The following is a 288,358-nucleotide window of genomic DNA, read 5'->3' as shown; positions in this document are numbered from 1 at the left end:
TTCATTCTAACCTTAAGCAGAAGGAATCCACTCACCCTCTCTTGGGGAGTCACGGCTTTAGAAGCCATTCCCTGTGATCTCCTTGTTTGCTGCAAATAGTTGACTTTGTGCAACAACTCAACCTGGTACACTTTCTGACCCACCAAGGAGCAAACACACGTTGGTTCGCTGCAATGCTAACTTGAAAAAGAGACACCCTCAGTGCAAGGAAAATAGAAAACTTCTTCCCATCTCAGCTTTAAGGGTACTGCAAATAAATTAACCTTGATATTGAGTATATTTGGGAGAAGAGATGGATGGTACTATATTACCTCACCATCCAATGGTTAAAGAAAAAAATTATAGTGGAAATTTAAGAATATTTTAAACTGATTAATAATGAGCTATGTTGAGAGAAGACTGAGTGCTAGTAAAACATGAATCTCAAGAATGAGAATAGTGAGGAATGCCTGGGTGGGTCTGTCAGTAAAGCATCTGCCTCGGCTCAGGTTCTGATCCCAGCATCCCAGGATCCAGTCCTGCATCAGCATCCCGCTCCCTGCTCAGTGGGGAGCCTGTTTCTCCCTCTGCCTGCCTGTGTGCTCACTCTGTCTCACTCTACCTCTCTCTGACAAATAAATAAATAAAATCTTTTAAAAAAAAGTGAATTAGTGAGATAAATGAATAAAAGTTAATTAGGAAATTAAAAAAGCTCTTGGAAAAGTGAACTCTCTGATAGAAATGTAGTCAATTTCAGAAACACAGTTTTGTTTTGTGTTAACTCAGTTTTGGAAAACATACAGCAAGAAAGCTGTTTGACAAACTCCTTTTTCTTTAAAGATTGGATAAAAGTAGGCCAATTTTGATAATGCACTTTGGGGCAGGAGGAACTCCAACAGGGACAATTTTTAAATTAGGCCACAGATAAAACTAGATCAGGAGGGTAAACTTAGAAATATAATATGCCTGTTGTACAGATGAATCATCTGGAATTAGACCAGATTAGAAGCTCATTTTTTCCTCTTCTATTACCCACCCATAAACCCTATACATCAAGTAGCATAATTACATGTAAGTAATTGGCTATTATGCCTGAGTGATGTGGAAAACAGGCAAAAGAAAAAATAATTTAATTTCTAACTGCCTACAGCCCACTGGCAAGTCCTTGAAACAAGCAGAGTGACATTCCTCTAGGAACTCAGCTGCCTGAAATTTAATAGTTTGCTAAGGGCAAAAGGCAGTCTTAGCCCAACCTTCAGGATCCTGGGAGTCTACTTTAACATACAGAAATTCCTTTAGAAGCTTCCTTTATCTCTACCCCTTTAGATACAAGTTGGTGATCATCCTCCATGCACATGACCCATCAACGCACACCTGAAGGATCTCAGGACCAAGGTTTTAATAGGCAGTCATAAATGACCTTTTCCTAACCATAGCTAGGCCCTCAAGGTCCTGGAAACCTTGCATCCAAATTCCTTAGAGACTTACGCTATCCTTAACCCCTACCCAACTTGAAAGTATATAATCAGCCACTCATCAGCATCCCAGTGGTGCTCTTTCTACCTACTGGTCCTGTCCCTGTGCTTTAATAAAACCATCTTTTTGCTCTGGAGATATCTCAAGAATTCTTCCTTGACCTGAACCCCAACCATTTCCAACACCTTCAGCACTGGGATCTGGGAGGGGAATGAAGTGACTGATACCAGAGGACAGTGAGAGAGGATAGGAAGAGAGAGGATGAAAGGCACAAAGTCTATTGCATGCTACAGAAATAAAGAATAGTGGGGCCACATAGCATAGACCCAGAGCCTAGAGTAAAGACCATTTCACAACTGAGTTTTTTTTCTCAGTTGAATAAAGGAGAGGGGTCACTCTCAAATTTCCACCTATCGACACTATGTGGTTTGTACTAGGAAAGTTAAACCAGAAAAAAAAATATTTATATACCCTGATTAGAATTGACTTGCTAAAACTAGGAACATTTTGTTTCGTTTTGTTTTGTAATGGACTTTAACATACACTCCTTCCATAATTAAAGGAGAATTTACACATATAAACCAGTTCTTATTTTCTTATTACAATGCAATCACTATTAATTTAGGTAGAACTTTATTTGAATGTCTAAATAATAGGACAGCTCTTTCTATAAGAAGATTGACTGCTGGAGTGGATTAAAAGCTTTCAGAGAAATCCCCTGCTCATTTATATTAGAGTGGGAGAATTTGATTTTCCTTCCAACAGAAATTGCTGTTTTATCTGGTTTGTGTTTCTAAAGGGCATTCTAAAATATCGTTGATTTTATGGCATTCAACTGTTATGAAACATTTATCCAGCTTAATTTTATAGCTTACTTTCTGATCTTCTCAAATAATATTTTCCCTTTCACATTATAACAAAAATCCTATTAGTAAAATTTAATTATCTAATGATTGTCTATAAACTATGGTATTTTATATAGTTAAACTGTGCATCTGTTCTTTTTTTCTTTTTCTTTTTTTTCTTTTAAAAATGTCCTTATTTACAGGGGTGATAGTCTGAGAGTAATCAGTCAGTCTCAGAGTAGTAAATTCAAGCCCCATGTTGGGCAGGAGCTTAAAAAAAAAAAAAAGAAAAAGTAGTTCCTATTTAGAAACTAATTTCATAAAACAAAACATCACTTCATGTTTCTTCCCCTTCAGAATGCATATTTTGTAATTATTTGAAAATAGGAAGTATACAAAAGTGAGATGATCTTAATATAAAATGATATTATTATTCTCACATTTTCTTCTCCAAACTTTCAAACTTAGAAAGACAAGTTTGAACAACGGACCAGACACAGTTTAACATGAAGAAAATCCATAAGTAAACTGAGATAGGAAATGAAGGAGTGCAGGATAAGAGGTCCCAAACTGTGCCACTTTGGCACAAAGACGATTTCAAATGCAAAGTAATTAAAACCCATTAGTTGCAGAAAAAGCTCTCTGCCTCCCTCACAGCTGCCCAAATCTACATCAGAAAGGAAAGCCTACAAGAGGAATAGAACTATTAACAGAGAACTTAACCCACTTTTACCTCAGGAACTCATCTATATAATATAGGGCAACCTTGTTCTTCTAAACATCTCTTTTCAGCTTCCTGCTAATGAGCGATTTCCCTTATGAGTCCTCAGGCCCCTACCCCTCCTTAGCTCATATAAGCTTCATGTTGCCCCATTGTCTTTGGAATTTTGTGTCTGTATGGATTCCTCATGTGTATGCTTATTAAATTGAATTTTTTTCCTGTTACTCTGTCTCATGTCAATTTGATTCTAAGTCCAGCTAGAAGGACCACAGGGCAGAGGAAGTTTTTCCTCTGTGACACTAAATGGACATGAACTAAATGAACTAAAATGGACATGCAGGTAAAGAAAGGCCTTTTTTTTTTTTTTAAGAGAGATAGAGGGTTGAAGAGGGGGCAGAGAGGGAGAAAGAGAGAGAGAGAATATCAAGCAGGCTCCCTGCCCAGTGCAGAGCTTAGCTTACTCAGAGGGGCTCCCTGCACAGCTTGATCTCACAACCCTGAGATCATGACCTGAACACAAATCAAGAGTAGGGCACTTAACCGAGTGAGCCACTAAGGCGCCCCAGGGAAGTTTTATTTTCTGATTGTCTTCTGTTTTCTAAATATTTTTTATAATGCAATATGATATCCTGTAATATAACTAAGATTGTTTTCCTCTCCTTTTTTTTCAAGTTAGGGTGGGAGGAGTGGGGAACTAAAGAGAATGTAGACAGTTGATGTACTGAGGCCATCTATGAGAAAAAGCCCTGTGTTTCATGTTCCAGTTTTCAATTCCAGAGGGAAGAGGTACGTCTACTATAAATGTCATCAGACGTCTTGCTGCGTTTGGGGAGAGTCCCAGAGAAGTGGCCGAAGCAGCCCGGAGGAGTCCAAGCCTGATACCCAGGCTTAATTATGTCCTTTGTTTCTGCATAATTTCCTAGTTTGGGAGAGTTTAGCCAGGTTCCCAGTTCTTGGCACCTAGAAAAATCTTAGTAAATACCTATTAACTGGATATATAAGGTCTTCATTTAGGTATTTGGAAAGAGATTACATCATGATAAATTATTAGTGCAAACAGATGTTATCCTTGATAAAAACTGTTCTTCCAGGTGTTTTATCCTTACTTGAGTATGTTAGGGAACCCTTAGCAGGACCTATGCAACTCTTTAAATAGGCATTGCTTTAGAAATCTGCCATAAGGCACAGAGAAAGCAGCAGGGGCAGCAGTAGAATATAAATACCTACTTCAGATTTATTTTAGTTCTTCAGTTTTGGCTATAAGGTAGTATACAGAAACAATGACTACCTCATCCTCCCACAGGACATCACACTAGTCTACTACCACGATGGGATCAGCCTCATGGGAACCTCAAAGAAGGAACTGATTCACATTTGATAGAGATCTTAGTAAGATGCATTTGTTACAGATGGAAAATAGTCTTTGGCTTGCTATCAGACACTAGTGGAGACCATATGCCTAATCATAAGGTGGCATGACAGTGGGACCCAAGCTTCCCATTAACAATTGTGAATAATCTGATCAACAAAACTATAAATTAAGGCATTCTTAGCACCATTTCTTCATCAAGTAGGTGTAGTTTATATAAGTCTAGGGTAAGCAACTGCCGAAGTACAAGAAAGGTACAGAAACGATTTCTTACATTTCCAAATGCCTGCGTCTGTCCTATTGCTGTCCTCCCTCCAGCCTACTGTTATGTGTCCTGGGTGGGTGTGCTCACTCTGATGGCTTAAGATGCAACATGAGAACTATTTTTTTTCTACTTTGTGATCTCATCCATCCAATGGTATTCAAAGGATCTGTAGAAGGTCATATTTTCCACTGGGCTTGTGGCAAGTCTGGAAAGAAAAGTTATAGAAGACACCACTACAGTTTTAAAGCAAGGACATGGCCTTGTGACAAATAACATGTAGCACGTAGGTTTGACTAATATGAATTTCCCATCCCTGAAGTTGATTTGTCTGCTATTCCTACTACTAAGTGCCCAATATGCAAGAAGCAGCAACCAAAAGTAATATCTACCTTAAAGAAAGAAAGAACATGTTCATTGCATTGAAGCAATAGATAGATGCACAATTAGCAACATGAGTGGATTAAAAAGAGAATTCTTAATGAAAGGAGTGTGAGATATGTAACAAAAAAAACTTTAAAGAAATAGCACAAAAATATGCACACAAAATAATAGTTCCCCTGTTGCAAGAATATATATATATATATATATATATATTTTTAAAGATTTTATTTATTTATTTGACAGACAGAGAGATCACAACTAGGCAGAGAGGCAGGCAGAGAGAGAGAGAGTAGGGAAGCAGGCTCCCTGCCAAGCAGAAAGCCCGATTCGGGGCTCGATCCCAGGACACTGAGATCATGACCTGAGCGAAAGGCAGAGTCTTTAACCCACTGAGCCACCCAGGTGCCCCACAAGAATATATTTTAATAAAAATACATGAGAATGGTTTCTTTTATATGGAGAGAGGACAGTGGAAGTCGGCTACAAAACTGTATGAGTGGAATGAATGAATGATTTAGTTGATTAAAATTCAAATTTGGGCTTTGCAGAGCCTCCAGTTCCTATCCTCATAAAGTGGGATGACACTTTAATAGGGCAAGGAGTCATACAACTTAAAACAAAAAGCACATAAAATAAAATAATAGTAATAAAGACTCCAGTGATTAAATGCTGCTATCGACTTAATAGGAGCATTTTTCTCAATCTGTACATCTGATATCTAAGGGAAAAAAATCAGTGAAATACATATGCAGCAGTGAAATCGTAAATAAGGAGAGAGGTGGGATATGGCTTCTGGGAGGTAGGAAGTATCCCATTCACATAGTCTGTGGTAACAAATTTGAATTTCATTTTCTAATTTGGAATTTAAATGTGATCTGCTGGACGTTTTCAAGCATGGGAGAAATATGACCAGACTAAAAGTATAGTAAAACATCCTGGCTACCAAATTTAAAAAAAAAAAAAAAAAAAAAAAAAGTAGAGAGCAGGGGAAAGAAAGTAAATAAGAAACAAGAGCTAGGAAGTTTCCCATTCATGGTTAGCAACATCATGGTTAGCAACAGGACTGTAGGACAAGTGGGTAAAAATGATCATGTCACATACCAGAGTAAAACATGACAATTACAATCAAAAGTTTTCTGATCAAAGTCCAAAGACCTTGAAATAATATCCACAGAACTTCAGGATTTTGACTCTACCACATTCTTTCTTTCTTCCTTTATTTCTTTTTTAAGCTTTTATTTGCTTATTTGAGTGAGAGAGGGTGAGAAAGCACAAACAGGGGGAGCAGCAGAGGGAGAGGGAGAAACAGACTCCCTGCTGAGCACAAAGCCCAATGCAGGGCTAGAGCCCAATGCAGGGCTTGATCCCAGGACCCTGTGATCATGACCTGAGTGCCTAACTGACTGAGCCCTGTCTACCACATTCTTAATTAACTCTTCTGAAATACTACGCTTCCTAGAAAAGGTGTTTCTCTCATAGTCTTATGCCTTTACACGGTCTCCCTCTTTCGCTTGGGGAAATCCTACCCCCTTTCCTTGACCACTGAGTTTCCAGATTCCACTACAATTAATTTCCTCAGAGATCATATTTTAAATTATCTTCATACCATGAACAGTTTAGTTTCTGCTTTTAGTAGTTTATTGTTAATATGTGATTTCCTTTATAATAACACTTTCCTATTAATGTGAGTTTCATTATGTGTAATTTTTACCTATCTGATTTTCTAATTAGATTGTATGATTAGCAAAATGTTTTTATCTTTATATAACTGTCAATCACAAAGTACCTTAAATAGCAAAGGTGTTTAATATTTGATTATTCTATCAAAAAATAATTACCAAGGACTATTGCCATTCTTCTTCCCTCCCCCCTTTTTTTTTTTTGCTTTAAATCCCTACTTCTGAGCTTATCTATAAACCAAGACAATATACATGTCATGTGTAAATATGTTTCAGTCATGTGATATTTGCTATAAAAATGAAATATACAAACAGTAAACTAGATAAATAATATATTCAGATATTTAGTCATTTCATTTAATCCCTCAGAATTTACTGGTAGCTATATATATGGTACTGCTGAGCACCACAGATGACACAAAGAAAACATCTTACAAGTAAGGTAACCCTTTTCTAGGACAAATAGATGAACAACTTATAACAAAAGCACAGTGAACCTAGAATAAAATTATGACAAAACTCCCACAAAAAAGTGCAAATGAGGGGCGCCTGGGTAGCTCAGTCTGTTAAGTGTCTTCCTATGGCTCAGGTCATGATCTCAGGGTCCTGGCTTTAAGGCCCCCATCGGGCTCTCTGCTCAGTGGGGCTTCTACTTCTCCCTCTTCCTCTGTGTTCTCTCTCTCTCATTCAAATAAATAAAATCTTTTAAAAAAGTACAAATTGATAAGGAATACCATGCTTATCCTTTGCTCATTCTTATTTGTCTATTGCCATGTTCTTCATTTATCATAAAACTCAATAAAAAATAAAGTGTTATACTACTCAGGGTAACACAAGCTGCTATAATAAATACACACTGGAGTTCAATCGTTTAATTCAGAAGATTTTTACTTCTCTGTCACATACATATTAATTGGTACTGAGTGTAACAGAGTGGGGGGGAGGGTGAGTTAACTCTGCCCCATAGAGTCTGGCCCAGACCCCAGATAGAATGTTCTCATATTGTCCAGCTACTAGGTGGGGGATGAGAGCAAGTGAAGAATAAAATGGGTCAGGCCTGGAAGTTGTATACATCTTAGCTAGGATATAAGTTAAGAGATTCAATGAATTGTCCAATTGCTGCCACAAATGTACTTTGTGAAGCACTTAATACAAGTAACTTTAATAAAATATGAATAAGGGTTTAGTCAATGGTAAAATTTAGGGTCAACTTTGCTTTTATCCAATTTATAAGAAAACAGGGCAAACATACTATATTTGTTTATCATATCAATATCAAATCATATCATATCAAACAAATCAAATCAAATCATATCATATCAAACAAATATGATGAACTACAAAGTAAATCTTGTCCAAATACACATGAAAATATGCATAAATAAGGATTTACAATAAATATTTGTTAAAAGAAATAAATCTGAAATGTTTCATTATATCTGTAAAAAAAAAAGAGGGTTTTAAAAACATGATTTGATATGTTTATTGTCTCTGTCCTTTTAAGCTAATCTGTCAAATTTGGTGGTGCTCACGCCAGAACTTAAAAGAAACTGTGAATTGTTAGTATATTTCAAGTGTCAATTTCATTATATGCATAGTTTCACTTCATCAATTATGTAAAACAACAAAAAGAATGAAATTATAAATGTAATAATTATGAGATACTACTTCAATTGAGCTATTCAATACTAAATTACTTGATGTGCAGATCTTAAATGTTCTGTCCTATGGTTTTTCCATCTTTCTTTCTCTATTCGTGTTCCATTTTTGGTTTTTGTTTGTTTGTTCCTTATTTAAGATTTTATTTATTTATTTGACAGAGAGAGCACAAGCAGGAGGCATGGCAAGCAAAGGGAGAAAGAGAAGCAGGCTGCCTGATGAGCAGGCAGCCAGAGCCACTGGTTCCCAGGACCCTGGGATCATGACCTGAGCCAAAGGCTGATGCTTAGCCAACTAAGACACTCTTTGTTCCATTTTGAATAAAGTTAATTAACTAGTCTTTTAGTTTATTGATTATTTACTTCACTGTATCTAGTCTATTGTTTGCTCACTGAATGAATGCTTCATTTCTATTACCATGCATTTCTATTTTTTTTATAACTTAATTTGCTACTAAAATGATTTGTTTCTCAATGCTATCCATATTTTCTATTGTTTCCTCTAACACTTTCTTTTTTAAACTTTCTTTTAAAGATTTATTTGTCTATTTTGGAGAGAGAGAGAAAGAGTGGGGATAGGGACAGAGGGAGAGAAGCTTCAACCAGACCTCAGCTGAGATTATGACTTCAGCTGAAATCAAGCATCAGACCTTCAACTGAGCCACCTGAGTACCCCTCCGTTAACACTTTTTAATAGTTAAAATCCTTGTCACGTAATTTCAAATTCTCAGTTGTCTGTCTACTCGTTTCTATTGACTGTTCCCACTCTTGTCCATGAGTTTATTTGCATTTCTGCATTTCTCATATATTAATTTTATTGTATTCCACACATTGTGAAAGATCAATAGAGGTAGAAATAAAAGACATTTTTGCAGAATATTGCATAGGGTCATTGGAGTTGGGTGAGTCTAGTCCATAGTTTAGAAATGCCTGGACTTTGCTGCAGCTCTAGATAGATTCAATTACCATTTGAAAAATGTTTTGAGGGTGAGATCACTTTTCCTTCAGAAGGTCATGGGATCTGAAAACAGGTTGGACTCAGAGATCTCTTTATGATTTAAAATTCAACGGCCAGCTTTCCAACTCTTCAGTCATTTAATTCTATTTTACAGTTTGGCTTTCATCATTTTTGTGTTCCAGGCCGTCCTTCTGTGTTGTAATCCACCCCCCAGCATTCTCCTCAGGAGATCACTCTTTCCCTGACTGCCCGGACTCCAGCTCTTGGAGGGCTAGGGCACTGCACTTAGGGATGGTCCAGAGTGCCTTTACTGGGTTCTCTCTAAGCAATTCAGTCCTGCTCCAGTCACTGGAGGTTCACTGTAGTACCTGCAGGGCAGTCTTGAGGTACTTTAAAGATTTACTGAACCCTTCAGCAAACCACTGTCTTGATCTTGGGACGATCCTGTGCAAACCAGGAGGATGGAGCTCAACTTTCCTGCACTGCTCCCAGCCCTTGGTTTGCTTCCTTCTGCACTTGATGTCAGCTCGTGGGAAAGTATCAGTGGGTGAAAGTAGACTCACTCTGGGGCTGAGGCTATACAAAATACTTATTTGGCATTTCAGTAGGCATATGCTACCATTAGTCCATGAAACAATCAGCATATTTTCCCTCATTCTTCTCTGTGGTGGGGGTTCCTCCTATCATTCAAACAGGAAAGAAAACAGCCACGGGTCTCTTTGTTCCTAGAAAGGAATTTAACTCTTTGGATCTTCACTACTCTGATGGTTTTTAAATACTATGATTTTGTAGCTTAGCCCCCTTGTTACATATGCTAAATGGAAGTGGTAGCCCATATAAATAAAATTATTAAAGGCTACACTGTTTATTCTATATAAGCAAATTGAAGAATATTTTTCGGACATTTAAAAAAACAAGAGTAAGGGGGTGCCTGGGTGGCTCAATCGTTAAGTGTCTGTCTTCAGCTCCGGTCATGATCCCAGGGTCCTGGGATTGAGCCCTGCATAGGGCTCCCTGCTCAACAGAAAGCCTGCTTCTCCCTCTCTCGCTTCCCTGGCTTGTGTTCCTTCCCTCTCTCTCACTGTGTCTCTCTCTGTCAAATAAATAAATAAAGTCTTTAAAAAAAAAGAAGAAGAAGAAGAGTTCTGCGTAATTAAATGACCTTAAGATATGAAGTTGCCTAAAATAGGCCATTAGAATAAAAATTAACATTTCTGTAAACATAGTTAAATGCATGAATGTATAGATTTTTTATATCTTTACCCATTTACTTAAAAGCTACAAAATCAAACTCAATTTTTACCTATCCCTTCATAGTCTACTCAGAAATTAGATTATCTTGTTTTGTGAAATACCTGCAAATACCATTTATTCATGGATAGAGAAAATATTAATTATATTAGATGACGAGATTTGAAAACTCTCACCATGCAGATTATAACATCATAAATTGAATATTTCAAGTGCAAACTACTAAAGTCTTCAGATCTAAGTAGCCAATTTTCTATTTTGGAATAAGTAAAAACTCTTAAAATTAACATTAAAATATAATTTTGTTCATATTAACTGATGTGCCAAGAATCCCATCTATTGTTTCACCTTTTCCCAATGCCTATCATAGAAATTAGAACATACACTATAAATCAAAGGAAATAATGATTATTATCTAAAGTCCTTAGGGTCCAATAACATTTAACAGCATCCTTTCAAGCTTTCAACGAATTTATAAAATTTATAAAAAAATATATATATAGTGATCTACATTATCTTTCTCCAGAATAGATATAAAGAAGAAAACCCTCACCTTAGGGGCTGGCTTAAATGAAGCTTTATCACACCAGCTAAATTCAGTATTCCCTGAACAGTGTGTATTCATATGCAGAATCAGCTAGATTCAATCCAAGAGTTAGCAGACTCTTTGAAGTGATTTTAAGCTGCCCCCCCCCCAATTTAAGTGGTGAGAATATCAAGGACATGAAACTCCTGTCACATCACAGTCATTTGAGTAGAATAAATGTGCTTACATAGGATTGTTCGCTCACAAGATACAACATAGCCCTCTTCACTTGGACACGCCAACAACTAATGACAGGCAAATTACCTTAAAAACACAGCTGCCAAGTGTTTAAAAATAGAAAAAAAAGGCGGGGGGTTGGGGAGGAGACTGTCCCCCACGTAATTAGCATTCCCAGTACCACTCAGAATTAATGCTTCGGTATAGAATTTACGCATTCAAATATATTTCAGTGAAGAATTCTGAAAAAGCATGGAAATATCTGAACATTGGCTTCAGAAGCTAAGACCTCAAAAAGGAAATAAGCAAAAAAGTTGTCTAGGAAAAGTTTACCTCTCTCATAATTGCTTTAAAAGTTATATAGCATGATTAATAATGTTTATTGAAATTTTACAGTCATTTTAGAAATTTGAAAAATAAGAGAGAAAAGCGCTCAGGATAAAAGTCAAGTTATCAGGGCACCCTGATATCTCTTGGTAAACACTGTAGATGCCACTGTTGATCCAGGGTCATGATTTTTGAGCCCCATTTTGGGCATAGAGATTACTTAATGAATAAACGTTTTTAAAAAATCAGAAGTTTAGTCCTGTGGAGAGACGATTCTGGGGGGACACTGCCCTCAAATCATAGCACTAAAAACAGCTCAAACAGATCAATCTATCTATCTATCTATCTATATATCTATCATCTACTGGTTCTGTTTCTCTGGAGAATGCTAGCTAATAGAGAAAGTATACATGAAAATGTGTTTAATGTGTAAATTCAAGATTAAGTCACCTTTTATACTAATACTATCTGTGGTACATCCTAAATAAATTATATAATACTATTCTACCTCAATAATGATGTTTATTCATTTAGAAATCATTTCCGGATTCAGCTTCCATTAAGGTATGTGCTATGGTGAGTGCTGTGAAATGTGTATGTCTGATGATTCATGGACCTGTACCCCTGGGACAAATAATACATTATATGTTAATAAAAATAATTTTTTAAAAAGATAACATTTATCATTTCCATGTAATGATATAATACCTTTTCAGTCATTGATAAATAAAACACTCTTTCTGATCATTAATGATAAAATAGTAACTAATCAATATTACTATCACATGTATTTATTGTCTAATAAATCATGATGTTTAAATCATAAGAATCCGAATATTCTATAGAATTGATGACATACATATTTTTAACCCACTGAGCCACCCAGGTGCCCCAAAGGCATGCATATTTTTGAAGATGAACCATAACTAAAATTTGGGAAATGTTCTTCTTCTATTTTAGTCACCTAATTATCTAAATATACAATTAAATGCTTTCTTATTTTCAACTGTGATTTCTATAGTTCTTTTTTATTTACCTAAATGACTTGATTAGATGACTAAAGAATTCTAGAAACTTGATCATCCATTGAAAGCTTCCATTCATGAACCAACACTCATTGGTTCATGAATGAAAGCTTATAGATTAGATTAAAACTGTTGGAATGCATGACTAATACTAGTATAAAACTGGAAAATACAAACCCTCCCACAAATATAAAAATCTGACAAGATCCTATACAGAATCTGATATTTAAATCTCATACAGGATAGTCATGGTGTAGAAGTTGGACGCAGCCACAAGGGTACTCCACTCCTGGATTCATAAATTCTAGGGACCCTGGAACAACAGTAACATCTATTTTCAAAGAGGAACATCGTATCCTGCACTGGGTATATAAAGCAGTGACACTCCAGGCTACTGGTAATACCTAAGAAATATGAGGAGCATCAACGCCAAAACTATGGACCATAAGTTCTTCCATGACACATCCAATCCCTCTTTCACTCTTAGAAAAAAACAAAAAACAAAAAACGGCTAAAATGCAGGTTGGAGAAGTACTGACTTCTCTTCTTTACATAGATATATAAATATGTTAACACAGAAGTTCACACAGAGTTCACTCTCAACTAAAAATATCTTAAATGACAGTATTTTTTGAAATTAAAGAAAAAATAAATAGAAGAACATGCATACAAGTAAGAAACAGTACAACCATAAGACAACCTTAAATAAATATAATAATTATTTTCTGAGGATAATGGAACTTTATTATATCAGTGAAACTCTATGATGGAAAAGTCAATTGAAGATCAATATAAACATATAAATATATATTACCATATATATTTATTGTAACATAAATATATATATATTACTATATATATGTACATAGTAGTTATTAGAATGGACAAAGATGCAGAACAAATTGCTAAGTTGTTACTACGCTTAAAAGATAAAGTCAACAATTTCCCAAGATATAGCCTGAAGAGAGTCTTATATGGAGATATTGTAGAAAAGTTTACAATATTGTAGATTAAAAGCATAACTCGAAAGATCTAAATGTTAAGCACCCCAGAAAAAGAAAATAGAGAGTATTCATGGAGGTTATATTTAAAGTGAATTAAAATAAACTAAACTGATGAGGATTTTGTAGAACTGAAGATAAACAGAAATGCAGAGATTAAATACAAAATGAACTAAGCAGCATTTATGTAAGCTAATAAGAATAAAAACATGTTGCAAATTCAGAATAAGTTAGAATTAAATTATTATTATTATTATTTTAAAGATTTTATTTATTTAGTTGTCAGAGAGAGAGAGGGAGAGCGAGCAAGCAAGCACCGGCAGACAGAGTGGCAGGCAGAGGCAGAGGGAGAAGCAGGCTCCCTGCCGAGCAAGGAGCCTATGTGGGACTCAATCCCAGGACGCTGGGATCATGACCTGAGCCGAAGGCAGCCGCTTAACCAACTAAGCCACCCAGGCGTCCCTAGAATTAAATTATTAAATTGCAAATGATTATATTAGAGGGAACAAAAAAAATCCTCAAAGCACAGATGAAGAGGAGAAATAAAAAGATATAAAAAATAAGAATCAAAATAACAGAGGCCTCATCTGAACACTAAATGCAAAACAAATCAACATATTCAATATATTAAAAGTTTACTTAAAATTATAAACAAAAAATAACTTGCAACACTTTTCTGACCAGATTAACATTCAAGTATGGAGGTGAAATGACATATTAAAGAGTTTATTTATTTATTTGACAGAGAAAGACTCAGTGAGAGACCGAATACAAGCAGGGGGAGTGGGTGGAAGAGAAGCCAGCTTCCCGCTGAGCAGAGAGCCCCACATGGGGCTCAATTCCAGGACCCTGGGACCATGACCTGAGCCGAAAGCAGACACTTAATGACTGAGCCACCCAGGCGCCCCAAAATTACATACTAAAACTCAAAAAAGTTCAAGACTTCCATTCATTTCCTAAGATCATATATTACAGCAAGAAAAAGGGAATTCCAAACTGAAATTAATAATGGGGTAGCAATTTCACACTTGGTAAAATTATACCAAAATTAAATTTGTGTTTTGTTAAAAATAAAATAAGTTTGTTGTTGTTTTTTTTTAAATGGTGATAACCTGAACACAGGAGTTAGGTGGAGACACAAGAGGAAGGACTCAGAGCCATGTAAGGTAATTAAGTCATTGGTTGTAAAAATATATGTACATTAATTAGAGCTAATCATTTTTAGGAAACTTAAAACTTTTAGGGTGATTACTAATATGATAGAAATAAAAGCATTATCTTCTAAAATATTAAAGAAAGAACAGAACCAAGAAAATATAACCAGTCCCACAAATGGTAGGAAAGGGAAAACAGGCATCAATAAACTATGACAGAGAAAAAGCACTAAATAAAATAGCATAGATATGTCAAATATTTATTAATAAACACAATAAATATGAAATAGCTCAACCATCTAATAAAATCAGAGATTCTCTGGCTGGATCCAACAGATTCTAGGTCTGTGCCAATTTTAAGAAGAATTCAGAAATAATGTTCTTAAAAAGTATGAAAAAAATATATTAGAAGAAGGCAAAAAAAGATATTCCATACACAACTGAGCACTGAGTATTAACACGTAAGTGGTGACTCACTAAATTCTACTCCTGAAACCAATATTACTAACTAGAATTTAAATAAAAATTTGAGACAATGAAAAAAGAAAATAAATAGGTAAATACCAAAATGAAGACATGTCTAATAAAACATGTGAACAAATGCCCAATCTGACTAGTAATCAAAGAGACCCAAATTAAAGCAATAAAAATGCTAAAAAAAGAAAAGAAATAAGTAAATTATACATTCAGAAACAGAGTAAGAATAGAGCCGTAAAATAAGAACACAAACTGATAAAATTCAAAGGAGATATAATGAGTCCACAATCATAGTGAAAAACAAGTAGATGATTTAACATTAATCATGATTTAACATTAACAGATGAAGCAGAATAAATATGAGAACACAGACTATCAGAATAGTAATAACCTTTGACTGGGATGCTTGACACATAGAGACACTCGGAGAAATAAATTTAGAAATAAATATGGCATAGTCCCTCTTTAAATTTTTAAATATATTATGTATTTTGTTTCCCAAAGTCACTAATCCAATTTCTACTCCCACTAGCAGTTAATGGAAACATTAGTTTTCTCACATTTTGACAACATCCAAATTATAACGCCTTAAAAATGCCTTCTTGTCTTAGGGTTGAGAACATTATTTCATTGTTTTCTCAATCTGTATTTTTCTGATTAGTAATAAAGCTAAGAAATGTTGTATACATACAACAACTAGTTGTATTTCTTTTTTTATAAATCCCTTTCTCATAATTTTCCCCTTTAACATCAATCTAGTAATATCAATAATTTTTAGATTATTTTGATGATTGAATTATTAGTTGATTCAAAATCAAGTAGTGTACCATAATTCTATCTTCTTTTAGATAGCACTCCCCCCCTTTACCCTCATGACTTTACTATCTTTGTTTCTGATTGTGCCTTTTTTTTTTTTCTTTTTTTTTTTTTTCTTTTTTTTTTTTTCTTATTGTGCCTTTCTAATGATAACCAAGATTAAGTACCCAGGAAACAGACACACTTATTCAGGAAAGCATTTTCAGATGAAAACTGATAGACCTGCACAGTAGCAAGTGCCTGGGGTCCCCATTTCTCATTATATTCTGAAGCAATTTAGGTATCAAAAAGAGCCTCATGCTAAACTTCCATAAATAGAACATAGCCTTTGGGTTCCATGTTCATAAACTTCACAGCTAGAGAAGAACTACATCTCTTTGCCTCAAGTGTGCAAAGGGCTGGAGATAAATCCCTGGATTACAGAAATATGAGGTGGTGGAAACATGATACCTCTGTATATCCCACATCATCTCTTGGGAGTGCACTATGTCTTCCCCTTCTAGGAATAGTTTCTGGGATACAAAACTGGGTCGCTGTAGCAGTATGTCATAGAGGTCTAATAGCTCCCAGCCACATGGTCAGCACTCTGTCAGCTGAGTCACCTTACACTGCTGACTATAGCATATTTACAGGAACCTCTGTAGGGAGCCCTGGCCCAGTCTATGGTCAGTCTTGAATAAGGCTTACCGTCCAGTTCATCCATCCTCAATCTTTGACGACTCTCTAAGTGTTTCCTCCCATGATGGACCACCCTATCATTTCAACCCACAAGGGTTGTCAGGATAGTTGCTGAGCTTCCTGAAGGGGAGAGTGAAAGATAAGAGTAACGAATAAATGAAAAAATCCTTGAACACCTGAAGTTCTCCCCTAAAGGAACCCTATCCCAGAAAGAAAAATGTTAAGGTACTGACTGAGGTGTTTTAGAAAATCTTCTGCCAATTACCACACCCAGGAAATGGATTTATCTACTTAGCCATTCTGTTTTAACCTACGTCTAACTTGAGTTGCTCCATGCAAATTCCTACGTGGTGAATCACAGAGAGTTAGAGATGGTTTTGTTGTTGTTAGCTACTCTGGCCAAGGAAAGCAGACTAATCCACTGGGCCTCAAGGTCTTGCTTGGTATCACTGGCTATTTAGCCTTACGTGGCTAACAGAGTATCATTGTGATCAACTCAACCACACCCACCTGAGAGTAGTTCCGTGTTTGCAGTTGTGCACTCCATTATCTCCTATGACCCTTCCCTTTCCCAGGAAGAGAACTCCCTAAAATCTTGACCAGCATGTAGACATGAGGCCCTCGAAAAAAGTCTTAATTAAAAATCTTGGAAGAGCTACATGCTCCACTTGGGGTGCAGGTCATATTTACTAATTACAAATAAAAGGAAGATTCTGGTCCTCATTGAAAGAGTCCAACAGGCAGGTAGTTCAGTTTAGAAACTTGCATATATCATCATGACACATAAATGTCATTTGGAGCTGAACAATGCTAGTATCACTCGCCGCATCCTAGGGATAAAGAAAAGGCTGATGAAGTATAGCTTCATCAGTCTTCCCAGTCATCCATAGCATCTGTGAAGTTCGTGTCTATTTGGAGGAAGGGAGAATCAACCTGCATATTTTTCTCAGACTTGGCTCCTGAGACCCAGTGTATTGTTAACAGTCTTTTATTGGCAGTTACTGGTTGGTAAGGAAAACAGGGGGTTGCCATTAGCCGGCACTGGCATGGCTGATAGCTCCCCTGGCTACCTGGCAGTATACCAGCATCTCAGCAGACCAGCAGGAGCAGTTTCTGTCTTAAAAGTTGCATAAAACAAGTTAAAGATGCTCTATATTACAAGATTCCTGAAGGGAGGGGCACCTGGGTGGCTCAGTGGGTTAAGCCTCTGCCTTCGGCTCAGGTCATGATCCCAGGGTTCTAGGATCGAGCCCTGCATCAGGCTCTCTGCTCAGTAGGGAGCCTGCTTCTCTCTGTCTGCCTCTCTGCCTACTTGTGATCTCTATCAAATAAATAAAATATTTAGGAAAAAAAAAAAAAGATTCCTGAAGGGACCCAGTACATGACTTTTAACATAAATTCCATACTCTGCTTTTGGTGCTTCCTGGTATTTTGTTTGTTTTTGTTGTTGTTCACTAACAGATGACGGGCATCTTATTCCAGAATTATCTTTGTGTACACCCTAGTTGATCATCTCAGGAAAGTGATCTTGTCTTTTTGGTAATATCGTTCTGACAGATGTGAGGTGATATGTCATGGTGGCTTTTTTTTTTTTTTAAACGTATTTTATTTATTTATTTGACAGAGAGAGAGAGAGCATAAGCAGAAGGAATAGCAGGCAGAGGGAGAGGGAGAAGCAGACTCCCTGCTAAGCAGGGAGCCCGATGTGAGGCTCCATCCCAGGACCCTGGGGTCATGACCTGAGCCAAAGGCAGACACTCAACCAACTGAACCACCTAGGTGTCCCTGTCATGGTGGCTTTGATTTGCCTTTCTTTGATAATTATTGATGTCGAGCATCTTTTCATGTACCTGTTGGTCATTTGTGGGTCTTCTTTAAGTAAATGTTTAATTAGGTCCTTAGCCCATTTTTCATTCAGATTGTTCTTGTTGTAGTTGTTGTTTCTATTAGGGGATATGAATTCCAAAAAGTAAAAACAAAATATATTTTTCAAAAGCTTAATGATAAATGTAGAAATTAAAAGGGGAATCAGACATATATGAAGATATTGTATTGTAGTAAGAAAAGTCCCAAAGTGATAAACCAAGAGAAAGAAAAAAATAGAATGAACATAACAGACTGTTAATAACAGGCACACTACTGAATGCTTATTATGTGCGAAGAACTACTCCAAGTGCTCTATATGTATCCCATGTGTAACCTAGTTAATTTTCCTAATAACTCTGTGAGATAAGTTGTATTATTACATCCAATTCTAGACAGGAAAACAGAAGTACAGACTGATTGATAATGTGCCTATAGTCATATATCTAGTAAGTAATGGAGTTAGAAATTGAACACAGGTAGCCTATCAAAATAGCTCTAACCATTACTACATGTTGTTAAAAAAATAGGGTAAGAAGCTGAGATGCACTAAGAATCTAGCTGAGACTGGAAAGGATGAGATAAGAGAAATGAAAAAGATTAATCTTGCAAAGTATACTTTCTGAAGACTGGGAGAAAGGAGACATATATAAAACATGTACTGAATTTTAACCATATATACTAGACAATAAGTTAAGCCCTGAGAATACATTAAAGAACAAAAAGAGAAGGAGCAGCAACAACAAAAAATCCTTTTCCTTTGAATCAGGAGAGAGGGAGAAGAGGATTATTCAGAATATGGAGAAATGTTTTTGTGGATCAGATTAAAGTATTATTGGTTTTACAGCAGCTAGCTAAGCATTCCAGAGAAAAAGATTAGAACCCTATGCTTAAAGAAGGTTGGAGGGAGCTTTGGGAGAGGCTGACTGAACTAGTTTGCATGATGGGTGGCCAGGGTTATCTGGCCAGGCTGCAGCCAAGAAATAACATAGATGTGACTGATTGCTTAAAAATAAGATTTAAATTAATGACGTGGTGAAACAAATGAGTTAAACCACAACAAAAGCTCAATACCACCACAAAATGAGTTTTTATGTTTAAATATATTAAAAGAAACAGGGAGGTTTCAGTGTTTCAATGGAAATTCATCAAATTAGAATAAACATTCGACTATGTCAAATATCACCTCTGAATGTATTACACATGAGCCAGAATTTCCCTTGCTGGCTGACGGTTTAGGATCTTCTCTATCATTAAGAATGCCTCCAAGGTTTAGGTGAATAGGATGATCTTTAAAGGCATCCTTAATAGTTTAAATAATAAACATACTGAAGGATGAAGTCTGCTAGTAGTCACTTGCTTTCCATGTAGTATGTCTATCATACACTGATTATCTGGTCACAAAATGGTGGTCCTAAAAACAACACAAACTCTCATACAACATTCAAACCTGGCTCTTCCTAAAAACTTCCTTAAAGATGCTGGTGCTTGATGCCCCAATTTTAGAGTCATGGACGTGTAGCATTAATTTCTTTTCAGATAATATATCAGCCTCAGCAGTAGACACGGGTTGAATTAGCACTAGGAATATACCTACATATATTGGTTCTGTTTCTTCCAGAGACTGCATATTTATGTCACAGATAATTTCATTTTATTTTAAATTATTTCATATATGTGTGTTTTTCAAATTATTGCATATATATGTGTGTATATATAAAGCATATATACACGCATATATATGCATGCATATATATACATTATATACACACATGCATGCATGTATATTGCTTATATATATGTATCTGTACATGTATATATATACACACATATATATGTATATATATGGCATGTATTTTTTTAAGTTTCTTTTTTTTTTTAATTTGACAGAAAGAGAGAGATCACACATAGGCAGAGAGGCAGACAGTGAGAGAGGGGGAAGCAGCTTCCCTACTGAGCAGAGAGCCCGATGTGGGGCTTGATCCCAGGACCCTAAGATCATGACCTGAGTCTTAACCCACCGAGCCACCCAGGCGCCGTGGCATATATTTTTAAGAAGTCCACAGAATGTAAGGAAAGGCCATTATTTCTTTTACATGCTTGAGTTTCTAGTTTCTTTTGGATTCAAAATTAGCAGCATGTCTTGAAAAGAGAGGGAGGAAATAACCAAGAGAAATATCCTTGTAATTACTAACATCTCAACCTCCCATCATTGGAACAATGGCCTGAGTGCCAAACACAGTGATTTTGCCTCTGCAATTATACTTATTTCTTTTCTTTCTTTCCTTTTTTTAATTGCATAGAACTTGTTTCATAACTTTCACTTTTTGTGTTAAGTCACTCAAATATTTTTGGCTAGTGAAAAAAATATGTTACCTTCTCTAAAACACTGTCTAATTATCTGCTGGCATACTTTGGGCTGCCAGAGCTAGCAGAGGGCTGGGGATACATCAGTGAAACATTCCTTAGGTCACTTCTGTAGACTGACTTCTACATGGCACTCATCATGGTGTTTCACAATTTTTCTTTATGTGTTAGTTTCTGATGTGTTAGTCTCTGGGTCAGAAGTAAGTTCTATGATAGAAAAAGTAAATTATTTATTTTGCTGTCCATATCCTGGGATATAACAGACATGTAACATAGAAGATATCCAGGTAATACTATTGGATTTATTTAATTTATCCACAGAAAATTTTTTACATGGGTAAAAAAAATAAGAACAAATGCACTTCTTGCCATAATACTTTTTATTTTTTAAAATTAGATTATCTATACTATATATCAAAGATTGCTAGGTGGGAAAGGTTTCCTAACTTAGAGTTCCCATTTCAGAGGTAACTAGACTAAAACTCGGAGTTAAATATGGGACAGTTTCCTGTGACTGAAATCACAAATTAACACTAACTTGGTATCTTAAACTTATTCTTTCAGAGTTTTAGAGGCCAGAAGTTTGAAATCAGTATCACTGGGCTAGAATCGAGGTATTGGTAGAGTCACCCTCCTTCTAAATGCTCAAGATGAGTATCCATTTCTTGCCCCTGTCAGCTTTGATGACCATGGCTCTCTTTTGTTTATGGCCACGTCACTCCAATTTATACCTCCTTGATCACATTATCTTCTTTTCTAGTTTCTAATAACATATTCCCAAATTCCTTCTGACCCCTCACCAGAAACATATTTAGTGTGTATATTTCTACCAACAGTCTTTTTAAGGCAATCTAGGGTTTTTCTATCATGGGCCTCCAAATTCTTTTGGAATGTACCCATTACCTAATTCCAAAGCCATACCCACATTTTAAGGTATTTGTCATAATAGCATCCCATTTGTCAGTACCATGATTCTTTGCAAAACATATTTTACAAAGAATGGTAGATCACCATAGTTGATTTGTATGCCACAAATTATAATGCTTCTATAAGAGAAAGGGACACGATTAAAGTGAATTTTTCTTACCCAGTAAGCTTGTATTAATTTTTTTTAAATTATTACTTTCTGGAAATGACATTGGAAAAAAGAAACTTAAAACTGGGGACATAAATTTTTAAAAGTTGCATTTTTATAATTAATATATTAATATTTAAATTTTTAAAAAAGCCTTTCATTTCATCAGGATGTATTTTCCTATGAGTTAAACAGAGAATTATAATTTCTGTCTAAAAGAGACTAACTTTCTTATGCTAAGAATATATGTGAAAAAAGAGAGAAAATTAACACACTAAATTATTGGTAAAAATAAGTTAAAGACAAAAATGTTATTACCTCAATGTGTTTATTTTTCTAACAATTATTAATTTTAATCACATATGGTAAAAAAGTATATTCTGGGTATGAAGAAAATCACGGTCCTATCAAGGACCACTGATGTGGGGATACTGGTTGCTTTAAGAAGAGAATTAAAAAAGGGTTGATAGGAGTGAGCTATTTTCAACAACAATTCATACCACATATTTACCTTAAATATAAATATATTCTTACTTATTTAATATTTATTCCTATTCAAATAATGGCTAAGTCTGATGCTGCAGTAGTTGGAAGATGAAAACAAAGATTTTATATGTGGGAATCTCCAAAAAGAAACTGGTGAAGAGAACACTTCCAGAATGTTGGTATTAGTAGGTCTGTGGACCCTCTGCCCAGAAACAGAACCATAACTTATGCAAATTATCATAAAGATGACTGTTTAAAGTATTTGGAGATTGCTTTCAGGGCATAAAGAAAGTATAGAAACATTTACTCAAAAAGTCCTTTTAAATCTCCATTAAAACTATGAGGGTCAGTAAAACCAAACCACCTCATTTCACCAAGTCCCTCCAGGCAACTTTGTGCCAGGAACTCTATTCCAGGTAAGTATAACCAAGAAGGAAGGAGACCCCCCTCACCCAGCCTTCCAGTTTAGGCTTATTCCAAAAGGACCAGGCTACCAGCCTTTCTCACCTATTCCAACTCCATATGGCAAAAGTACTATTTCAGGCAAGGGGAAATAAGAGGTCTAGGCTTACTTCCTCTCTCCAACACCTACTTGTAGGGTAGAAGCTCGAACCCAGGCACTGAAGGCTCAGAATACTGTGCCCCAATCACCTTTTCCTAGCTTATCTTTAGGCAAAAGTTCCATATTACACGGGAAATGGCAAAAAGCTCAGAGACTACCAAACTGCCCAGGTCTTTGCCCATATAGGAGGAGTGACACTGTGAGTGATCTAGACTGTTGTTCTCACACCCATTTCCCAAATGAAGTCTGACAGGAGAGAAGCATTTCTTAGGAACAGAGACCTCTGTGGCTCTATGGAAAGCAGCTCTAAATGAGTGGAACCTAATGGCTGTGTTTGAAACCAACAGAGATAGGAAGCTTAAGAGAGAAATTAGGGAAAGAGATGATGGTCGAAGAAATCCTGTTAAAAACATTGCTATCCCTGGGGCCGTGGCTTTGGAGTGACTGGCCCACAGCAAGGCTGCAGTCTTTTAAAATCAACATTAGAGACTTCGCTCTACAGGGGAAATTGACTTCACTGGAATGGCCTAGAAAAGTTACTGAGCAAACATGGAACGAAACAAAGATAAGAAGAGATCAGAACACAGTATTAGGAAGAGATAAGAATACAGTATTGCTACAATACATTATGTGGTATGTCCTTTTTTCAACAAAAACAACAACAAAAAGGAGACATGCAAATGAACAGGGAAATAAACAGGAAATGTGATTCATATACAAGAAGAAAAACAGGCAGTAGAAATTGCCTTTAAGGAGGCTCAGTTTGCAGAGTTGGCAGAAAAAGACTTAAAAGCAGCTGTTAAACCCCGAAGGTCAGGAACAAGACAACCATGTCCACTCTCACCACTTTTATTCAATACAGTATTGGAAGTACTAAACATAGCAATCAGAAGATGAAAAGAAACAAAAGGCATCCAAATCGGTAAGGAAGAAATAAAACTTTCACTATTTGCAGATGACATGATACAATTTAGAGAAACCCCAAAAGATGCCACCAAAAAACTACTAGAACTGATAAATGAATTCAGTAAAGTTGCAGGACACAAAATAAATGTGTAGAAATCTGTTGCATTTCTGTGTACTGATAACAAAGCATCAGAAAGACAAATTAAGAAAACAATCCCACTTATAATTGCACCAAAAATGATAAAATACCAAAAACTATACTTAACCGAAGAGGCGAAGAACCTATATTCTGAAAACTATAAAACACTGATGAAAGAAACAGAAGACAACACAAAGAAATGGAAAGACATTCCCTGCTCATGGATTGAAAAAACAAATATTGTTAAAATGTCTATACTAATCAAAGTAATCTAGATTGAATGAAATCCCTATCAAAATACCAACAGCAGGGTGCCTGGGTGGCTCAGTCAGTTAAGTGTCTGCCTTCAACTCAGTTCATGATCCTGGGGTCCTGGAATTGAGCCCCACATTGGGCTCCCAGCTCAGCAGGGAGTCTGCACCTCCCTCTTTTCCCTGCTTACACACACACACACTCTCTCTCCCTCACTATCTTTTCTCTCCCTCTCTCTCAAATAAATAAATAAAATCTATTAAAAAATACCAACAGCATTTTCATAGAACTAGACCAAATAATCCTTAAATTTGTATGGAGCCACAAAAAACCCCAAATAGCCAAAACAGTCATCAAAGAGAAAAAACAAAACTGGAGCTGTCACAAATCTGAATTTCAAGTTATATTACAAAGCTACAGTAATCAAAACAGTGTAGTACTGGCACAAATATAAACACACAGATCAATGGAACAGAATAGAAAGCCCAGAAATAAACCCAAAATTACATGATCAATTAATCTTCAACAAAGGAGGAAAGAACATGCAATGGGAAAAATATAGTCTTTTCAGCAAATGCATTGGGAAAATTAGTCACCTACATTAAAAAGAATGAAACTGCACCACTTTTTTAAATACTATATACAAAAATAAACTCAAAATGGATTAAAGACCTAAATGCAAGACAGGCAACCACTAAAATCCCAGAAAAGACCACAGGAAATAATTTCTTTGACATTGCACATAAGAACATTTTTCTAGTTATGTCTCCTTAGGCAAGGGAAACAAAAGAAAAATAAACTCTTGGGATTAAATTGAAATAAAAAGCTTCTGCACAGTGGAAAAAAAAAAACAATCAACAAAACTAAAAGGCAACCTACTGGGTGGGAGAAGATCTTTGCAAATGACATATCCAATAAAAGGTTAGTATCCAAAATACATTAAAAATACTTATACAACTCAACATCCAAAAAACAAATAATCCAATTAAAAATGGGCAAAAGACATGAATAGACATTTCTCCAAAGGAGACTTCCAGATGGCCAACAGACACATGAAAAGATGTTCAACATAATTAATCATCAGGAAAATACAAATCAAAACTACAATGAGATATCACCTCACTCTTGTCAGAATGGCTAAAATCAAAAACAAATAACAACAGTCAAGGAGACAGAGAAAGGGGAACTCTCTTGCACTGTTGGTGGGAATGCAAACTGGTGCAGTCACTTTGGAGAAGATTATGGAGCTTCCTTACAAGTTAAAAATAAAACTACTCTATGATTCAGTAATTGTACTCCTTGGATATTTATCCAAAAAATATAAAAACACTAATTCAAAGGGATGTCTACACCTCTTGCATTTATTGAAGCATTATTATAATAGCCAGATTATGGATGTCGACCAAGTATTCATGGGCAGGTGAATGGGTAAAGAAGACGTAGTGGAATATTATTCAACCATGAAAAATGAAATCTTGCCATTTGCAGTAGACATGGATGGAGCTAGAGAGTACAATGCTAAGCAAAATAACTCAATCAGAGGAAGACAAATATACAATTTCACTCATTTGTGGAATTTAGTAAACAAAACAAACAAGCAAAGGAAGAGAGAGAAAGAAAGAGACCAAGAAACAGACTCAACTACAGAGAACAAGCTGATGGTCACCAGAGGGTAGGTGGGTAGGAGATGGGTGGGGGAAAAAAAAGCCATTAAAATATATTCAAAGAATATAAAAGAAGGAAAAGCAAGATATGATGTTCATGTCTCACTGAATAGAGAATATTATTTAAATACAAATTACATATACCTCCAAATAGAAATCATAGAGTTGAAGTGTATAATTAATGAAATGCAGTTTACACTGGGGGGGGGCTCAAATATAGACTTGAGCTGGCAGAGGAAAGAATCAGTGAACTTGAAAATCAGTGAACTTGATAGAAATTGCTCAATCTGAGGGACAAGGAACAGAACAGAGAAAGAAGAGACCCTAAGAGAAATGTGGGACACCATAAAATATGTCAGTTTGCATGTACTAGGAAAGCCCGAAAAAGGGAAAGGTTAAAAAAAAAAAAAGAAAAGAAAAATATGCAAATAAATAATGGCTTAAACTTCTCAAATTTGAGATAAAACATTAATTTACACACCCCAGAAACTCAATGAACTCAAAGATAAATAAAAAGAAATGCACACCCTGACACATCCTAGCCAAAATATCAAAAAACAAAAAACAGAAAATCTGGAAAGCACCAAGAGCAAAATGACTCACCATATGCAAAAAAACCCCAAAACCAAAACCCTAAAACCAAACCAAACCAAAACAAAAAAGTTCCAAGAAAATTACCAGCTAAATTTTTATTAAAAAAAAAAAAAAAATAGGGGCTCCTCCTGGTGGTTTGGTTGGTTAAACATCTACCTTTGGCTCAGGATGTGATGGCAGGGTAATGGGATTGAGCCCCCTATTGGGATCCCTGCCAGGTGAAGAGCCTGCTTCTCCCTCTTCTACTCTTCCTGCCTGTGATCTCTCTCTCTCCGTCAAGTCAATAAATAAAATCTTAAAAAAAAAAAAAAAAAGTAGGCCAGAAGGCAGCAAGTTGACATATTCAAAGTCAACATATTCAGACATACTCAAAGAACAAATTCAGCCCAGAGTCTAATAACCAGGAAAACTGTCTTTCAAAAATAAAAGTGAAATATAAACATTCATATACCAATGAAAGCTGAACAATTTGTTGCTGGAAAACCCATAAATACTCAAGGAAGTTCTTCAAGCTGAAATTTAAGTGACACAAAACTAATTCTAAGCTCCACAAGAAAAAAAAAGTACAAATAAATAAATTACATAATCATAAAAGGTAATATAATTACATATTCTGCCCCTTTCTAACATACTTATCAGCTCCTACAAAAACAGTATGTGTATAATTGCAGTTAGTCATAAAAAATACAAATATGCCATGTATCTGACAATAATAGAACAAGGAGGTAGGTGGGAATAAGCAATATTGGAGTAATCAAATAAATAACACCAGATAATAACATGAAGAAATGGGGGATAAAAAAAGCAATGGTAAAGATAACAAATTCTATAAATACATACTAAAAGCATATGTTCCTATCTTCTCTTAACTTGTTTAAATAAAATCTTACAAAATAAATATAAATAATTTGACATGTTATTATATATATGAATAATAATAATGATAGCACATGAAACAAAAGAGGGATTTTGAAATAATATAATATGAAATAAATAGAAATAAGATTTCTAGTTCACTGAAATTAAATAATTGTAAATCTGAGGTAGATTTTGATTAAATTTATTCCATGAACCAGGGTAATCTTTAAAAAATAACTCAAATACACAGTTAGAAATCATTAAGAGAATCAAAATGTTACACTAGAAAATATCCACTTAATGCAAAAGAAAACAATAAAAGAGCAACAGAGGTATTAAAAAATGTGAGACATACTGAAAACAAAAAGTAATGTGGTAGGCATGTATTCAAATATATCGATTATAAATACTAAATGTGATTTAATTAACAAATCAAGTTTGTCTACAGATTTAATGCAATATCTGTTAAAATTCCAGTGGTTTCTTTTTCAGAAATTAGTGAATTGATCCTAAAATTCATGTGGAAATGGAAAGTCACATAGACTAGCCTAAACAATCTCAGTAAAGAATAATGATGAAGGATGTTCATTTATCAATTTCAAAATACACTATGTTTTGATACTATGTATCAATACAATGTGATTATAGCAAGAGAGTTAAAAAAAAAAAATCAATGGAATAGCACTGAGAGTCCAGAACTAAACTCCTAGAATTATGGTCAATTAATTTCTGATAAGCATACCAAAACACTTTGATGGGGGGAAAGAATAGTCTTTTGAACAGCTATTGTTGCAACAGTACATATCCACAGACAAAATGAAAAAATTGGACCTGTTCTGTATACCATAAATTAACATGAACTCAAAAAAAAAAAACCAAACAAAAAACATAGACCTAAACATATAAACTAAAATTATAAAACTCTTAGAATAAAGCATTAAATCTCATAAACCTGATTTAGACAAAAGTGTTCTTAGGATGCCAAAATCACAATCAACTAAAAAAAAATAATACTAAATTGGACTTCATCATATCTAGAAAATTTTATATTTCTAGGATACTTTTATTTTTTTTTTAAGATTTTATTTATTTATTTGACAGAGAGATCACAAGTAGACAGAGAGGCAGGCAGAGAGAGAGAGAGGGAAGCAGGCTCCCTGCTGAGCAGAGAGCCCGATGCGGGACTCGATCCCAGGACCCTGAGATCATGACCTGAGCCGAAGGCAGCGGCTTAACCCAATGAGCCACCCAGGCGCCCTATTTCTAGGATACTTTTAAAGAGACCTCAAGAAAGGGCAAAAATCACCCATAAATTGGGAAAATATATTTGAAAATCATATATCTAATAAGGGAACTATGTTCAGAAAAAAAAAATTAAAAGCTCTTACAACTCAACAGAAGGAGACAACTCAATTAAAAATGAACAAATATAAATGCTTATGCAAAACTACTTTACAACTGGTCAATAAGCACATAAAAACATGCTTGACACTAATTTTCATGGGAATGCAAATCAAACCACAAGAAATAATCCTCCACCACCAACCCACTAATATTTCTATAATCAAAGATATAAAATATCAAGCATTTGTGAGAGCGTGGAGAAATCTGAACTCTCATGCATGGCCTGTGAAAACATAAAACAGTTCAGCTTCTTTGGAAAAGAGTTGGGTAGTTCCTCGGTCAAACATAAAGTTACCATATAACCCAGCAATTTCAATCCTGGATCTATACCCAAGAGAAATGAAGTCATACAAGATAAATGAAAACAAACAGCTACTTAAAAACTTGCATACAAACATCCATAGTGAAATGATTCATGACAGCCAAAAATTAAAAACAGTTTAAATATCCAGCCACTGATGAATGGATAAATAAAAAATGGTATGTCAATAAATTAATATTATTTAGAAATACAAATGAATGAAGGATGAGATGTGGATAAACCTCGAAAATATTATGCTAAGTAAAAAAATAACAGACACAGAGGATCACAGATTGCTGAACTCCATGTATATTAAAAGCATAGATTTGGCAGATCTAGAAAGAAAGGAGATCAGTGCTTGCTGAGAGCTCAAGATGGGGAGGCAGGGGTTGTATCTGCTAATGAGCTTAAGATGTCTTTTGGGGATGATGCCTGTACAAGGCAGTGAATAGCCTAAAAATTATTCTATTATATGCTTCAATTGTTTGCTGTGCAATATACATCTAATAAAGCTCCTAAAAATAGTTAGAAAACCAAATTTGCTAGAAAAAAAAATATCAGACACATCCTCTGAGGAAAAGTTTCTTAGAAAAATATATTTCACCTCACTGTTATAATATAGACAAATAAATTGCAAATATTTACCATCATAATTCTTTCTGTCATTTTCAAATGGCTGTACTTTAAGACACTGAATGTAATGTATGCATTTCCTTACACAAATGGGGCTATGTAGATTCTTTATTTCTTCCAACATAACCAACGATGTGTGAAATCTTCAAAAGTTTATTTATGCACGCACGTAAAAACCCATGACTCTTGTTAAAATGTGTACTTTTTGTTGGTAAAGGAGAAGTTGAGAGAAAATTACCAAATATGTACCAGTAGCTAACACGGCCTCAGAGAAAGAAGAGAATATAAAAGTAAAATGATTTTTCCACCCACTGAATTTTGACTGTATATTAAAGAGACAAATCTTCTGTTTGTTTATGCCAAAATGAATATTCCACTAGGCTTGGACTGAGTAGAAAGGAGTCTGAGCTGAGGCATAAACTGGGCACCACACAAGTGATTAAGCCCTAATTTAACCCTTTAGCTACTGACTTGTATAAAGGATTATTCATATAATTACATCAGAAAGTATATGTGTTTTTCTCTGCCTTCTTTAGAAGAGCGTTTTTTTTGTACTTATTAGTTAATGCATAAACATTCCAAAGTATGCTGCATAATGAAATGTAATTATTTGCAGAAAGAAAACAAAACTGACTTATGAAGTAACTGCTTTTGTTCTTAACTTCCAGAATGCGATCATGGGTGTGCTTCTAACTTTTATCATTTGGGTCACATAGGCTGTTCCCACATGAATAGGCTTCACTATGATGGTGCCAACTCCAGCATCACAATTCCCTTTTATACAGGCTTCCTTGGCTTTTGTAGATTTGCTTAAGGCTTCTTACTTTGAAGTGATGTGTTTTTCAAAAGAGAGGACCCGCCAGAGCCTTCTGCGCATTGCCAATGACAGCATTGGGCTTCTGATTCTAAAGCTTCACATTTTAACTCTGATACAGCAGCAACACCCAACTACTGCACTGAAAAAGGGAACTGATAAGCTACTGGTAAATACAAGTAAAAAATGTGATATATTTGTCAACAAAACAACATGCTGAAGCAGACTAGCCAATGCTGTTTCAATGGCACAGAGTGTCAAAGACAAAAAGGTACATAGCCCAGCCGCAAAAGGAATTAGAGTACTAATACAAATTGTATTTTAATATCGTGTTTCCTGTCCTAATTACTTTAAGAATTTTAGAACATGGAATAATTACTTTCACTTTTAGGAATCGTTACATTTCCTATATGGGTTAAGAGTTTATCATACAGAGTTGAGAATCAATTAATATTTCATAACTGAATTACCAAACTTGTGAAGCTATTCTCAGTGAATACATACACACTTGAAAATCAAAAATGCCTGAAGGCAAAAAAATGAATGTAGAGGTCTGAAGTACCACTCTACATCTATAATAAAACTGAATATATTTAATTTGGTAGTATGTTCTTGCCAAATATAATGTTATTATTGAGTCTTTTTTCCATTAAATAACATTATCTTATTTAAAATGATGTGTTTGATAAAATAAAATTTATGTAAAACAATTATTTAAGAAATAACAACACAGAAATTTGTGAAGAAAATCTGTTTGCATTAATCAAATTAATACTTTTTTTCTGTCTCTCCATGTTTTTCATATGTATATGTATATATGTATGTATGTGTATATAGTATGTATATATGTATATATATCTCTGAATATTCCTACTTATACTGACACTCAACTATTATATATACAATACACCTATAATATTGAATGCAACTCAAAATACTGTATTTATGTAATGTTTATATATTTTATATAACAAATTATATAAAATTATTTTATTAAATATTTTAGTTTGTAAATAATTAATACAGTTATTGAAGTATGTCTTCTCTGTTTGGCTTCCTGTATTAAGATCAATATGGATGGCCTTCATGGGAGACATTAAACACCTGAGCCTCATACACAAATAATTCATTGTATGTGTATGTGCACAATTTTTCTAAGTGAGGTCCTATAAATTTCATTATATTCTTAGAGTTTATACAAAAAAGATTGAGTCATTAGACATAGGTTTATTCCATAGAACTTATTAAAAATATTGGATTTTGTTTAAAATTGTTTAAAATTGTAAGAAATTGGGATGCCTGCATAGCTCACTTTGTTAAGAGTCTACCTTCGGCTCTGGTCATGATCCCAAGGTCCTGGGATTGAGTCCCACATCTCCCACAAGGCAGGAGGGTTGCTGGTGGGGAGGGGTGGTCCTTGCTCAGCGGGGAGTCTGCTTCTTTCTCTCCCTCTGCCTGCTGCTACCCTGCTTGTGCTCTCTCTGTCTCTCTCTGACAAATAAATTAAAAAAAGAAAAAAAAATCACAGGTGTAACAAAGTGGTTGCAAAGGGAATTACAGTTTCCTGGCTGCCAGTCTACACTCCTGGTAAAAATATGTCAGTCAGATATTTTTTTTTTTAATATTTTATTTATTTGACAGAGAGAAATCACAACTAGGCAGAGAGGTAGGCAGAGAGAGAGAGGAGGAAGCAGGCTCCCCGCAGAGCAGAGAGCCTGATGCGGGGCTCGATCCCAGGTCCCTGGGATCATGACCTGAGCTGAAGGCAGAGGCTTTAACCCACTGAGCCACCCAGGCGCCCCATCAGTCAGATATTTTCAATGCTATTTTGCTCTAGCACCATCATTAGATTTGTTGAGCATAACCACACAGGAAAGCAGGTTGTTTCACTGTATATTTATGTACCTCTAGCCAAATTCAGTAATAGCGACTATCTCTTCTATTGCCACCAGCAGCAAGTCATCTCAAGACCCTATGGTTGAAAATTATATTTATATACTTACTATAGAAACTTTAAGTTATGGGGACAGAAGGAGGGACAGAATAAGAGTAAGGAAGAAGTAGAACCAACAGAAAGACAAAATGGCTTCAAGTCTGTATATTAAAATTTTGTTGACAATGATTACAATACTCCGTTTGCTTTAAAAAATTTTTTTAATAATTAAATAATACTATATAATAACACTTATTATCAATCATATGTCATATATACGTATATTTATCTAACAACATCTATATTTATATACCATAAAGAAATGTATCCCCTACAATAACTTAGATACTATTATCATGTTAATTTTACAGATAAAGATGGTGGTGTTTCAAGAGGTTAGGTGATTTGTTCAAGGCCATACAGTATTGCTGGTCTTTAACCCCTTGTCTGTAACAGGTAAAACATCTCCACTTTCAATATTTATGCCATTATTACATCACAATATTAAACTGTCTCTTAAATGAAAATAGTGACCTAGAGTAAACATGGGTACTCAGTTGCAGTGGCCTCTGTAATTATGATACCCAATAGTTATAGCTGTCTGCTTTAAAACTAATAAATAGTTCAGGTCTAAAAGAGTTAGATGCAGAAAATAAAATTAGTCTCAGGTTTTTTCTTCTGTGAACAAACACAAACATAGTTTTGAATTTCACCAATACACAACATTCTTTTTGAGATAGAATTTAAAAAGAGATTAAGCACTCACTGACTTGATCTTCTTTCATTCACTAACACGGGTAAAAATATAGGCTACAGTTTTTAAGGAAGTGAGGGTTTTCACTGGGTTCTTACATTTCAAAAACTGCAGTTAATTTCTGTATGTTAACTTGAACTCAGAGCATGGTTGTGTTCTCAGCCTGCAGAGTAAAACTAAAGTTAATGACCATTAACTGGAGGGGCATTAAAGATGCTGTTTGACTATAACCTTCAGTCATATGAATAGCAATTTTACTTGGTAACGTTAGTAAGTTCACCTTCCTTTTAATTAGATTTCCCGGAGTGTCCTCAAATAGATGACACGGAACTAATCTAGATTTCTGGAGATTATGGCTTAGATTTCAACTGTTTATTCTGATATGGATGTGTAGTTTCCTTAAGCCAAGTCTGTTCTAGTTGTTCAGTTGTTTCTGTTTTGCAAACTGTTAAATATTAGTAGTACAACCCTAGGTTCAATTTCAACGATCCAGTCATTTTGTATACTTTTACTGGCCAATTATTCATATACCAAAATATCATTGACTAGCTGTGAAAAATGTAAATTGTGTTTCTCTTTGAAGAAAATATTTTAATCAATAACTTGCTTGAACTTTTGTATCCCTAGGCAAGAGGAATTCTAAAATGTGTAATAAAATATCAAAGAACATTTTCAATGACAGCTCTGGAACCAGAAAATATGGAAAACTTGAGAGGTATGTCAGAAGTGACACACAGAATAAGAGAAATATATTTATGTCTATCCCAATGGTCCAAATGAAGAATCCTCTATTCCCTTTTAATTCTTGTTTTTTTTGCATCTGTTGTATTCAGGCAAATTTTTAGCAAATTTTACTTATTCGGGATGCCTAGAAACTAGCACAGATTTCCATAATCCCATCACCATCATCTTAATCCTATTGTGTTCGCCCTGAATCTTGATCTCCATGGAAGAATCCAGTTAATAAGTTTCAATGATAACAGTTCTTATCAGCCCCCTACTTAAGCTGGATACAGTCTTTAAATCCATTTAAATCATGGCATTTCCCAGCCTCAGAAAATAGAATATTATAAAATCATATTTAAACTTTTAACCCAGCTGTTTTAGATATTTCAGAAGTATTCTAGCCCTATACCACCAATCTTATTTCCCACACATCTTCAAACATAAGCCATTCATTCCAGTAAATCTGTCAGGTAAGGGTCCTCAATGTGGTCAACATTTGCGTGCTCACTCTGGTCTCCACTATTTATTTTTGCTTTAGTCTTGCCTAACCTTTCCCTATTACTCTGATTATTTAAATCCTTGCATTCTCAACCTTTTTGGTTTAAGAATTCCTAAATGCTTTTGTTTAAGTGGATTTAACATAATGATATTTATCATCTTAGAAGTTAAAACTAGAAAAAAATTATTAATACATTTTAAAGAAACGCTGTTAATCTATTACACGTTTAATAAGTAACAGACCTCTATTAAAAAAAAAAGGTACTTTTCAAAATCTTCCAAAATTAGTGATAGGAATGTCATTGTTTTACCTTTTTTTCAAATCTCCTTTATGTCTGGCTTAATAGCAGAGAGCTAGATTCTCCTATCTGCTTATACATTTGATTCGTTACAGTATGTTTTTTTGGTTGAGTGTGAAAAAAAAATCCAGCCCCACATGGATCCCCTGAAATATCCTTAGTACCCCTTAATGGTCCTCAAATTACACTTGGAATTTGCTACTTGAAATTTCAAGTTGACTCATTCCCTCTATACATTGATACTTTTTTTTCTAAGCTCTTGAAAACATTAATGCATGCACTGATACAATGTCATCAAATACATTTAATGTTATTTCTTTATAATGTACACCCTCATTTTCTAAAGTATAAAGTATATTTCATTTATATTTCCAAGGGAAGCAGTACAGCATAGTGCTTCCATACCAGGTTTCCAAAGCAAGGTGTCCTGGGCTCCATTCCAGTTCAGGATCAGCCATTAACCAGCCATAGGGTAAGTTTCCTCACCTCTAAGTGCTTTATAATTTTCATATATAAGAAAGAAATTCTAATAGTACATTCTTACTGTATGGTTGTTTTGAGATTTAAACGTGTGTGTGTGAGTGTGTGTGTGTGTGTGTACACATAGAGGCATGTACACTTAAAGGTAAAGGCATATAAATGGAAACACACACACACACACACACACACACACAATTGAATTGTTTTTACTATCCTTGTTTTCTTTTCTTTTCCCCAGTGTTGTAAGGAAATTATGGTATGATGTTCAGAAGCAAAACGTCAACTATATTATGTTCTAAATCAGATCTCTAGTAATATTCTTTATTTTTTTATTTTTAAAAAATAATTTTAAAAGATTACTTATTAATTTTTAAGAGAAAGAGAGAGAGAGCACAAGCAGGGAAAGTAGCAGGCAGAAAGAGAAGGAGAGGCAGACTTCCCGCTGAGGAGGGACCCGATGTGAGTGTCTATCCCAGGACCCCAGGATCATGACCTGAGCTGAAGGCAGACACTTAACCAACAGAGGCACATAGGTGCCTTTAGTAGATTTTTTAATTTATGAAAATAAGAAGCTAATATTCACAGCACATGAAATTTGGAAGAGAACCAGAATTTTGAAATGAATCCATCTTGCACAATTGTAAAAAGAAATAGTAATAATAATGGAGCCATTTCTGCACAATTAGACTCAATTAGGCAATTATCTATTTTAACTTAATCATAGTCAAATAGTTTATTTTAATGGGCCTTTCATTAATGGGGTCTATCTTTCCTATTCGCTCTGTCATACTAATCTGTCACATGTGCCAAGTTCATAAGATAACTAAGAAGTTGCCTAGAAAAAAATATTTAGGTTGATTATGTACAAGTTAGAATACATTGATTATACTACACATTCGATAATTAAACTTAGAAAAAGTAAATAATGCACTAAAGTTTCTCAACATTTAAGGTAAGATTAAATGTTCAAAATGTTGATATGCCTCAAAAATATTGTTTTGGGATTCAAAGTTTGGAAAAAAGTTCATAGCTTTATTAATAAAGCGGAAATGGTGTCTTAGATGTCTCCCAGTTCCCCACAACACACACACACACACACACACACATCCTCATACACATTCCTTCTCTCTCACCATTATACCCCAAAGTCTAAGGGATTAGGTCCTATAAATAGATCTACCAGCCTTTTTTATGTTAGTAACTTCTCAGGTCTTCCCAAGACATAGGACAGCCTTCATGATATACTGTAACAGTTAAATAACAGCTTCGTGAGCTACCATTGCCCGGCATGTTTAATGTGCTTACGCAGAATATATCATGGTGTGGTGCCACAGGAGGCCCACTTTCATTTCAGAATATGAACAAAAGTGAACATGACAAGTAAATAAACTGTAAACCAAGCCTCTTTGATCCATGCAAGCACAGGGAATACAACAGGCCAGGAAAATGCTCCTTCGGGGAAAATTTGCTCTAGAACAGCGTTAAGTCCTCCCTTAACTTTATCTAGCCTTTGAAGTCCAATATACCCAACTGAGCACTGCTTGGACTTGGTAACTTTCATACAGTTAAACAGGTCTTGTCTATGCATGTATTTTGAAGGGTGGCTTCTCAATTAGACTTAGTAACTTTCTGAATATTGTTTCTGTTCTCTCAAGCCTGCCTGAAATTGTACTGAATTAATTATTTTTCATGGCTGGCAATTTTAAAAGAAAAGAGCTAATTTTTTGGAAGTTGTGGTAATCAAGGAAAAGGCAGAATAAAAATAATGTATAATGATAATGATCACAGTAAATAAGAACATGTTTAATTTTCCTTCTTACCCACTCAAACGGTATAGGACACTGAAAGACAACCAAAAAAACTTCCTGAAACAATAAAAATAGTTTTTAATTGTTATATTTTAGTTGTCTGTATAAATAATACCCTATAGCATTGTGTTAAGGTGCATTACTACATTTAGTCATTTTTAAATAAAACAAGGCAGTTTGATGATTAAATTTTAGCTGATCCATCCATACATTCAATAAAAGTCCAGAAGTATTTTTACCCTTAATTTTCCATAGCATTTTTCTCAGATTACAAATTTAGGTTATAATAGTATAATTATAAATGATGCATTGTCAAGATGAAAATGGAGGGCATGTGAGTCAGTATCATATAAAACATGCAAATTCTGTCTACAGTGTCCAAAAGAAAAACCCAAAACCCAACCAACCAAACAAAATAAGAACCTTCCATTGACCTCAACTCTATCTCCATGAAAATTTGTTTTCATTGCTTCAAATATTTGGCAATACAGGGGTAAAAGAGGATAAACCAAGTTCCCTTTGAATAGATTTTTAAAAACATTAATTATAGCAAAATATACACAAGATTTCATGTATTGATTTCAAAGACAGTTCCTTTTATGGTGAGTATATTTATGTAAAATGATTTGTTTTAAACTATATATACTACACATTTCAATTATATGACAAAATAATTCTATATTTGCCAACTGTAAACAATTCTTGAGTTATAGTTTTCAAAGTCAAGTGGGATTTAACACTATAAGATATTTATAAGGAGAGAAAAGAATGGTTTTCCATGACTAGGAACAATCATAATTGTATTTTACTCTTAAATGCCTAGTTATGGTTTTTAAGTTGCTTTGTGCTTAGTCTGCTTATGGGTTCCTAAGTTACCTTCTCCCTTCTTTTCTATAATACACTGTAGATATTACCTGTGTGTCAGAAATTTTGAAAGTTGGATTAGGATTGCAAGTTTCCAGTTCTGTTCACCTGTCTCTCAATTCCATCACTTCCCTGTCACCCACCCCAAATTTTCCTTAACACTTTCCCATTTAACCTTATCACTCATACTGGCAGTCTTAGATAAATGATGCAAATTCCGATTTACATTACTGAAGCATGTTCAGCATTTTTTTTCTACATACACTTTAAAAATTAAATTCTTAATCATGATTTTACAAAATCTGAACGCCTTCAACAATGTACTCTATTTTTTTCTTTTCTCTGTCAACAAAAGATATTTCACACCTACTATGAAAATAATCTAAAAAATTTAAATAATAATAATAATAATGAATGCCACATAACCCACTGGCACTTTTATCAGTTGTTACCAAGAAAATATTCTGCTCTTGCAATGTCTATGGAATTGAAATAGCAATTTCTTCCTAGTCTTGGATCACTCAGCTGCAACTTCAAAATTCTAGCAATCATAGTATTTGCTTCAGAGTCACATATTTTGTACTCAAATACATACAACTCTAGATTGTTTCTCACATATAATATTTATATACACAAATGAAACAGTTATGCTGTTAGAGAGGAATTAGTGAACTTCCAAAAGGAACACTCCAATTTTTTTTTTCTTTTCAAAAAGTGCTCCCCCATTTTTGTTTCGAACATTCTGGATTTAATTTCATAGGCTTAAATCAATTCCACAAAAATAAGAAAAAGAAAAATCAAAAGCAGAGGCACGTAGCTCTGGGTCAGGCCAAATTGGAAGAGCTTGACACATCAAATAGAAGAATATATGAGTCACTGGAAGCCTGCAAGGTTAATTAAAGAAAAAGGTTGAGAGACACACAATAATGTGAATTCAAAAGATAATTCTAAACAAATGATCAGGCAAAGAAAACGGAGAGCCTGGGGAAAGATCTAGGCCTTCAAACAAATGGGGCCAGGAGGAGTTGAAGAAATTCAAAGAATTGCTAGTTTTGATCTTCTCAGTTATCAGTGAGGCAAAAACATCCACATGTGTGTAAAATCCCTGAAAGAAGATGAAGGGTTTGTGAGGAAGTAAAAGAAACTAATTGGTACTGTAGAAAATGTGAAAAGAAGCCAATTAGGAATAAATAAAAAGATTGCAGAGTAGGGTTGAATACCTAGCCAGGGTTAGAAATCATAAATTTTGATGAAGCAATTAATACTCTTATGTGATTTCTCTCTTAAGGCCTTGACTGTCCAGGGGCAGGGATATAAGCTGGTAAAGGGACAGTTAGTGGGAATCCAAAGAGAGGAAGTATGAGAGGTTGTTATAAGGTAGGCGGTTTCCAGTGTCTTAAGTCATCTTCAGGTGACTTAGAGGGTCTTAAGACTGGTGCTAATAACGACTTTTTTCAGAATGTCCACTATGTGTGAAGCTTGCATTCCACAATTCACATTATGTAAGGAGTCAGTGGAGGGGTTAACACTTTCTTAGACGTGGCTACGCTGAGTTTGGGAAGGTGAATCTGCATTCCAATGGAAAACAGTGACTTGGGTGGCACCTTCTGATTCAAACACAAACTTTTTAATACCACAGCCCATGATTAGACAATTAAGTTCTCTGGCTCTTCTTGAGACTTTATATGTTGACAATCTCAAGACCTGGCTTTAAAAAACAAGGGCATACAATGAACTGAGAGGATGCCTTTGTACAGGTGTGTTCAGTTTGTGAAAATTCAGCTAGCTAGCTATATAATTTTGATAGGTGGACTTGTCCAAATGTATTTTATACCTTAATGCAAAGCAATAAAAGATGAGAGGGCTGAGGTTGACTGGATTTGCCTAAGAGGTTCTGAAAGAAATTGGAAGTTCCTTTTTAGTGCCTGATGAAGTACATAACGATTTTTGCTTGTATAATTAATGTCTTCTCCACGATTCCACTTCTATTAGATGTATTATTTTGGGTGACATGGTTTACCTCTGTACTCTCATATTATCTCATCTGTACATGAGAAGTTTAGAACTGTTGAGTTTTAATGAGTCTTTGAGCTGTATAATTCTGTGCATCTTTTTTTTTCTACCTCAAGTTTTATTTTGAGTTTGCAAAGTTTGGACAAGAATACTTGAGCTCTCGTGAAATGTACAAGGATGTTCCAAGTTTTATTACATGCATTAATCCTGGGAATATGTAATCATTCTATCATATCTATTAGCAAATAGTTATCTAAGCCTTCTAAAAATAGAATTTACATTTACGAGAAGCTTGAGTTAAGATATCATAATTATACATTTAAGTTCAACTGAAACAATAAGAGAACTGTCAAATAAAAAAACAGAAACAAAATTAATCTGGGCTTAGTAAGGAGTCACTATTCAGAAGGATGACTGCAATGTGGAAAAAGGAACAAGTGGAGGAAGGCTATTAGGGAGAATTCTCTGATCATAAAATCTCAAGGGTCTCAAGGGTCATGAAAAATGAGATTTTTCTTCTATAGAGGAGTAAACAAGGCCAAAAATAACTGCATGTGCAGGAGTGTGATGAAAAAATGGTGTGATCAGAAGGACAGAGAATACTGTACTCTAAAGCCTATTTTCCAGGAAGGCCCGTTGAGTAAAAGTTGTCTGCTGGTTCTGAATAAGGGTGATCCAGGAGATCCTGGGTCTGGGAAGAGGGGAGTATCTTAAACAAAGTTTGTTTAATAAGCATTTCATTCCAGCTGATCAATGGGAACCAGCAGTTCAGCTAATCATTTATGAAGCAGAGAATGGGAATTTGAAGAATTCCCGTTTGGCTCTCTCATAGGTAAACAAAGGGGCAAAATCTTATCTAAGACATATGCGTAAGACTGTTCCTTTGTAATGAGTGGTTTTCCAGAGCAACAGGGCTGGGTGATTTCTTGATCTTTGCTGTTGTTCAGAATCAGGGCATCCAGGTAAAGTCACTAATTTTAGAGCTATATAATAACTGGCACAAAGGCAAAGTCTTTTTGGAGGAATATAATGACAATATGTAGCGACATAATAAAAATATATTTTATTATTGAGTCCTTATGTTGTACTGACTCTGAACAAGAAATGTAGATTCAGCATCTTTTACATAACTACAGTGATAGGAAAGGGAGAAATGTCTTAGTGTGTATAAGTAAAAGCTGGTATATATACTAGGATCTTACAGTAAATCTTAAATAAACTCCACACTCAGCAGAGAAATGTAATACAATCAGAATACATATTTTGTTTATTGTGAAGAATATACTGTATTGAAAAATAAGTTATAAAAATCAGGATTACACAATCAAAAATAAAATTTCTACTTCCAATTTGAAGTAGTAAGGTGAAAGTAATCCATAACTGATTTAAACATACACTTTAAAGAGAGATATTCAGTTCTTAATTATTCAAATAATTATGTTGTAATATGTCTGCCAACATACCATCTATTTGCACCTGTTTCCCAAAAAAGACGAGATTAAATAATTTTATCTAGATATTTTTATATTCCTTGATGTTACTCTCAAACTGAATTAAGACAAAAATATGAATTAGTGATAGAAAGCCTATGCATATTCTTACTCTGTAGAGCTCATACTAAACATCTGTTTTTATTTTTCTTTGCTTTTGTTGCTCTAGAATTAATAAATTAATATGTTTTTTCTGCATTTATAATGTAGTTCTTGATTCTGCTCATTCTTTCAAATGAAGCCAATGGCCTCATTTGAATATTACATTCAGAGCTCTTTGTGAAACATTCTGATTTTCCTGGGCTTATCTTCTAAAAATCTTCAAAACATCATGGGAAATGTATATACTATGTGAATATATTCACATATTATATTGAATATTCACATATTCACATATTATCTCCTTGAGTCTATGAGTTTCCATCATTAACGTTCATGGTAAAGCAAAATGTATCTATTTGATCAAGAGAGTTCAACATCTATAAAGGAGAATATCAAAGGGAGATAATTAATATGTTATCAAATTTGTTGTTCCTATAATGAGTTTTTAACTCATTAATTAATTAAATTTTTAGTATCTTTTACATGCCAAAGTCTTCCATATATAGAAGAAATCCTTATATTTATAGAACAAATGTACTGGAAGAAAGAAAGAAGGAAAGAAAGAGAGAAAGCAAGAGAGAAAGGGAGGGAGGGAGGAAGGGAGGATGGGAGGAAGGAAGGAAAGAAGGAAAGGAAGGAAGGAAGGGAGAAAGAAGAGGAAGGAAGGAAGGAGAAAAAAGGAAAAGAAAAGAAAGGAAAGAAAGAAGGATGGAATGAAGGAGAGAGGTAGGGAGGGAGAAGGAAGGAAGGAAGGAAACCTTGCAATAACTCTATGCAATCGAAATTATGAATCTTATTTAAATATGGGAATACTGAAGGTGTGAGAGGTTATTTGAGTTTAATGACATCATACATTCTGGAAGTCAGAGCAGGAACTCAAATCTAGAGCTCCTGCTTACCTCATCCATGTTCTTTTGCCACCAAAAGTGGCAAAGACTATTTCTTTCTATACTCATACTTCAAATAGAAATTTACACTGTATTGATCAATAAAGTCCATAATAACCATAATTATGTTAAGCATTTTTTTTAAAGATTTTTTTATGTATTTATTTGACGGAGAGAGAGATCACAAGTAGGCAGAGAGGCAGGCAGAGAGAGAGAGAGAGGGAAGCAGGTTCGCTGCTGAGCAGAGAGCCCGACGCGGGACTCGATTCCAGGACCCTGAGATCATGACCCGAGCCGAAGGCAGCGGCCTAAACCACTGAGCCACCCAGGCGCCCCGTTAAGCATTTTTTTATGAGTAGCACTGTCTGAGTGCAATACAACTATTATCTCATTCAGTTCTCATGGTCATTCTAGATTTTTGACAGTACTGGTATTCTCTCCCATTTTGCAGATGAGGGTGAAAAGGCATGGAATTTAAATGTACCCAGTTGGCAAGCGCTGTAAATGAACAAGTAAAATTCAAACTCAAGAAGTTTGATTTCACAGCCCACACTCAATTATGATTTCATAAAATGACACTACATATAGTGATAAACAATAATCAAAGTAATTGTACAAATAACTATGTGTTGCAACCAGTAAATAACATGGGAATAACAAAATGTAGAACAGTGAGTGATAGAGGGAGCCACTTTGTGCTAGGCTGAATCAAAAATGTCTTCTCCTACATCATCCGACCTTTTATAAATCCTTTTTTAAGGGTTTTATTTATTTGAGAGAGACAGAGAGAGACAAAGCATGAGCAGTGGAGAGGAGGCAGAGGGAGAAGGAGGAGCAGACTTCCCACTGAGCACGGAGCCAGGACCCGGAGATCATGACCTGAGTAGAAGGTAGACCCTTAACTGAGCCACCCAGGTGTTCCTAGAAATCTTTTATGAACATTCTGTCAATATTTTTGGTGCACATATATAGACACCTATGCTTAGGAAATATTTAAGAATGGAATTGTTAAGGGTAAGTATTCATATATGTATTTATAGAATGATTTTACAACATTAAAAATCATTTCGCATATTGAAATGGTAAAGTTAATTTTTATTTTGAGACCCACAAAATGAAGGCCACCCCAGTGGCCCAGCACATATCACAAATCTTAATCTAAGTCAGCCTGTAGCTATGAAAACACCTGTTGAAGAAACCTAACATACACCAATCACAGTCTTCCAACTCAGATTTGGGTAACTTATATCACTCTACATGAGAACTTGATAAGCTTTATGAGGAAATCACTGACTTCCTAGCCAATCATGCCTCTTTTCCATGTTGCCTTTTCTAGTATTCTACAAAGCTCACTCTTGCCCAAATTTCTCAGGAAGAGTGCCCCACTGCCTGTGAGCCCCTGTACTTCCCCAGTGATGTCCCTTGAATAAAGGACATCAAACCCATTACTAGATTTTCTTAGTTTTGTCATTTGACAGAAGGCTGCAAGGTTTTTTGGTCCACACATTTGCAATTAGCTATATATTTACCATTTCCTCACAGTGACATGACTGCACTAGAAATTTTTTTTTAATATTTTATTTATTTGAGAGAGAGAGAGAGCAAGTAGGGGGAGGAGCAGAGGGAGAGGGAGAAGCAGGCTCTCCGCTGTGCAGGGAGCCCTGTGCAGGGCTCAATCCCAGGATCCTGGGATCATGACCTGAGCCAAAACCAAACACTTAACCAGCTTAACCACCTGAGCCATCCAAGTACCCTACATTAGAATGTTAATGGACATTAACATCCAATAGCAACTGAAACATTTACCCAAAATGACCATGTTCCTTGTATCCTGTTGACAATAGACCACTCACTAATTATGTAAATAAATACAGCAAACTCACTCTCTGGATTAGAATTATAAGGTAATTGAAATTGTGTAGATTTGAGCACGTGAATTTTCATACAAAGTATCACTGTGTTAACCCATTTTTATGAATACATTCTACATCCCCAACAGTATGTGCTCGCTTCGGCAGCACATATACATCTCCAACAGTATGCTAAGAGGAAAAGCTACAGGAATGAATAAAATAGACCTATGACTCCTGTCCAGGAATTGAAGTTCAGGGAGGTAAACATTTTTATTAAATATACTATTTATATTCATGTAGATAATTACATCAATCATTAAAATAATAAAAAAATTTGATGGAGAAATATGGACACAATAAACTTTCTGGGGGAAGGTGGATGACGTAACTAACTTGGGAGAATTCCCTGGGAAATTTACTGTTTTTCCATAAAATATCTCTTTGATTTGAATGAGGGCTTGAAAGAGATATTTTTAGATATCACCCAGCATAATCTTATATGTACAGAGAAATAAAAGAAACTACAATAAAACCCTGCATATCATACATTTCTTGTATGTGTCCTATTTAAGGGAGCAGAATTAAGAATAGAAGTGAAACTTGAAAGTTCCCCCATTAATTTACTCATTTCAGCTCTATATTATATCAGAGATATCTGTAAGGCCTGTAGAGGTATTTTGGATGGTTCCAGATTTCTGTTTCATCAGATTTCCTGGTTTGCATTCTCAGCTACCCTCTCCTTCTCTTGCTGTAGATTCTCTCTCATACTTATCTGACTCTTGTTTGTAGAACAATAAAACCCATGCCTAATTCTAATCTAAACATTTCAGAGCCTGGAATCCACACTAGACCTTCATTTATCTGTTCCTTCATTTTAAAAACAAGTATTGAGCGCCTTCCTCTACTAGCCACTATGCTAATTGCCATTTAGGAGAAATGAAAATACCTGGTGACTCCTGAAGAAATTGATGGAATCGAAGACACAGTTATTAACACCACTAAAACTCATGAAAATATAGACATTTTAACACCACTAAAACTCATGAAAATATAGACACAGTTATTAACACCACTAAAACTCATGAAAATATAGACACAGTTTTTAACACCACTAAAACTCATGAAAATATAGACGGGGGATTTTTAGCAGATGGATAGACTGGTGTTATTGAAAACATAAACAGTATTTTAAATTAATATGCTGTTAGTTAATCCAATATGTATAGAACACATCACAAATTATAGTTATATAGCTGAATGAATGTCCACACAGCAGACATAGCCATATAACCAAAAGCCAGATGCACAGATATAAAGAAACAGCATTAACAGTCTCAGAAAAAACCCTCAATGCTGTTCTCAATCACTATTCATCCTTATGACAACTTAGATTGGTATTATCTCTTTATGAACTTCATCTGTCAATGGAATTATGTAGTATTTATTCTTTTAATTCTATTGCATGTAACAATAGTTTTGGTTTTTTTTTCATATTGCTATGATCAATTCATGTACATGCTTTTTGGTACACGCATGTATATTTCTGTTGAGGCATGGGTATGTACATCTTCAGCCTTAATATATTTATAGAATGATGTTACAACATCATAAATCATTTGGCAGACTGAAGATGACCATTTTTCTAATCCATTTTCATCTATACATAAAAAAATCATGTCTATGCATGGTAGGGTCACACAAATGTCATATTAGAGACCCCCTACATGCTAAAGGAAATCTACTTGGAACTTTATTTAAGAAACATATGTATGAACCCTTTATAATTTGTTCAACTATATAAAAATATAGTCAATCATTTTGTTGAAGCTATCTTTAACTATATATTTTCTGTTACTTCTTTTCACCATAATTAGTGCCTAGAGACAAAGCATGATAACAAAGGGCAAATACTACATACACGATGCCATTTCCCCCCAAAATATGTAATGATTAAGTCACATAGCATTTCTGGAATCAGAGAAAAGAAGAAGAGCCCATCCCCGTTCTCCTGCTCCTTGCCTCACCCCTCTCTGGAAAGTGAAACAATTTGCTGCCTCACATTAGGCATGGGAGCCCTGGCTGCAGTGTTAGCATAGCAACAGAGCAGGAGAACAGCTGCAGAGGAAGCTGGGAAGAAATTGTAAGAAAGCAAAAATGCAATTACCCAATTTGGAGTCTGACCAGGAGAATGGAAGTAATTCTTTTTTTCATTTAACTTTCAGACACTTTTAATGAACAAATGCTCTTTGTACTTTGTTTTCCTCTTCTTGCAAAAACAAAACACAAACATAACCAATACTTTTCCACATTTAGTTATCTAAAGCAGTCTTCCTTTAACTTAAAATAGAGAGTGTCTGTATGTACAACATACCAAAATAATACTGGCAGGTTTTGACAAGTAGTATACTGAGTGATTGTGTATATTCTAAAAGGACAAAAAAACCCAAGCAATATCTCCTCAAGTTAAAATGATTCACACAGTTTTTCTACATAAAAAACTAAAAGTTGGAAATGGATTTAAGAGTCACAAATATCCTTGTCGGTACCTAATTCCTCTTCTGGTATGTTCTTAGGTTTTACTATTTTCTTTTAACTAATAATAAAGAATTTATGAATTATGGACCCATAAGGAATATGAAACAATCTCAAAAATATTTTTATTGAATAGGCTTTCAACCATAATATGCTGGCTGCTATAATTTTTGGACTCCAATTAGGTTAAAATGGAAGGGGAAATATATTTGTGGTAGTTTCTTTGTTGTTCAGAAAGATTTAATTTGTGAGCAAACTGGTTATAAGGACATTATTTGTTACAATGTCATTCTCTTTAAAATAAAATTAGAAAAATAACTTTGGCTTTCATTAGTGGCACTGTAGGATACGAGGACAATGAAATTCAGGTTTGATGCTGGCTTGGCTACTTACTAGTTGAGTAATCTTGGAGAAGGTAGCTCTACAGGTGCTAAAATATTTTTACAAACTTACACAGGTCACTAAGAAAACAAAGTTGATTTTTCTAGCAAGACTGCTTTGCAGGCAACAGCGCCAATGTTCATAACTTGTGAGATGAGATGATATTCAGGACCTCACTCACTGGCCTTGAGTGTGAGACCCGTAAGACAAATGCTCATGTTCTTCCTTTTGCGTCCTTCTCCTTTCATCACAAAATCTTCCCAAAGTTCTCTCCAAATCTTTTCACCAAATGTTACACCCCAAATTACTAGTTATTCCTTCTGTGATACTCTTCTTCAGCATGAAATCATTATCAGGAGTCTGATGATTCCTTGTAAGGGAATTGTAGTGCCACAGGCTCAGTTTCTCCACTGTGTCAAACCCCAACTCTGCATTTTTATACAGTTGTTTCATGCAAACAATCCCATACCTAGGTCACCACTGTCTTCTTGTGTGACTTGTGTTCCTTACGATCTCACCAACCCACTATTTAACTATTAACTTATTCTTGTTATAGCTACTCACATTGATACCTTTATCTTTGCTCATAACATCCCCTTCTGTATCCCACTTTGAATAATCTCTGCCCACTCTACAGACTGGAGTTGAACAGAAAAATCCCATTTGCTAGAGCTATCTAATTTAAGCAAAATGGGAACAATTATGCAATTATCCAGTACCAAATAGATATCCATTAGCAAATATCCAGGAGCAAATGTCTTCCCAGTTTGTGGTAAGACATTTTTATGGCTTTCATAAAAGGGACTGCGAACTCAATTGTTCATGCCAGCCACGTGGTAGCTGTCCTTTGCCACTTAACTTTCATTCACTTCCCAACTCCTATCAATCAACAAATCCTATTTCAACATCTAAAGACTTCTCAAAACTAATTTACAGTGATCCTTGCTGTCAATTTCCTAATCTAAATTTAAGTTACATCTCACCTGAATTACTGCAATAAACACGTAATGAACCTTCTCACATCTTTGCTCAATGTGGCCCGTACGTCCATTCTCCTTCAGAAGGACTCTAAAAGTGATCCCATGGCAATTTCTGTGGTGTAAATACCCTTGCCATGGCTGATCTCAAGCTAACAATGTTAATGTGGAATTAGAAAGACATGTGCAGATGGGGGCTGTGAGGCCGTTGTAGACCCTCCGAATTCCAGCCACCACCGTGAGTTTCACATCACATAGTGACTGAAAGCTCCTCTGTGGTTTTGCCTCTGTGGTTCTCACTGAACCTGACCCTGTGATCTCTCCCCTTCACCTCTCCTTTCCCTCTACTCTCCAGATACAGCGGATTCACCTCAGTTCTTACATAGTACTGCTCTTCTCCCAAATTTCCAATGTCTGCTCCTCCGTTTGAGTGAAAAATGCATGCTCCCACCTACTACTCTTGTAATGTCTAATAATTTCAGGTCATGAATCAAATGTATTTCTCTGGAAATCTTTTACTTTCCAGATTATGTCATACATCTTTCTCTACTCCAATAGCATCTTGCAGGTCACTATAACATTCACCAAAAAGTGAATCCTTTGCTTGCTGTATCTATTTCTGTATACTTCTTTTGGCTACATGATAGCAGCATTGCCCTCTCCTTTTTTTGCCATCATTTCTTTGCCAGGTATTATAGCTCTCACTTAGTAGATACTCAAGAAATACTTGTTATGAACTTGGAACACTGAACAAATAAAATTAAATTTTTAAAAAAAGGGAAAGAAAGAAACTGCAAGAGTTAAGGAACCTATTCTCCCCTAGAGCCTGAGGAGGAAAAGCAGTTCTGCTGACACCTTAATTTCTACTCAGTGAAACTCATTTTGGACTTTTGACCTCAGTAACTATAAGAGAATAAACGTGTATTCTTTTAAGTCAGAAAAAAAGTTGTTAATTACCAAGTGGATTCATATATGTGTAAATAGATATGATAATATGTATGATTCCCAAAGTAGACTATTAAAAAGAACCTCAAAAATAACTAAAAATGCGATAAATACTAGTCTTACTTAAAGACAATGGTTTGAGGACAGAAGAGAGTCTCACAATTTGGGTCATAGTTAAACACTTCTTTCTTTGTAACCATGGTACCTTAAGGAAGCTGTCTGAAATGTTTCAACCACAATCTTGTGCCAGGTTTATTATCACAATTAGGACAATACATGGCAATACGCTCTGCCGGTGGTGATGCGTTACACATGTTTCTCATCACCATCATTCTTGTCTCAGTGTGAAGAAAGCACAATGAAACTAAAAATTCCACATTGTATATATCATAACAAAAATGCATATTATAGTCCCGCATCGGGCTCTCTGCTCAGCAGGGAGCCTGCTTCCCTTCCTCTCTCTCTGCTTGCCTCTCTGCCTAGGTGTGATCTCTGTCAAATAAATAAATAAATAAAATCTTCTAAAAAAAATGCATATTATAAAACTAACATTTTGTAGCAACATATAGCTACATGATTATTATATAATTTTATAATTTTATAGAAGTTTAGGTACTATAAGGATTTTAACTTGTGAACAATCCTTTTTCTTCATCATTATTATATTTGTAACCAATTCATAGATGTTTACTTTAAAATAGCTATTATTTTCATGCAGATTGTTAAGGTCAGTTCAGTGCCAAAACTAGAAACCCCCACTTACATCCATCAGTCCTTTTTCTCCCAGGAGAGCTATAGTTTCACTTGATCCTTCTTTGACCTAAATCCAATAAAAGAGGGGAGAAAAAGTCCCTATGTTCCCAACATGCTGTTACACCACAATAGCTCAGTAATTTATTTGGCTTTAGACTTTACAAGCTGACCCTCTGCAGTTCCAACCTTCTAGATTTTATGTATTCAGTTTGAAAAAGGCCATTTTCCCCCCAAAAGAAGCTAGCTGTTAACAGAAAGAAGAGAAAAACAAGATTTATCTTATCCAGTTCTATCCAAAACAAGGTGCTATGCTTTCTGTGACTTCAATTTGACAAGTAAAGCCCTGGGCAGGCATGTAGCATCACTGCTTGTCACTAGAAGGCAACAGAGTGGAAAAGATAGTGTAGGAATAAGCAAGTGTAGCAGGTAACTAATTAAGATTAGGCATCAACAGTGAAAGATTTTCTAAATCCAAGACACCCAATCCTGCCATATCTACCATAATATAAAACATACATCACCGCCGTGCAACAAACTCATCTTGGAAAATATGAATGTTTTTCTGGAAATTTTAAAATAAAATGGAAGATGAAATGAAAATCTGCAACTGAGGTGAAAAAGACATGTAATAACTCTACCTTAACTGTACAAGTTTGTCACAATCTGACATATTGATTTATTCCAAGTGAATCAAATATTCCTGTTCCCAATTGCCAATATTTAAAATTATTCTCTCTTCTTCCCTCTTTCTCATTCTCTCATTTCTCTCTCCTCCTCCATCTGACAGCATACATACATATCTTCAAGTTAATATATTTAATATATGACAGGCAAGACATCACATGGAATCCCATGTATTCTAAGCCCTTCGCTATTAATTTTTCCCTTTATTTCTTTCTCAATGGAATTTTCTTTGATATTTTTTCACAGTTGCTCCTATCAGTTTCCTCTCTTTTTTCGTCCCTTTTCTCATACAGGAAAGCATCATACAGGAAAATTATTAACAATTGTATTTTTGAAATCAGCTGCTAAAATTGTGCTAAGAGATACAGACTAGGAAGTATCCAGTAACGTGATTTTCTTCCTATATCTCCATATGTTTTCTCCCAAATCCAGTCATTTCCTGACATCTAGCCCTAATCTTCCATTATGGAAATTGTCAGATGTTGAAAAACTAAGTCTCTTATATTACTTGTTGTATTTCCTATTTTTTCAATGAGATATAATATCATTACCATAAGCTAGCTGACAAATGTTCAGAAATGATGATAATACAAACAACGTAATCCCTGTCCTCCAGGAAATAATGAGTAGGAAAAACTCACAACTGTTTTACTACATTTTTTCTGACTTTCTTATTTATTACTCATTAGTAGTCTATGAACTTCCTGGCCAGGTTGCCGAGAATTGAAAGTCAAGTTATGCTGCTACCGTTTACAATTGAAGTTCAGTGCCAGTATAGACGAAGTTGAAAAGGAATTACCTGAACAGTGGCAGTGATGTAAAAGAATTCTTTACACAGTAGTATATACAAGTGACCTGCTAACAAAGAATAGCAATTCTGAGCAGAATCATCACACTCATTTTTCTCTTTCCTGAAATTATACTTCTAAATGGAGAGTATGATTGATTTATTTCCGACATGGTTATTAATAACATCTGGATTGTATTTCCATATGTAGTTGCCTTGGTTTATGGAATTGTCCATTGTTGCAACTCAAAGGTTATATTCAGCTTTCGAATCAGGATGTTACAGATATTTTAGAGTCCCTTGATGTGACTTTTAAGTCTTAGAGTCCATTATCACATGTCAACTTGTGTTCATTTATCATAGCGATTCCATTGTTTGAATGTATCTTGCTGGTTTGCAACCTGTGAACTAGTGGTGACCATTTGTTACTGTATTTTTGTAATTTCTTTCAGTTCCCTTATTCTTGCCAATTTTGCTCTGCAGATTAAATGATGGAGGCACTAGCACTTTGAATACTGTTGAGGGAAAAAAAATGACAGTGGATAGATCTTGTAAATTCTAAGCACCACACTCACTAGTAACAGAAAGAACACAAACATAAAATATAAGCCCAAATCAAATTCTTCACAGGGCCAGTGATATTACTGCTTCCCTCCTCCATCACTACCTCCAGGTTTCTCTTGCCTTTTCCTGTATTTGGCTTTTCAACTTCCCTTGTCTGTAGAGAAGACTTACCTTCTACCTTCCTAGATTCTGAGCAGTGCATTATGCATATAACTGAAATAGTTTCCACTAACTTTCCTTATGGAAATGGCAGCACAATGACTAAATGATGATTATGTTATGTATCATCCATTTTATATATAACAGATCAGCCTCTACTCATAAATCCTATGAATTCTGAGTATACTATAGCTTTCCTTTCTTTCTATTCTTCTAACAGCATAAGAAGCCTGGAATATCCAGCTGATAGTATTCCTACCAACAATCATAAAACCTCCAGGTCATCAGAGCTCATGGTTCTGAGATCAGGTGACCCATTTAAAAAGTGGGCCATCATATGTGATTGTCACTAACTCCAACCCTTCAAAATAAGGTGAGTATTTGGACTACAGCTGAGCATCATTCAGAACATGTTATCCCTCAAAAGAAGACCTGTAATTAAAATGTAAATAAATAAAAAGAAATTGGGTCATCCGTCATATTAGCAAGCTCTGGGTAACAATAGTGAATGGCAGGACATAGCACTTTAAAATATAATCTGTACCCTAGCATAATTTTTTCTCCTCATCATTTTCCAGCCTATTCTCCAAAGCAATTGCAGTTCAATTCCAGCTAGTGCCATGGTATCAGGTAAAACCACACATAGAGTGAGATCAAGTATTTCTTTGCATATTCATTTTCTGAGAGAATAAGAAATATACTCAAATACATTGAGCATATTAAAATGTGAGAAACCTGATCATGGATCTTATTTGTGCCTGCTGAGACTCTAACATCTTGTTTATGTATGGTATATGTTTAGTGATGTTGGATTTTTGTCAGGAAATAGAAGTGCATTCCCACTTCTAAGAGCATGGTGTTCCACCAAAATTAACAAAGGGAAAATGGGAGTACTCAATGTGATTCTTCTATTAGGATCTGTTGTAATTCCTCACTACCATAGCCAATCTATTAGACAGATTTCAGTAATTGTCATTTCTGATGGAAGAGAGACAGAGACATTGAGAAACCTGGATTTGCTAAAAAAAAAAAAAAAAAAAGTCTCTCTGATTATGAATTCCTTTAAGATGAGCAATTTTTCTAAGCACACGGTAAATAGCTTAGATAAATACTGCCTCCATAATTAAAAGAACACCACAGCACATAGATCTCTTTGTTAGTGATATATGGTGAATTATCAACAAACTACTTCCAGTGAATTCCCAGAATGTCAGGTCTCTCTATTTGTGCTAATTATTTCCAAGTCCCTGCCATGCAAGTGTCCTTTCAGTGGGTCTGAGGAGTACTTCCAAACTATTATTAAAGGATTAGCTTATTATTGTCATTATTATAATATTAATAAGATTATTATAATCTTTATATTTATTATATTATTGTAGTCCATTATATATTATCCATTCTAATGTATTATGAAACATTATTTTGTATATACTACAATGAAAAAGAATTACTAGAAGACTGCCAAATACATCCAGAATATGAGTCCTCGTTTTTATCAGTAGATTCAACAAACACTGTCATTCTACAATTAGAGCTAGAGTTCATAAGTAAAATAGCAATTCCTCATATGAAATGTTTACACACACACTCTGAATAGAAATATCCTTGCTAACATATTTCATCAGTCTTTTTGACTCTAATGCATGGGTGTGTAGTAGTTTTCAATGGTAGCTTTAATTTTTTATAACAGTTTTAATTTTTAATTCCTATTCTATCATTTGTTTAGATGTAGCATATTACTAAGAAGGCTTCATGCTCTAGCTAAGTACTAGACATGTACAGAAGTATGCTAATGAAATAGAGACAGACTTTCTAATATAAAAATAAGCGACGTTTATGTTCTATAGTGCTCTCATGTAAGTTGTTTTCAAAAACAGCCTTAACTGTTCTGTTGGCAAAGGCGGGGAGGTTATAAATATGCATCCATGCATTTTCCCTACATAGAATTTATAGATGAAATCTAAGTAGATTATAGGCCTAGTTCACATAATTATTATAAATGAATTATATTTTAATTTCTACAGATAATCCAATAAAGATGTTCACTCCAGTTTTATAACATTACTAAGTGCCTCCAGACTGTTCTAGTTATTATGAGAAATAGAAGATGATTAACGCATTTTTTGCTGTTCTCTATAAGCCACATATTAATAGAGAATCCATAAACATTTCAATTAAAATGTGTAAGGCACACCATGACAGTGCTATAAAGCAAGAACCAAATTCTGTAGGAGGTTAGGGAGAGATTGCTTTCTATTGGATGAAATGATCTTTCTAGAGTGCTCTGATGACAGAGTTTACTTATTTTCAGATACAGATGGAGGGAGGAAATTGAGAAAAATCAAAGTTCCCTGATCTTATTCTCATAATTTTCTGGGCTAGAATTCCCTGTGTTCATCAAATGGGGAAATACAACTGCATGTCTAGAACATACAATAGGCAGGCAGGCATTTGGAAATAGGATTTGGGACTCTATTGAGAAAGACAAGAACTAAAAAGTGTGTGTGTGTGTGTGTGTGTGTGTGTGTACATTTTTTAAAAATTTTTATCCTGTACACAATGGGAATCATAGGTGTAAGCCTCTATTAGCCTGAACCCATGAAAATTTGTCAAAAGAAAGGAAGACTGTAAAATGATAGCACTATGATTCAATAATTTGTAATCAGTTGGTTAAGAGAACATTTTAAATAATTCATCTGAGAAGAGGTATGAGGACAAGGACCATGAAGGAAAATGTAACTTAGGGAGACACAGTGGGGTAAAGCATTCGACGTGCTGAGTTTATGACAGCGGGGCGGGGTGGGGAGGGGACATCTAGCAGGAAGTGTGGCGTTCAGAAGAGAACTCTTGGCTGGACAAATATGGGAATACGACCATAGAAATGTTAGTTGAAGTTATGAAAAGAAATGATAGTTTTAAGAGAATAAAATACATGCACTCAGGAAAGGGAGAATCTGAGAGCACTGCCTTGGTGCTGTGTTTTCTGTGGCCGGGGCTGAGTAAGGACAGATGAGTCACTCAAGGAAATACAGAACAAATGAAAAGGTTAGGCACCCTAGGAGATTTATTTAATATAGAAGCCAGGATATTCGAGGCAAAGAAGAAAGAAAATAACATCTATTTAACCTCTATTTTTACAGCAAAGGTATTGTTCAGTGATTAATATTAGCAATTTACAGAAGAAACTACAGAGAAGCAAAGATATTAAGTATCTTTCCTGGGCTAAGCAAATAATAAAACTAAGATTTTATTCAAATGGAATAACAGCAACAACAACAAAAGAATAGAGCCAGATAGAACTAAAAAATGGATCACTGGGGTATTCATCAGGATAAATTATATTATGCTGCACTAACATATTAACCTTGCAACTTCACTTGTTTAATACCACAAAGAGTTGCTTGGTTTTCCTTAACTTTGTGTCTAGTGTGTTTCAGGGATGGGGCTTGGGGTGGGGGCCCTGATCTGCAGAGTCACGTCCAAGTCACTGCAGGCTGTATTATATGGGTGGCACCATTGCTGGCAGGGAAGAATTCAACTGCAAACTTTGCAGTCCCCTCTATGCATTGGCCCAAAGGTAACACATGTCATTTTGGTACATGGCCCACTCTGTAGAACTCACCGGCAAGTTCTTATGAACTGAAAGGGGACTAGGAAACACAGAATAAATGTTCTCTGTGAGGAGTTCTGCTGGTTACTTAGATTGCAAAGAAGCAATGAGAGTAAGTGACCAAATCAGGATCAAATAACAGTTGAAATTCACCATGTTTGCAGACTCAGGAAAAGCAAATTAGAGGAAAGATTTCAAAAATACAAAAAAAAGGAGGGATATATTGATGAAAAAAGATCACAAATAAGACTCCCCTGTGTGTGTGTGTGTGTGCGTGCACACTCGTGTGTGTGTGTGTGTGTGTGTAAAACAGAAATTACTGTTTTTAATTGCAATATTCAGTCTATATAAAGTATCTTTAAACTGAAAGTTCAGATGAGTATCCCTAGCCCATAACAGATAACAGTTATTTTTCAAATAAGTTACTTTTTTTTTTTTTCCCAAGGTTTTATTTATTTATTTGACAGAGAGAGCGAGAGAGAGAGAACAAGTGGAGGGAGAGGCAGTGGGAGGAGGAAAAGATGATGCCCTGCAGAGCAGGGGAAGCCCGATATGGGATACGGGACTACGGGATCATGACCTGAGCTGAAGGCAGTGGCTCAACCCACTGAGTCAGCCATGTGCCCCCATATTTTTCAAATAAGTTAATGAATCATCTCGGTAAGTTCAAAAGAGGTTTAATGACCTATTTTCTAGTACTGTTGTACACAAGAAATCAGAACTTCTTCAGAGCTTGCCAAAGCTTACCAAGAAAAGAAAGAATATTATGGGGATTATCATTTATCCCAATATATCTCAATCGTATTTTTTAAAAAACAAGTAAAATATCTAGTGAAATAAGATTCTCTAGGATAACATATACAGTGGCACATGTACTAAAATTATATACTCTCACCAAAACGAAGGGAATATTTGAAATTCTTTAAAACATTAATGAACTTTGTTAGGCTTCCAAATAAAAATATACTGTTCATCTCTCATTTAATTAACTTGAAAATTGTATTCTGAAAAAAACACCACTTATTCCACTCTACTTTCTCTTCCTAAAGGTAATAACTAATAATAATTTTTTGTATCATTCCTGGAAAGTGTATAAAATACTTCAAGATATATAAATTAGAAATACCTAAACAGATAGATTTATGCTATTTTTTTACTTAAGAATAAAATTTACATACCTTTCGTAAATGTCTTTAAAAATAAAGAAATATGAGTTTAAAATGAGAAATAAAAATATGTTTTTCAAATATGGACATACTAGATTGATTTTTAAGTCTTATTGATATTGGTTATTAAAGAACACACTCATTTTTCAAATGTAAGGTCACAATTTACACAATATTGTTTATATACTATTTTTTGTTAAATATTACCAAGTTGCAATATAATGTACTCTTCCTAATTTATCTTATTCTTAGGATTAAAGTACAGGATAAATCCTACATAAGTGCATTCACTTGAAACTATCAAGCTATTGATTTCCACTTCAGAAAACTTACATAACAAAGAATAATATTATTTGGGCAACTTTATAGAATACTTAATTAAAATATTTGTGGTTTGGGGCACCCGGATGCCTCAGACGGTTAAGCATCTGACTCTTGATTTAGGCTCAGGTCATGATCTCATGGTCATCTCAGGCCCTTGGTAGGCCTTAGCTCCACGCTCAGCAGGGAGTCTGCTTAAGCTTCTCTCCTCTCCCTCTGTCGCTGCCCCTCCCCCCTGTTTACACACCATACACTCTCTCTCAAATAAATAAATCTTTAAAAAATAGTGATTTTTTAAAATATAAGATTAAATACATACTCATTACTTTAAACTGTTTGCCATCTTTGGTCATATTTCATAGCCTTTTGCTGAGTCACTATCCAAGGAATCTTTTTATCTTATTATATGACATACATTCAGTCAGCTGTTGCATGGATGTGAAAAAAAAATAGAGGATTATGATATATGAATAAACATATCACTGTAGAGTGTCAGTAACTAAAAAAATTTCACTTAAAATTCTAGTAAGAAAAGACCTTTCACCAGACTATGAGTAACTGAAGAAAGTATACCTCATTCATGCTTGTAGTCATAGTGTCTAAGATCTCTTTGGCACTTAAAAGTTTAATGAAAAATTTATAAGGGAATTAACAATTCAATGAGTAAATTACTATTTAGTGAACAGTCGTCTAAATCAATCCTTCATCTATGACAGTAACTGGCATTTATGAAGCACTATGATTGGGCATATAGGACTATAGATGATAGGCATGTAAGATGACAGATGACTATACATATTTTCTAATATTGTTGATGACTTCTTCTCTTGGACATTTGTGAAAATATACTTGCATATAAATTTGATTTTTGCCATTGGACATGTACGTTTCCCCCTGAATTATAAGTAAAACTGCTTTTCTATACGTCATACATTGTATGCCATGAAAAGATTTAGAAATAATAAAGAATGCAAGAAAACTGTATTATTATTGCCACTGGAAAAAATATATTATTAGTCTACATAGAAAATATCAGCAGACATAATGTAGGATTCATACACAAGAACCATGAGATAAAAACTTTACGACAGAGTTCAGAAGAATGCTTAATTCTAGAATGACTGAGTTTTAAAATAAAATATTTAAAATTGAGAGAATGTATAAAAAAACATGAAGAGATTTAGAAATCTCTATTAGAAATAAATTCTCTATTAACTTTGAGTTGAAAATACTGGTATAAGACAAGGAGAAAATTACCTATGTGAAAGTTAATTTAATTTTTATTTAATGTTTAACATTTTTCACATGTCATTCAAGAGGTCTATGTTAATATTTCTTCTTTCAAACTTTTAAAAATGTACATGAAATTCCCTGGAAATATATTCTAAGTTTTCAATCAGAAATAGTTTTTTATAATAGAAAATGATAAGATTTTAAAATACATTGTTCTGGTTTGGTAGTCTGAGCTGTTGAAACAGAGACCTGTCACGAGTATCCTCACTCACTGATAGGGCAACTGCTTTGTGTACTTCAGAGAAGATGCCTAAGAAAATAAATTAATAAAACTTGCAATTATGTAAAATTAGTAATTTCCAACTAAACAAAATATTACAATATTTGCACAATTCTTTATTAATAAGTTACTATTTATATTCTAATTTTTCTTATCTTGACTTTTTATAAAGAAAGTGAAGATATCATGCTTATTCTTCTCAATCCAGAGAAACAAACTTACTAGCAATAAACTAACAAAAGAAAGCCTATTCTACCATTTGTAGTTTTAGAAATGTCTTTTTGGAAATATACTAGAAAAATCTTCAAATGTGCCAGAAAACTTCTCAGCAACATTCCCTTGAATTTGGGAAAAGCTTCAGAAACCAAATAATATCTGGGAGAGTCTTTCTATGACACTCTTCCCAACTGCCATTGGCCACTTCCTTAAACGCAAGAATCTTCCAAACAACTCCAGTCATATGTTTTCCTCTCCACATTCCTACTCATCACTGTGCCCTGATTTTTGTACACCTGTCTTCATCCCAACTCTTTTCTATGTGGTCATACATTGTCTTAAATATTCAACCACTTCACAGAATCCTCCTTTCTCCTCTAGACCTAACCTGAGTTGCATTACCTTCCTCCAATACACCATTTCCTGAAGGGAAGCCACCTATCCACAACCTTACCTTACAGATCCCCAGGCTGGTGGGTTGAATTGTGCCCCAAAAGATATATCCACTCACAATAATAGATTATGACCTTTTTGGAATTAAGGTCTTTGCAGTTGTGTTTAAGGTTAAGATTACAAAATGAGATGACTGTAGATCAGAGTAAACCCTAAGTCGAATAGCAGGTGTCCTTAGAAGAAAAGAAGAAGAACCAGACACATGATAAAGCCCATGTGAAAATGGAGACAGAAATTAGAGCTATGTTACAAGCCAAGGAACACCAGGAGCCACACAAAGCTGGAAGACACAAAGGATTATGTCTAGGATCATGGGTCTGCTGACTTTAATTTTGGACTTCAGGTGTCCAGAAGTTTGAAAATGCATTTCTCCCATTCTGGAGTTTGCCATACTGTCAATTTGTGCCAGTTGGTTATGGCAGCTATGGGAAGCTATTACAAAAAGGTAGAATTAATGTTATTCTAAAAATTCTGAAAATAAAGTTAAAATATACATTAAGCTCCTGTTATGAATAATTTTTGTGAGTTACATATCTTGAGTAACCGTGATCTTCATTCTTTCAGCTTTATGCTACTCATCTATTTCATTCTCTAATCAAAGATGAATCTCTATCACCACTCTTTTGACATTGTCCTCAATACATCATCTCTTTCTTTGTTTTTAAGCTTCAAACCACCTGCTTTGGATCAACTACCCAAGTCTCCGCTTTTACTCTCAAGCTCTCTGGAGGGATTCACAAAGTGGTGCAGAAGAAAAGCAAAACAAATTCATTTTCCTTAACTTCAGTGGTTTGTTTAGTCCTTAATAATAACTGTACCATAGATCAGATATTCATCTCTCTTTCTGGGCTATCCATTTTTAGGCTATATCTTAGCTTGAAATTCATTCAATCCCCATGCTTGTTTATATCTCTAGATAAACCTTTATGTTTGCTCTTCACTTTGCTTCTGCAGTCTCGAAGGACTAGATGTACATTATGGTTCAAGATTAATTTTTTCACCTAAGTTTTGATCCAATCTCCTGTCATCTTTGACCAGAAATTATACATTTAATTATTTGGCCTTCTCTCTTCCCTGAATTTGTAATATCTATGATTTCTTTTTTTTTTTATTTATTTTTATTTGCTTATTTACAGCATAACAGTGTTCATTGTTTTGGCATCACACCCAGTGCTCCATGCAGTACGTGCCCTCCCTATTACCCACCACCTGGTTCCTCAACCTCCCACCCCACCCCACCCCCTCCCGCCGCCCCTTCATAACCCTCTGGTTGTTTTTCAGAGTCCATAGTCTCTCATGGTTCATCTCCCCTTCCAGTTTCCCTCAACTCCCTCTCCTCTCCATCTCCCCATGTCCTCCATGTTATTTGTTATGCTCCACAAATAAGTGAGACCATATGATACTTGACTCTCTCTGCTTGACTTATTTCGCTCAGCATAATTTCTTCCAGTCCTGTCCATGTTGCTACAAAAGTTGGGTATTCGTCCTTTCTGATGGAGGCATAATACTCCATTGTGTATATGGACCACATCTTCCTTATCCATTCATCTGTTGAAGGGCATCTTGGTTCTTTCCACAGTTTGGCGACCGTAGCCATTGCTGCAATAAACATTGGGGTACAAATGGCCCTTCTTTTTTCAAGTGTATCTATCCTTTTGTTTAGACTTATTTTCTTTAGCTTTTCCACAAGAACACAAAAACAACACAATAAAAACTCTTAATCTGCCTTCCCTTTTAGTTTCCTCTCCCTCTCTCCCTAAAACTACAGTACAGCTGATTTCACCACTCTTATTCTTTCCTACTTAAATTTTACTTGTGCTTTTTATTACATTAGAATTATTCTGAAAAAATATTTGACAATGTCATTTAAGTAACTTAGAAAACTTTTCAAAATTTAAATATATATCTTTGATTAATTAAATCTTTAACTCATATCTGACTATCCCCATTTTTTTCATAACATCTTTGCAAATATCTGAGCATTTACTAAATTTTCCCCCATCTATTCTCAGCTTACAAATGCCTATGTTCTTGACAGTTCCTTCATCTTTTCTCATTCCAGCTAGAGAGAGATTTATCCACTGTCACTAGTACAGTAGCTCCTAAAATATTATCCGTGTTCACTCCTAAGCTTCAGAATGATTCATTACATTTTTACACCCAACATATTAAATCCCCAGGGGTCATTTACACCTGAATTCCACAAGGGTATCACCAACTGAATAACACCCAACTAAATATATTACATTTGACCCTGTTACTGAAATTGAGTATCTGGAGAGCCTGCGTGGCTCAGTCGGTGAAGCGTCTGCCTTCAGCTCAGGTCATGATCCCAGGGTACTGGGATCGAGCCCCCCATTGGGCTTTCTTCTTAGGGGAGAGCCTGCTTCTCCTTCTGCCTGCCACTCCCCCTGCTTGTGCACTCTTTCTCTCTCTCTCTGACAAATAAATAAAATTTAATAAATAAATAGATAAGTAAGTTGGTTATTCTGTGTGTCTCATTTCTAAGAACAGCATGAGCATCGCCTGGAATACCCAGATAGACATCTGGAGGGGGTCCTGCATCCTCATATCTCATCCACACTCTGAATCAAACATTACCCTCATTCTTCAGGTTTCACCTCCTAAATATTTTCCAAATATGTCCTGGTATCTTTATACACATTTGGTTACTTTAATGCCAGACTTCATAACATTTTTTTCATTATGCAAAAGTTTCTATTTTGTTTCTTACCTCAATTCTATCTTTTCCCTTCAAGATCTCACGTGGATATTACTACTAACAGAAGGATCCAATTTTAATGTAATCTTGACTTTAATAATAATCTTCCTAATGACCTTTGAAAAATACTCTGTTTTTATGTAGTATGTTCAAATTCAACAGGAGGACGGGCAAGACTCCTCTGTATGCTGGGATCATAAGTTTCGCTGGTGGTCTTAGCCCTTACCACATGCTTCCTGGCATCCTATAATCTAGTTAGTAATATATATATAACTATAATCTAGTTATATATATATATATATATATATATATACATATATATATATATTTTTTGCACTGCCCATGCATGCCATGCTTCTGCACTAACTAGAACTCTTCCTCTGTAGTTTGTCTTCTTTGTTTCTCATTTTTTACCAGTTGACCTATCACAATTGTGACCTACTTGATAGAAATTTTCAAGATGTTTAAAAATACAATTAAACACTATTTTGTGCCACACCTTATACAAAATTCTCATATTCACTTATTAGTAAGTTCTTAACCTTTGAATGGGATATACCTTCATATCATGTTCAATTTTAATTGATATTTAAAAGACTAGAGAATCTGAGATTGACAGTTTGTTTTTTGTTTTTTTTTGTTTTTTGTTTTTCTATCAGCACTTTGAAAATATTAGTCCATTATCTTCTGGCCATTAAGAGTACAGTTGTGAAAACTACTGTCAGTCAAATGATTGCTTCTCTATGTTGTAATGTGTTTTTTCTCAGTTTTTCTTTTCTAAATGGAAATTTTTGCTTTACCTAAGAGCAGTAAGAATTGCATAATAAACCACATACATGCCTCACCCAGCTTTAAGAATTATAACATCCTTCCAAAATTTTTTTTAAATATGTTCCTCCTCTTTTGTTCTTGTTTGTTTGGTTTTTGTTTTGCCCATACTCCAAAGTATTTCAGAGAGGTTTTCTTTATTTGACAAGTTAGTAATTTAATATAGATCACAAAAGCATGAGTTTTGGGTTTTGTTTTTATACTAATCTCAATGACATTATCAAACCTAACCAAAAATAATGCTTTAACATGTTTTAATGCCTCATCCATATTCAATTTTTTAAAAAGATTCTTTATTTCTTTAAGATACAGAGGGAGAGAGAGAGAGAGAGCACAAGAGGGAGCATGAGCAGGGGGAAAAGGCAGAAGCAGGCTCCCTGCTGAGCAGGGAACCCAGTTGGGAGCTTGATCCTGGGACCTTGGAATCTGGAATCATGACCTGAGCAGAAGCCAAATGATTAAACCAATGAGCCAGTGAGGTGTCTCCCATATTCAAATTTTTCTAACTGACTAAAATGTCTTTCTACAGTTGATTCATCTAAAGAGGGGAACCAAAACAAAACTCACAAAGCATATATTTTTTTGTATGTCTCTTAAAACTTCTTAATCTGTACCAATTGTCTTTTCTTTTCTATATCATATTTATTGAAGACATTGAGTCAGTATCAGGGATACTTCCTGGATATATGTGATTGCTTCATAAGAGAATCCTCAAACTTTTTACTCTCCTTGTTAAAAAAATTAATTTGTAAATATATTTAGAGACTTTCTTAAATAATTTATTTATAAAAGTAATTCATAAGTGATGGTCTGTATTCTCACTGCATCTTATTAATATGCACTAAACATACATGGTACAATTTTGAGGATGCTAAGATGGATGATTTATCGCCAAGTAAGTTGTCGTCAGTGTGAGTCAACCATTATAAAATTTTTCATTAATCTTTCACTTGATCACTATAAGTGGATACATCCACTTATGATGGCTGACCAGCTCTAGTCATCCTTTAAAATGTGTTTTTCTGCATTTATTCTGCAGGAGAATATATTCCCCCCTTACCACTAGTTTGCAAGAAAGAGAAAAGATAGCCTTAATTTCCCCTTATTAATTTTGAGAGTAAGACATTGGTTCTCTTGAACCCCAAATGGATTTTCTATATTTAATATATTTATTATACTAAATGAATATAATAAGTTATATTAAATGAATATAATATAAATGAATAGTGATTCATGATATTCATTTTCATGCTCAGACTGCTCCATTCTGGGATAGTGAGAGTTTCTTCAAGCTTGTTCTTCTGTCCTTTTGAACATAATCCCAAATCTTGTACCAGAAAGCAAGTAGCTTCTTGCTTTCTGATACAAGATTCCTTAATGTGCATAAACTTTTCAGCCTGATATCTGAATGCTTCCATTTTCTTTCTAATTCCATTTCTTTTAGGAAGAAATGGCATTTGGAAGCCACAATCTGAGTGTTTAGGATGTAATTTTTTTTTTTTTAATTAGAACATCATTTCCAGACATGTCAGTGGGGAGTTAAGAAATACATTTATTTCTAAAAGATAAAGTAATTTTAATTTTAAGATTATAGTAATTTACTTACACTTTGAACATTTTCAACTCTGACTTTGTTATACTAAAATCACAGCTCTTAAAAACACCGTATTTTTTTGCTTGTTTTATGCTACAATATACATAGGATAGTTTCAAATGGAAAAATATTAATACTAAAATAAGGCTCACAAGTGATATTCAACATTTCTTTGCATATCTATTTGTACTCTGTGCTAAACTTCACAGCTTATAGGAATAAGGAGATATCTCATCATTGTGGTTTTGATTTGCATTTCCCTGATGACTAGTGATGTTGAACATCTTCTAATATGCCTATTGGCAATCTGTAAGTCTTCTTTGGGAAAAAGAAAAAGGCTCTTCAGATTTTTTATTTTTTAATCAGATTTTTCTTTTGCTATTAAGTATTTTAAGTCTTTATATATTTTGGATATTAATCTTTTATCACATAAATGACTTGTAAATATTTTCTCCCATTCACCAGGTTGTCTTTTAATTTTGTTGACAGCTTTCTTTGATGCACAGAAAATTTTTAGTTTCATGTAATATCACTTGTTTATTTTTGCTTTTATTACTTTTGTTTTTGGTGTCAAATTCAAAAAATCATCACAAAGACCTATGTCAAGGAGCTTATGACCTATTTTCTTCTAGGAGTTGTATGGTTTCAGGTCTTACTGTTTAGTTTTGCCAACACCATTTATTGAAAAGACCATCTTTTTCCCATTGTATAATCTTGACTCTTTTGTCATAAGTTAATTGACACTTAGAAGTGTGGGCTTGTTTCTAAATACTTATGTGTACTAAGTATTTAATCCATATAAGTTAATTTTTGTGAGTAGTATGAGACAGGGTTCTGATTCAGTGTTTCTGCATGTGGTTATTCCAGTTTTGTCAACATCATTTATTAAGATATTATCCTTTCTCTATTGAATATTCCTGGATCCCTTGCCAAATATTAGTGGATCATATATGCCCAGGTTTATTTCCATTTCCTCTATTATGTTTCATTGGGCTATGTGTCTATTGTTATGCCAATATTGTGCTGTTTTAATTACTACTCTGTACTGGAGTTTTATTTTTACTTTAATTTTTTAAGATTTTATTTAGTTATTTGACAGAGAGAGAGAAAAAAGAAGGGGGAGCAGCAGAGAGAAAGAGAGAAGAATGCTCCCTGCTGAACAGGGAGCCTGACATGGGACTTAATCCCAGGACCCTGGGATCATGGCCTGAGCTTAAGGCAGATGCTTAACTGACTGAGCCATCCAGGCAACCTGTATTGGAATTTTAAATTAGGAGTTTTATGTCTCCGGCTTTGTTCTTCCTTCTCAAAAATGCTTTGGCTTTTCAGGTTTTTTTGTTTGTTTGTTTGTTTGTTTATGTGGTTTCATAGAAATTTTAGGGTAATTTGTCCTAGCTCTGTGAACAATACCATTGGAATTTTGATAGGACTTACACTGAATCTACAGATTGCTTTGGGTTGTATGGACATTTTAGCAATATCAATTCTTCCAGTCTATGAGCATGGAATATCTTTCCATTTATTTGTGTCTTTTTCAATTTCTTTCTTTAATGTCTTATAGTTTTTGGTATCTAGGACTTTCATATTCTTGATTAAATTGATTCCTAGATACTTTATTCTTTTTGATGCAATTGTAAATGGGGTTGTTTCCTTAATTTCTCTGATAATTCATTACTAGTGTATATAAATACAGCACATACTTATTTAGTGATTTTATAACTTGCAATATTATATAATTTGTTTATTAGTCTATCAGGTTTTTTTTAAGATTTTATTTATTTATTTGACAGAGAGAGATCACAGGTAGAGAGGCAGGCAGAGAGAGAGAGGGAAGCAGGCTCCCCACTGAGCAGAGAGCCCGATGGGGGACTCGATCCCAGGACCTGAGATCATGACCTGAGCCAAAGGCAGCAGCTCAACCCACTGAGCCACCCAGGCGCCCCTAGTCTATCAGTTTTTTGATGAAATTTTAAGGGTTTTCTACATATAATATTGTGTCAACTGCAAACAGTGATAGTTTTACTTCTTTCTCTCTAATTTAGATGCTTTTATTTTCCATATATGTTGTGGCTATGACTTCACTTATTATGTTGAATAAAAGTGGCGGGAGTGAGATCCTTGTTTTGTTTCTGAGCTTAGAAAAAAGCTTTCAGGGGCGCCTGGGTGGTTCAGTGGATTAGACCGCTGCCTTCGGCTCGGGTCATGATCTCGGGGTCCTGGGATCGAGCCCCGCATCGGGTTCTCTGATCCGCAGGGAGCCTGCTTCCTCCTCTCTCTCTGCCTGCCTCTCTGCCTACTTGTGATCTCTCTCTCTGTCAAATAAGTAAATAAAATCTTTAAAAAAAAAAAAAGAAAAAAGCTTTCAGTGTTTCATAATCAAGTATGATGTTAGCAATGAGGTTGTCATATAAGGTCATTATTATGCTTAGATGCATTCCCTCTATACCTGCTTTGTTGAGAATTTTTATCGTAAATTGATATTGAATTTTGTCAGATTTTTTTCTGCATTCATTGAGGTGATCACATGATTTTTTTTTTTTTTCATTTCATTAATGTGGTGTATCCCAATGACTGACTTGTAGATGTTGAACAAGCCTTGCATCACTGGAAGAAATTCCATTTGATCATGGTATATTTTCCTTCCAATATATTGAGTATATTGTTGAATTCATTTTGCCAATATTCTGTTGAGATTTTTGCATCTATGTTCAGAGAGAATCTTGGCCTGTAATTTCCTGTCTTGGGGTACTCTTGTTTGGTTTTGGTATCAGGGTAATTCTGGCCTTGTAAATTTTAGAAGAAATGCCTCCTCTTCTATTTTTTGGAATATTTTGAGAAAAATTGGTATTAATTCCTTGAATGACTAGTAGAATTCACCAGGGAAGCAATCTTATTTTTGAACTTTTGCTTATTGAGAGGTTTTTGAATACTGATTCGGTCTCCTTACTAGTAATCAATCTGTTCAGATTTTCTATTTCTCCATGATTCAGTCTTGGCAGGTTGTATGTTTTTAGGAATTTATCAGTTTCCTCTAGATTGTCCAATTTGTTGGCATGTAATTGTTCATACTTACTAATCATATGATTCTTTGTATTTCTGTGATATTAGCTGTAGCTTCTCTTTCATTTCTGATTTTACTTATTTAAATTATTTCTCTCTCTCTCTCTTTCTCTCTAAAGGTAAATGTTTGTCAATTTTCTTTTCAAAGAACCAGCTCTTTCATTGACCTTTTCTATTGTCTTTTTACTCTCTATTTGTTTCTCCTCTAATCTTTGTTATTTCCTTCCTTTTATTAACTTTGGACTTTATTTGTTCTTCTCTTACTAGTTCCTTGAGGTGTAACATTAGATGGTTTATTTTAGACATTTTTTTATTTCTCGAGATAGGCATTTATCACTATGAACTTCCTTATTAGAACTGGTTTTGCTGCATCCCACATTTTGGTTTATTTGCATTTTCACTTGCCTCAAGATTTTTTTTTATTTCTTTTAATTATTTTTTTCCTTTGACCCTTTGGTTGTTCAAGTGGCATGTAGTTTGATCTCCACATATTTGTGAATTTTCCAGTTTTTTTCTTGTAATTGATTTCTAGTTTCATATACTTGTAGCCAGAAAAGATGCTTGATTTGATCTCATGCCTGTAAAATTTATTAAGACATTTGCTGCCTAACATACAATCTGTTCTAGAGAATGTCCCATATGCACTTGAGAAAAATGTGTATTCTGTTGCTTTTGAATGAAAAAAATAGATATATATTTCCATATATATACAGATATATATCCATATATCTATATATGTAGATATCCATATATAGAGATCAGATATTGATATATATATATAGATAAGATATAGATATCCATATATCTATATATAGATAGATATATATAGATCAGATATATAGATATATATATATATATATATATATATATTTATATCCCATCTGATCTAACATGTTGTTTACCCTCCTATGTTTTCTTATTGAAATTCTGTCTGGAATTTGGATGGAAATTAATAGCCAAAAATCTATCCATTAATGTAAGTGGTATAGTAAAGTTCTCCACCATTATTTACCCCCCACCTTTTTATTCCTAGAATTTTTCTATAGTACTATTTTCTAATATGTGCTTTTCCTTTTAGAACAATTTATTGTTTTATCCAATTGAGTTTAATATTTCACTTACTGCTTAAGATTTTTATACACATATTTTAATGTCTAATTGATTTGGAGATGGAAGTAATGCCTCTTAATAGAATGTTCTTTCAGTGCAAAGGAGCCCAGACACCTCCCTCAAATCTATTTCTGTGTCTTTGTGTTGGTCTGGAGTATAAAGGCAAAATATCACACACTGAGTCATCTCTTCTGACCCCATATGGTTAGGTTGAAACTGACCTTCTGAAAGAGGTCCTGATTCCTGGAACTTATGAATGCTACTTTATATGGCAAAAATGTTCTTCTCAGATTAGGCTAAATTAAGGATCTTGAGATAGAGACATTATTTTGGATATATGAGTGAGCCATAAATACAATCACATATATTCTCATAAAAAGGAGAGGGGAAAAGATTTTAGACACACAGAGGAGAAGGAGATGTGATGACACAGCAGAGGAAGATTTGAAGGTGCCAGTCTTTAAGACTGGAGTAATGCAGCCATAAGCCAAGCAAGGATTGCTGCCACCAGAAGCTACAGGAGGCAAGGAAGAGATTCTCCCCCAGAACCTCTGGAAGGAGCAAAGTGTTGACACTTTGGTTTTGGCCCAGTTATAATGATTTCAGACTTCTGGACTTTAGAATTATGAAAGAGTAAATGTGTGTTAAGCAACGTTTGTGGTAATTCATCACAACAGCCATTGAAAACTAATGAACGCCATGTCACAGAAATTTCATTCAGTCTCTTTCAGAATTCATGAGGTAAAAGTCAATTACCAACACATTTCTCTGCCCAAAGTCTAGAGTCACATGACAATATCACCACTCCATGATCAGAAATACTACACATTCCATTACGTTCAGAAACACCAGACTTCTGCAACCTGAAGATTATTTATTTGGGAGTGAGGGGACAGACTTCCCTCTGAAAAGCACTGATACTCTAGAGAAGGGATTTCTTGAATCTACATAAATGTCTTGACAATGGTTGGAAGAATGACAAGAACTCTGACAATCCCTCCCAAAGGCTCCTCTGTGAATCTTCCTCACATCAATTCCTTACCTTACTTCACTTTACCCAGACTCAACATTCTGGTGAGCGTCTGTGTATTTCCAGTGCCCTATAGAGTTCCAAAATAAAATGTCCTAACCCACTTAGAAAATTACATGAATTCCTACAACTTCAAGATATACTTCTGTTGCAGATAATGTTTGAGATGAGTAAGCATATTTCAATGAGAAGATCCATTAATTTAGAAAAGCATCACACTATTTTAGACTTGCATTTTGTAACTTTGCTTTTAAAACTATCTTATGCATTTTTAAAAATGAGAATATTTAAAATTCATGCCTGAGCCCCAGAAAAATCTATTCATTTCATTTTAGTGCTATTAGTTTATCAGTTAAAACTCTTGGTTTGATGTTCTATCTTATTCTAGATAAGGATACTCATTATTCTTCATTTGAAAAAAAAGACTATGATTTATAACTCCATATTTACATCTGCTATATTTTTATCTAAACACAAATGTGCATCAGAATGAATATTTACTCAAGTATATTTTTTATTACAGATAGGCATTTACATACTTGGTAAAGCTATATTCATTTTTCAGCTTTTTTCTACTCTTATAAAGTATATCTTTTAAGCTGTCAGAAGGACTTTTAAACTAAAATGTAATCTTTTATGTTATATATCTACCGGGCTCTGCTTATTCGGCTCATTGTCAAGTGCAGTGATGAAGTAACAACAAGATTCAAGAAAAGCTTAGGGAACATATCTTTTTAAGCATTCCATTGATTTCCCTCACTTCATCTCATCAATAGTAGATATATTACTTTCTGAAAAGCAATAATAAAATACTAATAATTCTGGATAATAGCTATAATGTTAAGAATCACTTCTAATCATTAGCATCTGAAAATGGGATGAGGTAAGATTCGTTTTGCTCTTTAATTCATAAGAACAATCTGAAGATCAAATTAAGTTTTTTACTACACAAGACTTACCTTTCATTACCAATACCATAAGTCATTGTCCTTGCAGTTTGAGGGAAACAATGTAGCATCAGTATTATGCTTAATTTCTGCCCTGGGTATAAGTTTAGTATTGAATGTAAGTACATAATTAGGAACTTAATAATTCAGAATCAGAATGTGAACCCTTAAAAAACAAGTTTAATGGAATCAGGTGAATTTACTGCCAAAAAAGAAGTTGATAATTCAAAAATCACAAGTGTGCAATTAACAATAGCAGCCTTCAACATCTCCTGCACATGTACTATCTATGCATCAGATCCTGAGGAAAATACGAGAACAAAGCTAAACTACTTTAGACAAGGAATTATCTGCCTTCACCTTTCTATCCTTCTAAATACCATTGGGAAAAAAGATAATGAACAAATATAAATTCACAGCAGTGGTGCAAAGAAGGAAAGGTACTATAAGAAGTGACTGCCAAAAACATTAATTTCACAGTCAAAAGTGTGATTAGGGATAGACACTAGATTTGGGTGTTAGAGCAGAAAATAAACAAAGGAACAAACAAACAAAAAAACCCATGCTGATCCTGAGCACTGAATATTGATGTCAGTTTTGTCCCCAGCCTGGAGCTAAGAAAATCAGCTCTCTAAAGTAGGGCACTTCTACAATAGGTGGTGAGGCCAGAAAAATTAAATAGGACCTGAGGTGACTTTTGGCCCTACCCAGAAGCTTCCTCTTCCTAGTCTTCCATCTGATGCCCTCATGCAAACACCTGGCCAGGACTCCAACAATTCTATAAATCATTACTTGCTTTGATGATTCATATTCTAGCCACCAAGACTGTGGTGTCCAGATGTTTAACATAGCTAGAAAATTAAAAAGCATCCAACAGTTATAGACCCTTTGAGCTTGAGAGTTTGGAAAGTTATCCCCAATAACAAAATAGTTAACTAAATAAACAAAATTTTAAAATATGAAAAATACATATAGGTACAAAGAATATCATGAAGATATTTATCCACAAAGAAGAAACTTTGATACAAATTTTTAACAAAAATTAAAAAGCTTTTCAGTGTAAAAATAAACACTCAAAAAATTCAGTACTTAAACCTTAATGCAGGAAAGCACAGCTGGTTCGTCTTTGGGCACCAAGTTTTAAGAAAACATATAGTAAAAGAAAGTGTCATAGATTACAAAAGCAGAAGGCCCTGAATTCAACTTACAGTGGTTTAAAATGCAAATACAAAGAAAAAGGTAGACATCATTAAAGTAATAATGACATAAAAATAAGATTTTTTTGTAACAAAGTGAAAATAATAAAATACATCTAAATGCAAAATTGTACAACACAAGATGTTAATAATAAAGAAAATTATTAAAATCTCTCAAGAGAACACCAAACAGGTTAACTGTTACATGAAAACCTGTCATATCATCCACTAATTTTTTTCTGGATAAAACTTAGATAAAGAAACAAAATCTTCGGGCGCCTGGGTGGCTCAGTGGATTAAGCCTCTGCCTTCGGCTCAGGTCATGATCCCAGGGTCCTGGGATCGAGTCCCGCATCGGGCTCTCTGCTCAGCAGGAGCCTGCTTCCTCCTCTCTCTCTCTGCCTGCCTCTCTGCCTACTTATGATCTATCTCTGTCAAATAAATAAATAAAATCTTTAAAAAAAAAGAAAAGAAAAGAAACAAAATCTTCATAGTTCTGAAGGGCAAAAGGATGATTTTGAACATAGATTCTGTCCCTAATAAATATAAGTAAGTACTCAAGTTTAAGGATAAAAGAGATTTTCTGAAATTTAAGAACTTAGAGTATTGGTAAGATAGAAAGTATTGATGTGAGAAAAAACTGAAAAATAAGCCAATATAACTGATAGTAAAAAATAAAAGTAAAATTTGATAGTAAAATAAATATTAATTTTTTCAAAAGAGATAAAATGTTTAAAAATGTTGAGATGATTTAACCATATATGGAAAATTTACAGGGGAAAATGGATGAAGTGAATGTCTCCAATGAGTAGAAAGAGATTATAAGAATTAATTTGTTATGTTAAAAAAAGAAAGGAAGAAACTTTTAGAGGTGATAGTTAGGTTTAGGATATTGCATATAGTGACAGCCTAACCAGTGTATAGTTTAATTCAAACTCGTCAAGATGTGTGCATCAAATATGTACAACTTTTCTGTGTATCAGTCATACCTCAAAAAAAATTAAGAATTAGTTTTGCTTTCATCATCAGTAGAAAAAAAACAGTTAAATATGTCTGTTGAAGCATATGGCTCTTCCTTTCCTTTTTATCCTCTCAGAATTTCAATGAAAATGAAAAAGTTGCTTAAATCAACAAAATTTTACAGAACTGAGAACTCGGTGCCATGATGGAGCTGTTCTATGTCTACACTATTCAATATAGCACCCATTAGCCACATGTGGTTATGAAATGCTTAAAATGTGATTCCTACAAAGGAGGAAAAGAATATTTAATTTTATTAAACTGATTAGTTTAAATTTAAATTCAAATAGGCATATGTGACTGTAGCTACCATAATAGTATAGGTTTATAAAAATGTTTAATGTATATGTTCTCAATAAATATTTGGTTACTTATTGAGTATAAAAAAAAAAGTTTTTGTACAACATACTGACCAATTCGCATTTTTTTTTCTGTAAGTAATTTGGATTTTTGTTGTGATAAGAAAAACCTCTTTACAATTAATCTTCTTGAACAGAAATAAAGGTAGTGGTACAAGAACATTTTGAAACCACTAATTTCACAGTTTTTCATAGTTTGATTATTTAAGAAAAAACAAAATCAACAATGACCCAAATAAGACCAGTTAATTTTTAAAAATACGGTGAAAATGTGCAAAAGTTATCAAAGAAGTTAAAAGGATAGATAGCATGAGTGTATTTTCAATGGCAAAGGCAGAAAATAAGACACTCTAATACCCTTTAAAATTCACTTAGAATTTTGAAAGGTCATTTTCTGGCTCTGGACCCCTTGATAAACACCATATTTCCTCTTCAGACATACTCTATTTAGGCATAAGAATAAGAAACAGATCCGTCCTCACTTGAGCTAAAACAATAGAACCATTTTTGAATGACAAAATTAAATTATAACCATGAGGCTAACTTTTTGCCACAAATAAAAAGCCACGTGAGATTGAGTATTTATCATTCGAACAGATGTGCTCTCTTTCACAGGATGTCAGAAAGTGACCTAACATCTCAAGGGCAAAATTATCTGTCTTAAGAAGGCAAATTCATTGTAAACAGGATGAGTGATATCTGGATAAAAATATGAAAGTGGGGTCTCAGTAAATAATTTTTTTAAATCCATACTAGTTTTTAAAATTTATTAATTTGACAGACAGAGATCAGAAGTAGGCAGAGAGGCAGGCAGAGAAGGTGGGGACACCAGTTCCCTGCTAAGCAGAGAGCCGGATGCAGGGTTCAATCCCAGGACCCTGGGATCATGACCTGAGCTGAAGGCAGAGGCTTAATCCACTGAGCCACCCAGGTGCCCCTCAGTAAATAATTTTGCATTTATAAGTATCAAGGAAATTTGAAAGCAGAAGCAGGTCAAAGTTTTCAATTCATTACTCATGTATTTTCTTTTAAATGTCTTTCTCATCTGCAAATATAATTTTTAAAAAATGTGACATGATAAAAGTAAATGAGCTATACCAAAACTTTGGGATGGGACTCTGTATATAACTTGAGGGCATAATCCCTACAAACACGATTATTAAATATTAAATATTTTTCAAGTATTCTTACATTCTAATATGCATATTTAATAACAGAAAGGGGTTTACCAAAAAGTCATCACTAAATATACATATATGAAGAAAAACTTGAAAAGAATGTCAGTGCCCCACTACTGTGACTGGAATCTAGACTAAATGATTAAGCCACTGTCTATGTTGTTACATAAATCACAGTTGCTCAGGATATTGTTTAATCAATAAAATAAATACAATCCTACCATTGTTTAGCGAAAATTTGCAATGAGGTCTTATATATAAATGTCTGAAGGAGTACTATAAACTTATATGGTTCACTCCTAAAATTTGAGACTTTCCATTGAAGTACACTGGTTTCCAAAAGCTATATATACAACACTGATAGCATTTGTAAAATTTATCATTATCTTATAAGCACCTATCTATAAGGTTATTGAGATTATATAATGAGAGAGTACCATAAAAAAAAGGTAAGTAGAGAGAGACAAAAACAAAATTTAGAAAATATGGGAGACTATTAAAAGTTACTAGTTCTGAAAGGCAAAAATAAAATAAAATAAAATAAAATAATAGTAATACCAGAGGGGCTCCTGAGTGGTTCAGTCAGTTAAGTATCCAATTCTTAATTTTGGCTCACGTCATGATCTCAGGGGCTCATGAGATCAAGCAAGCCCTGAATCAGTTTCCACACTCAGGATGGAATCTTGAAGATTCTCCCTCTCCTGCTCCCTCTGTTCCTCCCCTCCTCAAATAAATAAATAAACAAATCTTTTTTAAAAAAGTAACAGCAGAGACCTAAATGTTAGCAAGGTGATGACCTACAGTTCAGTTTAGATTATTTAAATATGCATTATTATTATTATTATTATTTCACCTTCATGTAGATAATGAATTCCATAATAATAACAGAAAGATATTTTGAGGCAAATAAACATGAGATGCATCAAATGAAAATTATTGCTTAAATTAATATATTAAATTGATAATTTTCAACTTTTAGTCTTCCAAAGTAAGGCCGGGCCTTTGTCATTTCTTGCTACAATTTACCTTTCTGAAATACTAAGCAAGCCAAACATGCCCATCTATGTCTTTCATGATGTTGTTATCTACCTGCATTCCCTTTTCTATCCAAATCCTACCACGTTTCTGGGTCTAATTTATCTCACTTTGCCCATATCCCTATTATTTTACTAAATTCTGTTGCATTTACTTGCACATTGTATTTACCATTATATATATTTTTGCCAATCATTTAATATTTATTTCCTCACCTGTGCACTATATCTCTGAAAAAATATCACAATTACCAGAAGAATCAGATTGCAGCTCTAGGGTGTTTGGGTGGCTCAGTGGGTTAAGCCTTTGCCTTTTGGCTGAGGTCATGGTCTCAGGGTCCTGGGATGGAGAACTTCATAGCACTCTCTGCTTAGCAGGGAGCCTGCTTCCCCTTCTCTCTCCGCGTGCCTCTCTGCCTACTTGTGATCTCTCCGTCAAATAAATAAAATCTTTTTTTAAAATATTTTATTTATTTGACAGAGAGAAATCACAACTAGGCAGAGAGGCAGGCGGAGAGAGAGGAGGTAGCAGGCTCCCCACGGAGCAGAGAGCCCGATGCGGGGCTTGATCCCAGGACTCTGGGATCATGACCTGAGCCGAAGGCAGAGGCTTTAACCCACTGAGCCACCCAGGCACCCCAATAAATAAAATCTTAAAAAAAAAAAGATTGCAACTCTAATTCTGCAACTTATAAATTCTGTATTTTCAGCAAGTGAAAATTTTCATTTTCTCATTTATCATAAGATGAAGGTTTTTGTTTAGATGGTTTACTCAACTGACATAACTGTAAAATTCTGTTTTTTATTTCTCTCATATAATTCAAACTTCTGCAAAATGAAGAAATTCGATGTGGAAGAGACATCATAATTCACCTAATTCAACCCTTTTTCTCTACCAGTGTCAGAACTCAAAGCTGAATTCATATTACTGACTTACTCACTTGTTCATCAAACACTTGTTGGACACTTTCCATACTACATATTGTGCTAACTTCCAGGAAAATCAAGGTGAAAGCATCTTTTAGGAATGTACAGTAATGTGAAAGAAAAGGGAAAGATAAGTATATAATCATTATGAACTATGAACAGGGAATTGTTGAGATATAAAAGGGAGCCTTTAGAAGTCAGGAAAATATTCCTGGAAATGATAATGCCTCATATGAATCAAAAAGGGCTTGCAAGAGGTAAAAACAATAAAGAAATAAAATCCAAATTTCTGAAAACCTCCCAGTTCTACTATGTTTATAGACTCATATGAAAGAAAATGGGGCTTCAACAACTATTTATTCAATTGAAATTAAGTCCTCAAAAGATTAAATAATTATATTCATAAACAACATGTTTACATAGAACTCTGAAAAGATAAGTATCAAGGAAAAATCTCTAAAGGGGATGTAAAATTCCAAAAATAGTTCTAGTAAATTCTTTTAGAAACATGCCATGCTGTTCTTTGGACTGAAACATATTAAGGAAGACCAGTGGAGTAATGAATCTTGTAGAGAAGGACTCTGAAAGAGTAGCATTTTAACCAGTCAATAAATCAAATCTCCAGCAAGTGTAATACAGAGAGAATGCCAGTGTTTTAGATACCGGTAAGCAGGCAATTGAGTCTAGGGTCTTGATCTGATCAAGGTCAATAGCTTGTAAAGATTAAAGCAGGACCTTCAGATTAACAAGCAGTTCAAGTTTACTGAGTTAGACTTAAAGAATTCAATGTAGAAAAATGGGTCAGAAGTAGTGAAGAGCAATGCTAACGACAAGGCTTTAACCTCTGGTCTTAGGGCAGAAGCTACTTCCTCTTAGATTTGATTCTCTTCACTTTGATGGATGTGGATGATTAAAAATCAAAAAGGTTTTCATCTGTGAAGGTCAGAATCCCAGGATGTCAATGGAAATATTATAGCTAGATCTGCTGTATAAATTCTGACAAGGTCATACCAAAAAAAAACCCCAAATTTATTCCACTTAGATTATGAATTCAAGAACTATCACTGCCCTTCTACCTTCAAAAATAAATTTTATACTGGATGTGAATGCTCTTGATACATTTGTTACTACTTCCTTTTCTTCTTCCACCAACAAAACAAGATTAGTGAAAAATAAAACCCAGAGCTCCTTTCCAACCAAGAAAAACTAAACAACAGGCAGTTTGTGATTCTGTCTGTGCCTCCTGCTTTCTATCCAAAACAATCAATTCCACCAATAAAGCCAAAGAAAGATAGGAAGTCCAATAGTAACTCATATTCTGAGAGAGGAAGAGTCATTGTGACATCACTGAGATAATAGTGGAACAAAAATTATTTTGGCCTATGAGTACAATAGAAATGTCCTCTGTGGAACGGGTGTATTTGTTCTACAGAAAGGCAGTCAGGTAAAGTAGGATAAGCACTGGATTACAAATTAGGAGATTAGCCTTCCATTTCTAGCTCTGCCACTAAGGACTGGGACCCAATTTTCCAATCTGTAAAACAGAGTGGTTCAATTAAATGGTCACTAATGTTCCATTCAGTTATAGTGCTTTATGGAACAAAATTTTGGTTTAAAGATGGTGGAATAAAGTTCTTGTCCCTATTTCCCTCTTGTACACCACAAAAACAAATAAACAAAATAAGAGGAAAATACAGAAAGATGGATAATTGCCTTCATCTCAAACTCATAGATATTGCATGCGCTGTCCAAAGCTCTGATGGCTGAACCATGCTGAAAGCCAGCAGGACTACTTCTGACTATTGCCAGGCTAACAAGATATATAGATTATCCAACACTAAGTGTCACCCACATAAAAGAATTTGATTAAAGTACAAAGTTATGAACAAAAACTAATCTTTTCTTTTTTCAAAAGTGAAAAATAACCACAAATAAACCAAGAGCTGAAATGGCATAAGGCATATTAAAAAGAATAGAAAGTGAAGACAAGGACAAAATTCAGAGGCAGATAAATGGAGACTTCACAGAAGTCCTAGTTCAAATGAAGAAAGAAGAGTTAACCAAAATCTGAAAGGGGTTTATAAACAAGTCCTCTTCTAAAAACTCAAATTTATCCATTCGTCTGTTGAAGGGCATCTTGGCTCTTTCCACAGTTTGGCGACTGATGAATGGATAAAGCAGATATGGTCCATATATACATTGAAATATTATGCCTCCATCAGAAAGGATGAATACCCAACTTTTTTATCAACATGGATAGGACTGGAGGAGATTATGCTGAGTGAAGTAAGTCAGGCAGAGAGAGTCAATTATCATATGGTTTCACGTACTTGTGGAGCCTAAGGAATAACACGAAAGACATTGGGAGATGGAGTGGAGAAGCGAGTTGGGGGAGATCGGAGAGGGAGACAAACCATGAGAGACTGTGGAATCTGAGAAACAAACTGAGGGTTTTGGAGGGGGAGTGGGGTGGGGGTTGGGTGAGCCTGGTGATGGGTATTAAGGAGGGCACGTATTGCATGGACCACTGGATGTGGTGTATGAACAATGAATCTTGGAACACTGAAAAAAAATAAAATAAAATTACAAAAACAAATTTAAAAAAATAAAAACTCAAATTTAAACAGTTTAAGGAAAAGTATAAATAACAAAAACACCAGGCTGATGTCCCATGAAATAAATGTAAGAAAAATTAAAATGCTAAACAGTAAAGGCTTTCATGCCTTATGATAATCATCAAAATAATAATTTAAAAAAAGTAATAACCTGAGAAAACTATGATGTTTAACCATGGAAACCACAACAGAAGGAATGGAGATGGATAATTGCATAAGAATGGTCACTGATTAATTATAGAAACCAGACAAATGAAATTTAGCAGAATATAACTGGTATTTGGATAGAATAAAAAAAAAAGTAGAGAAAAAAAATTCAACCATCTACGAGAAGAGATTTTTCTTATAAAGAATTTGTTATAGTGAATGCCTCACAGTGTTTCAGCTAGGGGAAAGAATGATCCAAGCGAAGGCAGTGAACTTAATCATGAAGATGAAATCAAATGGGGGTCTAGGCAAAAATAAAGAGAGTCACCTACACATGGAAAATCAGTTAGGCCTCAGAACTACTGATGACCGTGGAGTAATTTCAACTAAAATCTGAGGAAAAGAATGGACCAAGAATGTTATAATTATGCAAATGATCTTTTAGTTCTGGTGGTAAAAGACATTTGCAACAAATTAGAATCCAGAAGAAAGGGTATATATAAAAAATTATTAAAATCTTATATGAAGATCAATCCATGGGATAGAATATGATTCAATATAAAGCAAAATGAAGAAAACATGGTAAAAAGATTTCTTTTAAGTATTAAATACATTTAGAAAAGAGCAAAAGCTAAAAAATCTGAGAAAACAGAATATAAATGCTATAAGCCTTTATATTTTAAAATTAACACTGTAACAAATCAGAAGATAGAAGATTGGAAAGAAATTAGTGTTAGCATGCATACACTAATTTCCACACTTCCTATATCAAGATCTTGATTTATAGAATCTAATTTAAAATACAAATTTTAAATACAGTGATACTACGCTCTTTTTCTTTCTTAATCTCTCTTTTTATAAAATTTATTTCTTGGTTTGTAAAGAATATTTCTCAATTTACATCTCCTATAAAAAAGCATTTATCATAAAACTCTTAAGATTCAGTATAGATTTGAGGGTCCTGGGTGGCTCAGGTGGTTAAGTGTCTGACTTGGTTTCAATTTAGGTCATGACCTCAGGGTCCTGGGAGACCCTTGTCCAGCTTCCTGCTCAGTGGGGATTTTCTCTCCCTCTCTTTCTGCCCCTCTCCCTGCTCCTGATCTATCTCTCTCTCTTACTCTCTCTCTCTCTCAAATGAATATGTGAATCCTAAAAAAAAAAAAAAAAAAAAAAAAAATCAGTATTCAGTATAGTTCTCCCACCTAGGGTGAAAATCAACTTAGATATAATAATTTTAATATTGCCTATGCTAAATTAAATTCTTTTTGTTCTTTTTTGTTGTTGTTATAACTTACCATGTTACTAGAGAAATGTCTAAAGTGATATTTGGCAAATGGTCAGACCGTCTTTTCTAGGTGTTAGCCATTGTTAGTGATTACTCATTTTGTAACAGCACTCCAGCCGGTGTTCAGGGCTGACACTCAATCAAGTTAACATACTCCTTGCTGGGGCATGTGGATGGCTCAGTCAGTTAAGCATCTGCCTTTGGTTCAGGTAATGATCCCAGGGTCCTGGGATTGAACACCCTCCATGGGGCTCCCTGATTAACAGGGAGTCTGCTTCTCCCTCTTCCTCTGCCTCTCCCTCTGCTTGTTCTCTCTCAAATAAATAAATAAAAAGCTTTTTTTCCTACCTTTTTTTTAAAGATTTTCATTTATTTATTTGACAGACAGAGATCACAAGTAGGCAGAGAGGCAGGCAGAGCAAGAGGAAGAGAAGCAGGCTCCCTGCTGAGCAAAGGGCCCAATGCAGGGCTCGATCCCAGGACCCTGGGATCAAGACCCAAACTGAAGGCAGAGGTTTTAACCCCTGAGCCACCCACGTACCCCAATTAAAAAAAAGATTAAAAAAAAAAAACCAAAACATACTCCTTTCCTTGCTGACTTAAGGCCCTTGATCTGTAACAGAACTAATTTGCTTTCTTTCCTTAGGGAATGAAGAACCAGAACTTTCCCAGGCCCCAAAGGTCAGCAAGTCTGTTTGAAGCTCCCTCAACTTTCTGATTGCTCTAGCAATCATTTAGCAAAATGTTTTTCTTCTTTAAGGTCACACAAATGACTTATTGACTACCCTTTGCACATCTGTAGACCTTGCCCTCTGCCTTCCTTTGCAGAAAGAACAGAGTACTCTTGCACAACCTCCTGGTACCAAGGAACAAGACCTTCTTGCACAAGTACTCCCAGGTACCAGGGAACCAGACCTTCTCGTACAATCTCTCCTAGGTATCAAAGAAGTAGAGTTTTGTTTTTTTGTTTGTTTTTTGTTGTTGTTGTCTTTTTTTTTTTTTTTTTTTTTTTTTTTTTTTCACAATCTCTGAGCACTAAGATAACTCTGTAGCCGGCATCATCAGTCTACACGTAATCAAGAAATGTCACAGACCACTATAATCCTTTACTGGTTATACCCCTTTAAAAAGGCAGAAACCTCATAGTTGGCTTTTGGATAAAAGTCTATTCTCCCCAGGTGGCTGGCCTTCTGAATAAAACTTCTATTCCTTCCAATCAAAGGTCATCTCTTGCATATTGATCTTTTCAGCAACAGGCAGCCAAACTTGGGTTTGGTAACAATTAAAAAAAAAAAAATTATATACTTATTTTTTTAACATCTTGTATTTCATATAAAGCAAAAATCATTTTTGAATGATATGACTCTTTATAAAAATAAAATAAAATTCTAAGACATGATAGCTCAAGGTAGATATTTAAGATTGTTGTTATCACATATATCTCCTATGTAGATTTGTTTCTTATGGTAACCATTAGGGGCTTAGGAATGTAGCGTATCTCTTGTAATCAGTAAGTGAAACTTTATTATGACTTGACAAAAATTCCATTTATATAACTGCAAATGAAACAAGAAAAACTAAACTGTTGACCATAGTTAACTATGTAAATTAACTGTAGTTAATTGTAGACAGTTCATTATGTCACTGAGTTTCATTTCAACTAGAAGCACAGAAGAACGCTAAGTTTTAACTTTCTCAGTTGTTCTTGTAGGTCAATATGCTTTAAAAAAAAAGGATATCTACTAGGACTACCACAGTTTACACACACACCTCCCTTCCTTTCAAACATATGGATTAGTATAAGTGTGGAAAATAAATGTTATAATACATGGAAGACAGCTGTGCAGATCAACTCTTATGGACAATTACTGTTAAAAGAAGCACCTAATTTAGTCACTTTGGGAGAGGGGAAATTTCTTTCTCCAAAAATTCATGGTGTGCTTTATTTAGTCACGTTAAATCTGTTTGGGTTTTAAGCCCTTTTCTGAAGAAATTAATATGGTAATGAAGCTGATTATACAGCATAGGCTGAGTATAATACTGCCCACCTCAGGAGAAAATGATTACACCACATGGTTGATAATGCGAGGCTAGGTCTTCCAATGAATGCTGGAGCACTATATCTCAATAAAGGAAACTGACACTGGGGAGTAACTGTATGGCTTCCAATCTACGTGATCCACTTCTCCTTAAAAGACTAGCAGTGAAATAAAATACAAAGTTCAATCTTCACCACTTAGTGGTCTCAGTGAATCAAAATGAAACAAACAAAAATTAATAATTCTTTATGTGTTTTAATCTCCCTGACATTTGGTTGGGAGGGGATAGACAAAAGTGATATCCTACAGAAACTAAAGTAAGTTTTGTGTGTGTGTGTGTGTGTGTGTGTGTGTGTGTTTAATGCCCTTTGCAACTGCTATATACTCACATTGTCTGTATTAGGTGATTAAGCTTTAATTCCCAGAATGCTCCAGATTACCTGCACTGTATTTATGTGTATTTCTTTTTTAGAGTGTGGGCCCTGAGACAAATTGCCGTATCCCCAGTGCCAAGCAGGGTGATTGAAACAGTATTTATAATTTGATAAGTACATGAAAACAAAAAACTGAAGTTAATAATTTGTGACTAGAAATTATTTTTAAAGTATTTAAAACATATATTCAGTCTATATGATGGCATACAGGAAGTTCTGCTTGTCCACAACAGCTAATCAGAATGAATATTAAATGAAACATGCTAGTTTAACATACGTTACTTTCCCTCTAGCCTTCTGAGTTCTTAGCTAAGACTCCTGTAATAAAAGACAGATTAACAACAAAACAAGAGGTTTTTAACATGTACAACTCCTCATGTATTCAGAGGAAAAATGCAGAGAAAAAATGATTAGCTCAAAGAGCTGGTTTAGAACTCCAATTTAAATATTATCTTTAGCTAGAGACAAAAGAAAGAAAGATGTGTAGAGTGAGTAGTAGCGAGGCTAGTTATGGGAAAGTTACCAGGAAAAAAAACATGATAAACAAGGCTAAGATCTGTTATGCATTTTTAAGTCATGGACTTCTCCATTATCTCCCTCCCATGAAGGTTTTAAAGTGTTGTCTCCAAGGATTAACCATTGTCCTTCCTAGTAGAGAAGGAAGGAGGAATACCTTTGCAAATTCATGTCTTGATTTTAGGCAAATAGCAGGATGTCAGAGAGCTTTACATGTGTCTGCTTCTTATTAACAGCCTTTGGTTCAAAATAATCCTTATGCTAAAGTGGTGTATTTACAGTTTTCATGCCCTGAACACCTATGGTTATATTTTGGGATGGCATATTCTGCTACTTTGCACTATCTACAGTAATGTCAGAAAATACTTTTAAAATGACCACAATATTGAGACAGATTGTCTCAATAGTTCTCCATATCTAGTATGATTTAATAACCAGAATTGACAGGTAAGCAAATAGATTTAAAACAAACAAACATAAAGCCAATTTCATGTGTTCCAGGAATTCTTCATTTCTTATGTTTATCTACATTATTGTATTTTGTATTATGCATTTACTAATAATAAATAGTTAACAGATCACTTAAAATAGTTAGCTACCAAAAAAATGAGAATTAAATTTTATTTCACAGTCTGTACTTCAGATACTTCTTTGAGAGTAAGTTGCAAACTTGTGAAATAACATGAGGAGTAAAGAAGAGTTTTATTAAAAAAATGACTTTGAAATCAGACAGTGCTGTTCTTAAGTCAGATCTTAACCACTCACGACCTCTGAGATCTTGAGTAATTTATTTAGACAATAAAAGCCTAATATCTATCTCTAAGAGTTATAATGATAAATAGTGATCATGCATGCAAAAGACTAAGTGAGGAGATATGTATTTAGTTTATGTCCTAATCATTTGTTATCATTTACCATGATTTTTATTAATTAAGGAATTTTTTCTCATGAAACAAATTTATTGGATAAATCTTATCCTTCCAATGGCTTTCATAAATAATTCAGAAATGTACCCCCAAGAATAAGAACATATTCTAAAAAGGTGTTTTCCTTCCCAATGTTTACCACAATATTTAGTAAGTTATTAGATATCCATCATTCTTTACGTATTTTATTAATAATATTTAAGATGACCAAACCTGGCCTTGTAATTTCAGGAAGTCCCATGAGTTAATTAAGCTATATAAGTCTTGCTCCTTTGGGAAAAAAATGCATTTTTAATACTAAGGTGTTCACTAGTCTTGAAGATAGTAACACAAATGAAAATGTACCACCTCAAGCAGAATTTCTTCTTTATAGTTAGTATATGAAAACTATAATGGCTTCCTTAGTGCTACATATTACAGTACTAAGTGTTGAGAAAAAAAAGAAAATATATTTAAATAATTTTCAGTTTCAATTTTGGTGACCATCATATGCTTAAAAATAAAAATCGTATGCATAATTGGAATAAGAGGGTGAATCTTTACATATAAATAACAGAAGTACTTCTTATAGGAATGCCAAATTAGCCTGTATCAGACAAATTTTCCAACCCCAAACTAGAAAATATAGATAATTAAAAACAACAAAAAAAAAGTTACTTCAAGGCTGCCAAGATCTGAAAGAAGTAGATCCTGAGCCAAAGGGAAATAAAGAAGTAAGTCTGGATTTCCTAGATGCTTCTTCCTCTTGGCATTTAACAATCCACATATGGTGGTGCAAAAGCCAAGATACTGAGAAAAGATTTTTGCAGTCTTTCAAAGGTGAGATAACAGAAATTAAATGTAAGACCCACCAAGGTGAAGGAGCACATGTAAATATTTTAGTCATTCACTTGTAAGACCTGAAGGAATATTCTCTAAAAGTAATGCCAAGCCTATAAAGAAACTAGCTCTCACAAACGTTGAAACCAGTGACACTTGGAGGGTTCAGTTGGTTAAGCATCTGCCTTTGGCTCAGGTCATGATCCCAGGATCCTAGGATTGAGTCCCACCTCAGGTTTCTTGTTCAGAAGGGAGGCTGCTTCTCCTTCTGCCTGTTGTTCTCCCTGCTTGTGCTTGCTCTATCTCTGACAAATAAATAAATAAAATATTAAAAACAAAAACAAAATACCAGAGGTTGAAACCCCATCAAAGATGAGGTCAATTACTGATTAAATTACGGGGGTTTTTTCCTAGCAGCCTTCACTGAGACTTAAGGACAGAAAAAAGCTATAAATATTTAAAAAAAAAAGCAGTATTGGAGTCCATGACTTATAGAAGTAGAACATTTCTGATTACTATACAAGACTTTCACTTATGCTGGAATTCAATGAGCTGTAGATCAGCTCTCCAGAAGTGTTATATCTAGTTTTAAGTAAGCTTAATTTTATACTAGATTGAAGTAATATGGAGCTAATTGAATAGCCTATGAAAAACAAAAGCAAAACTATGACGAAAAGTATCCAATATGTTACACTATTTTTAGAATTTTTCTTTCACAGTGTTCAGAATTCAGCTTCTAAAAATTGCTTAATAAAGAGACAAGAATGAATATGATGATCATGATGATAATAATGATAATAAAAATTAAGACAAAATAAATTTCCATTTCCAGAGGAAAGCCAGAGTTTGGAGTTCTGAGACAAAGATTTTACAACATGTGAAATTAGTATTTTCAGGAAAATGGAGATACACTGGAAATTTTCATAAAGGAACTGAATTCTGGAAAATTGTTATTAAAAGAATTAAAGCCATGCTATATGTGAAATTGTGAAGTAATGAGCTAGATTGAAACCAGATAAGACATCAGAAGACAGGATTAAAAACCTGAAGAATAAGACAAATGAAAATATCCAGAGGAAAGAACACAGAAGGGATACTATGAATAGGACTAACATTTGTAATTGGAGTCCCACTCTAAGTAAAACAGGATGAGGCAGAAAAATTATTTGAAAACTAATAGTTGAGGATTTCCAAAATGATTCAATGAGATCAAGTCAAATATTTAAGGAGCTTTTCAAACTTTGATAAAATACATATACAGAAAATGACACGTATTATAGTCAAACATCTAAAATGTCAAAAGGAAAGAGAAGCTATTAAAACCATCCAGGTATCTTTAAAAAATAATAATAGGACTGGGGTGCCAAGGTCACTCAATCATTAAGTGTCTCTTTGGCTCAGGTCATGATCCCAGAGTCATGGGACTGAGCCCCACATCGGGCTCCTTGCTCAGTTGGAAGCCTGTTTTTTCCTCTCCCATTCCCCCTACTTGTGTTCCCTCTCTCACTGTGTCAATTCTCTGTCAAATAAATAAATAAAATCTTGATAAAAATAACAGTGGTAGGATTAATAGTGGCTTGATGACATAAATGAGCAGAAAAGACCACAAAATGATTTATTTTCAAGTGCTGAGGGAGAAACAAAAACCTACCAACAAAGAATTCTATATCCAGTAAGAATAACCTACCAAATTTAAGGCAAAAATGGAGAAAATATTTTAGGCAAACAAAAATTGAGAACATCACCAGCAATTTTTCATTAAAGGTATTTTTAAGCAAAAGCATAATAATACAACTGATAAACCAGCCTTAATTAAAATGAAAAATTTCCATCACTCTGCAAAAGATGACATCAAGACAATTAGAAGACAAGCCACAAACTGGGAGAAAATATTTACAATAAAACACATCTGATAAAGGATGATTACACAAAATAGGCAAAGAACATTTCAAACTCAATAATAAGAAAACAAACAACCCAATTTAAAAAATGAGTCAAAGATCTAACAGATATCTTGCTAAAGAAGATATACAGATGGCAAATAGGCACATGGAAGGATGCTCCACATCATGTCACCACGGAAATGTGAATTCAACCAACAATGAATAATAATACACATCTATTAAAACGGACAAAATCCAGAATATTGACAACATTAAGTGCTGGTGGAGTGTGGAGCAAAAGGAACTCTGATGTGTAGGAATGCAAAATGGTACAGCCACTTTGGAAGACAGTTTAGCAGTTTCTTACAAAACTAAGCATAGCCTTACTGTATGATCCAGCAATCACATCCCTTGGTACTGTACTATTCTTCGTTAACAATTATACATCAGTAGAGCTGATAAAAAATAATTAATAAGCAAGAAAAAAAAAAAACTTTCTCCAGAAAGTCTTCTTTTGCCCTATGTCAGTGTTCTCCAAAGAAACAGTACCAGTAAATGTGTGTGTGTGTGTGTGTGTGTGTGTGTGTGTGTGTGTGTGTGTGGAAAAAGAAAGAATGAGAGAAATAAATTTAGAGATATAAGGGGCACCTGGGTGGCTCAGTGGGTTAAGCCTCTGTCTTTGGCTCGGGTCATGATCCCAGGGTCCTGGGATCGAGCCCCACATTGGGCTCTCTGCTCGGCGGGGAGCCTGTTTCCCTCTCTCTCTCTGTCTGTTGCTCTGCCTGCTTGTGGTCTCTGTCAAATGAATAAATAAAATAGAAAAAAAAAAGATTATTTGTGCAGGTACAAGTTGAAAATTTACAGGGTAGTCCAGCAGTCTGCATACTCAGAGAGGAAATACAGTTCACATCCACAGAGAGCCTGATGGTAGAATTTTCTCTTCTTTGGGGAAGTCTGTCTTTGTCATAAGCTTTCAACTGATTATGTGAGGCCCACTCATATTATTAAGAGCAATATGCTTTATTCAATGTCGACTTATTTACATCCTAATCCCATACCAAAAAAGAAAAAAAAAAAAGCCTTCACAGAAACATCTAGATTAGTAGTTGGCGTAATATCTGACTATTATGATCCAGCCAACTTGATAGAAAATTAACCATCATAACCAATTCCCCAGAATATAATAATTTACCTGTTTCATCTTGTACTTTTTCTATTATGCCTTATCATCTTGTACTTTTTCTATTGTGGTATTTCCCACATGTAAATGACTATCTTCACTGTTAGAGTATAAACAACATAAGAGAATCTGATCTACCTCACCATTGCTGCCTCAATGATCAGGAAGCCCACAGCACTTGGTAGACATTTACTATTTATATCCAAAGTGAAAGAAATGGAAGAGTGTATATTAGAGATACTATGAAGGAAGACTTGACAAGGTGTATCCACTGATGCATGTGACATATAAAGGTTAATTCCAATTATCAAGTCATGTGACTCTGGGTACTAATAACTGTAGTATAAAAAGCTGATTAAAGGGTGGACATGTTGAAATTGAAGTTTTAGTGGGATACTGGAAGGAAAAATTCCTGGAGATTTTAAAATATGAAATATGGGAGAAGATAGGACAAAATATGTAAGAATAATAGTAACAGTTACAACAGAGGAGAAGGTTTCCAAGGAAGCTCCATAAAGAAAAATAAAAGGCTACCCAATAAAACACTCAATTGTAGAAGGCATATATTGTACTTACTTTGATTTTTATCATTTTTATTAATGGTTCAGTGGATACACTTTAAGTCAGACTCGTAAAAACTGTGATGTAGCAGGAAGTGTGAGAAGAACTGAAATTCCTGAGAGTGCAAGTAATTTATTCATGTTCACACAGCTAATAAGTGGCAGGTTGGGTATAGCCTGGTAGTTTGACATTAGTGTCTGTCCTCTTGGTGAGCTGTCTCTTTTGACCCACTGGAAACTGATAGGATGGAAGATGAACAGAACTTGGGCAAATGTTCACAATTATGGGACGAATTCAAAGAAAAATTCCTTAAAGAGACTGAAAAAGTATAACCTAGGTAGGCAGGCCAGGAGAGCACAGTATTACAGAAAACAGACACTATTCCAGGGAAGAGTGTCAGCAATGCCACATAGAGGTGAGGAAAGAAAAGGACTGGACAAGAAAATGTGGCATTCCCTCTCCTTTTAATTTTTACCATCTGCAGTTTAATAAAAAGCTGACATTAAGTATCTTAAATTTAGAAAAGGTATCTGCTAAGATATTAATTACCCTCCTTCTCTGTTCTGTGAACTGAGATAATTAATATTCACTAGCCTTTTTGCTGTCTGAAATTTTGAATTTTAGACCTCCAGGGCATCATCATCCTGGTTGTTCTTTCAAATAGCTATTATAGTGATAACTGTCAACTATTTAGAATTATTTTAATGACATAACACCCGCTTTGCTGCCAACCAATTGTAGTAAACGAGAAAAGAGATTTCATTTTTTTCCAAGCTATCAAAATAAATTTATTCTAAAATATGGCATTTGTATTACCCAGAAAATAAAATAAAAGAAGAATGCCCACATCATGCTGAGTTCTTTTCTAACTTTGGTAAGTGCAGTATAATGTATCCATAAGACATTTAAAAAAAAAAAAGTCTTATTTTGTGTTTTTCTCAGGATCTCAGAGACAGTCTGCGGTATGAGACAGCCTATGTCAAACTTTTATTTTTGGAAAAACTTTTCGCTTATATTGATTATTTAAAGGCTCAAGAGTTTATAGTCTCAAGACATATGTGAGAAAAGGGCTGACAATGAAGGAAAGGTAGCTGGATTGGTCTCCATCCATTTGTTCCCAGTTAAGAAATAGTTGGGCTGAAGGTCTGTTGGAAATGTGAAGAGAAGCTATGGAATAAAATGCTCTATAGATCAGAGGGCAGCATTTTTCGCCGTCTGAATGACTGGCCTTCTTTGCTAATAGGCAGCCCATAACCCTAGTAGGTGGTAGAGACGTAAGGATGTATTGAATTAAAGGAGTAATGTGAAGATCTCTTCTATTATCCAAATTAACTTTCCCAGAGGAGAACAGAATATCTTATAAAATATTCAAGTTGGAATTCGTCTAATTTCACAGCATTTTTGCCTTTATTTAGATTCATACTTGAATACCTATCTGCGTTATCCAGGCAGTATTTTCTCCAAGTTTTTCAGGCTCTACCTTTATTTCCAATTCCTCTGGCATGCTCCCAGTCCTTGGCTTGTTAACCCCTCAGAAGCTCTGAACTCTGCACCCTGCACATATATTTTGTTTTCATGCACTCATTCTTCTTGAAATCTTTTTCTTATTTGTCTTGCATAATAACACACTCGTCCTATATTTGCAGTCATTCTTGGTCAGCACACTTCATGGACTCCTCTTTCTCCTCAGGTTAAGGAGGAGGGGGAGGAGGAGGACGAGAGGGAGGAGGGGGAGGAGGGGCAGGGGGAGGGGAAGGGGAAGAAAAAGAGGAAGAAGGAAATAAAAGAAGGAAAAGGCAATCCTCTAGGTATTATCGTCAGCCCTCTTTTCTTGCTTTACACAGTCACTTTTGACTATTTAAATCATAGGATAGCTTCCAAAACCAACTCTCTGACATGACTCTTAAATCTTAAACCTATAACCCATAAACCACTCACACTAAATCTTTCTCCACTACTCCTTTCAGAGGAACTTGTGGTTCTCTTTCTAGATTTTTCACTCTAACAGTGGCTCCATTTACCATATTGAATTCCTAGTCTGTCAAAACACAACACAAAATTCACCTACTCTATTTAGGTTTCTGCTACTTTCATAGGAAAACAGTATTCTGTTTGTCTCTTCATCGTGTCTGTCACTCTACCTAGCATCAGCTGCCCTATATTATAATTTTTTTTCTTTAGTTTTTCTACCACATTACACTGTGATCTCCCTGAGACAGAAGAGCCTAAGTCTTATTCATTTTTATCTCTTCCATATGATTTAGCACTGTGCTCTTTGAACACAGAGAGCCCTTAATAAATGCTAGTTGTTTTTCTTTGACAATGAGATCTTAAGTCTCCCTAAAACATTAGGAGAAGCTATAAATAAACTGTTGTGATGTAGTGTCTCTAAACAGGGAAGTGCAAGAATAAATTAGTTTTATTTTTCTTTATAAGGAAGTATATTATATCTATTTTTAGGCTTTAATTGTGATATCTATATTCAGTGTTTTCCTTGGAATTATTTTTTTACAGATTTTCTTCCTGTTACAAATTAGATTTATTTTAAACAATGTAAGTAAAAAGTGAATTTCATTCTTGGTTTGTTTGTTTTTTTTGTTTGTTTGTTTGTAAATTAAGTATTGTTTTAAATATACTAGAGTAATTTATAATTTAGGCTTAAATTGAATATATCTCTCTAATTTTAATATCCTAAAATATATGCTTTGTATATTGGATCTTTTGTTTTTTCAGTCTCTTAATCATACACAAAGTCCTCTTTATAATACACATATTATATACACATATTCCTTCAGTACCACTCCAGAGCCTCTCCTTATCTTTTCCAGAAAGTAAACTCTTCCCATTTTTATTTACACATCTTCTCTTTCTTCACTGTTAATTCTTTTGTCCAACTTTGGGAAGACAGAGCTACATTGACAATTAGATGAAAAGCAGTCTATAAAACATTTTTGATTGCTGATGGGAATCCCAATGATCTTGTCCACTTTTCACATAATAAAGTAATTTAAATATAAGTGTGCTTTCTCAATAGTGTCATTTACTGACATTTAAAATAACTCAGTGTAATACTTTGATTAAAAAAGAATCACAGTTACAGGTCCATAAAGTTTATTCATGTTGGTATTTTTACAAAATAAGAAACAACAAAAAGAATGATTTAATATTTCATGGAGCTGCATTTATTTAATTTATAGGATTGCTCTATACTGGCATATATGTCCCACGGTCTAAAAATACTCCTGGCACTTAATAAGTCCCCAGGAAATATTTGTGAAATGAATGAATGAATGATGATATATTTTTCTCTTGTAGTTAAAATTTTCTTTAAAAAAATAATAAATTTATATTAGTCGGCAACTGTTCCGCTTTGTCTTAGTTGATAAATGTTGTTAACATCATATCAATCCATCAAAGACTAATTTATTGGTCCCTAAATTCTAAAAGTCAAGAAATCATTAACTTGGAAGACCATTTTCTGAGTGTGATCCCATTAATTAAAAAAATTTTTTAAATTCCATTCAGACTTTACCCAACCTTTACCATCTACCTTCAGACAGAACTATCTACGTGGCTGAATGCAGGATTCAGGTTGATCTAGAAAGTTTTCACCTGGGCATGGGCATGGAGAATGAGGATAGGGAGGATCAGTCAAGTCAAAATCATTTTGAAAATTAAAGTAAAAAAAAAAGGTTTAAGAAAACAAATAAATAAATATTATGTGAATCCAGAAGTTCAGATGAACTCAAATTGAGGTCAGAGAAAGATGGAGTCAATGTTAAAATAATGAAAACAGAAAATGAACCAGGTAATCAATTGGGAGATGAAGAAGGAGGGCCCAGATTGTTATATATGCTTCTGAGCATACATCTACAAATTCAGGTTCCAACAGCCCTTTACAATTCAAGATGCTGATCGTAGTTTCGGTTGTTACCTGAATTCTTGACCAACTGGGTATGAATTAGAAGTTCCCACAACCCCTACATGGGTTTGATTAATTTGCTAGAGCTGATCACAGAACTCAGAAATCCCATTTATTTAGTAGTTTACCCATTCACTACAAAGAATATATTTTTTTAAAGATTTTATTTATTTATTTGACAGCGCAAGTAGGCAGAGAGGCAGGTAGAGAGAGAGGAGGAAGCAGGCTCCCTGCTGAGCAGAGAGTCCGATGTGAGGCTCGATCCCAGGACCCTGGGATCATGACCTGAGCCGAAGGCAGAGGCTTGACCCACTGAGCCACCCAGGCGCCCCTCACTACAAAGAATATTAAATGATACAAATCAACAGCCAGATGAATGTTTACATATGGTGAGGTCCTAAACAAAGGAGCTTCTGTCCTCATAGAATTTGGTATCCAGTATGGTGGTATGCGAAAGCATTCTGGTTCTCCAAATTGGAAGTTCTCTGAACTACCTCCTTTTTTTTTTTAATGGAAGCTTCATTAATAGGCATGATTGATTAACACATTGACCACTGGTGATTGATTTAACATCTAGGACTTCTTCCCTCCGCAGAAAGAAGAGTGGGACTGAAAGCTACAACCCTGGAATCACATGGTTGGCTCTCTTGTCAAACAGGCCTAGTCATTATGTGTTTTTCAAAAGTCATCTCATTAAAATAACAAAAGACTTTTATTGCTCTTATCACTTAGAAGATTCTATGGGTTTTAGGAGCTCTAGGTCAGGAATGGGGTTGAAGACCAGCTACATACATTTCTTATGATAATTCATAATATCATACCATCCATACTATTTTCTTCTTTAATTAAAGAATAAGCAAATGAACAAAACAAAACCAAAAACATAACAGTGTCCTGGATGGTTTTTCAAGAATGTTAGGTGAAGGGTGCCTGGGTGGCTCAGTGGGTTAAGCCGCTGCCTTCAGCTCAGGTCATGATCTCAGGGTCCTGGGATCGAGTCCCAAATCAGGCTCTCTGCTGAGCAGAGAGCCTGCTTCCCTTCCTCTCTCTCTGCCTGCCTCTCTTGTGATTTCTCTCTGTCAAATAAATAAATAAAATCTTAAAAAAAAAAAAAAAGAATGTTAGGTAAATAATTAGTTGTGTTGATCAGGGCACCCTTTAAAAAGGGATATAGATATATTCTGTAAGAAAAATACATTCCCTCAGTCTTTAGAATGTAAATCTCCAAAACTACACTTAGGAAATAATATAATTAAGAGTGTCTATACCCTCACTCAGGAAATGTGAACATCATCAAAGAGATAATACAGAGTGATATGGAAAATAATGCCTAGTTTGTGTTTCATGGTGTTTAGAAAGAATGCTTCCCAATAAATGTGCTTGAAAGATGTGCTGGAGATACCACAAGTTCTGTGGATATACTGGAGAGGGTTTTTTTGTTTGTTTTTTAACATAGGACTTGAACTCACAATCTTGAGATCAAGACCTGAGCTGAGACAAAGAGTCAGACGCTTAACCGAGCCACCCAAGCACCCCTATATTGGAGGGTCTTAAACATTTCTTAGAAAATCCCCAACATAGATAAGTATATTTCTAAATGTTTCCAATGTGCTATTTTCTCATATAATTATTCTGCAAAGGCCCATAATGGAAGGATGTATTGACACTAAGTATAATTGGTCACCCTGGTAACCAATTTTTATGTTTTGGCAGCTTCACCATTATTGTGTATGTGTATATCAGCTAATCATTTTTCGTACTGCATACCAGAAAAATGAATAAAATATATGTGTATCATTTGGTGCTCAGATATGTAATTTTTTATTACTTTCTAAATGTTTCTTTTCCTTCCATTGAATATGAAATTTTGTGAGAAAAATAAAATTATCTTTCACTGCCTTGCAAATCAATAGTATGTTATATCATTGTTTGATTCTTTTATTCAAAGTCAGGTGAGATCCAGATAATTGGACAAGACTCTAGAAGAATAATCTTTGATCTTTTTCGCACATCTTATATTCAATCCAGCACAAAATAATTTTGGCTTTGCTTTCACAATGCATCTAGAATCTGACTACTTTTTTCCTATCTCCACAGCTATAGCTCTGATCTCACCATTATCTCACCATCATTTTAATCCTAGAAGACGGAGGAACATGCAAAAAACCTCTCTGCTTCTGCTTATTCTCATAATTTACAGCCAGAATAAGCCTAAGAGAGCAAGGTCAAATCTAAGCTCAGTACCTTGCAATAGCTCCCCACCTCACTGAACGTTCCATAGGTCCTAGAACCATCTTCATAGTTGCTCACAAGGTTCTACATTCCATGCAAAACCTCCATCTCCTTTCCCGTCTACTTGATCTACAACCATTCCCTCCCTCACGCCTCTCCATCCTCATTGCCCCCTTGCTAATGCTAAAACGTGTGAACATACCAGGCCTTTTGCTCCACCTTGTATCTCTGTTACACCACACAAATATTCACTTGCACTTCCAATCTCCACTTTGCACTATTTTTTTCATGGACTTTATAAGCTTTTATAATAATACATAATTAACTTATATTATTATATTTTTCACTGGCATTTCCCATTAAAACATCTAGACAGGTGTGTACATCATTTAATATTTAATTTATAAATTATACTTATGTGTTAATATTCTACAAAAATAATATAAAAATAAATATATTTATATTTGTCAGTTTTATAGTCTTATAGAAATTTATAGTTATATTCACAGTGACTAGACTAGCATTCAGCAAATATTATGTTCTCTAAGTCACATTAGTGTGAATGAATGAATGAATGAATGATTGAATGGATGAATGAGTGAATGACTCTGAAAAGCAATGTCCCAGAGTTGTATTTAAACTTATATAGATATTCAAATATTCAACCAGAAATCACAATCCTTAAAATATGAGAATATCTTTCATTCCTACATAGGTACTGAATTTATAAACTAGTTTATTACAGTAGTAACTTTTCAACTAAAAAATGACACATAGTTCATGATTTGTCTTGAGAATTGCAAAGTTTTTTCTTGTAACATATATGAAAATGGAAAAGAGCCAGGATAGAGTATTATGTACAGACTAATCTGGGAAAAAAAATCTATTCAGAGAAGAAGAAGGTATTTTTTTCATACCGGGCTTGGTTTTAAGAACAGACTTTGAAATCTTGGAACAAAAGACTGGGGCGGCGGGGGGGGGGGGGGGGGGGGATAAGCGAAAAAAATATCCCATGTAGGAAGTAGGGTGCAACTACTAATAATACAATCTATAAATTATTAAAATCTACTTCATTGCAGTCATCCAACGCCAGTACATTGGAAAGTTAGATAAATGAGAGCTTAGAAATAAGAGTAAAAGCAAAAAGACCATTATACTAAATAGGAAGAATAGACTAAGAACCTCAACTTGTAAATCCCATTATCAGTCCATGAACATGGTACAATGTGAACGTTTCACAGTAGAGGCAAACTATGGCTAACACTTAGTCTGGACTCCTCCATTCCAAGAGCATCCATTCCAATACAGTGTCTATTTTGAAACACGTAGTTTTCTTAGTCTATATCCTAACGCTAATTTACTGGTACAAAATAATTAAAGGTATGTTATGATTTCACTTAGATCCATTTCATTAAAAAAGACATTATTTTTGGATGTTTAATGTCTTCACAAGCACACTCATTACTGCTGGTCAACATATCACATGAAAACCTATAGAAAGAGTCAGTAATTATGTCTACTTATATTCAGAGCAATGAAAATGTCAGCATGTTAAACATCCTCATAAGATTACAACCTTCCCTTTACTCCAGAACATGTACAGCAGTTAATTTAATAACCTGGCATAATGGAAAACTTCAGCAAATCTAACAACTCCCTAATGGCTTCTTGCCACAGCTGCTTGATGGAAGAAGAGAGTGTATCAAATTTTTATTCCTATTTAATCTCTAGAGAAACATGCTTGTTTATTTATTGGAAAACAATGCTTTAACAGTAGCACTTAAAATATATTGCCTGTCATTTTTAATATTTATTATTTCATAGTGACTGATAAAAACAGAAAGAAATAAAATTTTTAAAGACAGAAAGATACAGCTTTGTCAAATTCTTTCTGAGATTTGGGTTAAGAAAGCTATCAGTGACAGCTCCTTTGGAGGAAGAAACATTATTTAGTCAAATTTCAGATAATGAAAATAATACAACAAATAAAAGGAAGCTACTATTTATTATAAATTGAAACTGTTGTGTAGATGACATAATCACTTCTTTCTATATAACATATATGTGAATAGATGGATTGAAAGCTAAGTAATCAAAAAGATGCAAAGATCTAATTCCTTGCAATAGAACATACAAAAATGTCAAGGGGTAATTGTGGGGAAAGAGATTTTAAGAGTAGAAGGTATGCATTGATAATCCTCCCTTTTTCCTCAAAGGATATCATCAGATATGAATACAATCCTTTCTTGCCATTACTTTCTCTTATATTTCTGAGTTGGTTTCTCCCTTGAAATCATTTCCACTACGTTTCTTCAGTAGAAAATTATACCTCAACAAAGAAAGTAATCTGACATAACAAAAGCCCTAAGTATTTATATTCTGAATTCTTTTTTAAATAAATTTATTTATTTGAGAGCATATGAGCATGAGAGCACATGCAGGGGGAACAGCGGGAGCAAAGAGCCCTATGAGGGGTCGATATCAGAACCCTGAAATCATGACCTGAGTCAAATGCAGCAGCTTAACCCACTGAGCCACCCAGGCACCCCTATTTTGAACCCTTTTTTAGACTACATTTGGAAATAAGAAAAATAATTACTGGCTAGAGAATACACCTTGGTATTACTGTCTATTAAAAATTCTGTGGAATTAAAAAAAACTTAAGTGAAAAGGTCAAAGAACATTGGTTTTAAAAGCTAGATGAATAAGAATAGGGACTAAGATATCAGCCAATAAAATTTCCCTACGAATCATTTCATAAATGACTAAGAACACATCAAATATTTTTTTAAAAGATTTTATTTATTTATTTGTCAGTGAGACAGAGTACAGGCAGACAGAGTGGCAGGCAGAGGCAGAGGGAGAAGCAGGCTCCCCGCGGAGCAAGGAGCCAGATGTGGGAGGCAATCTCAGGATACTGGGATCATGACCTGAGCCGAAGGCAGTCGCCTAACCAACTGAGCCACCTAGGCATCCCCAAAATTTTGTTTTTCATTCTCATGGATTGTGTAAACAAAGAAAATTTAACAAGTCTTTTGAAAATCATAATCCTATCTAGAACCTATGTGATTTTAAGAAATGTGGGACTGTTCAGAAAAATGTGTAAGGTTCAAGATACATGCTCATGAAATCATATTTCAAAAGATAACACTCATATTCCTTACCAAGACACAAGAGGCTCTGTAACCTGCCCCCATCCAACTATCTCTTTGTTCTCACTTACCTATTTTAGTGTAAGTGATATAGAACAAGTTAGAATTTCCTGTGTCAATACTCTTCTTCACATCTCGGTCAGTGACTTTTTACTACTGCCCTGATAAATAAGAATTTTTCCCACCCTATTTTTTTTTAAGATTTATTTGTTTATATAGTTTTGAGAGAGAGAGAGAGAGAGAATGAGCATAGGGAGGGGCAGAGGGAGAAGCAGACTCCTTGCTGAGCAGGGAACCTGACATGGGACTTAATCCCAGGACCCTGAGATCATTACGTGAGGAGAAGATGGACACCTAACCAATTTAGCCACACAAACAACCCCCTACCCTATTTCTTTAACAAACAAGAAAACAAAATTTTATTCACTTCCAAAGAATCAAATAAAATATCTCCCCTGAAATTCTTTTCCTGGCCCTCTGAGATGGGTTGATTTCCCCTCATGTACCATGCAACTTAAACATAACATTATAATATCACCACTTGGCATACTATGTGGAAATTATCTGTTTTCTGTGGTTTGCTTCTTCTACTAGGTTATAAATTTCTTAATTAGAAAAACCTGGCTTTATCTCTGTCTTTCCAGTGCCTAGCATAATGACTGGCACTCAAGGGGCACTAAAATGTCTATCATAAAATAATGAGATCATCCTCAGAACTTGGTAATTAGTGATAGTTTAAACCTCCTTAACATCTGTGGAATTAGCATATACCATGTTCAGGTAACTTCTATCATAAATTCCTATAATTTTTCTATTTTATTATTCATTATTGTTGTTAAACTTTTACTAATTTATAAACTAAACTTTATCATAGGTATATTTGTATAGGAAAAAATATAGAATATATAGGATTTTATACTATCCATGATTTCAGGCATCCACTGTAGATTTTGGAACATATTCCCAGTGGGTAAGGTGGGGGTTGGAAGCTACTGTACTCTATATTTTAGTGTCAATGGTCTGAACAGCAGTCAGTTTTCCCTAAGACACAAAAGCCAACAAATTATGTTACTGGCTAACAGCTTGTCCTAAAGTCTAAGTTATAGCTATTTAATGAATGGGAAAAATGTAAAACAAGCACATAGAGACTTTAGATGTCAAAAAAAGTATTTAAACATAAACATTTTAAGCATAGTCATATGCAAATATCAGTCTTAATCATTAACACTGAATAGAAAATATAAAAATATAAATTACAGCTTTATGATACTCAGATACCATCAGCCTTAATCATAACACTGGTAAACAACTATCTGCTGTAGCATTTTATTTTTCCTGATTTCCTAGCACAACTAACAGAATCTGTATTCATATAATCAGAAATTCATGGAATATTAATACTTTTGACATCATCTGAAGAATTCTCTTAATTAGACTTTAGTGTCTAAAATGTATACATGTGTATTTGATGTCAAATTCCTAGTTAAAATAATAACATTAAATCATATTTTCTTTAGGTCTGGAATTCCAAATAAAATACTTAAAACAACTCATTAAAGCTTACTTGGATCTTTAGAAAAATTGTTCCATAGTGTTGAATATATAAGCAGGTTTATCAATCAGTAACTGTAAGTCAATACTTTTTTTTTTTTTTTAAGAGGGAGATAAAGAGAGACAGAGAATAGGAATGAGTGGGGGAAGGGCAGAGAGAGGAGAGAGAGAATCCCAGGCAAGCTCTGCACTCAGCGTGGAGCCTGACATGGGGCTCATTCAAACAACCTTGAGATCATGACCTGAACCGAAGCATCAAGATGTTTAACTGACTGAGCCACCAGGTACCCCTGGTGATGTGAATCACTTTAAAGGGTATTATTTCAAGTGATGTGAATCACTTTAAAGGGTATTATTTCATCTCTTGATCAACCAAAACTAGGTGTTCCACTGAATTTATATTAAACAATAATAATAATAGAAAAATAAAAGTCATTAGCACCCAGAAGCCATTCTGTTGCAGTAAAGTGGTTAAACATAAATTGTATGAGAAAACATTTGATGGGCACCAGGGTGGCTCAGTTGGTTGAGCATCTGCCTGCAGCTCAGGTCATGATCTCAGGGTCCTGGGATCCAGAGCCTGTTTCAGGCTTCCTGCTCAATAGAAAGTCTGCTTCTCCCTCTACCCCTGCTCTTCCCCCCAACTCATGTTCTTTCTCTCACTCTGTCTTTCAAATAAATAAATAAAAATCTTAAGAAAAATAGAAAAGAAAACATTTGAGGGCCTATTAAGAAGGTGAAATATATGTGAATACAGTTTTTGAGATATTCTGGTAATGACAAGACAGGATTTTTCTGTTTTGTAAATAGTTATTATTAATACTTATTTACCTTTCTATACATGAATAATCTTTGGTACCAGACAATTTTAGGGAATAGTAAGAAATAGTAAAATTTATCTATATAATGATACTATGACCACAAGAAGTTTCAAAGAAGACAGATGACCAGATATTGCTGAGGGAAAAAAAAATTTTCTAAAATACATCCAACTTTTGATTAATGTTTTCTCTAGTACTTCAGCCACTTTTAGAAGTGTAGAAGACAAAAAGACTAGCCAAAACTAGATGGCCATACTAAAAATTAGTGGTAAAAACCTTAATGGTTTTTACCAAATACTTCAGGTCACCTGAAGGTGATTTACCCCACATTCCCCCCAGATGAGTTTTTAATCTGAACACTTGGGTTAGGGATAAAGAACTTGGATTTCCAACTAGTTACTGTATGCTGAGAGGATAGCAACAGATACTTGAGGGTCAACCCTATATGCATATTATCGGCATCGGGGGAATATTTATAATATTCTCATGCTCAGGCTTGCCACCTGAGTTTCTCAAAGGATTAATTGTTGGAGACAAGAAAATGCTATGCACTTTTGAAGCTCTTCGGATGTTTCCAATGAGTCTAGAGGAAAAATGTAGTCTTCAGGAATGATGTGAAACAGTTTGGGCGCTGACATATAAATTGAGTACCCAAAGCTTTAAAAAACTGGAGGAGGATATTTAGTGGTAACAGTTAATTATATTTAAATAGAATTTTCCACCTTGTGATGTGCTCACCTATGCTTTATCTTGTTTATTTTAATCTTTACAGCAATTCAATACATAAGAAATAGTTTCCACTTTTCAGAAAAATAATCTAAAGCTCAGGAACCTTACTGAAAAAGTGCCACAGGTCACAACACTCACATGCAGGGAGCACAACTGAAACTCAAGCATTTGGGCTGTAAGTTGAGTTATTACTGTTGTATGCCATATGATTTTTATATCTACAAGACACTGAAGAGTCCAAAAAAGGCAGAGCAGACACTCTACTAGGTAGTAGTGAAAAATGACACAGGCTATTTGGAGGAAAATATATATAAGTAGGGTAGCCAAGATTATAAAATAATCTTGAAAAAAATGAAGAATCTGAAATGTATGGTAATCAGTGAAAACAAGAGGAGACACTGTCACAGAAATACATACAAATCATATACATATTATGTGCTAACATCTTATTATCTGGAATCTGTGTGTAAAAAACTTACAAACCAATTCATTGTAAAGCTGTAAAAGAAATTACAATTCATCATTTTCTCTAATTGTAACAATCAACCTCATAACAAACCCAAACCCCAGAGTAAGAGGCTGTTAGGTTAGATCAGTAAAAGAGGACAGAAAACTAACTCGATGCCTTCCTGCTCCTGAGAGTAATGGATCCCATGATGTGGTCATTTTGTCTACCTCTAGTTGTGCAGTTTTGCTCTTTCAGTCCTCAGATTGATTTCTTGGGTGTTCCAAATTGCTTTATATTTATCTAGCTGTATTCAAGGGACAAGACAAGCTTAGTGTTCCCCTACTCCTCTGCCATCTTAACTCTTAAGGTCAATGCAAATTTTAATTCCAAGACTATTCATCTTCTGCTCACCATTTCCCTATTTGGTCTTTAGGAAAGAGTGTGGTTCTCTTGGACATGGGAAGGAATATGCCCTGATCTCACACTAGGTGCTATCTCCACTGGGCTGCACCTGACCTGACCCAGTTGTGGGCACTAAGAGCTATTGTGGAAGGCCACTGGGCTAGCCCTCTTCTATCAAGGACATCTTGATAGAATTCTCTGCTGCATGCCCTGGTCAGTGTATCTCCTGGGCTCTTCTCCTTACATAAATAGTGTTCTTAGGTTTCTGGCAATGCCTTCTTGCTGACCAATCCCTTGGCTTATCTCCCATAGGCATCATGGACCCTAATAATGACTTTCTGACATCCTAGACTGCATAAGCTACCCTGTAGCCTTCAATAAAATAAAATGTTACTTCATGGTGGAAACACCTTCTGACAAGTTATAGGCCAGGATCAGGGATGTAGAGAAACATCCCAGGAATTACCAGATATCTGTGTTGTTCAAGTGTTAAGTGATTGTGGGGTGGGATATAATAAGTGCATCCCTGAATGCTGTACATGTTAATGAACAGGAGTCAAGTCAATGGGTAGAATCTGAATGTTGAATAGTGCCATAAATTTTCCTTTTACTCCAATAAAATGGGAAACTGAGAGAATAGCTTTGGCCACTATTAGGAAGGGGAATGTCAAAAGACTGAGATGCATTTGTTTGATGTATTTGGGTATTGTGGTTGAGTCATTAAAAGACCAGTTTCCTCTATGGAGAATGATCTCCCTTTACTGGAGAAACTGAGAAGTTGAGAGGTGGCCTAAGAACACATTAGCCTTTTATTACCTCTACTGCATGACCGTGAACCCCCATATTCTAATTTACCAGAAAAGTGAACTAAGGGTAGATCCAGAGTCCCTTCTTTTGGATAACAGTGCTCAAGTGGCTCTCTTACCAGGTTCTCTTGAGTAGGGACACCTACTACACATTCAATTTGCCAGATTCAGAAAAGGAGTTATATGGAAAGGGAAGTATCTGTATCATCACATTTACTGTGCTGCCACAGGGCACTTGAAATCTCTTGTTATTTTACTAGCAATGAATAGGCCAAGATATAAAACTGGTCTTACTTTCAGGGGTGACTTGGTATGTTGAAAGCCTAAAACCAAGTACCATAACTTTAAAGTAGAGACTAACTCATACTGAGAGCCCAGAATGACTCATTAATTCTGGGTCCTTGGCAATCATATCTTTCTCAGGCCAGGTTGCTAGCCATGCTCATTCAGTTATAAAGGGGCAAGGAAAAGCACCCAAGCAAGACAATTTAATGCCACACATATTCTTTCAAGCTTCATGTAAAACAAAACAAAACAGCCCAGCCCTACCTTATCCTGATGATCAGAGTCATTTACCTTGTCAAGATCTTGAGTATTCTTCTTGTCTTCTGGTACCTGGATACAAGGAGTCAAAATTTCCCTGGTGACCTCCATAGTTTGTTTTCATGGGACCTTTTCTGTGACTCCTGGCAAGAGTATGACACAGGGCCTCCATCCCTGAAGAACATCAAAGAATGGGGACAAGAAAGACAAAATTTTGCAGTGGGCCATTGGGAGTTTTAGAAGTGCTTCTGCTTCCACTCTTTGGTTTCCATAGTGAGGTCTTCTTTCTGTTAGGGATAGAACATTATGTGGGGGTGAGGAATATTTTTGACTTAATGGATATGACAAGGACGGTGGTGTTTGAGTGTTGTCTCTGAGTTCTGCTTCAATTTTCCTTTAAGAAGGATATACCAGTGCCCTATGAAATGCTAACTACTTCTAAACTGTCTGATTTATGATATAATCAATGGATCACACAATCATGGGCCAATTCCCAGACTTCTACAACATGAAATGGTTCCCTGGTTATATACTATTTTGTGTAGGGTTCCAGTCTATGAATGAGGTATTCCATAAACCACTAGTCTTGCCTACTAGAGTTCTACAAGAAGAATGGCCAAATCCATTTAAAGAATAGATATTTATTCCTGTGAGGAAAAATTGCTTTATTTCATGTCTAAGACAGAAAGTTCTCAGTATAGCTGACTTGCTGCCAAGTGGCCATTTGGTCTCCTTGAAATATAGTGCCATATCAGCATGGCTGCATTGGTCTCTGTTGTTGACTGATTGAATCTTCAGAAAGTGCAAAAGCTAATTAGTTTCTATAAGTGGTAATTAATGTTGATGGGCTTATATACAGTGTTCATCACTGCAACCATAACCAATTTATTCATGAACCATTTTTCCAGTTCCATTGTGGACACAACAAAGTCGGCTAATGACAAGTAACCAAAACATTTTAAATACAGTTGTTCAATGTCTTTCCCATAGTGAATGCTTTTTCATATGTGTTAAAATGTGATATAATACTTGACATTTTGCATCCATTCCCATGTCTGTTCACAAGCTATTGTTCCTGACAACCTCATGTGTGATGCTTCAATTGACCATACCATTAGCTTATGGTATATATTCTTATCTCAGGCCACTTCTCTTTCCATACAAAGCAGATGATTATTTGCACTGGTCATCAACCTATCCATGGGAAATTTTCCTTTGTTACTGCCTTTTAAGGTTACTTCTGACTGTGGCTATTATGCAATAATAGTTCATTTTCAGCAGGTTCCCACATACAGAGCCAAATCATCTATGATCCAAGCTTAGACATTTTATTCCTCTTTTATCTGGTACTAAGATACCATCCACATGGTCATAGATACAAGCCAGGGGAGGGATACTGGTGCAACTCTGGTGGGATCTTGGCTACCCTGTGATTCTGTGACTTATGCCTGTAGTCCTTATCAAGTTTGATGTTGTACTGTTTAATGATAAAGCTTAGATAGGCCTGTCCAATTTCATGATTTGATATGCCTTACAAACCCTCAGTCATGAGTGGGCAGGTCATTTGGTACTTATGATCAAGTATTCTCTCTCTTCCAAGAACTAATAATATACCTAGAGCCAGCTGTCAAAAGGAGTATAAGTCTCAGCCTTGTTCCAGAATCTCAGAAGCCCACATTGTAATTCTCCCTCTGAAATTCATTGTGAGCTCCAAATTGCATTGTTTCAAACAACTAGAATTTCTGATCATTTGTTTTTATGGCCATGTGATAGGGCTGTTTTCCATCACAACCTGGATCTCCTGCACAGATTTTTTTTTTTTTTTAAGATTTTATCTATTTATTTGAGAGGGAGTAAGAGACAGAGATAGCGACAGAGAGCCCAAGCAGAGAAGAGACGGAGAAGCAGGTTCCCCACTGAGCAGGGTACCCGAGGTAGGGCTTGATCCCAGGACCCTAGGATCATGACCTGAGCCAAAGGCCGATGCTTAACAGACTGAGCCACCCAGGCGCCCCTCCTGCACAGATCTTTTACTTAGTCTTTTACTCTGGAGGAGAGAGATGAGAGAGACCCTTCTGGTTTTTATGAAAATCTGACCCTTGTGAAGAAGAGGAAGAAGGAAGGATGACTGTGTGGAAGACTGTTACATCACAATGCAGGTCTAAGAATTTTGGGCCATGCCAAAGGGGTGTCCTTATACCAAAGTTGACTGCTGGATGTGTCTGATATGTCACATGAATGGGCCTGCATTAGTACCCCTTTCCATGCTTAGTCATTGTTTGGGAGCAGTCTATGAATGTGTGGTCTAGATTAAAATCTCAATGGTGGATACAGAGGGTCAGCAGCTGGTATATCGTTCAGTTATGCTCTCAAAAGGCAGAAGTAGGAGAAGCACATTTTCCTGGCCTCCACAGACAAAAACAACTTTCTGATTTTGATTTTTGCCAAATGGAATATGGAGAAAAGGATCACTGTATCAGAATTATGCATCTAGATGCCACAGTCCATGGCTACTACAATGGCTATGCTATCAGCTTCCATCCTAGAATAAAGACACTGCATAACAGGCTCTTCCCAAGGTTCCATACAGAAAATAGGCTTAAATCCCTCTGTTTCAAGCTTTCTCTTCAGCCTTTGAACCCACCTCCATCTTCCAGGAGATCAGCACACATATATTCCACTGGTTTGACTTTTCTCCTTTCCCACAATCTTCTGGAGTTAGAAGCTATTAGGCTTTTATTCTCTTCTCTTATAATCAGGACTTTTAATATTTCATATCCTGAGTTTTTATTACCTCAGCTTGAGTTAGTAAATTTCTGTCCTAATCAACAAGGAAGATTCTTTATATGTCAGCGAAAGAACTGAGAAAATCTGAAAAAAAAGCTTGATTTTCAAGACTTGAAATATTACTTTAGATATCAAAAGGTGAATGTATTTGTTTCATCATCCTTTTTGTATTCCTGCCATAAATCCTATCTATTTATTTCCAAAGTATCCAAATGGACACTTCTGGCAGACTAAAAAATAATTCTGAATAAGGGAACTTGAAAGAAAAAATAATTTTTAATGGATCATCATCTTTATGAGTTATGATAAATAACGGACAATACAAAGTGTTATTAGGGTCAAATGAGAAAGTGACTTAGCTAAGGAAAGCAATCAGAGAAACAGCCCTACCCATCTGTAGTAGTTAATTGTTATTAAAGCCTGCAAGTTTTAGCCCTCCTGTTGCCATTGCTGAAGGAGTCCCACTAGCCTGCTCATGACAGGGTGTGTATCAAGGCAGGTGATAAGCAATGTGAGAATAATATCATAGTAATATACCTGTGATACCCAGAGCCTAGCTAGCACAGCCCTTTGTCTGAATTTTGAGAAGTGATCTTCTTGGCTCAGGTATTTTCACATGGAAGCTTTGTGTCCTGTGCAGTGAGGCCTTTCCAAGGACTTCTCTATTCTCCTTATTATTCAAAGTCTAGTAATCCAGAACACAAGCTCAGGAAGTACTCCTCACCAGACTTTCTTCCCATTTTTGTCTGTCAAAAACATGTTTGAGCCCATATACTGTATAAAACATTTTTCAAGTTTCCAAGAAGGATGCAAGAAAAGCTTTCAGAAGTTAAAACTAAAGAACTATATATTCTTCTATGCAACATAAACATGTAGAACACCCCATCCCCATTCAACATTTTTGCCAAGAGAAATAAAAAAGAGATAAGGAACGTATCTTACATTTACTCTAACATGTATCAAAACTGGCCTTGAAGATCTTTTGATTTGTTTGAGAAGTCACGATGTCTATGAAAACTAAATAATACTGCTGGGCAATTATCAGGACATCCCAGCAATGGTAATTAGATGACACTTAAAGAAAAGAACTCTATTATCAGAATAAACAGTGACAGCTTGCCTTATGGTTAAATGAAAGTACCTAGATGGCTCTTCTCAAACACACTGAAAAGACCTCCTTCTCTCAAGGTATATAGTTCCTACAACAAGTGATATTCATCCTTTCCCTAGAGTAAATGCAGTGCTCAAAAGCACAGGCTACAAAGCTAAATTTCATGTGTTTTTACTCTGGTTCTGCCACTTAAGGGATGACTATGGAAAAATAATTCTACCTACTATACCTCAGTTTCCTCTTCTAGCATCTATCAAAATAAGTATTCTTTCAAAGAGTTACTCCCCCCACCAAAAAATAAAGTTATATGAAAACACATGTAGTCAGGTCAGTGTCTGGCAAATATTAAGTACTCAATAACCGTTAGCTATTATTATCATAATTCCTTCCGTATCACTCTTAAAGAAATACTCATGTAAAACTAAATCATACCATGAGGCTATGATCACAGATTAATTATTGAATTGCTTTCCTATCTGTAAGGGAGATGTTGAGGTGGACAGTCTGAGGAGGGAAAAAGAGTGAGAGAGATTGCTAGAATAAGTGAGGAAGACTAATATTTATTCAAATTTGCCAGACTTTTTTCATGCACTGATTTCTCCTTCAAACCCTACCCCTAACTTGCTCAGGTTTGCACAACTAATAGTGACAGAACAGGAACTAGAACATGTTCTCCTCTTACCAGTAAGTATAATCTTCTCTAGAAAAGAGCAAGGACAAGAAGGGACATGCAAATACATGTATTTTAATCAGGAGCTTATACAGTAAAACCAATAAACTCATTCATTATATAATTGCTTCAAGTCTCACTTTACTCACATAGGTTATATTCACCTCCTCTATTTCTCTGTTTCTCCTGTCAATAATAAACACATATAGAAAAGAGCTTCTTATGCATGAATATTATTCATTGTATAAATATTTTATATGTTTACAAATTCTTTGGTTATTTTCTGCTGCTAATAGTTCTTAAATCACTATAATTATAGAGTGTAATGTGTAAATATGAAATTTTAAATATATGTTTAATAAAGTTGCCTTTGGAAAATAGAGTAAGGTTTCATTAAGCTGTCTTTTCAGCTTTGTTAAATATACCAGCACATAACTTGAAATGTTAATGAAAATGTGCCCTTTAATTTTAGGTGGTGACCTTTATTAAAATTAATTTATCTCTACAGTGTATTTTTAAAAGTTAAAGGAAACAGATTCAAAACTCTGTTCTAATTATGAAAGACTTATAATAAACCTCAAATAAATATCTTTTAATATGGAACATAGTTCTTACTTTACCATTTCCTCACATGTAATGTACCTGGAAGGTATGCTATTGATTTATTATTGTGTTTCTTGATAGGAAGCTTATATAACATCTGCTGACCTATTTCTCCTCAAATTAGCAAAATAATATGAACATGTAGGAAGCCATGGGCAAGGGCTAAAAGAAAGTCACTTAAAAATTAGAGAATGTGTGGGGCGCCTGGGTGGCTCAGTGGGTTAAAGCCTCTGCTTTCGGCTCAGGTCATGGTCCCAGGGTCCTGGGATCGAGCCCCTCATCAGGCTCTCTGCTCAGCAGGGAGCCTGCTTCCACTTCTCTCTCTGTCTGCCTGTCTCTCTGCCTACTTGTTATCTCTGCCTGTCAAATAAATAAATAAAATCTTTAAAAAAAAATTAGAGAATGTGTATAATTGTACTTTTATTACCATCTTCCTGACTCTAAAGTGAATTTAGTTTAGATTTGTCATTATATTGATAGGATTCAAAAAACTGTCCCTTGCTTATCTCTCCAATTTCATTTGCTCCTATTCTTATATAAAGACATTCTTAGAATGCATCTTGTTGGATGTCTTTGGTTTTCTTATATGCCATATTTTTTTGCTTAGTATGTATTTTCTTCCACCCTTACCAGGTGATAAATTCCTACTTATTATTTATGATCACCTCTTCTTATTTTTTCCTTTAAAAATTATTCATTGGGGCACCTGGGTGGCTCAGTGGGTTAAGCCTCTGCCTTCAGTTCAGGTCATGATCTCAGGGTCCTGGGATCAAGCCCCGCATCAAGCTCTCTGCTCAGCAGGGAGCCTGCTTCCCCCTGTCTCTCTGCCTACTTATGATCTCTCTCTCTCTCTGTAGCAAATGAATAAAAAAAAATCTAAAATAAAAAATAAAAAAAAAATTATTCATTGAGCACTATGTGATAATATTGTTGGTGATATGGCAGCAAATAAGAGATACAAACATTCTTGTTATTGTGCAGCTTATATTTCAGTGTGAGAAACAGATAACACATAAGTGCTCAAAGCATCAGAAGATGGTTAAGTATCATGAGAAAAATAAAGCAACAAAAAAGACAAAAACCATGATGGGTTTTAGGTAAGAGGGAACCAACAATTTACAATAAAGTGGGTTGGAAACATCTTTGTGAGGAAGCAAAAAATGAATAAGGATCTAAAAAGCTGACGCAGCAGAGGGAGTCAGGCAGCTATCTGGAAGAACAGCATCCAGGCAGTGAGCATTAAATGTCTTGGCAAGGACGTGTGTTCATGTTCAAGGAATAGTAAAGGAGACCAGGTTGACTTTAGCTGGTGAATAAAGAGAGGGAATTAGGAAATGAGGTCAAACCATGAAGGAGAAAGGTGCAAGTCACATGCTCTGCAATGGAGTAGACCAATTTGCGGGTTTGATGAAGGGAAATTGCCATAAAATGATTAATACTTCATCAGAGTATTCTGGCTGCTGAATGTAAAATAGTCTCTACAGGGTAAGAGTTAAAACAGTGGTATCAGTAATCCAGGGGGAAAACGATGGTGACTTTGAACAAGATGTTAATAGAAAAGGGTAAGACGAGGTCAGAATTTGAAGGTAGAACTAACAGGACTTACTAACAAATTGGAAGTGGACTATGATAAAAAGAGAAAAATTAATGATGGCTGGCTCCAAGGATTTGGAAGAGAATCATAATATGGTATTCAGTTTTCTCTCACTGTGCTTTCCAGAAAGTCAACCTTCCCTGTATAAGCTAGATCTCTTGCATTCATCTTTAATATTAACCATAAGTGAGAACTTTCTCTTAATATGTTCTGTACTAAAGTTTTATTTACATGGTCCCATTTGAAGGAAATACACTATTATTACCCACATTTTATACACGAGGAGTTTATACTCAACATACTGTAGGGCCATAAATTACTCATCCGTTCGCCATTCCCAAACAACCATTTTTAAGGACAAGAACAACAATGTATCAATTTCTGTATGCCAAACACCTGGAAAAATTACCTTCCTCAAAATTGCTGCCCATTTCTATTTTGAATGAATGGATGAAATGAATTATTGATGAAGTTTTTTAAGTGTAGTGATTTGAATTACAGCATAATTCCTTATTATGTCATCAAATATGTGTCCTTATGTGACCCACAAATCTATTTGCAGTTCTTCCCAAATGTATTACTTTGGCATGTTAAGAGAATATAATGTATATATATTCTCTTAACATGCCAAACTTATACATTTTTTTTCTTTTGTAAACTTGTCCTTGAAGACTAAGAATAATTTAAAAATTTTCTAACTGTTCTCTTATTATAAATTTATGTACATGCAGGCTATTTCAAATGTAATCGAGTGAATAATAATCTCATTTGAGTAGTTTTTCATTATGTTATAGATTTCTTTTTACTTTTTAAAATTATTAATTTAAATTAATAAAGAATGGTCATATAGTGGAATGAAGTAACTAACAGTATATGTAGTCCTCTTTAATTAAAAGTTGTTTCTAGTCAGGGCGCCTGGGTGGCTCAGTGGGTTAAGCCTCTCCCTTCGGCTCAGGTCATGATCTCAGGGTCCTGGGATTGAGCCCTGCATTGGACTCTCTGCTCAGCGGGGAGCCTGCTTCCCCCTCTTTCTTTGCCTGCCTTTCTGCCTACTTGGGATCTCTCTCTCTGTGTCAAATAAATAAGTTAAATTAAAAAAAAGTTGTTTCTAGTCAATGTTTGTGCCAAAACTTATAAAAACAAGGAGAAAAGGATCTAGCTGAGTCAATGGAATATTCAAACAAAACTGTTACTATTTTTTACATTAATAAAGTTATTACTGATTTCTTGTACATTGTACTATATTGAAAATTAATATATCATTAGAATTGGTTCAGTGCCTAAGATTCTTTGAAACCTGCATTAGTACTATAAGAATAATTCTCATGGCCACCAAAGCCTCTGTTTAACCAATGCCATTTTTAAATATATTTTAACTAAACCTCATATAAAGAATTATCTAGAGCTTTTTACTTTATATCTGGTTAAGTCTTGTGACACAACTGACAATCATGTTATTCAATAATACTGAAGAATTATTTGGCTTCGCTTGTTCCTATCAATTTAGTCTTAAGTTAGAAAGATACTTTCTTTTTTCTATAAAATTGAAATGGTGAGACTAAGAGGTAATAAACTTAGCTGGAGTTTATTGTCCTTTTAAATTTCTCAGCTCGGTATAAGTTTACTAGTTACATCAGCTCTGTCAGGAGCTCTAGGCAGACCACAGGCAATCAAAGTACCACGCTTTCTCACACAGCATAGGTGGTACAACTGCAGAGAAAAGTAAGCCCACCCTGATGGTGAACATTCTGACATACACACTACCCTACTTCATAAAACTAACAGGTGTCTCATTATAATGTAAGAACAGAAATCACTGTAACTGAGGACTTTATGTTACTTTGGCCTTTAAGTTACTTGGCTTAATCCCCACATCTAACAGCATGATATGTATTATTTTACCCATAAGGAAAATGAAACCTTAAAGAGTTTAATAGAAGTACTCAAGATAACTGTACAATTGAATAAAGCCCCGGTCGATTTGAGTCTTCATGTCACCTCCTTCGCACTCCACTATGGCCAAGCCCTGTCTGGAAATTTGAACTTGAGGTTGTCTCCAAAATTTTATTATTATAATCTGAGTTATCCGAGTTTTATCAAGGGTTTGCTTGATTAAATATGCATTTCAAAAATATCACATTGTCTTTAGTACATTGAAAAGACCAGAAGGGTCTCAAGGATGTGTAGAGAAAATATTTAAAATATTGTGAGAGAATTCCAGCCCTGATAGAATGCACACTTTAGAGAGTGGGGTAGGCTTGAGGACTGTTTGAGCAAGTAATTAGAAAATGTTTGGCACTGATAGAAACAGAGTTGAGGGGCGCCTGGGTGGCTCAGTGGGTTAAAGCCTCTGCCTTCGGCTCAGGTCATGATCTCAGGGTCCTGGGATCGAGCCCCGCATCGGGCTCTCTGCTCCGCAGGGAGCCTGCTTCCTCCTCTCTCTCTGCCTGCCTCTCTGCCTACTTGTAATTTCTGTCTGTCAAATCAATAAAATAAAATAAAAAAAAAAAGAAAAGAAAAGAAACAGAGTTGAACTCAGTAGATGTTAGCCCAATGCTTTGGCCAATGCTTAGAGCCATTTGGAGAAAAGCACTTGGGGGCAACCCAAAGTTTCCCCATTGTGAAGATGAGCCACAGTTCCCAAATCACATACCAATTTACCAGAAAGTCTGTAAAGACAGTTTGCCTCTCTAAAATGATTGTGTGAACCTAATTGTCATTTTTATATGCTTTTGACCAAGATACAGTCCAACAATATCTGCAAAGTCTACCTATATCCTTCAGCCAAAAAGCAGAAATGAGAAAGATAAACATGAACAGCAATGAACAAACATGAAACCTCTCTATCAAATAAGGCAGATTACACTATTAGCATAAGTAAAATAGTTTTCATAGTAAATCATACATAATGTGATCTGAGATAATGATCAGTGTGCTAAATCCTAATAAAGTCAATTAAGTGGTAAGAAAATTTTGCATGACTATTCTACGGAGGGTTTCAGGGTGAGCTTCTCTGAGGAGGTGACCTTTGAGCAGAGACCCAAATAAAACAAGAAGATTAACCACATGAATATGAGGGAAAAGCATCTGCATAGTCACAGCAAGGGTAATACCATGATTTTGATACATCTGAGGAAAAAAGAAAGTTCCCTCTAATTTGTAAGGTTCTAACAATTTCTATCTGTTGGTAAGAATAAGAAAGCTTCCCATTAAATCACTTTACTTTTCATCAATATCCCTCTTCCATTTCCTCTTCCACTCCCTACCATGGCCTCCTCTATTGTCCAGCTGAGATTGCACAGGCTGGTAATATTTCCACCCTAAATATTCAGTAAATGTGTCACTGAAACCACCTGTTTGGGAAGACCTTATTTATGGACACTTTTAGTTTACAGATTCAATTTCTTGAATAGATATGCAGATGTTTAGATTATTCCTTCTTAACTGAGTTTTAGCAGCTTATGTCCTTAAGGAATTGGTTCGTTTCATCTTAGTTGTTGAACTTATGGGCATTTTTGTTCTTAGTATTTCCTTATTATTCTGTTAATCTCTATAGAGATAATAGTAATGTCTGATCTTTAATTATCAATATATATAATTGATGTTTTCTCTCTTTGTCAATGTAGTTTAGAGGTTTATCAATTTATCCATTTTCTTAAAGAAGCAGCTCTTATTTCCATTTTTTATAATGTTTTGTGTTTTCAATTTCATTTATTTTTCCTCATATTAATTTTACTCCTTTCTTTTCCTTGATTTAGTTATAATTGACTTTTCTTTCTCTACTTTCTTAAGGCAAAGCTCAATTACTAACATTAGACCTCTCTCTTTTTCGCATTAGTATTCAATGTTATGCTATAAATTACTCTCTAAACACTGCTTTATGTTTATCACATCCATTTTTATATGTTGGATTTGATTTACATATCCAGAAGTGGGGATTACTGGATCATATGGTAGATCTAGTTTTAACTTTTTGAGGAAACTCCATACTGCTTTCCACAGTAATTGGTCTACTTCACATTCCCAAAGACAGTATAGAAGGGTTCCAATTCCTCTATAACCTCACCAGCATTTGCCATTTTTTATTATGGGGATCATAACAGGTTTGAGGTAACAACCCGTAGTGGTTTTGATTTTCATTTCTTTGATAATTAATGAATGAGCCCCTTTTCATATATGTGTTAACAATTTATATTATTCTTTGGAGAAATAATCTCTAAGTCCTTTGTCCATTTTTTAATCAGGTTATTTGTGGTTTGTTTGTGGAGTGTTTGTTTTGTTTGTTTACTTTTTCACCACTGAGTAGTAAGGGGTTCCTACATATTTTGGATAGTAACTCCTTGTCAGATAGATGGTTTGCAAATATTTTCTACCATTCCACAGGTTCCCTTTTCAATCTGTTGATTGCTGTACAGAAGCTTTTAGTTTGATATAGTCCACTTGCTATATTTGGTTTTCTTGTCTGTGCTTTTTGTGTGTTAAATCCAAGAAATCATTGTCATGACCAACATTGAAAGGTTTTTCCTCTATGTTTTTTTCAAGGATTTTTAAAGTTTTAGGTATTATTTTTAAGTCTTTAATCCATTTTCAGTTGATTTTTGTGTGTGGTGTAAGAAATTCTTTTTCCGTTTTTTTAAAAGATTTTATTTATTTATTTGAGAGAGATAGAAAGTGAATAAGAGAGAAAGCACAAGCTGGGTAAGGGGCAGAGGGAGAAGCAGGCTCCCCGTGGAGCAGGGAGCTGGACATGGGGCTCTATCCTGAGACTTGGGCACATGACCTCAGCTGAAGACAGACACTTAACCAACTGAGCTACCCAGGTGCCCCCTTTTTCCATTTTTAAAATCAACTTTAAGACATTTTGGATTCTCAATATTTTATTTACTCATTATCTTCAACAATTGAGTTGTTCTTTTTGTAGCTATTCAAGATCATATTCTAAAAATGACTGATTTAATATTTATGGAGGCCTTTAAAATTATTGATTACTTCAGAATTTCTATCTGGTAAAAAGCTGAAAAATGTCTGGAGTTCATATGTAATACTACTGTGAACTCCTCTGGGCCCTGACACCCCTGACAGAAATAGGAACTCCTTCCTCTCTGCCACCAGATGATCCAATGCCTGATGGTCTCATTGTCTTTATAGCATTGCACTGTTACTGACTGTTTGCATGCTTCATTTTTCCACGTATGGAAGAGTTTTGAGCTCTTTGTATCCCAGCAGTGACATAGTTCTTGGCACAGTATATATACTTATCAGTGTTTGTTGAATACATGCCCCCCAAAATACTATGCAAATAATTTAAGCACTCAGGTTCATTGTTGACAGTGTTAAATGATACAATTCTATCCAAATCACTGAAGTTCTGCTTGTTTTGCTTGTTTCAATTTTCTCTTCCACTGCAATTCAGCAAATATGTACTAAGTACATTTTTTTTTTTTGGTAAATACAAGGATGAAAAGATTATCTTAAATAGTTACAATCTAAGATCAGAGGTAAGCACAATAGCATTGAAATGTAGGCGGAATGTGGAAAGTATAATAAAATATTCAATGCAAAATAATGTATTAACACAAAAGACAGGGGATATTCCTTCTCTAAGTCTTCCTGAAGGAATTTGAATGGGTGAGATTCATACACTTTATGTCAGAGAATAGGAAAAGGGATATTTCAAGAATATAAAGTAATGAGATAAGATGATCAAAAATTGTCACAGAAGTCTAATTCAGATGAAATATAGATACCGTAGAGTCTTTAATCAGAGAAGGAAAGAAAATGTATGTGCGCATGTGTGTGCACACATGTGATCAACCTCATTAAAACCAGTGAAAATCCAGTGAGAGAGTGGCAGTGGAGACAAACCTTAATATAAATGTGAGAAATGTCATGGAAATGAAGCTCAAAGGCAACCTGTCTGCATATAGCCTGATGCTGTGAGAACACATATAGTAATCAAGAAAGAATAGAAAGAAATAATGAGAGCTCAGAGGATGGAATTCTGTGTAAAATATATATTTGGGAGACAAAATAGTATTTAAATTCATAAACTGATTTTAATAACAATTGGTATAAACGTTTACACTATACATTTTAATGTTTAGTAATGTTTTGAATCAAATAGTGTTTGGGGTTTTTTTCCTAACCTCATCTTTATTGCGTGTTTTGTCCTAATGGAATTTGGAGTACTAAAGTTTTTAAGGGTCTGTGGTTGTTAATTACCATATTCACTTCCTTCGGAATTTATATAAATTACTCTTGCACCTGACAATAAGGTGATTATAATTGAGTCATCCTACCTTTGCTTATTTCATAGTAAATGCAAAAATCTCCAGGTATTAATCAACTTTTTAAGTCATAGAATCCATGACTCTCCTGAAAGCCATGGGAAATATATAATCCTGTACTTTGTGAGCACAGTACACCTCGCATCAGGACACTCATAAAAGTGCATAATCTTCCATTACTTTATTGCCACTTTGTGTTATAGCCATTTAAAAACCAACTTTAAATGTATCCTGAGAGTTAAGGAACGATGCTATGCTTTAGATTCTTTTTTATAACTTTTTAGTAATGTGTCCCATATGTTTCCTTGCTATGGCTTCATAACAACATTTAGGAGGGTTTGTGCTGGTACCTTTGCATATTAAAATAGTTTACACATAAAATAAGGGCTTAACTCTCTGATTTGTAAGGAGAAAATTGAGCAAGTTAATCCAACAGTACCCTAAATTTCTTTATATGCAGATCAATCACTAAAGTAAAAGGGAATTGGCAGATAATTCAGTTTCTCTGCCTATAAGCAAATTTCTATCTAAATTAACATATACATTAAAAAGCCAAGGGCCTACAGGTTATTTAGCTCCCCAATAACAGATTTTCAAGTCCTTCAGTATACTTAACCTTCTTCTAGCAATTCCAATGACTCTCAGTTACTCATAAATGAAAAATATGATCATTGCACTCTCCCCACCCTCTACATTGAAACCCTCATATACCTGATGAACAGTAGTAAGAATTCATCAGGTATCTCTTCTCTTACCTAAATTATATATATAATTATATATAAAACATATATAAAATATATATTACATATTTAATTTTTCTCTTTTATTGCATACTTTTTTTCCTTTTTTTTTTTAAGCTTTTATTTATTTGACAGAGAAAAACACAGAGAAAGAAGAAACACAAGCAGGGGAGCAGCAGAGGGAGAGTGAGAAGCAGGCTTCCTGCTGAGCAGGGAGCCCTATGTGGGACTCAATCCCAGGACCCTGGGATCATGACCTGAGCCGAAGGCAGATGCCCAATGACTGAACCATCCAGGTGCCCCTACATACTTCCAAACTGTATACTTTACAAGGTATTTGAGAAAAATAGTTTCATGGGAATGTGTCAGTTAGACTAAAAGTTATGACCTTTTTGAGAGACTTCTCAATGTCTTTGACCATATCAAGTAGACAGTACGAAATAGCTTGTCCATACAATAAGTAGACAATTCTCACCTTAAAGTATAATGATGTACCTTTAAATGTGAATATTCTTTTTGCTTTTTGTTATAAAACAAAAATTTTCTTTCTAGTTTGTGATTAATACCTTCCTGTCCTGTGAGCACTTATTATAATTTTTAAATATTAGTAGGGATTTTTAATCACTAATAGACCACAACTGAACACATCACGTTGCTTCCTTAACTCCGTTTTTCTCATGAGTATTTATTAGTAAATATTCTTTTTTGACTCTTTCATCGTAATTTCCCTTGTACCCAAGTATATCCTTGTACATTTTCCCCAAGCTTGCAGAGTTCTAACTACTACAATTTTATTTCCTAACTCAGGTTTGAGCTGTGTACTTAAAATTCCAAACAGAATTGGGCATGAGGCTTTACATGTTTTAATATTTGCTGTTATTTCAATCCGAAAAGTATACATGATAGACTATATAATGAAAATATATGATTTTTTCAGTTTTTCCTCAATAATGGCTAAATTTTGAGGATGCATATAATTAAAAGCTCCTATACATTTGGAGTCTCTGTCTTTATTCTCATTTGTAGTATGATTTAAAAAACTTTTTAGTAAAGCCAAAAAAAAAAATTACTTCTAAATGCAATTCTTTGATGGGTCATTCCATTTTCTGACCGTCTCGACTCCTCCCCTGTCTGACAGCTACCAAGGAGAGAAGATGTGAAACTTGTCATTTTTCCTTCATCCACTGTGATAAACACATGTTTTATTCATTTGTACCTCAATTCTTCTGTGAAACTGCTCAGGAAAGTACAATAAGAAAGATATACTATAATGTAAGAAAAATAGACTATAATGTTTTGTTGATAAAGACCACTATTCTTTCAGGAATAGAATAGCATTTTCCAAAAATCAATTGATTCAACTATTTAACTTTAATTAAAAATAATGTGTCATTTTGTGATAGTTATAAAATTATCTTTTTTGAACATCAGGCATAAAATAAGCTAGAAAAATAACATTATTCAAACTACCAAAAAGTCGTCATAATTTTGTACAGTTTTCATGCAATCATTAGATCAAAAGTTCAGAGAATATAAAAAGGATCACATTTAGTATGTTTAAGCAGAGGATTTTAAAAGAAAAAAATGAATATTATGAAACTTTAATTTTAATAAAAGAGATAAATTTATAGCCAGAACTTACATAAGGACAAACTTGATGTAAAAACAGATTCTTGGATTTTTTGATTATTGTTGTTGAAGAGCAGTGAAAATATTGTTAAATCTACTGAAGAATGAGAAAAAAGTTTAGTAACTAAATGTAGTGAACATCAGACCATATGATTTATATAACTTATTTAGTAGTAACAAAACATTATGAAATAGATTTATAATTCTCATTTTATGCATAAAGAAAGGGAGAAGTTTAAATATGTTTCCCAAAGGCACATATCTAATAAGCAGAGACTCTTAAATTTAAAACTGTGCATATCTCACTAGGGAATCCATCTAATGTCCACTACATGACAAATGTATAATGAAGAGAAAACACAGAAGTCAATGACTTACATTACATCAAACATATGTAAGTGCTTAGTATATATTTAGTGACTCAATGAACTCTTATCTTTTCATGCAACAGAAATCACTGAACACACATGACAAATTTTAAAAGCAAGGACTATACTTGATGACAAAAATCCCACAAATGGGGATGTAGAGAATGGCAAAGTCCATAAACAGTACCATGCTAGAGACACAGGCCATGAAAAAGTGCAGGATCCTACTTTGCTTCATTTGTTTATTTATTATTTTTAATTTGTTTTTTTATTTTTTAAAGTTTTTTATTTATTTATTTATTTTTTTTTATTAAAGAGCACAAGCAGGGGGAGCAGCAGAGGGAAAGGGGAAACCAACTCCCTACTGAGCAGGGAGCCCAACACTTTGGGGCTCTGTCCCAGGACTCTGGGATCATGACTTGAGCCAAAGGCAGATGCTTAAATGACTGAGCCACCCAGGCAACCCTCCTACTGAGTTTAGATTAAAATATACCTATTTCCTGAATTGTTGTCATGAATTAAACAAACAAGGAAACAAACAACTCTTATTTATGCCAGTTTTGATATTTAACATGTGTTCTTAGATACTGCATTATTTATTAGAAAAAGGGCAGTCTGATCCATTTTGTTGATCATAATGAAAGAGAATATTGATAATTTATGGATGAACACAAGGGAAGTACCTAAGGAACAAGCTGAGGAGATGTGGGCAAGAGATCCTGTGTTGTAGTTGAATCAATTATTGGTCCAGATATCTTACTCTCCAAGGTAGTATTATACATTTGTGTTTTTTTTTTTTTTTTCAGTATTCCAAGAATCATTGTTTATGTACCACACCCAGTGCTCCATGCAATATGTGCCCTCCTTAATACCCACCACCAGGCTCACCCATTCCCTCAACCCTCTCCCCTCCAAAACCCTCTTGTGTTTCTCAGAGTCCACAGTCTCTCATGCTTCATCTCCTCCTCCAATTTACCCTAATTCACTTTTCCTTTCCTTCTCCTTATGTCCTCCATGTTATTCCTTATGCTCCAAAAGTAAGTGAAACTATATGATAACTGCCTTTCTCTGCTTGACTCATTTCACTCAGCATAATCTCCTCCAGTCCCATCCATGTTGATAAAAAAGTTGAGTATTCATCCTTTCTGATGGAGGCATAATATTCCATTGTATATATGGACCATATCTTTTTTATCCATTTGTCTGTTTAAGGGCATCTTGGTTCTTTTCATAGTTTGGCAATTGTGGCCATTGTTGCTATGAATGTTGGGGTACAGATAGCCCTTCTTTTCACTATATTTGTATCTTTGGGGTAAATATCCAGTAGTGTAATTGTTGGGTCATAGGGTAGCTCTATTTTTAATTTTTTGAGGAACCTCCACACTGTTTTCCAGAGTGGTTACACCAACGTGCATTCCCACCAACAGTGTGAGAGGGTTCCCCTTTTTCCTCATCCTCTCCAACACACGTTGTTTCCTGTCCTGTTAATTTTGGCCATTCTAACTGGTGTCAGGTGGTATCTCAATGTGGTTTTGATTTGAATTTCCCTGATGGCTAATGATGATGAACATTTTTTCATGTGTCTGTTATAGATATAAGCTTCAAGGTAATCCTTTTTCCCTATTCAATACTACCCCTATATATATATGAGTTTTAATTTCCCTGTATCTCTGCAAAGTTGAGTCCTTTAATGAAGATAACAGGATACACTCAGGAAGAACTGAAGTAATCTTCCTCGCCCACATTGAGGGTTTATAACCACCTTCCCATCTTATTCTTCTGTAAATGTTTCTGTGTATTTGTTTTTGTACTATATAATTCTTATTCTTGGGGTTCATTTTGACTGCTTTTTTATTTCTTTTACTTTTGTCTGTCTTTTTGTTCATTTTTGTTTATGTACCTTATAAATCATACTTTTGGCTGGGTTTTTCTTTCTTTCTTTTTTTTTCCTCTCTTCTTTTTTCTTTTTCTTTCTTTTTGATGGTGACTTCCAATTGCTCTGAAACTTTCCAAGGTGCTCCTTGACTGGATCATGGTTGATATATTCAGCTGTACATCCCCTCAACTACTTCTCACCAAAATGGCTAGGAGGAGGAACACCCAACAGAGAAAAAATTCAGAGACTGTGACCTCTGCCACAGAATTATTGGATATGAACAAAAACAATATGTTAGAAATGGAATTCAGGGTAACAATTATCCAGGCAATGGCTAGGTTGGAGAAGACCATTAGCAGCAACAGAGAATCTCTAAGTGTGGAAGTGAGAGCTGATCTGGCAGAATTTACAAATGCCATTAATGAGATCCAATCTAATCTAAATACTCTAATAGCTAGAGTAAATGAGGCAGAAGATTGAATTAGTGATCTGAAAGACAAATTGATAGAAATGAAGGATCAGGAGGAGGCATGGAACAAACAGCTCAGAAGCCATGAAAACAGAATTAGGGAAATTAAGATGCCACAAAACATTCCGATGTCAGAATTTATTGAGATCCCTGAGCGGGTGGAGAGAGAGAGAAGACTTGAAGATATAGTTGAACAAATACTGGATGAAAATTTCCCTAATCTGGGGAATGGAACAAGTATTCCTGTCCTAGAGGCAGAGAGGACACCTCCCAAGATCAATGAGTCTAGAGACCTCCAGACACTTAATTGTGAAATTCATGAATCATAAATTCAGAGAGGATGTCTTAGGGGCAGCTAGGAGGAAGAGATTCCTTATGTACAGAGGAAGGACCATAAGAATAACTTCAGAGATGTCCACAGAAACCTGGCAAGCCAGAAAGGGTTGGCAAGACATACTCTGGGCACTAAATGAGAAGAACATGCATCCAAGAATAATACTTTATCCAGCAAGGCTGACATTCAGAATGGATGGAGAGACAAAGAGCTTCCAAGACCCGCAAGATTTAAAAGATTATGTGACCATCAAGATGGCATTACAAGATATATATTTGTAGTTTTGACACATATTCCTTCGGTCAGAATTTCTATCCCTACCATTGGATTCTGAGTTTTGAAATGTAACTTGCTTTGGCCAATGACATATTAATACTGGAAGCTTGAAAAGGATGCGTTTGGAGGTTTCCTCTTGTGCACTAATGATCTGCAATAAATACAGTAACCAAATAATCATTATTTTACAGTAACCAAATAATCATTATCACAGTATGGGTTACATGAGGCATTCCATATGCTCTGGGAAAATTCTGTTTCCAAAATGTTGTTCCAGAAATTCCAGAATAAGAGACATAAAGAACAGATTCAAATCCAATCTGAAGTTTGAAGCCTGAAATCTAGACTATTCCAGTCAAGTTGTAACTGTTCCACAGAACACTAAACATTAAATTATTGTTTGAAATCATTAAGTTTGCAGCTATGGTAGAAGACAACCAATATCATTATTGTAATAACTGAGATTGTTATTATTTAACATATTTAACATATTTTTTAACATAAATAAATAAATAACATTTATTATTTAACATATTTTTTAGGAACCCATACATTTGAAGTTTAGGTAAAATAGGGCTTTCAGAATGTCTATTTACTTTTTGATGTACAATGAAATAAGATATTATTAAATATACCAAAAGGAATAATGCCAAAAGAATAATTTCTTTGACGATTGAAATATGAGTATCAGTTGATTTTGAATGCATGTTGGATCAATGCTTGACAGATGCCACTGTCACTATGCTAGTGCTAGTCAACAAGGTATAAGACTTAGCCCATCATACTTAGAATTTAAATTTCAATATCATGAAGAGCATCACCTTCCAGAGAATTTTTTTTCTGAACTAATGTATTGGTGTTTCTTATTATCTAATATCTAAATATCTTCTACATTTATCATAATTAATAGTTAAGGTTATAAACCAATAATACAACCAAAACCCTGAATTCAGGGATACAGAATTTGGTAAAGTAGCTAATTTTTGACAAAATTGTGTCATTTTTCTTCCTCAGATTTTTGAATTGGACACTGCCAGTTCTCAAGATGACTTTTCAATCCTCTCATTTTCTGTAAGACAAGACTTCCTCAAAAGTGTTGGGGACTTCATGTGGTACCTGGGTGGCTCAGTGGGTTAAAGCCTCTGCCTTCGGCTCAGGTCATGATCCCAGGGTCTTGAGGCTCTCTACTCAGCAGGGAGCCTGCTTCCCCCCGCCTCTCTCGGCCTGCCTCTCTGTCTACTTGTGATCTCTGTCTCTCAAATACATAAATAAACACTACAAGCTTGGTTGTACAACTTAATCATTTTTGACAGATGAGGAATCTGAGATAAATATAGTAAACTAAATTTAATTGTCCAAGATGGTACTACCAATAAGTGACCAAGAACAGACAGAAATGGAAGCTACAAGGACTGTAGCCCATGTTCTTCATGTTCCTCAAAACATAACTGATGTGAAGTAATCCAAAAAATATATGAACTAATAGGAAAGGGGGCTCTGTGGTCCAGTGGCTCATCACACATTTAAAGTGACAAGGCACTGTGAATAAATCTAATGAAGCTAGGTAAATATGCATATATGTGGGAAAATTTATCACCTTGTCCAGGAATAGATATTTTACAAAAGTATTAGTCTAGTAAACGTGTTATTTATTTGTATTCTATACAATCATTAAGAATTTATTTTATTATGCATAGCAAAGTAAAATTACCTCATTCAAGGATCAGCAAAGAGCAGTGTGTAGGCAGAAAATATGTAACAGAGACCATATGTGGTCTAAAAAACCTGAAACATTTACTATTTGGCCTTCTACAGAAAGTATTTCCTAATCCCTGCTGTAGAGTTGGTTCTAGGTGAAAACCAACATCTGTGATGAACATAGATTCAAAAATTCTCATCAAAATATTAGCAAACCAAGTTCAATGATACATTAATTACACATCACGGTCATGCACCATGATCCTCTGAATTTATTCCAGGGATGCAAAAATGATTCAATGCTCACAAATAAATTAACATGATACACCACATTAACAAAATAAAGGATAAAAATCATATGATCATCTTAATAGATACAGTCAAAGCATTTGACAAAATTCAACATCTATTTATGATAAAAGCTCTCAACAAAGTGGGTATAGAAGGAATGAACCTCAATATTATATAAGCCATCTATAGAAAACTCACAGGTGATATACTCAACAGTGAAAAGCTGTAAGTTTTCCTCTAAGATCAAGAACAAGAAAAAGATGCCCACTCCTGCCACTTTAAATCAACACATTATTGGAATTTAGGCAAGACAAAGAAATATAAAACATGCAAATTGGAAAAGAAGTAAAACTGTCACTATTTGAAGATGACATGGTATTATATATGAACTGCCCTGGGGACTGCACCCAAACAAACAAAAAACAAAAAACAAAAAACTAATAAATTCTGTCAAGTTGCAGGATTCAAACTTAATATACAAAAATCTGTTGTGTTTCTATACACTAATAATGAACTACCGGGAAGAAAAATCAAGAGGTAATACCATTTATAATTACATAAAAAATACCTAGGAATAAATTTAAGCAAGGAGATGAAAGACTTATACACTGAAAACTGTAAGACACTGATGAAAGAAACTGAAAACAACCAAAAACAAACACAGAAATAACTGGAAATGTCTTCTGTTCCCATGGAATGGAAGAATTAATATTGCTAAAATATTCATACTGGGGATCTGGGTGGCTCAGTTGGTTAAGTGACAGCCTTCTGCTCAGGTCATGATCCCAGGGTTTTGGGATCCAGGCCCACAATAGGCTCCTCACTCTGCAGGGAGCCTGCTTCTCCCTCTCCTGCTACCTGCTACTTCACCTGCTGGTACATCTCTCTCTGTGTCAAAACTATATATATATATAGAGAGAGAAAGAGTCTTAAAAAAAAAAAATTGTTCCTACTACCCAATGCCATCTACAGATTCAATGAAATCTCTATCAAAATTCCAATGGCATTCTCACAAAACTGGAACAAATAATTCTAAAGTTTGTATGGAATCACAAAAATACCCTAATAGCTAGAACAATCTTAAGAAAGAAGAACAAAGCGAGAGCCATCACACTCTCTGATTTCAAACTGTACTACAAAGTTACAGAAATCAAAAATAGTATTATACTGGCATACAAACAGACACATAGATCAATGGAACAGAATAGAGAGGCCAGAAATAGGCCCACGCATGTACGGTCAATTAATTTATAATAATGGAGACTAAAATTAGGGGAAGAATATACATTAGTAAACGGTGTTGGAAAATAGGATGGCCACATGTAACGAATGCAACTGGACCACTACCTTACCCATAAACAAAAACTGACTCAAAATGGATGAAAGGCTTGAATATAAGACTTACAACCATAAAAAACCTAAAAGAAATCATAGGCTGTAAATTCCTTAACATCAGTCTTAGCAATTTTTTTATTTGACTCCAAAGGAAGGGGCAAAGCACCAAAAATTAATAAATGGGACTATATTAAACTCAAAAGCTTCTTCACAGCAAAGAAAACCACCAAAAACTATATGAAACCATCAATAAAATCAAGAGGTAACCTACTGAATGGGAGAGGATATAAATCCTATATCTGATAAGGTATTGCTATACAAAATATACAGAGAACTTACAGAACTTAGTAACAACAAAAACAATCTAATTTTTAAAAAGTTTCTGAGTAGACATACAATGACAACACATACATAAAAAGATGTTCAACATCACTAATCATCAGGGAAATTCAAGTCAAAACTACAATAAGCTATTACCTCACATCTGTTAGAATGGCTAGTATCAAAAAGACTAGAAATAACACATGTTGGCAAGGATGTAAAGAAAAGGGAAGGGGCACCTGGGTGGCTCAGTGGGTTAAGCCACTGCCTTCAACTTGGGTCATGAAAGGGCCTAGAATCAAGCCCCATGTCCGGCTCTCTGCTCAGCGGGGAGCCTGCTTCCCCCTGCCTCTCTGTCTACTTGTGATCTCTCTCTGTCAAATAAATGGATGAGATTTAAAACAACAACAACAACAGCAACAACTTCTAAAAGAAAAGGGAACATTCCTGGAGGAAATATAAATTGGTACAACCACCAGGGAAAACATTGTAGAGTTTCCTCGAAAAATTAAAAAAATAAATAGTACTATTCTATATGATCCAGCAATTCCATTTCTGGGTCTCTATGTAAAGGGAAAAAAGCTACTAATTCAAAAAAGACACATCCACCGCTATGTTCACTGCAGCATTATTTATAATTGCCAATATATGCAAACAATCTAAGTGGTTATTGATATATGAATGGATAAATAAGATTTAACACACACACACACACACACAGGAACACTAATACTGCTCAGTCATAAAAGGGAATACAATCTTGCCATTTGTGATGACATGGATGGACCTGGAGAGTGCTATGCTAAGTGAAATAAGACAGAACAAGACAAATATTGCAGGATTTCACTTCAAATACAATCTAAAAGACACCACACAACAAAACCCAGACTCACAGGTACTGAGACTAAACTGCTGGTAGCCGAGGAAAGGGGCAAATGTGTGGAGAAGATCAAGAAGTACAAACTTCCAGGGGCGCCTGGGTGGCGCAGGAGGTTAAGCCTCTGCCTTTGGCTCAGGTCATGATCTCAAGGTTCTGGTATCGAGCCCTGCATCGGGCTCTCTGCTCAGAAGGAGCCTGCTTCCGCCCCTCTCTCTGTCTGCCTCTCTGCCTACTTATGACTTCTCTGTCAAACAAATAAATAAAATCTTAAAAAAAAAAAAGTACGAACTTTCAGTTATAAAATAAGTCACGGGATGTAATGCACAGCATGGAAAATGTAATCAATAATATTATATTAACTTTGTGTGGTGACAGGTGGTAACTAGACTTATTGTGATGATTAGTTCACAATGTATACAAATGTTGAAATGCTATGTTGTATAAATGAAACTAATACAATATTGTATGTCAATTATACATCAATAAAAAAGTGACTTTATGTGCTTATGAAGAACCAGTAAAAATGTTATAACACATTGTAAGCCATTGAGTCTGGGACTCTAATCTGATTATACTGTCTACAGATCTTTAAAAGTTAGTATGAATGACAACTAAATCTAATAAAATCTAATCTGAGCAAGGAATTATTGAGTTTTCCAAATCCATTAAGAAACCTAACGGCCATGTGCTGTGAACTAAGGCAAATTGAGTAATCTAATTTTGCTTTTTAAATGAGTCAGGTCAGTGTTATCTTCAAAAACTTCTCTTTCAATATTAACTTTAAAAAGCCATAAGCATCATTACATTATAAAAGTACTGCATCAAGATTACTAAATCTCTGATCTTTAATTTGAAAAGGGATCACTGTACACTAGCAGAAGTCAAAACTAAGAGCACCGTGCTAAGGGTGCACTTAGCAGGGGGATAGCCTAAGCATTTGGCAAAAGTCCACAAAGAAGTGCAAGAGGAAATAAAAACAATGCAACATTTCCATAAATATTCATAAAGTATATTAAGTTAGGTTTCCTTGGAAAGTTTGCTTTTCTTTTATTTTCAGCTTTTTTATTGTGTTTTTCTATTTTTCTGTGATCTCTAATAACAACCTAAATTTGCCACTTCAATAAAGAAAACATATCTGCCTTTGGGAGGCTTTCCTAGATAACAATATACAGTGAGAATTCTCCCAATGCAACTTTATTTTCATTTGAATCTCAATGCAACAAAAGGGATTTTTGAAAACATAAAATGATCTCCAACCAAAAAACAAACAAACCGCAAACAAACATGATCTCACACCATGCCTGATACATACTTAATAGCAGGACAATACCCAAAGTGCCTATGTGCTTATGTTCCCATGCAGATTTTTCTATCTCCCATTCAGTGAATCATTCAGAAACATGTTAAACATCATTTTTAATTGTACTGTGATGGGCACTAAAGGAAAACATGATTCCTTGTTACCAGTAGTTTGTAGCTTTACTGGATGATACTAAATATTAACATAACTTAAAAGGCTAATATTATAGAAGCCATAGTAGTGAACATATATATTTTAAAGCATATTTCATAAACATCCAGTCCATTCTTTTTTTTTAATCATCTAATCCATTCCTAAGACTTTAGGGAAATGCCCAGAAAAAGTCATTCAAGCTGGGGCGCCTGGGTGGCTCAGCGGGTTAAGCCTCTGCCTTCGGCTCAGGTCATGATCCCAGGGTCCTGGGATCGAGCCCCACATCGGGTTCTCTGCTCTGCAGGGAGCCTGCTTCCTCCTCTCTCTCTGTCTGCCTCTCTGCCTAGTTGTGATCTCTCTCTGTCAAATAAATAAAATATTAAAAAAAAAAAAGTCATTCAAGCTGAGACACAAAGCATGAGTAAGAATCCATATGATAGATAAGTGAGAGTACTAGAAAAAAAAAAACTCCACATGGAGAAGAAATTGTACAAAAGACTAGTTATCTCAAAAAGTGAAAAGAGTAGATCTTAATTGCTCTCACCTCACACACAAAAATAATTACTACATGACATGACAGAGGCATTACGTAACACTATAGTGGTAATCATACTTCAATATATAAATAAATTATCAATCAATACATTGTCCACCTTAAATTTCAATAATATTATATATGAATTATATCCCAAACAAAAAAGAGTTGATTATAGCTGGAGGTTAGATTCAAATTGGGAGATGGTACAGTGAAAAAAGATGAGGCTAGACAGGGAAGGAGAATCAGGCTGAGAAGCTGCTCACGTATCTTTCAGCTAAAATAAGCAGTTGAAAAATATTCATAGGACTAAGATAAAACCATATTTATATATGAAAATGCTGACTTGGTCTGCAATGAGTTGTTTTTTTTTTTGCCTTAAAGGTAGGAAAATTAGAAGTGAATAGACTTTTAAAACAGACCACCACCATAAAAAGGGATGGTGAAATTTACATAAGCAAATGAGCTAAAATCAATAGGTTAAAAGGAGGAAACAACCTCATTTTTTATTACCATATATTCAAGCTTGCTCTTATCATATCTTCTCACCATCCTGAAAAATATCTTGGTAGGATCGCCTAACTTCCCAGGCACTTTAAGGTGCTAAAGAACAGTATCATTTTCAACATGAAAAAGTTCATGCTAATATCAAAATATCAATCTCACGCAAATAAATCTCTGCTTGCCTAGTTTGTCTTACCCAATAAATTCTCCAATAGTGGGGAGATAGGAGCAGCCATACTCTTCTCCCAAATGAAGGAAGGAATGAATGGTAAGGCATTAAAAACAGTTCTACTTAACTAGTGCTGCTCTAATCTGATGTGAATCCAACCAGAGTCCACAGGACAGATCTTTGAATTGTTGTTCATTCCCCTGGAGGGTTGTTTTGTATATTCAGAGCGATCTCTAGCCATGTCCTGAAGACCTTCTCCTTGCTGCCCATTTCCTAGCATAAGAATGGCAGTTACATAGTTGAAGTTACTCTCTCATCATTCCTCTGTCAGGAAAGAATCTAAAAACTAAACCACACCCTCCAGCTTTGACAGGCAAAGTAGTCCTCTTGAGAAGAGTCTGTTAAAGATTGCTTAAATCTAACCCTCTGGGATTGAGATTAAGGAAGGGGCTTGGAGGGTAGGGATGTGCACACTGGTACTCTAAACACTGTTCCTGAAAAATCCTCCTACTCTCCCTATGAATTATTTCATTTTCTTTCTTTTTTTAAAAAAAGATTTTATTTATTTATTTGACAGAGAGAGAGATCACAAGTAGGTAGAGAGGCAGGCAGAGAGGCAGGTAGAGAGGAGGAAGCAGGCTCCCCGCGGAGCAGAGAGCCCGATGCGGGGCTCGATCCCAGGACCCTGAGATCATGACCTGAGCCGAAGGCAGCGGCTTAATCCACTGAGCCACCCAGGTGCCCCGAATTATTTCATTTTCTTATCTAGCCTGAAGGATGGTGATAGACTAGGGGTCTCTCATTAGCAAATGCTACCAATGGTGTGTTTACCTTTACCATCTCTTTTTAGAAAATGAGAGTAATTATTTTACCCATTTTCTTTTTAAAAAAATATTGTATTTATTTATTTGACACAGAGAGAGAGATCACAAGTAGGCAGAGCTGCAGACAGAGATAGAGGGGGAAGCAGGCTCCCTGCCAAGCAAAGAGCCTGATGTGGGGCTCGATCCCAGGACCCTGAGATCATGACCTGAGCTGAAGGCAGAAGCTTAACCCACTGAGCCACCCAGGTGCTGCATATTTTGCCCATTGTCAATAGCATTGAGGATCATCTTAAAGTGAGATAAGTACAGAAGACTTATTTCACATCTCCATCATAAGGAAGTGCTGGCAGAGATTTCAGTTATTTTTAGGATATGGAATCAGTAAGATTTAATGAAGAGGTATGGAGTAAAAGGTAGGACATTAAGTCTGACGGAATGAAACAGGGAGGATGAAAGGCACAGTATCAAGGAGCTGGTGTTTGTTTCTTAACTAATGTTATTGCCATCAGAGTGAAGTACCTGAAAACAATGAAAATAGCTCGAACAGTATGTACACACTCGTGTGTAACACGTGATCACTGCAAAAATAATAAGAACAGATTCCAGAAGTGACAACAATTATTTACAAGAATGTTCTCTTTTACAGTGATCTGACTTTGTAGTGGTGTTTTCAAAACCAATCAAAGCAGTACTCTTTTTCTTTATCGTTTTGTCTTTCCTTTTTTTTTTTTTTTTTAAGCAATATTCTTTCTGATCCCAAACTCAGTGGTAGGATACAAATATAGGTTATAGATGTCAGATATGAAATTGACCAGATTGATGGTGGGCACACAATTTTCTCACGTCTCATGCATATACGCTGCATAAGCAGGATCCCACTCCTAATTTTACAACCATGAAATACACGCATCAGAGTTTGCATTTACATTTATCAACAGAATATTCTACTCAAAGAACCAACCTCCCACACACATCACACTCCCAACACTCCCACACACACACAGTACTCAGGGTCCTCTTTCTCTAAGGATAGGTGAACAAATATTTTTAAAGACAGAAAAATTAATTTTAAGTAAACTATGAATGACATAAATACTTGAACTTATTTGTAAAATGTTATGTGAAAAACTATTTAACTTGTTCTTTAAAACAATGCTGCTGCTTTTTTAGTATGTTTGCTTACAATATTTTAGGTCACAAAGGAAAAAAAAGGTCTGAAGTCCAAAAGGAGTCCTATGGAAGCTCATAGATATGATGATAGTTAAATAACATAAGCTTATTGTCCTATGTAAAATAATTTAATTGCAACTGTAGTTTTCAGAAATAATTTTAGGAGAATAATTGGGATTGAGTTATTTACTTGTTGGTTTCTAATGGAAGATATCAAGTTAACAAGAGTTGTTGGGTTGGGCAGGCAATGTTTAGAAATATAAGGATAATATTTAAGTTCCCCCCCTCTGCTACCAACACTGATGGAAACATTATCATATCTGGAAATACATACATGTTAAAGGAGGTACATATTAAAGTGTATTAAACATACACTTAACATAAGCATATTAAATATTTTTAGAAAATAATGGATATTATGTAGTATAGTTAGTAAGAGGCATATATAATTCAGAGATAACATTTTGTTACATAGCTGATCCTTCAACAACACAAGTTTGAACTACATGAGTCCACTTATATGTGTATTTTTTTCAATAGAGTACAGTACTGTATATTTTCTTTCTCTTATGATTTTCTTTTTTGTTGTTGTTTTTAAGATTTCATATATTTATTTGAGAGAGAGAGTGTGAGTGAGAGGGAGTATAAGCAGGGGAGCAACAGAGGGAGAGAGAGAAGCAGGCTCCCCACTGAGCAGGGAGCCTGATGTGGGGCTCAATCCCAAGACCCTAGGATCACGACACAAGCTGAAGGCAGATGCTTAACCTACTAAGCCACCCAGGTGCTCCTCTCTTATGATTTTCTTAATAACACCTTCTTTTTTCTAGCTTACTGTCTTGTAAGAATACAGTATGTAATACACATAACATTCAAAATATATGTTAATTAACTGTTATTGGTATGGCTTCCCTAATAGTAAGCTATTAGTTAAGTTTTGAGGGAGTTATGGACCCCTAACCCCCACGATGTTCAAGGGTCAGTTGTATTTATCATCTCTATATTTTCTTATGCATATATCTTTTAAAAATGATTATAATCTGCATTCACTTGTAAATCTGGCTTTCTTTCATTATCATTAAATAGTCTCATAAAAATTAAAATAATCGTTAGGCAGTTTTCCATGTTACATATGTACCATACTGTTTTAAGTAATTTCTTTATTATTTATTATAATTATTTTCTAATCTCCATTATTATAATGAATACTATAATGAGCCCTCTTAAATATGAATTTTGTGCCTAGCTTTAATATTTTCACAGAATACATACCTAAAAGCACAAAAATTTAAGGTTCTTAAGTTGACTACTGCTGACCAGAAATACATCTTAATTGAAATGTTTACCAAAACTGGAAGATTTTCCTTTCCTTTTTTTTTTTTTTTTAAAGATTTTATTTATCCATTTGACAGAGAGAGAGATCACAAGTAGGCAGAGAGGCAGGCAGAGAGAGAGGAGGAAGCAGGCTCCCCGCGGAGAAGAGAGCCCGACGCGGGGCTCGATCCCAGGACCCCGACGTGGGGCTCGATTCCAGGACCCCGAGATCACGACCCCAGCCGAAGGCAGCGGCCCAATCCACTGAGCCACCCAGGTGCCCCTCCTTTCCTTTTTAATTTTATGATTGTAAAAGCTATTTTTTAAGGCGGGGGGGGACAACCCTGCAATAATTGTAGGTTCTGAATATTCCCAGAACAGAGTCAAAGGTAAGGATGTCCCAATAGGGTGGTTAGAGCTGAGTAGTCACTGTTGACAGCAGCAGAAAGGTTGGGATTTTAGTGGAAAAGCCAGTGTCTTGGTACCCTGTACAGGTCAGAGATTAGCCTAAGGCATCCCAACCTATGACAATGTGGACAGTGAGTTCAAAGATTTATTTTTTCCTTGGTTCTGCTACAGAAAATAAGAATTGAACTAATGACTGATAATAGCATATAGAAAGACATTTAAAAAAAAAAAGATTTTATTTATCCATTTGAGAGAGAGAGTGACAGAGAGCATGAGAGGGGAGAAGGTCAGAGGGAGAAGCAGACTCCCCGTGGAGCTGGGAGCCTGATGCGCGACTAGATCCTGGGACTCCGGGATCATGATATGAGCCAAAGGCAGTGGCTTAACCAACTGAGCCACCCAGGTGCCCCTAGGAAGGCATTTTTTACGTCTTTAAATATTGAAAGACTATATATTACCCAAAAATACAAGCTCAACAGTATTTCTCAACTTCAGTGCCTGAATATTTCTAGAGAAGCTTATTAAAACTTCAGATTCTTGATATACAACAATTGGAGACTGAATTATTTGGGGAGGCCAGGTGGGCGGGCCCAAGATAATAAAATCCAACATTCTGAAACAGGTGGTTAAGAAGTCAAATTTTAATGAAACTGTGACAAAGAAATCAATCAAAACATACTCTGCTATGACAGGGCACCTGGGTGGCATAGCCAGTTAAGTGTTGACTCTTGATTTCGGCTCAGGTCATGATCTCCGGGTCATGAGATTGAGCCCTGCAAGGGCTCTATGTTCAGTGTGTAGTTAAGACTCTCTCTTCCTCTCTCTCTGCCTACCCCCACCTCTCTCTTCCTCTCTATCTCTCAAAAATAAATAAATTTTTAAAAAATATTCTATTATGTTGATAAATGCATATTTTAGAAAAATATAGTTGACTGGATTATGCATAAAACTGTCTAAATGGGCACTACTCTAATTGAAGATTCATGTCTAAAATAGATTCAGTCTCTCTGCATATAACTCTACAAACACAAGTATCAGAAGAGATAATACAAATTCTCTAGGCATAGAAAAGTATTTCACAGTTTCTTTATTATAAACTATCAGGGTTGCATGCCTATGAAATGACGTTGTTTTAACCTGAGCTATACATTAGAGTAGCTTCTCTCTCTTTACTTCATATTCGTTGCTTAAACTTACATCTTTATAATAAACACGTTTTAGAGTAGTTTCCAGGCCCAGGCAGAGCCCAGAATGTGGCTTGAACACACAACTCTGAGATCAAAACCTGAGCTGAGATCCAGAGTCGGACACCCAGCTGTTGGAACCACCCAGTGCTCCTACTGTAACTAATATTTTCAAAAGAATCTACAACTTTATATAAATACTTAAAATGATGCCTTTAGTAAAGTGATAAAAGCTATCTAGCCATATAGATTTCTCATTGTGGCATAAAAATAAATTCCACAAAAATGATAGTCTACTCTTCAGTATCAGTTAATGTCATGATAGTCTTCCAGGAATACTTAATTCAGAAACACTCCCATTGTTAACTCTCCCCAAATGAACCTAACAAAAGACAACTGAGTATCCTTGCAGACAGTGTTTCAGGCAGAGTGTAAATAAACTCCAGCTGAAAGAAGAGGAACCCTCAATATCCCATGTGCGCATGTCTTTAAGCCTCTGCAAGGAAAGGACTCTCTTGCAAGTGCTGCTTGATTAACGGCTGTTAAATAGTTTATCCTCTTGGCCATTTCTTTAATTTTTTTGAAGCAGAGTGTACATAAAATACATATAATGATCTACAGTTTATTTTTTAAGTTATTTAAATTCCAGTTACTTAACGTACAGTGTAGTATTAGTTTCAGGTATACAGTACAGTGACTCAAAACCTCCATATATCATCAGGACAAGAGCCCTCCTTAACCCCTTCTCCTGTCTGACTTACATCCCCACCCATCTCCCTCCTGCTGGCTCTCAGTTTGTTCTCTGGAGGTAAGAGTATGGTTCTTGTTTTGCCTCTTTCTTTTTCCTTTTTGCTCGTTTGCTTTGTTTCTTAAATTCCACAGATGAGTGAAATCATAAGGTATTTGTCTTTCTCTGACTGGCTTACTTCGCTTAGCATAATGCTATTTAGCTCAGGTTAAAATGTACATTCATATCCAAGAACTTATTGATTTTTACTGCCTTCATGTAAGGTACAATAATTATATATTTTACACATGGGAAGCATGTGACAAAAATTGTGGAAAACAGGACTTGATCATTAAACAGCTAGCAAGTGACAGAATTGCTCTTAAGTGCCCCTCTGTTATTAAATTTAGGACACTGCAATGATCAGACTGTGTAAAAGCGAAGAGTAGATATTCCACTTACCACTGAACCATGCTACTAGAAGTATTATATGGCCTAAATTTAATGTTAGCTAGGAAAGATGGTAAAATATTTTCTTTCAGGATAGGAATAATTCTGACAACTTAACTCTAAGAAACCACCATTCTGTAAATAGTTATGATTTTCAGTATTAAATTGACAAGGATATTATTTAGGAATATTTGAGCTTGTGTCAATATTCTTACTGGTAAGTTATCACAGGAAATATTTAACTTAAAATAAAAAAGATTGAAAAATACATAGAAATAATTAGCTTCTAAATAGTTTATAACAAAATTACATTTCCTGTAGAAGAGTTTGAGATTTCAGTCTTAACAGATCAATCCAATACTGGGTTAGTAATTTTTCAGTTACTTCCAATTTTCAGTGAAGAACATGTAATTCATTCTTATTTAGATTTTTATTTCTCTAAATCTTAGGAAGTTATACTTCACTAGAAATGTACAAGTACATATAATTTAAATTTCTGAAAAACATTAATGCTAGCATTTTAATATAAAAATACTTTAATACCCTATTACTCATCTTTATCCTTCAATTTTAAGGTGTAGGTTTTTAGTAGGTTTGGGATTGAAAATAAGAATTGGGCATATATCAATGTAATAATCTAATTTTATGCTAATTTTTATTAATGTCTATTTCCATCTCTAGTGTTCAAATTATATACTTCTTGCAGCACTTCCAATATCTAAAAGTTTAGGTATCTCAACAGTTGCTTAAGTACTTAGCAACCTAAATATTTGTTTAATAGTTGCTTACTGTTTAAATATTTGATTAAAAATTCCTTTTTTAAAGATTTTTGTTTGCTTTTTAAAGATAGTATGTCACTATATTAAACTAGAATTTAAATTAAAACATGAAACATTAAAAAATGGTAGTATGTAAACAAGAAAACAGATTTTTTTTTTTTTAAGTTTTAAAGATCTTCTTTCAAGTTCTTTGTTATTTGTTTCAAGTTCTTTTTTATTTCAAGTTATTTGTTAGCTGTGCAGGTTTTGGCAAGTTCAGTCACTCTGTGGTTCAGATTTTTCATCTACACATAAGGATAATAATGGCAAATATAAAAGAGGATTGTTGTGAGAATTCCAGACATGCACAGACCTTGGCAGTGAGTCTCAAACTATGATCCTTGGACATTATGTATTAAAACCGACTAAGAATTATTGTGAAAAATATCAATCCTATCTTAACCTCCTGAAGAGACTCATTTCTCTCTCCCTTTCTCTCTTTTTCTATTTTTCTCTCTCCCGCTCTGTCCTTATCACCCCACTTCCCCAGTCCTTGCAGGTACCTTTGACTATAGACTTCTAACCCACCAAACTTTGAAAGAAATAAATTTCTGTTGTTTAATCCAGACTATATTCAGTTTGCCAGACTATACTCAGCTAACATTAATAAAAATATATTATTAATTTTAGGTAAAGCAGATTTCAGAACAAGAAAATTTATCACTGATACAGAGGGGTTTTACCTAATGATAAAGGAGGCATTTCCTCCAAGAAGACGTAACAATCATGATTACGCATGTACCTACTAATAATACATCAGAATATATGAAAATAAAACTGACAGAACTTCAAGGAGAAATAGGTTATTTCTGGGTGATGGGGTTTCCTTAGCTGTATTTTCTAAATCATACACAAATTCTTTGTTGATACGGACGAATGATATGAACCATTATACTAGAAATTTTTTTTATCTAAAAATAGTAATTTTTTCTCAAATACAATACTTTTTTATTAATAAGTTCCTCCATGTAATACAAATTAGGAAGCGAGAACCCAGAAAAATTATAATGTATAAGCTCCATCTGAAATGGCTTATTTTATAACACTGAAAATGTATCAGATCATTTCCCTGATAGAAGGTTATCCTGGAATTAGTTCATGACCTTGCTAGAAAAGAATTATTTGTTAGCTTCAGGGTAGGGGCTTTCAAGACACATGAATATAAAAAAATTATTCAGAAGAGTAACAGTAATGTTTTATTATTTTTAAAAGTATCTAGCATTACATCAGGACTCAAATCTGGGAAACATTAATAATAAGAGATGCAGAAAATCTTGTTTCAACTTTTATTATTTGTATATCATTTAAATTGCAATTTGCCTTCATGAAGGCTCACACATTTTTAAAAAGTTCAATTTGGGGAGGAAAAAAAAAATTCTTCCCCTGACTTATTTCATTCCCCTCAACCCTACAAAAAAATAAAACATTAAAAAACAAAAATTTTTAAAAAGCAACAGCACTCCTCCCTACTTTTCAGAGTCTACTCTTGTCTTCGACAAATAGATTTTAACCCTTTCCAAATGTAATAAATCCACTTAGTGTCTTCATTCCTGTTTTTCATGTTTTGCTCATTATCTCATCATTAAAATAAAAGGCCTTGACCTGCCAGTGGCTCATGAGTAAAGTGTCCTGTTAGAGATGAGGGGGTTTGGTGGGTGGTGCAGAGGAGGGCTACCAGGGGAAGGAGGATGGCAGAATGACAATAGCAAGCCATATGCTACCTTTTAATTACTTAAAATCTTAAGCAAGTTTGGAAATCGTAAATTTTCTCTTGTTTAGTCTGGGCCATGAATACTTCAACTTCTCATATTAGAAAAGGAGAATAGATATATTGCTTTAGTTTTCTCATTTTAAGGGAATAGATATATTTATTGCTTTACGTTACTCATTTTAAGGAAACAGGAGTGACAACTTTTTCACAAAGAATCATCCCTAAAAAACCACTGCTGGCCAGCCATATCCATATGATCTCAACACTTGTAAATTATTGTAAATGTTTTTGTGTTATGATGCAAGAACAAGAAATCATATCACATGGAATACTTTTTAAGCAGTTTATTTTAAACCAGGTAAATTAAATCAAACTTTCCCTTCTTTCCTCCTGCCCGTATTCCACTCCTCTCTCCATTTTTCCTTTCAGGGAATTGCTTTCAATATATTTGTGGACTTGTCAAATTCTAATTCCTTGAGCTACTGTTTGCAATGTTATGTTATGTTCTTACGAAAAGCTCTGAAAACGTGTCCCATTTCCAGAATTCTAACATCTGTTATGTCCCCAATGTTCTCAGGTCAAGTATGTCCTTCACATCACTTTCTAATCCTGTAATTCTTTAAACTGAGAAAGCACATGAGACAATAGAGCCCTCAGATGTACTTCAACTACTGCTTCCCCTAAAGAATTATAATCAGGCAAACAGTATTCCCAGGAATGACTTGTTCTGCTCACTTCTTTTCTGGGGTTGGTTAACATGCTTGCTGAAGGCGGGGCCCATTTTCTTTTACTGCTGGTCTAAATCAGACTTACATCTCTGAGTTAAACAATCCCCAAAGTCTGTCTTTTCCTCTCTACTTTTCACGTATCAAGAGATACCTGATGAGGCTTTCTTACATCTCATGTGCAACCCTGAACCAGATCCCATCTTAGCATTGTTCTCAAAGAAAATTAAGACAATTTAAAAGTGTAATTTTACGAATTATTCTCTTCAGAATAAATGTTATGACTCCATTTTATTTATGTCATTACTCAAATGCTGTATGTTCAATTATAGATGAACAAAAGAACAGACAAATGATCTGTTTTCACATTGTCCAATTAGAATTTTATTAATTGTACCTTACTTTCTTTGCTTCTAAAGAAACTACATTTCAGTCACGACCCACTTTTCACTTGATTTTTAATTGACAGTGTTATTTTCTTTCAATTAAATTGCAGCCACAAAACACCTGAGGTAAAAGTCTAAATAATCCATGGTAACCTGATTATAGGTGGTTATAATCATTTGGCAAGGTTCGTTATTTTTGTTATTTCTGAACATGGGAAAAATGAGCAGAGAACTTAGGTGATACAATGGAAAGACGGAGATGTGTTTATCTACCTCCTTGCCTTCTCTTTCTTTCTTTGCCTTCTCTCAAAAGTGTTAGAACATGGCAGATATTACAGGTATGTATATCAAGGCAATGGAAGTAAAATCATATTTACTTAAAAGACAAATGCATCAAAAGACAAATGAGCTAAATTTACTGACAGGCAAAGCATAAAAATACTAATATTTAGTAAAATGAGAAAACATTCCAACCTTATTACTATTAAAATGTATGTCTTTACAATCAGTGAGAATTTTTTTTAATAAAAATAATGACTAGAATAAAATGTGGCAAAATCAGTACCTCCATTCATGGCTTGAGGAATGATATATAGATATAAGCTCTCCTGGTGACAAGTTTAAAGTATATATCAAAAAGTTTAAAAACAACCATATTCTTTTTCTCAGCATTTTATTTTATAAAAGCTTATCATGAGGAATTAAGTATATGCAAATATTATTTAATAAGACTTTCGTATTTAAATATATACATATTTACGTGTAGTTTAGAAGAAAAGAACCATACCACACTAGACAAAAGATAGAATTAATTAAAATGTCTCCATTAGATAGGACAGTATGTGGCTAGTTAAAGTAGGTTTTCTAACATTAGTTACAGAAGAAACTATCATGGTTGAATTTAATTACCATCTTTAGGTTATAAATTCAGCATAGGATCTCAACTAAAAAATACATGTATTCACAAACTTAAACAGAGGGAAGTGGTAAGAAATACATATTCATTGTAACAGTGGCTGTCTAAATAATGAGCTTCTAAATGCTCTAGTTTTTTTTCTTTTTAAATTCACAGATTATAAAGAGTTTTAAGAACCTCACATTAAATTTGTTAAAGACTGTCAGTAAAATACCTATAATAACTTTGTATAGTGACAGATGGTAACTATACTTGTGATGAGCATTTCATAATATATATATAATTGTCAAATCACTACCTTGTACCTCTGAAACTAATATAATATTGTATGTCAACTATACTTCAATAAAAATTAAAAAGAAATACCTATAGTTACATAACAAGTACAGGGTCTTGTTCTCTGCATATCTTGAAATTTTCTATTTAAATTAATGAGAACACTTCACTAAATTTAAACTGGGTTATCTTTTTAGCATTTATTTAGGATTATTTCATAAGGTCTTTTATATGAATGTAAGAATAATATTACATACCTTTAAAAGAGTAACAGAGAAGCATTACAGTATGCTAATAAAATACCTGGTTTGAGGATTAAGAAGAAGAGGATTTAAACCCTTCCTACATCCTCAGTGTTATTCTAAAACTTTCAGAGCCAGGCACTTCCTATTCAAAATAAGACAATAGCACACGCTTCATCTCTTACACTACTTATAAGATCTAGAAGAAATATCTGGTAAAAAAAAAAAAAAAAAAGTAAATATATACGTGCTAGCTGGCATTTTGTTTCTGTTACAAAAATCTGTAGAAAACTTTAGTTTTTATTTTTCAAATCATGGCACTCTGATTTTATGTATTTGGTATGAAAGTAGCAAATTAAGCTGAAGATAAATGCATACACATAAAATAAATAGAAGTTGTAGTAGTCCCTTTGGTACTCTTGATATCCAGTGCAACGCTAATGTATGTAAACAAGTAGAGGCCTTTTGAAAGTATTTATAAAGTGACAAACCAGAGTTTCAAACACAAAGGCATATTTAAGTTACAAATGGAATGGGATGTTTTATAACTGCATCTCTAGTCTTCACAAAATGATTATTGATTGAATTTCATACCTGCAAGGATTTTGTATGTGCTTGATTAACAATGGATTCATGGTATACACTTATGAATCATCTAAAACTATTCTCACTCTTAAAAAATGAAGTTAAATTGTAGTGAATAGTTCACATTAAAGCTGTCTTTAAAATATTACAAATACAACATAACAACAGATTAACAAGACATGGTTTCCTCTCTTTGATCTATATGGAAAATTCTTATTATGAATTTTTGTTTGTTTATTTTAGAGTGTTATTCTTCAAAAGGCACTTACATCGGATTTTACCATTTAAGAACAATATTGTTAGAAGAATAGTTCTGATGCTGTTTTGACGATCAGTTAATAATATATGTTAAAAATAAGGATTTTAGAAAAGATGGTACAGCAAAATTTTAATACTTTCCCTCTCTAAAAACAAAACAACAAAAAATAAACAAAAACAAGGGGAAGAGAAAGAAAACAGAGAGAAACAACCCTTTGTACCTAAGAATGTCAGGAACCATCGTGATAAGTGGTGTAAAGCCTAACCAAGGCTGGAAGATGGCAGGGAGGGCACCTGCTTCAGCAGATCCTGAGCAAAGTCAGCAGAAATGAGAACTCTGTAGCCAACATTAGCCAAGCTGTTTTCCATGAATGGCCTCACTAATAAGATGACTAAGAACAGGGATCCAAGAGTCAGAGAGACTAAATAAATAAATAAAGTAAGAAGGCAGATAAAAGGGAATTTTAAGAAAGGAAGGGAGGGAGGGAGAAAGGAAGAGAGGCCAGAGAAATCAACAGCAAACTCAATTTCAGGATCAGAAGGATTAAGTGACCAAAGAATGCAATTTGCACTTCATAAAGTATATATTCCTTCACAAAGATCTGTTATGAATATGTGTGGAAGAACAGCTGAACATTCTATCTAAGAAGCAAAATCTGTAAGAAAATGGACGCTGTTCTTGTGGAAGGGGCATTCTTTTTTCATTCTGGTGTTTTTTCTCTTCTTTTTGGGTTTTTGGTCCTGCATTACATACATATTATGTACTTAACATTAAAGGTTGAATAATGATTTGGTTCGTTTAAGGAACCATACATTGATGAATTGAACGGTTCATCTGATTTGGAACCTTTTTTTTTTCCCCTTCTGCATGTCTAGAAAGTTTTGTTTCAAGGTTTCTGCCAAGGTCACTATACATTTGTCATTCTAGATGAGAGCTGCCACCTCCATTTTCAAAACAATAAGCAAGGATAAGTTGAAAATACAGCTGTTTAATATATCCTAAGTATTATCCATGTTACAATTAAGACCTCCTAAAAATCAATAACAGATTAATGACTCATTAGAAAATAGAAGACATAAATGACCTAGCAATACACATTAAAAGTAAAATGATTTTCAGACAAATTAAAAGTTGATTAAAAACTTCCATAATGTTCAGTGTTGAAAGGGTTAGAAAACGAAGAAAAATTCACATACTGTATGCAGGATTATAAATGAGCATGAAGTTCAATCATCGGAGCATACTTGCAGATTCTTGTTTTTGCATACCTGTGACCAAGAAATCCACCTCAAAAACTTTTTCAGAAATGTATGCATACAAAAATGGATGATTGATAATGTTCTTGAAGTATGAATTTTACTGACCACAGCAACCTAATGCTCATCAATGTTAAATAATGATATAACCATGAAACATGTTTATTACATGACTAAAATAATTACTTAGATCTACATAAACATAAATAAAACAATCTCCAAGCGATGTTAAGAAAACAGTTCATAAAAGTGGGACAGTATTCATCATCAAGACAGCATGGTACTGGCACAAAAATAGACACATAGATCAATGGAACAGAATAGAGAGCCCAGAGATAGACCCTCAACTCTATGGTCAACTCATTTTCGACAAAGCAGGAAAGAATGTCCAATGGAAAAAAGACAGACTCTTCAATAAATGGTGCTGGGAAAATTGGACAGCCACACGCAGAAAAATGAAATTGGACCATTTCCTTATACCACACACGAAAATAGACTCAAAATGGATGAAGGACCTCAATGTGAGAAAGGACTCCATCAAAATCCTTGAGGAGAACACAGGCAGCAGCCTCTTTGACCTCAGCCACAGCAACGTCTTCCTAGGAACATCACCAAAGGCAAGGGAAGCAAGGGCAAAAATGAACTATTGGGATTTCATCAAGATCAAAAGCTTTTGCACAGCAAAGGAAACAGTTAACAAAACCAAAAGACAACTGACAGAATGGGAGAAGATATTTGCAAACGACATATCAGATAAAGGTTTGGTATCCAAAATCTATCAGGAACTTAGCAAACTCAACAACCAACGAACAAATAATCCAATCAAGAAATGGGCAGAAGACATGAACAGGCATTTCTGCAAAGAAGACATCCAGATGGCCAACAGACACATGAAAAAGTGATCCACATCACTCGGCATCAGGGAAATACAAATCAAAACCACAATGAGATATCACGTCATACCAGTCAGAATGGCTAAAATTAACAAGTCAGGAAATGACAGATGCTGGTGAGGATGCGGATAAAGAGGAACCCTCCTACACTGTTGGTGGGAATGCAAGCTGGTGCAACCACTCTGGAAAACAGCATGGAGGTTCCTCAAAATGTTGAAAATAGAGCTACCCTATGACCCAGCAATTGCACTACTGGGTATTTACCCTAAAGATACAAACGTAGTGATCCGAAGGGGCACATGCACCCGAATGTTTATAGCAGCAATGTCTACAATAGCCAAACTATGGAAAGAACCTAGATGTCCATCAACAGATGAATGGATAAAGAAGGGGTGGTATATATATATATACACAATGGAATACTATGCAGCCATCAAAAGAAATGAAATCTTGCCATTTGCCACAACATGGATGGTTCTAGAGGGTATCATACTTAGCAAAATAAGTCAATCGGAGAAATACAACTATCATATGATCTCCCTGATATGAGGAAGTGGAGATGCAACATGAGGGGGTTAAGGGGGTAGGAGAAGAATAAATGAAAGAAGATGGGATTGGGAGGGAGACAAACCATAAGTGACTCATAATCTCACAAAACAAACTGAGGGTTGCTGGGGGGAGGGGGTTTGAGAGAGGGGGGTGGGGTTATGGACATTGGGGAGGGTATGTGCTATGGTGAGTGCTGTGAAGTGTATAAACCTGGCGATTCACAAACCTGTACCCCTGGGGATAAAAATACATTATATGTTTATAAAAATTTTTTTTAAAAATGTGGGACAGTATTTGCTCCTTTGTATATAAGCACTGAATGTTTCTGGAAGTATGCATATGGAACAAAGATGAGTGGTTATCTCTGTTAGAAGCAATTGTGGATCTTGAGTGGGAAAGAAAATTACCTTCACCATGTTCATTCTGAATACTATATGTGTGTGTAAACGTACACAAATATGCATACATACTTGGGGACTATATATGCATATAAATATACATACACATATTTACATTTCAATTAATTCTAATGAAGTAAAAATGACAGTAAGTGTTTGGAAAGGAACTCTGAAGTATATTCAGTGATTGAATAGTGATACTGATGTTTGAATATAAATTGATAGGCTCATAATAAAATATTGACACATTACTGTAACATTGATAAAGGATATATTTATTTTAAACCCATTACATAAGATTCCGCTTTAGAGTCATCAAATATCCCTTACACTGTAAAATGATTCTAAGTGCATTGATTTGACAAGCTCTGATTATATTCTTTGTTCTAAAGCAAATTATAATCAGCTTTCTGAGTCATTTCATACTGATTTGAAATATAAAAAAACTACTACTCACATCCTTTAACTAATTTTTACATCTCTTTCCAAATTGAAGAAACTTGTGTGACATTCATTTTTGTAAACCTTAAAAGACAGAGACCATTATTTAAATCATAATTTGTTTTTTAACATCACATGATATAACAAAATGTTAACTAAAAGTTATAACATATTAGAAATAAGAAGTAGTAACATTTTCTTATTCAGATAATAGCTTTCTGGCCGTCTGATTTTCTTTCCACAACTCCATTTTTTCATAAGAAGAACTCTGACCACTCAACCTAATCCCTAACTGACAACAGCTTTTGCTTTGTGAGTGAGAGGAAATACTCTATGTATAGACTTAACTCTTAAAAACAAGAATGATAATGGCCGGAGACCTGAGGATGACAGTTTGACAAAAAGATCAGAGATGGAAAATACCAAAAGTAGTCAACAGACCAAGATCACTGCAAATTACAGTGACTAATGTTCAGAATGATGACAAAAGTATTAAACAAACAGTTAATCTTGACTGCTCTAAGAATAACATTAGCTAGTATAAAATATGTAATATTTTATAATAATTATTTTTAAAAGATTTTAGTGTTTGCAGAAAAAAATATTAGCTTATATTATATTTGTATGGAAATTTTAATTGGCTAATATAAAAAAGGATACTATTGAAAAGAGATATTGAAACCCAAAGATAGAGCTTAATTCCTGATAAATAAAAATGTGCTTAAAATTACACAAAGCTTAAAAACTCAGAACAAAAGAAAGCAAAAAGCTAAAATTATTATTTTTATATACTCAGAGTAATAGTATGAGATGAAATTTATGATATGTAAGAATCCCTTAAAAATGGCATTTTGGATCATGTGATAGGGCAACTGGAATTATATAGTATCTCAGTATCTCTTTCTCTAAGCTTTCTCTAAGCAGCTGTATCATTCCATATTGTTCTATCTATGCACTGAGTTTTTCTGTTTTTTCCTTAATTTTTTTCTACTTCTTCACCTCTCTTTAGTCTGTGAATTTTCACATACATTAACTTTTTAGAATTATCTTCTCTCATCTCTTCTCTTGCTAACAGGTAAGGGATCTGTGGACTCAGCTTTAAAACAAGAAATAACTCCTTACAGTAACTATACCGAAGTTTTATGTTTTCAACCATTTTCTGCCACTGAATCAGGAGGAATGGCAGTCAAAGCGTTGCTCTTTCTGCAGTTTTCAGCTTATAATCCCAAGGCCGTATTGGAAAAAAAAAAAATCAACTGTATCTTGAAAAATCAACCTTTGAATTACCTTAATAATTCACTAGACCTTCTTGATCTGGCCATATATTCTCCCCCTGCTTTGCTAAATGTTTCCTGGCTGCTATAATGTCACACTTAATTTCTTTGTTTTCATATAGAAAAGAGAAGACAGTAAGATAATATGACAAGTTAATGGGCAAAACTGGCAAGAACATATATATCTTAGATTCCAGAATAAAAATTTTAAAAATAGAGAAAGCTCAAAGTATAATAGGAAAATATAAACTGTCAAATACTACAAGGATGGTGGGGAAAACTTCCATTTAAATTACTTATATTAAATGATGATAGAGTACATCTAGCCTTCTAGCAAAATTAAAAAGTGTTTAAACATTTAAAATGTAAACATATAAAACATACAAACATAAAAATGTGTGTCTGTGTATGTTGTAAAGAAAACAATTAAAATTATCCACAAAACTGAATGGGTTTCTGGAAGAGGTAGGTAATTCTATCCTATAGAGCCTTTCCAGTTGTGAGTATATAATTATCTATCAGTATACTACAAAATGCCTATTTGAAGTTAGAAGTTCAGTAAAAACATAAGATCTTGTTCTATTCCTCAAATTATATAGAGGGATTTCAATTAAGAGAGTATAACTGTGAAGGAGGCTGAGACTCAGTATAAGTAAGAGCATACCATAAATGATGCACAATGTTCTATGAGAGTATGCTTAAAGATAGGCCGTTCAACAGTTAATACTAATACCATACCAACAAGCTAATATAAGTTCTATACAAAAATTAACTTAGCATATATTAGGTATTGTTCTAAATATACCAGTTTTATTAAGTCTTAAATTTCTAAAAACAGTTACTCCTATTATACAATTTTTTTAGTCAAAGAGAATTAATCATAGAGGGACTAGTATTTGTCAAAGCTGGGATTTAGACTCCTGATGTTGAGCTCCTAGTCCCCATTCTTACCTAGCATACACACCACTCCCCTGTTCCTTTTCTCCCTTCTCTTTTACATCCTAGAGTAGAATCCCTTTTTACTAGTTGGAATCTCTCCAAAAGCAGAAAGACTTCTCGTTTCCAGGTCCACATATAAGAAGCTTAGAAGTCACCACTCCATTCTAACAACAGGTTAAAAATTGAACAGCACAAAAAATCAACAACTCTTCTTGGATATAAGAGGGGAGGACTCAGGGCAAGCCACTGCTCTGAAAATTAGAGAGATAGAACAGGAGACTACGGGGAGTCATGGCTTGCTGGTTCAGACTCAGAAGCAGAAACTGTCCCAGAAAAAGTACTGCAGTAGGAAAACCTGGATTGCATCTGGGGACTTACTGCAGACTCAGGATAGATAAGCCAAGCCGGAGAGGTACAAACACCAAGGAAAGCCAGTCATGGTGGATCCTCATAACATTGTGAGATTGACCTACAGAAACTCTACCACATTCCTATAGTAAACGCCAAAGAAAAATCCCTGTGGGCTTCCAGCAGAGGACAGAGAAAAGAAACCATATTGATATACATCAGAGCACTCTGTTCTTCTGAATAAGGCCTGCCCTCAGGGGAAACTAGTTAACTAGGGTAATAACCTGGGAGGGATAAACAAGCCTAACTAACCTAGGAAGGGGAAAGGACAAAGTGCCCCACGCTCTAGTCATCTGTACACACAGAGGTGCGGGTAGGAGATGAGAAACACTTTCAACTCACAGTCGGGAGGCATAGGCTCACTGAAAGACTAAAATTTAATCATAAGACTGTAGAATGCTGCTTCTCCTCTCCAGCGAACCATTGCATTGCTAAAGGCCTATTTACAGCAGCTCTTTTTACCTCATACATACTGTCCCACTATTAAAAAAATTACAAAGCATATCAAGGCAAAATATCCTCTAGGTCCATCGCGGTAAGATCTTATCCTTTTTTGTGGCTCTGAAATATTCCATTAGGTAAGAGAAAGAGAGTGTGTGTGTGTGTGTATGACATCTTTATATATTCATCTATCAATAAACACAATGGATATTATTCTTATTCAAATGCTTTTTCTACATCTATTGAAATGAACATATGATTTTTATCCTTTCTCATATTGATGTAATGTATCACATTGATTGATTTGGGGATACTGAACCATCCTTGCATCCAGAGAATAATTCCCCCTTGACTGTGGTGAATGATTTTTTGTTTAAGGTATTGTTGGATTTGGTTTGCTAGTATTTTGTTGAGGATTTCTGCATCTATGTTCATCAGAGATATCAGTTCTCTTTTTTTGTGTGTGGTGTCATATTTGGGTTTTGGTATCAGGGTAATACTACCGTCATAGAATGAATTTGGAAGTTTTCCTTCCTCTTTCTTATTTTATTTGGCGGGGGGAGGGGTGGTGCATAGCTTGAGAAGAATAGGTATTAACTAGCCTTTAAATGTTTGACAGAATTATCCTGTGAAACCATCCAGTTCTGGACTTTTATAGAAAAGATGCATGACATAATTTCAATCTTTTTGAATGTGCTGATCCTTGCTTTGTGGCTTATTATGTGATCCATTCTGGAGAATGTTCTGTATGCAGTTGAAAAGAATGTGTATTCTGCTGTTTTAGGATGAAATGTTCTGAATCTAACCGTTAAGCCCATCAGTTTCAGTATATTATTCAAACCCACTGTTTTCTTGTTGATTTTCTGTTTGGATGATGTGGCCATCAGTGGAACAGGGTTGTTAAAGGGCCCTATTATTATTGCATTATTATCAATTATTTCTCTTATGTTTGTTATTAATCATTATATACATTTGTGTACTCCCATTGTGGATGTAAGTATTTACAATTATAATTGTCCCCTTTATTAATATATAGTGTCCTTCTTTGTCTCTTGTTACAGCCTTTGTCTTAAAATCTACTTTGTCCAATATAAGTACTGCTATTCCAGCTTTCTTTTCACATGCATTTGCATGACAAATGTTTCTCTATCCCCTCACTTTCAATCTGCAGGTATCTTTAGGTCTGATATGAGTCTCTTTTAGGTAGCATATACATGGACCTTGTTTTTTATCCACTTTGTCACCTGAAATCTTTCACTTTTAAGATTGATTGATTGATTTTAAAGATTTTATTTATTTGACACAAAGACAGAGAGATCACAAGCAGGCAGAGACAGGCAGAGACAGACAGAGGGAAACAGGATCCCTGCTGAGCAGAGAGCCTGATGTGGGGCTCGATCCCAGGACCCTGAGACCCTGAGATCATGCTGAAGCCAGAGGCTTAGCCCACTGAACCACCCAGGCGCCCCCCCTTTTTTTTCTTTTTAATATTTTCTTTATTTATTTGACACAAAGAGAGAGAGAGAGAGAGAGATCACAAGCAGGCAGAGAGACAGGCAGAGAAACACAGAGGGATATTTATTTATTTTAGAGACAGAGAGCATGAGCAGGGGGCAGGGCAGAGGGAGAGGGAGACAGGCTCCCCGCTGAGTGAGGAGCCCAACATTGGACTTGACCCCAGGATCCTGTTTCCTTCCCTAGACACAGGAAGTTTTCAGCTCTTGTATCTTCAAGTACATTTTCAGCCCTCCTTTCTCTCTCTTCTCCTTTAGGTGTCCCTGTAATGCCAATGATGTTATACTCGATGGTGTCACTGAGTTCTCTGTGTCTATTCTCATAGTGCAGTCTTTGTTCATCTCACCTTCTCAGCTATTGAACTTGATTGTTTTCCATTACTCTATTTTCCAGGTCACTGATACATTCCTCTGCTTCCTGTAGCCTACTATTTATTGCATCTATTGTATTTTAAATTTAATTTATTAAGTTCTTCATCTCGATATGTTACTTTTTATCTATTTGTCAAAGGGCTCATTGATGTCCTCCACCTTCTCTTAGTCCAGTGAGTATCTTTATGATCACTGCTTTAAATTCTTTATCAGGCATATATTACTTATTTCTGTCTCACTTAGAAGTCCTGCTGTGATTTTTGTCCTGTTCTTTCATTTGAGATATATTCTTCTGTCTCCTCATTTTGTCCATCTCTCTCTTTCTCCATGTTAGGAAAGTCAGTTATATCTCCTGCTCTTGAAAGTAGTAACTTTATGAGGAGGTGGTCTTGTAGTGCCCTGCAGGGCAGTACCCTCTGTCCAGGCAGTGTCCTCCTGTCCTAGCATGTCAGGGGAGTCTCCTATGTGTGCTTTCTGGGTTCCGCTATCATTATATCTGAGTCACGTTTTCTCTTCGTCCAGGTGTCTGCACTGACTGTCTGTTGTGGGCTCTGCTTGCTCACTATGGTGTTAGTGAGACCCAGGCAGGCTGGCTCTGAAGGGCTGTGACCACAGAGTGGCTCAGGGTGCAATGGCAGCACTTCAGCAAAATTTGCACTGAGCCGCTAGTCCTAGCCAGATCCCCAAAGTGCAATGGCCACAGCCTGTAGTGGCAGTGGCTGAGGTTGCCCAGCTTCTGTGTGTCTGCTCACTGGGTAGGGCACACATGGTATTAGCAAAAATTGCACTGAGCCCAGGTCTGAAGCCAACAGGGCAAGTCCTCAGGAGACCTCATGGGTGGGGCACACTGCTAGCAGGTTGGGTAGCAATTGTCTGCGCCAGCGGAGGAAGCTCCGCAGGTGGTCCTGTGTTTATGCTAGAGGGCAGGGGAGGAGTAGGTGGTAGGTGTCCTTTGTTCCTGGTAAAATCCTTCAACATGCTCTGAAATCAGTATAAACAGATCTTCCTCTCCTTTGCCCCAGGTGTTACACAAATTGTTGCTTCTATGTTGTCTCTCCACCGGCAGTTGTCTCTTTAAGAGACAAGGCTTGCCAGTGCCGAGCGAGCTGACTTTTAAAGCTCCAGGCTCCAATTCCTGCTGGTTATACAAACTCAGAGAATCCAGCCCCTCAGGTTTTCAAAGCCAGACTTCATGGGGATTCATGCTTCCCAAGAGGGCTCCCTGGTAGGAGGTACTGTTTCTTTCCCTTCTCTGTGCCCACAGTCCCTTACTCCTGCAGGCAGATCCTGACCACCACTGTTTATGTCCTTCTTAACCTCTCAGAGGCAGCTTCTGACCTACATTTAGTTGTGGAGTTTGTTCTGTCTTCAGATCACCTTCTGGTTTATTTACATGGATCTGGGTGATATCAATTGTAAATGTGGGACAGGGTGATCTTAGAGTCTTCCAACTCCAATATCTTCCCAAGTTCCTCCCCCAAAGTGGTCCAAAACCTTTAATAGATGCCTCACCAAAAAAGATATATGCATGCAAATAAGGACACCTCACCATTTTCATTAGGAAAATACAAATTAAAACATGAGCTACACACTTACTATGATAGCCAAAATCTGCAACCCTGGGAACATCAAGTTCCAGGGAGGGTGTGGAACAACAGAAACTCTCCAGCTTTGCTGGTACAAATGCAAAAAAAAAAAAAAAAAAAAAAAAAAAGGTATAGCCACTGGGGAAGATGGTTTGGCAGTTGTTTACACAACAAAACATAATCTTGCCATATGATCCAGCAATCACACACTTTGGTATTTACCCAAAGGAACTGAAAAGTTGTGCCCACACAAAAACCTGTGCATGGATGTTTTTAGCAGCTTTAGTCATAATTGTCAAAACTTAGAAACAACTAAGATGCCTTCCAGTAGGTGAATTGATAAGTAAACTGTAATACATTCAGACACTGCTTATTGTTCTATGGTATAAAGAAAGGAGCTATCATGCCATGAAAAGACATGGAGGAACTTTAAATGCATCTTACTAACGGACATTAACCAATCTGAAAAGACTACATATTGTATGATTACAACTACATTCAGGAAAAGGCAAAACTATGGAGACAATTAAAAAGTGGATTGCCAGGGATGGAGAAGGAGAGAGTTTAAAAAGGCAGAGCACAGGAGGAGTCAAGATGGCAGAGAAATAGCAGGCTGAGACTACATCAGGTAGCAGGAGATCAGCTAGACAGCTTATCTAAACATTGCAAACACCTACAAATCCAATGGGAGATCGAAGAGAAGAAGCACAGCAATTCTAGAAACAGAAAATCAACCGCTTTCTGAAAGGTAGGACTGGAGGAGAAGTGAATCCAAAACGACTGGAAGATAGACGGCAGGGGAGGGGCTGGCTCCCGGCAAGCGGTGGAGCAACGGAGAACAAAATGAGGACTTTAAAAAGTCTGTTCCACTGAGGGACATTGCTCCAGAGGCTAAACCGGGGTGAAGCCCACGCGGGGTCAGCGTGGCCCCAGGTCCCGCAGGGTCACAGAAGGATCGGGGGTGTCGGAGTGTCGCAGAGCTTGCAGGTATTAGAACGGGGAACCCAGCTACAGAGACAGAGTCGAGGAATGAGCTCTCAGCTCCAGGTTACCTGAAACCGGTCGCGGGCTGGGTGAGCTCAGAGCGCATCTGGAGGCCGGTGATACGGGAGTGATTGGGTGCTGTCCTCTGGGGGCGCACTGAGGAGTGGGGCCCCAGGCTCTCGGCTCCACCTGGCTGGAGCCTGGGAGGCCGCCATTTTCATTCCCATCCTCCAGAACTCTACGGAAAGCGTTCAGGGAACAGAAGCTCCCAAAAGCGAACCCGAGCCGATTACTTAGTCCGGCCGCCGGTAAGGGCGGTGCAATTCTGCCTCGGGCAAAGACACTTGAGAGTCACTACAAAAGGCCCCTCCCCTAGAAGATCAACAAAATATCCAGCCAAGACAAAGTTCATCTACCAAGGAAAGCAGGTTCAATTCCAGTGGAGAAGAAAGTAAAGCAGGGAACTCAGGGCTTTCTCCCCAAGATTCTTTAGTCTTGCGGTTAAATCAATTTTTTTTTCTTTTTTCAGTTTTTTTTCTTTCTTTTTTCTTCTTCTGCTAAATTTTTAAAAACTTTTACCCTTTTCTTTTTTAACGTTTTTTGACTAGTTTATCTAATATATATATATTTTTTTTCTTTCTTTTTTATATTTTTTCTTTATTTGTTTTCTTTTTTAAATTTTTTTCTTCTTTTTTTGAACCTCTTTTTTTTTAAGATTTTATTTATTTATTTGACAGAGAGAAATCACAAGAGAGGCAGGCAGAGAGAGAGGAAGGGAAGCAGGCTCTCCGCTGAGCAGAGAGCCTGATGTGGGACTCGATCCCAGGATCCTGAGATCATGACCTGAGCCGAAGGCAGCGGCTTAACCCACTGAGCCACCCAGGCGCCCCTCTGAACCTCTTTTTAATCCCCTTTCTCCCCCCCCCCCACGATTTGGGGTCTCTTCTGATTTGGTTAAAGTGCATTTTTCTGGGGTTTTTGCCACCCTTTTAGTATTTTATTTGCTCCTTCATATCCTCTTATCTGGACAAAATGACAAGGCGGAAAAAATCACCACAAAAAAAAAGAACAAGAGACAGTATGGAAGGCTAGGGACGTATCAACACAGACATGGGTAATATGTCAGATCTAGAGTTCAGAAAGACGATTCTGAAGGTTCTAGCCGGGCTTGAAAAAGGCATGAAAGATATTAGAGAAACCCTCTGTGGAGAGATAAAAGCCCTTTCTTGAGAAATTAAAGAACTAAAATCTAACCAAGTTGAAATCAAAAAAGCTATTAATGAGGTGTAATCAAAAATGGAGGCTCTCACTGCTAGGATAAATGAGGCAGAAGAAAGAAATAGTGATATAGAAGACCAAATGACAGAGAATAAAGAAGCTGAGCAAAAGAGGGACAAACAGCTACTGGATCATGAGGGGAGGATTCAAGAGATAACTGACACCATAAGACGAAACAACATTAGAATAATTGGGATTCCAGAATAAGAAGAAAGAGAGAGGGGAGCAGAAGGTTTATTGGAGAGAATTATTGGAGAGAATTTCCCTAATATGGCAAAGGGAACAAGCATCAAAATCCAGGAGGTGCAGAGAACCCCCCTCAAAGTCAACAAGAAGAGGCCCACACCCCATCACCTAATAGTAAAATTTACAAGTCTTAGTGACAAAGACAAAATCCTGAAAGCAGCCCAGGAAAAGAAGTCTGTAACATACAATGGTAAAAATATTAGATTGGCAGCAGACTTATCCACAGAGACCTGGCAGGCCAGAAATTGCTGGCATGATATATATTCAGAGCACTAAATGAGAAAAACATGCAGCCAAGAATACTCTATCCAGCTAGGCTATCATTGAAAACAGAAGGAGAGATAAAAAGCTTCCAGGACAAACAAAAACTGAAAGAATTTGCAAACACCAAACCAGCTCTACAGGAAATATTGAAAGGGGTCCTCTAAGCAAAGAGAGAGCCTAAAAGTAGTAGATCAGAAAGGTACAGAGACAATATACAGTAACAGTCACCTTACAGGCAATACACTGGTGCTAAATTAATATCTCTCAATACTTACCCTGAATGCCAATGGGCTAAATGCCCCAATCAAAAGAAACAGGGTATCAGAATGGATAAAAAAACAAAACCCATCTATATGTTGCCTACAAGAAACTCATTTTAGATGTGAAGACACCTCCAGATTTAAAGTGAGGGGGTGGAAAACAATTTACCATGCTAATGGGCATCAGAAGAAAGCTGGGGTGGCAATCCTTATATCAGATCAATTAGATTTTAAGCCAAAGACTATAATAAGAGATGAGGAAGGACACTATATCATACTCAAAGGGTCTGTCCAACAAGAAGATCTAACAATTTTAAATATCTATGCTCCTAACGTGGGAGCAGCCAACTATATAAACCAATTAATAACAAAATCAAAGAAACACATCAATAATAATACAATGATACTAGGGGACTTTAACACTCCCCTCACTGAAATGAACAGATCATCCAAGCAAAAGATCAACAAGGAAATAAAGGCCTTAAATGACACACTGGACCAGATGGATATCACAGATATATTCAGAACATTTCATCCCAAAGCAACAGAATACACATTCTTCTCTAGTGCACATGGAACATTCTCCAGAATACATCACATCCTGGGTCCTAAATCAGGTCTCAACCAGTATCAAAAGATTGGGATTATTTCCTGCATATTTTCAGACCACAATGCTCTGAAGCTAGAACTCAATCACAAGAGGAAAGCTGGAAAGAACCCAAGTACATGGAGACTAAACAGCATCCTTCTAAAGAATGAATGGGTCAACCAGGAAATTAAAGAAGAATTGAAAAAATTCATGGAAACAAATGATAATGAAAACACAACGGTTCAAAATCTGTGGGACACAGCAAAGGCAGTCCTAAGAGGAAAATATATAGTGGTACAAGACTTTCTCAAGAAACAAGAAAGGTCTCAAGTACACAACCTAACCCTTCACCTAAAGTAGCTGCAGAAAGAACAAGAAAGAAACCCTAAACCGAGCAGAAGAGAAATCATAAAGATCAGAGCAGAAATCAATGAAATAGAAACCAAAAAAACAATAGAAAAAAATCAATGAAACTAGGAGCTGGTTCTTTGAAAGTATCAGTAAGATTGATAAACCCCTGGCCAGACTCATCAAAAAGAAAAGAGAAAGGACCCAAATAAATAAAATCATGAATGAAAGAGGAGAGATCACAACTAACATCAAAGAAATACAGACAATTATAAGAACATACTATAAGCAACTCTACGCCAATAAATTTGACAATCTGGAAGAAATGGATGCATTCCTAGAGACATAAAAATGACCACAACTGAACCAGGAAGAAATAGAAAACCTAAACAGGGGCACCTGGGTGGCTCAGTGGGTTAAAGCCTCTGCCTTCAGCTCAGGTCATGATCCCAGGGTCCTGGGATCGAGCCCCACATCGGGCTCTCTGCTCCACAGGGAGCCTGCTTCCTCCTCTCTCTCTGCCTGCCTCTCTGCCTAGTTGTGATTTCTCTCTGTCACATAAATAAAAAAAATATATAAAAAAAAAAAAGAAAACCTAAACAGGCCCATAAACAGTAAGGAGATTGAAACAGTCATCAAAAATCTCCAAACAAACAAAAGCCCAGGGCCAGATAGCTTCCCAGGGGAATTCTACCAAACATTTAAAGAAGAACTAATTCCTATTCTCCTGAAACTGTTCCAAAAAATAGAAATGGAAGGAAAACTTCCAAACTCATTTTATGAGGCCAGCATCACCTTGATCCCAAAACCAGACAAGGATCCCACCAAAAAAGAGAACTACAGACCAATATCCTTGATGAACACAGATGCAAAAATTCTCACCAAAATACTAGCCAAAAGATTCAACAGTACATTAAAAGGATTATTTACCACGACCAAGTGGGTTTTATTCCAGGGCTGCACAGTTGGTTCAACACCTGCAAATCAATCAATGTGATACAACACATTAATAAAAGAAAGAACAAGAACCATATGATACTCTCAATAGATGCTGAAAAAGCATTTGACAAAGTACAGCATCCCTTCCTGATCAAAACTCTTCAAAGTATAGGGATAGAGGGCACATACCTCAATATTATCAAAGCCATCTACGAAAAACCCACCGCAAATATCGTTCTCAATGGAGAAAAACTGAAAGCTTTTCTGCTAAGGTCAGGAACACGGCAGGGATGTCCATTATCACCACTGCTATTCAACATAGTATTAGAAGACCTAGCCTCAGCAATCAGACAACAAAAAGAAATTAAAGGCATCCAAATTGGCAAAGAAGAAGTCAAACTATCACTCTTCGCAGATGATATGATACTATATGTGGAAAACCCAAAAGACTCCACTCCAAAACTGCTAGAACTCGTACAGGAATTCAGTAAAGTGTCACGATATAAAATCAATGCACAGAAATCAGTTGCATTGCTGTACACCAACAACAAGACAGAAGAAAGAGAAATTAAGGAGTCAATCCCATTTACAATTGCACCCAAAACTATAAGATACCTAGAAATAAACCTAACCAAAGAGGCTAAGAATCTATATGCAGAAAACTATAAAGTACTCATGAAAGAAATTGAGGAAGACACAAAGAAATGGAAAAATGTTCCATGCTCCTGGATTGGAAGAATAAATATTGTGAAAATGTCTATGCTACCTAAAGCAATCTACACATTTAATGCAATCCCTATCAAACTACCATCCATTTTTTTCAAAGAAATGGAACAAATAATCCTAAAATTTATATGGAACCAGAAAAGACCTCGAATAGCCAAAGGAATATTGAAAAAGAAAGCCAAAGTTGGTGGCATCACAATTCTGGACTTCAAGCTCTATTACAAAGCTGTCATCATCAAGACAGCATGGTACTGGCACAAAAACAGACACACAGATTAATGGAACAGAATAGAGAGCCCAGAGATAGACCCTCAACTCTATGGTCAACTCATCTTCGACAAAGTAGGAAAGAATGTCCAATGGAAAAAAGACAGACTCTTCAATAAATGGTGCTGGGAAAACTGGACAGCCACATGCAGAAAAATGAAATTGGACCACTTCCTTACACCACACACGAAAATAGACTCCAAATGGATGAAGGACCTCAATGTGAGAAAGGAATCCATCCAAATCCTTGAGGAGAACACAGGCAGCAGCCTCTTCGACCTCAGCCACAGCAACTTCTTCCTAGGAACATCGCCAAAGGCAAGGGAAGCAAGAGCAAAAATGAACTATTGGGACTTCATCAAGATCAAAAGCTTTTGCACAGCAAAGGAAACAGTTAACAAAACCAGAAGACAACTGACAGAATGGGAGAAGATATTTGCAAACAACATAATCAGATAAAGGGCTAGTGTCCAAATCTATAAGGAACTTAGCAAACTCAACACCCAAAGAACAAATAATCCAATCAAGAAATGGGCAGAGAACATGAACAGACATTTCAGCTAAGAAGACATCCCGATGGCCAACAGACACATGAAAAAGTGCTCCACATCACTCGGCATCAGGGAAATACAAATCAAGACCACAATGAGATATCACCTCACACTAGTCAGAATAGCTAAAATTAACAAGTCAAGAAATGACAGATGCTGGTGAGGATGCGGAGAAAGGGGAACCCTCCTACACTGTTGGTGGGAATGCAAGCTGGTGCAACCACTCTGGAAAACAGCATGGAGGTTCCTCAAAATGTTGAAAATAGAACTACCCTATGACTCAGCAATTGCACTACTGGGTATTTACCCTAAAGATACAAACGTAGTGATCTGAAGAGGCACGTGCACCCGAATGTTTATAGCAGCAATGTCTACAATAGCCAAACTATGGAAAGAACCTAGATGTCCAACAACAGATGAATGGATAAAGAAGGGGTGGTATATATACACAATGGAATACTATGCAGCCATCAAAAGAAATGAAATCTTGCCATTTGCGAGAACGTGGATGGAACTAGAGGGTATCACGCTTAGTTGAATAAATCAATCAGAGAAAGACAACTATCATATGATCTCCCTGATATGAGATGCAAATGGGGGGTTAGGGGGATAGGAGAAGAATAAATGAAAGAAGATGGGATTGGGAGGGAGACAAACCATAAGTGACTCTTAATTTCACAAAACAAACTGAGGGTTGCTGGGGGGAGGGGGGGTGGGAGGGGGGAGGGGGTTTATGGACATTGGGGAGGGTATGTGCTATGGTGAGTGCTGTGAAGTGTGTAAAACTGGCAATTCACAGACCTGTACCCCTGGGGATAAAAATACACATGTTTATAAAAAAATAAGAAATAAATAAAAAATTTTTAAAAAAAGAGAAACATGGGAAAAAAATTTAGGACAGTGCAACACTGTATGACAAGGATGGATATATGTCATTATACATTTGTCCAAATTCTTGAATGTATAACCTCAACAGTAAACTATATGGTTAACTGTGGACTTCAGTTGATTATGATGTGCTAATGTGGGTTCATTCTTGGTATAAAATTTACCATTCTGGTGAATAATACTGATATTAGAGGAGGAAGCTTTACACGTATGGAGATAGATGGTACATGGGAAATCCCTTTACCACCTTTTCAATTTTGTTGTAAACATAAAATTACTTTAAGAAACGAAGCCTTAAAATTCCCCCTCCACATCCAAAATAGTTCATTTTGTAATTTGGAACTACTTTATTGTATACTTATCCAGATTTTTCCAACGTTAGTGAATATATGCATTTATTTCTGTATTTAAACATCTATAAATAGGGGCATCTGTGTGGCTCAGTTGTTAAACCTCTGCCTTTGGCTCAGGTCATGATCCCAGGGTCCTGGGATCGAGCTCCGCATAGGCTTCCTTCTTGGCGGGAAGCCTGCTTTTCTTCTCCCATTCCCTCTGCTTGTGTTCCTGCTCTCACTATCTCTCCCTCTCTGTCAAGTAAATAAATAAAATATTTTTAAAAATTAAAAAATAAACATCTATAATTAGTCTACTATGAAATAAAAAATGGATTTTTAATTCCAAATTGCTTTAATACATCAATACATTTTAAAACTTCATGTCTAAAATTATCTAAATGATTGATACTAAATGAAAGTTTCAAAAGAATTTTTTAATATTCTAAGGAATATACTGAGAAATTATCAATATAAATTATCAATATAAATATCTAAAAAAACATTATCTTTTCTTTAAAAACTTAAAAGGGCACTGTGTTTGCGATTTTCACTTTAATAACTGACTCAGATTTATTCATATTTTGACTAATATTCACTGCTATAATATATTTTCTTGGTGCATATACAACACTGTTATGAACAGACCTTCTACATACATTCTAAAAGATAATGTGTTTTTAGATATTCATATATATACATATATGTATATTTTAGATATATGTATATATTATTATGTATATTATATGCATATGTATATCGTGTATATTATGTATACATTATGTGTGTATATATGTGTGTATATATTATGTATATGTATATGTATATTATATAGGTATATATTATGTATATATAATGTGTGTGTATATATGTGTGTATATATTATATGTGTGTGTGTGTGTGTGTGTGTGTGTATATATATATAATAAAATAAAGTAGAAGAGAAGGAGAAATCTGAAATTCAGGATTGTGATAGTCCCTACGTGGAACGTCAGTGAATGGAACACACAAGGAGAACATAGATTATGGATAAGATTTTAGTTCTTAGAGCTCTCAAAGAAAAATCTCATTGGACAGATTTAGGCAAAGAAGACTTCACTCAAGATATCACACTGGGAGTCAAGGCTATTGCAATAAGAAGAATTGAAATCAATTCTGTTGAAATAAAAGGCAAGAGGTATTTCAGGAACTGGGTGAGCTAGTGGGAAACTACCAGGGTACATTAAGGAGGTTAGTCAATGTGATTAGACCATCTGCGTTTGCAACTGGTACTTAATGAAGTTAGACTCCTCCCCTTCCAAGAGTCTAGAAGATAGGGTTCCTATCTTTCTTGATGTTTACATTACAAAGGGATCAATGCTGGGTCCTTGAGAAAGACAGTTTTGGGTTGCAAAACTTTAAGAGGCTGTAAAGAAGATTTACATCTCAAAGGAGCAGAGAGAAGAATTTATGATCTCAAGTTTTTTAAAGTAAATGCTCTCAGAACAGGGAGGTCAGGGACATACAGTCAGGAAAAACCTTAAGTTTAGGCAATCTCAGGGAAATGTTAAGGCTGTGTTGGTCAGCATATTTAATGTGATATGACATGATATGATATCAATAATATAATATTAACAAGATATAACTAAGTGCAATAAAGTATATGAAAGCCATATGAACTAATGATACTAGTAAATCATAAGTCACAGATTATAATCAAGCTAATCAAATTCTGTGCTTTTAAAATCCACAAAAATAAGGAAAAGAGGATTTCAATATATTTACATACATCATTTCATGATCTATTTGAATTAGATCATAAAGAGCACCACATTATTCAAATTATAACTCATGGCCATATATATTAGACATATATTTTTAAAAATTAAACCAGAACTTTTATATAATTGCATGATTATCTAATAGAAATTTGGAGAAAATATGTGACAAATCCAACAAAATGCAGGAAATGTCATTTAAAATGTAATTTCATTATAGCAGAAAGTTTTATCCATAGGTCAAGTGGAAATGTCTTGTCTTAAATATTTGAATGAGTCAGGAAAAAAATCAAAGGTAATCACTGTTTTAACAAGATTTACCACAGTAAGATGGAAGAAAGTATTTCAAATCTAGCTAATTGCAAAATTTTCCTAGTAGTCCACATTTGTGATATCCTTCCTACACAAAAATAAACAATTTCTGAACCTCAGAATGTATGTTTTGTTTAGCAGTACTATTTCATCTTTGAATAAAAAAAAAAATGCTTCGTCTCCCTTCCAATCTACTTACCAACTTTTTAAAAGCTAAATATGATTTGGATGGAGTAAAACCCACCAACTAATAGACGTGACAAGGAAGCTTGAAATTTACTCCAATATTCAGCCCTTATTAGAATAATCTCCTCTAGTAAGTATAACTGTAAACTATTATTCCTAAATCAAGAAAAACATAGAGAAAGTAAAAACGTCAATTAAAAGAAATGTGCCCTGCCATTGTTTGGTTCGAGATAATAAACTACAGTGAGACAAATCAGACCCTGTTAACTGGACCATATGATTTAAGCAGTTGAAAACTGTTTTTTTCAAGCAGATCACATTCTTGTCTTTTCTGGACCCATATCCATTTCAGATAGGCAAATTTTCTTGGGAGGATGGCCATTACAACAAAACTGATCACTATGTTTTAACAGAAATAATTTTGTGTATACAACCTTTTCCAAAAATGCTTGAGAAGCATACTTGATAAAAGGTCATTGAAGACAACACCATATTTTCCATATTCAAGGAGATTATTTCCAGAGAAGAGAGAAATCTCTGATCCCTTCCAACTTCATGGCTTTGTGGGTGTTACTGTCTTAGCGCAATATAGCCTAAGAACCTCGGTAACCCTATAGATGAATCTGGACCCCACTCTGACTTTTCTTAAAGGAAAATAAACATCCCTTTAAAGTACAGTGCTCTTTAAAGTACAGTATAGTAAAGTACAGTATAGTACAGATACTATAGGTTTGGAAAAGCACTTTATGTTGCATACTATTACCTATGCCAATTATTATTTTTTGAACTGCAGAAATCAGAAGAAGAAACTTAAAGAGGAAAAACCTGATATTCAAATGTTTCTCAGTTAAATGATCAGAGGATTATACACATTTTTATGAAATATAATTCTAAAATTTATGTTACTCACAGGTGAAAAACATTTAATAGAAAAGGCTTCATGATAATCACCAACTATTCAAATTGCAATTATTCTTTTGCAATACAACTGTTTCTATTTCTCTTAAATTAATATTTAAACAAAAACTTTGCAGATTTAGAAATATTCTTTGAATTTTTAGAATCAACAACAACAAAAAGACAACCTTATCCCCCTTGGCTTACAAACTTTCCATGTTTGCATTACATAGCGACTCTGGAGAAAAATCACAATCCATTATTCAGAGAAGGGAAGGCATGCTACATTTTTAAAAGTTAGACCTAATCCAAATATTTGTTGAGAATACAGAGTAAGCAGAAGGATAAATCTTTATCATCAATTCTCATATATCTTGGAAAGATACACACCTGGAGGAATTTTTCCTGGATAAAAGTATTTAGTTTGCAAAGTGAGCTCAGGAGGAAAGCAGACACATTTAGAAAAAGAAATGGAATAAACATCCAATTGGACTTAAAGAAACAGAAGGAGAAATCAACACAGGGAAGGACAAAATGCATCTTACAGCAATTAGCTGCAAAATGGCAGCAGCTGTTCAAGCTTTTGGATGATTGGGATTCTGAGAAGTCCAGATAGAAACATATGGTATAGTTCATCACAAAACAATTTAAAGCAATTATTGTTCATGTTATATCTTTATGCTATTCTCAATGAAAGTTAATGGGTACATAGTTTTTCCCCTGGTATATCATGAATATGTGATGAGTCTAGGGTCCACAAACGTTTAACTGGGTCAGAAATAGGCTGTTCCATAATAATCTACACAAAAGTAATTTTTATCCATATGCAATAAAAATAAGCCCATAATTGTCACTAAATTTGTATAACATTTATATTCTATATCTCTCTACTTTGAGATTTATTACAGTTACCTTTTTGGACATTCATGTAAAATTCAGTTAAAAAGAAACCACTAAGCCTTTAAAAGCCGTGTAGCATCTCTCTTCTAATAGATATTCGGCATTCAGGAAAAATAAAATACCCATTAGCACCTCCCACTTATTTGTGTGGGCCCATTATAATTTTAACACTTATAAAAGGAAGTGTTAATGGTGACATTTCAAAGCACTGGTTTCAGAGGATGACAGTGACTTTATAAAATCAGAACACCTTTTACTAGTTTGTAGAAATATATCTTTAATTTTAAAAAGGAAATTATTAAAATCACATTAAAATTATTGGTATATATAACAAAATTTGAAATGAATAAGAATTTCTACAGATTTGTAGTATTTAAAATGTTACGAATTGTCTAATCAAAAGTATTTGAGGCAACATTTTATAATTAAGGTAAAGAGTATTAAAGCTGTTCTATATATCTAGAGTATCCATATTTTTTGTTGTTCTTTTTTCTGTGTAGGCTTCAGTTAAAAAGTCAGGGTGACTCTTAGAGTGAAGTTGAAAAACAGAACACAGTATTTTTGAAAAGAAAAATAGAATAATCCATTGTCTCTGGAAGTGTGTCTCACTGTCCAAATTTTACATTTGAGAAAATTCAATTTATTTATGATTATTTATATCCTTAAAAAGGAAAATAATAATTTTATTGCTAAAATATAGAAATGAGTCATCTGCAGAGTGGCAGACACATGTATAACACAGGCATGGTTTCTAACGCTTTAATTCTTAACCTAAGTTAGATGACAATAATTATTAGTAAGAAAAATATTCTGATGATTCACTTTTCTACCAAAAAATTCACAACGATTAATATTTCAAATTTAATTTCTCAGGTGATCAAAAAAACTGTTAAATTTCAAAACAAGGGAATAACACTAAGTATGCTAAAATGAGCACAACTTTTTGAAGAATAAGGCCTTATACAGCTGAAGTTCAACATTTTAGAAGGCTGAATGACTTCAAGTGACTTTATTTAGCAACCCCTGTCTTAAGTTTCTTGGAGATAAAAGGACGGTAATAATATCTTCCCCATTAGTTCCTTGAAGGAAAAAAAAAAAAAAAACCTACTCCAAGTTATTTTTTAAACTGTTAAAGCACCTTTAAAATAACTGCTTGCAACTCAGAGTCACATAAGTAATTAAACCTAAATAAACTGAGTAACAGATGTTCAGCTAATGGGAATTACATGTACAGATCTTTTACCTAAAGTGAAGGGTATTGATACAACGTGAAGTTTTATGAAGCCACACAAATCTGTTATAACACACTATGCAGCGTTTATTGAATAGACAAGACTCTTGTGTTTAGAATAAGAACCATAGAATTATATATTAGTTATATTATATTTACTATATTGTGTGTGTGTGTGTGTGAGTGTGTATATAAACTCTCTTGCTCATGGTCTATCTACTTTAATTCTCCTAGAAGCATGAAATAACGAAAACAAGAAATTTGCCTGGGCCAGATCTGTGAGAGGATTGAAACCGGAAGTGCATCAGGCTGCACTTCCTGCCAGGCCGCTGGATATCTTGCTGAAAGGGGTGGTAGCCGAGGAAAACATCACTGCTATGGTTTCTAGATTCAATCCTTGAGTCCTTTCTGCTCTGTTTTCAAGCCTAACAGAGGTTATTCTATTGACTTTCAAGTGTAAGGCATTACTCTGGAAAAAAATTATTTCCTTTGTGAGACTTTAGAATGGCTCCTGTTAGAACACCGCAGTGAGTAAATAGCCGACAAATGGGTGATTATCTGATAAACAGTGTTTAAACTTCTTAGTGATGTAGTCAAACATATTTGAAATCACATGAACTTGTTTAAAAAGAAGAAAATAAACTTTGCCACCTTTGCTAAATTTAATGTGCAAAAGGAAACAAACTGGTATTTTAAATCCCATTTCCTGTTAGTATGTAGATTAAACATTTAATTCAACATAGTGTACTTCATTTAAATATTTTTATATTTAATAATATAAATATATTTATATAAATAATATAAATACTTCATTAAATATTTATTTTTAGAAGTTAATAATATCACATATACTAATTTATGGGGTTTTATGAGTATCCTAATGTATATTCAAAAGTTTTATGATTTGTAAAATGTAATGCTATTAGTGTTAACATTTCTGTGAAATAATTATTTTCTCAATGTTAAGGTGTTCAGTAAGTTATGTGGGAGTATATGGAGATAAGTTAATTTCCTAACCTTAAATCAAAATTTGGATTTTTCTTTATTCTTTTCACATTCTCATAGTGACTTAAACAATAACCAAGTGAATAATAGTGTTCACAAGAAAAAGAGCCTGTAACCAGATTCCTGCTATAGAAGGCACACCATAGCCACAGCTTTTAATTTTTACTAAGTCTTGTCACTACGAAGAAAACAAGAATTACATCAAATATGTGGCCTTTTAACAACGGCTCCCTCACTAACAAAACTGTCCCGGAGGGGCACCTGGGTGGCTCAGCGGGTTAAAGCCTCTGCCTTCGGCTCAGGTCATGATCCCAGGGTTCTGGGATCGAGCCCCGCGTCGGGCTCTCTGCTTGGCTGGGAGCCTGCTTCCTCCTCTCTCTCTCTCTGCCTGCCTCTCTGCCTACTTGTAATCTCTGTCTGTCAAATAAATAAATCTTTAAAAAAAAAAAAAAACAAAAAAAACTGTCCCGGAAACTCTCCTGGAATCAAACCCCTGAGGTTAGTTATTCCATTTCCCTAGGGAGGACAATTAGAAAGGGGGAAATTAATCTGCAAAATTCTTTTGCAGATGAAAAATTTTCCTAGAGTCAGTTCTTCATGTTCAGTCATTAGATTTCTGAGACAACCCTGTAGTCAACCAAAGGAGGAAATCATTGGAGTATACAAGAAAATCCTACCCCATCTAAGAACAGTATTTCCCATTGCTTTTTTACTGCATTTAGAAATACCCCAGGTTAGTGGAAAGTTTGACATATCCCAGGTAAATGGAGAGTTTAATTCAAGTGATTTCTTATTGGTACTATTCTCAGAAAGTTGTGAGGTAAATCAGGTTAGATCATTAATCAATATATCCCAAAGTTATACTTTGCAAAGAATTCACTTAACCTAATTCCCTCTTGATTTTTGCCCATCTAACTTATATTCTCAGACATGACAATGTAATGAACAATCAATCCATCTTCTAATTCTAACAGAATTAGCATTTTAGTGAGCACTTTATATACATTCACAATGTATTAAGTATTTGATCTTACTCAGTCCTGCCTTATGAAATAAGTGATTTTGAAATAAGCATTATTGTAAACTGAACTAACAGAACAAGGTAAGTAGGATCTTAAAACTATTTTTTTGTTAAAGTATATGTACCAAAGGTTTTAGCCCCACAAATTTGTTACCAAGACATGCATGAAGCCGTTTAATATACACACACCATTTAATATACACACATAGTAAGCAGACACAAGCTGCTTACTGTCTGTCCTAGGTAATCCAACATATCTTACCTAAAATTTTCCTTAATAAGAAGATGCAATCTTATTCTAGAGGCAGGATTCCATTACTTTATTTTCAGAAAAATATATCCCTCCAATTTTTCTCCCACTTAGTAGCTAGACACAAGACTAAGGATCAAGCTTTGTATTCTATCCATAAATCGTACAAACTGTGGGGCTTCCTTTGCGTAAGGAAGTGTAAAGAGTAATACTAGAATATTCTAGAATATTCGATCCACATATCTTGAATACTGCTTATTTTATCCATGAGATACCATTTTAGCATTCAGTATGTAAACCGGTCACTAAATTTATCACTGAAAATCTAAATGTTAATATTTCTTATGTAAATTCAAAGGCTTCAGATACACCAGGGCACCTGGTTGGCTCAGTCCTTTGGCTCAGGTCATGATCCTGGGGTCCTGTGATCAAGCTCTGCATTGGGCTTCTTGCTCAGCAGAGAGCCTGCTTCTCCCTCCCCACTCTGTCTGCCACTCCCCCACTTGTTCTCTCTCTTTCTATCTCCCCTTGTCAAATAAATAAAATCTTTTTTAAAAAAAGGCCTCAGATATTTGCCAATACAAATAACTCAGCTGTTCTATTCAATCCCTCTAGAGCATAGCCATTGTAATCAGAGATAAGCTGAACATTCCAGAATTATAAAATCCTGACTACATTAACTTTCCTTAGAATAAGGCACAACACAATTAAAATCCACATTTATGTTGTATCATAATGACCACTGTAGCACCCATCTTAGAGGTGAAAAAGAAGACATTTGACTATGTCTAATGACTGGTTCCCTGTCAGTCTACTAAGTACCAGAACCATTAATCAGACCTAGAGTTTTCTGACTCATGCTCATACTGGTTCCACTTCACCAGGATGCCTTGTGGCAGCATAATCCACCTAATATTAAAAAAAATAATAATAATGAAACTTTTAAGATATAATCTCTTCTTATTGTCAGGCTTTTACAGAAATATATCCCTTCCCCTTAATATCAAACTTAAAAGGTGACCAATAATTAATACCTTAGTAAATTTAGAAATTAGAGACCTCATATCTGCCTTCTGCAGCTTTCTTTTTTCTACACTAGCCAAGTATTTTTGTGGCTAAATTTGTTCTTAGAACTTGATGAAATGTTTATGTAACACCTGAACAGAAAATGAATGAACTGAATGAATGAATGAATTAATTAATTAATACCAAATCTTTCATACCAGAGAAACTGGAAACATTTTCTAAGTTCTAGAACACTAACCAGAGCTATAAGATTATTATATCCATAACTGAAATTCCAAAACATCATGGGTCCAGAATGACTTATAGGAGTACCCTCTCCCAGGAAAAAGATAATCCCTGCATTTATAATGTTAGACAAGTTTGCAGAAAGTGAGTAGATATAATGGACAGAAAATAAAAGAGGAAACAATTACTTTATATTTGCAAGAATGATGTGAGTCTGATCCAAGTATCTAGAGTCAATTACCTGTAATGCAAACACAAGTTTGTAAAATCTCCCTCCCAGGTGAAAAATGGGACCTTATGTGGCCCATTATCTTGTCAAAAGTATCTACTTTTTATTACACTGACTCATTTCTAAGGGAAAAACTCTTGAAACATTCTTGTTTTAGAGCAAATTAAGAAGTCATATTGGTTAATGGGAAATGCACGCTCTTCTGTATGCCAAAAGGGCTATTCACTAATATCCTACAGTGAAAATCAGAAGTCAGATGTCCCATGTAAAAACTTAACAAAATACATGCCAGTATTGAGATGAACTATACTTGATTTGTCTTATAAATTCACATCATTTGTATTAGTAATAAAAATCAGAAATTAACCCTAACAGCACTTCTATAAGGCCATAAATTATCTTCATGTATAGACAAAAAACAAAGGGAGAAACCTAGCAAATGAATTGCCAAAGTAAAATGAGAATTAAGTTCTCCCCTACTCTCCCGTCAGTTCTCTGATTATGGCAAAGCTGATTGCCAGGTATAACCAAATCATGTCCTCATAATTATCAGTAAGTGCAATAGCCATAAGTACCTTTGTAAATAAAAATATTCTCATCATCTCATTTCATCTTACATGTGCATTTCATAGTCTTGCATTATTCTAATCCTAATATTAAAGCAGCATTTGAAAACTTTTTCATGTTTACACTGATAGGAAACAGAAACTGGACTGAAACTTAGTAGTAGATACCTTGCATCAAAATCATTTTTGCCCCTCTTAAAATAGGAGAATATAAAGCAAAATAATAATAATAATAAGCTCCAATAATAAGTTATTTAGATTGTGTCTGAAGCATTCTGAATTATCTCATTTTGTGTGACAGTATTTCTCTATCCCTACAACTTCATTAGTTTCACTCTCTGATTCCATCACTCTGCATGAGTAACTCCAGAGAATATTAAATTTCATGTAACTACAAGAAGAATTCTAAATATAATTTGGCCAAAGAAGATAGGACATTTTCATTTAGGAAATTATTTGTCATTGCCATCTCATTTTGTGTAGGGTATCTTCCTCTGAAGCAACCGCATGGTTTCCCTCATAAGATGCAAACCATCATGATTTAGGAAGTCCCTAGTTTTTCTAATCTCCTGAGGATGATAAGGTAAAAAGGCCTTCCTTGCTGTCTCTAGTAGTTGTAAATATATTCATGATGCTTTGTTTCAAGGCTTTAAAAATCCACTATTATTACTAAATTGAAGTATATCAAGTACATAGAATGGAGAGCACTGTTATCAAATAAGGACTGTACAGAGATATGGAGAGAGAGGAGAGATGTTGATATTTTACAGGGGTAGAGTCATCTCAGTTACACACAATGACTAGTAGCATGGAAGGTAAATTTCAAACCTGCAGACATGGAAGGATATGACCTCTGAGTTCAGCCCCTTTGTGGTAAAGATGAGGAAGAAATTATAGAACTTTAAGTGGATCTTGCCAGGAATGGGGAGAGAGTTGTAGCAAACTAACACTGAGACAACTGGGTCACTTTTTGCATTCTTCTTCCAGGTTTTATTTTAATTTCCTCTGTTCCTTTATCAGTTTCTGCCAACCTTGATCTCAGCCTGTTAGATTTTAATTTTATGCTTTCACATTCCAAACCAGACACGACCTCAAATTATAGGATTATGCATTTCTTCTGATGTAAGAGGTATATAAAGGGGAAAATTACAAACTCCCTTACATAAATATATTTACAAAACTCTCCACATTTGCCATCTACCTGCTTAAAAGGTAGGTCTAGCACTATGGGAGCTGGAACCCTAGTGTAAATGACATTTCCAACACAAGTTCAAGGATTCAAACTCAAACACTCCCAAAAATCTTCAGATAATATATAAATATTTAAGAATCAATTTGTATAGGTTAACTAGAGTTGATAAAGTTTATAAGGCAAAGATGAAAATCATTACTTTTAATTTAGGTATGGCCCCATAGCAAGTAGAATCTACCTCAATCCTACAAATAATAGCAAAAAATAAGGAAACTAAAACCTGTTTTTAATAATTTTGTCTATTCTGACTATATGTAGTCCATGGAATCAATAGCTTGGATCATGATCCAGGTGAGCAATTAAATTCTAGATTTAATATATAATTGGGTGATTCAAAGGCACCAGCTAAATAAATGAGCATGAGAAGACTGAAGAAAAGAGATTATTCACACCCATATTTAGATCTCACAAAGAGTAAGTCCACTCTTGTTACATATCACTTATATTTCTTACATATTATACCATATATCTCCATGGATAAAAAACTAAGTAAATTGTAACATAACACATAAAAACATTAACATATTTAATTACCGTATTTATTATTCTGTTCACTCATTAAAAAATATTAATTGAGCATGTGTGCTAGTTACTGATTGAAGTGCTAGAGAAACAGCATTTTTAAATTCAGTTATGCCCCTACATTTATGGAGATATCACATTTCTGTGAGGAAGTAGACAAATAAAAAAAGCAAGCAAAGAGAACAATATGAAATAATTTAGGGTTGTCAATGGTATTAAGAAAGAAAGAAAGGATTGCAAAATAGACACTAATGGCTAGTAAATGCCTCTCCTAATAAGTGGTGTTTAAGGTGAGTTTTAAATAATGATAGAAGTTAGACTCTTGAGGAATGAGACAAAGAATGTCCCAAATCTATAGTACAGAATATGTGAAGGCTATGAAATTTGAAAAACCTTGGTTCAAGAAACTAAAAGCAGAGGAGCTTGTTAAGAGTCAGATTAAAGACAGAGAGAGAGGTACAAGTGAGTTGCTCGATGTAACTGATAGCTTGTGCCACACCCCTCACGTAGTTGTAGTAGGAAAAAAAATACAATAATGATGAGAAAGTCTGAAGCCTAACATGCGTTTAAAGGAATGGGAGGTATTGAGTCTATAAAAGGAAATATTCAGAGAAGAATGGAGGTTGCCTTCAACTTCCTGAAAAATACAATAATATAAAATGGACATGAAACCGTCACAGGCTTGTATGAATGTTCTCCAATAACTAGGGATGATGTGCAGACTTCCGTATTAGGGATTTGGGGCCATTATAGACTAGGATGTTCCAGTTGCTCAGAGATGTCCAAAAACCAAACGAGCTACTCTAAGAGATTTTCCTCTTCTTACTCTGGGTTAGGTATTTGATAATAAAAATGTGTTTTTGCCCCAACTATTAGTTTTTCTATATTTTTCATGTTTTATGTTAGTTACTCAGAACAATCCTACTATCAATACCATTATGTTTATAAGGAGCTGATGCACATACATATGAAATTATAATCCAGCTGGACCAATGGAGACCTTCTCTCTATGATGAACATATAATTGGAATAAACATCGAAATCCATTACTTGTGGAAGTCCAGAATTTATATCCAAGGGTTCTGCAAATTCACACATGTACTTTCATATGCAGCACATTAACTCTGACGTGAGAGACGTGACATGCAGCCTCCTGCACAATTTACACAGGTACAGACCAATACCCACACATCCAAGTAAAACCTAACTGCATATTGTAGACTATTGAAGATTAGTATAGAGGAAAAAAGAGTTTTCATTGCCACCAGGAAAATTACAGACACAATATCAATTAAAAGAAAAGTAACATTATTTGTATAATGTGCTTTGTCCAATCACTGAAGAAGCACAAAAAAAGTAAATGTCTCTTAATCTCTATTTGCTCCAGGCCTTTTGAAAACTGCTGTTCATCTTTCAGTTGTTTGGGATTCCGTCAATGTCCTCTCTCTTGAGATTTTAACATTTCTACCCAACTTCTCAAGGTGTTTGAAAGCAGACTCTCCTGAGGAACATTGCTAGTGCCAGTCGTTTGTGTTTATAGAGGGATATGTACCAGATATTGTTGTTTGATTTCTGTTTTCTCTGGTTTCTGAAAATTGCATTGCCTAAGTTCACATAATGGATGCACAGCAAAACTGGATTTTATGACCAGATCTATCCAGTAAAAAATAGCTCCAATGCTAAATGTCTTAAAAAGGATAGCAACTCATGGGTGTTTCTTCATCTCCCACTCATCACTCAACACATTCTCATCTTCAACCTGCCTCCACAACGTGAATGAATCTGCTCAAGTTGTCACTGGCTTCTTTTGTTTTATATCCATGAAATACTTTTGAATCTTCATCATTATTAAAGTCTGCGCAATATTTGACAAAGTTAACCATTTCTTTGAAATACAATTTTCACAAAAATCTATGCTCCTGGTTTCTGTATTTTTTTTTCCATTTTATTTATTTTTTCAGCGTAACAGTATTCATTCTTTTTGCACAACACCCAGTGCTCCATGCAAAACGTGCCCTCCCCATTACCCACCACCTGTTCCCCCAACCTCCCACCCCTGACCCTTCAAAACCCTCAGGTTGTTTTTCAGAGTCCATAGTCTCTTATGGTTCGCCTCCCCTCCCCAATGTCCATAGCCCGCTCCCCCTCTCCCAATCCCACCTCCCCCCAGCAACCCCCAGTTTGTTTTGTGAGATTAAGAGTCATTTATGGTTTGTCTCCCTCCCAATCCCATCTTGTTTCATTTATTCTTCTCCTATCCCCCTACCCCCCCATGTTGCTTCTCCATGTCCTCATATCAGGGAGATCATATGATAGTTGTCTTTCTCCGATTGACTTATTTCACTAAGCATGATACGCTCTAGTTCCATCCACGTCGTCGCAAATGGCAAGATTTCATTTCTTTTGATGGCTGCATAGTATTCCATTGTGTATATATACCACATCTTCTTTATCCATTCATCTGTTGATGGACATCTAGGTTCTTTCCATAGTCTGGCTATTGTAGACATTGCTGCTATAAACATTCGGGTACACGTGCCCCTTCGGATCACTATGTTTGTATCTTTAGGGTAAATACCCAGTAGTGCAATTGCTGGGTCATAGGGTAGTTCTATTTTCAACATTTTGAGGAACCTCCATGCTGTTTTCCAGAGTGGTTGGACCAGCTTGCATTCCCACCAACAGTGGAGGAGGGTTCCCCTTTCTCCACATCCTCTCCAGCATCTGTCATTTCCTGACTTGTTAATTTTAGCCATTCTGACTGGTGTGAGGTGATATCTCATTGTGGTTTTGATTTGTATTTCCCTGATGCCGAGTGACGTGGAGCACTTTTTCATGTGTCTGTTGGCCATCTGGATGTCTTCTTTGCAGAAATGTCTGTTCATGTCCTCTGCCCATTTCTTGATTGGATTGTTTGTTCTTTGGGTGTTGAGTTTGCTAAGTTCCTTATAGATTTTGGATACTAGCCCTTTATCTGATATGTCGTTTGCAAATATCTTCTCCCATTCTGTCAGCTGTCTTTTGGTTTTGTTAACTGTTTCCTTTGCTGTGCAAAAGCTTTTGATCTTGATGAAATCCCAATAGTTCATTTTTGCCCTTGCTTCCCTTGCCTTTGCCGTTGTTCCTAGGAAGATGTTGCTGCGGCTGAGGTCGAAGAGGTTGCTGCCTGCATTCTCCTCAAGGATTTTGATGGATTCCTTTCTCACATTGAGGTCCTTCATCCATTTGGAGTCTATTTTCGTGTGTGGTGTAAGGAAGTGGTCCAATTTCATTTTTCTGCATGTGGCTGTCCAATTTTCCCAGCCAGACTCATCAAAAAGAAAAGAGAAAGGACCCAAATCAATAAAATCATGAATGAAAGAGGAGAGATCACAACGAACACCAAAGAAATACAGACAATTATAAGAACATACTATGAGCAACTCTACGCCAACAAATTGGACAATCTGGAAGAAATGGATGCATTCCTAGAGACATATAAACTACCACAACTGAACCAGGAAGAAATAGAAAACCTGAACAGGCCCATAACCAGTAAGGAGATTGAAACAGTCATCAAAAATCTCCAAACAAACAAAAGCCCAGGGCCAGATGGCTTCCCAGGGGAATTCTACCAAACATTTAAAGAAGAACTCATTCCTATTCTCCTGAAACTGTACCAAAAAATAGAAATGGAAGGAAAACTTCCAAACTCATTCTATGAGGCCAGCATCACCTTGATCCCAAAACCAGACAAGGATCCCACCAAAAAAGAGAACTACAGACCAATATCTTTGATGAACACAGACGCAAAAATTCTCACCAAAATACTAGCCAATAGGATTCAACAGTACATTAAAAGGATTATTCACCACGATCAAGTGGGATTTATTCCAGGGCTGCAGGGTTGGTTCAACATCCGCAAATCAATCAATGTGATAGAACACATTAATAAAAGAAAGAACAAGAACCATATGATACTCTCAATAGATGCTGAAAAAGCATTTGACAAAGTACAGCATCCCTTCCTGATCAAAACTCTTCAAAGTGTAGGGATAGAGGGCACATACCTCAATATTATCAAAGCCATCTATGAAAAACCCACCGCAAATATCATTCTCAATGGAGAAAAACTGAAAGCTTTTCCATTAAGGTCAGGAACACAGCAGGGATGTCCATTATCACCACTGCTATTCAACATAGTATTAGAAGTCCTAGCCTCAGCAATCAGACAACAAAAAGAAATTAAAGGCATCCAAATTGGTAAAGAAGAAGTCAAACTATCACTCTTCGCAGATGATATGATACTCTATGTGGAAAACCCAAAAGACTCCACTCCAAAACTGCTAGAACTTGTACAGGAATTCAGTAAAGTGTCAGGATATAAAATCAATGCACAGAAATCAGTTGCATTTCTGTACACCAACAACAAGACTGAAGAAAGAGAAATTAAGGAGTCAATCCCATTCACAATTGTACCCAAAACTATAAGATACCTAGGAATAAACCTAACCAAAGAGACTAAGAATCTATACACAGAAAATTATAAAGTACTCATGAAAGAAATTGAGGAAGACACAAAAAAATGGAAAAATGTTCCATGCTCCTGGATTGGAAGAATAAATATTGTGAAAATGTCTATGCTACCTAAAGCAATCTACACATTTAATGCAATCCCTATCAAAATACCATCCATTTTTTTCAAAGAAATGGAACAAATAATCCTAAAATTTATATGGAACCAGAAAAGACCTCGAATAGCCAAAGGAATATTGAAGAACAAAGCCAAAGTTGGTGGCATCACAATTCCGGACTTCAAGCTCTATTACAAAGCTGTCATCATCAAGACAGCATGGTACTGGCATAAAAACAGACACATAGATCAGTGGAACAGAATAGAGAGCCCAGAAATCGACCCTCAACTCTATGGCCAACTCATCTTCGACAAAGCAGGAAAGAATGTCCAATGGAAAAAAGACAGCCTCTTCAATAAATGGTGCTGGTTTCTGTATTTCTTAACAACAGGAATGAATACTGGATTTAATCAGGGCTCTGAATCCAACCATTCTCTTTTAATCTTGCTCTATTCTTCCTACCTGGTTAATCTTACACATCCTCCCAGCATCATCATCAGAATGAATACCTTTATCTTAAAACTCTTTCTTGGTTTCAGAACAACAACAACAAAAACATAATACATAAAAATCTTAAGGTTTCTTTTTTCCCGCCTCAAATATATGCTTTATCCACTTATGCTCGTCTGAGCAATTAAAACCTATCCTGGGTCCAAGCACTCAAGGCAATACTATGAAGACAACATTAATTCTTCTACCTCTTTATTTCCATCAATGAAACTTAGTTGATTTTATCTTTAAAAGATCTCAAAATATATCTACGCATATTTCTATATAGCCCAACATAGGCATTCCTGAAAAACTCCATATTCTGCAAAGTCATGCACTGATAAAACATAAATTATTGGGAAAGTAGGATTAATGGTACACGATTCAAAAAATCTATGCAAATTTGTTTACCAGAACATTAATAAACATATGAATAAATGAATACATGAATAAATGAATTAATGCAAAATTGCTACTTTAGGAAATGAGTTGAATAATCCAGGCTGGTAAAGCTTAAAATACCTAGAGGTTGAATCTTATATTAAAAATGTGTGTGTGTGTGTGTGTGTGTGTATGCCTGTGCATATATGTACACATTCATAGTACAAATGATAGCTTGTACATAGTTAGCTACAACTAAGGTGGACACAGGAAAAGGTGCAACTTTTCCAGGAGTTGTGTATCACATAAGATAGAAATTGGGTTCAGCGACTCATTTTTAAACTAAACTTTTATTTCAAAATAATCATAAGTATGTATTTGTAAGAAATAACATAGAGAGGTGCTGTGTACTCTTTACTCAGTTTCCCTAATGGTAACATTTTGAAAAATGACAGTTCAACATCACGATCAGAATACTGGCATTAATACATTCGAGATAGAGCACATTTCTACACCACAAAGATACTTTATGTCTCCTGATTCCCTATTGCCCAACTGCCTCTTTAAACTTCAGCAGCCAATAACCTGTTTTCTATTTCGATATTATAGGATAACATTATAGTATTTCATCTTATTGTGTATATTGATATAGTATAAGATTTTAAAATGTTTTATGAATGGAATCATACAACATGTAACCTTTTAGGATTGTTTTCTTTTCTTTTTTTTTAAGATTTTATTTATTTATTGGACAGACAGAGATCACAAGTAGGCAGAGAGGCAGGCAGAGAGAGAGGAGGAAGCAGGCTCCCTGCTGAGCAGGACCCTGGGATCATGACCTGAGCCGAAGGCAGAGGTTTTAACCCACTGAGCCACCCAGGCACCCCGGGATTGTTTTCTTATAGAATAATTTTCTTGGAATGAATATATGCATGTGCAAGTTGTTATATGTATCAATTATCTGTTTCCACATAGTATGAGTATATTCCAGGGTATGGATGTATTATAAAACCTTTTATACCTTGAAGGATATTTGGATAGTTTTCAGTTATGCCTATTACAAGTAAAACTATTATAGACATTCTTGTATAGGTTTTTGTGTGAAGATAACTTTATATTTCTCTGGGATAAATGCTAAGAAGTTTAACTGATGGATTTCATAATAATTGCATTTTTTGAAAAGAAGTTAACAATGTATTTTCTAGAGTTGATATACCATTTTAAATTATGACAATATGAACAGTCCAATTTTTCTGCAACCTCACCAAGGTTTGATGCTGTCACTGTTTTTTTTTTTTTAAGTTTAGCCATTGTGCCAGATATGCAGGTTTTAATTTCAGTTTCCCTGATAGCTAATTATGTTGAACATCTTTCCATGTGCTTATTTACCATTCATATATCTTCTTCACTAAAGAAGACATCTCCATATGTCTTTGCTAATACTCTAATTAGATCATTTGCTTTCATTACTGAATTTTGAGACTTCTTTATAAATTCTAGGTAGTTCATTGTTGGATATGTGGTTTGAAAGTAATTTCACCTTGTAGTTTGTTTCTTTTCATCTCTTTAACATATCCTTGTTTCTTTGTCTCCTTCACAAAGGGAGCATTTATAATTTCAGTACAATCAAATTTATCAATCTCTGCTATTATGTATCATACTTTTGGTGTCAAGAAGTCTTTGCATACCCTTAGATCCTAAGGATTTTTTTTTCCTTGAAAGTTTCAGAATTTCACATTTTACATTTACATAATCTATTTTCAGTTAATTTTTGCATAAGGTATGAAAATTAAGTCACAGCTCTCTTTTTTGCCTATGGATGTCCAAATGCTCCAGCATTATGTGTATATGTATAATTTCATTGCATATACACCTAAAGTTATAATTTTCAATTTGTCTATTTCTCTTTTCAGGCCTATCAGTTTTGGCTTCACATCATTTGTAGTTGTCAGGTAAATTCACATATAGGAATTCTATTCATGAAGGAGTGATTCGTTTATAACATAATATTCTTCTTTGTCTTTGATAATTCTTTCTTTGAAAACTGAAGGACCTTACCCCAACATTCCTTAGGTTCCAAAGGTCCTGGTTGGTTGCCAATTTCTCTCATCTTTCGGAATCTTAATTTAATTTTAAATGTAATTCCTGGGGTTTTATCTGGATTTAGTGGAATGAACAGGAGAAACTGTTACTCCACCCTTCTAGAAACAGAAATCCTAGGCACTCATTTTAACTTTCTCAGAGCTGAAAAGTGTTTGTGCAGCAGCCAAATAGAATTTTCCTTTCTTACTTGAAGTTATTATTCTATTCCCACTATCCTGGTTCTATAAATACAGGAAAATTTTGGTATGCAAAAATACAAACTCTGTGTTATACTAACACAAATCCTCTATTTAACTACTTGGCTGAGATAACTTGTGTTATAGAAACATATGTGGTAACAGAACAGACTGGGTTTTCTTCTGTCCACTGGCTTAATACTTGATTTAAATTTTCATTACTTCTTCTTCCTCAGGAGAATTAAAAGAGAACTTTTATAAATGTAAATATGATTCAGACCTTCCTGTATGTTACTTTGATAATAAATTGTAAAACAGAAGATTCTGAATCATTTCTTCCTACCTATCTCAACAATTATATTCCAAATACGCTAACCTTAAGTTTCTGGAATCTTCAAAGTTATTTTCCACCTCAGAGTCTTTGAATATGGTTTCCGCAGTTACTTAAAATGCCTTTCCCCCCAGATTTCCCTTTTTTCCTAGATGTACATTGTCTGTTTCACTCACCCATTAGGTATCAAATTAACCATAAAATACGAGAAAATCTATCCTGGTATCCAAGGTTAGATTATTCTTCTTTCTATTCATTAGCATGCTCTTTTTTTTTAAAAAATCACAAGATACATTCCATTTGATATCATGAGGCCTAAATTTCCTGATTTTTTTTTTAATGGCCTTATACCTGGAACCAAAGGTATACTGAGCTGTACACAGTATGCAGTTCGCCCAAAGGCACCTTGGGTGCCCCATCTAGTCATTGCTCTTATGAAAGAGCAAGACACTTAGTTAACTTAGTATACTTCACACAGTAGTGGAGAAAAAGAGGAAACAGCTGCATGCAAACACAATCATACACAGACACATACAAAAACCAAACATATACAAAAAATAGGCAGTCACACAAATCTGTAGAATTCTCTGGGCAGCTGCACGTATTCTAGAATTCACCCCAGGAGACCAACATTGCTGTCCTTTGAATCTTTTCCCTGAAGAACAGTCTCAGGGCATTATTCCATGCCAACTTTCATCACCCTGCCATGGAAGGGCTGGCTCCTTCACCCAAGCTCCTCCATCTGGGAGTACTGTCCCCTTTTGAACACCATGGCAGATGGCCAAGGACCAACCTGAAGGCAGAGGTCACTTCTCTCTGGTTAACTGCCATAGGACTTTTCTCAGCACAGCACTTAAACAGTCAAGAAATTGTTATTAAATCACTGAATAAAAAAAGAAATCAATGAAAGAAATAAAACATGACTAAATAATTAAACTTTCATGCATTCTCTCCTCCTACTCTGCAGGGATGTTAGTGAAATTGGAAGCGATAGGGTTTACATAACAGGTGAAGTGCACTTCATTATCTTCATCTCCATTTCCTTCCGTAACCCCACTAATACTGAAGTCTGAGGATTTTTTAAAATGAGCATGAACCAAAAGGTTAAAAAGAATGAAATGAGAGACAATAGAAAGAAATGAATGTATTTTAAAATATTTTAAAAGCAGAAGAGATGAAGTAATGGCAGAAACCATGCTGAAAACAACAAACTTCTTTTTAAGATTTACTAGACAACAGGAATTTATATTTAGAAATTGTTAGAGCGCTATTTTTGTTAGTAGCCTTGTAATAGTTACTAATTTTTAAATGATGTATTATCTTTACAAGTAAATAGTCATTTTAAAGACACACATCTTAAGTGAATTCTAGTGGGATTATATATTTAATCTATAGTTAATCTATAATTCATGATTATTTTCACAAAACCTTTTCTTATTAAAGTATTTTCCAAATTTGTCTCATTATACAAATTTGGTCTTAACGTGAGATTTTTTTAGGGGTTAGTGCAAAGTTGTACAAGTATCGTGAGACAATGGATGTTGATGTTTATTTGCCTATACAGTGCTTAGATTGCTTGTTTGTTTGTTTGTTTTTAAATGAGTAAACATTTTTATTTGTTACCATAATTTTGCTGCTCCCACATAGGGTTAGAATTATGGCTGATATCTAGATCAAGTTTTCAGACATATTTTCTTTCATATATGAACATTTACATTTTATATTCTCTAGTCATAGATACCTGATAACAGACTTTTTTGGCATCTCAAAATGTAAGAAGTTATCATTAAATAGTTATGTCTAGAAGGTATAATCTTAGAGTCTGTCTTTAATAAAGTGATAAGTATCAGTTACTTATTAGAAAGAATATATGCCTATGTTCCAGAAAGGCCTGAAAGGCAGAAAATATATTTTATTACATATATATATATTTAAGGTATATGTTCAATAGTGGGCGTGCTTCAAATTGTTGTGATAATGTTTAGTCAAAAAAGCATAAGAGTACATAAATGTTTTGTTAAATAACTGGTGCTCAAGAGATAAGAGATATGTTGTATTTTTCTTAATGCAGAGCCCACATTTGCTTAGGAGGAAAGCATGAAGACAAGATTGGTTTAAAGAAATGCTAGAGCTGTTAAAATAAATGACTTGGAAATTTGTCTGAGATAGCTTCATACAGACTCTGGAGCCAGTCTGCTAAATATAGACAGTAAATTCTGCCGCTTCTGCTAAAGGGCAATCCAGAGACAGCTTGGGCATTATTTAGTAAATGCCACTGCTTCAGAATAGCCAAAAGGTTTAGTAAATTTTCAGTTATAGCTGAGATCTTATATGTACATGTGTGCACACATACAGATATAGATATAAGTACATCACTTAACATTTGTTCATTCTATTCCACCATTTTTTAAGTTGATGAACCTGCACCAGTCACTGTGTTTGACAATAACAGTAGGTTATCAAAATAGCAAAATAAAACAAAAGGCATGTTTCCTTGAATTCACCTGACCTTAAGGAATTCATCAACTTCTTAGAAGCATAGAAAATAAGATGATCAAACATCTCTGTGTAGTTATAGTAAAGGGAATTCACAACACGCTATGAATACCAAAAACAAGTAATGTAATACAAATAATAGGCTCATTGAATTAATAGGATTGAAGAGTTTCTGAAAAAGTAAAGCTAAGTTCTGATTCTTAAAGGAAGAAGTATCTGTTTATTTTTATTTAAAAAAAATTTTTGTAAACATAGGAAAGATGAAATTATGCCAGTCATGGGAGCACTCCAGAGAATAACAGGAGCAGTCTTGAAGGTGAGAAAGTGTTTTATCTGCACATACGTAGGACTGGAGTAGAAATCCGTATTTTACTATTGCTTGACCCATAGAATTCAATGCAAACAAAACAGAAAAGAAGGTAGAGAACAGTTCACAGGGGGTTTTGAATCCAGACCTAATTTCCATTTTATCTATGGGCATCCACCAGGAGACAGATTTTGGGAAGCAATGCAGAAGTTAATTTTAAGTACCACAATACAAACACAGAACAAATAGATGAAAGCAACCCCAAAAGCAGTAGTGACAAAGATGGAGAGGACAGGGACAATTCAAGAACGCTCAGAGGGACTAGGTAGTTGATTAGATTTGGGGTGAGAGAGTCAAAGATAACTTTCTGGCAACTGATAGGATAATGTTGTCATCTAATGGAACAAACGAAAAATAATAAGAAACTATGGTCAAAATACAGAGACTCTGAATTCAGTTTTGAACATATTCAGTTTTCTGGTCAAATTATCCAGCAGGAAGCCAGAACTCAGGGGAATGGTAGATACAGAGAGAGATATAGCAGAGTAAGAGTAAAAAGTGAATACCTGATAAATCTATAAAGACTGGATAAAATTTCACATTGGCAAATCCTGGGGAAATAGCAACCTTTTAAAAGATAAGAAAAGAAAAAGAATCCTGGGGAAATAGCAACCTTTTAAAAGATAAAAGATAAAAATATTATTTTAAAAAAATAAGGTATCTTATTGCCAAGGGATAAAGAATCAGAAAAGACAAGTAGAATGAGAAGATGAAATGTTGTAGACCCCAAAGAAAAATTTCAAGTAGACCAGAGTGATCAAAACGTCCAAGGTAACAGCCAGATCCCGTAATCCAGAAACTGAAAATTGTTTAATTTATTTAACAATTAGAAGTTCAATATTAGCATAAATAAGAGCTGCCTGAGTAGAGGTGTGATAGCAAAGGCAGGTTTCAGGTTTTCCCTAGAAAATTTTACATTCCATCTAAAACTGAGTGTTCATTCTATGTAATGTCTTATTTATTAACATTTTGAACTATCAATATGCTCTTGACTGTTAGTAAATCCTACTACAGTAAGCATGACTTTCTCCTTTACTTCATAAGAAACTGTAGCTTATATTGAGTGCCAACAACCAAGTGTCTGAATTTTTACCATAGCAAAGCTGACAAGTTAGCCTGGAACAATTACATGGAAGATGGAAGAATCTATGTCACTGCTTGGTCAGAGGCAAAGAAATGTATTATACTCACAGCAAAAGCAGTGGCCATCGTATATCTATGCCATTTCCTTGAGTCCAAAGTTGTATCTTTACATATAGTAATATGAATTATAGGACCAGACCACAAGCTTAGGGACCCAGATAATTTATAGTAAGTAGTAAACCAATCTGACCTTACTCTGGGGGGAGAAAGTATCTTTACTAAATTGTATATAATAAAAAATATTATATATAATATTATATATTATATGCTATATTATATAAATATTATATAATTAAATAAATATATAACATATATCTGATATTTATATGTCTAATATTATATATTATATAAATAGATAAATAATTGAATAAATATATATTATATAAATTTATATATATTATATAAATATATAATTTTTAGATTATATATATTTGTATATAATTTATAAATTATATATAAATATATAATTATATAATATATATTACACCATAATATAATATAATCATATAATCATATATCATATTATATCATATAATATGATATGATATAATATGATAATATGATATATAATATAATAATATATATTATGTATATCATATTATATGATATATAATATATATGATTATATATCATATTATATGATATATATCATATCATATATATTATATATATATCATATCATATATATTATATATATATCATATCATATATATTATATATCATATATAATATAATATTATGATTGTATGATATATTATATATCATATAATATGATATATAATTATATGTATATCATATAATATGATATATATGATATATGATTATATGATTATATTATGGTGTAGTATATATTATATAATATTATATATAGTATATATATTATGTTATATATATAGCAAACAAACATGCTCTCCCTTTGCTCAGAAGGGAGACTCCATCTCATTATTTCAAAGTTGTCTGATAAAAAATTATCCTTCAGTATTTGCAAATGACAGTACAGAAAAAAAGTTGATATCCAGGATCTATAAAGAACTCCTCAAACTCAACACACACAAAACAGATAATCATATCAAAAAATGGGCAGAAGATATGAACAGACACTTCTCCAATGAAGACATACAAATGGCTCTCAGACACATGAAAAAATGCTCATCATCACTAGCCATCAGGGAGATTCAAATTAAAACCACATTGAGATATCACCTTACACCAGTTAGAATGGCCAAAATTAGCAAGACAGGAAACAACGTGTGTTGGAGAGGATGTGGAGAAAGGGGAACCCTCTTACACTGTTGGTGGGAATGCAAGTTGGTGCAGTCACTTTGGAGAACAGTGTGGAGATTCCTCAAGAAATTAAAAATAGAGCTTCCCTATGACCCTGCAATTGCCCTACTGGGTATTTACCCCAAAGATACAGATGTAGTGAAAAGAAGAGCCATCTGTACCCCAGTGTTTATAGCAGCAATGGCCACGGTCGCCAAACTGTGGAAAGAACCAAGATGCCCTTCCATGGACGAATGGATAAGGAAGATGTGGTACATATACACGATGGAGTTTGATGCCTCCATCAGAAAGGATGAATACCCAACTTTTGTAGCAACATGGACGGGACTGGAAGAGATTATGCTGAGCGAAATAAGTCAAGCAGAGAGAGTCAAGTATCATATGGTTTCACTTATTTGTGGAGCATAACAAATTACATGGAGGACATGGGGAGATGGAGAGGAGAAGGGAGTTGAGGGAAATTGGAAGGGGAGATGAACCATGAGAGACTATGGACTCTGAAAAACAACCTGAGGGTTTTGAAGGGGCGGGGGTGGGAGGTTGGGGAACCAGGTGGAGGGTTATAGGGAGGACACGTATTGCATGCAGCACTGGGTGTGGTGCAAAAACAATGAATACTGTTACACTGAAAAGAAATTTAAAAAAATTATCCTTCAAAAGATAGTCCAGAAGAAATATCGCAAGTGTCTCTATTCTGACTGTATAGAAACTCACAGATCATGCAGAATTTTTGTTCAATGACATCCACTTCTTTTTTCTGCCCTGCTTATCTTGTGATGAATTCTTCTTTGGTCGCTCTAATCTAACCAATGATATCTAGTAAAAAATCTGTTTATTTTTCCCATATGGTATTTAATTAAGGACCCTATTAATAGGACTCTAAGCAGCAACCGGAAGGGAACCTGAAGTATTGACCTCAACCACTCCTCCCAGGGGCTTGAACACAGATATCAAATTTGAACAAATCTTTTAAACCTTCAAGGTCTAACTCAGAAAGACAGGTGGATTTCCACAAGGTTTAATATTGATCTTTACACTGGTTTGATATATCTACCTAGGTACTATAAAATGTATTAGAGACTTACAGATTGCACATTGTCCCATAAGAAGAAGGCCTAAAGTGATTCTATCATCCAGAACTACCCTGGACAGTGAGTTGACACTGACTTGAATGCCTTCCACAGCTGAGGTCATGCCATTGATTATTTTGGCTCAAGTCAGAGACAATCCAAGATTCCACACTGCATTTTGTTGTCTTTTTTTTTTTTTTTTTAAGATTTTATTTATTTATTTATTTATTTATTTTTTCCATTTTATTTATTTTTTCAGCATAACAGTATTCATTCTTTTTGCACAACACCCAGTGCTCCATGCAAAACGTGCCCTCCCCATTACCCACCACCTGTTCCCCAACCTCCCACCCCTGACCCTTCAAAATGTCTTATCTCCTTTGTTTCCTTGAATATGTGATAGTTCCTCAGACTTTCCACTTCTGATAATCCTGAAATTTTTAATATTGGCAAGTATTTTTTAGAATGACTCTCAATGTGAATTTGATGATATTTCTCATAACTATATTAAAATTGTGCATCATGGGGAAAAAAAGCACAAATGTGATACGATTTTTCTCAGTGCATGTCAGGGAGTTAGTATTATTTGTGACAATGCTAAACTTTGCTAACATGGTTAAGATGGTGAGGGTCAGGGTTCTCCACCATATAGTTACTGTCTTTCTCTTTGTAATTAATACATATTTTCTTGGAATGCATTGAGAATATGCATACAGTACCTTTTTTTCCTTTAACTTCTGCTATTTTAATACAAATTTTTGGATCTTGCCTTTGAAAATATAGCTGTGGACTTCTAATGGCAATTTTATACTTTAGGGTTTCTATATTTATTAACTGGAATTCTTTTCTAAAAAATGAGTTGCACATGCTACCCATTTATTTATATTATTCAATTATTATACAAGTGTGGAATCATGGAATTATGTTGTTCTTTGACTTATAGTTCAGTATTGCCTATCATTAATTCTAGCACTGTTAAAATTATTCCCACTTTGGTCACTGTGAGTTCTTTCAGGTCAACTCCTGTGCCCTTTTGACATCCCCCAATTTTTTGTTTTTCTTCACACCTTCCCCTACCCTTTTGCCATTTCCCTATTCTCCATCATGTTATTTGGTGACATTAAATTCCCCTTTTTTAGTTGTTATGAGTTAAGACAATCAAACAATTTCCCTCCCGGGAATAGTTATTGGTTCAAGGATGAGTATGTAACCCAATTTTGTCCAGTTCATGGGAATGGAATGTGGACTTCTGTTAGATTCTCAGAAGAGACCCTCTTCCTTCCCCCGAAGATGTCATATGAATATGTATTATGTGAGAACACCACAAATATTTGCCCCATCAGAAAACAATATCATGGACATCTAAGTGAGAGAATAGTCACCCTTATGAAGCCTAATAATCCAGCTGAATCAACAAAAACAAAACATTCAGATGTGGGATTGAGGAGCCTTTGATGAACTCCTTTAAGCCACTAGGCTTAAGTCTTGTGTAATATCAATAAATGCATTTTCTAGTTGAGCCAGTTTGGGGTTAATATTTGTAAACTGTAACTAAACAATAATGTCCTCAAAAGCCACATTTGCCTGTATTCACCTTTCCACTTGCTATTTAGGTGTCCAGTGACTAAAAAGAATGCACTGATCCTGGGATAATGTTTTTATACTACTCATCTAGTAGGCAATTTTTCAGCCCCAAATATATTCAAATATTAATCATGAACATATTATTTCAATATCTCTACCTAAATATAAACTTAACAGTAGATTTTGTGGTTGCTGTTGTTATTTTCTTACATCATATTCCACTACCATGCCAAGACTGATCAATATTTGGAGGACCTTCAGGATAAACTCTAAGAAGTATGGGTTTTATGTTGCTTTTATTAAGGAGAATAATCTATAGAAATCGGCAATGGATTATAGAGGAAGGGAGAGAAAAAGAAAACACGACAAAATCAGAGAGGGAGAGGGAGATGAACCATAAGAAACTCTTAATCAAATTTTTTTTTTTTAATAAACATATAATGTATTTTTATCTCCAGGGGTACAGGTCTGTGAATCGCCAGGTTTACACACTTCACAGCACTCACCATAGCATATACCCTCCCCAATGTCCATAGCCCCCTCCCCCTCTCCCAATCCCACCTTCCCCCAGCAACCCCCAGTTTGTTTTGTGAGATTAAGAGTCATTTATGGTTTGTCTCCCTCCCAATCCCATCTTGTTTCATTTATTCTTCTCCTATCCCCCTAACCCCCCATGTTGCTTCTCCATGTCCTCATATCAGGGAGATCATATGATAGTTGTCTCTCTCCGATTGACTTATTTCACTAAGCATGATACGCTCTAGTTCCATCCACGTCGTCGCAAATGGCAAGATTTCACTTCTTTTGATGGCTGCGTAGTATTCCATTGTGTATATATACCACATCTTCTTTATCCATTCATCTGTTGATGGACATCTAGGTTCTTTCCATAGCTTGGCTATTATAGACATTGATGCTATAAACATTCGGGTACACGTGCCCCTTTGGATCACTATGTTTGTATCTTTAGGGTAAATACCCAGTAGTGCAATTGCTGGGTCATAGGGTAGTTCTATTTTCAACAATTTGGAAGGGGAGGCGAACCATAAGAGACTATGGACTCTGAAAAACAACCTGAGGGTTTTGAAGGGTCAGGGGTGGAAGGTTGGGGGAACAGGTGGTGGGTAATAGGGAGGGCACGTTTTGCATGGAGCACTGGGTGTTGTGCAAAAACAATGAATACTGTTACGCTGAAAAAATAAATAAAATGGAAAAAAAATTAAAAAAAAAAAAAACAAAGAAACTCTTAATCATAGGAAACAACCTGAGGGTTGCCGGAGGGGTGGGAGGAGGAGGGATGGGGTAACTGAGTGACAGACATTAAGGAGGGCATGTGATATAATGAGCACTGAGTATTATGTAAGACTAATGAATCACTGAACTCTATCTCTGAAACTAATAATATATAACATGTTAATTATTAATTTAAATCTGAATTAAATTAATTAATTTAAATTTTAAGAAAAGAAATAGGTAATGGGTAGCAAGAGATAAATTTGCATTACACTATCTTCAGGTTTAACTTTGTACATGTTCCCTCCAAACTTCCCATTTCTACCGAGAGCCAGACCCTCAGTTAATCAAATGTGTCAGTAAGGAATCAGTGGCATAAACCACTACTTTCAATCTATTTAATTATGTACAACTCAGTAAGCCAATGCTCGGAGGTACTCTGATTTAAATAACTTTGCACTCTTTGCAAGCTGCCTGACCATCAAATATCAACCCATCTCTGTGAATGACTGTGCCCATCGAAAAAACTGTATCCACTCATTCACTCAATCTTGTCCACTTGATAACTGTGCACTGCATATTTGTTTTGAAACTGACTGAAAAGTCCCAAGTTACCATTCTTGCTAATCTTTCAATCCATACACGATTTAGTCATCTTATCTATCAGGGCTTCAATAAAAAGATAACCAAATGTACACCATTCTGGCCCATTGCCACTATCCATCCACCTGATCTTCATCAAGGTTACCTGGAATTGTGATACATAAACTGGAGGACATAGTGTGAAAGATGTGCAAGTCCATCTAGGCAGAAATAACTCTGTTACATAGAGAATGGGAAAAACAGAAAGCACTTGTAGAACTATAACTACACTCTTAAAAATAACCTAGACTATATCATGACTTTCTACCAGGAACCCTGGAAAACTTAAGGCACGTGGAGAGTAGCTTAACAGAGGTGAGTGTTCCTTTATACCTTTCACTAGTAGGGTCCTCCCCCATCCCCAGTTTTTTTTCCATCTCCTCAACTCATCAAAGTAAACTTCAAATAGCATTTTATGTTTGAATCAATACCTGAGGACAATATTCACCTGGCTTCTTTCAAAGTGTTTAGCTTTGATTCAAATTTTAGTAGTTCTGGTTTCTTGACTCTGCAATGACCTTGAACTCAAGAGAGTCTTGGGTCCTCCATTCAAGTTAAGCATTTGAAAGATTACTTCAATAATATAAAGATGGTTTTTAAAAGCTGATATATCTTTCTTCTTATAATAAAACAAAATTTCCTAGCATTTTAGAGAATAAGAAACATCATACTGTTAGATAATAGTAGCATTTATGTGCCAGTAAATTGAGAATAACACTAAATTTCACAGAACATTTTGGCATAGATTTTCATCAAGTGACACTCCATTTTCTCCTAAAACTAATGAAGATTACAAATGAGATCTTGGTTTTGTAATGTAACTATGATAACCAGGAGATGACAGAATGATAGTTCTTTGTTTGTTCTATACTGAAGACATTTCAAAATAATATAAGTAGAACAGAGTTCATATCCAAAATGATTTGATATGCTTCCTAGTTTTAATAGGTGCAAAATCTATTTCAGTAAAATTAAATGTAGCATAGGTTCTAACTATGATCCTTTTCCACATGTGCCTGCAGAAAGTATGACTCAATTTTCTCTATAGTGATTTATAAGAAGCATAAATAGCTCTTTAATTATTAATGCACCATTGATTCAGCAAATCCTTCCCATCAATGGTGATTTGATTACAGCAGGTACCTTATGATCCACATACTTAGGGAAATGCATAAATATCTTCATCTGGAGGGAACGATTTTCTAATTAATCAGGATATTATAAATTTTTAAAATTCAAATAATGCCAAAACACATTATATCATAAAAATCTGAGTTATAGTCATTTTTAATTTTTTGTTTAATTATGTCCAAGTTTATATCTATTTTAAGCAATGTAAAAGAGAGGTATGGAACAAATAGTAAGCTATACAAGGAATAAGATTCATTACTATGATAATATATACCCTTGGCCTCAGCAAGTTTAAATACCTTTTAGTTAATAGCACCAACTATCTATATGCTATCTTCCTTATTTACCAGAAGAATGACTTCAGGGTGTCAAGATTAATGTTCACGAGGAAGTCATGAACAAAGGGCAAACATTTTTATCTTGGTGTGTATTTGTAGTTATTTTACTTGGATTTTAGATTGAAAGTGATAAGAAGTCCAACTTTTCAACACCTGATTTCTCATAAGAGTTAAGAAAGGGACTTGAATAGCATGTCCTCACTGCTTAGAAGGACATGTTCTATGATTTTCTCTGTGATCTTTACTGATCTTGTGATGTGTTTACTCTATCTACTGTGATGATTCACTGATCTTTACTAGTTTCATAGCAAAAAACTGGGTAGGGAAACTGTGTGTCTTAGAATATTAAGAGATACCAATTTAATATTTATTTGAGGGGAAAAAAGTTTCTTAAAATGGATGATAATTGTAATTTCTCCTTATAATACATGACTCAATATTGATTCCATCCTCACACTTAGATTCTAACGTCTTATTCTTTTCTCCTGGTTTCTAAATTAATGTAAAAACTGATTTAACTTCTAAAGCACTTTAGGATCAACACTTAAAATTATATTAATTTTTAATAGAGTATCATCTTTTATATTATAGACTATTCACAAGCCTTATATTCATAAAATATTTTTATTAAATTATTTCCTTCTAGTCTTTTTCTTTAACTTGTATATTTTAACATACTTGAAATGATAAGATTGACAGAGAAAAATTATATTCCTCCTTGTCTCTTTAAATTACAACTGTATAGAGACCCATTTCCATTTTTCTAATAGAACTCTGTGTAATTTTGTGTTTGATTAATGACACCATAATTTACCATTATTTATTCATTAATTTAATAAATATTTACTGAATGCCCAAATGTATGAAGATATATTGAAAGAAAAGTAAGAAAAACACAAAATTCCTGATTTTGTGGGCAGAGCAGTCATTTGTGAAGACATACATAAATCTAGTAAATGCATAAAAATGTAAAAAAAAATTCTCTGTCAAATGCTAAAAAAGAGAGCATTCTGGTGAAATAAGAAGCTTATGATGACTTGACCTAATCAGTATCTTACCTGAGGCTGGCCTGAGGAGAAGATAAAGAAGATCACTCAAGAGACTATGGCAGTATTCCAAGTATAAATGCTGAGAAAATATGTGAACATAAGGGGATGGTCGATAAAGAAAGTGGGTATGGTTTTTATAAGTATGAAGATCAAATGAAACTATTTTTATCTCATTGTATTATTCACTTATTGATAAGTTTTTAAATTCCTTCTGATTTCCCTAATTATAAAGAACACTGCAAATGCACAAGTATCCATAAATGTTGGTCAGTCTTTAATATTTCCACATTGGAGTATATTTCTAGAAAATACTAGATTAAAAATTATGGCTATTTACATTTGCCTTGTAACATATTGTCATTTTTTTTTTTTGGTAAAGCTTCTACTTTAGAAGGTAATTATAATTTTTATATAAAAATATTTATATTATCATCATACATGATTCAAGCAATAGAAAAAAGTATAGGAAGAAAGGGGAAAACACTCAAAATTCAATACTTTATATAATTAAACCTAATATTTAGTAAAAATAATCAAATACCTCTCAATGAGTCCTTAAAGATGAATGTTATATAGACTGACAAAATGCCTTTATGAAAAAGTATTTTAATATTCATAAACTAATCCTTACAATAAACTTTAATTCAAAAGAAGAAAATAATAAATGTGAAATTATAAGAATTGCTAAGTAGATAAATATTTCTGCATATTAAAGCTATTAAAGTGTATTAACATGGTAGAAATTGGCAATGTAGTATTATACTATCTAATGTAGATAATGGTTGATGGAGTATTTCTAATTGTACATTAGACATGTACACATGACAATCAGAAAACAATGTATTTTGTTTAAAGATTTTAAGATTGCTTAAGATTCACAAGATTGTGTTCAATATAATAAACCAACTGACTTTATTATAATCACTAACATACAGTAGGTGAGTTTATAATTTCCAAAAGAAACTATACTTTCTACAGTTCAACTTTGAATATAAACATTAAATTAAGACTTTAAATAATATCTACCTAAATTGTCCACAAAACTAGACCCAAATAAAAATTTGATCTCAAAGCAAAAGTAAGAAAAATAAATCAAATTTTCTAGTCATTATGCAATGAAACAGAAACTAATGATAAAAATTGGAGAAAGGAACAAGCTACACCATACAATTTTACCAAGATCTCTAATTTTTTAATTGAGCTGAAATTCACATAATGTAAAATTAACCTCCTTAAAGTTAACAACTCAGTGGCATTTAGTATTTTCACAGTATTGTGCAACTACCAACTCTATCTGGTTTCAAAATACTTTCATCACTCCAAAATAAAACTCCATACTCATTTAAGCAGTCTCTCCTTACTCCTCCTGCCCCTAGCATTGTCAACCGGAACCTGCATTCTTTCTCCACGGATTTATCTATTTTGGATATTTCATATAAATAGAATCTTACTTATTTTACTGAGAATAAGTCAAGCAAAGAAAGTCAATATGGTTTCACTTACTTATGGAACATAAGAAATAGCATGGAGGACATTAGGAAAAGGAAGGGAAAAATGAAGGGCAGGGGAATCAGAGGGGGAGATGAACCATGAGAGACTGTGGACTCCGAGAAACAAACCGAGAATTTTAGAGGGAGGGAGGGTGGGGGGATGGGTTGGCCCAGTGATGGATATTAAGGAGGGCACCTATTGCATGGAGCACTGGGTGTTATATGTAAACAATGAATCTTGGAACACTACATCAAAAACTAATGATGTACTATATGGTGACTAACATAATAAAAATAGTAATAATAATAAAAAATAAAAAATGGAATCTTACATTATGTGACCTTTTATGTCTGCATTCTTCCACCTAGCATGTTTTCAAGGCACATCTAAATTACAGTTCATAGCACTACTTCACTCCTTTTTATAGACGAATAATATTCCATTGTGTGTATATACTTGTTTATGCCTTCATCCATTTATGGACATTTGGGTTGTTTCCAACTTTTGGAAAAGTGCTGCTATGAACATTCACATACAAGTAGTTAGTATCTGTTTTCAATTATTTGGGGTTTATACCAAAGAGAAGAACTGTGGGTAAGATGGTAATTCTGTGCTTAGCTTCTTAAGAAACTCCCAAACTCTTTTCCACAGAGGCTGATCTATTTTACACTTCATCTAGCCAAGTGTGAGTACCATTTCATCACATTTTCTCAATGTTTGTTATATGTCAGTGTATGAAAAGGTATTTGGTTGTGGCTTTGATTTTCACTTGCTTGTTAATAATGTTGTGTGTCTTCTCATGTACTTGTTGGCAATTTGTGCATTTTCTTGGAAGAAATGTCTATACAAATACTTTGCTCATTTTTAAATTGGACTGTTTATCTTTTTCTTGCTTAGTTGTAGTGTTCTTTATAAATTTTGGATATTAGATTATCACCAGCCACATTTCACCCATCCTTCAAATTGTTCTTGCATTTTCTTGGTAATATTCTTTGGTACACAAATGTTTCATATTTTGATAAAGTCCATTTTATCAATTTTTTTTGTCTTTTGTTACTCCTGCCTTTTATGTCATTATGTAAGAATCTATGATCAAATCTATGGTCCTGAAGATATCCCCTACATTTTATTTTAAGAGTATTGTCTGCTACCTTTTATATTTACATTGTTGATTCATTTTGAGTTCATGCTTGTATATTGTGCAAGGAAAGAGTTCTCTTCCAGTCTTGTAGATTGGCCTGTGCCAGGACACTTCTTCAGCACCCAGCAATGGTTGTAGTGAACCTAGGATTTAGCCCACCATGAAAAATTCAGGTCTTCTCAAGTCTTTTTTTTTTGTGCATAGAACTTGTCCTGGGCATAGAATTGTTTTTCTAAAGTTCCCTATATACATGGTTGCTTTTGAATGTCCAAATTTTTCAAAAGTATTCTAACCAGCTCTTTCTCCCAAGCTTTAGGTTGTCTATTACATGTGTAGACTGTAATTTTGTCCCTAGATTAGTTCAGTCTGCTGTGTTACTGATCCATATGCATTGCTCATCCAACAAACACTTTCAGTTAGATTAAAGATGAGTGTCTCCTATCAGTCCTTCAGGTAGAACTTCAGGTAGATTAAAAACAGATATACCCGGTAAGTTGCCAATATTGTATGCTCCTTCCAGAAAGAGGGACCAGTGTCCCAAACTGGGAATTTAGGCTACAAACATTTCAAGACTAAGACAAGTAAATATGACAGAAACTTTCTTACCATTTTGAGGTTGCATATTTCTTTTTTTTTTTTTTTTAAAGATTTATTTATTTGACAGATAGAGATTACAAGTAGGCAGAGAGGCAGGCAGAGAGAGAGGAGGAAGCAGGCTCCCAGCTAAACAGAGAGCCCGATGCGGGGCTCGATCCCAGAACCCTGGGATCATGACCGGAGCTGAAGGCAGAGGCTTTAACCCGCTGGGCCACCCAGGCGCCCCAAGGTTGCATATTTCTTAATTCAACATTTGTTTCATTGTTAGAAACTTTCACCATTTTCCAGAATTCTGAAAAAATTCCTTCTCATAGTTCTGTTATTTATTTATTTATTTATTTATAGTTAAGGTTTCTGTGAGCCCATAAGAGCATGGGGCTGCATACTCTAATGTTTAGCTCTTAGCTATGATCTTAGTGAGAATACCTTGTAAGTGAGGAGTCATCTTTCTCTTGCTCCTTTCAAGATTCTCTCCTTATCCTTAGCTTTTGACAGCCTGATTATAATGTATGCTGGTGTTTTTAGTTTATCCGAAATGGAGTTTGTTGAGCTTCTTGGATATGCAGAGTCATGTGTTTCTAGAAATTTGGGGAAAATTTGATGATTTTTTATTCAAACATTATTTCCCTTTCTTTCTCTTCTATGACAAGTATATGCATATGCTGATAAGATTGATGGTATTCTAGATGTCTCTCAGTTTTTTGTTTACACTTTTTATTCTTTGCATTTCTGTTCCTCAGCCAGCATAACTTTAATTGACCAATCTTCACATTTTCTCATTCTTTTTTCTACCTGCTCAAATCTGTTGTTTAATTCCTCCAATGAATTTTTCATTTCAGTTATAGGATTTTTAATCTCCAGAATTTCTACTTGGCTCCCTTATATAATTTCTCTTTATTGATGTTGTCTATTTGTTCATATATTGTTCTCTTGTTTCCGTTAGTTCTTTGTCCATTTTCCTTTAGTACTTCAAGCATATTTAAGACAGTGTATGTAAATATTTTTCTATCAAATTTAGTATATGAACTTGCTCAGGGATGGTTTTTGTCTTATAAATAGACTATAATTTTCTGTTTCTTTGTATACCTTTACTATTTTTATTGAAAACCAGACATTTTGAATATTAGAATGTGATAAATTTGAAAGTCGGATTTTTCCCTTCCCCAGAGTTTCCTCTTATTGATTGCTGAGAACTACAGCTGTCCACATATTCAGTGAGTTTTCCAAATTATTTTTTTTCAAAGACTGTATTTCTTGTCATGTGTTGTCATAAGTATCTATTCTATTATTTCACTGGTCAGCCAGTGATTTGGTAGACTTCCTTAAGTGCCTATGGCCAAAAGTAAAAAACAATATTGTCTAGGCTTTGCAGACTGCCTCTGTGGAGATCACTCCTTCAATGATAAGCCTCATTCACTACAAATCTGCTTTCGCTTTCACTTTTCATTTTCATGGAGCCCAAAGATCAACCACTGGTATAACCCTAAGATCCTCTCAAATCTTTTCTGAGTATGCATCCATCCCTAGTATGTGGCACTTCAGATTCCAAGGTATGCATGACAGCTCTTCTAAGGCCTTATTCCTCCAAGAAATTGCCTCTCAGCCTCTTCCTTCTAATACTTTTTGGTTTGAATACTGCTTGCTCCATCTTTTCTTTCTTACTCCAGAAAGTACAAGTCTTAAAATGGTTCCTAAAGCCAGGGCACCTGGGTGGTACAGTCCATTGAGCATCTGACTCTCAGTTTTGGCTTGGGTGGTAATCTCAGAATCATGAGATCAAACCCTGTGTCAGGCTCTACACTGAGGGCAGAGTCTGTTTGAGACTCTTTCTTCCTCTCCCTATGCCCCTCCCCCCACCACTCTTGAGCATACTTTGTCAAATCTTTTAAGATAAATAAATAAATAAATAAATAAATGCGTCCTATACCTGCTGCTAGGAAAGCTGCTGTAGACCAAACGGGTAGTAAAACAAAGGTCAGCTTCTACACTGGTCTCTCAGAGACCACCAATCTGATCATAATGCATAAAAGCAATCTGTGAAAACAAGATACATATTTATTTCTCCTCTAAACCCTCCCACCCACACCAGAATCAGTAAACTGCCCTAGGAACATGAGTAATGGCTAGTCCAAATATCAAGAACGGGGGAATGGTAAATGAACTTATTTACCAAAATTTCATAGCCGTATTCTTAATTAGGCATTTTTCTGGTTTTCTAAGCTTTTGATTATATCCCAGACTTATAAAGAAGTTGATATTTTTTAGTTTTTGTCAACTTAATGGTTGCTTCAGTGGAAAGTCCAATTTTTGAAACTCTCTACTATGCTATTTCTATGATATCATTACATACATACACATCTTTTAACAACTCTTATACTGAAGAGGGACTCGAGTATCAATTATAAAATACCTAGAATAAATTTAGTCAAATTGTTACATGTCATAACCAATAAATATGCTTTAAAAAAAAATGGACAAAGAGAGACACCTAAGTGACTCAGTCCATTAAGCATTCCATTCTTGATTTGGGTTCAGGTCATGATCTCAGGGTTTTGGGATTGACCCCTGTGTCAGGCTCCATGTTCAGTACAAAGTCTGCTAAAGATTCTCTCTCTCTCTCTGCCCCTCCACCCACTTACTTTTTCTCTCTCTAAAACTTTTTTTTAAAGATTTTATTTATTTATTTGAAAGAGAGAGCACACAGGAGGGGGGGTTGGGCAGCAGGCAGAGGGAGAGGGAGATGCTGCCCACTAGGCAGGGAGCCTAATGTGGGCTTGATCTCAGAATTACCTGAGCCGAAGGCAGATGCTTAACTGACTGAGCCACACAAGCACCCCTCTCTCTCTCTAAATCTTTAAAAAAAATATTTACAATGAGAAAATTAAGTCATAAACATTTCTAAATAAGAAAGAATAAAGATAGATAAGCATGCAACTAAAAATTTGTAATACTTTAATGAAATAAAAAAGAATTCACTGGAAAGATAATTCAAATATTTCATTATTTTAAAAAATTGCATGGAATCCATAAAATACCAAAAATTAAGTTTCAGGAAAAAGAAATAATAAAATAAGATTCATGAAAAGCTAATTAACTCAAGAAATCGAAGAAAGCTTTTCTAAAATTAGAAACAAAGCTGAACAAATGATTACTGGTAGAGAGATAATCAAAGACTGACAGAAGTGTATCTCAAGCCTAAGAGCAGATTTGAAAACTTGCATGATATGAATGAATTTTAGGAAAATATCAATTAATTTACAAAGACCTTGCAAGAAATGTAGAAGAAAATATAATCTAATAATTCACATACAAAATTTTGAAGAACAATTCATCTAACAATTCCCATCTCCAAAACAGTATTGACTACAGAAGCAATCACAGAAGAATGTCACCAATTAATCAAGACAGGCTACCTCAATTCTCTATCTACAATGTCAGAATTTAATGAAAATAAGAAAGCCACCACAGATATGAAATCAGCACAATACTGATTTCTTAATAAAAAAGTACAAAATAATGAGGAATATGCCAATACAATTTGACTACAAATGCAGAACCATGAATTAAATCACAGAAAATAGATTCTAATTGTAGTAGGCAAGATCAATATACCTATACATAGCATTCAAAGAAGTTTTGTATTCATAAACATGAATATATTCATTAAAAGACCAAAAATGCAAGCCTTTGATAAATTCCAGAGAAACAGAAAGCCTTCAGTGAAGTTCAGCTGTGATTGTTTGAAACACTTCAAAAGACTATAAACTAACATACAGAAAACACTTTGAAAAAGAACAGTAAGTTGATATATAGATATATCTATATTTATATATTAAATGTGTACTTATATCCAAAATATATATTATCAATCTATTCTCCTTAAGTTTTATTCAGAACTTCTTTCAGCTTTTTTTCATTTTTCATCTATTAAAGAAAATGTTTTTATGATATCCACAAGAGTCCTCTCTCTTAAAATCCTGGTGTGATTTCAAAAATTAGTTCAAATTTCCTGTCAAGTCAATTTAATAATGTGCACCAAAATTTAAAACAAATGTATTCTTTTAGCCAATTCTACTGCTAGATCCCTAGGACACTCCAGCAAAAGCATTTGAAGATATGATATAACTGCAACATCTTCAAAATGGAAGCCAACCGTTAGTCAAGCACGAGTGAACTAAATTACTACATAGCTGACAAAAAAAAAAAAAAAAAACACAAAAAAACGAGAGCTCTGTTATATTTGACTACTCTTTTTTTACACTTCACAAAGAAAGCACAGGCAGTCCTGTAGATGCCAGTGTTGAGTCATAGCCCGAATGTGTCCACTCCTCCATTTCCACTCCTGCAGCACTGTCCAAGTTAGACCTACTACATAACCCTGCCTTCTGTTTCACCTGGCCTTTTTACAGTCCATTTTCTAAGCATTAATCAGAGTGACTTTTTTAAAGGTAAATCAAATTATATCATTATCTTATTTAAAACCTATGATCATGCTGCTCAAAACTGGTCTTCCCACTGTCCCCAAAGTCTCACTTGACCTGGCTTCTGCTTCTCTTTCCCTCTGTATTACCCATAAGATTCAATGATAACATGAAACTTGTCCCCTGTTCTATACACAATTCCCAACACATATTTGTTGCTCCATAAAAATCTACAGAATTAATAAACTTTAGTCTCTTCCGTGCCATTTTGCACAACTCATATTTCTCAGTCATACTTAAGCTCATTTGTATCTCAGGCATTTTTGTATTTGTTGTGACTTTTTGCCTGGGGTGAAACCTGTATATGTAATTCTTCCTATACTTTAGGTCCAAGTTTAAATATGTCTCCTCAGAGAGACCTTTCTTGACAACTCAATTAAAATAGCCCCATGCCAACTGAGCGGATCACATCACACAACTTTGTCATGTTAATACCATTTGTTAATATTTTAAAGTTTTTGATTGCTCATGGATTTAAGATATAGCATTTGCAGTCTGCTCATTTAAAATACTTGAGATGCCCTTTCATCCATACTTCCAGTTATCCAAAAATATTTATTGAGCAACTATAATATGACAGTCACTCTGGTTCTTACAATAAAGCAGCTAAGGAAACAAAATGTCCCTGCTTTCTTGGAGTGTATGTTCTAGAGCATGAAGGAAGACAATAAAAGCATTTTAAAAAGTAAAGTATAACATGTTTTAAATTGCAAAAGTGTCAGGTTGGGGAACAATTTTAAATAGGGAGTCAGAGTAGGCCTCATTGACAAGATTATGTTACAGGTAAAATCAACATTAATTCCTAAGGATTTTTGGAATTAATTCTGTGGATGTTTATAATTCTTCAAAGAGAAGAGCCAGGGATCAAGGCAGAACATCCATATTCAAATTTTCAAATATCAAATGGAATATAACCCAATTGTTAAGAAACCAGGCTACTGAGAAGTAAAATATAATAAAGGTTACCCATATATACATATATTAACCATGCTATCCTGAGGAGGAGCACTGAAATTTGTGGCAAATCTAGTAATATTTTTTTATTTTTGCTTTCCTAAGAATTCTCCACTGAGGTTATATCCTGGGTGGCTCAGTCAGTAGTCAGTTAAGCGTTGGCCTTCAGCTCAGGTCATGATCCCAGGGTCCTGGGATAGAGCCCCATATCCAGCTCTCTGCTCTGTGGGAAGCCTGCTGCTCTCTCCCCCACTCCCTCTGCTTGTGTTCCCTCTCTCACTGTGTCTCTCTGTCAAATGAATAAATTAAACAAAAATATTTAAAAAGAAAAGAACTCTCCACTGAGGTTACAGAAGAACAAAATAGGATGGCTTGTAATTTTAGAGTTAAGGTCTATTGTGTGAATCTTTACTTTTATAAATCCCAAAGGGAAATGGGATTTGGCATATTGATTCATGAAGGGAGGTGTGGTAGATTTATAAATTAATAGTCTCCAATGAATCCCTTCTCTCTGAATCTATGCTCTTGTGTTGTCCCCCTCCCTACATTGAATCTGTGTTTGGCCATGTGACCTTGGCCAAGGAGACATTAGCAAAAACAATATAATCAAGAGCTGTAAAAGAAGTTGCACATTGGGACTTATCTATATCCATATCTTATCTGTATCTATATAGATATATATGGCTATATAGCCAAAACTGCTATAGATATTTGACCCAGCAAACATTCATCATGAACTGCTAGACCTGGGAAAAAAGCATCTTAGATTACCTAGTTTCAGTGGAGCTGCCAAATGATCAGTCACAAGACTGACTCCAGGTGAGAGACTACCTGAAAACCATCACTCTCTGAAAGCCCAAAATTCTGACACAGAGAATCATGAGTAAATAAAGCACTTATTATTTAAGCCACTATGTGCTGAAATGACTTGCTACTCAGCAGTAGATAATTCATGCAACAGGAAACTGGGAGATTTAAGGACCACTACACTTTAAAATTTAATTAATCTCTCTTACACTCTATGATCTCTTCCATTAAGCAATAATTATACTGTAAGTAAATAAAAGCCAGCTTTCAAATATCCTTTCTTCAATGGAGTGGTCCAAGGTGTCAAATTCAGAGAGAAGAAATTTCACACCAACATGTCTTTCTGAACTAATGGTCTCTGAAACAACATCAGTTTCATCATCATAAGTTCAGAAAGGGATAGCTTATTTTTGTTGAAAGACAAAGAGAGAGAGAGACAGAAGGAAAAAGGGTGGCGTGGGAGAGAAATAAATGTAGAAAATCCTCAAGTGGGTTCTACACTTCCTAAGAGTATAAACCTCGACTCATCCTCCAAAATGGTAAACACTGGGACTACCTCATTCTCCCTTAAATTCTTTTTTTAAAAATTCAGAGAAAGACTGACTGTGATATGAAAGCACAACCCTTTAGTTGCCAAATGTAAGGGGAGAAAGGAAAGAGATTCAAATTCAAATTCAAATAGCAAATTGTACTTTTCCCTGCTGCTTCCCCAATGGCAGTTTTAATTTTCTCCTTCTCTTGAGACAGAAAAACTCTAGTTTTACAACTATCAACCTCATTTGAACTAATTGTTTTCTCTCACTGAAATTTCTAGATGTCCCAGATTCCCACATTTATTCAGCCCCACAAAGCAGGTGTTGAGATTTTGTGGGAGCAGCAGGAACTTTACTGGGCTCATGATTATAGAGCCTTAATCCTAATAGCTAAGTCCACTTACTGTCCCTCCTGGGTAAAGTCTGTTGCTATCTCCTTTTTGGGAAGTGATTAGCGTACTCAAGCACACTGATTATGGAGACCCGGCCCATTAGAATTACCTTCTTCATCCGGATAACTTGACATAAGGCTAATTTTAGCTGTAGAACTCCTTCCCCAAAATCCCTTTTTGGCTTTAATCTATGCCAGTCCATTAATAAATGTAGAAGTAAAAGTCTTAGAGAAACTAGAAAGAAATATGTTTTTGAATAGTTTACCTGTGAAAACCCATTCTTAAAACTTATTTTGTTTTTAAGAAAAAAAAAATGAAACTAGCTAAGCAGCTGCTAACACCATCCATTATGAGAGGCAGATTGATATTAATTGGTTTCAACAAGTTGACACTCAAAAGATGTATCAGGACCAGGAACATCAGTATCACCTAGCAGCTTTTAGAAATGTGGGATCCCAAGCTAAAATTTAAATGCCCTAAACTGGAACCTGTTTTCTAAGATCACCAGGTTATTCCATCCTCACACTGTGGTTTGAAAGGCTAAGCTGTAACATATGGTTTCATCATAACTATCAAAGCAAATTTGTTAAAAATTTGTAAGAACAGGTATTTAAATGTTGTGTTATTTATAATACACGCCAAAAGTAAGTACTAAAAGAAGAAGAAGAAGAAAAAAAACTTCAAAAATACAATGGCTTGAAATAGATAAGACAGTCACTTCTTACATAATAGTCCTTACATAAAGTCCTTACTTCCTAGGTAAGTTGCCCAGGAAGGGCAGAGATATCTCTGCCACATTGACCTTGGAATTCAGAAGAGAAGTGATGACTTAAACTAGATTAGTAGTAAGAAAAGTAGTCATAATCTGGATATATTTTGAAGGACTGAGAGATGGCATACCCTGTAGAACTGGACATCATTTGTAAGAGAAAGAAAAAATTTGAAAACTCAAAGATGACTGAAACACTGGAAGGATACAGCTTTGATTTGTGAAACAGAAAAAAAAAAATGGAATAGAAAAAGTTATTTGGGAAGAGAGGGAATAAATAAAAAATGTGCTTGTGGACAGGTTAGGTGTAAGATGCCAAGTAAGCATCCAAGTGGAGATGTCATGCAAGATATACATGTAAAGTTCAGGGGAGAAGTGTGAGTTGAAGATATAAATTGGTGGTTCTTCAGGATATAAATCTTTTTCAGGAAAGGTTTGGGATTAAACCACCAAAGATGTGAATATAGATAAAGAACCAAAGAATCAAGGACTAAGTCCTGGGGCTCTTCAACACTGAGAAGTCAGAAAGGTGAGGGAATAACTAATAAATACACTAATAAGAAGATATTGATGTAAGATGATAACCAAGTGAATGAAGTGCAATGGAATCCAAGGGACAAGACCATTTTAAAGTAGAAAAGAGTGATTACTGCAACAATTCAGTGCCTTAGTCTATCTGGGCTATTAACAAGAAAAAATATAACAGACTGGGTAGTTTAAACAATAAACATTTCTTTCTCATAGTTCTGGAGGCTAGGAACTACAAATTCAACGCATCAACAAATTTAGTGTCTAGCCTGCCTTCTGGTTCATAGGCCTCTGTCTCCTCTGTAACCTCCTTTGGTGGAAGGGGCAAGGGAGGTTTCTCAGGCCTCTTTTACTATCACACCCCACCTCCTAATACCATCACGTTAGATATTAGGATTTCAAAAACATGTGAATTTTGAGGGAGTACAATATTCAGACCACAGTATGCAGGTAAGAAGATATTTTAGAAATCTTTTCATCAGACTTTAACCAATGTGGACTGGATAATTTGCTCAAACCCTTTTACTAAACAAGCAAAAGAAAGCTGGGATTATTCATTTATTTATTAGTTACTTATATCTGTTGAAAGCATCAGAAAGTTAACCCCAGAAGAATCACCTGACCCATCTCTAGAGAAGACTTATGAATACACTGCGGAACTCTGGACTCTTTTCCTCTGTGTGTTAGTTAATTCTGATGATGGGTTGGCATGAAGGAAAGGCTAAGTAGGCTAAGTATCCCTTTGGGACCTCCTGTTTTAAGACAAAGGCTTTGGTTGGTGTCCAGGGCATACCACAGCAATGGGGATGGATGTTACTTGCCTCCACGTAGTATCAGGATTATGAAGATCATGATCTATAATTATTCTACTATCAAAATAATGTGTCCTACAGTAGACTATACAAGATAGATCATACAAAATGAAAAGTAAAAACCGCAAAAAAAAAAAAAAAGAGAGAGAGAGAGAGATACTATAAGTGAACTGGAAGTGCAAAGGTCAATGTCAGGGACTGAGCGGTTTCACTGCCAATGACCCTATGCATTTGGTAGGAACAAACAAATCTTTTCAGAAAGAAAGTAACATAATTCTGAGCCTCAAATAATTTCTACAGACAACTTTTCAAATATAATATCTGTCAAACAGTAAGAATTATCAGGAATATGTGGATAACAAAAGGGATAATAGAAAAAAAATAGATATAATGAAAAATCTTGTAAGTACTTTAGATACTAAGTATATCAAATATAGACAAAAATATGTATAAGACAGAACACACAACATAAAAAAATCAAAACTATAAAAATGATAGAAAAAATAAATGAAATTAATGAATAAACAGAATAGGAGAAGGAATTGAATGATAATGAAAATGCATATTAAGTTATTTAAGATGATGTTAAAGCCATGTGTGAGGGAGATGCATATGGTTAAGTCATATTTATTTAAAAATAAGAAAGGTTAAAGAGTTAAGTCAGGAGTTAGAAGGTAACATGTAAGAAAATATGGACAATAAAACATGGAGACAAAGTTTTAAATGCAGAAAATAACAGTGAATATAGTCCACATGTATAACTGCAATTTTAGATGGAGTAGGTACTAGTACTGGATCAAAAGGAACATTTGAAAAATAAGGCCTGAGAATTTTCCTAAAACTAAAAAAATACATGAAATTGAAAATTTAAGTGTGTCTATGAAACTTAAGGGATATTAAAAAGAAACCCAGACAAAGCAAAGAAAGTAAAATTATTTAAATCTAAAGGTTAAGGAAAAAAAAAATCTTTAAACTATTAGCTCCAACAAATCCATGTGGCAAAGACAGACAGCCTAACAGAAAAATGACTAGGAGACTTAGACTAATGCTCTCTAAAGAACATGCACTAGTTGGAATAAGTATATTAATAAAAATTGCGACCTTCACCTGATAATTAGGAAAATGAAAAGTATAAAGTCACAGTGAGATAACCATTCTGCATGTACTAGATTGAGTAAAATTTATAAGATTTAAAATATCTATTGGAAAAGTGATGTAGAAACTGCTGTCCCACATCCTTTACTGCTGTCCCATACTAGTTATGAAAATATATCTATGCTACAAATCAGCTAGGTATTATCTACCACAGTAGTTCTCAAAGTATGGCCCTGAGATCAACAGAGGGTTTCTGAACCATTTTTATAAGATCTGTGAGTGAAGAACATTTTCATAAGTCTAAGATGTGATTTTCTTTCTTCACCCTCCATAACTCATAAGAATAGAGTGAAGTTTTCCAGAGGCCACATGATGTGTGACATTTCAACAGACTGAACATACAAAAGCAGACATGAGACCCTACCTATTTTTATCAGACATGGGATTGAGATTTGCACAAATGTAAAATAATGCCAACTGTTCACCTTTTTATTTTTTTGGAAAATCATGTATTTTTCGAAAAAGATATTTTTCTTACAAATTGTAGGTTTAGTATTTAAAAGTAAATGTATAAGAAATTAGATACTCTCACTTTAATATCTAATACAGTAACCATCAATATCAAATACAGTATCAATACAGAAAAAACAATCCACATAAACCGAAGGTCTTTGTTTCTTCAATAACTTTTAAGAATGTAAAGGAATTCTGGGATAGAGAATGTGAAAATTGATGAATTATCAAAACTGAGCACCTACCTAAGAGCATTGCATACACAGGACACGGAGAACTATTTCTGTAGTAGCCCAAATATGGATATATGTCATCAACAATCAAGAAAGAAAGAAAGAAAAAAGAAAGAAAGAAAGAAAGCTAGCTATATACATAGAGTCAAGTGCTATAAAAAATGAGCAAATGAGGGGCCCCTGGGTGGCTCAGTGGGTTAAAGCCTCTGCCTTCGGCTCGGGTCATGATCTCAGGATCCTGGGATCAAGCCCCGCACTGGGGTCTCTGTTCAGTGGGAAGCCTGCTTCCCCCTCTCCCCCTGCCTGCTTCTCTGCCTACTTGTGGTCTCTCTCTCTCTCTGTCAAATAAATAAATAAAAATCTTTTTTAAAAAATGAGCAAATGATAGGGGCACCTGGGTGGATCAGCCATTAAGCATCTGCCTTTGTCTCAGGTCACAATTCCAGAATCCTGGGATTAAGCCCCCTGTCAGGCCCAATGCTCAGTGGGGAGCCTGCTTAAGACTCTCCTTCTCGGGGCACGTGCACCCGAATGTTTATAGCAGCAATGTCTACAATAGCCAAACTATGGAAAGAACCTAGATGTCCATCAACAGATGAATGGATAAAGAAGTTGTGGTATATATATACAATGTAATACAATGCAGCCATCAAAAGAAATGAAATCTTGCCATTTGCAACGACGTGGATGGAACTAGAGGGTATTATGCTCAGTGAAATAAGTCAGTCGGAGAAAGACAACTATCATATCATCTCCCTGATATGAGGAAGTAGATGCAATGTGGGGGGTTTGGGGGGTAGGAAAAGAATAAATGAAACAAGATGGGATCGGGAGGGAGACAAACCATAAGAGATTCTTCTCGCAGAACAAACTGAGCGTAGCTGGGGAGAGGAGGCTTGGGAGAGAGTGCTGGGGTTATGGACATTGGGGGGTGTGTGTGCTGTGGTGAGTGCTGTGAATTGTGTAAACCTGGCGATTCACAGACCTGTACCCCGGGGCTAAAATTACATTATTTGTTTATAAAAAAATTTAAAAATTTAAAAAAAAAAAAAGACTCTCCTTCTCCGTCTGTCTCTTCCCCACCCCCTTTCTCTCTCTTTTCCCCCTCTCTCCTTCTTTCAAATATAAATAAGTAAATAAACAAATAAATAAATACACAGACAATCTTTATTCTATAATACCATTTACATAAAACTCAATGATTTCAAATTAAGTGACTGTTCCAGGATTCATACTCAATTGGAAAAAAAAAAAATACAAATAAAAGTGAGCGAAAAAAAGTTATTAAAAAAAATAAAAAGCCTGGTGGTATACTAAGTATACTTTATGTTATATTATGTTATGTTATACTTTATGTTATACTTTAAGTTAGTAAATATACTTTATGGGACAAGAATATGAAGAGATGAGTAATTAGAAAGGGACTGAAACAAGGCTTGGGGGTCTTTGCAATATTTCATTTATCAACTTTGGTTGTCCACAAGATTTTTTTTTGTTACAAACCACCAAAATACAAATTTCTATAAAGTTAAAATCTTACAGGGGTGTTTGTCCTAATTTAAAATGGCACTTCTGAGAGTCAAAAAAATACTTAAAAAATAAAGAGTTGCATGCAATACCATCAGAAACAACAACTTCTACTACTGTTTTGATACTTAACATAATATTAGAAATTTAAAAGACACAGTATGACATGTCACAGTATCAAAAAAGTAAGAAATGCTTTAAGAGTGTGAATAGTAGAAAGAGTGCCAAATGTTAGAAATATTTATTATTTTTCAGTTGAGCTCTCAGAAAAAACTTTCTAACTTTGAGACTATAATAGTTACATGAGAAAATATTAATTTTAACATTTTAGCAAACACATATTACTTACCAAGGACATGATTTCAAAAGGAAAGTTCCTCCAAGCCAATGAATCAGAATTTGGACTTCAATCTCCGCAAATTACAACATTTATAAATGAAATGTGTTAATATTTAGACCATATGGTAATACCTACATACAAATCTAAGATGCCAAAAATATGGTATATTAAAATATTCTAACAAGGAGGACATTAGGAGATAGAGAGGAGAAGTGAGTTTGGGGAAACTGGAGGGGGACACAAACCATGAGAGACTGTGGACTCTGAGAAAAAGAGGGTTTTGGAGGGGAGGAGGGAAGGGGGTTGGGTGAGCCTGGTGGTGGGTATTATGCAGGGCACTGTATTGCATGGAGCACTGGGTGTGCTGCATACATAATGAATGCTGGAACACGGAAAAGAAATAAAGTAAAATAAAATGGGAAAAAAGGTGTAGAAATATGTGCTATTCCAATTAGATGTTGAGAGAATAAAAAGCAGCTTTGATTCTTTCATTTTCTCCTTAATAAAGTCATTTTGATTGAATGAATCTTTTTGTTCCCTGTGGTTAAGCATTTAATAAGATGATAGTGTCATAAAAATCAATTTCTGCATATTTTTAACACTTTGAATGCACAATGAACTCAGATTTTTTTTCTCTTAGAAAAAAATAAGTAAGTCAAGAGCATCAGAATAAAATATATTACAAGGATAGCATTAACACCTGTGAGGCAAAGATGGTTTCAGGGATAACAAGGTAACATTTCGGTTCTGAAAGAAGCAATATGGCAGATGGTCATTTGCTACCATAAAATACAATATATATTAGAAATGTTATACTAACATTTCTAATACAGATGCCAAATTTGGCATTCTAATATATATTAGAATGTTATACTCACATTCATTTTGTTAGAAAGTAATTAATTATTTTTGAAGAAATAACTTCTTTACTAGCTTTACTCAATTAATGCTATTTTTAAAAAATATTTTATTTATTTATTTGACAGAGAGGTCACAAGTACGCAGAGAGGCAGGCAGAGAGAGAGGGAGAAACAGGCTCCCCCCCCCGAGCAGAGAGCCCAACGCGGGGCTCGATCCCAGGACCCTGAGATCATGACCCGAGCCGAAGGCAGAGGCCCAAACCACTGAGCCACCCAGGCGCCCCCAATTAATGCTATTTTTTAAGGAGGGCTTTAACCCTAATATACTTACTTGAGCCAAGTAAGATAATATAGTTACAGTTTTCTTAAGTCTCATTCTATTTGAAAAAGTACCTGCAGTCCCAGTGTCATGATGACAGCTGACTGACATCAGAGGAATTACTGACAAATCCATAAGAAGCTCTGTAATCCATTGTTTACAAATCCATTATCTCAGTATGGATTAGAAAAACATGGTTCCTTTAAATCAAACTTATCCAAAAAGTCAATCCACATAAACACAGAGCATTTTACATAAAACACATACACCCAAAAAATCAAGTATTTAAACACAAATCTTACGTCCTAATTCCATTAGGGAAACCATATCGACCTCTGCGGTTTCATGACAGGGATTATTTTATGTACTAACCAGAAGTGCTAAAAAACACTGAAATCAGAAGCTTACATTTCAGTCCATGAATTAACTATGTTTGCAAGAAACACAACCAAAGTTCGTGTTAATGAATGAATCTCAAAAACATAAAGTGAATGGGTAAATAACTTGTTAAAACTTCTCTAGCCCCATTCAGAGCACACTCTGACATAAAAAGTAAGAAGGTATCCTGAATAAAATGATGCCTTTTAGATATTGTTTTATGTATTTAAACAAAATCTAATTTCATAATAACCAGATAATCATGTATAGTCAGGCTGAAGGAAAAAATATTTGTGTTTTATGTTTTCTTTCTTTTTGAAAAATTAAATTTTATATTAAGCAGCTCTCTGGCTTGTTCTTTAAAAGCTGTATCAATGTTAAACACCCTGATTATCTGTCTTATTAAGCAGGGTCCTATTAATCAGAGAAGATAAAAAACATTAATTGAAAGTAGAAGTGCTACGTTATTGATTAGTATAACAGTCTTTCATTCTTAGCAGGAAGTGGTCAATGTAATTTAGAGACTGTGATAGACTATTTCAGATTTCGTCACATCATTAATTCAATTAACTACTGAAAGTTAATTTTTTCAAATGAGATTTTTAAAATAAGTGCCTCTTTATGTCATGGTGCACAATAAAATAGTAACTCAGCTTTATTGCCACAAATATTTAACCATTTATACTAATATTAATTTTGTTAGAAGGTAATTAATTATTTTTTGAAGAAATAACTTCTTTACCAACCTTAACAGTTTCAATCTTAACTTTAAATCATAAGAATGAAAAAAAAATGATAATAATGATCAAATTGGTATAGGTAACAAGTGATTTGATTTATGATTTATAACTTTGCACACATTTAATTATTAACTAAAATGCATTAGGAATGAATGAGTGTTGCTCTGTTAATCCTAATGCAGACAATCCCTATATAGAGAATTAAATTATTATATATACAACCACCAACACTAATATGATGTGCACACAGAACACAGTTAGGAAACACACGCATATACATTATAATCATACATACATAGTCATTTCCAAATCTGCAAATACTAAAAGTCACTGAACCAACACAAACCCCTACTTTAATTTTACAACAAATCTAGCAGCACCAGAAATAAAATAATTAGCTCAGCCAAAAGGTATCCCCTTGAAATACTCCATTTAAATTTCTGGGCATGGTAATTCCTTTAAAATAATTTCATCTCCCTGGATGCCAATACCCAAGTGTTGTAGAGCTTTTCATCAACTTCCTAATTCACAGCCACAGCTTTTCAAGGACCAAGCCAGGAGGATTACATAGTTGGTTTGCAAAATTGGAGAGCTACACCAGTGAAATCTGAAACTATGCCCCCCCACTCAGAGGCCAAAGAGAGACTGAAGAAAGAGGCAGACCACTCTTCAGGTTGGTAGGTAGTGGCTTAAATAAGTAGGGGAACTTACAGACAGGTTTGTTTGGGGTGACCAAAGCAAGAGTAGATCTTCCCATCTGCCTGCCAGAATCTTTAAAGTTCATAGAGAGGCTTTCCTGGGGTTCAGTCACATATACCATCCACACAGAATCAGTAACACCTTACTCTCTCAAAGCCACGTTTTGAAAATGGCTCCCACTGTGGGAATGGAGGCAGAACTACATTCCAACGTCAGGGAGGGGTTAAGGAGCTTTGTATTGCTTGGATGCAGCACTGGGGTCAACCAGTGCTCCTATCTTTTCAATGACCTCTTTCAACACTTCATCCCTCAGGACTGGTTCTTACAACTTCACATACTTCCCTTTTCTGCTATGTGCCCAGAACAATTAGCAAGGAATTTCTTAGTGTGGAGGTGGTTCATACGGCAACTCTCTGGCTGCGCTGGAGGAGACATGCACAACAACAATATAGACACGCACAAGAGAAATGCACATTAAGATCATGATTCTTAAAATAAGTAACTTTTTTTGGGCGCCTGGGTGGCTCAGTGGGTTAAAGCCTCTGCCTTCGGCCCAGGTCATGATCTCAGGGTCCTGGGATCGAGTCCCGCGTCGGGCTCTCTGCTTGGCAGGGAGCCTGCTTCCTCCTCTCTCTCTGCCTGCCTCTCTGCCTACTTATAATTTCTCTCTGTCAAATAAATAAATTTTTTAAAAAAAGTAACTTTTTTTTTTCCTTCATTAAAGGCCCATGATCCAAACCACTGACTTATTAATTCCCCTGGGCTGTAAGTTCATTCAGGACATTCACTCAGAGCCTCATGTGATTTAATAAAGGTTCTACCTTAGCAGATTCATCAGGTACGAATACTTAATACTTTGTTTGGAAAATGGCACAGGTGACTCCATGCATCCAAGGCCATTATATTTTGGAGGACAGTTTTTCTCATTAGAGACATTTCAGTATTCAGTACAGAGGCTTTGATGGCTATAATTCAATGCTTGATGGGTGAACTTAGTAAGGGTTTCTAAGTATGCTATAATGTCCTCCAGGCCAATGAAGGGGACAAAGAAGTCAGCCAAATGATTGTACCAGTGGAAAACAGAATGTGCTCATCTAACCTTGAGGAGAGAGAAGCTGGCAAGGTTTGTTTCTGTGGGGTGGACTCTCCCAACAATCCACCATGCCCAGGGAAAACCTAGGTTGCAGTACCCAACCATTCAGGTAAAAGCCACTCAGGTTGTATGTGGGCCATACAACCGTGGATCCAATTCTAAGCTACCCAATAAATACCTGGGCAGCATGACCAGTTAGTACCCACCTAGTTGCTATCCTCTAGCATGACTGAATGACTACACAGTTCTAGTGATATCCATCCCAAACTCCTGGCACAACTGGGTGGGTTTCTACGCAAGATAGGTTGCCCCATTCCTTCCTAATCCTCTCTGTTACAACTAAATATCACTGGGCACATATAAAAAATAGGTATATGAAGATTCTTAAAGATGGTAAGAAGAAGTAGAACTTCAGGATGAAAAAAATGACATAGCAGTGAGCTCCTGGATTTTCTTTTTGCCTTCTACACATTTTATGAAGGGCACTGGAAAGCCAGCAAACTAGAACCACCATTAAATACTCCTACGTATTAAAAACCTCTATACATACCAAAGAACCTGCTCCTCTAGACAGAGCATTGGGAAAAAAGTTGGCCTAACAGAACAAAATAATCTTGACAATATCTGACTTACTCCAGCTTAACACTAATGAAAAAAATGGTCTTTCCCTGGCCTTGAGGTATCAGAACTTGTAAGGGAGCTCAGATTCCATTCCCAACTGAACCAATATAATACATCTAAACAAATTATTGCCTGATAAAAGGACAGATTAAATTAATTCAGCTCCATGATACAATACAATCAAAAATCTCTTGAATTGCAAGAACAATCATAACTTGAATGAGAGAAGGTAACCGAGAGACTGTAACATTGAGATAACTCAGACGTTAGAATTATCTGACAAGGATTGTAAGCATTAATTGTAAAAATGCATCAACAAGCAATTATAAGTATTCTGGAAACAAATGAGAAATGGAAAATCTTAGTGAAGAAGTATAAGATATTAAAAAAAAAACAAAGGAAAATTACAGAACTAAAATATACAATAACAAAATGAAAGTTTCATTGGATGGACTCAGATTAGAAATGAGAAAAACAGAAAAGTTGATGATCAGTGAAATAAAAACAGACCAATTGAAATTACCAAGAGAAATACTGGAAAAAACAATAATAACAACAACAACAACAACAGAACATACATAAAATAGATCCAGTAGAGGTCCACGGTACCTGAGAACGTACCTTTTCAGGGGAAGGTACAGTAACTGAATGAAGACTCAGGGATCTGAATAAAGTCAGAAGTACTAAGTATTAGCTTCACTAATGTATATTAAAATCTACTTTTTATACAGACTTAAATATCTGAGGTTGTTACTGGATTTTGGATTATTGGTGATCCTGTTTATGGAGATTTAGCTGGTGTAGATTTCTGTGGTGATAATTCCTGTATGGTTTCAGAGTGCACTCTCTCTCTGTAAACTACGTATTGCCACAGAGAGATGAGTATGATATTTTTATAAGCAATTGCTTATAGGAGATAAATTACCAAAAAGAAAAGATGCTTATCAGTAATTTTATCTTAGTCTACTTTACAGAAGGTCAAGCAATACTTTAATTTGTTCCCCAAAAAACAATGGAAACAAATACTTTAAAGTTGTGGTATGTGTATGGGTGTAAGTGGGGAGAGGAAATAAGAAATGGAAAATACTGTCTCAAAACTACATTTTATAAAAAAAAAAAAAAAAGCCTCTGGAATGAGAGGCTTCTTCTCTTTACACTGAATTCATCCTTCTGATAAGTTCAAGTTGCTTCTGGAGGGCAAGGGGAAGCTTATATTCAGGGCAAAGAGAGGGTTCAGAGAAACCAAGGAGGAAGATACAAATGTAAATATACGCATGATTCTGGGGCGCCTGGGTAGCTCAGTGGGTTAAAGCCTCTGCCTTTGGCTCAGGTCATGATCCCAGGGTCCTGGGATCCAGCCCCACATCAGCCTCTCTGCTCAGTAGGGAGCCTGCTTCCCTTCCTCTCTCTGTGCCTGCCTCTGCCTACTTGTGATTTCTGTCAAATAAAATAAATAAAATCTTTTAAACACACACACACACATATATATATGCATGATTCTACTGAAGTTACTATTTTTAAAATTGTGTACCCCTGAGTTTCAAGTCAAACCTGCATTTCTTCTCTAGTTATAGTTCTGGAAACGGTTGTAAAAAAAAATATCCAGTTATAAACGTCATCTCATTTTGGAGGATCCTGTCAGTCTACAAAAAGGCTGGGCTTTATATAGTGCAGCCCAGACAAAAATAATGTGGTATTGATACTTAACTATTCTAAACTTTGAAAAGTAAACCAGGAGTGAACCACTGTGGTCCAGGTTGTCCCCAGGGGAGTTTAAGAAGAACACTTGCAAGAGAGGTGATCTGTGCATCAAAGAAGCAAAAGGGAGTTCAGATATTCACTGCACTTTTATGGCACAAACATCTATTTTTATAGAAATAGAATGCATATCTCGAGTAACTTTGGAATGCTGATGAATATTACAGACTCAGAAGAATCCTTTCAAGCCCAAATCCACACTTGAAAAAGATGGCATGTCTCTCATCACCAGTTCTAGGAAGAGATAACACCTAGGCTTAAGAAAGTTGTAATGTCTGAACAAATGAGACAGGCTTTGGTTAGTAAGTGGTTGATATGAGGGAACAAAAATCAGACATGCCCACTGACTGAGTAACAAGAGAATAATTAGTTCAAAGCTGTTCTTCCTAACGGTTCCATTCCTATAAATTTCTACACCTCCATCTCAGGAAGTACTATGTGTCTGCTACTTACATAAGGCAAGAAAGCATAATGAAAACAAAACAAAACAAAAACAAAAAACCCTTTCCCCACCTGTGGCAAAGGCAAAGAAAAGCTGTGATTCAGTGACCCAGAACCAGTTACATTTGGAAATGAAGGGAGAAGAGACAGTGGGAGGGAAGCGTGACAGATTTTTCATGGGGCAAAATTATGAATAACTCTCAAAGATATACTAGAAAATAATTTCACTTTCTGTAAAACAAAGTGCAGGTACTTAATTTTCCATCAACACATTCAAGAAACCTAAGAATACAAATTTTATACTGAAGAGATTGCTGGAGGCAGGAAATTAATAAGAGTTTAAATGATTGGCCAAAATAGATTTCATAATGTAAATAAGAAAATTTCAGAAACAGAATTACTTCTTTTTTAAAATCGATTTTTTAGTATGAAGAAGAAATAATAATAATGAGCAAGCTGAAAAATACAAGAATCCTATTAAAAAATATTAATCCAAATCTAAAAACTAATTGCTTCATAACTTTCAATGTTCAGATTATTAGTTAAAAGATGTATTATTACAATTAAAAATACAAGATCATTTCTAAGGAAAGTGAAAAGAAGTCTAATTTTTTTAAATAATTTTAAATTTTTTATTATGGAAATTTTCAGAAACAAAATAGAACTGGAGAAATGATACATTTAGTTTTAAAAGTGATCTATTTTTAACTAACCTAATTAATCTATTTACCTACAACTTTTTATAAGTATTTTGAAATAAATCCTAGATATCGTATCACCCATAACTACTTTATGATGGCTCTCTGACATAAAGTCTATTATATTTCCCATGATTATAATACCTTGTTATCTACTAAAATTAGAATAATTCCTCTATATCGTCTAATAACAAATTTCCCTACAGTCATATTTCCCCAAATAATTCAAAATACATTTTCATAGTCAGTGCATTTAAATCAGGTTCCAAAGAAAGTTTATTTTAAATATTTTATTTCTTTTAGGTCTTGCTCTCTTTTTCCTCTTTTTTATCTCATACCATCAATATGCTGAAGAAACCAGAAAATTTGCCTAAGAGAATTCCAGTGTTCCCATTCCAGTTGATTGATTCTTAATAGGTCCTTTTTTTTCCTTTTTCTCTATTTACTTTCCTAGAAAATGGTTAAATACAGTCTTGACAGCATTACTGAGATTCCAAAGACAGACTGTACTACAAAAAAAGAAATCCTACACAATAATATCTGTGATGAATACAGATCCAAGAATTCTCAGTAAAATAGTAGCAAATCAAATTTGAGAGCACCGTAAAAGGATCATACAGCATAGTCAAATGAGAGATATCCCCAGGATGCAAGGATATATGTGAATCAGTAAACATGATAACCACTTTAATTGAATCTGTAGAAATCATTTCGTCATCTCAGTACATGGCAGAAAAAATAATTTGACAAGATTCTGTATATGTTTATGATGAAAAACTCTCAACAAAACTAGGTATAGAAAAAATAATAAAGGTTATATATAACAAGTCCACAATTAACATTGTACTCAATGGTGAATAGCTAAAAACTTTTCTTCTAAGATCAGGAAAAAAAAGAAAAATGACCACTCTCATCATTTCTATTCAACACATAATACTGGGAGTCTGAGCCACAACAATTATTCAAGAAAAATAAATAAATATAAAGCATCATAATTTGAAAGAAACAAGTAAGGCTGTCTTTTTTGCAGATGTATATTCTTTTACAGAATACCCTGAAAATTCCACCAAAAAGCAGTTAGAGCTAATAAATGAACTCAGTGAACTTGCAAGGACACAAAATCAGCATACAAAAATCAATTACATTTCCCATACACTAGCAATGAAATATCTGAAAAAGAAATTAAGAAAGCAATCCCATTCACAACATTACCAAACACAATAAAATACTTAGTAATAAGCTTTTAAAATTTTTATTTAAATTCAAGTTAGTTAACATATGGTGTTTTGTTTTATTTTTCCATTTTATTTTATTTCTTTTCAATGTTCCAGCATTTATTGTTTATGCACCACACCCAGTGCTTCATGCAATACAGTGCCCTCCATAATACCCACCACCAGGCTCACCCAACCCTCCACCCCCTTCCCCTCTAAAACCTCTGTTTCTTTCTCAGTCCATAGTCTCTCATAGTTTGTCTCCCCCTCCGATTTCCCCCAACTCATTTCTCCTTTCCATCTCCCCATGTCCTCCGTGTTATTCCTTATGCTCAACAAGTAAGTGAAACTATTACGATAATTGACTCTCTCTGCTTGACTTATCTCACTCTGCACAATCTCTTCCAGTCCCATCCATGTTGATACAAAAGTTGGGTATTCATCCTTTCTGATGGAGGCATAATACTTTATTGTATATATGGACCATATCTTCTTTATTCATTCATCTGTTGAAGGGCATCTTGGCTCTTTCCACAGTTTGGCAACTACAATCATTGCTGCTATGAACAATGGGGTACAGATGGCCCTTCTTTTCACTACATCTGTATCTTTGGGGTAAACACCCAGTAGTGCAATTGCAGGGTCATAGGGAAGCTCTATTTTTAATTTCTTAAGGAATCTCCACACTGTTTTCCAAAGTGGCTGCACCCACTTGCATTTCCACCAACAGTGTTGCCCCTTTTCCACATCCTCTCCAACACATGTTGTTTACTGTCTTGTTAATTTTGGCCATTCTAACTGGTGTAAGGTGGTACTTCAATGTGGTTTTGATTTGAACCTCCCAGATGGCTAATGATGATGAACATTTTTCCTGTGTCTGTTAGCCATTTGTATGTCTTCTTTGGAGAAGTGTCTGTTCATGTCTTCTGCCCATTTTTTGAAGTGATTATCTGTTTCATGTGTGTTGAGTTCGAAAATTCTTTATAGATTTTGGATATCAGACCTTTGTCTGTAGTGTCAGTTGCGAATATCTTCTCCCATTCCGTGGGTTGCCTCTTTGTCTTGTTGACTGTTCCGTTTGCTGTGCAGAAGCTTTTGAGCTTGATGAAGTCCCAAAAGTTCATTTTCGCTTTTATTTCCTTTGCCTTTGGAGATATATCTTGAAAGAAGTTACTGTGGCTGATGTCAAAGAGGTTATTTCCTATGTTCTCCTCTAGGGTTTTGATAGATTCCTGCCTCACGCTGAGGTCTTTTATCCATTTCAAGTTTATCTTTGTGTATGGTGTACGAGAATGGTCGAGTTTCCTTCTTCTACATATAGCTGCCCAATTTTCCCACCACCATTTATTGAAGAGACTGTCTTTATTCCGCTGTATATTTTTTCCTGCTTTATCAAAGATTACTTGACCATAGAGTTGTGGGTCCATATCTGGGCTCTGTACTCTGTTCCACTGGTCTATGTTTCTGTTTTCATGCCAGTACCATGCTGTTTTGGTGATCACAGCTTTGTATTAAAGCTTGAAATCAGGCAATGTGATGCCCCCAGTTTTGTTTTTCTTTTTCAACATTTCCTTAGCAATACGAGGTCTCTTCTGGTTCCACACAAATTTTAGGATTGTTTGTTCCAGCTCTTTGAAAAATGTCAGTGGAATTTTGATTGGTATGGCATTGGAAGTATACATTGTTCTAGGCAGTATAGACATTTTAACAATGTTTATTTTTCTGATCCATGAGCATGGAATGCTCTTCCATCTTTTTGTGTCTTCTTCAATTTCTTTCATGAGTGTTCTGTAGTTCCTCGAGTACAGATCCTTTACCTCTTTGGTTAGGTTTATTCTCAGTTATCTTATGGTTCTTGGTGCTATAATAAATGGAATTGATTCTCTCTCATTTCCCTTTCTATATTTTCATTGTTAGTGTATAAGAAAGCAACTGATTTCTATACACTGATTTTGTATCCTGCCAAATTACTGAATTGCTGTATGAGTTCTAGTAATTTGGGGGTGGAGTCTTTTGGGTTTTCCACATAAAGAATCATGTCATCTGCGAAGAGAGAGAGTTTGACTTCTTCATTATCAATTTGAATACATTTTATTTCTTTCTGTTGTCCGATTGCTGTTACTAGGACTTCTAGTACTATGTTGAACAGAAGTGGTGAGAGTGGGCATCCTTGTCGTGTTCCTGATCTCAAAGGGAAGGCTGTCAGCTTTTCCCCAGTGAGGATAATACTCACTGTGGGTTTCTCATAGATAGATTTTCTGAAGTTGAGGAATGTTCCTGCTATCCCTATGCTTTGAATTGTTTTAATCAGGAACGGATGCTGTATTTTGTGAAATGTTTTTTCTGCATCAATTGAGAGGACCATGTGGTTCTTCTCTCTTCTCTTATTGATTTGTTCTATCACATTAATTGATTTGCCAATATTGAACCACCTTTGCATCCCATGGATAAATCCTACCTGGTTATGGTGGATAATCTTTTTAATGTACTGTTGGATCCTATTAGCTAGGGTCTTGTTGAGAATCTTGCATCCATATTAATCAGGGATATTGGTCTGAAATTCTCCTTTCTGGTGGGGTCTTTGCCTGGTTTGGGGATCAGGGTAATGTTGGCTTCATAAAAAGAGTCTGGAAGTTTTCCTTCTGTTTCTATTTTTTGAAACAGCTTCAGGAGAATAGGTATTATTTCTTCTTTGAATGTTTGGTAAAATTCTCCAGGGATACGTTAGGTCCTGGGCTCTTTTTTGGGGGGAGGCTTTTGATCACTGCTTCAATTTCATTACTAGATATTGGTCTATTCAGGTTGTCAATTTCTTCCTGATTAAGTTTTAGAAGTTTATAGATTTCCAGGAATGCACCCATTTCGACTAGGTTGCTCAAGTTATTGGCATATAACTGTTGATAATAATATCTGATGATTGTTTCTATTTCCTTGGTGTTAATCATGATCTATCGCCTTTCATTCATAATTTTATTAATTTGGGTCCTCTCTCTTTTCTTTTGGATTAGTTTGGCCAGTGGTTTATCGATCTTACTGATTCTTTCAAAAAAAGAGCTTCTAGTTTCTATCTCATTGATCTCTGCTCTAACCTTGATTATTTCCCTTCTTGTGTGTGGGGTTGACTTAACTTTTTATTGATTCTCCAGTTCTTTAAGGTGTAAAGAGAGCTGGTGTTATTCTGTATTTTTCAATATTTTTGAGGGATGCTTGGATGGCTATGTATTTCCCCCTTAGGACCACCTTTGCTATATCCCATAGGTTTTTGGACCGAAGTGTCTTCATTCTCATTAGTTTCCATGAATTGTTTAACTTCTTCTTTGATTTCCTGGTTGATCCAAACATTCTTAAGCAAGGTGGTCTTTAGCTTCCAAGTGTTTCAATTCCTTCCAAACTTTTTCTTGTGGTTGAGTTCCAGTTTCAAAGCATTGTGGTCTGAGAACAAGCAGGGAATAATTTCAATCTTTTGGTATAACCCAGTATGTGGTCTATGCTAGAGAATGTTCCATGTGCGCTCGAGAAGAGTGAGTATTCTGTTGTTTTAGGGTGGAGTGTTCTATATATATCTATGAAGTCTATGCGGTCCAATGTGTCATTCAATGCTCTAGTTTCTTTATTGATTTTCTGCTTGATCTGTCTATTACTGAGAGTGTTGTGTTAAGATCCCCTATTATTAATGTATTCCTATCAATATCTTGATTTTGATATCTTTATCTTGATTAACAGTTGTGTTTTGTAGTTGGCTGCTCCCATGTTGGGGGCATAAATACTTACAATTATTAGATATTTTTGGTAGATAAACCCTTTAAGGATTATGTAGTGTCCTTTATCTCTGACTATAGTCTTTAATTTAAAATCTAATTTATCTGATATGAGAATCGCCACCCCAGCTTTCTTTTGAGGACCATTGGCAAGAAAGATGCTTCCCCATCCCTTCACTTTCAGTCTGGCTGTATCCTTAGGTTCAAAATGGGTCTCTTGGTGACAACATATGAACGGCCCCTGTTGTTTTATCCAACCTGCAACCCTGTCCTGTTTTATGGGAGCATTTAGGCCTTCACATTGAGAGTGATTATTGAAAGATATGTTCTTATTGACATCATGTTGCCTGTAAAGCCTTTGTTTCTATAGATTGTCTCTGTAAATTTCTGTTTTATGACACTCTTGGGTTCTTTCTTCTTTTACAGAACCCCCCTTAATATTTCTCATAGTGCCGGCTTGGTGGTCACATACTCTTTTAAACCTTGCTGGTCTTGGAAACTCCCATATTTTTCTTCTGTCAGTGTTTCTGTGTGTTTGTTTTTGTTCTGGTATTATACAAATCTTATATTTGGGGTTCATTTTGGCTGGATTCTTTTTTTTTTTTCTTGTCATTTACTTTTGTCAGTCTTTTCATTTGTCTGTTTTTGTTTGTATACCTTAGAAATCTTACCTCTGGGGCCCATTCTGGCTGGGTCTTCTCTCTCTCTCTCTCTCTCTTTTTTCCTGTCTCTTTCTCTCTCTCTTTTTCTCATTTTTCTTTCCTTTTGGTGGTAACTTCCGATTGCTCAGAAGCGTTCCAGGGTGCACCCTGCCTGGACCACAGTTGATATATTCAGCTACACATCCCCTCAACCACTTCTCACCAAAATGAATAGGAGAAGGAAAGCCCAAGAGAGGAAAAATTCAGAGACTGTGTCCTCTCCATCAGAGCTATTGGATATGGATAAACAGTATGTCGGAAAGGGAATTCAGGGAACAATTATCCAGGCAATAGCTAGGTTGTCATTAATGACAACATGGAATTGATTAGGGCAGGAATGAAAGCCTTCCTCCCCCACCCCCCAGGAAGAAGTTAGAAGTCCTATCAATGAGATCCAATGTAATCTAAATTCTCTAACAGCTGGAGTAGCTGAGGCAGAAGACAGAATTAGGAGGTCGAAAGGAAAAAATGACAGAGAAAAAGGATCAGGAGGAGGCCTGGAACAAACAGCTTAGAAGCCATGAATACAGAATTAGGGAAATAAATGATGCCCAGAAATGTTCCACTGTCAGAATTATTGGGACCCCTGAGGGGGAGGAGAAAGAAAGAAGACTAGAAGATATAGTTGAACATATTCTCTATGAAAATTTTCCCAATCTGGCTAATGGAACCAGCAGTGTTCATGTCCTAGAGGCAGAAAGACCTCCACCCAAGATCATAGAATCTAGAAAGACCTCAAGACACCTCACTCTGAAATTGATGAATCATAATTTTAGACAAGATACCTTGAGAGCAGCTAGGGGGAAGAGATTCCTTACAGACAGAGGAAGGTCCATCAGAATAATGTCAGACCTGTCCACAGAAACAGCCAGAAAGGGCTGGCAAGACATATTCAGGGCACTAAATGAAAAGAACATGCAGCCAAGAATACTTTATCCAGCAAGGCTCTTTTTTTGTTTTGTTTTGTTTTGTTTTGTTTTGTTTTAAGTAAGCTCCACACTCATCATGGAGCCCAGTATGGGGCTTGAACTCACGACCCTGAAATCAAGACCTGAACTAACATTAAGAGTCAAATGCTTAACCAATTAAGCCATCCAGGTGCCCCATTAGGAATAAATTTAACTACGGAGGTGAAAGATCTGTATGATGAAAACTATAAAATAACAATGAAAGAAATTGAAGATACAAATAAATGGAGAAATAATCTATCTTCATGGATTAAAAGAATTGATATTGTTTAAATTTCCATACTGCCCAAGTGACCTACAGATTCAATGCAATCCTTATCAAAATTCCAATTACACTCCTTAAAGAAATAGAAAAAGAAAACAACTCACACTCCTAAAATCCATATTCAACCAATAAAAGACCCCAGTAGCCAAAGTAATCTTTTTTTTTTTTTAAGGTTTTAATTTTTTTTTTTTAATTTTTTTTTTTATTTATTTGACAGAGAGAAATCACAACTAGGCAGAGAGGCAGGCAGAGAGAGAGGAGGAAGCAGGCTCCCTGCGGAGCAGAGAGCCCAATGTAGGGCTCGATCCCAGGACCCAGGGATCATGACCTGAGCTGAAGACAGAGGCTTTAACCCACTGAGCCACCCAGGCACCCCTAGCCAAAGTAATCTTGACAAAGAACAAAGCTGAAGGCATCACTCTTTAATTTCAAAGTAAATTACAAAATTATAGTAAGCAAAACAGTATGGTCCTGGCATAAAAACAGACATACAGGAACAATGGAACAGAAGACAGAGCTGTGAAATAAACTTACACATATATGGTCAACTTATCTTTAAAAATGGTAACAAGAATACAAAACGGGTAAAGGATAGAGTCTTCAATAAATGTTGTTGGGAAAACTGGATATCCAGATGCAAAAGGATGAAAATGAATCCAAATCTCACACCATACACAAAAAACTCAAAATGGATTTAAAACTTAACCATAGACTGAAACCATAAAGTTCCTAGCACAAAACATAGAGGAAAAGCTCCTTGATGTTTGTATTAGCAATGACTTTTCGGATATGACACCAAATGCATAGGAAACAAAAGCGAAAATAAACAAGTGAATTATATCAAAACAAATGTTTCTACACAGCAGAGGAAATAAACAAAATGAAAAGACAAGTAATGAAATGGAAAAAATATTTGCAAACATTTTTGATAACGGACTAATATTCAAAATATTAAAGGAACTCCTACAAATTAATAGCCTTAAAACAAATAACTCAATTTAAAATGGGCAAAGGACCGGAAGAACCATTTCTCCAAAAACAACATACAAATAAATGGCCAACAAGTTAATGACAATGTGCTCAACATCACTAATCATCAGAGAAATGAAAATCAAAACCACAAAGAGATATCACCTCACACATGTCAGGATTTAAATTATTATCAAAAAATGAAAATAAAAAACAAGATAAGTGTTGGCAAGGGTGTGGAGAAAAGGTAACACTGAGACACTATTGATGGGAATATGAACTACTGTCACCATTACTGGAAAACAATATGGAGGTTCTTCCAAAAATTCAAAATAGAACTACCTCATGATTCAGCAATGCTATTTCTAAGGATTTATCCAAAGGAAATGAAATCAGGATCTCAAGATACCTGCAAATCCATCTTCACTGAGATTACTCACAATAGCCAAGATTTGGAAACAACCTAAATGTCCATCAGTTAATGAATGGGTAAACAAAATGTGGTATATAAATGTAATGGAATACTATTTAGCCTTAAAAAGAAAGGAAATCTTGCTATTTGTGACACAGGGTTGGATCTGAAGGACATTGTGCTAAGTGAAATGAGCTGGAAAAAGACACATACTCTTTGGTCTCACTTATATGTATAAATAAAACAGTCAAACTTAGGGAAGCAGAGACTAGGGACTGCAGGGGATTCAGGAGGATGGAAAAAGTTAGATGATGGTGAAAACTACAGTCTCACTTATATTAGACAAATAAAGTTTTGAAGGTCTTTTCTATAGCAAAATACCTGTAGCTAACAATAAATAATGTATTGTAACTTAGCATTTGCTAAAATCCTGTATGTTATGTTAAATGCTTTTATCACAAGATGAGGATGGTCATGACAACAGCAATAGTAATAATGAAGTGATTGAGTGGCAACTTTGTGAGGTGATGGAAATGTCTCTGGTCTTGAGAATAGTAATGATTTCACAGATGCATCCTTATCCCCAAACTCATCAAGTACATATTACATATGCACATCTTTTTACACGTCAATCATACTTCAATGAAGTGGAATAAAAGATAACAAAGTAAGATAAATTTTTAAAATCTAGAGGCAAGAATACTTTCCAGGCAATATCATTCCTATTAAATCCATAGGAGGAGACACGTAAAGTCAGGATATCTCAAAACTGGACCTGCTACAACTAATCAATGAGGCCAGTTGGTTTTGACCTGATTTCCTTGATTACAAATTTGCCATTAACCATCCACCTAGTTATTGCAACAGTATCAGATTTATGAATTTCAAAAGTGATGTTAAATCTGTAATTTAAAAAAATACATCTCCTGTAATTATTAGATAAGATTATTCCGTTAAGAAGAATTCCTTCACTTTTCCTCACAATCATGTGGTCATTCATCTGACACAATTTATGTATAACCACAGTTTACCCTGGCCTTATCTATCCTCTCTGAAAACCTGAACTGTAGTTGCTGCTTTCCTTGTTTTAAATCTAACTTTGCTCTTTGATCTCTTTCTTTTAATTTTCTTTTTTTCCCCTCCTTTTCTTCCCCTACCCACCCCATTCTAAAGAAACCCAAGCTATGCAATCTATAAAAGATAATTACTTGGGGCGCCTGGGTGGCTCAGTGGGTTAAGCCTCTGCCTTCGGCTCAGGTCAAGATCCCAGGGTCTTGGGATCAAGCCCCGCATCTGGCTCTCTGCTCAGCAGGGAGCCTGCTTCCCATCCTCTCTCTCTGCCTGCCTCTCTGCCTACTTGTGGTCTCTGTCAAATAAATTAATAAAATCTTTTAAAAAAATTTTTTTAAAAAGATAATTACTTGATTCTTTCCTTATCAGTTTCAAATGATGCATAGTAAAAATTTTTAGAGTTATCATTATGAACTCATGGATATTTACACATTTGATGTTTTCTTAAGCAAATACTGTGTTTGCTTGCTTGTACTGATTGTGTACAAACTGCACTCTCCTAGGCCAGTTTAATCCCCTTTATTTTAGCTCCTGGGATTTTTTTTTTTTTAAGATTTTATTTATTTGACAGACAGAGATCACAAGCAGGCAGAGAAGCAGGCAGAGAGAGAGAGAGAGGAGGAAGCAGGCTCCCTGCTGAGTAGAGAGCCAGATGCGGGGCTTGATCCCAAGACCCTGGGATCATGACCTGAGCTGAAGGCAGAGGCTTTAACCCACTGAGCCACCCAGGCGCCCCGGCTCCTGGGATTTTGACATAACCCTATCCCTGCTTGCCTGAGATCTAGTATCAGATAATTAACCCCAAAATTCCTGGATATTTTAATAGGAAATAACATTTCAAGAGCAGATACCAGGTGCTAGATGTGCTCATTGATATTTTGAACTTCTTGCCACTCATTGTTTTTATGCCCTTCTTTCCTTTCATCCTTCCTTTCTCTCTCTTTCCTCCTTCCATCCCTCCTCCCCTCCCCCTTTCTTTCTTTTTCTTTTTCCTTCTTTCCTTCCTCCTTCCTTTCTTCTAGAAGAAAACAATAGCAATATAACAGGAATCCATTTTAATGTAAATGTGAAATGTAAAATTGCCACTTTTATGTACTTTTAGCTCTTTTCACTTAGTCTGTAGTATCAACAGGACCCACTCGGTCAATTTTTAAAATTTCTTTATAAGCAGTTCTGATAGTAAATATTGGTATTTTATAACTTTTATCATTTTTAGTAGTCTTTCAGAGAACAAAAGAAAATTCACTTTTATCTTCTAAATAAAATAATCCTACTCTATTTTGCAATTCTGACATGGTTCCTTGAGACCATTTTATAAGTCTAAGATTCTTAAAGAATCTTAATCTTAATCATCTTATTTTTCCTAAAGCTCAAAGAAGTTTCCTATTTTATACCCTACAAATTATTTCACCATTATTAAGCTATTTCTAGGCATACCAAAAATTGCTAATTAGAAAATGAATGATAGGATTATTTCTCTACAACATCCTTTGGTTTTCTTAACATATTACTGCCAAAACAGTGATTTTCACTGGTATGCACATGTCTTCAAATGAGCGTGAATATTGATTTTGGGTTTAGGAATAAATTTTAGTCAGAAGGCAATGCTTTATTTTTTCAAGAAAGTATAAATTAGGAAATATCTTTTTTATAGTTTTTTGTTTCTGTGTTTAGCTTTCATGAATACAGTTGAGAGAAATATGTTTTACAATTAGATGGATCAGAGACAAAAATGAACATGACACTCGGCCAATTAATTATTCAAAATGAACAATTCCATTATAGAATATTTTGTGACAAGAAATTGGATTATCCCATTTTGCTATAAAAATGTGTGACAATCTTTACAACTTTCATTATGTTTGTACATCAAACTTTACTTGATATGGTCCTTAAATTACAAACAAAATGTGAGGAGATATTTATATGGGAAGGTGAGAAGAATATATGATACAGAAAGGAAAATATTAGTTGAATAGATCATTCTAATTGATGTTTTAAATCTACAAAAGAAAGTGTTTTTAAATTATGGAGCAAAGAAGATGAGGTCCTTTCATTAAAAATATATTTTTATTTTATGTCACCTTATGACAAAGTATACAAATACAGAGATAGTTGATTGCATCTAGATGGTAAATGACTATATGTATATACAAATATATATATGTATATATATTTATACACACACACATATATACTTTGTATAGATACATATAACATACACACATATATGAAACAAGTTTGTTGGCAGCACTGTTGACTTTATGTATGGTCTAGGCCTTGGGTACATTTAGTGAGAAATAACCTTAATTAAAAAAAAGAAAAAGAAGAAGAGGAGGAGGAGAGGAAGAATGAGGAGGAGGAGGAGGCAGAGGAGAGGATGGGGAGGGGGAAGGAGGAGGAGGAGGAAATAATGGTACAGGAGATAACCAAAAAGCAAAGCTAGAAAGTTATAATGTTAATCAATAGGAGGGAACTGCAAACAATTTTACAATGAATGCATACACCTGTAGAAGAAGACAACATTACTACAGGATTGTAAAATCTGAGAACACCTTATAGAAAGCACTCAAGTTAGAATTGTATACAACACAATATTTTATAAAGGGAAAATTAAGTTTCACAGACAATGAATGACTTGCCAAAAACACACTGAATTAAAGCAAGGCGAGGACTGGAATCCAAGACAATGCTGTTTCTGTTCTCACATACAATCTGCTGGACACTTATTTGATTGTATATCCAGTCCTCCTCTGCTACACACACACAACACTTTTCTATGAATGGTGTCTTCTTTTGATCATCCTTATAAGGCAAGCCTCTAAACTCATTTTGTACGAACTAATATGTATAAAAAAATTACTCTTTCTCTCTATATTTGATTTGGCCTGTGACATGTGATCCATGTTCACCATTAAAATTCCCTTTTCAAATTCTATATCCTCTTATATTTGATTAATTGAAAATTTAGTGGCTTAAAGTGAGGCAGTGTTTACTTCCTGACAATTTGGAAGTGGAACCGAAATCCAAAGGCTGAATTTGTTTCACTATTACTAAGAAAAAGTAAACACAGCGCTCTGGCTGATATTTTAGGTCATGTAACCTGGGAGATGAGGGGAATGGAGAGGAGGATTGTCTGTAATGAAAGTTAAAAACAAAGTAGAAGCATAGAAAGCAGCAGAGAAAAGATGGGATTAGCGTCCATCCTCTTAGACCATACACAAATAAAGATTTGAATTGAGAAAAAACAGCATTAAATTAATGTTTCTTAATAGAAGCTTTAATGTTTCTTTCAATTTTATATGGAAAAACATTTTTAAAGTTTATTATTAAAGTTGGACTTTCTGCTTTTGTTTTAGCCTTATACATTTGGCAAACCATCTAAGTATTTATTTTGCCAATTTTTGTAATGTAAGCATTATACATTGTCTCTTACATAGTTCCCAGTTTTCTTAAATTTTTAAAAGATGTTTTATTTGTGTATGGTATAAGAGAATGGTCCACTTTCATTCTTCTGTATACAGATGTCTGATTTTCCTAGCACCATTTATTGAGGAGACTGTCTTTTTTCCATTGGATATTTTCTCCTGCTTTGTTGAAGATTAGTTGACCAGAGAGTCGAGAGTCCGTATCTGGGCTCTCTAGGCTGTTCCATTGGTATATATGTCTATTTTTGTGCCAGTATCATGTTGTCTTGGTGGTCATAGCTTTGTAATATAGCTCGAAATCAGGCAACGTGATACCCCAGCTTTGATTTTCTTTTTCAACATTTTCTTGGCAATTTCAGTTCTTTTCTGGTTCCATACAAATTTTAGGACTTTTTTTTCAGCATTTCAAAAGATGCCATTGGTATTTTGATTGGGATGGTGCTTTGATTGGAAAATATAGATTGCTCTGGGAATCACAAACATTTTAACAATGTTTATTCTTTCAATCCATGAGCATGGAATGTTTTCCCATCCTTTTGTGTCTTCTTCAATTTCTTTCATGAGTGTTTTATAGTTCCTAGAGTATAGATTCTTTACCTCTTTGGTTAGGTTTACTTCAAGGTATCTTATGGTTTTTGGTGCTATTGTAAATGGAATCAATTCTCTAACTTCTCTTTCCATAGCTTCATTGTTAGTGTATAAGAAAGCACCTGATTTCTGTGCACTGATTTTACATCTTGCTACATTACTGAATTGCTGCATGAGTTCTAGTAATTTGGGGATGGAGACTTCTCCACAGAGAGTATCAAAATTCTAAATGGGATGAAAGACCTCAATGTGAAACAAGAATCCATCAAAATCCTAGAGGAGAACATAGGAAATAACTTCTTCGACATTGGCCACTGCAACTTCTTTCAAGACACATCTCCAAATGTGAGGGAAACAAAAGAGAAAATGAACTTTTGGGACTTCATCAAGATCAAAAGCTTCTGCACAGCAAAGGAAACAGTCAACAAATCAAAGAGGCAACCCACAGAATAGGAGAAGATATTTGCAAATGGTACTACAGACAAAGGGCCGATATCCAAAATCTATAAAGAACTTCTCAAACTCAACCCCTAAAAAATAGATAATCACGTCAAAAAATGAGCAGAAGACATGAACAGACACAAATGGCTAATAGCCACATGAAAAAGTGTTCATCATCATTAGCCATCAGGGAAATTCAAATCAAAACCAAATTGAGATACCACCTTATACCAGTTAGAATGGTAAAACTTGACAAGGCAAGAAACAACAAATGCTGGAGAAGTTGTGGAGAAAGGGGAACCCTCTTACACTGTAGGTAGAAATGCAAATTGGTGCAGTGACTTTGGAAAGCAATGTGGAGATTCCTCAAAAAATTAAAAATAGAGCTACCCTATGACCCAGCAATTACAACACTGAGTATTTACCCCAGAGATACAGATGTAGTGAAAAGAAGGGCCGTATGCACCCCAATGTTCATAGCAGCATTATCCACAATAGCCAAACTGTGGAAGGGCAGGATGCCCTTCAACTAACAGATGGATAAAGAAGATGTCGTCCATACACACAGTGGAATATTACTCAGCCATCAGAAAGGATGAATACCCAACTTTTGCATCAACACGGATGAGACTAGAGGAGATTATGGTAAGTGAAATAAGTCAAACAGAGAAAGTCAATTTTCATGTGGTTTCACTTATTTGTGGAACATAGGAATAGCATGGAGAACATTAGGAGAAGGAAGGGAAAAAACAAAGGGGGAGAAAACAGAGTAGGAGATGAACCATGAGAGACTATGGACTCCAGGAAACAAACTGAGGGTTTCATAGGGGAGACAGGTGGGGGGCTGAGTAAGCCTGGTGGTGAGTATTAAGGAGGGCACAAATTGCATGGAGAATTTATCACTCAAGATAAATTCATACACAAACAATGAATCATGGAACACTACATCAAAAACTCATGATATACTGTATGGTGAGTAACACAACACAATAAAAAATAATAAAGATGTTTTATTTGATGTCACAAAGTTGTTTGTTGTTTTTTTTTTTTTTTCAAATAGACTAGATTTCCAATACCATTTGCTAAATTTTAGGAGCATATTGTTAGGAACACATTCTTTCCCTCTATGTACTTAGGTATTCTGGAGTCTTAAGTATTCTAGAGTAGATTACACTGCAATTTATTCTGATTCACTGTTCTGACAATTCAGTGGTAAATCACAGTTTTACTTGGTGAAGATTATACACTGATATTTTATAGGGTAAACATCTCTATCAACTATATATATAGAAAAATAGTAAGGCCCATCTAGGCATGATTTTCATGTGTTCGCTCTTACTAGTGAGCACAAAAACATCAAGTGGTTTACAAAACTGCACTCACTAATCTTTGGGGAATAATTCTTAAGTTGAGAAAAGAAATGATAACTATCTTTAATTGAAATCTCTTTCTAGACCTTTGCTGGGCTCTTTATATGCATTAAACAATTCTCAAAACAATCTGATAACATTACTGTTTTTATTATTTTCATTTTATTATTTTCATTTTACAGAAGATAAAGCTGTTTAAAAGGCTTGGGAAATCACAGAAGCTAACTGTCAAGAGGGTCCAAAACCATGGAACCTTGGAACATATGCTTGTTCATGGCCAGACAGCTACGATGCCTATAATAATCCTCCAAATTCATGAGCATATATGGGAGAGAAGTGAAAATGGACAGGGACAACAGATTTCTGAGACCCCTGGATCTCAGCAGAATTGGGGACAGTGGTGCAATCTCCTATCGGTTCACCCTGTTTCCATTCAGAAGTGGGAGCTAGGTGCCAATCTCACCCTTGGCTAACCCTATTTTCTAATCCTGCTTATGGAGCACTGCGAGAATGAAATTTAAAAATTATGGCAGAGGCAAGCCTGGGCTACAGCAGATAAATTGTCCACATAATTGGATGAACAACTAACCTAGAGAGATGTTTTTTGTTCAGCAATAAACTAAGATGATAAAAAGCAGCAAGAAAACCTCAAAGTTTCTTCACCTACCCTTCGACACCAATGTCACACATTATTATCCTCAGTTGTGTTTTGATATCTCAGGGTAGTAGAAACACAACCTATGTCTAATAATCACCTGGCTTGGAGCCACTTACAATATGTTTTGAACCATTTCTGATAGGTCTCACCTATGACTGTGATTTTTCAAAACTAATAAATACTTACCAGGTTATAACTTTTAAATGTAATCATTAGTGAATGTTCTTTTTGCTCAAAAATTTCCATAACCCTGCCCCTATCCCCAGCTGTAGTCTACTTTGCCTTCCCTGCTGGCATTTTTCTCCTGTGGCAATGCTCAACTCCCATGGTGAATCTCCCGAGGAATGTCTAGCGTCTTGTCCTAACTACCTAAGTCTGCCTAGTACTTCTACGAAGAAAACTAGGCTGAGGTCTTCAATTGCTTATAAACTATCTTTTTTACTTTATACACTTAGGCCTGTGTATCATTTTCAAAGTGTATAAATTCGATTATAATTTTTCAGTTGTAAGTAACAGAAAATCAAAATCAAACAATCTTAAACCACAAATGGGATTTATAAGAATTTAATCAAGCATGGGTGTTACTTGAAAGCACAGTTTGATCGGGTGGGTATGACACCATCTGAGCTCAGGCTCAATCCATGTTTTTTTGTTTTGTTTTCCCTTTCCTTCTCAGGGCAGCTTTTTTTTTTTTTTTTATATCCAAGGAGAAGAAAGCCAACCTTTTGAAATTAATTCTGATTGGACAGATTTAGTTTACTCCTAACACAATGGCCAAAAGGAGGGAATGCACAGGATCAAAAGATCTGCTCCTTAAATTCAAGGCCTTGAGTCAGCTTTCCAAGTAGCTCATGAATTCTCCACACAAAACCTCAAAAACTCAACTTTTTCCTATTTGGAAGGGAAAGTGGAAATTTAAGCTCTCAACACAAGAAACATAGTACTTATACACTAATGTGTTCCCAGCTTTGAAAGGATGTGGCTTAGACATAACCATTTCAAACACATTTGATGACAAATTAACAGCATACCTATTATATGTTATAAATATGAACACTGACAGATGACAGATTATGGAATTTCTAAAGAATTATGCTGTGTACTTAAGTGTTCATTTAAAATGTTTTAAAAATCAATCATAAAACACTGTAACATGCCACTTTAAATATGTATCCCAATTCTGTACTTAACACAATCCATTAAAATATTTTTAACCATTTTTATTGTTCTGAGTCTCTCATAGTGACACATTATTGACAGACTCCTCATAGCTTCTTAAACCTATAATTGCTCTCAAGAATTTGCTCAGTGAATTATCTGAATAACTTACATGATAGCAAATATTAAAATTATTTAAAATAAGTATTTTTAATAAAACATACTAATTGGTTACTAAACATTAAAATTTTTTGACTATACTGTTATGCTCATAAAGCTTTTTAAGCTCAATATTTCTTTTTTATGATTGTTCATTTATCACTCAAGATAAATTTAAGAATCATTTTTTACCAATTTTAAATGAAATCCAGTGGAGAACACATTTCTTCACACTGATTTATGACGTTCTGTTGTCCTTCCCACTACCATATAATATTATTTTCCATTTCTTAAACCCTTAATAAATTTTATAATATTCAGGTAAAACCTGAACAATTCTTGTTAAACTTCTTTAAACCTATTTTAAGAATTGTGTTGCTTTTGGGAATAGGCTCATTTGTTCATTACATATTCTAACTGATATGTTACATTAAAGAAAAACAACTACTAACTTTATGTGTTTTTATCTGGTGACTTTATTGATATATTTATAATATGTAATGTTTTTTATTTAGGAATTATAGTCACCTGCTATTAAAAGGTAATAATAAGAGAAATAATAGTGAATTAAATAAAAGTTGTTTTCTTCCTCATGCTAATTAAGTCTAGTAGAGACTGGGGTTCAGGGCTGACATAGTAGCTCAATCAAGAACTGAACTTCTTTCTCTTCCAGCTTCATGGTTATATCTTCATGCCCCAAGTTGCTGAAACTCTATCCATCATATCTGTATTCTAGGCATCAGTATGAGGGTAAATGTAATCATCCCAGTTGCCTACTCCTAACCCCTATTTTATGGAATCATCCGCAAAGTATCCAATAGGTTTATTTTATATCTCATGTGTCAAATAATAGTCAAATAACCAAATCTATCTGCAGTGATTGCTGAGAAATGTCGAAATGTCTTTTACTTAGATATATTGTGCTCTAATGGGCACACTCTTAGTAAGAAAAAAAGGGGAGAGAGGCAGGGTAGGCTGTCGGCTGCTTTTCCATGAATAATTTTTCAGATATTTTGTATAACTTCTCAGTATTTAATCTTTAACATTTACTGATTTCTTTGATTTTATCCTTCATATTCCTAACTTACATATCTTTAGAATCCTAAAAGATCATTAAATGGTAATAATAATGCTTTAAAAAAATGACAGTAATCATGGTATTTTTTTTTGTATCTACCAGACTATGATAAGCAATATTCATATTTTAATTTGCTTGAGAACATTAAGGAGCCAACTAGAGAACCTATATAACAGTTCTCACTTTATATTTAAGGATATGTAATTTGCCACTTAAATATTTCCAAATATTATTTTCATTTAACTGTGAATTTTATAATTTCTTTTGCTTTTCTTCACTTTGCCTGAAATTAATATTGTTATGCTAGTTTCCATTTTACATTTTAATCATAAATACTGTGTTGGAACTTTTCTAATCAATATTATATCATCCTCTTATTTGCATTTATTGTCTCCTAATACCTAAATCGTTTGAAAGTGGAAAATAGTTTTCCCATTCAGCAACTATGCATTGAGAGCCTAGTATGTACCAGGTACTATTCATTCTTGATGTTTCCACTAGAAACAAACTTTAATTCAACCTAATATTAATTTTCTTCTGAGTGGTGAGTTTAAAAGTTTTCTTTATTTAATAATTTATATGATTTCAGTTTCTATTATTTTGTTTTATGCTTTTAGTTTTTTTTAATTTTATTTATTTATTTTCTTATTTGAGAGAGAGAGAGTGTGTGTTTGTGTGTGTGAGGAGGGAGAGGGGCAGAAGGAGAGAGAAAAGGAAAGAATCTCAAGCAGACTCCAAACTGAGTGTGGAGTTCAACCCAGTGCTCAGTCTCATGACTCTGAGATCAGGACCTGACCAAAACCAAGAGTCTGATGCATAACTGACTGAGCCACCTAGGTGCCCCCTAGATTTATTTTAACTCTTCATTTTCTGATGTGTGTTCTTTGTTATTTTCCATGGATTTAAAAGCAATGCCTCCCATTTCATAATTGTACCAGCAATTATTACACTGATAAAAACAACATAAAACCTGCATTTTCCAAGTCACAAAGTCAAGAATGAAAGAATATGATTTTTCTCAATCCATAAAACCATCCCTTCTGTATTTATTTTTTGAATGTGAAAACCAAGTAATTACAAGAAATGTCTTAATGCTATTTAAGTTGAGGACATATGGTTTCATATAAAGAAGCTTCTACCCTCTAGAGACTGTCCTTGCAGGAGAAAGTAAAATACAGGCCACAGATTAAGAACTGAGTCAGAACTAGATAACAAAGGTGAATGGTGCTATCTCCCAAACCAGCTAGGAATATTTTTTTTCATTTTTGCTGACCAGTGCATAAACTCCCAACTTGAGGATGAATCCAAATATAAATGGGAAGCAGAGTGCTTCTTTCAACTAAGGACTACACGATGGTCAGAAATTCCCTTTCCCTGTGCCTGTTCCAGACCTCACACTTCAGTCAGTTGGGGCAATTTAACATGATGGGAGGCTATGTCACTTTCTGGCTATGTGACCTTGGAAAAGTTCCTTTGACTTTCTGCCTCAGTTTCCTCAAATATAAAATAAAGATAAAATGGACATTAAAAACACTGTCCAGCTCCTTGGGTTATGATGAGTTTTGAGCGAGTTAAAATACACAGAGAACTTACGACAGCCAGTAACATAGGGTAAGCACTGTATTTGGCAAATACATAAAAATATATGTCCTGAAGGACTTCGAATCCCAATGGAGTGATTCAGTTCTGTAGGATGCTCTAGATAATATAAAATGGTACCTTCAGAGTCAAGACAATGTGAACACCCTAAGAGGATACTGCCTGTGGCTGGATGTTGGCCACACCTTCTCTCCCTTCGTTCCTATTTGAGCCTGGCCCACCATCTTTCCCTTTGACTATCTGAGTTACTAAATATCTTCCAAAAAGATTCCTTTGCTGCTTAAATTAAAATGTCTCTGTTTTTGCAGACAAGTACTCAGATTTATACTAAGCACTCTATTTTATGCTTCATAATACATTCTGTACACAATCTCAATTAAAAGTTCACTTTTAAAATTTATCAGCCAGATTATAAACTCAATGAAAGAAGGAGCTGCTGCCAGTTATATTCTCTGGGGTATTCTAAACGTTTAATACAGTGACTGAGACACATTCCCTATAATTGCATGTTTGAATGAGTGGGAGAAAAGGATAGGAGAATGAATGACTATAGGTTTTGATGGGCAAAATAAGGGAAAAACAATCTATTGCCAATTATCCCCTATAGAAAACACTGAGCTGACATGTATATTTTACCTTTACTGTAATGGTAAAGTAGCGAAGTTGGTGTAAGGCTTGAACAAGGGTTTCCATTTTTAAAAGATACTAGAAGCATTTCAAAATGCTTCACCAGCATACAAAAGAAGCCTGAAAGTAAAAATGCAAATTAAATGTCACTTAACCTTACCATATGAATCTGAATGTCCTTTGTGAATTGTGATAGCTTTTCAAAACTATGCTATTTTAAGAGAACAAATTGCACCCTTTCTGCAAATATCATAAGGGAATACTTGTTACAGCTTAAACACACAGTTGTCTATGGTGCCTTGGGAGATTAATTATTGTCACAAACACATAAAAAGTAAACATAACAATATATGACCCATGGGATTCCTATTGATTTTAGTTTAATTTGCCAAAATTCAAAAACCCCATCTTTATATAATATCAGAAAGAGAAGTTTAGCTGATGAGTTTATCCTCTGTGCTTTTTAGGAGTTCTGCAATTGTTAAGAAACTGCTTTGAATAGACCAATGCAATTGAACTTTTTCCATTCACTCCAGGTAAAATGAATGACTATCATTTTACTTCAGATCCTTTAACCTTGAAAAGCCCACTGCCCTCCGCAAGTCCCCACCAAAAAATAAATAAAGAAAGAAAGAAAGAAAGAAAGAAAAGAAAAAGAAAAATTTTACCAAAAGCAAGGGTTTTGCTATATTACTAAAATAACATATTCATTACAATTCCATTCTCAGCACATGGATAAGAGTTGAATTCCATATTCTTTTTCTTACCCTAGTGACTTAGGCTAGAGGGAAGAGAGGGAAGTCTTATTTATGAACTAATTACAAATTTCTCCTTTTCCCACTTTCCACTCCTGTACCTTCAGTCTTTATTTCATTTCTTATCCTTTTGTATGCACAGATCTCCTTTCATTTTTTTAGCCTTTTTCTACTCACCATTGTTTATTAGGCCATTTTTTTCTTCTCATATTACTTTCACAAATATTTTGAATAAATTGTCTTTGTCAAATACATTTCTACAATACCTAGTTAAGTTCCATGAATCCATATTACTATGATAATAAGGTCTCAGACGTCATTACTTCTGAATGTCTTCAACGGCTTACTAAATGCTAAATTCAGAGATCATCTTTTATGATTTCTCTGTGGTATTTATATTTTCATCATCATTAAAAAAATATATTCCTTCTTTTGGTTAGTAAGATTTTGCACTATTCTGAACTTACTACCACTAATAATTCTTTCTATCTCATTATTATATTCGTCCTTCTGCAGCATAAAAATGTGATTCTCAATTCATCAATGTTTTTGTTGTTGTTGTTATTGGTTTTTTTAAAAATCTTCTCTCTCACGTCTGTTATGCTAAAATGATAAAGGTATGGATATGTGAATATGTGACACACTTATAATTGACTATTTTAGGTTTTTTTAGATCTGATTTGATTATCATTTTTCTCTGCTCACACTGAATGACAATGATGACCTCTCTATAGCAGGTGCCCACATGCCAATATTCTCCCAAGTACCCTGAAGGGTAGTACCCATTGCAAAGCTCCTTCAATTCAAATAACTAGCTTTGGATCAACTTCTTTCAATCATCTTCAGCTCCTGCCCCTACTGGTGTGCTTCAATCCTAAGGAATCTATTAAATTATTGGAAAAGAGATAAAAGTAGCAGGCCAACAGGGCAGATAATAAGGAATAGTAAGATTTAAAAAAAAAAAAAAACAAAAAACAACTAACTGATTAAATAAAAAAGCATGAAAAAAGGAGGAAAAAAAGCAAAGAGAAACAAGTAACAACACAACAGATTTAAGTTTAACCATCCTACTCATGTTAAATACAAACGTTCTAGAATGCACCAATATAAAGATAATGACAGATTAGATAGAAATATGAAGACATGGATAAGTTAAGGGTAAATAATGGAGAACATAGTATTTAACTACTAAGTAAACAAATTCTGGAGTGACTAGACTATTAGACAAAGGAGACTTCAGAACAAAGAATAGCACCAGGAGCAAAAGGAAGACTGCATCATTAAAAAAATAGGTCAAGTGTTCACACACCAAGAAAAACCCACCATAATCTTAAATGTCTGTGTGTGTTAACATTAAAATTTCAAAATACATAAAACAAAAAGTGATATAACTAAAAAGAGGAGTGAACAAATCCAAAATTATAGCTGTGGTCTTCAACTTTCTTTTACTAAGTAGTACAGAAAGTTTAAAAATTCAGTAAAAGTATGAAATATTTGAACAACACTAGCCAACTGGAACTAATGGATAATTATAGAGTGAATAGATAATTATAGAACACTCCACTCAATATTAGCAGAAGATATGCTTTTTCCGAGAGCATAAGGAACATCCATCAAAGTAGAGCATATTCTAGATCATAAATAAGCCTAGGAATATTTAAAAGAATTTAAATCATATGAAGTATATTTTATAATCATTATGGAATCAAAATGGAAATTAACCAGAGAAAAATTCCACCAAAAAATTTCAAAAGAAACAATATGTTAATAAGTCACTGAGAATATTATAAAATATTTTGAATTCATATAAAAATCAATATATCAAAACTTAAAGGAGGCACCTAAAAGATTACCACATAAAAACCAAATACATTAGGAGTGCCTGGATGGCACAGTCAATTGAGCATCTGACTCTTGGTTTCAATCAGGTTATGATTTCAGGGTCATAAGATTGAAACCCATGTTGGGTTCTGTGCTCAAGGCAGAGTCTACTTGAGATTCTTTCCCTCTACACCCCTCCCCAAAATAAATAAACAGCTCCTTAACAATAAAGAAATGAAGGAATAATAAAAACTAAATACATTAAGTCAATAAAGAAGAAATAGCCTGAGTAGTCTTTACTTCTATTAAAGAAATTCCTTTCTGAAATATCTCACAATGTAAAACAGTCCACTTGGGTTCACTGGTAAATTCTTGCAGACATTTAAAGAAGAAATAGCTCCAATTTTGCACAATCTCTCCCAGAAAATACAAGAGAAGAAAATACTCTGTATTTATATTATGAGAACAGTATTATCATGACACTAAAACCAAAATGTTCACTGGAATTAAATACTAAAAATCAATTTCTGTTGTTCTATTTATTACTCTAATATCAAGGAGAAAAAAGGAAACCAAATTCCATAAATGAATACATGTTTCATGATGTAAGTAGTTCTTGGGTATTGTGATAGAATAAATGATGAAATGATGTAAGTAGTTCTTGGGTATTGTAATGGAATAAATAATGAAATGTGATAATAACTACTGTACAAGGATGATACACTGGCCTCCCAAATACCAAAATTATTTTGTTACTATTGTAAGATTTGGGGGAACTCTAAATATTTTTGTTTAAAAATATTGATTTTGTTTTGTATGACCTCCAGCATACAGTCCATAAGAGTAACACAGATCTGTTACCAACACAACAAAAAAACTACCTCCTTAAATTCCAAAAATGGCCCTTCTGAGGAAATATTGGTCATATATCTCCTTTAAGAATCATTTCTAAAGGTATTTTTAAAAAAAAGAAAAGGAAAAATTTTGGCAATGTTAATATACACTTCTAAGCACTGTTATTAAAATAACTGTTCAACCTCAGTTTATGTAACTCTTTTCAAATATAATTATTTTATCCTCAGATTTTAGAGCTGAAAATTTTCTTCTACTCAAAGGTATATTAATTTTTGACCAAAAAGAAAAAATTACTTCTGAAATTTAATCTCATTTACATATGTGAAGGAGATTTATTTAGGTATAAACATTTGTGTTTCTTCAATTAAAAATTAAAATGTTAGTGTGATTTCACATTTAATTAAAATATTATTCATTGAAAAGAAATTATAATATATATCAGAAGTTCTCATCTCCAAAATCTCTCCCCAAATGCAATGAGATATTCCCTAAACGAAAGTCATGTTTTCAAAGATTTAGGAGATTCGTTCATGATAGAAAAAGACAGAGAATATGCTATTCTCATATTCTAATCATCATCAGTTGAAAAACTAGAAGATAATCCAAAATACAAATGCTCAAACAATAGTGGATTCAAAAATTTTTTTTCTAAAGGGGATTCATCAAAATCTTTATGAGAATTTAAAATACATAAATACAATTTAAAAGTTTTAAGACTGGAAATCTATTCTTTTAAATATTTCTCTGGCAAATATGAAATATTATACATGTATGACTATATGTGCATATAAATATATATACATACATAGATCTATATATTTACTGGGAGAAGATTCAGAATATTCCTGTTTTCCATTGCATTGTATGACCAAGGCATTTTTTTTTTTTTTTAATTTCTTTTGGGCCTAACAGTATTCATTGTTTTTGCACCACACCCAGTGCTCCATGCAATATGTGCTCTCCTTAATATCCATCACCTGGATACCCCAGCCCCCTCCCCCCCCCCCCCCCCCCCCCCCCGCCAACCCTTCAAAACCCTCAGGTTGTTTTTCAGAGTCCATGACCAAGGCATTTTAAGAGATACACCATTTGGGGCACCTGGGTGGCTCAGTGGGTTAAGCTTCTGCCTTCGGCTCAGGTCATGGTCCCAGGGTCCTGGAATCGAGCCCCACATCAGGCTCTTTGCTCAGCAGGTAGCCTGCTTCCTCTTCTCTCTCTCTGCCTGCCTCTCTGCCTACTTAGGATCTGTGAAATAAATAAATAAAATCTTTAAAAATAAAATAAAATTAAAAAAAGAGATATACCATTTTTGGAAAAATAAATAAAAAGGAATTTATAGGAGAATACCTCTTATATTTTTCATATATGCATATGTGGTGTAAGTGCCTGACAGTTAAGCCTTTTCGATTTAAAGTGCCCAACATTAAGCTTTTGATTGCTGAGTCTTCCATTTCAAAGGTATCCAAGCTGAATAAACATACTGCCACCTTATGACAGGCTACCAGCAAAACAACTAGATAAGGAATCTGGCCTCTTACCTAAGACATTCCCTTTTTAGAAAGCCCAGGGTAGTGACCCCACTTTTCCCTTGCCTCACACTAACTTATACTCATGTTTTTAATTCATCAATATGAACCCACCAAGCCCTAGGAACCCCACTCTTGAACACCCAGTGAAGACTTTACCCCAGCGCTGCACTCTCCCTGTTCCTTTGCAGCCTCCCTGTGTCATCAGGCCTATCATGTAGCCTCCAGGAACTGTGAGTAATAAACATTGTTTGTTGCTTTTCCAAAGTCATCTCATGGTTGTTGCTGAGGTACAACTTGCATTCATAATAAGAATAATAAGGGCCCTTTGGAAAAAGGCTTTGTCTCTAATGGGGGGCAACGTCTGTAGGGACTCAGCCCAAGCAGTACCAGGTGAGTGCTGCAGGCATCCCTAGGTGAAAGCACCACTATCAGGAGGCTGAGACCAACATATAAGCGGACCTACTTTTTGTTGCATTTTTGTTTCTAAGTTGCATTCTGGGAAAGAATTGTCTATTGGGAATGGTAAAGCTGATGTGATAATGGAAGCTACACTTTCACCCCATGATTACATGTACAGGACCAATATCATTCTGCTGTTATAACGGAAAAAAAGTATTTACTTTAGCATGTTTTTATTCAAAGTATTTTAAACAATTCGAGTATTACAATCATATATTTAACTTCCTCATTTCTCCATCGTCTGTTTTTTACATAGTTGATTCATCCCTAGAACACCACATATTAATCAGCTACTGCCACAGTAATGCCACATAACAAAACAACAGAAAACACGCTCATGTGCCTGTGGGTCAGACAGTTGAAAGGTGTTGAGTCAGACTGGGTCATATGGAGCTTGGTCTGCTTCCTTTGTCTCTCTGTCTCCTTTGATTGATGGGCAGCTTCTTCTGGTGGTGTCAGAAGTACAAGAGAGGCATCGCGACTACACAAGTGTATTCAAGCTCCTGTTGCCATCACATCTACTCACTTCCTATTCATTAAAGCAAATCACATGGTTTATAGTATCAAGGAAGCATACGCCATCCATCACGGAGTTGTGGCAGATGTGTGCAAGCAAAAGGAGAGTGAATGCCTGTAACGAACAATTTTATTTACTATATATAATATAGCCTCAGCATCACTGGGTTTACAGTAACAAAACCCAATTTTAAGTACTAATTCCACAAGTTTCTAACAGATGACATAGGATAATATTTGTCATCCATGACATGAAAATAATAACTATTTTTAAAAGTTTCATGTGTGCTATGATCTAAGGGCACACATGTTTTGTAACCTATAAAGAAAAACAGAAACATAAGAGAGGTACTTAGAAATGTTAGATGACTCGACGCAGATGATGATGGTTATTAAAACAAGGTGGATTCTGTTCTGAAACAACAACAAAAAACCCATATGAAAATCCCTATATTCCCCAATAAATACAGGATTTTCCCAGTCTCCAAATGTGTGAGTGATTTCAAAGGCAGAAAAGCATAGCAAATATAAAACACTTAGCAAGTTGGCAGATTCACTTCCCATTAACCTAAGATGTTTGTATAATACACCATTTACACAAGGTATGTTCCCCAAGGTTTTTTTTGTTTTTTTTTTCTTCATGGAACAAATAGAAAACAGAATCTGAAAAGAAGCATCCTGCATTATAAGAAGACTAAAGAAATACATTATGACAATGTTACTATTGATGTTTTCTTTTCCTAAAGCTCATATATAAATGATTATAAAAAAAAGACCACAAATTAATGTCCTCATTACAATGTAACATCACGAAAAAAAATCTTTCTTTTTGACAATAAAAGGAATTATATATTTTTTTAAAGATTTATTTGTTTCTTTTAGAGAGAGAGCACACAAGCAGGAGGGGCAGAGGGAAAGGGAGAGGATCTCAAGCAGATTCTGTGCTGAGCACACAGCTTAAATGCAGGGCTCGATCTCATAACGATGACATTGTGATTGAGCTGAAATCAGGAGTTGGATGCTCAACTGACTAAGCCACCCAGGTACCCCAAAAGAACTGTATTTTAAAATTAACTAATTAGAAAGATGAAAAAATAATTTTATTTTGAACCTGTATGTCCTAAAGGGAGAGGACAATTCCCAGAGTAGCCTTTAGAAAAATAAAATACTGAGGCGAACCATAAGAGACTATGGACTCTGAAAAACAACCTGAGGGTTTTGAAGGGTCAGGGGTGGGAGGTTGGGGCAACCTGAGGGTTTTGAAGGGTCAGGGGTGGGAGGTTGGGGGAACAGGTGGTGGGTAATGGGGAGGGCACGTTTTGCATGGAGCACTGGGTGTTGTGCAAAAAGAATGAATACTGTTACGCTGAAAAAATAAATAAAATGGAAAAAAAAAAGAAAAATAAAATACTAAGACATTAACAGAAGTCTTAGGAGAAATTGTACTATGGATGGATTATACCATAAGTATGAGGTTGATATAGATAGTTCATGCTGTTTATAATAATATGTAATATTACTGAATACCTAATTTAACATTATTAAGAGTAACGGAAAATAATGAATAACAAAATATGCAAAGAAAACATGATACCAGCAAGTTCATCAGTTAGAAACTGTTACTGTTCGTATATAAGAGAAAATTTAGTGGCTTAAGAAAGATACAGGAACATGTGGAAATTAAGACAGAATTGAAGTAACTTGTCCAGTATTCCAAATATAGTAAATGGCAGAGTTAGGTTTCAAGCCCACTAAGTCTGCTAGCTAAACCCATGCACTCAACTACCACACTATATTTCTGCTTAATATAGTCTTAATATCTTAGGGAAATATATTACATTTATATATTCTACCCTGCTAGATTCTCCTGGAAAAATATCAGACAATAACATTTAATATGACTTATGTCATATTTTGTGGAGGCCGAGAAAACCAAGGCCGTCCCACCTCAGGTTTAGCCTTAGCATAAGTACAGCCATGTTAGCTCCAGCAGCCATCTCAGACACCTGTGCCCAAGGGTTGAACTTTCCCCCACCCTGCTTTAGTAACCCTACCCTGTTTTGGTTCCAGGAATCCCCACCCTGCTTTAGTAACAGGAACCCATAAATACCCCTGCCTTAACTAAGCTCGGGGTCCAAGTCCCTATTCGGCTGTGTCGGGTATACTTGGACCCAAGCTTAAGCTTGTTGAATAAACCCTCGTGTGATTGCATTGGTGCTTGGCTCCTTGGTGGTCTCTCAGACGTGAAAACTCGGGCACTACAATTTGATGACATTTAATATAATAACACTTAATATGACATGTCATTTTTAAGGCTGATGATCCTAAAATATGCAGATGGTAAATTTAATACATGCAAATTCTCCTATAAAACTTTGATACAATTGTTTTGAAGTTAATACGATGCTGTTTCTGTTTCCAAAGAAGTCTATCATAGCAGTGCCTTTTTGATGCGATTAAAATTAATTGATAATACTGAGCAATCCAAAATTCGGTATTGTTATTTTCAAAGAAATAATAGTGCTCAAAAAATCAGCTTTGGGAATCTATGTAATTACATTTTTAACTATCAGGCAATAAGTACTACCAATATTTTCTCTTTCATCCGCAGTCAGAATCTTTTGCCAGTTTCTAAACATGTCACAAAAATGCAAAAATAATATATAAGGAAAAGAGAGCATCTAAAATTCAAAGGACCAAATGGATGAAGATTTAAGAGTGCCTTTTAATCATATTATGTCACACTAATACTTATCCCTAATTCAATAACAATAGCCTAACATTGTGATTCCTTCTCTATTTGTTCTTACAATGAAACCCTTAGTTAAAAATAATGTTCTTCTAAGAAGTTAATCATTTATATTTTAGAATGTTTTCATTTAATGCACTTATTTATTTGATAATTTGCCTAAAATGATTACAACATAAATGCATATTTTAACATTCCAATATAATTTGCCTCAGATAGATACTTTTTATTAGTGGCAAACCAATCAGCCTACATCCATTTCTTTCATCTTCACATGTCATATATTAGAAACCATTAATAGGCAAAATGATGCCTTGGAAACAGCACTATTCTTGAATCAAAGGTCTGGCACTGAGTCACCTGCTGTGTGACTCTGGAAACGTAATATTTAAAAGCTCTGAGCCTTTTCTTTTTCTTAAAAAATAGGAAAATATGATTAATGTGTCTTTCAGCATTACATAAGGCTTAAATGTGGTAATGTAATGATAAAGTGATTGTAAACTCTAAATAATAGACAAATGCAAAATTAAATTTTATTATTACCACAGCTTTAAAATCTATAGTATTTACAGATCCTTGAACAAAATAAAAGGTTAGGATATGAGAAGAGGTAATTGGCTATACTATTTAAATACAATAACATAATCCCACAGACTCTATTCCCATAATGAGAATAATTTTATCAAAACTAAGCAAATACACGAAAAAATCATTAAACATAGTGTATTAGTTATCAATTGCTGTATGAAAAATTGCCACAGAAATTAGCAGCACAAAACAAACTTCTAATCTCATATTTTCTGTGGGCCAGAATTCTGAGTGGTGCTGTGGCCACGTGAGCTGGGTGTCTGTGACATGGGATTCTTACTAGGGCACAGGCAAGATCTTGGCAGTGACTGCAGCAATTTGAAGGTTTGAGAGGCACTTGAGGATCCACTGCCAAAGAGCTCACTCATGTGGCTGTTTGCCGGTGACCTCAGCCTCTTGCCATGTGAGCCTTTCCAAAACTGGACCACTTTCTTACACACAAAAATAAACTCAATATGGATTAAAGACCTAAATTTAAGACTAAAGCCATAAAATTCCTCAAAGAAAAAAATAGTACTCTCTTAGACATCAGCCTTAGCAATATTTTTCTGGATTTGTCTTTTCAGGCAAGGGGAACTAAAACAAAAGTTAGCAATTGGGACTACTCAAACTAAAATGCTTTTGCATGGTTAAAGAAACCAGCAACAAAATGAAAAGGACATTTCACCCACTGAATGGTGGAAGATATTTGCAAATGACATACCCAATATGGGGTAATATCCAAATATATAAAGAACTTACACAGCACAACACACACACACACACACACACACACACACACACACACACACACACAAAAGAAAAATCTGTTTAAAAAAAAACGGGGGGCCTAAATAAGCATTTTTTCAAAGAAGTCATACAGATGGCCAACAGATACATGAAAAGATGCTCAACATCACTAATCATCAGGGAAATGCAAATAAAAAACCACAATAAGATATCACCTCATACCTATCCAAAGAGCTAGTATCAAAAAGACAAGAAATAACCTGAAATTAATAGACCACTGTATGTTAGGTATACTGGAGTTAAAGTTTTAAATAATTTAATAAAAAAGGTAAGAAATAATAAACATTGGCAAGATGTGGAGGAAAAAGGAATTCTCATGCACTGTTGATGAGTGTGAATTGGTGAGATCACTACGGTATGAAGTTTCCTCAAAAAGTTAAAAATAAAAATACCATATGATCCAGTGATTCCACCTCTGGGTGTTTATCTGAAGAAAACAAAAATTCTAATTTGTAAAGATATATTCAGTCCTATGTTTATTGTGGCATTATTTACAATACCCAAGATATGGAATCAACCTGTGTCCACTGAAAGATGAATGGGTAAAGAAGACGTAGTATACACATACACACACACATATATATGTACACATATCGCAAAATATAATATATATATTTAATATATATTTTTAAATATGACCTAAAAGGTACTATGCTAAATAAAATAAGCCAGACAGAAAAAAATAAATACTATATGAAATCATTTATATATATAGCTCCCCCCCAAAATACCAAAACAAATGAAAAATAAAAAACAAAAAGACTCATACAAAGAACAAACTGGTAGTTACCAGAGGGGAGGTGTGTAGAAGGATGGGCAAAATAGGTAAAGATTAAGAGGTACAAACTTCCAGCTATAAAATAAGTCACAAAAATGAAAAGTACAGCATAGCAAATATAGTCAATAATACTGTATACAAAATAATTTTGTATGGTGATAGATGGTAACTATACTTGCTATGGTGAGCATTTTGTACTATAAAGAATTTTCAAATCACTATATTATAGTCCTGAAATATACTATACTTAAAAACAAAAACAAAATTAAAAACCATCCACTCCTCATCCAAGTGAATAAATAATATAGGACTTGAGTGTTTTTACAACATGACAGATCTTTCCCCAAAGCCAATGATCTCAGAGAACAAGGAGGAAGCTGCAATAATCTCCATGGCAGACTCTCATAAGTTACACACTGTCACTTCTGTCATATTCTATTTGTTAGAAATAAGTCACTAAATCCCACACTTAAGAAAAATATTAAGCTCCACTTCCTGAAGGGAAGCAAAACATTTTTTAAAAGATTTTTTAAAAGATTTTTTAAAGATTTTTTTAAAGATTTCTTTCTTTCTTCCTTTCTTACTTTGAGAGAGAGAGAGAGAGCAAGCACAGGGAGGTAGGGAGGGGCAGAGGAACAGGGAGAGAGAGAATCTTAAGCAGACTCCCTGCTGAGCACAGAGCCCAATCTGAGACTCAGTCTCATGACCCTGAAATCCATGACCTGAGCCAAAATCACACGTCTGATGCTTAATTGATTGAGCCACCCAGGTACCCCATAAAAACTTTGTGCACACATTTTATAAGCACTTCAAAATTCAGTTCCACTATTAAATAGTGAAGGCTCATTGAGTGTGCATCAACTCCTTTATTTTTATTGTCATGAAGTCCTTCTAATGATACTATACAAATGATCATTTATCTTACGCATTCTCGTGAGAGGTATCACCCCTGAGGCCACTAAATCTAATCTCCGTAGGAGGAGCAAAAAGTATATATGTGTGTATGTATGCATGTATTTAAAAGCACAGATATATGTAAAGTATATAAGCAAATATACAGTATATATGCATATTAAAATTTCATGGAAGGGAGATTAGGAAAATAATATCAAAAAAAGCTCCTTAGGGTGGACAATAGTAGGAAAAAAAAAAGATTGAGCAGAACTGATTTCTCTTATTTCAATTTTAGCAAGACAGAATAAGTATTTAATTTTTCTAAATATTAAATCTTTTTCTATAGATGTCAGACAGTTGCTCAGTAGTTGTTAAATACATGAGTACATGGATGAGTACCTTAAGACTCAATTATCGGATTATCTGGCTAATTCAACCAACACCTCTTTCACACATTCACAGATAAATACCACATCAGCTCACACACACACAACTGCATACACATAGTTAAAATGGGGGACAAGTCAGATTCAATGCTTCCTTAGGTACTATCACAAAAGATCATCGGGGTCAGTTTGGAGAACTAGAAAAGGCACAGAGTAAGGGCACTAATGAGTAACTATTATTATTATTGTTGCTTTTACACTTAAATAAAATCAATAAGCTTTACGTTAAATCTTTATTTCAGTAAAAGGTTTAGGCTTAATGAGATACAGCTATGAGAGATCCCTGTATGGATCTTATATTAGCAGATGCTACTGGCAAAGAAATAGAGTCAAGGGAGAAACACAAGTCTAAAAGTTAATCTTCATCCGTACACTTTCAACGAGTTAAGAACAATTAAAAAAAAACAAACACCTATATATATGTAAATAATTTGCTTTATATTAACTTGGCATTAAAATCCCTGGTTTTATCAAGGGTTCTTTCTCAAGAAGTGATATCTAAGCATAATTATTTTACTAGTGTCTGTTTATCCTTAAACTGTCTCCTCTGATTTCTATTTTCAGAATAGAATTGTCAATTTCTCCAAATTACAGAATACTGAATAGTGGTTTAAAGTTGCATTGTGGGGGCTCTTGGGTGGCTCAGTGGGTTAAAGCCTCTGCTTTCGGCTCAGGTCATGGTCTCAGGGTCCTGGGATGGAGCGCCACTTCAGGCTCTCTGCTCAGCAGGGAGCCTGCTTCCCCCACCTCTCTCTGCCTGCCTCTCTGCCTACTTGTGATCTCTGTCATAAATAAAATCTTAAAAAAAAAAAATAAAGTTGCACTGTGGAGTTAAACAAGGCTAGGTTTCTTAGAACTACCTTCTTCCCTTTCCAGATGTGTTATTTTTATTCATGGACAGTATCATTGTGTATCTACCGTAGGGCAGGTACTGTTTTCGGAGAAGTAATACAATATGAAGTAAGAGATTGTTCCAATTCTCGTGGATTCTGTATTTTGAATGTGCCAAATTACCTAGTATTTCTTCAGTTCTCTACCTCTCTGTGAACTGAGGAATGTATTGCATCCTAGGTATAATGTGTTGCTTGAATTAAATATAATGTCTGTACTGAGCTTCACACACGCCCCAGCAGATACAGTTTACTCAATAAATTAATCGACGTCCCTCCAGTTATAGGACCCATATCATTAATTCCCATAGAGCATTTTCTAGAATTTTGACTCTGTATTGTATCATCATTATTTCCTTTATTTATAATCTTGAGACTCAGTTTCACTTTCCTATTTCAATCCACAGATTATCCACAGTAAGTCTATTAGAAGAACGAACATTCTTCTATGTGTCTATTATTAACTTCTTTCCTTGAAACACAAAGTTTAAAACAAATGACGAGAAATGTTTGGTTAGCCAGATAAATAATAAGCTTCTGTCTAAAACTGCATAGGACTGTCACATTACTACCAGGTTTATAGCAAGCTCCCTTCAGCAGCAAACTATTCCTCCACAGACTCCATTTTGGGGCCTTGTTTCAACCAGAGCTAAAGCAGTCTAGAAAGCCACTAAAGGCCTTAGGGAGGAATGTGGCCTCTGGGTCATGCAGGGTGAATTCAAAAGTCAACAGCGCTCAGAATCCATGTGACCACGGTAAAAGCCTTTACCCATCCTAGTATTTATTTCTCTCACCAAACAAGACAACAATCTACCCCATAGAGCTGTTGTAAAGGCTGAGTGAGCTATTCAAAGCAGCTGATACTGAAGCAACACAGCACAGTAAACCTCGGAAAGAATTACCAGTATTAGTAGCAGGTACTGCATACCGAAATATGCACATGAAACGACGACTTTGTCACATAGGCCAATGCGTTGGGTAGTACATCTGGTACCACATAACAGAAAACCTCGTGACTTACCCAGTGTAAAAGTTTCATTTTATTCTATATAACATGAAATCTAGAAGTAGGCAGTACAGGAGGCTCCAGAATGACTGAAGAATCTCAGGGTCGTCTTGTCTCGTCTTGTCTCATCTCATCTCGTCTTTTCTTTTCTTTTTTTTTTTTCTCTTCTCTTCTTTTCCCTCCCCTCCCTTTTCCTCCCCTCCTCCCCTCATCTCTCCTCTCCTCTCCTCTTCTCTTATTTCTTATTTTAACTCTTTCTCCCTGGCCATCCTTAACTCACAGCTCCTATGCCTAAAGTACTTTATGGCCCAATATGGCCCCTGAAGCAATATGCCATATCCTCTAGAAAGTATGTAAGAAAAAAAATGGGAAAACAGCAAATGGCACAGGTGAGAATCTTTTAAAAAGCTTTCACAGAAACCCTACAGACTAACATACTTTTTGTATCTAGCTCTATGGGAATCTTTACCTGCTAAAGAAGCGGGAACACTGCCACCCTAAATAAAACCAAGTTTCACTAGTTAAAGGTGAAAATTGATGTTAAACAGTCAAATAGCATCTCTCTCCTATACGAGGTTTTCTTTTAAAAAAGGGGTTAAAGATGAGCATGATGTTAGCTCAAATGGGTAGCTGACTCAGATAAAATGAAAATCTCGATGAGGAACCCCATTTTAAATTTGAGACTTGCAGACACAGCACATCACACAGCTCAAATCTTATATATGAGTATTTCAGCAGCAGTTTCACCTCTACTAGAAGCTTTGCCAATAATTCATATAACCACTCATTATGCAGCATGATTCAAGGTCTCTAACTCACACAGGGAATCAATTTTCATGCCACAGAACTATCATAGTAGAACAACTGTTGCTTAAGTGGTAAAATCAGGTAGTCGTGTAGTGTTTACATTATAACAACATGAAGCAAAAAGATCTAACACGTGCCACAAGTCCTTGAGCAGGTGACATTTATATATTCTGAACTTTAAAATTATCACCACAAAAAAATAAAATTATCATCACATTATCCTAACGATAAAGAAAAAAGATACAGAGTAGGTTGGGAAACTACATTCCTCATCATTTCTGTCTAAAATAACAGGGCTCCTTTCCTGAGGCAAACACCAAGTAACGCCAATGATTACCATGGTAACCACATTAAAAATAAAAAGAAAATGTGGAACTTTTTCAAGTGATAAATACACTTAAAATGCTTACTGAAGAATCCAATATATCTTGAAGCTTAATCCTGCAAGATATGTGTTTGAGATCATCAGTTTTAAACTCTAAATATTCTCCTCTTTCTTAAGGGAAAGAATTTCATTAAAGGACAAGTTTTGAAAAGTGTTACAATAGGAAAAAAAAAAGTTCAATTATGCTAATATTGGATATCTTTTACTAGAAATTAACAGAAAAGATTATGTCCAAGATGGGGAAGTGATCATCATCAGTTCCAAGTTGTATGAACATACCCATGAAAACAAGTAAAGCATATATGAAACCAGACTACTTCTTTCCCACTAGCGTGAATTAGTTTCTAGGGGATGAGTCTGAATGTACCTGCTCTAGACAAGTGTGACTTCATGGTTTCCACAACAAACCACTTCTGATGCCTCCAACTCTAGTTTTCAATCTCGCTTTCTGGTTCTACCACTCCCAGCCACGCCCCACCCCCAATAAGTAGAGCCAAAGCACTGAGTAGCAGCCTGAATCACACCTCAGTGAGCGGCTTCTGCCAAAGTATATCATGGTTTTCAGCACTGTGCTCTCTATGTCCACCACCCTCCCTCATGCAGCCCAACACTGGATGTTGTCTGGAGTAAGGGAATAGTCTTCTAAATGATTTTCCTGCTTCTGCCCTTCCCTTCTCAGTCTATTAGCCACAAAGTAGCTTGAGTAATCTATATAACTTTAAATCATGCCATCTTTCTTTAAACACTCCATGTTTTCCTATTGCACTTAGAATACAATCCAAATTTCTTATTTTGATTTGCAAAGTCCTATGTGATCTTGTGCTCATCTAGCTTATTGACCTGATGAACCCTCACTCTTCCCACTGTGATCTGGCAAACTCTGCTTTTTCCTGCCGTTTAGCACCCAAGTTAGTTCCACACATAGACCTTTGCACTGTGGTTCACTCTTACCTAAAAGTTTTACTCCCTTTCAACTTGTCCTTTTAATGTTTACTTTTCAGTTAAAGTCCCTTAGAAGCCTTTCCTTTCCTGCCTATAAAAGAACAATTTACTATCATTTGACCCACGTTCCTTCCCTGTTTTACTTTCCAAAATAACACTTATTACTACTCAGTGACTCTATTCTTTAAATAAATTTTTAATTAATTTAATTGTATTTGTCTATGCTTCCCAGAGTGTAAGCTCTTGGAAAATAGAGACCAGGGGCGTCTGGATGGCTAGGTGGGTTAAGCCTTTGCCATCGGCTTGGGTCATGATCTGGATCATGATCTCCGGGTCCTGAGATATAGTCCCGCATCAGGCTCTCTGCTCCCCGCTCTCTCTCTGCCTGCCTTTCTGCCTACTTGTAATCTCTCTCTTTGTGTCAAATAAATAAACAAAATCTCTTAAAAAATTTAAAAAAAGAAAATAGAGACCGTATCTGCCATTTTACTTCTGTAAGTATTACCGGTATCAGTAAGTATTAATCAGTATTAATAAGAAGTCTCTACATGTTTTAATAAGATAGCCTTTAATAAAAACTTTAAAAAAGCATAATTGAAAGAATCCTCTATGAATAACTGATGCCATTTATTGTAATTATAAAGTCACCAAAAATTCATATCCATTTTGGAAGTGCTTATCACCTAAAATATGCATTAGAATGCGTATGTCTATGGGAGACAGAAATCATTATTTCATTGCTTTTCTTTAGCAAATCATTAATGGTAAGTTATGAATCACCAAACTAAGAGATAAAAAGATGGAGATAATGAAACACATTTTTAAAGTCATCAGGAAAAGAATAATGTTAAAAGGGAGTTAGGAGAAGAAATTTGAAATTTCTCAAACATCTGCTCTAGTAAGCCCTCAAAAAAAAAAAAAATTAGAACCCTGAATGACAAGAAGAAGAGTGCTTAAAAGAAAGAGAAATTGATGATAAAGAAGTAACAGAGTAGCAGTAAATACAAAGATCCTTTACAATTTCCTGAAGGTATCACTAGTTTTCAAACAAATGATTATTTTATCTCAGCCTAACTTCTCTCAATGAAACTTTGAAGGCAAAACCAAAAAATAACATAAAATAACAAAGAACTCTAAATCCAAAATTCAAAAGCAAAACAATAAAATGTTGTAGCAATTTCAGCAGAATTAGTATGAGAAAGTACAAATAATTACTGAAAGCACATTAGACTGCAAAAACAGGGTCTAATAACATGAATTCATAATCCCCTCTTATCCCTCAAGATAAGATTTCCATGTACTATTTTTTCTAAATCACTTTTTCCTTTTCCCTTATTCTTCCTATTTTTCTTGACCTTCCACAGACATTCTTAAATCAAAGCCTGGGTCAGAATCTAAGCTCTGTCATATTCTAGGTGAGTGGAATGGACAAATTTCTTGACTTACCTGAGAATTAACTTCCTTGTGTATATAAGGGAAATAATGATAACTCTATTCCTATATTTTTGATAAATGTCTTAAATTAATGTTTCTCAAACTTCTTAGGATTCTTTACACACTTAAAAATTACAGGGCTCCCCAAAAAAGATTTTGTTAAATTATAGATTTAACTGCAAAAAGTAAGTTAATATCTGATCAGTGGATGGATTTCCCAGTGTGACGGAATTTGCTATTTTTCTTGCTTCCTTCCAGGTTCAGTTCCAAATTATTGCTGAAGGTGTGCGTGTCTGTGTGTGTGTGTGTGTGTGTGTGCATGTGCCTCCGTGTGTGTGTATGCTGAGCAATGATGCTAAAGTACTGACACCACAGAACCTTAAGTACATTTTTTAAAATTTTCTGATTTATCGTAGAACAATTCTGTTAACATTGCCTCTGATGTTGCCATGCAGTGGTATGAAGTGCTGCTGGTGCCTTAGCACAAATCAAGGCAGTGACCCCAGAACATAATAGTGATCACTGTTCTTTTCTGCAATATACTGGCTCAAAACTGGAAAAAAAAAAAAAAAAGTCTACTCTGTGAAATATGGCAACTTCCTCTGTAAGATATTTCTTTCATTTTGAATTTTAAAAGATGTAAAAAACAATTGTTGACACTTAAGAGATCACCATACCTATGTTTGTAATTTCTCTTTTAAAAAAATTCTGAATTATTAGAATCAATATAGAATTGAAACTTTACTGGTGTCATATACTATTCAAATATGTTCTGCTGTATATTTAAAAAGGGAATACTGGGGCGCCTGGATGGTTCAGTGGGTTAAAGCCTCTGCCTTCGGCTCAGGTCATGATCCCAGGGTCCTGGGATCGAGCCCCGCATCGGGCTCTCTGCTCCACAGGGAGCCTGCTTCCTCCTCTCTCTCTGTCTGCCTCTCTGCCTAGTTGTGATTTCTCTCTGTCAAATAAATAAAATATTAAAAAAATAAATAAATAAAATAAAAAGGGAATACTAAAAGTACATAGTTCTTTGGGACAATTTCAATTTCAGGATCATTGTTTATGAGGAAGAAAAACACTTTCAAAGTCTATCCTTATAAACCTAAAACTATAAATGTTTCCAAAGTCAGTTGCTATCAAGGGTGAAATGAAAATCCAAACTAATTATCCTTCTCATTCTTCTAAATTTTGACAGCCTTGCACATGCAGCTGCTTAAATCTAAGGACGATACTAATGAATTAGAGCAAAAGATCTGGGTTTGCCACTTCAATGCAGCCTTTCATAAAAACAAAAACAAAAAACAAAACAAAACAAAACAAAACAGAAAAAAAAACAGTAAAAAATAAAAAATACATTTATATACATAAAACTTATATAAAAAAGTCTAACAATCCCCCACAAATGGCTTTTTTTAATAATAATATTCTGAGAAATGAATATATTTTCAAAATACATACTAGAGAAATATTATAAAGTACCTTAAATAATATTAAAGATCTCAATAAAGTTTTAATAACTAAAGTTAAAAGCTAAGTTCTGGCAATCTTAACAAAAAAATCCTGCTAAGAATGTAAAAGTTGAAATCTGCATCTAAAAAATTATTTAAATACTGGGCACTTATTTTATTGAAATGCCCATTAAAGAAACATGCACAGTGACTAAATAAAGGAAGGTGGTCCCCCAGAGTTGTGTTGATATCATTTTTCTGCATATAAATTACTTCCTGGTGAGAGATTCTAGCTGTACATCAAAGAAGGAGCATGGAGGACAGAAAAATGGAACTGTGGAGGTCATCAACTAGGTCACTCTTCCAGATGGTAGCCACATTGCTCTAGTTCTAACTAGGAGTTATTTTATTTTATCCCGAGTTATATGTTTCCTTTATTAAGAGAAAGATCAACTAAAAGAATGAGATAATAATCTGTTAAACAGATAAAAACAAAACTGCAGGAAGCCCAAGCTGAAATCGAAACATTCACAAATGAGTTGTGAGTGTGTTTTATAAACCACATTTTTTTCCCTAACCCTTATTTCCTCAGTCTCATTTAACTTTTCACTCTTATCCATCTACTCCTGCAATATTTTCCAAAGTGATTCCCTTGTTTTACTTTTTCTTCAAGTTTTGCTTTTCAGTAATTTTTCTTATAGTGAGGCATATTGTGTAATTAGCAGAGAAAAATTGTATGTCACCTTCAACATGTTCATGACCCACTAGGAGAATATGTGATCAAATTTAAGCCCATAGCTAGAATTTGATTAAGGCCACAATAATACACCTAGAGAAAGGAAAACAGAGAAAGAAAAATGTAATTGCAAAACACACTAGAATAGGGTGTATTTAACATGAAAATAAGATAAAACCGGAACATCCCTTGTATTTGTACATTTCTGAGCTCTGACAAATGTTTACATCTGCATTACCCAATTAAAATAGATTTCCATCATGCCAGAAAGCTCCTCCAACTTTCATCATATTGAACTTCAATTCACTGTCTCTTTTCCTAAAGTAGACAAAAAAACTCTTTGAACGAATGGAATATACTTTGTTGGTGACTGGTCCCCAGCACAAAGCACCATATTTAGATCAAAGTAAATGATAAATGTCTATCTGCAGGATGAATGGCTAGTGTGAGGGAGTCTAAACAAAAGGGAGTCTAAACAAAACAGAGATGGTATGAAAGAGGACAACGTAGTGACTGTAAGGACCTATTTAGAAACTGTCCCTGCTCCCTTTCCCCCAGGGGATTTACTTGGAGACAAGTCCAGGAAACCAGCTCCAGGTAACAAAGCCCAGATACAAGGGTGGGTCCGGCCAGGTGGAGACATCCGGCCAGGTGGAGACATCCGAACAGTGGGGGTTTGCATACTGTCTCCCTGGTTATCAAGGAGTAGGGACCCCTGCCCTCTGGGAGCCTTTTTGGCGCCAATCCTAATCAAGGTGTAATAGGCTGTTTCTAATGTCTACTAGGGTAAATTGTAATTCAATTGGTCACCTAGCATCACTATGGAGTTTCCTGTGTGTGTTACAATTTCATTGGTCACCTATGCATGGCCAGGCCCGACTGCATGGCCTTTGCCCTTAAAAGCTAGTCTGTGACACAGAGAAGGGTCGTCCTCTCTGTATGAGGTGTGGCCCCGAACATTCGGTTAGATTCTTGATGCTTGGCGCGAAATAAAGCTTTGCTTGAACTTCGCTTTATATCAGTCTCACTCCTTTAATCACGGACCCATTATTGGGGCATAACAGTGACTTTTACAGAAAAAATATAAATTGAGATTGAACATACTATATGTAAACATACACCTTTTATATCCACAAGAAAAGTCATTAATTTTTGGTAATGTGTGGTTATAATTGAACTTTCCTCACAATAATCTAGGTTACTGTGCATAATCTAGAATAACTATTTATACCCTGGAATTTTTTTCTTTAATATTTTAAGATTTTTTTTTCCTTTAAGATTTTATTTATTTATTTGAAAGAGAGTGAGTGGGAGGGAGGGACAAGCAGACTCCAAACAGAGCAGAAAGCCTGTTGTGGGGATCAATCTCAGGACCCCAGGATCATGACCTGAGCCAAAGGCAGATCCTTAACTAACGGAGCCATCCAGGCACCCCTGAAATCAGTGTTTTAATTAGGGTTTTATATTAATCAATCAAGTGCAGTGTTAGTTAGAGTGACAGAGAAAAAATATTCCTAAATACTTATAAAAGGAAGGTAATTATGAATAAATATATCCAGGAAAGAAAAGAAAAGAAAGAAAGAAAAGAAGGAAACCATAGTAATGCTTAGAACTGACCAGAACAAATGACTCAAAAGTCATTAGGATTTTCTTTTTTTTTTTCTCTCTCTCCCCTTTTCATTCCCTCACTCTTCAAATTGTCCTCCTCACTTACAGAAGAGGATGGCTACTGGAATTTTGGGGATCATACTCTAATGTCTACACTATCAAAGAAAAAAATGACTTCTTTATTCTGAGTCAGTTAAAAATACACTGAAGCCATGAACTGACAGAATAGATATAAGGAAAAACTCATAATTACGCTATGGGCTCATAAATTTTTATTAGGAAATTATGGCAGAAAGAGAAGATTCCTTCAAACTCACTTCTTCCAAATCATACCCATGTAAGTTAAATTAGGGTTACCGTAAGATCAAGTTGTTCAGAAATCTTCCCTTTTAATTAGAATATGACTTATTTGAGGAAAGAGCTCATTCCTAGACATCACTGTAACTTAAAGATGACAGTATCTCTTCTTTAGAGAAGAAAGCACTTTCTACCTGAGGGGAACAGAATAAAGTTATCACAGCAGGCCTGGAGGTCTATGTTCTATAAAGAGTGTCTCTGGAACCTCATATGGAACCAAGAGAGATAAATGCTGGCCCTCAACAATGACTAATAAGAAGACAGGAAAAAAATTCAGACCATACCTGGTGAGACTTAGGAAAAATAATTTTGTTAACAGAGATGACCTCCATAAAGGTAACCAGATGGTCCAATGCATGTTGAAAAAGACACATGGCAAACCCAGGCATGGTACCAAAAATTTTAAGTAATTGCGTCATTGTAGATTGGGGAAGTCACAGAATTTCTAACTCATCGTTTAACATTATAGAACATTCCTATTAACAAATTGAAAGGTGTTAGAGTGATGACCACCCAATAAACTTTTCTGTATCTTATATTCTGTATCTTATATTGCATATAAGTATTCTGTAGTCACCTCCACAACGATTCTGGGTTTTGGTCATATGACTTGATTAGCCTAATAAGACAAAAACGAACATAACACAAGTAGACAAAGTAGACACACACACACACACACACCCTCTCTTACACTGGGGCTTCTTGTAATATTTCTAGTATGGGAAGAAGCCGAGGCTAATAGGTGTAGACATGCAGCCCAGACGACAACCCACATTAACCACCTAATGTGCTGTGAGTCCATCCAGCCTCAGCTGAACCACCAGCCACATGAGTCCCTCCAGTAGAAAACAACAGGAGAAACATCCAGTTGACTCTAGCCCAAACTGCTGATCTGCAGAATTATGAGAAAAAATATTGTTGGGGTTTTAATCCTCTGGTTTTTGAGGTGCACGAGCATATGTGTGTGTGTGTGTGTACAATTGTAGATCTATATCTGAAACAGAAATGGTGCCTTGAAATGGAGTGCTGCCCCAACAAAAACCTAAAATGTTGTTTTGTGTCTGTATCAGCAGGTGATCAGCAGGGAGGGAGGAAAAGCAGGGAGAAGCCTCATATCAAGCCTAGAGGAACTGCAAACAAATTGCTACTTTATCTATAAACATGGTGATGAAACTGCGGGCAGGGTGGGGTATCAGTGACACAAGTGTGAAGGGACAAAACAACTGACCAACATGAAAGTTCCTGGAAAGACAGTAACTGTGCCTAATGACGGCTAAGGATGGGTTCTAGCAGAATTTGCAAAGTATCTTCTGGCTTGTTTTAGCTGGGTGTGATAAGGTATGGGAACAAAGAGAAGAGAGAAAAATGAATCATTCATGTTGCAAGGTCAATTTGGAAGAAAAAATGGAGGCGTCATGACTAGCTGGTTTGGAAAATAAAGCTTTCACATCTCAAGTCTCTGGATCTGGCAAAGATTCTGAAGCAGTAAGTGGCCTCAAGGTAAAAGATCAAAGCAAGGTTGTAGCAGGTCTTTATTCTAAAGATCTCAGGAAGATTTAAGCTATGACTAATAGATCTTATCAGCTTGACAAAATATGGAATTCAAAAAATCATATGAATATTGTTACATAATAGCCTGACGCCCCTAAGGTAGAGATAAGTCTCATGAAATTAATGTGACTTCTGGGACAGGGAGTAAGCCTTCCAAAATGTCATAGGAAACTCACAAAGTTATTTAAATAAGTGTACTATTAAAAACCCTGCCAGCTTGGACTGAGAAGCAGGGACTAGGAAAATTTGAAATTAAACGAGGTCTCTTGGCCCTGTTTTTGAAACAGACACTACAGGAGGGTTGCTTTGCTACGAACATAGACAATTTCTTTTGAAAAGGGAAGGGCAGTCTCAGGGGTAGAGCCGAGAACTGCAGAGCAAGCTGGGCTATGAAACTCCTGAGGGCAAAACTGGGGCCTAATCAGAGACCACTCCCTGCTTCGAGAACAGGAACACCAGAAACATGGGCCTGTATTTAACAATTTCTCTGAAAAAGCTCTCCCTCTCTATTGTTTTAAATGGGAGCAAACATTAGTTTTCTACTGCTGCATTATAAATTACCGTAAACTATTGCCTTAACAGAATACAAACTTACTATCTCATAGTAAGTGTATATGGACTGAGTCGGAGTACCAGCAACTTAGTTCCCTGCTCAGAGTCTCACCAGGCTCAGGGCAAGGCCAGACCCCATGATTTCTTCTGAGGCTCAAATAACTCTTCCAAGATCACTGTTGGGAGAATTCAGTTTCTGTGGTTGCAGGTTGAAGGACCGCAGCTACTGGAGAACACCTCTCATTCTCTGCCACATGGTTCTCTTTACAAACTAGTAGTTTGCTTCCTTCTAACTCAAAAGGAACATGTTTCTGATGCTTCCCCTTCTTTTAAAAAAAACTCACCTATTTAGGTCTGCTCCATTCAGGGTAATTACCCTTTGGATTAACTGAAAGCGAAATGATTAGTAATCTAATCATACAAGAGATAGACCATCATATTCACAGGTGCCACCCCTTCTCAAAGAGAGGGAATTATTCAGGGCATGTTTCCAGGAGGAGGGGCTCTTGCGGGCATCTTAGAATTATGCAGACCACAGAGAATAACCATTTCGAGACTGTAAACAGGCTGGATAACTTTGTCTTTTTGCTTCAGAGCACGCTGAATGAAGAAGAGGTCCATCAGAAGAGCTCTGTCTACATCCAGACTTGATATGGTCACAAAATTAGGGATTATGAGCCTGATGCCATGATTAGATAAGACTTTTGAGATCTTAGAAGTGAACCACTGGATGTGAAGGGTTATGAATGACTGGGTCCAGTGACACACTGTGATGGACTGTTACCCCCAGGCATCACTCTCCTCTGTATCCTTTGTAGGAGGTTCCCTTTCCATTTACATGGAAAAGCCTTGGTTTCACCAACATACCAGCAAATGTCACACAAACAGACACTTAGAAAGTGTTTGCGCTTCCATCTAAAAAATCAAAGAACTGTAAACTCACACTGAACTCCTGACAGTAATTCCATAGGAATGTGGATTAGTGAGTCTGAATCATCATTTCTATTTGAGCATTAAGTAAATTATATACATATATATGGATATATATATCCATATATATATATGTATATATATATATATGAAATGGGAGACATATTTCTATTGGACAAGGAAATTTAAAATATAAATATATATGTATTTTATAATATATGTATAAAGACAAGGAAATTAAAAAGTAAATATATGTATATTTTCTTTTTTATTTCCTTGTCTTATATAATATATATTGTATATATTTCCAATTCCTTGTCATACACACACACACACACACATACGGAGATGCTAGAAGAACCCTGTGCTAATTAGATTGGAATTGGAAGATTTTAATATGTATCTATGGTTTTTAATATCTATATAAAGGTAGGTAAGTGGGTGGGTGGATAGATAGATAAATAGATATAAACACATGTCTACGAGAAACAATGAGAGCCCGGCAGCAACAAAAATACCAATACCCAGATGTTTTCTAATATTATAGGAAACAAAGCTTCTTGGGAAAACTGATGATTCCAGGGGTGGAGCAGTGAAAGTATAAAATTATCCTAAAATATCTTCCTATGAAAGACATAAAAAAGTAGCAAAGATTAATGCAAGCAGATCTAAAGGTTACAGAAGACTGCTTGAATTTCTCATTGTAAAAATAGCAAAGAGCTCTTCTAGCCATACCCTACACTAAAAACATTAACTTCCGTGATAGAAAAATGCCTCATATAAAATATTAATTAGGAAAAGAAAAAATCTCAACAATATGACTGGTTCTCAACATTCAGAATGCAAACATTGATAATGTGGACTATTACCAATGTTTGTTTTCAGTACATTTTCAGAATGTATTTTTGGTCATAAGAACAATACATTGAAGAAAGTTTGTTATGTCTTTCAAATAAAATGTGAATGTGAATATATTATCTGTTTTTCTCAGAGACTGTTCCAATATTTGATCTCAGTGATAATACTAAAGCTTACATTGTGTTTTTCAAAGCATCTCATGTGCAGTAATTTAATCCCAACACTAACCCTATTGATGAATACTATTTATTTCCTCAACTGTAAAGATGAGGAAAGGGGGACGTGGTAACTTTTTCAAAACCATGCAGCTAGTTAAGCATACAGCTGAGATATGAGCCAAGGCAATCTCACTCCTGATATTAGGTTCTTACCCATTAGACTGTTCAGTCTTTGTGATAATAATGCAGTCACATCTTCCTTAAATACCCATTCCTGGTTACCTTTTCCCTGGATAAGGAACTACTTGCACCTTTTAAAAATGAAGTGTGTCAAAAAAAAAAAAAAAAAAGAAAAGAAAAGAAAAAAGAAGTGTGTCAGAATCCTCATTTATTTATCATGACCCAACTTGCTTCTCTAGCTATTATGCAGTGGGGGAATCCATTAAAGCTACTCTCTCAACTGAATAAATAAATAAATAAATAAATAAATAAATAAATAAGCACCTCCTAATAAGCAAAGGTTACTTCTGTTTTTCAAACACTACATAAATTATTATTAACTGAACTTTTTAATGTCCCAAATCTGACTCAGTCAAAGGATGTTTTCATTAAATGAAATCATCACCTCGGTAACAATATTTATATACCCAATACTTTAAAACAAGCTAAATCATGTTATTTAATTATATGTTCTTCCATCAAATGCTGAAAACTTCTAAAGACACCGTAATGCAGAATACAGTTTAAATTTCTCTCAAATATACAAAACAGCTTTAAAATGATCAACATATTTCTGCCACTACCTTTTATATAAACTAAATATTCTGAATATATATTGCTTGATGTTGATCTTTGCATCCCTGAAACTGAAAGTGTATATACTCCTATATATACAATGCATATATGCACATATATAAACAATATATACACAAAGACAGTATATAAATGTCAGTGTGAGTTAAAATAACCACAAACCAGTGAACATAGACCAGCAATGTATATTTAATTTGGAAGCTTTTTAGATAGGCACTTACAGTGATTGAGAACACAAGGATTCACAAGATTCTTACATACTCTCTAATACACTCCTCTACCAAATAATTATCTTCTGAAAATGTTATCACAAGGTTCAAGCTCATGTATTATTTAAAAAGCAATCTTGTAAGTAATTCTACTGTTCAGAGCTAAAAACTTATTAGATAATACCACAGGCAGAGAGTTCTTCCCCCCCCGCCAAGTAAAACCAAAGATAACCAGAATGGTCTTTAGAAAGCCATGCTTCTTCTAGTTAATAATAAAAACTATATTTATGAAAAATAAATAAATAACACCTCTCACTATCCCAAACTGTTATAATAATATTTAAAGTCATTTTTAGTAGATCAAATGAAATGTTTTGCATCATTAAATACATTTTTGTTATTGCATTATAGAAGAATTATCTAAAAATGCCAAATAAATACATTATACCCTCTAATTTCCATAGTACTCATCCATAGCTCATTAATAAAACATAGTCCTTCTCTAAGTTTACTTCTGCAAAGGATTGTTTTCCATTTTCATTGTTAGAAATTTTGGAAACTACAGGAACATAATAACAAACAAAATTAAAAATGAGACTATGGATTAAAAGTGAAGAGCACCCATTGTTTTTAAATTGTAGTTAATACACAATGTTACATTAGTTTTAGGCATAAAACATGGTGATTTGACAAGTCTATACAGTATGCCGTGTTCACCACAACTGTAGCCACTGTCTGTCACCACACACTATTACAGTATCATTGACTATATATGATGAACAGTACTCATTTTAATAATTATGCTTGTGTGTGCATGCATGTCTTCAGACCAACATCTATAGAGCTTACTCTCTTGTTTTTGATATTTAAGAACATATCACATAGTGAGAATGAATCTCTTTTGAGAGACTGACTCTTCCACCAAGCTCAACTAGAAAATCTACATAAAATACAAAAGAAAATATAACAGAAACACTGAAGATACTGGCAAACTGTTTAGGCAATAGAACTTTAGCAGGAAAAAAACACAGACGTGAGAAATCTCTCAAAAAAAGGCCATCATACTGCACCAATATTGTCCTGCAGGATATCTGCTGATTCCAGGCAAGTCTGAAGTTCTAGTTGTGGGCTGAGCACAGTGTAGACAGCTCTACAGAGCTGAACAGAAAAAAATTAGAGACCTAAATGCTGAAGATTCTAGTGAAAGAAAAATGGAGAACTGAGCTCAAAATTGTAGCAGCTGTTCTACAAAATTGTTGCTGAATTTTCAAGCAGTAAATGGTAAGGGATTGAAAAGCAAGGCAGAGATGTTCCACTAAGTTCACATGTCCAAAAGAGAAATCTTGATGTCTCATACCCAACATGATCCATCCCCAAAATCTTTATTTCATTATATGTCAATCCTACCCATGCAGTTGCTCAAGCCAAAACCCCTAGAAGCATCCTGACTGCTCTTTCTCATACTCCAGCTAAAAACAGAGGAATATCCCGTCGTCTACTTTCAGAATATACCCCACGTCTGATCATTTATCAACAAATCCACTGTCATCTTAACCCAAGCCGCCACTGTCACTTATCCAACTTTCCAATAGCCTCCATGTTGGTATTCTTATTTATAATTGATACCGCATTCCCCTTATAATTTATTCTTCACTCATCAATCTGAGTAATCATTTTCAAAACACAGATCTGATGGTGTCTCTTCATTGCTTACAATTCTCCAAGCCTCACACTTCACATAAAATCAGAAATCTTTAACTATGCCCTATATGATCTGGCCATGGGCATCATTTTCAGGCATTGTTTTCTACTGTTCTCCCCCAGATGACCATATCCCAGCCACATGGGCATCTTGTTCTTGAACTGAGCCCATGTTACTTCTTAACGTGGTTCTTCTCTCCTTCTAGAGATTTGTATATTTTTATTGACCTCATTAAGAAAAGTTTCTGTATGTAAGCACCAGACATTTAGTATTGATGATGTTGCATGGCATACATTCTTTTGAGTTAGTTTCTATACTTTATACAATTTGAGTTTACAAAATTTCTAGTTTACTTCTATAGTTAGACATTATCCTCCCCAAAAGAATAATTCACTCAGACTTCTTTCTGAAAACTGATAATTTTCTTTAAAGTCTCATATATTTTTTCCTAAACTACATCAACTACTAGAATTCTATTATTAGGAAATCCTTCTATTAATAGGGATTCTATAAGAAATTCACTCTCTGGGTGAAAACAGTCACCTAATTTAGGGATATGGGGTTAGTTTATGTACATTCAGAAAGGAAGAAAACAATCACATTTATACCCATATTATACCCTATGTTTCAGAGAAGTAATCCTATTAAGAATTCAACAGACCTCATGAAATTAAAAGGAAATGTTTGTATAATTACTGACTTTATGGTTCTTAGTTGTATCCTGAGGGAAGTCAATAAAGGAATAAAGGAAATATACTTTTAACTATATTGACTTTATATGAACATTTGTTTATTTAATTGCTAATATTGTTTAAACATACATTTCTTTTATCTTAAAGCATGGTTATCAATATCCTATTGATGAAATAATGGATTCACTCCATTTAATTTTCTTAAATAGGCTAACAAATGAACAATAAATTAAGTTATTGCTACTTTAGAGTTTCTTGCCTTCTCTCACATATATTTTCTTCTGTGGTATGTATCCACTGTCTTCTACTGATAGTTTTAAATATTATGCCTGCCTCCATTTACCTCCATCTCAGTTGTTCCTAGTATGGAACTAATTACCAGCTGCCCAATCTCTCTCTCCCTGATCAATGAGGTGCCATCTGGTTATAAGACTTTTGCATTTACAAAAGCATAGGAGGCACATGTGTGGCTCAGTTGGTTAAGCCTCTGCCTTCGGCTCAGGTCATGATCTCAGGATTCCGGGATCAAGCCCCACATCAGGTTCTCTGCTCAGCACGGAGCCTGCTTCCCTCTCTCTCTCTGCCTGCCTCTCTGCCTACTTGTGATCTCTCTCTCTCTCTCTCTCTCTCTGTCAAATAAATAAATGAAATCTTAAAAAAAAAAAAATAGGGATTGGAGGTAGTGGTTTGTAATCCCTTACTTGCCCAACCTATTGCTTCAGCCAAAGTTTCTACATAATACCTCTCTTTCTTTATTCTCGTGTACCTTGTGAGCTAAATGTTTTATCCCTCAAAAGGCACGGCAGAAAGCTACAAGAGAAGAAAAGAGTGAAGCCATATCTGCAGGCTATAGAGGAAAAAGAGAAGAATGGAGCCAGAAAGAAAAGAGAGTGTCTGCTTTGTTCTTCCTAGTCCAATATTTGGCGATTGGCCTGTGCTCTAGTTTTACCTTGCTCTTTTTCTTCACTTTAGAACAAATTACTAGAATATGTTGCTTAGGGTTGGAGAGACTGACTGGCTCTCCTCAGTAACATCAAAGTTTCTCCTTCTTCCTCCAGTTACTGGCTAGATCAGAATAACCTCCCCTCCCACCTCCCTAAATTTGATATTTACAAATTCTGGAGATGAACCAAGTTTATTTGCTAAAACTAACTCTATTTGAGCTTAGACTCTGATTACAGAGCCAACTCTCTCAGTGGTGTGAACTCAAACTCTGTCTCCTCCAGTTCCTGCTATATGGATAGAGCTCCCACTCCCATCCCTTATCCCCACTTTGGGTTGCATTTCTCTACTTCCAGGCTAACATAAGACTAGCACACTCTATCACAAAGTCACCTTGACAACAATGGAGCTAAATATTGAGGCTGAATTCTCAAACCCAACAAGTCCACTATGAAAATGTAAGGGCACTGATCTAAGAGGACTAGGACCCTGAAACATGGGATTGAGAAACTGGGGTATACATACACTTGAAAACCTTGTAATCCCAGGCTTTCTTTACTCACAGAGCACTTTGTTGTATAATCATCCTTGAAAAGATAGTTCAAACAATACAACTTAATATAAGCCATTCAAAAATGAAAGAGACTCATGGAGAACTATCTCCCCCACAATACCTAATCCTCATTTCTTTTCTTTCTTTCTTTTTTTTTTTTTTAAGATTTATTTATTTATTTATCTGACAGAGATCCCAAGTAGGCAGAGAGGCAGACAGAGAGAGAAGGGGAAGCAGGCTCCCTGCCAAGGAGAGAGCCCTCTGTGGGGCTCAGTCCCAGGAAACTGACATCATGACCTGAGCTGAAGGCAGAGGCTTAACCCACTGAGACACCCAGGTGCCCCTAATTCTCATTTTTATACCAAATCACTATTGTTAGAATTTTCCTATATGTATATGCTCTCTGCCACTCTGATTCTGATTTGACTGACAGGGCTGGAAACAAATCAGTTTGAAATGTCTTATGTGGCATTTAACTAAGCTACTATCAACAGGACCCTCAAAGCAAAATGAAAACAACTTGCACTGTTGACTTCAACTATATACCCCACACTCTTAGCTGAATAAACCCTATAAACCATTAACATTTCGCTTAGAAAGCCACATAACACCCTTCTACTGGGTCCAAAACATCAATTCAGAAAGAGAAGGATGTATGAAAGATTGCCCAACTACACCTTGGACTACAAGTAAGCAAGTTCAACCAGTTGAGCCTGACATACCCAAATGCCTTCCATGACCTTATTTTTATTTTATTTTTTATTAACATATAACGTATTATTTGTTTCAGGGGTACATGTCTGTGATTCATCAGTCCTACACAATTTGCAGTGCTCACCACAGCACATACTCTCCCCAACGTCCATCATCCAGCCACTCCATCCCTTCCACTCGCCTCCACTCCAGCAACCCTCAAACACTTAAAAGACTCATGAATAACCCTAAGGTGCAAGTCACTATTTTTTCAGAGGGATGGAAATTATTCCTGGTTCCCCATACAAGAAATAAATCCCAATGACACACTAGGTACTCCTGGAAAGAAAGGGTTATTTACCATTATTAGGGACCCCAAGCAGGACTACATCCAGTCCCAGCCATTTCATGGAGTGGAAACGTCAGCTTGCTATTGGTGTGAACAAAAAGGCCATACTGGAATAACGTCCCTCAGGCAGTTTCTCCAAAAACAGATAAGAATCAACAATTCCAAATGATCTAGGAACCATATGGTCTACCAGTTGTCTGGGTGCACTTTGGCCACACTATCAACCTGTGCCCCACACGTCAAACTTGAGGAACTTCAAAGAAAACTTTTGGGTGTTGTTTTGGTTACTGCAATGTCCCCATTTCCATAGGAGAGTAAATATTTTTATGCCCAAAATAATTTAAAAAGGTTAATCTTTAGAAACTTGTAGTTTTTAAATATTAACTGAAGTGCCAAACATATTTTATGTCTCTTTCACATGTTGTAAAAATTGAAGATTATCAAAAATTCACATATGAATTAGTCTGTTTATAAAGTAATATTTTAAAATTAACATAAATACTTATTTTTCTACATATATTATATAGTAATTAAAATGACAACTTGGGCACTATCAGAGCTCTGATTTAATTGAGGGATGTTTGGCTGATTACAAACAGTGTATTCATTTTATAAAAATGAAATTCTAATTAGTGTTGGCTTCCTGTCAAAATCAGTAATTAAGAAAGTTGTCAAAGTCAATCCTATTATTCATCTTGATAATGAAATTATTTAAACATCAAATATGAATGTTCTATTAGCTTGAGGAGTATAATTGTTGTTAACATTGCTCATAGGGCTTAATAAACATAACACATCAGCTACATTATCTACCTAAATACCTGTACACAGATGCTTGTGATTAAGAATTTGTGAAGCTTTGTAAGATTAAGTATGTGACTGAGATTGTTTTACAAATAATATTTAACTTCCTTGAGTCGGTACATTTGGTACATGTGATACAGGAGAGCATGGCTCTATATTTTTCTGAAAGTGAACCAGAATACTTTTTTATGACCTGCAAAGTTGAACTGCCCTTATTTAAAGTGTTCAACTTTATGACTTATGGCATATATGCTCATGAAACCATTACCCATTACTAAACATGCCCATAAATCCTGAAAGTTTTCTCCTACCTGTTTAATTCCTCCTTCCAACCCTTCCCCATCCAAACCCTTTTCCAGGCAACCACTAATCTGTTTTTATTTCTTGTTATCTATTTGACTGAATTTTATAGGAATACAATCACAGAGTAAGATTTTTGTCAGGATTCTTTCATAATAATTATTTTGAGATTAAACCATGTTGTGTTATGTATTAGTGATTAATTCTTTTTTATTGTTAAGTAGTATTCCATTGTATAGTTATACCATACTTGGTTAATCCATTCATCCTTTTGGAAATTTGGGTTGTTTTCAGGTTTTAGCAGTTACAAAGATGAATATCCATGCACAAGTCTTTGTATTGGGACATATGCTATCATTCGGCTTGGATAAATCCTAGAAATACACGGATAACAGTAGGCTTATATTTTACATTAATTTTGTTTCAAACTTCTAGACATTTTTCCTAAATGGAAAAACTTGTACAATTTTATATTCCTACCCATAGGATATAAGAGTTTCAGTTCCCACATATCATTGCATATGCTTGGTTTGAACAGGATTTTTGTCTATTTTTACTACTTTAATGTGTATGTAATAGTATCTTATTGTAGTTTTAATTTACATTCCCCTAATGACTAATGATTTTGAACACCGTTCATGGACTTGTTTGCCATCTGTGCATTTTCTTTGGAGAGTTATCTGCTGAAATATTGCTTACTTTTTATTGATATGTATGCTTTCTCATTATCAAGTTTTGAGAATTCTCTATATATTTTGGATAGAAGTCTTTCATCAGATATGTGATGTGATCAGATATCTGATCACATCAGATATGTGATTCACAGATATGTGAAGAGAATATGTGATATTCTCTTCCAGTCTTTCTTTTAATTCTCTTAATAATATCTTTTGAGGGACATTCTTATTTTTTAATTAGCTCAATTTATATATATTTTTAAATAAATCGTACTTTGGCATACACAAGGGACACAAAAATTTTCTCTTTATTTTTAGAAATTTAAAAATGTGTGACTTATTTTCATACTGATGATATTTTTGAATTTTTTGAATTTGATTTTTTTGATGATAAATTTTGAATTTGATATTTTTTGAATTGATGATAAATGCTTGAAAACCTCAAGCATTTAAGGTTTTTTCTTTTTTTTCTGCATTTTGATATACAAATGTCCCAAAACTGGTGTTTTAAAAGGTTATTCTCCCTATCTATCCTTTCTCTATGTTCTCAGTCTCTCTTTTTGTATATATACACATACCTATATCCACACACATCTATAAACTGTCTATTCTCTTTAATTCATCTGTTAATCCTTTTTATACCCATCTTTGTTAGTTTCATACTGACATGGAATATAGAGTTTTATAATAAATCTTAAAATTAGATACTGTGAATCTTCAAAATTTTTGTTCTCAAAGTCATGTTGTCTGTATTAGAACCTGTAAATTCCTAAATAAAATTTAAATTCAGCTTACCATACTTTTTCTCTATTTTATGTGGTATCTTTTAAATTTTATTTATATATACTCTCTATATATATTCTATATAATATTCTATATATTAACCTAAAGTTAATATATAGAAATAGAAATTTTATATTTTGTTCTTATATCTAAAAACCATATTCTTCTCAACTATAAGTTCTGGCAGATTTTTTGTTAGATTCCATTGAATTTTCTACTTGGACAAAAATGTATTCTAATACATTTATACATAATAGTAAAGACTATACTATTATAGTAAAGACTATTTTACTATTTCCTTTCTAGCCAGAATGCTTTCATTTTTATTTTTTCTTATTGCATTTGCTAGCCCTTCCAATTCAATATTGAATAGAAGCAATAAAAGCAGATATTCTTCCTTTTTTCTGAGTATTTAGTCTTAATCATTTCACATGATATTAGCATTAAGTTTTTCACAGAGGCCCTTTGTCAAGTTTAGGGAGTTCCCTGGTATTTCCATTTGTTGACAGTTTTCATTAGGAATGGCTTTTAGATTTATCTATTCCAAAGACTGATTTATTTATTGAGAGAGAGCAAGTCTGCAACCAAGGTGAGGGGCAGAGGGAGAAGGAGAGAGAGAATCTCAAGCAGCCTCCACAGAAGTGCTGAGCCTGATTCTGAGTTCAATCCCACAGCCCTGAGATCATGACCTCAGCCAAAATCAAGAATCAGACACCCAACTGACTGAGCCCCCAGGCACCCCTAAATTTGTCGGTTTTCTATATTGTTGAATTTACTACCATAAAACAGTTTATTATATTCTCCTTATTATATTCCCCTTATTAATATCTTAATCTCTATAAAATCTGTAGTGATGTAACCATCTCATTTCTGGTATTTGTCATATGGCTGTTCTTTCCTTTTCTCCTTATCAGTCTTGCTAGAGATCTGTCAATGTTCTTGATCTTCTGAAAGAATCAACTTTTCTCTTCCACCTCCATTTTAAATCCTGCTCCAAACAAGGCTCTGCTACCTCCTGCTATTGTGGCCCCCAGTGTACACCAGCACCCTGGGGGATGGCCCCACCCCCATGGAGTACATGAAGGAGTACAGCAACACAGGTATTTGTAGAGGGGGCCAAGATCAATTTGAGCAGGAATCAGCAGGAGGACAGTAAAATGTTTATTGGAGGCTTGAGATGGGATACAAGCAAGAAAGTTCCAACTGAGTATTTGTCTCAATTTGGGGAAGTTGTAGACTATACAATTAAAACAGATCCAGTGACTGGAAGATCAAGAGGATTTGGATTTGAGCTTTTCAAAGATGCGGCTAGTGTTGATAAAGTTGTGGAACTGAAGGAACACAAAGTGGATGGCAAATTGATAAGCCCCCAAAGGGCCAAAGCTTTAAACGGGAAAGAACACTCAAAAAGGTTTTTGTGGGTGGATTTAGCCCAGATAGTTCTGATGAACAAATTAAAGGATATTTTGGAGACTTCGAAGAGTTTAAAAAATATTGAACTCTATGTATACAAAAACAAATGAAAAAAGAGGATTTTGTTTTATCACATATATAGACGAAGAGCCAATAAGGAAATTGTTAGGAAGCAGATATCATTGGGGCTCCCAGGTGGCTCAGTTGGTTAAGCATCTGCCTTCAGCTCAGGTCATGATCCCAGGGGCCTGGGATCCCCTGCTCAGCGGGGAGTCTGCTTCTCCCTCTTCCTCTGTTTTCCCTCTCTGCTGCTCATGTTTATTCCAGCTCATTCTCTCTCAAATACATAAATAAAATCTTAAAAAAAAAAAAAGAAAGAAAGAAAGAAAAGAGAGGAGAAGAGAAAAGAAACGAAACGAAAAGAGAAAACAAAATGGATATAATCAAATCGGTTCTGGTAAGTGTGAAATCAAAATTGTACAACCTAAAGAGGTATATAGGCAGTAATAGCAACAAGAACAAGGAGGAAGAGATACTGTAACTAGTAGACGAGATGGTACTAGGAGTTATGGAGGAGGTCAGGGCCAAAACTGGACTTAATAACACTATGATCAAGCATATGATCATATTTCAAGCATATGGAAATTATAACAGTGCCTATTGCGGTAGTCTGGCTATGGAGGCTGTGATTATACTGGGCATAACTATGGGAACTATGGATATGGACAGGGACATACAGACTACAGTGGCCAACAGAGCACTTACGGAAGGTATCTGGAGGGGATGGCAATCACCAAGACAGTTAGCAGTCATACTAGAGGAGGATGCTGGAGAAGACAGGAGAAGACTGCTAAAGTTAACCTATCTTGCAGGACAATGTTGAAGACTGGTTTTCTGTTGATCTAAGATGATTATTTTGCAAAAGGTTTTCTAATATTCAAGATACAACTGCAATCAACTGTCTATAGCTGCCACTTAATTTTCTTTGTTTTTACTTTGGCTTTTGCTATCTGTGCTATGACTCTAAGTGGATCTGTGTTAATACAAATTTTATCTGTATGATTTCATGCTAATCCTCAAATAAATGTTTCCTTCTCTGAAATAAATAAATAAATGAATATAACAGAAACAACTTTTGGTTACTGTGATTTTCCCTATTATTTTTCTGTTTTCTGTTTAATGATTTCCCCTCTCATTTTTATTATTGTCTTTGTCCTCCCTTTGGGTTTTACCTGTTCTTCATTTTCTAGTTTGTTTTGTTTTTAAACGATTTTATTTATTTATTTGACAGACAGAGATCACAAGCAGGCAGAGAGGCAGGCAGAGAGAGGGGGAAGCAGGATCCCTGCTGAGCAGAGAGCCTTATGCGGGGCTCTATCCCAGGACCCTGAGACCATGACCTGAGCCGAAGGCAGAGGCTTAACCCACTGAGCCACCCAGGCCACCCCATTTTCTAGTTTTTGTTTAAAGATTTTATTTATTTATTTGAGAGAGAGAGAGGGAGCAGGAGCAGTGAGAGAGAGGGGAAGCAGACTCCCTGCTGAGTAGGGAGCCCAATTCGGGGCTCTATTTGGGCTCAATCCCAGGACCCTGAAATCATGACCTGAGCTGACAGCTGACTCTTAAGGAACAGAGCCACCCTGGGTGCCCCAGTTTGTTTTAAATGAAAACTATGGTTCTTCATTTAAAACCTTTTTTTCTTTTCTTATTTAGTGTTATAAATAATTTCCTAAGTATTGTTTTAGTAGAATCCCACAAATTTGGATAAATAATGTTTTAATTTTTATATAGTTAAAAACCAAAGTTAATTTTATTGCTTCCTCGATGTCTGGATTATTTTAAATTGTTTTATTTAAAATTCAAATATTTGGGAATTTTTTAAGATCAATTTTAAATTGCATTCTATTATATTCAGAGAATATACTTTGTACAACATAACTCTTTAAAAATTGTATTAAAGGGGCGCCTGGGTGGCTCAGTGGGTTAAAGCCTCTGCCTTCGGCTCAGGTCATGATCTCAGGGTCCTGGGATCGAGCCCCGCATTGGGCTCTCTGCTCAGCAGGGAGCCTGCTTCCTCCTCTCTCTCTGCCTGCCTCTCTGCCTGCTTGTGATTTCTCTCTGTCAAATAAATAAAATATTTTAAAAAAAATAAAAAAAAATAAAAATTGTATTAAAGAGGGAGTTGAGGGAAACTGGAAGGGGAGGTGAACCATGAGAGACTATGGACTCTGAAAAACAACTAGAGGGTTTTGAAGGGGCGGGGGGGTGGGAGGTTGAGGAACTAGGTGGTGGGTAATAGGGAGGGCACGTACTGCATGGAGCACTGGGTGTGATGCCAAAACAATGAACACTGTTATGCTGTAAATAAACAAATAAACAAATAAAAAAAATTGTATTAAACATGTTCTATTGTCCAATATACAGAAAGAAAGTCTTATTAAATGTTTGGTGTGGTCTTAAGAAGAAATTGTCTTCTCTTGTTGGTGGAATGTGGAACAAATTTCAATTCATTAAAATGCACTTAAGTCTTCTATATCCCTTAGTGATTTTTAGTCTATTTGTCTATTAGTCTATTAGTCTATCAAATACTGAGAGTGGTATAAAAATATTTAACTATAATTATGGATTTGTCTTTTTCTCCCTGGAGATCTATCATTGTTTGCTTCTTGTATTTTGAATCTGTTATTAAGTGTACAATAATACTAGGGTTAGTATTTTTATAACCTCTTCATGAATCGCACTCTTGGTGATTATAAAATATTTTTTAGTAACTGGATTATTCATTGCTGTGAAATCTACTTTACCTGATATTAAAAAAAGAGCCAGCTTTTTTTTTGATTAATGCTAGAAAGTTATATATGTTTCCACCACCTTTTGAACTTTGAACTATCTGCATCTTTATATTTACAATGAGTATCTTAAAAGTATACAGTTGTTTCTAGGCTTTTTACGCAATTGAACATCTTGGGCTTTTAATTTGGATGTCCATACCATGCCATTTATAATTAATGATTTTCTTGTGTCTGTGTATAAATCTCTCATCTTGCTATTTGTTTACACGTGCTCCATCTGTTCTTCTTCCATTTATACCTCTCTTTCTCTCTCTCTCTCACCTTGGATCAATCAAATATTTTTATTCTATTTTATATCTTCTGTTGGCTTATTAGTTACAACACTTTTTAACAAATTTTATTTCAGTGGTTGTTTTATTAGAGTTTATAGTATACATCGTTAGCTACTTTCCAGTTATCTCTAAATGATATTATGCCACTTTACCAATGCCATGTTAAAGAACCTTACCAGGGGTGCCTGGGTGACTCAGTTCACTAAGCATCTGCCTTAGGTCATGAACCCAGGGATCAAGCCCCACGAAGGGTCCCCTGCTCTGCCAGGAGCCTGCTTCTCCCTTTCCCTCTGCCTGCTGCTCTCCCTGCTTGTGCTTTCTCTCTCTCTCTATCTGTCAAATAAGTAAATAAATAAATCTTTAAAAAGAAAGAGAGACAAAAGCACAGAAAAGAAGGAACCTTATCAGAATTTCCTTCCATCTCTTTAATTTTGTTGTTTTCGTTGGTCGTATTTGTTAGTGTGTTTCAGTAGTAGAACACTTAACACAAGATCTGCCTTCTTAATGAATTTTGAAGTACACACCACTGTATTGTTAACTATAGGTATCATGTTGTAGAGCAGATCTCTAGAACCTATTCATCTAGGTACATCATACACATTGAACAATGACTTGTTGTTCCATAGTTATATGTTGTTTTTAAGATATGTAAGATAAGTTAGGCAGGTCTAGGGCAGCATTTAGTCTAAGTCTCAGTATCTCTCACTGCTAAGGCAAGAGCTTTGTGTGTCCTATACCCACAACTCCACAACTTATGATGAGAAGAGGCCAGTTTTGTGGCCTCTGTGAATACTGAGTACTACTTCCTTTGACCCTTTCATGTGGCTCTTTTCCCATTCTCAAGTCATGTATTCACTACTTCACGTGTGAGCTCGCTGGTATTCTTCTCAGTACTCAGTATTTGTGTAGATATGTGGAGGTCTCTATGGATCCCTCTCCTTTCCATTCCCTGCTCTGTGAACTTCATCTGCAACAGCTTCCCTAACCTCTCAGCTACATCCCTTCAACTCAGAGAGTCAGCCAGACTCTGCCACTGGCCCCCGTTCCCTGCACCACAGACTGGAAGATCTCTCAAGGTGGTAAGCTAGAGAGTCTCCCTCTCACCTTATGTGTTTCCTGTGGTTAAGGACCACTCTTCAATATTAGCTAATGTTCAATGGCTTTAAAACCATTACGGCATATATTTTTATTTATTTTTTAATTATTTCAGTCAGAAGGATAAATCTGGTCCCTATTTCCCTATCTTGGCTGTAAGTAGAAGTCCTCATTAGTATCGGAAGTTTATTTTACAGTTCACAATAAGCCCTGCATTATTTTTTTTTAGGTATAGCAAAAAAATATATAATAAATAATAACTTTTTTATGTTGCTTCCTTTAAATACTAATGCTCGTTCAGGAAATCACTTCCTTCTAAAAGATAACATCTATAGTATATGATGAACTTATAACAATTAATATATATGGGAGGCCTCCATAATATTTTTAATGAATACCAGATGGCATGAGTTCTTATATGTATATCAGTGTATTTTAGAAACTGGATTAAACTTGAACAATAAAAAGCATGATCTAAAAAAGAAAGATGACAAAAATATAACCATGAAGTATAATTCTCTTAGATTAGCAAATAATCCCCTATTTTATAACACATATCCATTGAGATATATAAACGGCCACGGATGGGTTGTACTGTCAAATACACACTGGAAAATATGCAGTCATATTTTCAGGAATATGGAACTAACTCAGTCATGCTACCGTCAAACAATGGGCATACCACTGGCATAAGAAAAAATACTAAGAATACTACCCTTACAAAGTTTATGTCATTCTTAACATTATCTGTGAGGAATGAACAGCAGTTGTGCCATCCGAGCCTTTATTAAACATATATACACACATAAATGACATTTAATTACTTCTATGTTAAGGAAAGAAACACCCAATTATATGTGCTTTTCTCACAAAAAAAGGCTATGTAAAGCCAAGAAAAGAGAATGGTATCAGGACTGAGTCTAATTAGTCTTTTAATCCTTGCTCTTCTGTTTGGTGGCTAAGTAAAATTGGGAAATTTACATTTCTGAATCCAAATTTTCCTCAACTGTAAAATGAAAATGCAATAAATTATAAAAGATAAATAATAATAAGACAATAAGATAAACTAGTCACTAAACACAATTCATTTATGAAGATGTTAAGCAAATATATAATTTTAATGATGGGCAGAGATCAACTGAAATCCTGCTAGAATTAACTAGAAGTAATAAACATGTTTTCAGTGATAATTACTAAATCAAAGATGTGTAGACTGAAAAAGATGATGTTTTTCCCCTGCTCTATCCTGCTAAATCATGGCTGCAAACTCCAGAAATGACAGAAAATAAAAGCAAAATAAAACTCCTAAGGTGACAAGAAGGCAGCCAGCTGTTTTGCAACCTCAGGACTGAAGAAACATCATGGCATCAGGGCTACTTATTACCCCTTCAACAAACAGAAAAAGAGCAGTCAGACCTCCCTTATCCCAATCCCTGACCTAGCAACAGAAGGCAGCTAGGAAAACTTATTCCATTTTCAGCTTAGATGGGAATCCTTCTGAAAACCGCAGAAGAATTGAACACTACTAGGAAAGGAAAATCTGCTGAGAACCCAAAAATTAGTGGCCAGGGAAGCATTCTTTTTTGCCGCCAGGTCTGAGCCTCCACTTTCCAGCCAAGAGATTCTAGAGTATGTAGGCAGTACCAACAAAAGAGACCCAATTACAGGAAGCATATCAGTCAATAACCATGTCCTTCCAGGCAAAGGTCCTCCTCACTCAAGGATATTGGAGAGAGACTGTGGAACAAGAAAAAGGGGTCTAGTCATAGTAAGTGGCCTTATCCTAGAAGCCTATTTGTCCTATGTGCTCAAGAATTTCCTGGCCTGTCCAGATATGCCTGATGAGTGAGCAGGAAAGACAGAAGGGACTCAACCACAATTTAAACAGCATGATCCAGGCAGCCTCCTTGTCCTCACAGGCCCAAGAGTATTTACATCTGCTCAAGAGCATGGGGCAGCTTTAACAGCAGGATCCCTCCATGCCCCTCCTCTACCTAGAGAAGCCAAGCAACCAGTTTCTGCTTTGTAGGATCCAATGGGAACAAAAGCAGCACTAGATAAACCAAACACCTGAAAAGTCTTCAAAAATTAAGCTGTCATTAAAAATACATCACACCAAAGTAGGCCAGTACTCACATACTCTAAACATTGATTGCCAGCTAAAATAGAAGATTTAGATAAGATCTCAGCGCTTCCTAACATAACAGACAAAAAAGTCTAGGATACGATAAACAACTAATCATCAAACCAATAATCAGTAATATCACAACTTGAATGAGAGAAGGAAATCAATGAACAGTAATACAAAGTTCAATCAGATGGAATTATCTGACCACATTTTCAAGGCAATCCTCATAAAAGTGTTTCAACATTCATTTGCACATTCTCTTGAATCAAATGAAAAAAAAAAAGAAATACTCAGTAAAGACACAGAAGTTATTAAAAAAAGAATAGAAATTATAGATACAAAAATATAAAGCAAAAATTAAAATCTCATGGGATTTTTATTACAGCAAGATAAAACAGGATAAAATTCAGTGAACTGAGGACAGAGAAGTAGATTTCATTCCATCTTAAAACAAACAAACAAAAAAGAACAGAGAAAATTGCCTGAAAAAGAAAAAAACTGAACAGAGCCTCAAGGTCCAGTGCAGTGGCAAAATAACAAAAGATCCAACATTTTGCACACTGGTGTCCCAAAAGGAGAGGGAAAAAAAAAAAAAGACTGGAGCTAAAAGAATATTTGAAGAATAGCAGAAAACTCCCCAAATTTAGCAAAAGGCACGAATGTACAGTCCCAGGAAGATAGGCAAAATGCAAACATAATCAACCAAAGAAATTCATATTAAGACACATTACAATTATACTTTTTTAAAATACTGAACAAATATAAATTAAATTAAATATATTTATATATTATATTTATATTTATATATATTATTATATATAATATATAATATGTAAATATATATTTATATATATTTATATATAATTTATATATATAAATTATATATATATAATTTATATATAATATATATATAATATATATTATATATTTATATATAATTTATATATAATATATATTTATATATATTTATATTTATATATATAATTTATATTAAATATAAATTAAATACTGAGACAAAATAACTTTAAAACAGCCAAAAGACCACATTATCTATTAAAAAACACCAATTAAAATGGCAGCAAATTTCTCATCTGTGACCATAGAGGCTAGAAAAATGGCACAGTATTTTTCAAGTGTTGGGGAAAAAAAAAAAAAAAAAAGATGTCACTGGCAAATTCTGCAACCATGAAGCTGTATTTCAGTAATGAAGAGGGGAGTAAACACATTTTCCGGTGAATGAAAACGAAAAGAATCTGTCACTAGCAGACCTACCCCTAAAGACTGGCTAAAGGAAGTACAAAAGGAATATGATAAAGAAGTTAATTTAGAACATCAAAAAGGAAAAAGAGATCATGAAAGAATAGAAAGATGAGTACATACAACAGACTATCCTTTCCTCTTGAGTGGTAATGATATTTAAAAGTGGGAAAAGGAAAAGTCTGTGTGGCTCAGCCCAGTGAGCATGGGATTCTCGGTTTTGGCTCATGATCTCATGGTTGTGAGACAGAGCCCAATATGGGAGTCTGTGCAGAGTCTGGAGACTGCTTGGGATTCTCTCTCCCTGTGCCCTTCCCTCACTTGTGTGCATGCTCTCTGTCTCCCTGTCTCTCTCTCAAAAAAAAAAAAAAAAAAAAGAAAAAGAAAGAAAGAAAAAGAGAAGAAGTGTGAAAGGTACTTAAATGGACTATTTCCACATTTCACTTGAAGGGGTAAATGTTGTTACCAATTGTTTGTTTTAAGTACATATTATACTATGCATACGTATTAGGGGAAATGAAAAGCAATCACGATAAAAAGTATACAAAGAGATAAATAAATAAATTCAGATGGACTCCTCAAAAGGTTCAAATAACTCACAGGAAGCAAGAAGAGAAAGGAGAGAAATGAAAACAAGAGGGGCCAGAAACAACATTTTATCCTTCATCCTAAAAAGTATGTATCTCCACATGCCCCATACTACGGTATCACTAGACATTTTTCTAAAGGTGGAAGGTCTCTGAGTTTTTGTCAGAATATTTTTCACTATTTTACATGCAAATATCATACCCATAAATCTAAAATAGTTGTTAGATCTTGCTCACCAGATCCAATCATCATAATCTTAGTGCAATGGACAAGTATGATGTCTTATGGAAGAAAAATGCAATTGAGTTCTCTGTTTATGAAATTATGATACAGAACTAGAAAGGTGATATGCCACAGAGACAGGACAGTGAGCATGTTTCTGCCTTGACAGGTGAAAACAAACCACTTCTGGTGGTTTTTATTAAGAGATACTAAGGGGGGGGGAGAGAAAAGCATTTGCCAGATTAACGGCTGCATACCAAATATCAGGGATACACTGAACAATAAAGACACACCTACTAGAGTAGCTACGATAGGATTAATTTGTTAAATTTATGATAATCCACTGCCATTCTCCCAAATCTGTATGGTTTCTACCCAGGATGAATAGGTGAGTTAAATAAGGATTCCATGGGAATCACCACCCTGCACCATTCAAGTCCCACATGGTGGCACTAGTCTCTGCAATCCCTCCAGGACTAGGGTGTTGTTTTTCCTTTACTCTTCCTAGACAGTAGCTCCCACTTGGCTTTTTGTTGTTGCTGTTTTTAACCAAAATTAGGGAATCAATATGACGATTCTGCAAACTGCCAAGTATGTCTATTCCAATTATGCATTCTGGAATCAGGGAAATGACCAAAGGATGGGTCTGGAGACCCCACTGGACCCACTATGAGATGGACCTGAGCTAAAATCCCATTAACCATTTGATCTTCATAAGCTCCTATCCCGACTGATATCACAGGGACATTCTGGAGCTCCTGGAATTAGGGTCAGTTCAGAAACAGTATCTATTACCTCCTGTAAAATCTGATTATTTCCTTTTCCCTAAATGCACATTCACTGTGCATAAGCCATAGGTTCTGTTGGGAAGGTTGGAAGAAAGGTTAAAAGTAGAAATTTCTGGTAGTGTTGTGGGTTCTTTCCTCAAGGAAATCTGTTTCACCTTCCGTCACAGAGTGTGTGTCAGTAAAATGACTTAAGTCTAGGGATTGAGGGACTGTAACTCTGTTTTCATGACTCAAGTTGGACTTCTGCTCACTTGATGTAAAACTCTTCCCCTTGTAAAGTCAAACAAGAATTTCGTAGATTCCCTTCTATTTGGGATTCCCTTCATGAGAATCCATGATCAGCTAGTCAACAACGTAAGTTTCTGTGATTTATACTATCCTGTGTAGTGTTTTCACTCTGCAGTTCATTACAGTCACCATGATGACCTTATGTTTGGTAAATTAGGTTGCCTCTTGGCCTCCACTTCCTGATATCCAGTTATCCCCATTGTGACTGTTCATAATCCAGGCAATAGTTTCCACCATAATGTATGACCTATACAGGAGAGTAACTACAGAACTCTTCGGGAATCCCAGAGCTCCTCTCACAAATTTATTTCTTACCCTCATGGTGAGAGGAGTGGGTAAACTGGTCTTAAATAATAAATCCTGTTATACCCGAGTTTTCGTCTGAGAGACCAAGAAGGAGCCAACACTGATGCAATCACACGAGGGTTTATTTATTAACAAGCTTAAGTTTGGGCCCAAGTATACCCGACAGGGAGTAGGGACTTGGACCCCGAGCTTAGTTAAGGCAGGGGTATTTATGGGTTCCTGTTACTAAAGCAGGGTGAGGATTCCTGTTATTAAAGCAGGGTGGGGGTTTCTGGAACCAAAGCAAGGTGGGGCTTCCTGTTACTAAAGCAGGGTGGGGGTTCTTAGAACTAAAGTAAAATAGGGGAAAGTTCAGCCCTTGGGCACATGATGGTTGTACTTATGCTAAGGCTAAACCTGAGGTGGGATGGCCTTAATTTTTCTTGGTCTCCATAATCCCTTCTAAAGTTCCAATCTCTCTAAACATTTGGATACCTTCCTTATAGATCAGTTCTGGATTTTGGCTTTATTTAGTGTAGGCCACTTTTTGAACTAATAAAAAAAAAAAAAAAACAGAGTTACTAATCTCTTGACTACAATGAATTGAGAATCTCTACTTAGTGGCCTGTATCAATAAATTTGTCTTGATATAACTTTTTTTTTTCCATCATTGCCCCATATCGTTAATATCCATTCCCACTTTATTACCCAGCATTCTGTCCATATAAATTAAAAACCTCATGCAATTATTTTAGACTGTAGTATAACTCCTCATGGGTTATACTTTGTACCTCTCCCTTCAGATCCTTCTGGGACTGGAGTCTAGTTATAGGTCTTGAAGCAAAGAAGGGTGGTGGGGGTAGATCCTAAGGAGACTCATCTGTCTTTGTGGACAACTATTTCACAGGAGACCATTACAAATTCTTCAGGCAAAATAGGGTTAACTTTCTCAGACAGGAGTGAAAGGCCTGCTTCTATTGGCAAAAAAGACCCAGCAAAATTTAGAGGTTCAATGTCCGCAGTTTTATTAGCATATACGCCCTCATTAACAATTTTCAGGATCTTGTTCATTCCCAATCAATGACCTCACTTTAACAGGGAACACTCTGAGAAATGGGACCCAATACCAATCACAACCCAACATTTCAGTCTACCATTTTGAGACATGAAATAAGTGGATCAATAGTAACTGGAGGGTTGTAATCTATTTGCAGAAAACAGACAGCTGTGGAGTTTTAAAGCAGTAGAGGAATCAGATGGTCAAACTTGTGTTTTATAAAAACTCAGGTCATATTACATTTATACTGAAAGAAAGGTTACAAAATAGGATGAAGGCTAGAGTACAGTACCAACACATATTTCTGGAATGTTTTGTCTCATATTGATGGCCAGCTTCTGTTTACTTTTCAAGATGCATATCAAAAGTTCTTTGGGAGGGGCACTTGGGTGGCTCAGTGGGTTAAGCCTCTGCCTTCAACTCAGGTCATGATCCCAGGGTCCTGGGATCGAGCCCCACATCCAGCTCTTTGCTTAGCAGGGAGCCTGCTTCCTCCTCTCTCTCTCTCTCTCTGCCTCTCTGACTACTTGTGATTTCTTGTCTGTCAAATAAATAAATAAAATCTTTAAAAAAAAAAAAAAGTTCTTCAGGAAACATTAGCAGGAATTCCCTAAAGAAATTTAATCTCTTGCTGTTATATTGCCTCATCCAAAATATTTTGAAACCTTATGACAAGAGCATTTTATTATTATTATTTTTTGTTCATCAAAAAAAAAAAACATGAAGTATTAGGGGTTGAGCTAACTGTATTTCAGAATTCAAGGAAAATTATAAAAAAATACTATATAATTTCTTGTCTATTAAAATATGTCTTGGGAGCCTGGATGGCTCAGTTGGTTAAGTGACTGCTTTTGTTTGGGCTATGATCCCAGGGTCCCAAGATTGAGTCCTGTATCCAGCTCCCTGCTCAGCAGGAAGTCTGCTTCTCTCTCCTACCCTCTCCTCTCTCATGCTCTCTCTCACTCTCTCTCAAATAAATAAACAAATAACATAAATAACATAAATAAAATATCTTATGTATTTATTCTGCTTCATTTCCATTCACCTTTCCTGTTTCCTCCATGTTCCCAAAGTTAATAATTCTAATGATTTTAATATTCTTTTTTATTTATATGTGTTCTTTCTGGGACATATTAAATTTTAAATTTATATATATTTTTAAATATACATATCATATTTTAACCCAAATATATTCCTATGCTTCATTTGTGTTGTTTGAGCACATTGAATCTGCTTTTTCTAACCACTCCATTTTTCACAAATCTATAAATAACTGATATACTCTCCTACTAATGGACAGATTGATTCCAACTTTCCAATGTCACAAAAATGCCACATATAATACCATATTGAATATCCCCTAATGTGTCCTTTTATGGACCAGTGTTAGAATTTATTTGAAATATATATTGAAGAATGGAATAAATCATGCACATTCTTGACTTGAGTAAATACTGCCAAATTGCTTTCCGTGCTGACTGCTCCAAACTACATTCTTAGGAGTAGTGCATGAAGGTTCTTATATAGCTACTTCCTTCTCTACATTTCAAATCTTATCAACACAAAGTAATATCCATCATTAGTTGATTCTGTATTCCTCTGGTTATAAATGAATTTCAGTATTGATATGATTTTTAGCTTCCTGGGATTCCACTATAAAAACTGCCTATTTATCAGGGTTCTAGTCTTTTTCCTAGTTGATTTTCAAGAGTCTCTCATATATTTTAATCCTTTCTCATTTTAGACAATATTTTCTCAAAGTGTTACTTCCTGATAATTATTTCTAAGATGTGCTTTGTTTTACTGAACAGAAATTTTTAATTTTGATATATTCAAATGCATTTTTTGGTTTTTAGTTTATGCCTCTTGGTTTTCATGTATATAGAAATCTTCTCCAGCCCTCTGCTGCAGTGGTCTGTGCCACGCTATTGTGGTTTTACAAATCATCTTATTCCATCTGAATTCACCCTTGTGCAAGGCACTCACTAGAAATTTGGTCTTATTTTTCTCCATTTTTGTCTCTCGAATGCCATCCAACCCAGAAGTGCTTATATTCTAGTTGGTACTGCTGGTCTATGCAAATTCTGTTGTGTTTGGTATATTACTCTTGCGGTTGGCAACCTTGCCAAGCAAGATGGAGTGAGATCCTTATAATCCGTCTCCCCTGCTCATTACAATCTCAAAGCTCAGAACATAATAACCCAAATAACAACTACCAGAGAATGATGGAAAGTTAACAGCAGCAAGTGGGTCACATTATGATCCTCAAGCGGTCAAATTTCACAGCTGTTTTTCTCAATTTTTTCCTCCCTTTTGACATGAGGGTGGAGCTAGGTCCTGGACTGAACCATGAGTGGACAAAGCCAAAAGTGCAAAAATAAATCCTTCTCTTTCTAGACAAAAGATTGTAAAGGGGCCATATGAAGCAGAGAATGTGGGAGGAATCACACCTCTTTCCTTTCTCTTTTTTTTCTTCTAGTATTTCCTTTTGGTTCTTCCTTTTGAGGTCATCTCATTAGAATTACTTCACAGCAGTGTTCAGGTTTTTGACCCACTATTTGTTGGCACCCGTTTCTGTATTTTCCTTTTCATAGACTACCCCACTGGATGATTCAGAGTCATATTCAATAATCCTACAGAGTCCAAATTATGGATCACTGGGGCCTGATCACCAAATTTCAAGCTCTGTGTCTGGCTAAACATATTCTATTTAATAATTTATGTTATTTCTTCATGTTCCAATTCCACGTGTCCCAAACTACATCCTACATCTTTAACACCCAAAACCAATAATACTGACCAAAATACAAAGAAGATCCAAGTAATTTTACTCTAGCCACTAAAATTTTGTAGCTTTATGTGTTTGAGTAGGAAATCGGGAGGTAAATGAGTATAGATATAAGAGAAATTTGATGGAAATTCAGAGAAAAACTCCCAAAGGGGGATTTCTTTTATAGAATGTGATATTTTGAACTTTCATGGTAAGAGTCCTGCTTCAAAGAGAAAAATGATATGGACAAAGAAGTTTTAAAGGAATATTGGTCCTAATTTGTGCCAGATTGTAAGCAACTGATTTCTTTGAGTTAGAGATCCCTTGTACTTTTCTCATAAGTGGTTCAGACTAAACAACAGTTGCTCTACCGATTTTTGGCTTCTCTATTTCAACACCAGCTGTAATATCTACATAATTATAAAGCACTCTGAAATTCATCAGCCTTCTGAATTCCTATAAAAATATCTATTAGTGTATTTTTTTTTCACTTCCAATACTTCAATCCTTAAGATTCAATAGCTAAATGAGATGAGCCTCGGTTTGTGGGTTTCTCTTCTCTGAGGAGTTGCAGTCCTGTGGTGCCTGAATTAAAAACTGTATTTTCTCTAGTTTCTAGTACCAGTAACTCCATTGTTAGATGTCAACTCAATTACTCTTTGAAATCATTTTTCACTTAATCTAAGATGAAGAACTAGTCTTATATACTACATTTAGAAGCACTGTCAACATTTCGACACAATAGTCACAATAAAACATTCTAGAAAGTGTGAACAGTATTCACTTTACACTGTTTTAAATGATTAAAAATTATATTTTTCAATAAATGTATATAAAAATATTCAGTAAATGAAGGGTTATCTCTAGTTGCCTAGTAACATTTATGCATCTATTTAAGACCCTTGCTTTTGTGCATGAATTTGTTCTTAAGGAATTAGAGTTTTCATGCTCAGATTAATTAATTTGACATATAAGCTATTTAGCCATGTTCCTATCAGTTTAAAAATATCAGTAAATAAACCTCTACTACTTGAAACATGCATGTCTATGAAATGCTTTGTACTTAAAATGCTCTAGGTTACGTGGTTGAATTGATGGGCTGTTCAGATTTCCCCCCCTAGTTTTGCAATTCTGCTATTTATTTCAAATGGATATTCACCCTCACATGAAGTTGTTTACTACCTTTAATGACATTTCTGAGAATTAGGAAAGATTTCCTTCAGAAACTAACACTTTTTTCATAGAAAATGGTATTATATCAGAAATACTTATTCCGATAGGAGTTATAGAAATATTGCATTTACACAGAAAACACACTTAGCTTACCTTGAGCAACATTGTATTACAGTCCTATCTGATTAGGCTGACCATTTATCCACTTCGATATTGTCTCAGGAACTGCAGGTTGTGAAGTATGGGAATGACTAGAAATATGAGTTATATACTAGTTGTTGGAAACATCAGGTTTCAGCATTTTCTCTAAGAAGTGGAAATAACATATAGTATTTCCAGATTTTTGATAGAGGAACTATTTAACGACACTTAACATAATTCTTCTCAGTTTGTCATCCATACATCTTCCAAAATAAATTTTAAATCCTCTTGCAGCATTTTTTGAGGGTTTGTTGGAGGGGGGCAGTATTATCTTCCTCAGCTGGCATTCAGTTCTCAGAAATCAAGAAGTAAAATATACCTTCAAGTTACATAATATGTAAGTACCATTTTCCATTTTGGAACTTTGAATTATTTCTAAAATGACCCTTATTCACCATGAACTTATTTCAGTCCAAATCAGAAGTGGAAAAGCATGTAAGAACCTTAATATTTAAGGCTGACATGATGCAGTTGAATTGTATTACAATGTTTTTCAAAGGTATTCTATTGGTATCAAAGAAAGATGTGTGAATCATGAAAACAAGAGCAACAATTGCAGTTCATGCTTGTCTAAAGAGTCTCTTGGAACTGAAATTGTTCTAAAAAAATATGTGCTTCCTCTTGATAAAAATTCTGCTTTATTAACTGAAGATTTCTAATTAAAAAACATCAAACTCCATCATCCTCTTCTAAACAGGAACCTTCTGTCTTCAAAATGAGTATGAGTTACAGCCGTTGTTTTGATTGCTGAGTGTCCAAGGACTGAATTAAGTCATTTTTATTTAAGCAGTTTCAATAAAACCACAGTTCTACCATGACAGAAATGCAGTCCTATGGGGAAGTGAGGATGGTTCAATTTATTCAGGGGTCAGCCTCATAAACGTGTTACCACCTGCACTTAGGTGGCTCTACACATATACAGTTATGGCAAACAGACCAATCTTTCTTTTATTCTCCTCCTCTCCACCCCAGGTATTTGGATGTGTTTTCACAATCTTACTTCATCATAAAAATCACTTAGGGTGTTTGAAAAGGCATACACACACACACACACACACACACACACACACACACACGCATTGCTGGAGACACACAAACCAAATGAATGAAGATGAATAGGGGAGAAACCATGCCACAGAGTTAGGATGTTAAACAAGATCTACAAGGATTCTTACACTCACCACAATTTGAAAGGAAAAAATAAAACCAGTAATACTAAGAATGTAATCCCTGGGTGAGAAACATTAGCATCATCTGGGAAGTTAGAACCCTCAAATTCTAGGTTCCCATCCTGAAACTACTGAATCAAAAACTCTGGGATTAGAGTCTGAACTCCTTTATTTTATAAGCCTTCCAAATGATTCTGATGCATGCTACAGTTTGAGAATCACTGATACAGACCACCTTAAAGAATGGGAACCACTCTGTATATGTTGGTTTTCATGTAATGGCACAAGCTGTTTCTCTAGCAAATATACCTTGATAGCCTCCATTGTTCTCCATGTCATTTTCTAACTCCCTAAACATAAGGACCTTTGCTTCAGTTTAAAACTAGTCCTCATCCAGGGCACCTGGGTGGCTCAGTGGGTTAAAGCCTCTGGCTTCAGCTCAGGTCATGATCCCAGGGTCCTGGGATTGAGCCCCACATTGGACTGTCTGCTCAGCGGGGAGCCTGCTTCCTCCTCTGTCTATCTCTGCCTGTCTCTCTTTCTACTTGTGATCTCTGTCAAATAAATAAATAAAATCTTTAAAAAAAAAAAAAAACTAACCAGGTGGTGGGTAATAGGGAGGGCACGTATTGCATGGAGCACTGGGTGTTATGCAAAAACAATGAATACTGTTATGCTGAAAAAAATAAATTAATTAATATTAAAAAAAAAAACTAGTCTTCAACCAGTGAACTTGATTTCTGTTTTACTTTACCTCTTAACAGAGATATTGATGTCCTTCCCTTCACAGAGTCAAGATATTTCACAAAATGAATTCAGCTCAAGGCCTTATGATATTTTTTCCCAATTACTCAGAAGATTAAATAATATTGCTGTAATTACTTATTAAAATTCCAATATGCATTCATTCATATATTTGTGATTTTGATACCTTCAGTAGTAATCATTAGTTTAATATTAATTCAGTGAAACATTGTTTGTTTGTTTCAACAATGCCACAAAGTTATTACTTTTTATCATGATAACAATTTTGTTATCGATAGGCACATCTTAAAATCATCGGTCTTTCAATGTCCCCTGACCTATTTTGATTGATTAGCCTACAACACACTGTTCAGGGCCATCTGACAGATGGGCTATCAGACACTGAAGCCTTTAT

At 35.0% G+C, this 288,358-nt stretch overlaps 1 pseudogene; it reads left to right on the top strand.

Moving 5' to 3' along the window:
• Positions 1–110,224: 110,224 nt before the first annotated feature.
• LOC123927592 lies at positions 110,225–271,937 on the top strand (annotated as a pseudogene).
• The last annotated feature ends 16,421 nt before the right edge of the window (positions 271,938–288,358 follow it).

This window comes from Meles meles, chromosome 17 (genome assembly GCF_922984935.1).
Source record: "Meles meles chromosome 17, mMelMel3.1 paternal haplotype, whole genome shotgun sequence".
In the NCBI taxonomy this organism is placed as follows: domain Eukaryota; kingdom Metazoa; phylum Chordata; class Mammalia; order Carnivora; family Mustelidae; genus Meles; species Meles meles.
The sequence above is the reverse complement of the archived record's forward strand: the minus strand, read 5'-3'. Positions and strand labels throughout refer to the sequence as shown.